The 288,358-nt window shown below is 42.1% G+C and overlaps 1 protein-coding gene and 1 long non-coding RNA gene across 2 annotated transcripts; one reads left to right on the top strand and one right to left on the bottom strand.

Annotated features, from left to right (window-relative positions):
• The first annotated feature begins 51,059 nt into the window (after positions 1–51,059).
• Positions 51,060–156,726, top strand: LOC129703203 (uncharacterized). Its single transcript, XR_008724523.1, has 3 exons — positions 51,060–51,658; positions 59,075–59,106; positions 156,517–156,726. It is a non-coding gene; the product is annotated as an uncharacterized LOC129703203 (long non-coding RNA).
• A 90,654-nt stretch (positions 156,727–247,380) lies between these two features.
• LOC129703780 (uncharacterized) lies at positions 247,381–249,360 on the bottom strand. The gene has a single exon (XM_055646490.1). The coding sequence runs from the start codon at positions 249,358–249,360 to the stop codon at positions 247,381–247,383; it is 1,980 nt and encodes a 659-aa protein (XP_055502465.1).
• Positions 249,361–288,358: the final 38,998 nt, after the last annotated feature.

The raw sequence follows: 288,358 nt of genomic DNA, 5'->3' as shown, positions 1-288,358 counted from the left end.
CACTACAAATGAGAAGTATCAAAAACTTTGACAATTTCTTAGCCAAAACAGGACAATTTTTCAACTTTCTTTAGTAAATGATCCTATTGCCTGAAAAACGAAACAGTGCACCAAAGTAGTTTAGTTTATCAAACCGCTGTCGTACAGTTTTGTTTAAAATATTCCATCTTTTTTCGATAAGCTGGAAGTTTTTATAAAGCATTGCTAATGTGTAGAGTGTATGTCAATTGTAATAATGGCCTATATTGATTTTCCTAGCACTCTCGCAACAGTATTCCGTGTCATCTGATTTCAGGTTGAAAATTTAAAAAGTAACTTAAATAATTCAAAAAGCATTTCTGTATTTGTAAGAATTATACTTTCAAATTCTATATATTGTCAACAATTCGGCTGCAACTTAACATTGATTGAATATTAAAATTCTGCTGTGTGAATGTGCAGTATCAGCCTGTGGCTCTTTTTGCAAGCGTGAAGGCAGTGATTTCTTATAATGGGTTGGAAACAGTTAAAACAGAGACAGCCTTTACATGGTCATGAATAATTGGACGTTTCTTCTCGCCTTGATACAGGATGGAGAACACTGTCGCTGACTAACTGCTTAAAGGTAATGGTTGAACCATACTGGGAGATGGAAGCAGGAAAATGCTCTAGGAACATTTGCTATCTGATAAACAGCAGCAGAAGTCAATTTATTGCACCAATCGTTAAATAATGGCACTGATTATAAGGCTGCTAACTGCAGCAGCTGTAATTGTCTGTCATAAATCTTAGTCGTCTGTGACAGCAGAACAATTAAATGAGCCATCTGCTTCAGGGCAAATGACTTTCGATAAATATCAGCTCTGCTGAAATGTACTTGGATGTGTCTCAATATTTTGGAGAGCCATTCAAGTTGCTTCCATAAATGTGAAGTTATTATTGGTTCGTATTGATTTTGCCACCCTTATTTAACACCAGTGTGAGCGACTCAAGGCTGAGATGAATAGTGTCTTCTTATCTGATCAACTCTCTCCTCCTAAGTGCATGTTCTAGTGAAAAAATAATTACAGTTCTTTTCAGAGAATTCTGCAGAGAAATGCAACCAACAGAACTCAATAACCCACAGATATTTTCTAACAAAGGAAGTGTACAAATGAAAATGTATTTCAGAAAGTGAAGTGCTTCTTTTAAATTCAGAACTGCTAAAGTAAGTTCAGTGCGCTGTCAACTTTGCAATTTGTCAGTTTTTAACAGCTGTAGTTGTTCCGAATATTGGTTGTTACAGAATTTGATTTGCATTGTGAGAAAAGCATTGAATTTAGGAGGGTGAATTAAAGGTCATTACATTTTGGATCCATCATTGTAATTATATTACAAAGGCCACGAAAGGTCTATTGGTCTCATTTAAGTCTAGTGGTGAAAAATTTGAATCCTGCATGTTGTTTTCTTGTTAACATATGATGAGCACATTTTGGCCCAGGGCAGATGTCAGTGATTTTCTTTTAGTGTTAGTTGATAGAAATGACAATATAACATATGAAAAAATATAGATTGGGGCAAAGGTGAGAATGCATTCATGTAATTGCTTATGTGCTTCAAAATAAGTTCTCACAGGTATGCTAAAAGTGACTCCTCTGTCTGGAAAATACATGGCATCAACTTTATTGTGATTTTTGAACAAATCTTAACTTAATATATGGGGATCTATAGAGAACTTTGGATAAACACAAAAAGCTGCAGTAACTCAGCGGGTCTCACAGCATCTCTGGAGAAAAGGAATTTCTCACACAGTGGATGGTGGATGTATGGATCAAGCTGCCAGAGGAGGTAGTTGAGGCAGGGACTATCCCAACAGTTAGACAGGTACTTGGATAGAAGAGGTTTTGAGGGATATGGACCAAATGTTGGCAGATGGGACTAGTGTAGCTGGGACATGTTGGCCAGTGTGGGCAAGTTGGTCCAAAGGGCCTGTTTCCACACTGTATCACTCTATGACTCTCATAGGTGACATTTTGGGTCCTTTGGATAGGTATCATGTAATGAGCGTGGTTCCTGGTTAATCAGAGCAGCTGATGTTTCTTCTTCTGGTTCCATCATCTGAAGAGAAATGTAATTTTACAAAATGTGATCTATTCCCATCAAGACTGGCAAGTGTTTTCATCAGTTAGATGATCGACCCGTATCTCCTGTGTTTGTTGCGAATATTGATACTGCCACTGCCAATCAGCGCTACACATGGCTGCTACGTGGTTGAATATTTCACTCTGGAACATAGAAAATAACTTGAAATTATTCATTCTAATTGATTTGTTTTTGTATCATGTATCGGTAATGGGGTTTATTCCTTTCTGGAGTTTATTGTCGGTCTGCCCTTAAAAAAAAAATCTACATCTTTACCGTTTGAATTTGATGGCTGAATATTTTGTGCTCTTGTGAATTAGTGTCATGTAAAGATTCAGATGACTGATATGAGTATTATACTATGCTTGCATAGGGTAAGGAAGTTTATTCCAAGCTGGAAAATACTCCATTAGAGGGACATTTGTGATTAAAAAAAGATAATGTGTTGGAAACACTCAGCAAGTTAGACAGCACCAATGGAGAGAGAAACATTGTTGACTTAAAATTAAGTACTTTTCATCAGAAAATACTCTTGACTCTATTAACTGAATTTAATAGTGTCTCTAAAAAGGTGATTCACTTACTGAATTTTTCCAGCATTTTCTTTTTTTTTCTCCCAATGATTTAGTTTTATAAAGGGATCTCCCTCCTGACGTTGTTCATTGCCTTAATATATTATTGATTATCACAAGAGGAGTAGACAACCATAAGAAGTTGCAGGTTGAAAATTTATCATTTCCATCTGCTGCAACATTTTATTATTTTCTTGCTAGGAATAGATCAGCTTGGACAAATTAGAAAGGTGCAGAAATTTTAAGGCAATTCGATCTTTGGCGTAGGATTTTCCACAATGTTGTTGGGTTCCACGATTTAGACCAAGTGACCACAAAATATCACCGGAATATTTCCAGGTCGAGGTGGAGTGTCCCTGTGAGGCACCTGCACACGGTTGTGTTCCCATATGCCTGTTGCCATAATCATACTCATCAACTCCTGTTCACAGTTCTGTCACAGGGTCAAAGGAACCCAGGGCACCGAAAAAAAACCAATTCAAAGACTGCATCAAGGACCACCTCCAGCACGCAAGCCTAGCCCCAAAAGAACTGGAAACCCGTGCCAGTGACAGGACTGGCTGGAGTACGACCACTAGGAAGGCGGTTAGCAGTTTTGAAGACAATTGCCGAGGCTGACTCGTTAGTGCCAGAAACAGGAGGAAGACTGCAGTCCTAAATCCTCCCACAGCGGCCTTCACGTGTGTAGCTTGCGCATCTGACTCGATCCCACAAGACATGAGACTGCATAAACATGCTATCGTCGTCTACGACGGGCCTACACCACACTAGGTGGGAGAGTTTGCCTGGGAGGTGCTGTCAGAAAAGCTTGAGCAAGTAACTAGTGCTTTTTCGAGATATTACACAATGTGTACTGGCACTTAAATGTTTAGGGTGATTCATGGGTTGTCATTCAAGCTGGGTGCTTTCCTCTGGTTGGTGTCTGGGCATTTCGTTGGTGTCTGGGCACTCAGAAATGATAAAGGATTTCTCTCTTGCTGCATTCATTACTTGGTACTTTGTATACTCAAGCACAAACATCTATTTGACAATCCCTTTCATGTTTTGATTATTACAAGCATTGAAAAGATAATCAAGGAAATGTGGGGCACACAAAATTGGCTGTTGGCTGTGGGATAGGTGACAACGAGTATACAGACAGTGGAACTCAACAGGGTGACAGTGAAACTAGTACGATGACTAGGGTGGGGGAGGGAAGGAGAGAGAGGGGTTGCAAGGGTTACTTGAAGTTCGATCGTATCGCAGGGTTGTAAGCAACTCAAGCAAAATATAAGATGCTGTTCCTCCAATTTATATTTGGCCTCACACTGACAATGGAGGAGGCCCAGTACAGAAAGGTCAGTCTGGGAATGGGAAGGGGAGTTAAGGTGTTCAGCGAAACGATAGCCAAGTCTGCGCTTGGTCTCGCCGATATATAGGAGTTATATGGAAGATAAATAGGAGATATTTAGGCAAATTCAATTTATATCAAGAGGACTGGAATGCAAAACAGATGTATTGCTGAGGCTCAATAAGGCGCTGATCAGGCCGCATTTGGAGTACTGTGAGCAAATTTGGGCCCCATGTCTGGGGAAGGATGTGCTGGCTCTGGTGAGGGTCCAGAGGGGGTTTACAAAAATGATCCCAGGAATGAGTGGGTTAGCATATGATGAGCATTTGACAACACTGGGCCTTTACTCGCTGGAGTTTAGAAGGTTGATGGGGGAGCTCATTGAAACTTACAGAATAATGAAAGGCATAGATAGGTAAAAAGGATGTTTCCACTGGTGGGAGAGTCTAGGACCAGAGGTCATGGGCTCAGAATTAAAGGGCGCTCTTTTAGAAAGGGGGTGAGGAGGAACTTCTTTAGTCAGAGGGAAGTTAATCTGTGGAACTCATTGCCACGAGGGGCTGTGGAGGCTAAGTCATTGGATATTTTTTAAGGCAGAGATAGATACATTCTTGATTAGAACGGGTGTATAGGGTTATGGGGAGAAGGCAGGAAAATGGGATTGTGAGGCAGTGATTTTTTTTAATTAAAAAAAATAAATTAAAAAAAAATTATTTGTGTCATTTGAACCTCATTGAGGTTCAAACAAAATTTGGTTTCTGCAGCCATACACACAAGAAAAAAAACCAAGACACAACACAATTTACACAAACATCCATCACAGTGACTCCTCCTCACTGTGATGGAAGGCAAAGTCTTATCTCTCCCCTGCACTCCTCATGGCGGAGTAGACTCGATGGGCCGAATGGTTTAATTCTACTATAACTTGTGAACGTGTGAGTTCACATCTGGAACAGCGGATTCAGTCGAAGAGGTTGGAGGAGGTGCAAGTTGAATAATGTCTGGGTTGACTTCTGAGGAAAGTTTGCACAAGTTATGGTTGCATCTGCTGGGAATGAGAAGTGTGAAATGAGACTTGATGAAAAGAGATAAGATCCTGAGGGGTTTTTGATAGGGTAGCTGTGGAGGGTTTATTTCCTTTTATGAGAGATTAGTCTAGTTACAATACGATACAATAAAACTTTATTCATCCCCAGAGGGAAATTGGTCTGCCGACAGTCACAATGCTCAAAATCTTGAAATTCGTAGTGAAAACAAAAAGAAAAAGACAAGCGACTGTTGGTTGGCTGCGGTGTGCACAGCGCCATCACGGGAAGAAATTAACAAACACACAAACATACAAACACAGAGTTATCCCATGGGCACTAAACTAGAGCCCCTCCCCCACACTGGGTCCCCCTTTGTTCTCCCACTGTCCCTCATGGCCGTCCCCCTACGCAGGGTCCCCATTGCCTTCCACTCCCCCCTCATTGACCGCGAGGCCCCACCGCCACTGAGGCTCCCATTGCCGCCGAGGCCCATGTTGCTGCCAAGGCTCCCACTGCCGCTGAGGCCCCACTGCCGCCGCTGGTCTCCCGCTGCTGCCGCCGTGGCTCCCCTCGCCGCCACCCCTGTGGCTCCGTCGGCCGAGCAAGGCCTTGCCTGCAGCTTCACTGTGGTCCCCAGGGAGGCCTGTGAGGCGAGTCGGGCCCACTGGGGAGCGTTCCTGTTTTTGGGTGTCGTTGTGGTCGGTGGCGGCGCGGTCCAAGAATAAGTGGCTAGCTATTTAGGACAGAAATTATGTGATTTTCTTTACTCTTTGAGGGTTGTAAGTCTTTGGAACTCCGCTAGGTGGCTGTGGAAATTATTTTTTGAATATGTTTAAGGCAAATGGAGATTTGTTCTTGATAAGGAAGGGAAGGAAAGGTTCTCAGGGTAAAGAGAATGAGGAGATCAAGTTACAATCAGATCTGCTATGATCTTCGCAAATGATGGATCAGACTTGAGCAGCCAAGTAGTTTACACCTGCCCCTATTAAGATATGAGGTATATAGTTTGTTTGTATGTTCTCTAAGAGAGTGAAGGATAGTTTAAAGTCATACATTCTGAAACAGAACAATGAAATTCTTACTCACAGTGATCCTACAGAGTATTCTATAAATACTACAATAGACAACAAAAAAGTTCAGTATACAAAAAACAAACAAACAAGAATAGTACAAAGACAATAAAAACAATGTCCCCCCAATCTATGTAGTTTGGAACCTATTTGGAGGTTGGAGTGTTTAATAGCCTGATTGTTGTTGGGGTGAAGCTGCTCCAGAACCTGGACGTTATAATTTTCAAGCTGCTATACTTTGTTCCCAATGGCAGGAATGAAATGAGAGGTGGGCAGGGCGGTAATGATGCTGACTGCCTTTCTGAGGCATTAACTCCTGTAGATCCCCTTCGATGGTTGGGAGGTCAGTACACTGTGCGGTGTTCACCACTTTTTTCAATCTCCATTACTGGCGTTTGAGTTGTCAAACCACTCCGTGATGTAACCGGTCAATATGCTCTCTACTGTAGACCTGTAGTTGTTCAAGAGAGTACTTGTAGACATCATAAAAATCTCCTCAATCATGTAATGTAGTAGAGTAGATAGACACAAAATGCTGGAGTAACTCCGGGGGACAGGCAGCATCTGGAGAGGAATGGGTGATGTTTCAGATCGAGACCCTTCTTCTTAAGGAAATAGAGCCATTGATGGTCTTTCTTTATGACTGCATAAACGTGCTTGGTCCAGGACCAATCTTTAGAGATATCCATGCCTAGGAATTTGAAGTTTTTGACTCTCTCTGCCACTGTCCCATCGATGTGTTGGAATTGTGGAAAGAACTGAGCTGTTCTTTCATTTTGTTATGAACATGGGCATCATTTCATTCTGTGGGAATTGAACTTTACTCCAGTGATGTTGGCCATCTGTGCGAGGCTAAACATGTCTGGTTAACTTGTTTTTTTTGGTGATAGGGACATGTGCTTGAAGGGAAAATTACAGAATGCTGGATCACAATAGTTAACCTTGTAAGCAAGTGTACGTGACTGATCTTACATTTATGCTATCAAAAATAATATAGAAATGCTGCATGCTTTGATTTTGTAGAGCAGCCTCGTGATTTGCCTGTTCTCCCCGTGTGTTGAGCTATTGCTTGCTTGTTATTTGGAATATAATAGAAGTGAAGTGCAGAGCTGGATTTACCTCTAGGCTTCGCAGGCTGAAGCCTAAGGCATCAAAATCTAGGGGGCCTCCGGCCAAGGTGTATAATATTTTTGACACTGTCATAGTAGCGTTGTTACAGAACCTACCATCAGTGGTGCTGCAGATCTGCCTGCTGCCTGTGCGTGCGATTCGGAGGCTTTGGGGGGCAGGGGATTAAAATGCAGGTTTGTATTGGTTGTCAGAGAGGAATTTGCTCGGGACTGTTAGCTGATGAAGAAAATCCGTTCTAAGTTAAACGTGACTAAAAACGCCTTCAATGCCTTCAACATCACGGATCGCAAGTGCAGGACAAAACAAAAGGTATGTCGGTTATTTAACATATTTTCTTGCTTTTTGGTGTGGCTTCATTTCAATCTGCTGATGCGAAAAAAGTTATTTAGGCCCTTATACGAATCAGCCGTGTCTTGCCTGCCACATTCCAATCGATCACAATCCAGAAACATCCACTCTCAAGATAATCAAATTCATTATTTTTTTTCAAAATCATGTCTTAAGAACATCTAAATCATTTATATTTTGTGCTATTGTCTATCCACAATTAATATTTTCATACTAAATATCCACAGTACAGTTTTAGTCAGATGTATTGTGCAAAAAATAATGATTTTGATTATCTTAAGAGTGGATGTTTCTGGATTAGTTTATGGAAATGAAACATTAAATTCCTTCCATTTGGCATATAAATTCATGACATCCGGTGGCGCTGTCATGGCTGCCTCCGCCTTCAGTCCGGTATCTTTTTTGTTTTTTGTTATGTCTGAAGTATGTTTTTTTTGTTTTGTCTTTTATGTGGGAGGAAGAGGGTACGGTAAGGGGGATACCGTCCTTCAGTCGCTTCCTGGAGAGGATGCTACTATTCGCGTCCTCGCCCCCCGCCCCCCCCTCCCCCCGCGGCCTAACTACTAGATTGGCACGGCCTTTCCTGCCGGGACCGACCAGAGCTCCAGCAGCAGCGGCGCAGAGTTGGATACATCGCGGGGCGGACAATACCTTACCGGGGATCGTTGCTTGGAGCTCCGGAGTGTTGGGCCTGCTGCACCGACATTGCGGAGCTGTGGTTCGTGGAGCTTCCAATGCGGGCGGCGCTGATCAACATCGCGGAGTCCTGCGACCCTTTGTCGGGGGTTGTTAGCGTGGGTCTCTGCCCGGCTCGGCCTGTGGACTTCGGGAGCCGCGGACTCCGGTGGGAGGTGACTGATTTGGAGGTCCGGGCCGCTGAGGATGTTCCCCGTCGGGGTTTGGCGTCGGGATTCCATCATCCCGGCGTGTGGGCCTGAGCATCGGGCCGCCCATGGCGGCGACTGCGGGGTGCTCGTGAGGCCCCAACCCCGGGTGAACATCTGGGAAGATTGTCAGGGAGGCTGGCTGGACTTTGGCTCCTTCCCTAACTTAGGTGCCGTTGTGGAGTTGTGTTGTGTCGTGGACTTCTGTGTTTGTGCTTTTTTAACAAAATTTTATGACTGTAAGGAAATCCATTTTGTTGTCTCTTATGAGACAATGACAATAAATTGAATCCAATCCAATCCAATGACAAGATATTTAAAAATCATGTTATATTGCGAATTCTTGTCTGAATAGGATCAGTTTGTTATTTGTTATTTGGATACTTTAACTATTTAAAAATGTTAGCCTTGGGATGAGCCTCACAAGCGGAATAGCCTAGGGCCTCTCTTCATCTAAATCCGGCAGTGGTTAAGTGCTACTCACGTCTTGCGTTATTATTCCATCAGATGAAGACAGGTTTGTGGATCCTTGACCTTCCTCTTCCAAAATCAACTCTCACCAAACAGGCAGTTGAGCGATCTCCCCCCTTTACTCTGACTCGTTATCATTCATAATTCGCCCAATAATGCTGGTGTCGACGGCAGATTTGAAGATGGAGTTGGAACTGTGTCTGGCTAGACAGTTATGAGTCAGTAGAGCAGGGGGCTGAGCACACAGCCTTGAGGTGCTCCTGTGCTGATGGTTATCGAGCAGGAAGTGCTGCTGCCAATTCGTACTGATTGTGTACTGTTCATTAGGAAGTTGAGGATCTAATTGCAGTGGGATGCAGTGAGATCAAGTTCCTTGAGCTTGGTAATCAACCTGGAGAGGATGATGGTGCTGATTGCTGAACTGTGGTCTATGAACAACAGCCTGACATATGTGTTTGTATTGTCCAAGTGTTTCAATGCAGAGAGGAGATCCAGGGAGATCGCATCTTCCATTCATCTGTTGTGGCGGTAGGTAAATTCTAGTGAGTGCAAGATCTTGTTGAGGTAGGAGTTGATATTCGCCATAACCAACCTCTCAAAGCACTTCATCACCATGGATGTTGGTGCATCCGGTCACTAGTCATTGAGGCACGTCACTCCTCTTGGGAATTGGTAATATTGATGCCCTTTTAAAGCAGGTGGGAACCTCCGACCTCAGTAATGAAAGGTTAAAGATGTCCGGAAAAACTCCGGCCAGTTGGTCTGCACAGGTTTTTGAAAACATGACCAAGTTTACCATCAGGTCCAGATGCTTTCTGAGGGTTCTCCCTCCTGAAGGATCTTCTGACACCAGCCTCTGTGTATTAGATTGTAATACTTATGAAGTCTATGGGTATCTCAGATTCAGATTCAGATTCAATCTTTATTGTCATTGTGCAGTGTACAGTACAGAGACAACAAAATGCAGTTATCATCTCACTCAGAAGAGCGAACATAGAATAATGAGCAATAAATATATATACATACATACAGTAGTAATAGTGCAATTTTTCTGGGGGTGGTGGTGGTGACTGGCAATCACCAAGGTGTAGAGTTAAGTAGTGTAACAGCCGCTGTTCGGTGTTCTCTGTGTCAAACAATGCGTAGATCTCATTGAGCTTGTCTTGGAGTGCTTTGCTGTTGCTTGAGCTGTCCCCTGATTTCACCACGCAGGAAGTGATGGAATTCAAGCCCTTCCACAGTTGCCAAATGTCCACCTTATCCACCAGTTTAGAGCAAAGTACCATTTAGCCTTTTTGATGGTCTTATCAAGGTCGTATCTGGACTTCTTGCATCAATCTGTATCGCCAGACTTGGTTCTCAAAATTCATCCAAGGCTTCTGATTGGGGAATATTTGGATGGTTTTCCTGGGAATACACTCCTCCAAACATTTCCTTGCAGTCAGGAACAATTGTTGCGTATTCATTCAGGTCTGTTGCTGAGTCCTTGATGATCACCCAGTCCACCGACACCAAGCAGTCCCGGAATCACTCCTCTGCCTCCCCTGAATAGCTCTGTGCAATCCTCACCACTGGTATTGTATTAATATCAATTTGGTACCATATTGGTACTAGTTCCATCTAGTATTCTGTCTTTCTGTCAGGCCAGAAGACATGTCCTGGACCTGCATTGATCTTTCCAGATACAGAAACTGCTATTTTAGATTTACAGAACAACATTGTTTGAATGATGGAATGCTGTCTCAACATTATTTTGTTTTTCTTCTGTTTTATCTCTGAATAGTTTGACCATTAAGAATGTATAGGGGCCTGAAAACTCAAAATCCAGGTTCAGGAACAGCTTCTTCCCTGTAACCATCAGGCTATCAAACATCACAACCTCCAAATTAGCTCTGAACCACATAGACCTATGTTCAATGTTTTTGTCTTTGCACTAATATTGTTTTTTTAATATATATGTTGAACCCTTTTTGTTTATTATGGCGTTTACATATCTGTTCTGATATACTTGAATTTTTGGAAAATTTGGAAAAAGCTAATATGGAAAGCAGATAGATAGTCAGGGGGGACAAGTATGATGGATCTTGGTTTCTCTTAAAAATGGGAAGAGAGCATTTATTAACGTCATAAATTCACTCAATTTTTTGATTTGCAAAAAAATAATTTGTTGGTTGTGAGTGGCACAAGTAATGCCATATTTATGGCCCATCCCCACTTGTCATTGAGAACTTGGTGCCTAGCATCTTCATTATAGTGAGGGCACTATCATGTAAGGAGTTCACAGATTTTGCCTGGTACTGATCAGCATCACGTGTGGCTTGAAGGGAAATTTGAAAATTGAGATATTTACATGCTTGCAACCCTTTTCCTTCCAAGTGATAAAGGTCATCATGGTGCTTTTAAAAAAGCCTGATGAATAGCACGTCCAGACTCCAATGCCACATAAAGTTTGTAAATATAAATATAAATTTTCATAGCAGGAGGTTTCTAGGCCATTTTCAGTTCAGAAACGTATCTAGTACACTATCATATGGTTCATAAATGCCCTTCTATAGGCTGGCACCTGAACTTCCATAGATTTCTTTTGTGCTGAGAAATCTCCCAGCATTTAGGGCAGCACAGTGGCATAGCGATAGAATTACTGCCTTGCAGCACCAGAGACCCAGGTTTGTTCCTGACTGCAGGTCTCTATGGAGTTTGCGTGTTCTCCCCGTGGCCAGCGCGGGTTTCCTCCGAGATCTTCAGTTTCCTCCCACACACCAAAGACGTGCAGGTTTGTAGGCTGATTAGCTTGGTATAGGTGTAAATTGTCCCTAGTGTGTGTAGGGTAGTGTTAATGTGCGGGGATCGCTGGTCGGTGCAGACTTGGTGGGCTGAAAGGCCTGTTTCCGCGCTGTATCTCTAAACTAAACTAATTTGAAATCCTATCTCTTTAGCATTACTTAGATGGATAGTGGTACTTTCACTGCAAGACCACCCTGCCAAATCAAGAAGTTCTTGTGTATGTGCCCTAGAATGTGCCAGGGCAGCATCTTGCATCTAATTTAAGATGTTGTCTCCATCATTAAGGTCCTGTAGCTTTGTGTTCTACGTAGTGCAAAATGATTTCTAGGTTAACGAAGCATCTGGTGCTTTAGTGAATGATTAAATAACTATCTGTCACTTTATTCAGTAAAAAGACATTGGAAAATGGAATGAATAATGATGAAATAAATGGTGAATATAGAATCAAATTGCATTCAGAAAGAGAAATGAAAAGAACGCCTGGATTGATCAAGAGAAAGGAGAAAAATCCCAATGGTAATATGTAATATAAAATTAAACAGAAACTTTCGGACAATTCTGTGTGGGAGACTTCACAGTTTCAATTGTTCCCCTCCTGGGCCTCCAATCTCATGACCATTAATCACTCACTTAATGTGCTGAAATAGCAGCACTAACTTTCTGTGGTGAAGTTAATTCATATTTATGGCATAGATCCAGCAATTTTATGGCACTTATGAGAACAGTCAATTGTTCGGAGATTAATGGCAGAACAGTGCAAATCTATAAGCAATATCATTATTAACTCCCATTTCCTTGGAGCCATTCAGCACAGAAACAGGGACTATGGCCCACCATGTCCATGCTGACCATCACAAATAGATGGCATTAGTACGTATCTATTACCAATCCCATGATCCAGCACATGACTTTAACTTTCTATAACGTGTCACTACTTGATCTTCATGTCTTTCGCTGTAAAAATAGTGAAGAAATATTAATTGAGGGCATTGCCCATCACATGTCGTGCTACCCGACGATGATCACTTTGGCTTCTGAGGGGCCTTATTCTCTTTCTCGTTACCATTTTTTTAATATAAAACCTCTTTGAACTCTCCTTAACCTTACTTGCCAGAGCTATCTCAAACCTCATTTTTTGCCCTCCTATTTTCCTTCCTCCTCAATCCCATATACTCCTCCTGGAATATACTTGATCCCAGCTGTCCATACCTGACCTATGTCTATTCTTTCCCTGGCCAGAGCCTCAATATTTCTGGTCATCCAGGCATCCTAATGTGTCTGTCCCACTTGGGCGATTTTCCAGGCGACTGCTGGTGACTGTCACGTTGCCGGCAGTCGCAGAAAAACCCGCAACTGGAACAGCGACTGGCTGAGTGGAACACACACACATCGCTTCCTTCACCAGCCCGTTATGCAGACAGGGGACAAGGCAAGCGGGGGGAGCGCTGACTGAGTGAAACTCACACGGTTCAAAGCCAATGTGATACAGACACACACCGTGAGGAACAGGAAGGTTGGCGCTGTAATTAAGATGCTAAAAAGCAGAGTGTACGGTAAGTCCTTTAAAAGAGGGGTTGGAGAAGGGGGAGCGATGGGCAGGGAGAGAGGGGGGAGAAGGAGTGGAGACAACTTTTATGAAGCCCGAGATACACGGCTGCTAAGCGCGGCGGACATCAACATTACCGGTCGGTTACCCTTGGTTCTGAAAACTCCTGCTTACGTTTTTTTTCCCAATGAGCCAATAAAATTCACCAGTCAGCACCGGCTACAACCTACAAGAACCTAAGAGAACCTTTGACCTCCTGGCGACACACCTACGGCACGAGAATTCTCGCTACTCTCCATGGCGGCTTCATTCTGGTCACCACTAATTTTTCAACATGATGAAAAATTTGTGGCAACCATAATGAGGCCATGACTGGTTCCCAGAATGCGGGAACTCCTCACGACCATGAAGGTGACTCCCCGACAACCACCCGCGAACATGTGGCAACTGCATAGTCTCCTGCAGTCGCCCAAAAAGTCGCCTAAGTGAGACAGGCCCATTACTCCCAGCTGCCTTGCCCTTCACTCTAACAGGACCATGCATTTTTTGAACTCTCAGTATTACAGTTTTAAAATACATCCTTCCCACAAACAAATTAATCAACTTTTACAAGTTCCTATCTAATACCATCAAAGTTGTCCATGCCCCAATTTAGAACTTTATCAGAAATCCTGAGGTATTATGCACCATCAGCAGTCATCCTTCATGATGCAGCAGATGCTTGCTAAGAAAGCTCAGAACCAGGCAATTAGACAAAATAATCAAGTAGAAAGATTAGGGTCAAGGAAAGAGTTTTCACGTCACAGCCCTGTTTCCATCAATCTTTCCACCACCACGCACAAGAAGCACAAGAAGCGCAAGACCAACATCATTGTATGCAGATGCGGGAAGTGTGTTCAGGTCTGGATGAACAACTTCTAATCTTGTGTGTGGACTCGGTAAGAAGATTGATAGTTTTGATGTTATGTTTTATTACAGATTCTGTCCATCAGCCAGGTTTTGCAAATTAACAGCAGAAAAAAACTAATTGCAAATCTGCTTATTTTCATATTGCAATCAATATCGCTAAAACATTATCTCTCAATTCTGTTGGTAGTTGCTTGCTGTTCACAAATTGATTGCCTTGTTTACTTTGGTAATGACACTTCAAAATGATTCAGTGGCTGTGAAAGCTGTTCTGGAACCTTCAGAGATTCTGAAATCATGCATTAAATTGAATCCTCTGACTTAAGCTTCCATAAGAGAGCACCTGTCCCACCACTGCCAGACTATCTTATGTTAGTATCCCATGCATCTCTATCACTAACGTTAACTGTTCAATGCCTTGTATCCTTGCAGCAATCCATTTTACATTTTGCCTTGCACTTATCTACAGACTATTTTGGGCAATGCATTGCTTTCTTTACAATTTCATTAATGGATTTTGTAGTGGTCCTTGGATATACCCTTGTTTAGCAATTCAACTCGGCCAAAATGGTACACAAGCACATAATTTGGCAGGACTGCAGCTTGTCAGCTGTAGTTGTGTAAGCTTCTAGTACTGGATGTGACATCTTGCTAAGGACATTGCTGCTGAAGATCCTTAGCTTTGTCTTTGTTCCTACTTAGTTTCTTGTTCAAATATTCTCCAGCAAAGCTATGAACAAATTGCCAATTCCTGTCTCCTCTCCACATCCCCATCTATTGCCATCTTAAGAACCAGACCAGGGATCTCATTCATTTTTACATGACAATGTCAGTGAAGGGGTTTGTGTTGATATTTATCTTTTGGCTCATTTTCATCAGCCTTTGTTTGTCTGCACCTCATTTCAGCCAAAACCTTGAAAAAGTGTCGACAATCCATTATTTTGATTGTGATCATAAAAGGTGTAAAATATACATAACCATCTGTCCAGAGCAAAAGTTTCTCTGTACATCACCAACACAACAGGTTTATGATATTTGGTACTTTGGCCCGAGAATTATGAGGTTAATTTGTGACAGTATGGTTATTATAAATGCCCCTTTTAAATGGAAGATGTTTTTGAACATACCAGAAAGACAGGAATAAATGATAGGGGTTGATAACACAAAATAGGAGAAAGCTGAAATAATATTTGTTAGTTATAAGGTGTTTTGGGACATGCTTAAAGATGTGAAAGGCTCTTTATAAATGCAAAACATTTTCATTCAATAATTAAGTACCATGTAAAGAAAGTATTCAAGCATGTAAAGCAATTTCTAAAATGAGAAAATAATAATGTAGACTTGCATTTACATGACACATTTTCCACATCACAACATTCCCAAATGTTTTTCCTATTAGCTAATTAAGTACCCCTGTACTTCTGAAGTATTTAAAGGCTCACCAGACTTGGTCTGAAGTTTAAGACAGAATGATATTCTGCATCTCATCTGAACAATGCTCAATTGCATTCATTTTAATTTTCAGAATGAATTTGTTTTAATGATGTTAGATAAACATAAAAAATAATGCTGAAAATTGAATCTTACTAGTTGCAGTTAATTTCAGAACTTGGCTGATATTGCTAGGATGAATCGGAAGAAATTTGACATCATATTACTGGTTCCCTGAACAGCTCTCCAGGAAAGCTGATTAAAATATTAAGATTAAAGAGTCATAGAGTCATACAGTGTTGAAACTGGCCCTTCGGCCCAACTTGCCCATGCTGATCAACATGCCAATTCTACACTAGTCCCACCTGCTAGCTTTTGGCCCATGTCCCTCTAAACCTATCCAATCCATGTACCTGTCTAAATGTATTTTAAACATTGTGATATAGCTGCCCCACTACCTCTTCCGGCAGCTTGTTCCATACACCCACCACCCTTTGAGTGAAAAAGTTACCCCTCAGGTTCCCATTAAATCCTTCTGCCTTCACCATAAACCTATGTCCTCTGGTTCTCGATTCCCCTACTCTGGGCAAAAGACTCTGTGCATTTACCTGATCTATTCCTCGCATAATTTTGTACACCTCTATAAGATTACCCCTAATCCTCCTGCACTCTAAGGAATAAAGCCTTTGCCTGCTCAACCTTTCCCTATTGTTAAGGATCATACCATTAATTATATATTTTGCCCTCACATTCGAACTCCCAAAGTGCAACCCCTCACACTTGCTCAGATTAAACTCCATCTGACATTTCCCTGCCCATTTCTGTAGCTGATTTATATGCCATTGTATACTTTGACAGTGTTCCTCACAATCCACAATCCCAGTAATCTTGGTGTCATCTGCAGATTTATTAAGCAGCTCAATGTCCTCATCATTTATATATTTCACAAACAACAGAAGGCTCAGCACAGATCCCTGCAGAACGTCACGAGTGACAGAGCTCCAGCCTGAACGTTGTCCTTCCGCCACAACTCTGTCTTCTATCAGTAAGCCAGTTCTGAATCTATATGTCCAAAACACTGTTAATCCGATCTTCTGGATCAGCCTACCATGGGGACTTTAACCAATAGCTTGTAGACATAATCCACTGCCCCAATGTCATTGATTATCTTCATCATCTCCTTAAAAAACTCGATCAAGTTAGTAAGACACAGCCTGCAGTGTGCAAAGTCATGCTGACTGTCCCTAATTAACCCAAAATGGGAGTAGATCATATCCTGAAGAATCTTCTCCAATAGCCTCCCTGCCGCTGATGTGAGGCTCACTAGCCTATAATTCTGGTGATTCCCTCTGCATCTGCCCAGTTGGGTGGCACGGTGGCGCAGCGGTAGAGTTGCTGCCTTACAGCGCTAGAGACCCGGGTTCTATCCTGACTACGGGGGTGTTGTCTGTATGGTGTTTGTATGTTTTCCCCGTAATCTGCGTGGGTTTTCTCTGGGAGCTCCGATTTCCTCCCACACACGAAGGATGTACAGGTTTGTAGACTAATTGGCCTGGTAAAATTGTAAATTGTCCCTGCTGTGTGTAGGATAACGTTAGTGTGCGTGGATTGTTGGTCGGTGCGGACTCGATGGGCCGAAGGGCCTGTTTCCGCTCTGTATCTCCAAATAAACTAAACTAAACTAAACGTCCTTTGTAAACAAAGGAACAACATTAAATATTCTCGTGACTTCCAGGACCTTTCCTTTGGCTTGAGAAGATATAAAGATCTTTGTCAAAATTCTTGCTATCTCCTCTCTTGCCTCGCTCAATAACCTAGCGTAGATACCATCAGGCCCTGGGGCTTTATCCACCTTAATGCTTTTCAAGAGGCTCAACACCTTCTTCTTAATCTCAAGCTGTCCTTGTTTATTAGTATTTTCCACACTGAACTCACTGTCCCCCATATCCTTCTTGGGAAAACAGGTGCAAAGTACTCGCCTACATCCCTGCCTCTATCTAGATAGTCATTTTTAGTTGAGAGCTGGAATATTGGGTAATAATAATTGTTTAGTTATCCTCAACTCAATTCAATGTTCTAAATAGTTGAATGCTGAAAGTTTAGGATTTCTTTTGGAATCACATGCTCAATTATTTGATGTAGTAAGAATATTAAGAGATAGTATTAACCATTCTGATTTGGAATGTTGGAAGAGGCCTCAACCCCGACTGTGGAGGGAAAAAATAGACTGGGGTTTAGTTTAGTTTAGACATACAGCGTGGAAACAGGCCCTTTGGTCCACCGAGTCCATGCCGACCAGTGATCACCTCACACCAACACTACCACACACACACACACACACACACACACACACACACACACACACACACACACACACACAACACACACACACACACACACACACACACACACACACACACACACACACACACACACACACACACACACACACACACACACACACACACACACAGGACAATTTTACATCTATACCAAGCCAAAAGACCTACACATTTGTACGTCTTTGGATTGTGGGAGGAAACCGGAGCAAACCCACACAGGTCAAGGGGAGAACGTACAAACTCCGTACAGACAGCACCCATAGTCAGAATGGAACCCGGGTCCCTGGCACTGTAAGGCAGCAACTCTACCGCTGCACCGCTGCGGGATTTTTGTTGCAAATTATCAGATGGCCCTTGCCCCTGCCCTTGCTGAATGCCCTAATTCTGCTCTTATTACTGAATTATGAACTGAAGTCACATACCACCATGTTCAGGAACAGTTATTTTCTCGCACAACCTTAATCCTCTCTCATGAACAGAACCCTGCTGACCACCTCTTGTACTTTTATTGCTGATTGTGTCTTTTTTCTTAATACTGTGTTGCAGAAATGTACATATAATTTATGTATAATTTATGTGGTGTGTTTGAGTCAATGTACCTGTAATGCCGCTGCAAGCAAGATTTTCAGTGTACCTGCATCTCTTCATACTTGTGCATATGAAAACAAATGTAATTTGACTTGACTTGACTACCCTAATGACCTATCCACATTTTCATCCAAGGCATTATATATATCACGAAGGTCCCAGCATTGATCCCTGAAGAACACCAGTCCTCCTCCTTCCCTTCACTTCCTTCACCGATTGCCATGAGCTGCCCCTTCCCCACACATGTTGTTAGTTAATTGTTTTCCTTCTTAAAATCTGTACTGGCAGAATTTAGGAAGAAAGTACCACCATGCAAGGCTTTTCTGTTGAATGTCCCAGGTTCTAATCATTTTTACAACAGGCTCAAAACCTATGTGATTGCCCTGATGGGAATCATTCAATTTCTAAGCTTTTCCATCACATTAAGCACATTATATTTGGAAGAGCGAAGGCTAATTAGGGACAGATAGCATGGCTTTATCCATGGCTGGTCATGTCATACTAACTTCCTTAAGTTTCTTGAGGAAGTGACCAATGTGATCAATGAGGATAGGGCATTAGATGTTGTCTACATGGATTTTCATCAGCCATTTGATTAAAGTCAATCATGGTAGACTGTTCCTGAAGATTAAGATGCATAGGATCCAGGGTGATTTGCTAGTTTGCATTCAGAACTGGTTTGCCCATAGAAGACAGGGTAGGGGTGGAAAAGTGTTATTCTGGCTGGAGGTCTGTGACCACTGGTGTTCTGAAAGGATCAGTGCTGGGATCCCTGGTATTTGTGATATCATATCTATATACTTTTAAAGTGGGTGTGTGTGTGTGTATACAGTTTTCCACGTGGTACGTTAGCCCACCCCTGTCCCTGTTCTTCAAAAGGCGCAGAAAGAACGAGAACATTTTGCAGCAAAGATCCTACAGCTCCGCTCCGCTATAGGATCTTTTTCAATTCAATTCAATTCAATTCAATTCAACTTTAATGTCATTGCACAAATACAAGTATGGATACAACGAAATGCAGTTTAGCGTCAGTCTGTAGTATAGTGCAATATAGAAATAAAAATACAGGATAATCAAACAATGTGGACGGAGAGACTGGAGAAGTCTATCGGCGGGACTCCGAGTTCAGCAATGTGATAGTATTATTGTAGAAGCTGTTTCTCATCCTACTAGTACGAGACCTGAGGCTCCTGTACCGCCTCCCTGATGGGAGGAGGGCAAACAGTCCATGGTTGGGGTGGGAGGGGTCTTCAATGATCTTCCCGGCCCGTCTTAGACACCGTTTTCGGTGGAGGGCATCCATGGCAGGGAGCGGGGCACCGATGATGTACTGAGCGGTTTTCACCACCCGTTGTAGTGCCTTCCTGTCTGCTACGGTGCAACTGCTGTACCATACCGTGAAGCAGGTGGTCAGGATGCTTTCGATGGTACAGCGGTAAAAGTTGGTCAGGATCTGGGGGGACAGATGATCCCAGAATCTTTGTTCTGCAGATCGTGTGCTCAGCGGCGCTCGTGTGCTGAAGTAGTTTTCTCCTCAATGCCGGCGCAGCTTGTGAAGCCACGCCCCCCATCCCCCGACCGTCCGCTCACTCACCAGGCTTCCAGAGTGTCAAGCTTGTTCTGTCTCTCTCCGCATTTCGCAGCCCACTCACTCGCCCAGCTCCCCTTCACGCCCCCCTCCTCTTCTCACCTGCTCACCTCTCCTCCCTCCCTCTCTCCCCTCTCCTCTCTACCCGTCACAGGGGACAACCTCCTGTCCGGGGAGGCCTGATCGCCTGTTCCGCCTCCCGGCCCGGCTCTGTCACGCGGGTAGGTGCGCTTCCCCTTCCAGAAGCCACGATCGGCTGGTCCCCCCGCTGCTTTTCACCATCCTCAGATCGCTCTGGGCCTCACTCTGGTCCAAGCCAGCCGCAGCCTAGCTCGGGCCCGGCGCCTGGTGGGAAGGCCGGCTATGACCTGGGTAGGTGCTGCCTCTACCCCCCCCCCCCCCCCCCCCCCCCCCCCAAACCCCTCTACCCCCTCGGAGGGGAGAGGGAGGAGGGGAGGGGAGAGGGAGGAGGGGAGAGGGGGAGGGGAGGGGGGGAGGAGAGGGGGGAGGGGGGGCTCACTCTCTGCCCCCCTCCCTCTCTGCCCCCCCCCCCCCCTTTCCTCTCTCCCCCCCTTCCTCTCCAGGGAGTGGCGGATATTGTAACCTATGGGTGAGTGGTGGAGTATTGTGTTCGGGAACTAGCCCTCCCGTGTGATGCTGTGCTCCCAATCTCTACCCTGTCCCCTTCCCTCTCCCCCCCCCCCCCCCCCCCCCTCTAGCCATGCCTGTGCAGTTGGGGGTTATGCATGAGTGGATAGGGCAGGGGATGGGGTAAAAGGAGCAAATAAATATTAATATAATATCAAGGGGGGATTAATGTGTGTGGGGGTGGTTAGCGTGTATGTGACGCCTAAGGCCGCTCACCCCCTCGCAACCGTGCATTGGGGAAACAAACCCAATGGGTCTGCACTTGGTCTAGTATACTTTTAAAACGTGTGTGTGTGTGTGTGTGTGTGTGTGTGTGTGTGTGTGTGTGTGTGTGTGTGTGTGTGTGTGTGTGTGTGTGTGTGTGTGTGTGTGTGTGTGTGTGTGTGTGTGTGTGTGTGTGTGTGTGTGTGTGTGTGTGTGTGTGTGTGTGTGTGTGTGTGTGTGTGTGTGTGTGTGTGTGATTTTGCCTTTCAAATGCATCTCTTCGAAAACCAGATGCCGATAAGGGGAAATTTTTACATATTTCAGTGGTGATCTTCCTTGTGATTTTCAAAATCCACTCCTCTGTAATATCGTCAATTATTTACCCGACTTTTTAATTAAAATTGTTGACCAATCTGCCCTTTTTTTTAAATCTGACCGCTGTCCAGCTGCTGGCATTACAATAATGGTGACATTTTTACATAATCTGGTAGAAATTTACCATATGATTTCAAAAATCAATTCCTCTGCAAAATTGGTTAATTATTTCACAAATTATTTACAAAATTTTAAACCAAACTGACATTTAAAAAAAATATAACGGCTGCCCAGCTGCTGACCTCACAATGCCTTTGCTTGTAGCCCCACACCCCACCCCCCGCCACTCTGGATTAACGCAGCTGCTATCAGTGTGCATGCGCAGTTTTCCACAAGTTACATTAGCACTCTCAACCCCCCCCCCCCCCCCCCCCTCAAGAGGGTGCAGAGAATTTTCACCAGAATGCAGCCTGAATTACCTACAAAGAGCGATTAGACAAACTTGGATTATTTTATGTGGAGTGTTACAGGTTGAGGGGAGACTTAGAAGTGTTTAAAGCATTGATAGGGTACACAATTAGAATCTTTCTCACAGAGCAGAAATGTGAAAGACTGGAGGGCATGGCTTTAATGGCAGAGGAGGAATGTGTAAAGAAGATGTGTGGGGCAATTTTTTAACTGAGAGTGGTGGGTGCTTGGAAAGTGCCAGGGGTGGTGGTGGAAGCAGATAAGATAGTGGTGTTTAAGATGCTCGTAAACACGCAGTGAATATGCAGGGATGGAAGGATATGGATCACATGCAGGCAGAGGAGATTAGTTTAACTTGGCATCATACACATTGGTAACAGGTACTTTGGAGCTGTAGGGGCAGATGACGCCTTCAGTCCGAGGGGCGGGCAGGTCTGTGATTCAAATCCTGGCACTGAGGCTCGACCTGCGAGGACCGACGTCAGGCAGAGTCACAGTGGTGGGTGACTCCATTATCAGAGGTGCGGACAGGAGATTTTGTGGTGACAGGCGAGACTCGAGGAAGGCGTGTTGCCTCCCTGATGCCATGCTCCAAGATGTCTCAGACCGACTTAGACCATCCTCGAGAGGGAAGGTGAACAGCCGGAAGTAGTTGTGCACGTAGGCACAAATGATGTGGCTAAGAAGAGGTAGGAGGTTCTGCAACGTGAGTATAGAGAATTAGGTGGGAGGCTGAAAAGCAGGACCTCTAGGGTGGTTATCACTGGGTTGCTTCCAGTACCTTCTGCTAGTGAGGGTAGGAACAGGGAGATAGGGGATCCGAATGTGTGGCTGAGGAGTTGTGTAGGGGGGAGGGATTTAGATTTCTCGATCGATCACTGACGAAAAAATAAAATGGGGAAGGTGGCTTAACCGTGGGGGGGAGGGGGCACTGCACTGCAGCAGCCTCTACCTACAGCCTGTCTGTCCCTTCAATCTTTTTTTTATTTTTAGTTAGTCTAAAGTTTGTTTTATGGGGAAACTTTAACTTTTCTATGTGGGGGAGGGGGGGAAACAACTTTTCTATGGGGGGGAGGGGGGCAGGGTAAGGGGGTAAGCGTTTCCTAGTCTCTTCCTGGCGGGGATGCGACTATTTCTCCGAGTCGCGTCCTCGCCCCCCACCTCGTGGCCTACCAGCTGGATCGGAGCGGCCTTTCCTGCCGGAGACCGGGAACCGGACCAGGGCTGCTACAGTGGCGATGCAGCGCTGGAGTCACCGCGGAGCGGGCGATGCCCACCTGGGTCGCCGTTTGGAGCTCCGGAGTGTTGGGCCGCTGCTCCAACATCGTGGAGCTCTGGTGCGGAGAGCTTCCAACGCGGGCGGCGCTGACCGTCATCGTGGAGACCCGGGGCGCCTTGCAGAGGGCCTACAGCAGCAGTCTCCACCCGGCGCGGCCTACAGACTTTGGAAGCCGCCGACTCCGGTAGGAGGGGGCCGACTCTGGTGTCCACGCCGCTGAGGACGCCCCGCAGCCCCGACGTCTGACTTACAACACCCCGGCAAGCGGTCCTGGACATCGGGCCGCCCGTAGCTGCAACTGCGGAGGGCTTGGGGAGACCCTGACCATGAGGAACAGTGGAGGAAGATACTGACTTTGGTGCCTTCCCACACAAACGTTGACTCTGCTGTGAGGGGATGTTTAATGTTAAATTCTACAGTGTGTGTTCTTTATACCCTTTCTGGCTTAATCCCTCCCTTCACCACCTCCAGTTTAAATTCCAGTTGGAATATTTTGGAGGACCCAAGAACCAAGAACCAAGAACGAGGGAAATTAAGGATGGTGTTAAATCCAAGGAAGAGGCATATAAATTGGCCAGAGGAAGCACCAAACCAGAGGACTGGGAGAAATTTAGAACAGAGGAGAACAAAGGGGTTAATTAAGGGGGGGGGGGGGGGGGGGGGGGGGGGGGGGGGGGGGGGGGGAAAGAAAGCTTGCGGGGAATATAAAAATTGACTGTAAAAGCTGAGTTAGATATGTAAAAAGGAAAAGATTAGTGTAGACAAATGTAGGTCCCTTACAATCAGAGACAGGTGAATTTATAATGGGAAACAAAGAAATGGCTGAACAGTACTTTACAATATATACTAGACTAAGTGGGACCCATTGGGTCCCAGCATCACATGGGAGGGCTGGTCACCAATGCAATATTCCACCTCGCCACCAATTCCAATATTCCAATTTGACTGCAGCCACCCGACAATCAAAATTCATTTTGTGAACACAAACTTTTTAAAAAGGCGAGGCAAACAATTGGGCTGCAGACCCTTCCTGGGTCTGGCAGATAATGAGTGAGGGAATACACTTCCGGGTTTTAAAGTCCCTCCCCCCTGCCGCCAGTGGGGACAGCAGAGAGAATGGTGAATTTGTTTAAAACATTAATATCTCTCTCATTTTTCATCGATGGAAAAAATCCTCTGGTCACGGAAGGCGGAGGGGAGCTCTGAGCGAGGTGGCCAAAAATGATGGCCGTAGATGGCTGTGTTCTCTCGGAAATCGCAGCACAGTGAGCCAAATGCGGTCAAGATCAGACTTTTAGTAATATAGATTAACGATTTAGATAGGGGAATTAAATGTGACATCCCCAAGTTTGCGGATGGCACAAAGCTCGGTGGCAGTGTGAGCTATGATGAGGATGCTATGAGACTGCAGGGTGACTTGGATAGGTTGGGTGTGCGGGCAGGTGCATGGCACGGGCAGTATAATGCGGATAAATGTGAGGTTATCCACTTTGGTGGCAAGAACAGGAAGGCAGATTATTATCTGAATGGTGTCAGATTAGGAAAAGGGGAGGTGCAACGAGACCTGTATGAGCTTGTACATCAGCCACTGAAAGTAAGCATGCAGGTACAGCAGGTAGTGAAGAAAGCTAATTGCATGTTGGCCTTCATTACGAGAGGATTTGAGTTTAGGAGCAAGGAGGTCCTACTGCAGTGGTGAGACCGCACCTGGAGTATTGTGTGCAGTGTTGGTCTCCTAATTTGAGGAAGGACATTATTGCTGTTGAGGGAGTGCAGCGTAGGTTCACCAGGTTAATTCCCGGGATGGCGGGACTGACATATGATGAAAAATGGGTCGACTGGCCAGAACCAGGAGTCACAGTTTAAGAATATGGGGTAGGCCATTTGGGACTGAGATGAGGAAAAACTTCTTCACCCAGAGAGTTGTGAATCTGTGGAATTCTCTGCCACAAAGGCAGTGGAGGTCAATTCACTGGAGAATTTCAAGAGAGATAGATATATTTCTTAGGGCTAAAGGAATCAAGGGATATGTGGAAAAAAGCAAGAACGGGATACTGATCAGCCATGATCCTATTGAATGGCGGTGCTGGCTCGAAGTACCGAATAGCCTACTCCTGCAACTATTTTTCTATGTTTCTATTGCAGCCTGGAGTGCCTGTTCCTGTGTTGTACTGTTCTATGTCCGAGAACTTGAAATATACCTTTTGCACATATATAAGAATAACTTTTTTATTTTGGATAATAATTTTGGATAATCAGATACAATTATGAGGTTTCAGAGACATATGCATAGTCACTTCAAAGGACAAGCCATATAAGTACAGTCTTAATATGGGCAATGGGATAAGGGTAGAAAAAGTTTGGGCTAAGGTGGCCTGTGAATCTAATATTTGTAGTTTTAACTTGTTGCTTCACAATACATTTCCCTTGGCGGTTTACATCACTGAAACAATGGCATAAAGATATAAGTATTTCTTCCATGATTTGATTTTTTGCCATTTGTGTTGCTAAATCTGTTTGAAGCCAATCATAGAGATTTCACATTCTAGCATTCTAACATGTTGACAAATAGCCAGACTGTGTGATTTACATCATCATTTACAGGCTCCCTCTGGCTGAATAATTTTTGCTCTTGATTTTGCACTAGCAACACTATTGCTCTACTCACTTTATACACCTGACTGTGTAGCCGGGCACAGTTACAACCAAAGATCCTATAGCGGAGCAAGATAGGCTACTCCTGCTAAATGCAATGGACTGACGTGTAGTACGCTATGGAGGGGATCATGGGCATTTTTCCACGACCATTTTAGCAACCTGAGCCTACCTAACCCGACCCGACTCGCACTGTAATCAATGTTGCGGGGCAACAGTTTGTGTGGGTCAGATTCATAAATCTGTCAGTTCAAACTTCTTGTCAAGAATAAAATTTGATTCTGGTAATTGTCTTTTTTAATGTTTTTTAAATCATTTCTTTTTAAATGGCTCACAAGCAGTGTCTGAGTTGATTTTGTAGTAACCGGAACCGACCCGACTCGCAGGGTGATTGACAGGGGGGGACTTTTTGTGCGTGATTATAGGGTTAGATTCATAATTCTGTTGATTCTTGTTAAAGAATAAAATGTTTATAAACACACATACATGAAAATTATATAAATGTATATAACACACACAATTATATTTCTTCTAATCCAATAATGAACTTTATTTCAGACTAGACAAGGGACATTAAATAAGAAACATTGTAAATAAGAAACATTGTAAACCTCCCTGCAACGTCACACACACTAGGCCTATACCCACCCCGGCACTCTCTCGCCTACCCCCTTACTACAATGTCCCCCCTCCTATGCCCCTCTCCTCGCCGCCCCGGGCCCCGCACTCTCTCTCCTCGCTGCCCCGGACCCCGCACTCCTTCTCCCCGCTGCCCCGGGCCCCACACTCCCTCTCCCCGCTGCCCCACACTCTCTCTCCCCCCCACTGCCCCGGGCCCCACACTCCCTCTCCCCGCTGCCCCGGGCCCCGCACTCTCTCTCCCCGCTGCCCCGGGCCCCGCACTCCTTCTCCCCGCTGCCCCGGACCCCGCACTCTCTCTCCCCGCTGCCCCGGGCCCCGCACTCCTTCTCCCCGCTGCGGATCCAATCTTTGCCCGGAAGCAAGAAGGCGGGAGCAAGAAAGCAGAGCAAGATGGCGGACCAAGATGGCGGAGTCAAGTTGCTAAAATGTGTCCTATAATCACCCATGAATCCGCCCATGAGCGTACCTCACGTTTGCGTGAGAGTAACCCATCTTACTCCGCTATAGGATCTTTGGTTACAACTCCATCTTCAAATTCGCTGACAACACCGCTGTTGTTGGACAAATTGCAAATGACGATGAGTCAGAGTATAGGAGGGAGATCGATCGACTGACAGATCAACTTGCTCTCAACATCAGTAAAGCCAAGGAGCTGATTGTTGACTTTAGAAGAGGAAGATAAAGGATCCTCAAACCTGTCTTCATCGAATGAATAGTGGTGGAGAGAGTACAAAAATTAAAATTCCCTGGCCGTGCAAATTTCTGAAGATCTGTCCTGGACCTGGCACATTGATGCAATCATGAAGAAAGCTCATCAACACCTCTACTTCTTAGAAGATTGAGGAGATTTGGCATGTGCATGAATAATCACTAGAACCCACAGGCCTAACGTGGAGAACATGTTGACTTGTTGCATTATGGCTTGGTTCGGCAACTCAAATGCCCAGGAATAAAGAAGATTGCAAAAAGTGGTGAACACTGCCCAATCCATTATGGTACTGATCTTCCCACCTTCAAAGGGACCTACAGTAAACGCTGCCTCATTAAGGCAGCCAGCATCACCAGAAACCCACACTCTCATTTCACCCCTGCCATCAGGAAGAAGATATCGGAGCATGAAAACTGTCACATCCAGCTTCACAAGCAGCTCCTTCCCTACAACCTTCAGGCTATTAAACACTACAAACTCCAAGTAAGCTCCGAACCACCATCTTGCATCTGTTGGCCAACGACTTTGGGAAATGCTTGGTCCCAAGTCCAACCGTGTTCACTTCAGCCCCCATTGCCCATCCACTGCTTTGTCACCCTCCCATGAATTACACTGACTAATTCAACCTCTCCTCCCAGCACTCTGACATAAACTTTCCTGTCACTTTAGGCCATATAGCATTTGACCAAATTTTGTTTGAACTCCATTTGAAGTTCAAATGACAATAAATAATTGTATAATTGTATAAATATAGCCAAGGAGATATAGCTGTTCAAAAATGATAGTGTCTATTTATATAGGATTTTATGTAACATACAGTATGCACCAAGGAACTGCACTTCATAAAAAGCCCATTTTTCTCTTGCTCCAATTTTATTTTAATTTCTCAAAAACTGCAATTAAATAGTTTTATTTGAAGTACTACTTTGATCTTTGTGGCTAAGAAGCCATTCCTCATTTAAACTCAGTTATGATGGTGGAATAATGATGTATTATATTTGGAAAATTATATCACAATTGTATATAGCCTCTAATTATAAAAGTATGCAATGTGTTACATTGCGTTTTATATAAAAACCTGCAGAGAAACTACAGAATGAACCTGGCAGCATTGCTCTAAATAGGGCATTGATGGTGCCCAGATCTGTGTACTTGGCCTGCAAATCAATGAGTTTCATGAGCCGAACTCAAGTAAATATACAGTGTGCATTTCACTTTGCTTGCATCGATACTAATTAGCACAGCGAAAGGTGGAAGTATAAATGACGCGAGCAGATGGCTGCTTAATTTCGAGCTCCCGATAGCAAGTTTAAAACTAGCCTCCCTTAATTCACTAATTGCTACATAATTCACAGTTTTCTGTGTTGGGATGAGTGGGGGAGCGACAACTAGAAGTCAAAAGAAACGTGACGGACGAGAAAGAAAGAATTCACCGAAGATGGACAAAGCTCAAAGCTCAAAAGATGACTCCGCAGAAACCATGTGCTCAATGCTACACAATATCAGTAAGGAAATACATGACTTCAGGACTGAATATAAAGTGGACTTACATAAATTTAAAGAAGAAATCAAAGAAGACATGAAAACCAAACTCAGAGTACTGAAGCAAGAAATTTATCATAAACTTTCTGCAAACTTCAAATCCACGCCCATCAAACTAGACTAAACCAAGCTGAAGCACGAATTGAAGAGGCTGAGACAATTAACATGGCTGTGAAAAATGTGCTGTTTAAATCTATGAAAAAACAGAAAGCCATGCAAGAAATACGGACTGATTTGGAAGGACGGTCTAGCCAAAATCACATTCGCATCTATGGCGTACCTGAAGAGAAAGAAGGCAAATCTATGTCTGAATTTGTGGAGCAACTTTTAAAAACTGAACTCGTAATAACAACGGACACCAACGTATGGATCCAGCACGCGCACAGAGCTTTGGCTCGCAAACCGGAAGGTAATTCACCACCTAGGTCTATAGTGGTAAATTTCCTGGAGTTTAATACCAAAGAAATGGTATTGAAAAAGGCCTGGGGAAAAGATAATGATTGATGGGCGACGTCTATCATTTGACCACGACTATGCAACGGAGGTTGTCCAGAAGCGCAAGGCATATAAGGGAATAAATAGGGCCCTGAAGGAGAGAGGTGTCCGCTTCCAGACCCCGCTGGACAAGATGCGTATTCACTGGGACTCAGGAACATGCACATACCATAGTGCACAAGATGCAGCGCAAGAGTTGAGGAGGAGAGGTTACTCCGTAGAGACACCTGATTACAGCGCTGAGGAGCCGGCGGACCCAGAAATGGAGCGTCTTCTCCAGGCTTTGACATGGCAGAGAGTTGGAAAGAGGAGCGAAGACGGGAGTGGGACAGCAAGAGAGCGACTACAGGAGTCTGAGCAGACTCCATCCAACTAGCTTTTATTGTGTCATCACTTCTTTAGGACTAGAAAATAAGTGCTATCGGATGACGTTGGACGATACTAGGATGCTTGAAATGGAGTGTTTCACCTCTAGTGAGGGGCCCTCTGGGAGGAGGTTTTCCCCAATACCTGCCAACGGGGACTCAGGGTGGAAAGGAATCACCCTTACTTGGAAGTCAACTGTTTTCTCTTTTCTTTTCTTTTTTTTATTTGGCACATGTTGTCCAGATGTTCAGACCTGCACAGTTTCAAGTTATCTGGAGATTTATGAATGCAAGGCAGGATTAGGTAAATTAAATGTCACGTAATACTATCAAATTGGTGTCACTCAATGTAAATAATCCAGTTAAAAGGAGCAAGGTTCTGGCTAAACTGAAAAAAGAAAAGGCTCAGGCACTATTTTTTACAAGAAACCCACCTGCCTCAACAAGAACATGAGAAACTAAAACGCTTTGGCTTTAGAAATGCATTTTATAGTTCCTATAAAACTAGCCAAAAGAGGGGAGTGGCTATCCTTATTACAAATGCAGTCCAATTTGAATGCCATAAAGAAGTCAGGGACAAAGAGGGAAGGTATGTATTAGTTAAAGGAAAGCTGGAAAACAAAGTAGTGACACTGATCAATGTATATGCCTCCCCAGAGAGTACCAAATGTTTTTTTCAAAACTCTGTTTGACATTATTGCTTTAGAGACTGAAGGTATTTTGATATGTGGAGGGGACTTCAATGTGATCATGAATCATAATTTGGATACAACAAGCCTAAAAACCCCCCAAGATGCATTGACCAAGTTTATTAACACTTCAGTGCAGGAAATGGGCCCAATTGATGTTTGGCGAGAACTTCACCCTTTAGAAAGGGACTACACACACTATTCAGTGCCTCACTCAGTCTACTCCAGGATTGACTACTTTTTAATGAATACGGGTGAAAGTCACAGGATGTAAAATCCGGGGTGGCAGATGTATCTGACCACAGTGCGATCAGCTTGACAGTACACCTGAATAGTAGAAAAAGAAATACTGTTTGGAGGCTCAATGTGGGTATTTTGAATAATAAGGCAAATGTGGAACAAATAAGGGAAGAGATAAAAAGGTACATAGAAGAGAATGATAACGGGGATGTGGATCCTGTAATACTGTGGGATGCTATGAAGGCAGTTATACGTGGAAAGCTGATCGCCCTGACATCATCACAAAAAAAGGCCCGGCTAGCTACGTATGAACATAAAGTAGAAAAACTGAAAGAATTGGAGAAAAAACATAAAAACATACAGGATCAGTTGGTACTAAAACAGATTAAGGAAAAAAGGGGGGAGATAGATGAGATCCTCAGGGGAGATATGGAAAAAAGGGCAAGATTTGTAAAGCAGACCTATTATGAAGCAGGTCCAAAAGCAACTAGACTCCTGGCCAGACGCCTGCGTAAACAGCAGGCCTCTAATACAATTCATAAAATAAGAGATCCTAAAACCAATCAATTATCACATGAGCCAGATGAGATAGAAAGAATATTTGAAGAATACTATAAGAAACTCTATTCTAAACCACCATCAGCTGACGAATGGACAATGAGAAGTTTTCTTAACTCACTTGACATGCCATCCATTGGTGAGACACAAAATAATACCATTACGTCACAATTTACGGTTAAGGAGCTGGAAGCTGCAATCAGTAGACTTAAGGCTAGTAAATCACCAGGCAGCGATGGGTTTCCACCAGAATGGTACAAGGCCTTTAAGAAAGAGCTAACACCTCTGTTCCTGTCTTGCTTTAACTGGACCCTTAAAGAGGGCAGGGCTCCCCCATCATGGAAGGAAGCAATTATTACCATTTTACCCAAGGAAGGCAAAGACAAAGAGCAATGTAAAAATTTCAGGCCAATCTCAATTTTAAATGTAGACTACAAATTATTTACCTCAATCATTTGCAAAAGACTCGAGACTTTTGTACCAGATCTGATTAATGAAGACCAAACTGGATTTATTCGGGGGCGTCAAACACAGGATAATATTAGAAGAACCCTCCACATTGTGGATAATGCTCAAAATAAGGATACAAATATGGTCCTGGTCAGTTTAGATGCAGAAAAAGCCTTTGATAGTGTTAGTTGGGAATTTTTATACAAAGCACTAAGGAGATTTGGTTTCAATGAAGATGCAATTCGGTGTATTAAAACCGTTAGAGAGGGGCACAAGGCAAGGATGCTTTCTTTCTCCTACTCTCTTCGTTTTGTATATTGAACCCTTAGCCCAAGCAATAAGGCAGAGAGAAGACCTGCAGTGGGTCAAAATAGGGAGGAAAGAACATATAATTGATCTTTTCGCTGGTGATATCATTATTTTTTCTTGAACGACTAGATATATGTCTCCCAAATCTAATGAACCTATTTGAAACATATGGATACTACTCAGGGTATAAATTGAATTTAACAAAAACACAAATTCTTTCATTCAATTATTCTCCATCCCAACAAATCAGAGATGCATATAATCTGAAATGGAATTCTAAAACGATGCAGTATCTTGGTGTAACTATAACCAAACCACTTTCCAACTTGTTTGAAACTAATTATAACAAAATTGAAGAAAACATCAAAACGGATGTTGCAAGGTGGTCGACCCTTCCTCTAGACTTCAGTGCCAGAATACAAATGGTAAAAATGGATATCCTACCTAAACTCCTATATTTATTCCAATCTCTCCCAATTAATGTTCCCCGAGATAAATTCATGGCCTGGGATAAAATGATCTCTAGATTAATTTGGAATAGCAAAAAACCAAGAATAAAACTAACAACACTTCAACTGCCGAAAAGCAAGGGTGGAATGGCTTTACCAAATCTGAAGAAATACTTTTATGCAGCTCAACTCAGACCTCTGGCTTGTTGGTGTAGACCTGATCATGAATCTCGATGGAAAGAAATGGAAAGGGAGATACAGGGTTACCAGACCCAGATTTTGTTGGGAGACAAATATCTGAGAGGGGCTTTGAGACATGCTATGGGTCCAATAGTAGCATTTACGTTAGAAATATGGAATGTTATAGTGGAAAAATACAAATTAAAAAGAGAGGTTCACGCATTGAAGTGGTTCGCATATGACTCAAAGTTTAAGCCACGAGTGTATGATTCAAAATTCAAAGAATGGGCATAAAAAGGCATAACGGCAATGTATACAGTTTCATAAAATGGCGAGTTTATGAGCTTTCAAGATTTAAAGTCAAAGTATGGTCTCGAAAACAAAGATTTTTTTAGATACTTGCAATGAAGAGACTACTTTATAAAAGAGATAAGGCCAGAACTAGATGAAAATTCAAATAATGTGATCAAGGTGATTGTGGATGCATACAAACAGAAGGGGTCGGGTCATCTCTGTTCTCTACCAAGCTCTGGTGGAAAGCGGGGGAGAATCACCGCTCTACATAAAAACAAAATGGGAAGCAGAATTAAAAATTCAAATAAGACAAGAAGAATGGTATCAAATGTGTGAAACACAATGTTCATCCATAAGCTCACTAGTGTGGAGAGAATTTTCCTGGAAGAATCTATCTCGCTTTTTTATAACACCCAAAATAAAAAGCAGACAACTTGCTGTCCAACAACACTGTTGGAGGCTGTGTGGGAGTACAGAGGCAGACCACTCGCAAATTTTCTGGAACTGTGTAATGATAAGGCCATACTGGGAAAATGTTAATGCAGCTGTAAATAATATCTTGGGTTATAAAATCCCAAATACCTGCCCTGTGATGTATCTGGGGCGTATTAAAGATAGTGTAAAACTAGAAGATGCATATTTGATTAAAGTTTTGCTTGCAGCAAGTAAGAAGGCCATTACCAGGCAGTGGCTTAATGAAAAAAAGTCCAGAACAGGAACAGTGATTAGAAATTGTGCAAGACATCTTTAATATGGAGAAATTGACATATTCCTTGAGAGTCAAGGAGAATTCATTTGAGAAGATCTGGGAAAAATGGACTGGTTATTTGAGCCGTGACACCAATTAGATAAATGCCGAGCTAGATATGGGAAGATTGTGTTATATAGAACTAGATAGTATGTTTGTATGAATATTGATTTATCTCCAGATAACTAATCAATGTAATGGTTTTTCTTTTTTTAATTTGGTAAGTGAACCACACGGTCTTATTCCAATTTTTTTTTAAATTTACTTCTTTTTTTGTTTTTTCCCCTCGTCTACTTATTTTTTTATTTTGATTGCTGTTTTTCTTACTTTGTTTTATTTATGGTGTTGCACTATTTTGAAAATATCTCTTAAAAATCAATCAAAATTTAAGTGAAAAAAAAAGATAAATTGGACAGGAAAAAGTCAGACATCAGCACAGTGAGTGTTTTTTTTTAAATTTTCCTCTCCTCAAGTCACAAATCTTTATCTCTATCTTTTTACTAATCCTCATTTCCAATGTTTTCCCTGCTCACTATTTCCTTATCTTTTTCTGGAAGGATTGCGAGATCAGGGAACTTAATTTGATTGGAAAATATAGCATGGAAAAAAAGCCCTTTGACCTGTTCTATCAGGGAAGGCCTTGAGGATGCCACCCAGTTGGACGAATAAATCCTATGTCCCAATGAATAGAGGGACCCGGCCCTCAGTTAACACCGAGCTAGTATCTATCTGACTATGAAAAGAATTAATTACATTTTCCATGGAGTAGACATAATGAACTGGATGTTATTTTATAGTAATAAGCTGTAACAGGATGGGTTCTCAATGACTAGGGGCTAAATATCGCATCTAAAGTTACCACGTCTCCAAATGGCATCCACTGCAAGTTGGCTGTCTCTGACATATCTCTGCTAGAATGCGTACAATTTGACAGTTTGGCTTCGTGCCACATGTTAGGCTCTCCACAACAATATGGGAGACAATGAACTGAACATTACAAAGGCAAATTACTCTTGGTGGGGGCAACCAAATTCTAAACTTTTCTGTGGCCCAGCCTTTTAATCTGCTGCTGATCTCTCCCTGCTCGTGCAGCAGTACTTGATTTTGTCCATTTTACAGACATACTGCCAAATGAGAGTGCCACCGGTAGCCTGTCAGAAATAAATAAGAGTTATCAATGAAAATCTCTGAGTCCATGCCTGTCTCAGCCAAGTATGAACCTTGTCATGACACAGATCATTTCGGACAAGAGATTCCTTCTAGCATCTGATGACAAATGATTCTTTCAACTTGTAATTGCTTCTCACAGTTCCTATTGAGAGTCGTTATGTTATTCTTGTTTTTCCGTTTTTTGTACCTTGGTGAAGTTTTCACTTTTATCATTGTCACTGTACATAAGTAATTCTATGTATGTTTAAATGAAAGCATTTTACTTTGTCACTATGTAGAGCTGATTCTGGGATTACCTAAAGTAGCCACTTAAATCCTCTATGATAATTGTTCTTTTCAGCTTCCAGTGCTACTGAAGGCATCGTGAGCTCACTTGTCAGTTGATTGTTAAATTATTTTCTTAAATAATCTTTCTTCACTCTTTTTACTTTCTATCCTTTTTTTAATTTTCAGGATTTGTATAGCAATGAAGAAATGAGACACACACGTTACAGGTTGTATTTGGTTGATAATGGCTGAGAAAATCAGCCACATCTTTAATTATTCTCTCCTACAATTAGTCCTCACTGTCACTTCATCTCCAATTCTTCAATGCATCACCCATTTCCTGTCCATTATCTTCATAATCATTCCTGCTTCCTCCTTGTATAACCTACTCAACCTTTCTATCCACTTTGTCTACTCCGAAGTTCACGCAAATATTTAAGAGAATGGCCATTTGACAATGTCTACCACTTTTATTTATCCATTTTTTGAGTTGTTATTTGTTTAGTTACTTCAGAAATATGCAAAAAATCTTAATTAAACTTTCTTTGAATTGAATCCAAATTAGATTGAATAAAGAAACCATTAGAAAAGAATAAATAATCTCTTGATTTGCTTTTTTCTGCCTCTCTTTCTGTGATCATGAATTCATCGGTCATATGAGCAGAATTAGGCCATTCACCCCATCAAGTACTGATTTATCTTTCCCTCTCAAACCCATTCTCCTGCCTTCTCCCTGTAATCTTTTCTAATCCAGAACCTTTCTTTCACTTTAAAAATACTCAGAGACTTGGCCTCCACAGCCGTCTGTGGCAATGAATCCCACAGATTCACCACACTTGGGCTAAAGAAATTCTTCCTCATCTCTTTTCTAAAGGTGCGTCCTTTTATTCTGAGGCAGTAGCTTCTGGTATTAGACTTTCCCACTAGTGGAAATGTCTTCACATCCACTAAATCCAGGCCTTTCATTAATCGGTACGTGTTTTAGTTTAGATTAGTTTATTGTCACGTGTACCGAGGGACAGTGAAAAGCTTTTAATGATTAAAATTTCAATTAGGTCCCGCTCATTCTTCTAAACTCCAGTGAGTACAGGCCCAGAGTCGTCAAACGCTCGTGAGACCAAAGGCCTACCTATAATATTTATTAAGAACAGTATATAAATAAATTTACACATGGCAAGATCTTGGCCAACCATCTGGAACAGGGACAATGGCACAAGGCTGTAGATAGGGTGAAGGTATATAGCGGGGCAAATCACACTTGCTGTAGCTGGCACGAATCTGACAGAAAACAAGAAGCTAAATGTTCAAGTAGCACAAAAAAAGAATCTTTAATTTATTGAAGTCAAAAATAATATTGAAGTTAAATATAGCTAGGACATGGTATAGTGAATTGCTGAACACAGTCAGCAGTTGTGCAAATAAGCACTTGTAAGATGACAGTCGCAGCACGTTTATATGGTACATTTCTACATTATAATGTTTACATTACTGGGATTTGAAGGGGATTCTTTAAAGGGAAGGGACACAGTCTGCTTTCACTTGAAGTACCTTCTAGCAAGTGACAGGCTGCAGAAATGAGGAGCAAGAACTTGTAACCACAAATAGATTCACAGTAGCGGTCTTGTGTGCATTTTGTGCAGAATGATGCCTTGTACTTGGCACACATAATACAAATTTGAGTCATAAAATCATGCAGTCCAGAAAAAAGGCCACATTGCCCCATGCTGACCGTCATGCCCCATTTAAACTAATCATCATGAATCACATTTTATTCTCCCCACATTCCCATCAACTCTGCACATAAAATGTCTGTAGAAGAGTCTTGACCCGAAATAATTCCCATTCCTTCTATCCAGAGATACTGCCTGTCCCACTGAGTTACTCCAGCACTTTGTGTCTAATTCTGCACATAGTTTAGCGCTCACGTGTGCACTAGGAGTAATTAACCTACTAACTCGCACGTCTTTAGGATGTGGGTGGGAACTGGACAACACGGAGGAAACCCACGTGGTCACACTGAGAACTTGCAGATTCCATATAGACGCCACCAGAGTTCAGGATTGAACTGGCCGCTGGAACTGTGAGGCTGTAGTACCGTGTCGTACTGTGAGGAGCCACTGTGTCGCCAAATGGTTTATCCTTTGTTTCGAATTATCACAAACCCTCTAATTAGGACACACAAGATTTATCAGAGATGACCTAGACTATTAAGCTTTAGGTTGTTGGAGAAGCTAAGTAGTGCAGAAAATGTAAAGAGATAATTGGACTGATATTGTTTCTAAAAATATCAGCGAATTGTGCTGCAGCGTTTTACGGCTTGACGTTTTACTGCTTGGTGTTGTCCGGTTCACTAGTTGATAATGGTAAATAAAAAAGAGGAGAGGATGGAAATTTGTACAGGTCAGGCAGCATCTGTGGAGAGCGAAACAAAGATAACATTTCAGTTTAATGACCTTTCAGTGATGATGTGCTGTCGTCCCCTGTATGGAATAGTGAATTAATTGCTAAAATTACTATAAGAAGCAAGCAATCATTCTTTTTAAAGTAATTGCAGATCGAACCCGATTAATAGTGAATTACTGCACATTCAGACTCTCATTTAGAATACTGCAGAGGTTCTTAAGCATATGCTGCCACCTACTGAGGATCTCAATTATGTGAAAAGGAACATTTTCAGTCTTTGTTTAATTCAGCTTTATGTTTAATAAATGTTGCTAATAGTTAATAAACTATTGTTAATAATTGTTAATAAACTACGAATCGAGATGAGCTTATGTTAGCATTATTTTCTCATTACTTTGTATTTGCTCTGTCTGTCATTTGTTTTTAAGGGAAATGAAATTTGTTTTGAGTCATGCACAAAAGAGAAAACTGACTAGGATAAGGACTTTAACCCTATTACACCGGACCAATACTGTACACTGCATATTTCAAATATATCTGTGTGATTGGTTATGTTATGAGATCTATAAGTAGCATTCTTTACTGTTGTTGAAGTACCTCTGTACTCTGGGACACACAAGCTACCATAATCCTGTCTCTCGAGCCAGATCTGGGAATCCTTATAGGTAAGATAGGTGAACAATTTTCTGTTTCAGTGAATCAATCAGCTCAGTTTTCTGCTAGGCTTGGGCTGCTTTGAAATTCCCTTTGAAAGAATTGTTATCTGAAAGGCACTTTAAAACATGGTTGTGTCTATCCTTTTTTTTGCAGCTTACAACAACAAATTCATTTGAGATTGCTGATAAACACAACCGACAATGACTGTGCCTAAATCAATATTGGCAAGGTGTGAGATCAGACACTCTCACATTACAGATGAAGAGGATTAAATTACAAACACCCTTTCTCAGATATTTGACATTTAATTATCTTTATCCTGTGGGTTCGGAAATCTAGTTTTTCGCTTACAGCCATAGAGCAAGGAGATATAGCTGTTCAAAAATGATAGTGTCTATTTATATAGGATTTGATATATAACATATGCACCGAGGAACTGTACTTCAAAAAAGCCCATTTTCCTCTTGCTCTAATTTTATTTTAATTTCTCAAAAACTCTGTAATTAAATAGCTTCTTAAAGTACTTTGATCTTTGCTGCTAAGAAGCCATTCATTATTTGAATTTAGTTACGATGGTGTAATAATGATGTATTATATGTGGAAAATAATGTCACAATTGTATATAGCCTCTAATTATAAAACTATGCAATGTGTTACATTGCGTTTTATATATAAACCTACAGAGAAACTCCAGAACGGACCTGGTTGCATTGCTCTAAATAGGGCATTGATGGTGCCTAGATCTGTGTACTTGGACTGTAAATCAATGAGTATCATGAGCCTGACTCAAGTAAATATACAGTGTGCATTTCACTTTGCTTGCAGTGATACTAATTAGCACAGCAAAAGGTGGAAGTATACATGATAAATTGAACAGGAAAAAGTCAGACATCAGCACAGTTTTTTTTAATTTTTCATTTTCAATAGCTGTATGTTGGATTGCATTTTGTTCCATTAGATGGCAACACAAGTCTATTATTATAAAATGACATGAACTACGCTTCTTTGCTGCTTGCTTTATTTATTGCTTGTTTTGTGTTTTGCTTATTACACACTTTCATTGAACACCATTCAACACCTTTTTGGAATTAAACCAGAATCTTGCTCTTTTATTACAAGCCTTATTGCATTGCAGGTTTATTTGTAATGTCATTACAATCTGTTTATTAATGGAGTGTACTAGTCAAGTTCAGGACTCAGGACATCCTGGAGCTTAGACTTGTTCTGAGGCCATGTATTACTATTGGGGAGGGACAATTGAATATCTAAAAGCTGAAATGGGTTGGGAAAATAAGATGTATTAAATTGAAGAGAGATTCCTTTTTTATCATTACCTGTCAGGTTGGTATTACATTGCTTATCCTTAGCATACCTGAGAGTGCAGAAGGATCTTCTACCTGAATATTTGCAGTTCCAATTATGCTAATTTTGTCATAATGATGTTGAAAAGAGAAATCTGGAATTATGAACCAGTAATGAGGAAGAAACATTCAGGAACTTTAGTCGTTTCCATCTCATTGCTTTTTTTCCCCCAATATGGCATATTATATGAGAGGCATTCATATCATGCAGCAATGCATACATGAGGAGTGATTGTGGCATCTGTAGATACAAAATGTCCTTATTAATTTAGTGAAATAAGGAATTACCATATTTAATTTTGTTGCAGTTGAAACAGTTCAGAAAAGTGTGTATAAATGGAATGAAAAAACTTTTTGGATAATTTTGTGCTTTATTTTATATTTATGTTCTAATATTTGGATCAGTTCCTTCTTTTCAAACTTATTTTCCTCTTAATCTGAGAATGGTGATATTTTCTGGGGTACAATTCAACTGTGTATAGCCAACTGTTTTTTGATCGTAAATCTAAACAGTGAATGTTAGGTTGTTATTCAGGAGAATGAGACAACATGAGCTGATCATGATTTGGTATCATCTGAGATCCAAATACAATGTATTTTACAGAGATCAGGAAAAGAAAACCTAATCTAAGGATTTAGGGAGAATTTTTAGCAGTTCTACCATCATGCCAAGCGAATCAACCACTTCTAGACCAGGCATCCAACATGTAACCCTTCAAGTCTGCAAAGGTTTAGGATTACACCAGTAGAAACATTTGCACAGTGGATCGCTGTGCATTTTTTAGTTGAGAGACAGAAATAAATTTTTCTTAATAATAGAAAATAGTAGTGGGCAGCCTTATGAATTGCAAAAAAATAGAGTGGTACAGTATGTATTTTGGAATATAATTCATAAAATATTTGTAACTATCTTGTACTGTTGGTTATGTGTGTTTTAATGTTTGAATTAAAATGTTCTGGCCTCCAAACTTCCTCTTAGCAGGATGAAAATGATTTAAAACTGCGTATTTGAATACCTCATCCATGTAATCTTATCTCTGATTCCTTCCTTTAATGAAACCATCGTCCGGGATAGGTTTATTGTTGGAATAGCTCTTTTAAATTCAATGCTGCATTTTTATTTACCTATCGCAATAAAAGTGTCAGAAACATAGAAACATAGAAAGTAGATGCAGGAGGAGGCCATTTGGCCCTTCGAGCGACATCTTTATATTATAAAGGAGTTTGAAATAAAAATAATTAAGATAGAGAAGCACTAGCTGCATTAAGATGTAGGATAAGGCAGAGATGGCAGTTTGGAAACATCTAAATTCTGAATAAAAGCGATTAACAATATTTCCAAAAATGAGAACATTGACAATAAAATTTTAGAACAGTTAAAAAGGTTTTAATATCTATATATCTATATATCAACAAGGTTTTTCTTTGATGGTCGAGGTCCTTCCATTCATCTGTCTTTGTTTTCCATGATATGCTAAAAAGACATAATTGATGACTAGTTTAAACAAGAGTTGTATAGTGCTAGATTTTGTTTTGTCTAAAGACAAATTGGATTTTTTTTACTCTTCAGAGAAAAGCAGCATGAAGCTGCAGTGAGTACCCTATTTTAACTTGGGCTGGAAATTTAAATATTGTGTGAAGCACAAAGAAACCTAAATGGAGGCAGGCATCATCTTGATTTTGTAAGCGTGAGAAGGTACCCAGCTTTTCAATGCAGTTCTCCACGCAGAAAAACATGCCGGCTAATGCCTATCTGAACCTATTTGACAATTACCACTTGCAAACGTAATTAAAAGATAATTTATGAATACTGAGAGAGCATTATGGGAAAGAGTAAATAGGTGCTTATCGGTACATTGAATAAAGTTAATCTGCTTCAGTGACAATTCTCATCTCTTATCGAGCTGTTAACTGTTTCTGTTTGTTTAGGTTTATGTTTAGTTTGCTAGTTATTTCTCGAGCAGCAATTTTATGTTCACTCCTCTCTGCTCTGCCATAATTCATATGTTTATCACTGAAGTAATCATTCCCATTTCAGTATTAATAATATTTTAATTGCTTTATGTTCCAATCCATCTGGATTACTAGTTATCAAGTCATGCAAAGGCACTGTTTAATTTTGCTAATAAGTTCAAATGTCTATCTTTAAAACAGTAACAAAAATTAGATTTATTTCTCTATAACATAAAAATTTATTTTTCAAACGGAGGAAAATAGGATTTAAAAAAAATATCTTCATAAATATAGAGAATTTGCCAGTAGAGGAGCTTGACTGTCTTTTAAAATTACTCACTGCAATAATCTGAGGTGCTGTAGTAAAAAAAGAAGATATTTTATATTTTTGTTACTATATTCTTCAGCTTATTCTAAAGAACAGGTTGGATTAATGTTGAATTTTGTGCTTCCAGCTCTGATACACAGAGTCATTTATGACACAGCTTATTCACCATAAGCAGTTTTTTACCTGTGCGTGATTTACTAAAATTACTTTCAGGACATTCTGCTTTTCTCAGGATAAGATGTAATGATCATTATTGTGGAATCATTCATATTTTTAAATTAATAGTTTCTTATTCCACGGAATAATTGTTGTCTTGTAAACCTGCCTTATAGTTTTAGTGAAAATGAAGAAAATATGTTATGTGTAGTTGCTTCTCATCATTGTGTGCTTAGCAGATGAGGTTTCATGAAGATAATAGTATTTTACAGTTCTTTCTGCATTAAAATAAGTTTATGATTAGTTTACATTTCAATTTTATAAAAAGTATTTAATGAACCTAACCCGGTAACATGGACAAAAAACGTATTTTACTTCTTATTCCTATTATTTTGATGAAATGCTCTTGTAGAAATTGAGACTTAAGCACTTACGTAAGAGTCTTAAGTATTAAGACTAAATAAAAACCATACAAACATGCCAAAAGTGACAGTTGTAGAATTTTGCAAAACGACCAGTAACGGTGTCAGGGTATATTCTCTCATTCATGTTTACTTACATTTTATTTTAGTTGTGCTTAGGTAGAATTAAATATATGGATAGTGGTACATAAATGTGAGGAATGATTATGGATGGAGAAACTGATCATACTGCTGTATTCGATTTTGCATAATTAAATGTTGATTAATTACATTATAATTGCATCAGATAAATATGCATAAAATAACAGCATCACAGAAAAAAGTTTCATAATAAGCATTCTTATGGAAGCTATTCAGATCATTGTGCTTAAGAAAACTATTGAATCACTAATTTAATCTACATTTTGCCAACTAAAGATGCATGCAATGTCCTGTAGTTGTGTTTTTATTCTGTATTTGGTAATTAATACAGACTTATATTAAGTCCTTTAATTTTGTGCATGATATATTATGACCAGGGGTTCATGAAAATATAATAGAGAAATTAGATATTTTTTCTTAACAGAATAGCATTGACTTTTACATCACAGTTCAGTATTTTTAGATTGTGATAGTGCTGTAATTCTAAGCTTTACTCACAAAAGCACACATAATATGTTGAATAAACCCACTTTGAAAGAAAGCAATAATTACCCAACCCTGCAACAAAGGGCTGAATGAATGCATGGATAATATTTCTTAAGGCTAAGTTAAAATCAGTACATGTATTCATTATACAAGACTGGTGAATATTCAGTGTTTGAAATAGTCACTTTTTAAAAACAATTTTCTAATTACTATTTCAAATTAATTGTTAAATTAAGGCAGACTAAATTTGTTTTCAGCTTCATATCAGCCGCAGTACATATTTCATAACTTCACTCTAACAACATGGAACACTTAGCAATATTGAGAACTGGGCAGCAAGATGGATAGAAGAAGATATTTTAAAGGTGTAGCAAGGCTCGCATGAACAAAAGTGTTGTGAACCAAAATCTAGTAAGATGGACAATGGATGTGGAGAGAGTTGATGGGTATGCAAGTGTTTTACATCCATTTTCAAGGACATGGTGACAGCAGCAAATATAATCATCCTTTAAATCTGGTTCTTCTTCACTTTTTACCTAGTTAGTCTTCATCAATTTTGGCATTTAAGTGAAAATTAAAAAAAATGGAGCATGCATTTTAGACCATTATCTCTTGAAATACAAATTCTGTAATTAACAGTATATTGCCGATAATTGGCACAGTGTTATACACAGCTTATTTTCAGGAAATGGGTTATCTTTGATACTGCAGACAAAATTAAAACTACGTTGGCCTCTTTAGTTTAGAGATACAGCATGGAAACAGGCTCTTCAGCCCACCTTGTCCATGCTGACCATCAATCACATGTTCACACTAGTCTATGTTATCCCATTTTCCTATCCAGTCCCTACACACTAGGGGCAATTTTAACAGAGGCCAATTAATCTACAAACCCGTCTTTGGGATGTGGGAGGAAACCGGGGCACCTGGAGGAAACCCACGTGGTCGCAGGGGGAAGGTGCAAACTTCACACAGGCAACATTTGAGGTCAGGATCGAACCTGGGTCTCTGGTGCTATGAGGCAGCAGCTCCACCAACTGTACCACTGTGCCACACCAAATGATTTGCTTCTATTCTGAACTAATAAGCAGAAAATGCTGGGAGTACTCAGCAGGGCAGGTAGTATCTAAGGGAAATGAAATAGCTTCTGTTTCAGGACAAAGATCCTTCCTTAGAATTAGAAAATAGGGAAAACAAGTTTGTTTTGAATTTGCAGAGAGGATTGAGTACGGATGGTTAGGACAAAGGAAATGTATTTCTGTAAGAGAAATAATAGTAGCTGCCATCTTGAGGAACAGGATATCATCTTCTAAACATCTGTTTATTTTAGTTTATTGTCACATGTACTGAGGCACAGTGAAAAGCTTTTTGTTTCATGCTAACCAGTCAGCAGAAAGGCAATACATGATTAGAATTGATCCATTTACAGTGTATAGATGCATGATAATGGAATAACGTTTAGTGCAAGGAAAAGCCAGCAAGTTCAATCAAGGATAGTTTGAGGGTCACAAATTAGGTATATAGTAGTTCAGCACTGCTCTCTGGTTGTGGTAGGATGATTCAGTTGCCTGATAACAGCTGGGAAGAAACTGTCCCTGAATCTGGTGGTGTGTGTTTTCACGCTTTTTTACCTTTTTCCCGATGGGAGAGGGGAGAAGAGGGAATGGCCAGGGTGCGACTCATCCTTGATTATGCTGCTGGCCTTGCCGAGGCAGCGTGAGGTATAAATGGAGTCAATAGAAGAGAGGTTGGTTTGTGTGACAGTCTTCTGTGTCCACAATTTGCTGCAATTTTGTGTGGTCTTCGATGGAGCTGTTCCCAAACCAAGCTGTGATGCATCCTGATAAAGTGCTTTCTATGGTGAATCTGTAGAAGTTGGTGAGAGTTGGTGGGGACATGCCAAACTTCCTAAGCCTTCTAAGGAAGTAGAGGAGTTGATGTGCTTTCGTGGTCGTTGCTTCAATATGGGTGGTCCAGGAGAAGTTGTTGGTGATGTTGACTTCTAGGAATTTGAAGTTTTCAGCCACCTCTACTTCAGCGCCATCAATGCAAACGAGGGTATGTGTACCGCTTCACTTCCTGAAGTCGATCACTATCTCTTTTTTCTTGTTGACATTGGAAAAAAGGTAGTTGTCTCCACACCAGGACGCGAGGTTTCTCAATCTCCTTCCTCTACTCCGTCTCATCATTATTTGATATTCGGCCCACAATGGTGGTTTCATCTGCAATTTTGAAAATTGAATTAGATTTGTACATGTCTGCACAGTCGTGGGCGTACATGGAGTAAAGAAGGGGCTGAAAACGCATACTTGCAGAGTCCCCGTGTTGAGGATTATCGTGAAGGATGATTTGTCCCCTATCCCCACTGATTGGGGTCTGTTGGTCATGGAGTCTATTTGCATTCTTTTGGATGCGATTGTATTAGAACTGTTCCAATTGGCTGTATTGTCCATCTGCAGTATTGAATCAATTTTTCTCCCTTCATTAGCATGGCCATTTCCTATAACTGGGCACTTCCTATAACTCTTTAATTGCTCTTTTTTTTATGAGCTTTTGTGTCCTTTTGTTCTTGTTTTCTCTCTCTTTCTCTAATTTCCCAAAATAATCTATTAACTGGATGACTTTAGCTACAACTGATATCAATTTCAACCCTGTAGTCACCTCATTAGAGATATTCCTTTTATTCTATTCCTCCTCTACCCACCCTGCAACTTAAAACTAACTTGATTTGTCTCCTTCCCACTTCTCATGAAGGGTATTCAACTTAAAGTGTTAACTGTTTCTTTTTCCATAGAAGCTGCTTAATGTGCTAAGCGTTTCAAACATTTTGGTTTTATTGCAGTATTTCAGCAACTGCAGGCTTTTTAAATTTTCAATCAGTTTAATTGAGTTTAGTTTATTGTCACGTGTGCCAAGGTACAGTGAAAAGTTTTTGTTGCGTGCTAACAAGTCAGTGGAAAGACATGATTGTAATCGAGCCGTCCACGGTGTATAGATACATGATAAAGGAAATAACGTTTAGTGCAAAGTAGAGTCCAGTAAAGTGCAAGTGAATATTGGCCGAGGGTCTCCATTGGGTTAGATAGTAGCTCAGGACTGCTCTGTAGTGTGCCTCTTGCCTGATGGGAGTGGGGAGATGAGGGAGTGACCAGGGTGATACCTATCCCTGGTTTTGCTGGTGGCCTTGCCGAGGCAGCGTGAAGTGTAAATGGAGTCAATGGAAGGAAGTTGGTTTGTGCTGAACTACGTCCCCAATTCTCTGCAATTTCATGGTGTCATAGAAACATAGAAAATAGGTGCAGGAGTAGGCCATTCGGCCCTTCGAGCCTGCACCGCCATTCGATATGATCATGGCTGATCATCCAACTCAGTATCCCATCCCTGCCTTCTCTCCATACCCCCCTGATCCCTTTAGCCACAAGGGCCACATCTAACTCCCTCTTAAATATAGCCAATGAACTGGCCTCAACTACCTTCTGTGGCAGAGAATTCCACAGATTCACCACTCTGTGTAAAAAATGATTTTCTCATCTCGGTCCTAAAAGACTTCCCTCTTATCCTTAAACTGTGATCCCTAGTTCTGGACTTCCCCAACATTGGGAATAATCTTCCTGCATCTAGCCTGTCCAACCCCTTAAGAATTTTGTAAGTTTCTATAAGATCCCCCCTCAATCTTCTGAATTCTAGCGTGTACAAGCCGAGTCTATCCAGTCTTTCTTCATATGAAAGTCTTGCCATCCCAGGAATCAGTCTGGTGAACCTTCTCTGTCCTCCCTCTATGGCAAGAATGTCTTTCCTCAGATTGGGAGACCAAAACTGTACGCAATACTCCAGGTGTGGTCTTGGATGGAGCTGTTCCCAAACCATGCTGTAATGCATTCCGATAAAATGCTTTCCACGGCGCATCTGTATGTTGGTGAGGGTTGTTGGGGACATGTCGAACTGCCCAAGCCCTCTAAGGAAGTAGAGGCATTGGTGTGCTTTCTTGGCTATTGCTTCAATATGGGTGGTGCAGGACAAGGTGTTGGTGATATTTGCTCATAAGAACTTGAACCTTTCAATCATCTCTGCTTTGATGCTGTCAATGGAAACTGGGATATGTATATGGCTTTGCTTCCTGAAGTCGATCACCATCTCCTTTGTCTTGCTGACCTTGAGAGAAAGGTTGTTGTCCAGTTACCAGGTCACAATCTCCTTCCTGTACTCCGTCTCATCATTATTTGATATCCGGCCCAAAATAGTGGTGTCATCGCAAATTTGTAAATTGAATTAGATTTGTGCTTGGCTGCACAGTCGTGGGTGCACAAGGAGTGGAGAGGGGGCTGAGAATGAGATTTGAGAATTATAGTAGAGAATGATTTGTCCCCTATCCTCACTGATTGTGGGGCTGTTGGTCAGGAAGTCAAGGATCCAGTTGCAGAAATGAATGCTAACTAAAAGTTCCACCTGTTTGGTGATGAGCTTAGATGGGATAATGGTGTTAAAAGCACAGTTATACTCTATGAATAGAAGCCTGACGTAGGTGTCTCTCTTATCCTGGTGTTCCAGGGATGAGTGTAGGGCCAGAGAGATGACATCATCCATGGACCTGTTGTGGTGCTAGGTGAACTGCAGTGGGTCAAGGCTGCTTGGTAGACTGGATTTAATGCATTCCATAACTAGCCTCTCAAAGCACGTCATGATGGTGGATGTCAAGGTCACTGGATAGTAATCGTTAAGGCATGAGATGTTGCTTTTCTTCTGCACCAGGATGACAGTGGTCTTCTTGAAGCTGGTGGGTAACTCAGAATGGAGTAGGGAGGGATTAAAGAAGTCCGTGAATACTCCCGCTAGTTGGTCTGCGTAGTTTCTAAAGATGTGGCCAGGGACTCGTTCCAGGTCATTAGTTTTCCGTGGGTTCACTCTCAGGAAGGCCGATCTAACTTCTGCACCAGTGACCCAGGGAAGAGGCTCATTCGAGCCTGAGGGGACGGATGGGATGGCTTTCTGTCCAAAGAAAACATAGAAAGCATTAAGTTGATCAGGTAGAGCCGCACTATCACCAGTGATGTTGCCTGACTTCACTTTGCAGCCAGCGGAGAATCCTGAATATTGCTATATATATACAGGTCATTTTTTAATTATTCAGAATGGGGAATCTGAAACCAATACGTTTGTTTCCTTGTGTAGGAACAAACTGCAGATGCTGGTTTTCACCGAAGATAGACACAAAAAACTGGAGTAACTCAGCGGGTCAGGGAGCATCTGTGGAGAAAGGGAATAGGTGACACTTTGGGTCGAGACCTTTCAAACCATCTTTGTTTCCATCTTTTGTAAGATTAGTACTCCCCAGAAATCTTCAAAGTTTATTTAACAGCATCTATTAGTATGTTCAGAAATATTAATACTTGCAGTAAATTTGGCTTCTACTTGTATTTTGTTTTATAATAAAAATGCATGAATTTTATTTAATATCTACAATTGTAGAGTCTATTTGATTGAACAAAAGAAAACAGCCACTGTTTTTAAGTTTTGAAGTGTATTGGTGTAAGGTACTATTTTGATCCAATTAATACATTCCTCAGACAGGAGATGATCTTGTACAAATAGCTGTGGTATTGAACTTTAAACAATAATTGTATCCTTGCATATTTAGTGGATATATCTTTTATATTGCTACTTTTAAAATGTAATCTTGTACTTGGCAGAATTATCACTGAAATTACAAAATGGAGTTAACTTGTAGAAAAGTAATCGAATGTCAGTTCTATGATATATCAAAAAGTAGCTGTGGACATGCAGAATTTTAAATTTACTGAAGAAACTGACATAGACTGAGTAGACAGGAGTCAAGAGTCAAGAGTGTTTGTCATATACACTGACAACAGAACAATGAAATTCTTACTTGCAGCAGCATAACAGGCCTGTAAACACAATACACATGGATAACATATATTAAACAATAAGTTAATAACTGTAATACCAATGCAAAAATGTCAAAGTCCTTATTACAACTAAAGACACTGTATAAAAGTTCAAAGTTGAGGTTGGTGTTGTGTAGTGTTCAAGAGCCCGATGGTTTTTTGGAAAGAAGCTATTCTTGAACCGGGTACTATGGGTTTCAATGGTAGGAGTGAAATGAGATCGTGGCCAGAGTGATGTGGGTCTTTGATGATGTTGTCTGCCTCTTTCATGCAGTGACTTCAGTCAATCCCTTTGGTGGGGAGGTCAATACCTGTGATGGACAGGTGCTTGAACTGGAGAGTAGAAGGTTATCGAGCTAAAGCAGGCAAATGGGATTAAAGTAGATAGGCCTCACAGACGGCATGGATAAGTAGGGCAGAAGGGCTGTTTCTGTGCTCTGCAATTAAAAAAAAAAAATTTAAGACATTTTATTGAGCCATCAAAAAACGGGTACAGATTATGTTGCCATATCCAAATGCACATATAAAAACAGAGCATTTGAGTATTATACAAACAATATGGACGTCAATGTTTATAAAATCAACATAAATAAACAAATCAATAAATAAGTAATGAGGGGTGGGGAATAAAAATCAATAAATACATACATAAGTAAAGTGCAGAAGGTGACTACAGTACATAGGGAGCAGTTCAATACAACAATGCTTTGTGAAGACTCTTGTTTCTAAAGCTTCTAACTCTCTGGTCTTCTATCCCTTACTCATAATTTCATTAAAATGGATAATTTAGAGTGTAGATAGGTTTGTGTTATGTGTCAATATTCTTCTGTGTAAGAAATGGTTGCCAGATTCTATTAAATTGGTTGAATCTACCCTTTAGAACCTATCTTATTATTTCTAAATGTTATGTACTGGTCAAGTCATGAAGCCACATTCTGGAATTGGGAGCTGTTGTTTTTTTCCATGACATGAGCAGTAGTTTCTTTGCCGTAATGAGACAGTAGGAGAGGAATTGTCGTTGAGCAGTTATGAGTTGTCTTGATGTTTCAGATAACCCAAAGATGATTAATAAGGGCTCTGGGTTTAATGGGATGTTAAGAATATCTGAGATATTCTTCAATATATCAGACCAAAAAAGGTGAGTTTAAGGCACGATACAAAGTTATGAAAAAGAGTAGCATCTGAGGAGTGACATTTATCACGTAGGAGAAACATTTGGATATATACTGTGTATTTTTGCCTTGGAATAGTGAAGTCTACATATAATTTTGAACTGTATGAGGCAGTGTCTAGCATTGTTTGAGCACCTATGTATAAGTTTGAGGCTTTCCTCCCATATTTCATCTGGTATTTTCACATTTATGTCTTTTTCCTAATTGATCTTATACTTGCTAGAGGATGGAGAGGTTATTGATAGAAGGACATCATACATATAGGAGATGAATTTGTCTTTATCTGGTGATGTTATGAGGCAGTCATCTATTTGAGACTGCCTCAACTTCAAATCCCGACATATGCTTTCGTATATAATCCCTGATTTGTATCTGAAGAAGTTACTATTTGGGAGTTCAAATTTCTTTCGTAGCTGTGTAAAGTTGGCAAACGTACCATCGATATATAGGTCTCTGACACTGTGGATTCCTAATTCACTCCATGTAGAGAAAGTCTTATCTAAAATGGATGGTTTGAATGTGGGGTTGGTTGCTATGGGCAAAGCGAGAGATTTGGGTTGAGGTTCAAAATGAGTTTTGATTTGCTTCCATATACGTATCAAATTGTGTATAACAGGATTAAATCCATAATATGATTGATCAATTGAAGTAGGAGCTAGTCGGATGGTACTTATTGAGTATGGGTGACAATCTTCTTGTTCTATTTTTAGCCAATTCAGAGGGATGTTTAAGGTGTCAAGCCAGAAAGCAAAGGACTTGATGGCGGAGGCCCAGTAATATAATCTGAAATTTGGAAGAGCAAGCCCGCCCTTAGTTTTTGATTTGTAGAGCTGATTTTTGTTTATCCTATGAGTTTTGAAATTCCACAAGAAAGGTATTATTATCGAATCTAATCTCTTAAAAAATATTTTTGTAAGAGAAATAGGAATGTTCTGAATTAGATATAGTAGCTGGGGTAAGAAGATCATTCTAATGGTATTCACTCTTCTGAGTAAGGAAATTGGAAGAGTTTTCCAGAATTGGATGTTGCTTTTTAGGTTTTCTAATGAGGGAAGGAAATTGGCCTGTAGAAGGGAAGAGTAATGCTTTGTAACCTCAATCCCTAGATAGGTAAATTTACCTGTTGTTGCTCTGAAAGGAAAAATCTCCACTGTATCTGAGGGGATGGTATTCCTAATTCACTCCATGTAGGGAAAGTCTTACCTAACTGATGTCAACAGTCTACTTTTATTCCAGTTAATACTGTAGCCTGAAAATGTACCAAACAGGTTAATTTTTTCCAGTATCGCTAGAATAGTGGTTTGAGGTTCCGTTATATACAGGAGGATATCATTTGCGTACAAAGATATTTTATTTGTAGTCTCTTTGGTGTCATATCCATGAATACGGGGATCTAATCTAATACTCTGAGCAAGAGGTTCTATAGCAAGGGCAAATATTACTGCTGATAGGGGGCAGTCATCTAGGGAACAAGCAGTCATCTTGTTCCCCTGAACAAATTAAAAGGAGATGAGAATGTTTGGTTTGTGAGAGTTCGTGCTGTCGGATTTTTATACAGAAGCGTAATCCATTCCAAAATTTTCTGATCTTGTGACTCCATGTTTCGGGATACTTCATTGGACCATTCTCCATCCAAATTTTACACCTTCTGAAATGTCAGATTAATTCAATGTTATGGTGTTCTAGATTAGCACAACTCTAGCATTGTTTATTCTACTATAGTCTTGACAACTTTGTCATGATAGTTCACTAAATGGAACCTTTAATACCTCATTTATTTATTTTTCAGAATCTGGGTATCACTGGCAAGACCAGCGTTTATTGTCTGTCCCTATTTGAAATGAAAAGGTAGAGGTCAGACATCACCTTGAACCAATCTTGGTGAGTGTACTACCAGTGCTGTTTTATATGTAGTTCTATGATTTAGATCCAATGCTAGATATCACTGAAATTGACAAACTGTGGGCATATCCTGTGTGAGCTGTAGCCCATCCTGCATACGTAACAGCAGTGTATTTTGTACATAGTTCACTCTTCAGTCATTGTGCAGTGGTGATGTAGGCTGGTAGATGGAATATCAACTAGATAGGCCCAGATGGCACCGGAACTTCATCTCACATTTTATTTTTTTGCAAAATGTTAAAGTCAAATTGAAGTATACTTTTAATTAGCTGCATTTTTTTTGTATCTGTCTGTATTTCCCCTTGTTACATTATGAAGATGTAGTTCCACAGGAAGAAACTGACTAGTATTCAAGTCTGAAGTTTTAGTGATTAGTAGCAGACTGTTAGGTCTGTAATGTTTACATGTGGATTTTTGCTTTACAATGGGACCTCCACTTATTGCATGTCTCTGAGAAATTATTGTTGAGCTTCCATTTTGACCAGCTGCACAATGTTAGGTGTTATTGGTCATCATTATGACCTAACTGTCACGAAGAAACAATGATCTACTTTCACTATGGAACTTGGGAAGGAAACCTGTCAATGATTCTCATCCACGTGTGTTCCTTGGCCTTTCAGATGGCAATGTTTATGGGTTTGAGGAGTGCTGCATAAGAAGCTTTGATGGATTGTACATTGCAATTGTATATGGATTGCACTGTAGCCATGTCTTAATTGTGCTGGTGAGAATGGACATTTGAGTTATTAACGAGGTTGCAATCAAATGGGCTTTCACTTGAATGTTGTTGAACACTTTGAGTGTTTTTGGGGTGGCAATACTCCAGATGGAAAATATTCCATCGTACTCTTGTGGAGTTGTGCTTCCTACATCAAAGCATTTTCTTTTAGTTTAGTTTTAGTTCCAGCGAAGTGGTTTTGAGGTATGAAGAAGTGAGTCACTTGCTGGAGGACACCCAGTCATGGGGTATATATGTCTGCTCCAGTTTATGTTTATGGTGGGAGAATCTTGGAATGAGCTGCAGAGCTGAGAATATAATTGTGGATTCCTCAGGTGGAACACAAAATGAGCGTAACTGCTTGATAGGACACTTGACAACAGCACATATAATTTTCTTGACAATTGATGGTAAATTAATTATATTGCGTTGCTGATTTACTGCATCACTTTGTTCTTGTTTTATAGCCTTTGAGAAACAGTTTGGTAAATGTGCAGGTGATTCCACAGCATGGGTCCTCAGCATCATAACTGGGGTGTTATCTGGTCCAGAACAAGAGGGTCACAGTTTAAGGATAAAGGGGAAATCTTTTAGGACCGAGATGAGGAAAACATTTTTCACACAGAGAGTGGTGAATCTCTGGAATTCTCTGCCACGGAAGGTAGCTGTGGCCAGTTCATTGGCTATATTTAAGTGGGAGTTAGATGTGGCCCTTGTGGCTAAGGGGATCAGGGGGTATGGAGAAAAGGCAGGTACGGGATACCGAGTTGGATGATCAGCCATGATCATATTGAATGGTGGTGCAGGCTCGAAGGGCTGAATAGCCTACTCCTGCACCTATTTTCTATGTCTGTGTTTCTATGAATGGGATTGAGTGGGAAAGATAGGTGAGCCATGATTGAATGGTGAAGTAGATGGGCCGAATGACCTAATTCTGCTCCTATCACTTATGAACCCCTAATAATGTGCACCTCATTCATGGAAAATAACAGTTCCTCATCTATCCTGTCATGTCTATTAAGAATTGGATGATCAGCCATGATCATATTGAATGGCGGTGCAAGCTCGAAGGGCCAAATGGCCTACTCCTGCACCTATTTTCTATGTTTCTATAATTGTTGCCATATCCAATGCTGTCAGCCATTTATTAAAAGTATGGTGAACATAAAAACATAAAAAAATAGAAGTAAGATTAGACCATTCATCAATCTCCGTTTATTTCTCCATTCAATAAAAGTTTGGCTGACCTTTTATCTCACAGTCACTTTTCCGCAGTAACCATAACCCTTGATTCCATTAATATCCAAAAATATACTGATCTGTGTCTAGCAAGTACTTGGTGATTCAGCCTGTACAGATGTCTTGCGTGGAATGATGCAATTATTCATAACCCACTGGTGAAGAAATTTCTGCTCATTGCTGCCCTGAATGACTAATTCCTTACCTTGAGACCCTGCCCATCAATTCTGAACATTCCACAATGGAAAATATCTTCCTTCCATCTGCCTTGGGATCATTCCTGTGACCTCTAAACCTTGGAGAACATGGGTCCAGTCTGCTTATTCTGACTTCATTGGGAAATGTCCAATTCCAGAAATCAGTTTGGTAAATACTTCTTGTACTTCCTTCATCCCAGGTACATAGTTTCTTACTTAGGATATTTAACCTCTATCCTCAGTATGATTTCAGCAGGACCCAAAATAACAGCAGTAAAACAAATCTTTATACGTACTCAAATCTTGCAATAAAGGCAATTGATATTAGTGATTCGAAAACAAGGATACCTAGAATTCCCTGAACAGCATCGCCCTTTATATTCTAGACACAAGGAACTGCAGCTGTTTTACAAAAAAACACACAAAGTGCTGGAGTAACTCAGCAGGTCAGGCAGCATCTTTGGAGGCTAGATGCAGGAAGATTGTTCCCGATGTTGGGGAGTCCAGAACAAGGGGTCACAGTTTAAGGATAAGGGGGAAATCTTTTAGGACCGAGATGAGGAAAACATTTTTCACACAGAGAGTGGTGAATCTCTGGAATTCTCTGCCACAGAAGGTAGTTGAGGCCAGTTCATTGGCTATATTTAAGAGGGAGTTAGATGTGGCCCTTGTGGCTAAAGGGATCAGGAGATATGGAGAGAAGACAGGTACAGGATACTGAGTTGGATGATCAGCCATGATCATATTGAATGGTGGTGCAGGCTTGAAGGGCCGAATGGCCTACTCCTGCACCTATTTTCTATGTTTCTATGTTAAAATGGTAGCTTGCAACCCAATGGTATGAACATTGAATTTTCCACTTTTAGGTCACCAGCCTGCAAATGCCCAACTTTTTTCCTCTCCCCTGCCTTTCCCCTTCTCTTTCCTGTGATCTCTCAGAATGCACATCCATTTTTCCCTTTCCCCTTCCCCCTTCCCCCTTGTCCACTTCCACCCATATTCATTCTTCTTGCTTCCATTTTTATCTCCTTATTGCATCCTTTTTTCAACCATCTGCCAATCGAATCCCCCTCTGAATTGCATCCACTGAGATCACCTGCCAGAATTTGTCCTGCCCTGTCCAGCTTGGCTCTTCCATCTTTCTCCTCTCTATACAATCAGACTGAGGAAGGGACCTGACCCTAAATGTCACCTATCCTAAAAGTCTTCCAGCGATGCTGCCTGATCCGCTGAGTTACCTCAGCATTTTGTGAATCTCTATTTTCTCACTGTTTAAAACGTAACCTTTCTATTTCTTCTACCAATGTGGATGACCATGAGAATGTGTTCCATCTATCATGCCCTTGCCTATTCATGTACCCTACCTATAATCCACTGAAGTCTCTCTGCATCCTCTCTTCACTGCTGCCTGTACTCCACCCACTCCTAAGCTTTGTATCAACATCTAAATATATAACCATTGATGTAGATTGTGAATAGCTGGGATCCTAACTTGAAAATGACCCATTTAATCCTACTATATTTTTTCAACCATAAACAAACCATTAGTTCATGATAGTTTATCATTCCCAACCCATGTACTAAAATAACCATGAGTGTTACACATTATCAAGGGCCTTTGAGAGAGTGCATGCACCGCACCATCTTGTCAGTCCTACCAGTTGCATTCTGTAATAACCCTTTATAGCTTTGTCCAATATAATTTCCTTTTCATAAATTTATGTTGACGTCACCTGATCTAATTATTATGCTCTAAATGCCCTGTTATCACTACATTAACAATAAATGCTAGCAATTTTCCTACAACTAATGCAAATAGAATTGACGCTATTTTCTCTCTCCTTCCATTCTTAAACAATGAGATTATATTTGTTCCCCCCATGTCTGTGGGAACCATTATTAAATCTGTAGCTCTTTGGAAGATGATTACTAACACATCCACTGATGATGTAATTGGCTAATGACTGAATTGTGTGACAATGGAGCCCTCAAAAGGACAACAACACAGAATATTCACTCAGAGACTGAACGTGTGGAAAGGCTTCCTCCGTGTCCTTTGAAATGAAATGTTAAGATTTGCCATTGTTGAGTTTGGGGGTATACAGGAAATGTCCTTTCTTTAGTTGGCTATTTGCCCTCCATTCATCACTGGATGCAGAATCTCATCTGTTCCATTGAAAATGGTCTCAGCTAAGGCAGTGCTTCTTATTAGGGAGGTGAAAGGAAGTGATTCTGGAAGATCTCAGTCTTTACTCCAAGTCTTAGTTCTTCTTCTTCTTGCGTTTGAGGCAGCAGAAGTCTGCAGCAGGGTGATGCCATCCGATTCGACATCCGTAGGTGCCCGCCCTAAATAGGGCGCATGCTCCGGGTTGGCGCCAAGCTGCGGCGCTGCTGCTGTCTCTGTTTGTTGTCGTTCGCCTGACTGAGGTCAGTTGACAGGGCTCACCACAGGGAGGTCGACAACATGAGCTCCAAGCATTAGTTGAAGCTTGGGGTACGAAAATACCAGATGATCAACTTTCCCTCAGCACAGACTCAGTTGACTGAGTGCTGAAGAACGTGCTGCTGAATGGGGGTACAACTGATGTTCTTGCCATAGAGGGAGTACAGAGAAGGTTCACCAGACTGATTCCTGGGATGGCAGGACTTTCATATGAAGAAAGACTGGGGGGATCTTATAGAAACTTACAAAATTCTTAAGGGGTTGGACAGGTTAGATGGAGGAAGATTGTTCCCGATGTTGGGGAAGTCCAGAACAAGGGGTCACAGTTTAAGGATAAGGGGGAAATCTTTTAGGACCGAGATGAGAAAAACATTTTTCACACAGAGAGTGGTGAATCGGTGGAATTCTCTGCCACAGAAGGTAGTTGAGGCCAGTTCATTGGCTATATTTAAGAGGGAATTAGATGTGGCCCTTGGGGCTAAAGTTATCAGGGGGTATGGAGATAAGGCAGGTACAGGATACTGAGTTGGATGATCAGCCATGATCATATTGAATGGCGGTGCAGGCTCGAAGGGCCTAATGGCCTAATCCTGCACCTATTTTCTATGTTTCTATCTTGAGCAAAGCAATGCATGGCCAAAAGGCCTCATTGCCGATACATCTGGCCATGACAAGCCTCTTAGGAGTGACCATTGTTCATTTTCACTCTGAACAACCCCCCATCATGTTGTGGGTATCGCAATCTGAATAAAAGGAATTGATTCAGAAATTCAAAACTGGACCATATTGAGGCAGTGTGGAACATCAGCAACCAAACTGTATTCTATCACATCAAGCATCACATAACACAGCAAATCTTTCACTCTACCTGTTCCATTAAAGCCAAGAAGCAACACTGATGCATTGGAAGATCAGCTGCAGACACGGCTAAAATGAGGTGCCAAACAGATTATCACCTCAAACCTGTGGCTGTATAAAGCTGAATAATTGGACTACATGGATACTAAAGTGCAGCAAAAGCATCTTGCAGCTCACGTGATCCACCCAGTGAGCAGATCAGTTCAGATCACTCCTTCGAACTATAATCCACTTGGTTTTATTCTCATTATTATTTTCATACATCTGAACCTCCAATCAAGGTTTCAGATCAGCGATCGTGAACTAGAACAGGTTAAATTTTCACTTCCCTAACAAGCAGCACTGCCTTGGGGGAGATCTTGTGCCACGGCACAGATGAAGTATATGATTCTGGTCTTATTAAACTTGCTGATCCATTGGGAGAATTATGAGTGTATTATCGACATAGTAAATAAATCTAAGTAAAGCAGTAAGTTATTGGTCAGTGTAGTTCAAGTAATATTAATGTTTAATGAGACATGTTTCATCAGGGCAATTAAATCTCTCTTGGTCTCAATTGATCTGTAATTAATTCACTTAACACATGAAGGTAAATGTATTATTCAAGTGTTGCACAGCTCCAGCAACCCAAGTACAGTCCTGAACTTGTGTCTGTGTGGAGTGTGCATATTCTACCTGTGACCATGTGGATTTTGCCCAGGTGCTCTGGTTTCCTCCCACATCCCAAAGATGCACCTGTTGATAGGTTTATCAGTGACTGTAAATTACTCCTAATTTAGTTGACTGTCAGATAAATTAGGGGGGAGTTGTTGATGTATGAGAAACAGCATGGTGGCGCAGCAGTAGGGTTGCTGCCTTACAGCGCCAGAGACCCGGGTTCGATCCCGACTACGGGTGCTGTCTGTAAGGAGATTTTACTTTCTCTCCGTGACCTCGTGGGTTTTCTCTAAGACCTTCGGTTTCCTCCCACACTCCAAAGACGTACAGATTTGTAGGTTAATTGGCTTGGTATGTGCAAATTGCCTAATATGCATAGGATAGTGTTAATGTGTGTGGATCGCTGGGCGGTGCAGACTCGATGGGCCAAAGGGCCTGTGTTTACGCTTTACCTCTAAACTAAAAAAACTAAATTAAGCTACAGGGAAATGTGTAGGGGAAGATGACTGATATGAATGTTCCCAGAGCTGCCATAGACTTGATGGGATGAATGGTCTCCCTCTATAGCATAAGGAAGAATGAGGATATGGTAATCCCTTTTTAAACACCCTTCTTAAAAAAAATAACTTCAAAGCGTTTCAAAGGTCTGTTTATTGTCACGTGTATCAATTAAGATACAGTGAAACTGCAATTAGAAAATGTATTGTCCACTGGTTATTTAATTTGTTCTCATCTACTCTAAAAAAGTTGCATATCATGTAATATTTTAATATGAAGAGTTTAAAAGGTGACCTCTAAAATAAAGCAAGGAGGATAATGTTGACAGCATTCATTTGAAATTTCTGGTTGCTATGTTGTTTCACAGGGAAGTCATTATAGAACATTTCCTCAAATTGTCACATAACAAAGCCCTGGAACACAGCTCGCATTACATGGCGTGGAGAGAAGATGACATTCAAATAGAAAAAATATTTTTGTTAACTTACAAAAAGCTAATTTGTCTTTTCTTTTGTGGCTACAATTTAGTGGTGTGACTTAAAGCTGTGAGAAGACCTTTCCTCCTTGGTAGAGGAAGAACATAGCAGTTAGCTGCTTAAACATTTCAGGTGGCAATGCATCGATTAGTTCAGATCAGGCTAGTGAAATGAAGTAGAATGGTTTTGCATTTCTAATGCATTATAATTTTATTTTTAAGCTATTGTAAGTGCCTAATTATAAGTTAATGGCAACAGTGAAGAACAGTAACACACACAGAGTTGTCAGCATGTATTTAACACCTGCAGGAATGAAGATGAAGCGTGTGACAAGCACAAAGGTAGGAACCACCCTTTTGCCGTTGTTCTGAACACTGTCGACAAATGCAGCATTTAGTTATGCAGGGTACAAAAAATCATCTTTAAAGGGATTTGAACATACAAGTGTCAAAAATACTCCTTTAATGATAACTGTTTGCTTTAGGGCAATATCTCTACCCATAATGCTGCTGGGTTGCAAGTAATTGATGCAAAACAGTGGGCATTGTATGTTAAACATTTTACATCTGCATCCATCATACATGCATTTACTAGCCCTTTTAAAATAACTATTAACACAAGGCTTTATTAAGTTTAACCAAATTGCTGTCTTATTGCAAGTTATACAAAGCAACTTCAAATAATTACTTTACTGCTTGGAAGGTTTATTTTCCAAAAACGGTTAGAAATACAACATTTACTGTGCCAAAGTGTAAGAAATATCCCAACAATCATTCATATTTTTAATACATTAGATTTGGGGCCCAAGTTGGATTTCTCAAGACAAACTGTGATTTTTCGGAAAGCAGGAAGTAATTTTACTTTTTATTCCCGAAATTGTGTCTTAAGCAGGTTCAGGTTCAGTTAGAAAAGCATTTTGTAGGTCAAAATGAATAGCCACCCAGCTTGTCTATTCTGCTGCTAATAATGTATGATTACATTCTAAAATGGCTAAATGAGAACAGACAGCTCACTAATGCTGCTTCCGTGCATCAGCAGGTGGCAGTTTATTGCCTGCAGCTCACATTAACACTTTATAGGTTTCTTATTTAACCTTTAGCCTGCCATACAAATAACATATAGAGCAAATGCTTGTTCCCCTGTTTTTCATCAAATTAGTCATTTTTCATTACTTGAATAATTGTGACATAATGCATTGTAAACTGCATGACAACATGATTTGTGGTGCCAATGCCACGTATGGGCATGTATTGTTCTTTCCAGGTTAAAGGTTAATTCTGTGGAATTGATGAGTTTGTAAAGGTTTGCGGATTGTTACGTTATGCACTGGGAGCTGGAAGCTGTGTATTTTACACCCCAGCGTGAGTTCCAAAGGTTAGGAAGCACTTCAGCTCAGTCCCAGTGGAGCTGTCAATTTAACAGGGTTCTCTGTTTCAAGTAATCAATGCCACTGTTAACAGAACATTCAAAACCATCTGCTGGAAGCACAGCTTCTACTCTATCAAATCCTAATATTTGCGGAAGGCTGATCCTGGGGCCCATGAGACCTGAAAACAGGGGTTTCCCTTAGACCCTTAGGCAGTTTGCAGTACACACTGCAAAAATAGAGATAATGAACTGCTTTCATTGAAGTGAAGGAGGCATGATATAACATTCTACTGTGTATAGAAATTGAATCTTAAACCCTCGCTGTAAATGGTATAATGAAAACTGAGTCTTTGATAAAGTTAACCAAATTAAACTAACAAAGCAGTCCACCGTGTCCTTCAGAACCCAACAGGTTTTTGATTTGATGATTTGGAAGACATTTATCAGTCTTTTTAAGATAACCATCATCACAGATTACAAAAAAGGTTGATCATAAATTTGAACTGAAGCTTATTGACACAGTCACCACCTGAATATTTTGTTGTGCATGGATTTAGACTGTAATTAAAACTAGTATATGGTCAGTGTTGAAAGCACATCAGCAAATCGTTATGAAGATTACAGGTAGGCAAGACATTTTGAGGTACATCAATCAATAATGGAATGATTATACTACAAAGGGAACTACAAAGAGAGCAGAGCTGGGTTTTTTTAGATATTGCTGTGATAAGAAAACATGAGCATAATAAGAAAATAATTTAATACCTCTGTATTACCAGAATCAATAATATATTGCTAGTCAACATCACATTAACTTGTGGAGGAAGGAACTGTAGATGGATACAAAATGCTGGAGTAACTCAGCGGGACAGGCAGCATCTCTGGAGAGAAGGAATGTGTGACATTCTTCTGACTGGGCTTATTAGTCAACATTAGCTTTTCTGAATAGTTCAGTTTTCAAATGTTATTTTAGCTTTATAGTGTGTTTCCACACTATGAGTGTTCTCTCAGTCATGATTTAAATAATAAATAATCTTTGTTCTTCAAGATTCAACTAAGAGAATGTGGACAATCAGTTTTCTCTATCACTAATGAATAAACAGTTTGATCTGGAAGAGGTTACATTCAACCAGTTGAGGAGGATTTCAAGGGACAAACAGGATCGAGCTCACATTTGTGTCCTTCAGTCTGCTTTGTGTTTCTTCCAAAATCACAGCCAAGATCAGGAAATAATGGTGAAAATATAAAAACCGACGTGTTGAGAACATAGCTCAAGGCTGCACTTTAATGAATGTTCAGTCAAATACTAAACGTGTGGAAAGTAAAGAAAAATGGCCAGTTACCAAACAGTGATATAAATCTACAAACATGGTCTTCAACATTAGAAACTGCACAATTCTTTAAATTAAAATTGTTACCAATTAAAATATCTAATATGTTTGATCTAATCTGTGTGATTCCGTTCTTAGAATTTTAATTTAAAAAATGACATTGGTGGCAAGGCCATGGTTTATTGCTCACCAGGTGCTTCTGAAAAGTGGTGGTGAAGCACTGCAGTCAGATGTTTAGACATGCTCCCACTATAGTCTAGTAAGAGTGTTCTAATAGGTATTGCTTTTCCCATGTGCCTGCTGCAACTGTTTCCTTGGTGGTAGTGATTGTTGGTTTGGGATGTACTGTTGAATAAGCTCTTCATATTGAAACATACGTTCAACAGACTAGACTTTGAATACTTTACTCACAACCCTAATGAGGCCTTTGGGATCTTTCCATTTGTCCTGTAAGTAATAACAATTAGGGATTTTGTGTGCCGTGGAGACGATATGAAAGTGTTATGTAGACCCAAGGCTCAGTGATATTTGTTGTGTCAGTGATGTTGAACATGGAGCTTTTACATTTCTCATTCGTGGTTTCCTAAAATTTCAGTGTTACATCAATCTGCTTACACACTTAGTGTGCAATGATTATTTCCCTTGGTTGATTAACCAATGTACTGATCGGATAATGAGCAATTATTAATACAATTTTGAAAATATGGGACCATAAAGGGCTGTAGTGACTGATGGTGAACTAATTAACCCGAAAGACAAATTTTTGAAATTTTCCAGCTCTGGTGAAGACCTTCTATGTAACTACAGGCGTTTCAATGATTTTGTTTTTCATAATCCATCAGATTTCATTAGATTATACACTTGACCCTGATTTATATCTCGTTCTAAATTAAAGAGCAATTTTGAACTAGACTACTGTCAAAAGCTAATCAATTCTGGAAGGTGTACATTATTCATGTTTTATTTGTAGTGCTAAATGCCACTATCAAATTTATTAGCTGTCCCAAACATGTTGGCGCTCTAAAGGTTTTAAATCAGAGGTAATAAGGTTAATTATTATCTAAAAATTGCTCTGTGGTTTGCAGCCTGGCAGCTTTGATAGTTTCTCTGGGGGAACCCAGCCCAGATGGCATTTGCCTGTAGAGTTTGACCTGAGGGGAGACAGCCTGTGGGAAGAAGGACAAGGTGCATCTCATAAGACTAATTAATTTACTATTATAGCACCTGTTCCAGAAAAGATATGGCTGTGGAGAAAAATTATCCCCAAGCTCAGCAGTTGGCTCACTAGTAAATGGGTTTGAGCTGATTACATTAAGCTGATGCTTTGATCATCTAAAGGCGTTAAAATGGAAAAATATGTATGTAGCAGCTGTCAACCTCTGTGAGAGTGCATTGAGGACGCACAGGGCATCTTCCATTGTACCTGCTCAAGAAATAAAAAATAAAAATGGTCACATTTATGTACAGAAGAAATTGTTTGTGGTGTTTTTAATGTCTGATAAATCAGAACTAATCCTTCAGGGCATTTAAGTGGAAATGAATGGAGTGAAAGTGAGAACAGATTAGCATATTTTGAATCCATTTGCAGGCAGTATATGTGTACAAAAGGATTTGCTTTCAGTGGCTATTATTCCATAGTGGAAGCTTAATTTCACAATTTTGCCGTAATTTCACTTGAAGTGGCTTCTGATATTTTATGTAAACATTGTTGGACTAATTTTTTATAAAAACATCCCCTTGGCTGAATTGAGAGTGTGCCTGCCCGTATTGTTTCTTGTAAATATTTAACTAGATTTGTACATAAGGTTTAGTTAGTCTTTACTACCAGAAGCAAGATCTTCAATTTTTCATATAGAATTCAAAAAAGAGACATGGTGTTCGCTTTTTAATGATATTATACAGTAACATTTAACTTACTTGGGATTTTAACTCAATAAATGTTTTTAATCGGAGGGTTAACCTCAAAAGTGATATGTTGTTCATTTTGTTGATGATTATTTTCCTAAACTGTAAAGGTGATTTATGTTAGTGGCAATTCTGAAAATTGCTTTGAAGTTTGTGGAGTGAGTCTAATTCTGTAAACTCAGCCTGTTATCGCCATGCTTCTGTGCTTGTAATGTTAGCAACATGCACTGTCTGTGTGGAAATGATTCCGGACAGTATTTGCACCATGGAAAGCTATTACCTGGAACATTACAGATATACAGTGTAACAATAAAACCACAGGGCAAAAAGGTTACAAGAAAAAAATAAAAATCTTTGATAGTCTACAATTACCTTTTTAAAAAGTGTAATTGCTTGCCATAACAAATATTCTGTGGTGAGCATCACATTTACTGTGAATCACTGACAGTGATTGCAACTTGGCGTGAATGATGAAAAGTTTTATGGTACATTGAAATTTTGAACAGGGTCTCTTGAGTTTCAGCGATTAGCTATTACCTGCTATTGCAGGGCAGAAGATTCACAGCTGTAACATATGCCTATCAACTGCTGATTTTTGCTGGTCTTAGATCGTAAAGATCTCAACACGTGATTTACTAACTGAAGTGAGAAAGGAGATGCAGTTGTAGGCTTTAGTTTCTCCACTTTGAGGAAGGCAGAGGGAAATAAAGGCCGAAGAAACCGACTGCTAGGAACTTTGGCGAGGACAGGATTGAGTTAAGTTGTGATACCCCCATGATCATTTGCTCAGGCATAACAAAAGTGGGCATTTGGCAGAAAGTGCGAGAGGTCTTGACATTGCAACTGGCTCCTACTCTTATTGAAAGGCACTATCCATAACAAAATGGAAGGATGTGGTGGTGTAGGGTAAAGAAATACTATGGTTGGCTAAGATAAATTGTGATGGTGCAAAGAAAGTTTCCTAGGGAACTGCAGATTTTGGTTTTCAATAAGAAACTGCTGGAGTAAGTCAGCGGAATAGGCAACATATTTGGAGGATGTGGAAAGGTGACGTTTGAATCAGGACCCTTCCTCAGAAAGTTTTCTAACTTGCCCATTCATTTGGTTTATTGGTTTATCTTAAACACAGGCCAATTTAAAGGCAAGATACTGAAGTATGTAATGGGTTGTGAATTATGAATACTTTTTTCCCTCCAAAATAAAACCTTTGTTTAAGTAGATTCACTTATTGAAAATATTTGAACAAAAATGTTCCAGGAAAATTAAGGTCTTGAGAATACAGAGTAGATTATTCAGTGCATGGCCATCTAAAACTGATGACATTACTCAAAGCTTTATGAAAATTAGAGGATGCCTGAGAAGATTGGATCACAGGACAAAAATGGAGCATATCTGAGGCTGCCTATGGTGAATTATATTCTTAAGTAGAACACCAGAATTAGTACCTATGCAATTAACCTTATGGAACCATATATTTCAATATGGGGCACATTATTTCACTTTCTTCACAATATGAAAACTAAGATTATTAGACAAATTGTCTTCATTTCCCTACACTATAAAGACAGCAAGCTTTCTTCACATGTGGATTTTAATTTGTTTGTAAGAATGAACCTGATTGAGGACATGTATAAATATCAGCAAGAAAAGAGGAAATGTCAGCATATTTTTCTGTTTTGCCACATGTCATGTTTTATAGAATATCGCTTGTGATAGAATAATAGAGAATATCTACTGTGAATGCTCGACATGGAACGGAGTGAACTGGTACAGTTAATGTGAAATGCTTATATCAGGCAGAGTATCCTTTCCCCAGGCTGCACGACTGTTTCTACAGGAAACTAACCGGAACAAAAGTTAGTCATAGAATCACAGAGTCACATTGCGACACAGTGTGGAAACACCGTGTCCCAGCTACCCTAGTCCCACCTGCCCGCATTTAGTCCATACCTGTCTAACTGTTTGTTAAATGTTGGGATAGTCCCAGCCACAATTACCTCCTCTGACAGTTTGTTCCATACACCCACCACCCTATGTGTGAAAAGGTTACCCCTCAGATTCCTATTAAATATTTTCTCCTTCACCTTAAACCTATGTCCTCTGGTCCTCGATTCACCTACTCTGGGAAGGAGACTGTGCATCTACCCGATCTATTCCTCTCATAATTTTATACACCTCAATAAGATCAACCCCATCCTCCTGCGCTCCAAGGAATAGAGTCCCAGCCTGCTAAGCATCTCCCTATAGCTCAGACCCTCCAGCACTGGCAACATCCCAGTAAATCTTTTCTGTACCTTTTGCAGCTTGACAACACCTTTCCTATAACATGGTACCCAGAATGGAACACAATACTATATGGTCATTTGTGTTAATGGTAGAAACACAATTGGTCCTGTCAGATGAATTTCAAGGAGCTTTATCTGTCCAAAGGTATTACAGAAAACTGATGAGGAAATGTACAATATCTTGGTTTTACATGCTAAGAACATGGAACTTTTTCCACATGCTAAGAACATGAATAGAACAGCAGCATCTATGGAGCTTTTCGGGCCGAAACCCTTCTTCAGACTGATCGGGGGCGGGGGTGGGTGGGGACAAGAAAGGGAAAAGGATGGGAAACGCATTTCTGGCTACTCCTCCTTTTCCCTTTCTTGTCCCCACCCACCCCCGCCCCCGATCATAAATGGAATATGTAAAGTTACGCAATAACCTGTTGTTGTCAGGCCACATTACTAATGATTTTGGTCTCATTTCTAATATAAACTTTTGTGAAATTATTCCCTGTGACAGAAATTCATCAAGATTTCTATTAAGGTTGGTGACACTGAGATCGGATGGAAGCATCATGGGCATGGGCAGCTTCCCCTGTTCTTTTGTACTCCGAATGTTCCCAAACTTGTTGAGTCATTGATGAGCAATAGCAAAAGATGTCTCGTGCAAATCTCTCAAAGCCAACTAACCTCGTGATCTACTGGTCCCTTCGAGTTAGCCTAAGCATTCTTCGAAAACATCTACTGGTTTTCCTAAGCAGGGTTTGAAATGTGGTGCTGCTAATTTAGCTGACAACTCCATTTTAGCTGACATAGTCTGTTTAACTCTTACATTACATTCCACCCCTTGAAGCTGTTAGCCAACATTAGCACCCATCTAGTTACATCTTACTGAGTATACAAGTACAAACAATAATGGTCTAAAACTCAATGTAAACCAGACAGCACCTAGGTCCCATAGTGAGGGGGTGTTCGGTGGCTGCTCGAACAAACCCACTCCCTCAAAAAAGTTGGGGGGAAAGTCTGATATCTGGCTGTATCTTACATCTATAAACATAGTATTCATGTTTTTAAAATTGTAAAGTTGTTCAATAATTGTTAAATAAATTAGAACAACCTTTAATTATGCCCTAAGACACTGAAAAACAATTCAAACATTTGAAGTATATTAAATTAAAATATAACTGTAAATTAACCAAACCTTGCCTCAATTCCCTGCAGCCATTCTACCAGGAAGTAGGGACTTCCAGGTTATTACATGAGTATGCAACAATGACATTCTTGCTGGCAGTTAATGCGAAGAAATGCTGATAGTTTTGGCCATTATTTGAAAATCCTGAAATATAGATGATAATAATAATAATAATACATTTTATTTGCGGGCGCCTTTCAAAGTCTCAAGGACACCTTACAGAAATTAACAAAAGAGAAAAAACATATAGTCGGAGTAAAATAAATAATAAGGACATCACCAATACACAAATTAAAAACAGAAATCGCTCCAAAGACAAAAAAATCAAAAAACACAATGTGAAGAGAGAGCAGCGGCAGCTAAAGCGTGCCAGCGTCCACTCTCCCTTCCGACAGCCATCTTGGACACAGAGTAACATAGGCCAGGATGGTTATTTTTTTTAATGATTCTTCAAATATCAGCATCCCTGGCTAGGCCAGCATTAAGGATACATAATGTTGCTGTTGCTACATTTCACTATTTAGTTATTTATACATGCATTTATCATCACAAAAGAGTTTAATTTGCTGTCACCCTGGTTCCTTTCCTTTGCTCCATGATGTTGCCTTATTTGTTCTCCTTTCCAGCCTCTGATATTATTGCTCTGGTATGGAATGCAATTCTTCTCCAGGCTGTGGGTTGAAATACCTGCTGACACAAAATGATTCTTGTATAGTCAGTGGCAGTCTCATTCATGGAGAAATACTGGTAGCAAGTATGAGATGAGTGAGTTGGGATTGACTGTTTTTCAATTGCAGATGCAGGCAAGTGGGCAGTGACTCCAGAATAATTAATTGTCTGTCTGTATATATTTGTTTAAAACCTCGCAACTTATTTGACAGAGGCCACTCTCTTCCTGCAGGTAAAGTAATATACCCTAACAACAAAAACATTATCTGGCCCAAAAATAATATGTTAACAGATTTATTGATGTGTAGATAAACTAGAAACTACTGTAAGTTAAAAACCAAATTATTTTTTGGCCATTAAGCCAATAACTATCCCCAAACTTGTATTCACAAAAGGTGTCTGTTGATCAATAAATCTAGATATGCTACCCAATTTCAGATATAATATGTAATAAATATCAGAAGGGGATATCAACCGTTTGAAGCAAGTGACTGTTTGTTCCAATAAGTTTATTCTTTTAAAATGATTAAGTAAGTAAACACTAAAAGTAATGTCTTTACTCAGTTTTGAGAACTGTCAACATGGATTTATTCATCAGGATATTCCATCCTGCGCTCAAATCCACTTGGACCATCTACACCATTTCCCTACCGTTTCTAGATCTCACCGGTTCCATGTCAGGAGACAGACTATTGACTGGCATCTATTACAAACCCACTGACTCCCACAGCTATCTAGACTACACTTCTTCCCACCCTGCTTCCTGTAAAGACTCCATCCCTACTCCCAATTCCTCCATCTACGCCACCTCGGCGCCCAGGATGAGGTGTTCCTTACCAGGTCATCGGAGATGTCCTCATTCTTTGGGGAACGGGGGTTCACCACTTCCATTATAGATGAGGCACTCACTAGGGTCTCTTTGATATCCAGCAGCTCTGCTCTTGCTCGCCCTGTCCCCATTCATAACAAAGACAGAGTCCCCCTTGTCGTCACCTTACACTCCATCAGCCATCGCATACAGTACATAATCCTCTGACATTTTCACCACCTCCAACGGGATCCCACTACTAACCGCATCTTCCCATCTACACCCCTTTCCGCTTTCCGAAGAGACCATTCCCTCCGCAACTCCCTGGTCAACTCGTCCCTTCCCATCCAAACCACCAGGTACTTTCCCTTGCAAACGCAGGCGATGCAACACCTGTCCCTATACCCCCCCCCCCCCCCCCCCCCCCCCCCCCCTTGACTCCGTCCTAGGACCCCACAGTCTTTTCAGGTGAGGCAGAGGTTCACTTGCACCTCCTACAACCTCATCTACCGTATCCGCTGTTCCAGGTGTGGACTCCTGTATATTGGTGAGACCAAGCGCAGGCTCGGCGATCATTTCGTTGAACACCTCCGCTCGGTCTGCCTAAACCTACCTGATCTCCCAGTTGCTCAACACTTTAACTCCCCCTCCCATTCAAACACTGACCTTTCTGCCCTGGGCCTCCTCCATTGTCAGAGAGAGGCCCAGCACAAATTGGATGAACATCACCTCATATTTCACTTGGGTAGCTTGCTCTCCAGCGGTATGAACATTGACTTCCCTAAGTTCAAGCAGCCCTTAGATAGGCACAAAAAGCTGGTATAACTCAGCGGGACAGGCAGCATCTCTGGAAAGAAGGAATGGGTGATGTTTCGGGTCGAGACCCTTCTTCAAGTAGCCCTTGCTTTCCCTCTCTCTCCATCCCCTCCCCCTTCCCAATTCTCCCACCAGTCTTACTGTCTCCGACTACATTTTATCTCTGTACCGCCAACTCCCCTGACATCAGTCTGAAGAAGGGTCTCGTCCCGAAACGTCATCCATTCCTTCTCTCCAGAGATGCTGCCTGTCCTTGCTGAGTTACTCCAGCATTTTGTGTCTGCCTTGGATTTATTCATCTTGACATTTCTATCCAACCCGGGCTTCTGGATCCTTTAATTCCCCTTAAACATAAATGACATTATTTACTGCTTTTAATTTGTTTTTAAAGAATGTGATCCTAATAAACATTCATCCCAACATCCCTGATGTTAGTTGTCAGGGAATGGCAAGAATGGGGAGCTAAGTCTTATGAAGTCTTATGAAGAAAGACTGGGTAGACTTGGTTTATACTTTCTAGAATTTAGGAGATTGAGGGGAGATCTTATAGAAACTTACAAAATTCTTAAGGGGTTGGACAGGCTAGATGCAGGAAGATTGCAACCCGATGTTGGGGAAGTCCAGGACAAGGGGTCACAGCTTAAGGATAAGGGGGAAATCCTTTAAAACCGAGATGAGAAGAACTTTTTTCACACAGAGAGTGGGGAATCTCTGGAACTCTCTGCCGCAGAGGGTAGTCGAGGCCAGTTCATTGGCTATATTTAAGAGGGAGTTAGATGTGGCCCTTGTGGCTAAGGGGATCAGAGGGTATGGAGAGAAGGCAGGTACGGGATACTGAGTTGGATGATCAGCCATGATCATATGGAATGGTGGTGCAGGCTCGAAGGGCCGAATGGCCTACTCCTGCACCTAATTTCTATGTTTCTATGTTAAGGTGAGTATGCACATATTCAGTATGTCCCTCCCTATATGAAATTAGTATTTTTGTAATGTATTTTCCTTTCATCTAAAAGCTTACTTGTTTCATCAACTTTTTATGGAATCAGGCCAATGGCTGTTGGAGCATCCAAAACAACTTGGAGTGTCTTGGGAATTTGGTGAAAGGAGTGAAATGCATTTAAGCTTTCCAAAGCTATTACCCAGTTTTGGTTCAAGCATCCCAATGAATCGTGTGACACCGGTAGGTGGGTGGGGAAGGCTGCATGAGGCATGCTGACATTAATCAGCTGTGGAATTAAGTAGATGAGTTGGGATGTCATGTTATAGTTAAACAAAACGATGGTTAGAATGCAGTTGGAGTATTATGTGCAGTTCTGATCAGCCTGTTTATAGGATGGATGTGATTAACATAGGGAGGGTATAGAAAAGATTCACAAGGATGTTGCCTGAACTGGTGCGCTTGCGTTTTAAAGAGAGATTGGATAGGCTGCGACTGTTTTACCATGGAGTGAGAGATACTGGAGGGGGTAATTTAAGGAGGTTTCTAAAATGTTGAGATTATTAATAATAACCACAGATAATCACAGATTTTTTCTAGGGGGGGTCTAAAACTAGAGGGCACATGTTTCAGGTGAGAGGAGAAATAATTAAAGTGGAACTGAGGGACAGTTTTTTCGTACAGGGTAGTGGGTATATGGAACAAGCTGCCAGTAGAGATGGTAGGGCCAGGTGTAATTATAACATTTGAAAGACATTTGGACAGGTATGTGGATAAGAAACGTTTTGTGCCATACAAGCCAAATACAGACAACTGAGATTGGTGTAGATAGACATCTTGGTTAGCATGAATGAGTTGGGCCTATGAGGCTGTTATACCTATTTACAAATCTATGAATCTTTTAACTCTCAGCTAAATTGTGATTTTCTTCATTTCGCGAGTATCCAACAATGAAGCTGTGCAACAAGTAGTGAATAAGATAAGCTGAGCCCAGAAAATTAGGAATCTGTCATCTCAGTTTTACAAGTGGTTAATATGGCACAAGTGGCCATCGTTACCTCCATTAAACAGACATCATTGGTTCTATAGAGTACAATTTTGATGTGCTAAAAAAAACCTACTTAATATCCTGGATAGTCTCCAAAGGTTTCAAGTTATTTCTGTCTTTGGAAATCTGTGTTTTGCATTCTGTACCTCCCTCAGAAAAAAATAAAAATACAAAATGAAACAAACATGTGAGTAATGAAAAATAGATTGCATTAGGATAAAACATTTTAAATTTGGCCTTATGATCTTTATGCACGTTACCACGTCAGTGATTTAGAAATATAGAAACATAGAAAATAAGCGCATGAGTAGGCCATTCAGCCCTCCGACCCAGCACTGCCATTCAATATGTTCTTGGCTGCTCATCCGAAATCAGTACCCTGTTCCTGATTTTTCTCCATGTCTCTGGATTCCGTTAGCCCTAACAGCTATATCTAACTTTCTCTTGAAAACATCCAGTGAATTGGCCTCCACTGTCTTCTGTGGCAGAGAATTCCACCGATTCACAATTCTCTGGGTGGATTTTATTTTGGCTGCATCAACATAAATATAAGACTGTAGTAAAGATAATCTCATTCAATTCAACTTTTGCAGGAAGGAGTGGATTAAAGGCTGTTGGGTGAAAGCTTAAAACATTTAACGGCATTTCAGAATCTGAAATAATTGAGAGCAAATGAAGTATCTTTTTTTTGGAAGATTTATCATTTATTATTGCAGTTGCAGATTTGCAGTATGATGCAAAATATAGAAATATTAAGCTATATTTCCTTTACAGTGCATATCTTTATCTGTATCCATAGACATGTCTAATGAGCAAAGACAATAACACTAATTTTGAATGGCATCATTCATGACAAATATGGATGTGCACAGGATTAACAAAGGCTTTGTATATTTGCTCATTATTTTAAATGGGTAACTCACTTTGCCTGGATCAGATGTTACCATTGTTCCTTAGCTGCACATAACTTAATACTAACATGGATTGCTTTTGTGCTTGCTCATTTTGTAAGGCGAGTGAGTGTTTGCTGAGCACTATTTGGCTGGGATTAGTGTTTCCTGCACCTTATCATAATATTGACAGCAGAACAGGTTTTGCATGTGCATTCTTTCCCGTTTGTTTGTGGTTTTCTCTCTTATTACCTACCTTGTTTCTGAAACTAATAGCTTCTTGGTCTTTGCTGGAAACAAGGTACATTCATAATATCACCGATCCAGAAAGCCAGATAAGCTGTTTTCAGCTGAGAACCTTTCTTGCAATTTGTTTTGACAGATTGGGAAGATAACTAATTTCTGCACCTTTGAATTTAATTTATTGACTGTAGAGACCAATGCATAGCCAATGGTAAAACCAACTTCCTTTTGTTAATTTCTGTTGCTCTGAGCATACACATTTGTGTTGTATATTTCCTGCTGTACAGATGCCAAGAGTTAAGGGGACTGCTCAGTGTATTCACCCTTTCTAGCATGAAGCTCATGCCAGAGGCTGGCAATCCTACAGTGAGGGGCTCTCCCACTGACCCCCCCAAAGCCTTTTTATCATGCACTAGCCACAAGTCAGAGGCTTATATATTTGATTATTAGAGGCTTGATTGAATACTCTCTACTTGTCTTTATGAATATATAAACAACCTCAAAGAGCTCTCCACCAACCAGGAGAAAACAGCTCATTTCATTGAAATCCATCAGTAATGCACACAAATGTGTCATTCTTCACTGAGACCACTATTTTAGCAGCTATCACATCCAAAAACATCCACCATCAAGCAGAACTAAGCAATACGTGCTTGGGAACACTACCTCCTACAGGTTCCCTGCTAAGTCGCACAAGATCCTGACTTTGAAATATATTGCTGTTTGTCCATTAATGCTTAAGTCTAATCCTGGAAATCCTTACATGATGACACAGTTAAAGTGCCTTCATCAAAAGACTGCGTGACTCAAAAAGCCTCCTTACTACCACCTTCGCAAGGATAGTTTAGGATGGGATCCAAATGCTGACCATACCAAATTACCCTAAATTAACAAAATCAAAATTGAATTTTGTTTCATTTACTTGCCATCTGGATTAAAGTAACTTCCTGCTTGGGAAGAGGAAGAATAATCCAACTCTTGTGGTGAGCGAGTGGCTGATTGGGTCAGACCAGGTCAGTTCTGTGAGTGGATTTTCAAACATTTGAGCTGGAGATTTTTTTTGTGCATTTAGGCAGAGGAACTCTGAGATTTTGGCTGAAACTGTTTATCAGGCTACTACAATGCAACTGAGCTAGCTGTAATCTGCCTTTTGTATGCACGGTTGGAGAATTGTGTTCTCCACTTAAACCCCAATGTTCCTGGCATTTTCTTGGCTCTACTTTATGGGCTTAATTAGCTTTGTAATAAATAGATGGTGTCAGAAATGTTACTTTGTCCTCCAGTCAGGAATTAGTGGGGAATGGGATTGATTATATGGCTCTGAGATCCAGTTTAGGCTCAATGGCCCAAATGGCCTCCTGTATTGGACGAAAAGATAAGAAAAATTAAACATAATGGAATAATAATGGAAACTGGTCCAAAGCAATGATTGCTGAGTAAAGAGTTAGTCCTGACATCCACACATTTACAACATTTTGAGAACTGGGGATCAATTTCTATCCCTGACCTATTTGGTATTTTTGCTTAATATTAGTTACATAAATCTTACCTGTTATTAACAGGTTGATAATTCAAGGACCTTTCTAATGATGCAGAGAGGAATAATACATGTTGACTTTGTTTTAAATAGACGGAAGTTCATTGTTAAGTTAAAGTGAAAGTTTAACAATTGATTAATGTTGTTTTCACAGCGGAGACAGTGAAACTAAAGTCCGAATGCCTCGCCTTTCAAATTTGTGGCGAGATGTACAATCTGGGAACATTAGTTACCTTCGACCATTGGAATCAACTTTTACTTATTTTTCTAAATTAAAAACCTTGAAAACACAACCTGACATAAATGGCCTGAGTTGCATGGGGATTTTGCTCAGAATGTGACAAAGATTTCATGGGCCAGGAGAGGATCCTTTGTATTATATCCCATGCTGGGGGAAAAAAAAACCTGTTTAGATGGCTTGCAGCTTTGCCCCAGAGAAAAAAACACCAAATGTGACCGGTGAACCACTCGATTAAGTAATAAAAACAATTTAGTTTTGTTTTCTTTAGTTTAGAGATACAGCACGGAAACAGGCCCTTCGTCCCACCCAGTCTGCACCGACCAGCGATCCCCACACATTACCGAGCGGCACGGTGGCGCAGCGGTAGAGATGCTGCCTTGCACTGCTTGCAGTGCCAGAGACCCGGTTTCGATCCCGACTATGGGTGCTGTCTGTACGGGGTTTGTATGTTCACCCCGTGACTGCCTGGATTTTCTCTGAGATGTTCGGTTTCCTCCCACACTCCAAAGACATACAGGTATGTAGGTTAATTGGCTTGGTGAATGTCAAAATTGTCCTTAGTATGTTGTGTGTAGGATAGTGTTAATATGTGGGGATCGCTGTTCGGCGTGGACCCAGTGGCTGAAGGACCTGTTTCCATGCTGTATCTCTAAACTAAACTAATTAACACCACCCTACACACACTAGGACAATTTTACATTTATACATTTACCTATGTGTGGAGACACAGATAGGCAGGGTCCTCAAAGGATATTTCTCCTGTTATACCGTAGAGAAAGATACGAGGACAGTTAAATGGAGATATCTTGTGGACAATCTATATTATAGTCAAGGATATGCTGGATGTTCCAAGACGTATGGAGGTAGGTGAATCTCCCAGGCCTGATCAGACATATGCAAGCAAACTGGACAAGCAGAGCAGGAGTCCTAGCTGAGATATATGAATCACCGTTAAACACAGATGAGGTGGCGGCAGACTGACGGGTAGCTAATATTTTGCCTCTATTTAAGAAGGGCATCATTACACACACACACTAACCACCACCCCCACACACACACACTAACCCCCCACCTTGATATTATATTAATATTATTAATTCGCTCCTTTTACCCCATCCCCGCCCTATCCACTCACGCATAGCCCCCAACTTTGCAGGCGCGGCTAGAGATGGAGAGGGAGGGGTAGAGAGGGAGAGCATGAAGTGAGTAGAGAGGAGGATAGGGGGTAGAGAGGGAGAGGGAGGGGGGTAGAGTTTGAGGGGTAGGGGGGCATGCGGCGGCGTCACAGGTGAGGACTGGTCTCCGACTGCGTCTTTCGAATAATAATGGGTGAGGAGGGAAGGATGGGGGGGGGGGGGGGGGGGGGGGGGAGTGACGTCACTCGCAGAGGAAGAAGGCATGCAGATCAATTGTAATATCATCAGCAAAAGACAGTCGTTTTTAAATTCAAAGTTTTGTCAGATTTTTGAACATTTTCATTAACTTCTCGAGAAATGAAGCATTAAAATTTCAGATAAGGTGATTTTGAACTCCAGGGGGAGGGGGAAATGTCTACCGGAATATGTAAATTTTTTTACCGTTGAATTCTTTTTTTTTTATCATCAATCTACACATAATATCCCATAATATAAAAGCAAAAACAGGTGTTTAGAAATTTTTACAAATTAATTAAAAAGAAATAACTGAAATATCACATTTACATAAGTATTCAGACCTTTTGCTATGAAGATGAAAGAATTGGCCGTAGATCCCCGAGACAGGTTTGTGTCGAGACACAGATCTGGGGAAGGGTATAAAACAATTTCTGCAACATTACAGGTCCCGAAGAGCGCGGTGTCCTCTGTCATTCTTAAATGGAAGAACTTTGAAACCACCATGATTTCTTCATAGAGCTGGCCGCCCGGCCAAACTGAGCAATCGGGAGAAGGGTTTTGGTCAGGGAGGTGAACAAAACCCCGATGGTCACTCTGACAGAGCTCCAGAGTTCCTCTGCGGAGATGGGAGAAACTTGCAGAAGGACAACTGTAGCTGCAGCACTCCACCAATCAGGCATTTTTGGTAGAGTGGCCAGATGGAAGCCACACCTCAGTAAAAGACACATGACAGATCGCTTGGAGTTTGCCAAAAAGCACCTAAACAAGATTCTCTGTCTAATGAAACCAAGATTGAATTCTTTGGCCTGAATGTCAAGTGTAACGACTGTAGGAAACCAGGCACCGCTCATCACCCGGCTAATACCATACCTATGGTGAAGCATGGTGGTGGCAACATCTTGTTGTGGAGATGTTTTACAGCAGCAGGAACTGGGAGACTAGTCAGGATCGAGGGAAAGATGAACAGAGCAAAGTACAGAGAGATCCTTGATGAAAACATGCTCCAGAGCGTTCAGGACCTCAGACAGGGGCAGAGGTTCACCTTCCCACAGGACAATGACCCTAATCACCCAGCTAAGACGAAGCAGGACTGGCTTTGTGACAAGTCTTTGAATGGCCTGAAGTGGCCCAGAGCCCCGACTTGAACCTCATCGAATGTCTCTGGATGGACCTGGAAATAGCTGTGCATCGACGCTTCCCATCCAACCTGACAGAGCTTGAGGATCTGCAGAGAAGAATGGAGAGATTACCCAAATACAGGTCTGCCAAGCTTGTAGTGTCATACCCAAGAAGACTGTAATCGCTGCCAAAGGTGCCTCAACAAAATACTGAGTGAAGCGTCTGAATACTTATGTAAATGTGATATTTCAGTTATTTATTTTTAATTACTTTGCAAAAATGTTTTAACACCTGTTCTCGCTTTTTTATTATGGGGTATTGTGTGTAGATTGATGATTAAAAAAAATGAATTTTATCCACTTTAGAATAAGGAGTAACATAACAAAATGTGGAAAAAGTGAAGGGATCTGAATACTTTCTGAATGCACTGTAGTCTATGTGCAATTCTGCAGGACCTTTGATAAGGTTCGCATGGTAGGCTGCTCCAGAAGCTTAGATCGCATGGGATCTGGGGAGAACTAGCTTATTGGAAACAGAATTAGTTTTATGGTAGGAAGTCAATGGTGGGGGTGGTGGAGGGTGGGGGTGGTGGAAGGATTTGGGAGTGGAGACATGTCCCTCAGAAATCAGTGCTGGGGCCATTGCTGTTTGTCATCTATATTAATACTTTGGATGTCAGCATGATCTTGAAAATCTGGGCAAGTGGGCTGAGGAAAAGCAAATGCAGTTTAATTCAAATAAATATGACGTGTTGTATTTTGGGAAGCTACACCAGGGCAGGACCTTCATAGTGAATCGTCGGGCCCTTGGGAGTGTGTGGATCAAAAGGATCAAGAAATACAAGGACATACAGGGAACAAATAGTGGTGTCCCTGAAAGTGGCGTCACAGGTAGACACAGTGCCGTCTATAATGTTTGGGACAAAGACCGATCATTTATTTATTTGCCTCTGTACTCCACAATTTGAGATTTGTAATAGAAAAAAAATCACATGCGGTTAAAGTGCACATTGTCAGATTTTATTAAAAGGTATTTTTATGCATTTTTGGTTTCACCATGTAGAAATTGCAGCTGTGTTTATACACAGTCCCCCCATTTCAGGGCACCATAATGTTTGGGACATGTGGCTTCACAGGTGTTTATAATAGCTCAGGTGTGTTTAATTGCCTCCTTAATGCAGGTATAAGGGAGCTCTCAGCACCTAATCTTTCCTCCAGTCTTTCCATCACCTTCGGAAACTTTTATTGCTGTTTATCAACATGACTACCAAAGTTGTGCCAATGAAAGTCAAAGAAGCCATTATGAGACTGAGAAACAAGAATAAAGCTGTTAGAGACATCAGCCAAACCTTAGGCTTACCAAAATCAACTGTTTGGAACATAAGAAGAAAGAGAGCACTGGTGAGGTGATTGCAAAGGGACTGGCAGGCCAAGGAAGACCTCCACAGTTGATGACAGAAAAATTCTCTCTTTAATAAAGAAAAACCCCCAAACACCTGTCCGACAGATCCGAAACACTCTCCAGGAGTCGGGTGTGGATTTATCAATGACCACTGTCTGCAGAAGACTTCATGAACAGAAATACAGAGGCTACACTGCATGATGCAAACCACTGGTTAGCCTCAAAAATAGAATGGCCAGGTTATAGTTTGCCAAGAAGTACTTAAAAGAGCAACCACAATTCTGGATAAAGCTATTGTGGTCAAATGAGATGAAGATTAACATATCAGAGTGATGGCAAGAGCAAAGTATGGTGGAGAGAAGGAACTGCCCAAGATCCAAAGCAAACCACCTCATCTGTGGTATGGAGGAGGAGCCATCTTGGGGAATGGCTGCTAACCAGCAGCCGTCCGTTTAATTCGCTTTTTTTTAAAGGTTTTTAGTAAGTCGTGTGTTTCATCCGTTGGAGAAAATTGACTTTTTAATGTGGGGGGTAGGGGACACTTTTACTTCTAGGTCCCTACCTGGTCGGTGAGGCAGCTTTTTCTCCGGGCTGCCCGTCGACCCGTCCTCGCGGCCTACCAGCGGGCTTGGAGTGCCGTTTCCTGGCGGGGACCGCCCAGCACCTCGGCTTTGGAGGCGGTACAGCGCTGGAGCGCTATCGTGGAGCGGAGCGGGCGATGCCTTGCCTGGGTCGCCGCGCTGGATCGACGCGCTGGAGCTCCGGTGAGCTGTGACCGCCGAGTTCAACACCTCCGGGCTGCGGGTCTGTGGAGCGGAGTGGGCGGCGCTGACTTCAACATCGGGAGCCTGGGAGCTCCAAACCGGCACATTGTGTTTTTGATTTTTTGTTTTTGAACTGAATTCTATTTTTAATTTGTGGTTCTGTGATGTCTTTTTTATTTATTTTATTCTGATTATATGTTTTTTATTCCTGTTAATCTCTGTAAGGTGGCCTTGAGATGTCTGAAAGGCGCCCAAAAATAAAATGTATTATTATCTGTGAAACACGGTGGTGGGGGTGTTATGGCCTGGGCATGTATGGCTGCTGAAGGTGCTGGCTAACTTATCATCATTGATGAGACAACTGCTGATGGTAGTAGCATACTGAATTCTGAAGTGTATAAACACATCCTATTTGCTCAAGTTCAAACAAAAGCCTCAATACCCATTGGCCGGCAGTTCATTCTACAGCAAGACAATGATCCCAAACATACTGCAAAAGCAACAAAGGAGTTTTTCAAAGCTAAAAAATGGTCAATTCTTGAGTGGCCAATCCCCCAGCCTGAACCCAATGAGCATGCTGAAGAGAAAACTGAATAGTCCCCAAAACAAGCATAAGCTAAAGATGATTGCAATACAGGCCTGGCAGAGCATCACCAGAGAAAGCACCCAGCAACTGGTGATGTCCATAAATCGCAGACTTGAAGCAGTCATTGCATGCAAAAGATATGCAACAAAATACTAAACATGACTACTTTCATTTACATGACATTGCTGTGTCCCAAACATGATGGTGCCATGCAATGGGGGGACTATGTAAACACTGCTGTAATTTCTACATGTTGAAACCAAAATGTATAAAAATGGCCTTTATTAAAATCTGACAATGTGCACTTTAACCGCATGATTTTTTCTATTTCAAATCTCAAATTGTGGAGTACAGAGGCAAATAAATAAATGATGGGTCTTTGTTCAAACATTATGGAGGGCACTGTAGGTTAGTGAAGAAGGCCTGTGGGCTGTTCACCACTCAATGAATTGTGTATTGAAGTTGATTCATTATGTTACAGGCTACAGGTACAGCTATACAGGTCATTGTTGATGCCGCGCTTGGAGTATTAAACTCAGTTTTTATCTCTTTTGTATAGGAAAGATGCATGAAGCGAGAAAGGGTGCTGAGAAGATTTTATGGGGATTTTCCAGGACTCGAGGGCCTGATGTATAGGAAGAGATTGGGACTTAATTTCATTGCAGGCAGGAGGCTGAGGGGTGATGTTGTGGCGGTGTATAAAATCATGAAGGGGATGGATAGGATAAATGCACAGCCTTTTTTTCCCAGGGTAGGGGAATCAAGAACTACAGTGGCTTGCAAAAGTATTCATACCGCTTGAACTTTTCCACATTTTGTCACGATACAACCACAAACGTAAATATATTTTATTGGGATTTTATGTGATAAACCAACACAAAGTGGCGCATAATTGTGAAGTAGAAGGAAAATGATACATGGTTTTCAAATTGTTTTACAAATAAAAAACTGTCCTGCTGGAAGGTGAACCTCTGCCCCAGTCTCAAGTCTTTTGCAGACTCTAACAGGTTTTCTTCCAAGATTGCTCTGTATTTGGCTCCATCCATCTTCCCATCAACTCTGACCAGCTTCCCTGTCCCTGCTGAAGAAAAGCATCCCCACAGCATGATGCTGCCACTACCATGTTTCACAGTGGGGATGGTGTGTTCAGGGTGATGTGCAGTGTTAGTTTTCCGCCACACATAGCGTTTTGCATTTAGGCCAAAAACTTAAATTTTGGTCTCATCTGACCAGAGCACCTTCCTCAACATGTTTGCTGTGTCCACCACATGGCTTGTGGCAAACTGCAAACGGGACTTCTTATGGCATTTTTTCAACAATGGCTTTCTTCTTGCCATTCTTCTTGTGGAGTGCACGACTAATAGTTGTCCTGTGGACAGATTCTTCCACCTGAGCTGTGGATCTCTGCAGCTCCTCCAGAGTTACCATGGGCCTCTTGGCTGCTTCTCTGATCAATGCTCTCCTTGCCCGGCCTGTCAGTTTAGGTGGACAGCCATGTCTTGGTAGGTTTGCAGTTGTGCCATACTCTTTCCATTTTCGGATGATGGATTGAACAGTGCTCCGTGAGATGTTCAAAGCTTGGGATATTTTTTTATAACCTAACCCTGCTTTAAACTTCTCCACTTTATCCCTGACCTGTCTGGTGTGTTCCTTGGGCTTCATGATGCTGTTTGTTCACTAATGTTCTCTAACAAACCTCTGAGGCCTTCACAGAACAGCTGTATTTATACTGAGATTAGATTACACACAAGTGGACTCTATTTACTAATTACGTGACTTCTGAAGGCAATTGGTTGCATTGGATTTTATTTAGGGGTATCAGATTAAAGGGGGCTGAATACTTTTGCACGCCACACTTTTCAGTTTTTTATTTGTAAAACAATTTGAAAGCCATGTATCATTTTCCTTCCACTTCACAATTATGCGCCACTTTGTGTTGGTCTATCACATAAAATCCCAATAAAATACATTTACGTTTGTGGTTGTAATGTGACAAAATGTAGAGAAGTTCAAGGGGTATGAATACTTTTGCAAGCCACTGTAGGTATAAGCTTAAAGTGAGAGGGAAAATATTTAATTGGAGCACGAGGTGCAACCTTTTCACTCATAGGGTGGTGGGTGACTGTGGTGTATGACTCTATCCATGGGCCTACCCAAGTATCTGTAATGTCATAATTGTATCCACTCTATTACTTTCTCCAGCAGCTTGTTCCATATACACATCGAATTCTGTTTGGAAAAAGTTGCACCCCGGGTACCTTTTAAATCTTTCCCCTCTCACCTTAAATGTATGCTCTCTAGTTTCTGATCATTTACCACATCCATGCCTCTCATTATTTTATAGACCTTTAAAAGGTCACTGCTCAATCTGCTGTGCTTCATGGAAAAATGTTCCAACCTATATAGTCTCTCTTTATAACTCACGCCCTCCAGACCCAGTAACAATTTTTTTGCACCCAATCCAATTTAATGACATCCTTCCTCTAGCATGGTGACCAGAACTGTATCCAGTGTTCCAATTGTGGCCTTTTCACAGGTTGCACGCTATAATGTAATGTCCTAATGCTTGTTTTAAATAGCCTAACTGATGAAAGCAAACATGCCAAATGTCTTTTTCACCACCCTATCTACCTATATCACCACTTTCATGGAACTATGTACCTGCACCCCAAGATTTCTCTATTCTCCAAAACTCCCAAGAGCCCTACCATTTACTTAGTATGTCCTGCCCTGATTTGTCTTACCAAAATGCAACGTCTTGCAGTCATCTGAATTAAGCTCCATTTGAGTCACAAAATGCTGGAGTAACTCAGCGGGGCATAGAGTTCACTGAAGAGAAGGAATGGATGATGTTTCGGGTTGAGACCCTTCTTCAGACCCGAAACATCACCCATTCCTTCTCTCCAGAGATGCTGCCTGTCTCGTTGAGTTACTCCAGCATTTTGTGTCTATCTTTGGTGTAAACCTTTGGGTCCTTTGTTGTTTGTTATGTACATCAATGATCTGGATGAAGGTGTGGTAAATTGGATTAGTAAGTATGCAGATGATACCAAGATAGGGGGTGTTGTGGATAATGAAGAGGATTTCCAAAGTCTACAGAGTGATTTAGGCCATTTGGAAGAATGGGCTGAAAGATGGCAGATGGAGTTTAATGCTGATAAATGTGAGGTGCTACACCTTGGCAGGACAAATCAAAATAGGACGTACATGGTAAATGGTAAATTGAAGAATACAGTTGAACAGAGGGATCTGGGAATAACCGTGCATAGTTCTTTGAAGGTGGAATCTCATATAGATAGGGTGGTAAAGAAAGCTTTTGGTATGCTAGCCTTTATAAATCAGAGCATTGAGTATAGAAGCTGGGATGTAATGTTAAAATTGTACAAGGCATTGGTGAGACCAAATTTGGAGTATGGTGTACAATTTTGGTCGCCCTATTATAGGAAGGATGTCAACAAAATAGAGAGAGTACAGAGGAGATTTACTAGAATGCTGTCTGGGTTTCAACAACTAAGTTACAGAGAAAGGTTGAACAAGTTAGGTCTTTATTCTCTGGAGCGCAGAAGGTTAAGAGGGGACTTGATAGAGGTCTTTAAAATGATGAGAGGGATAGACAGAGTTGATGTGGACAAGCTTTTCCCTTTGAGAATAGGGAAGATTCAAACAATATGACATGACTTCAGAATTAAGGGACAGAAGTTTAGGGGTAACATGAGGGGGAACTTCTTTATTCAGAGAGTGGTAGCGGTGTGGAATGAGCTTACAGTGGAAGTGGTGGAGGCAGGTACGTTGGTATCATTTAAAAATAAATTGGATAGGCATATGGATGAGAAGGGAATGGAGGGTTATGGTATGAGTGCAGGCAGGTGGGACTAAGGGAAAAAAGTTGTTCGGCACGGACTTGTAGGGCCGAGATGGCCTGTTTCCGTGCTGTCATTGTTATATGGTTAAACCAGCAACTGCAGTTCCTTCCAACATATTACTTTCAGTGTGCTAAAAAGGAAAAAAAAATGTCATGCATACACATCCTGAAAACAACAAATTGAATTTTTAGGCAGCTGAGATTTAATATAAATTAAAACTCAATATTCTTATTCTTTAAACATGAGCTCTGCAGTCTTGGCTCTGATCTAGATGTTATTTCATTTAGTCTTTTGCTCAGCCAGGTTAAGGTATTTGGCAGTAACTTTTATTTTTGGTATTTTACTTGTCAAATAACTTGGCCTTAAGAAACATTTTGTAATGCTTAGCTGACGCCTCAAATATTTACATTCTTTTTCTTCATGGTTAGGGAAAGCCTGTGATCATTGCAATTCAAGTACTCTTTGAGTTTAAAAGATAGCAATATGGTCAGTGGATAAGAAAGTTCAAAGCAAATATACTTCAAGCTTTTGATCAGTTGGATTGTGCAATTTTCAATGTATACGCCTTCTTTACTTAAAAGTAGGTCTAGGTAGATACACAACATCAGTAATGTCGTTGCCAGTGAAACCAAACTGCAGGTGTTTACTGATCAATCCACAAGATTGTCATCGAGACATTGATATTTCAACTGGTAACTGCTCATTTTTCAATGAGATAGCTGAATTATGTAGTAGATATGCTGCCCAGATCTATTGAGATTTGCGTCATTTTTTGCAGAGATTTTTAGAAAATAATGTTTACCTCGACTCCATTAATAAATGTGTATCGTTGTTAATATGCATTGTATAATTTTATTTGACCTGACATGATTAAAAGTGGTCAATTTTCGTGGTACAGCTGGTGTTCTTGTGCTTATCAAGATTACTGCCATGATATTCAACACTGAGGGGAGTACTGATTATGTTTTATATTAGTGACATTGCCACCAAAATATCAATGAAGGCAATGTGCACCTACATTTCACATTTTTACCACCAATCAGAGGTAAATTTTAAGGCATGTACATAAATGGGTAATGAACACATATTTTTATATATTCCAATAAAATATTTTTACTCATGTCAATTTGACTGTTTAAATAAAAACAGAATGAATAATTGTTTGTTTAATTTATTGATCTAACATTATCAATGTTTTGCATTTTGAAATGGTTTGCTGTACAGTTCCAACAAGTTCAAGTTGACCTTTGAACTCCAAATCTTTGATGTAAATGTTTCACATCTGGATCCTTGTTATTCAAAGCTGAAAGTCGTTTTAATGGCGAATCACTAAAACTGTACAGGTTAAACAGTCCTTACCAGTTCCATTCCCACCTGTGATCATTTGTCTTAGTTCTCCTATACCATCATTATTATCAGTGGTCTCAACGATCTCAACCCGAAAGGTCACCTACTCCTTTTTTCCAGGGATGCTATCTGATCCACTGAGTTACTCCAGCTTTTTGTGTCCATCATCAGCTTTCTGTTGCCTTCCACTTTAATTCTCTATCCCACTTCAATTGATCTACCTACCTCTCTATGTCATTTTAAGCTATTACAATGAGGCCCAATGCCGGCTTGATGTAAAATACCTCCTCCTTCTATCTTTGCATGCTGCAGTCTTCTGGACTCACTATTGAAATATTCAACCTTGGGTAACTTGTGTTCTTTGTCTATCAGAACTGGCCTTTTCTTCTGTACGTCATCCATCTGTGACAGTGGCTCCAGTTTTTATTTCTCCATTGCACTGCCTGACCTGCTGGATATGTTCTACCGTCCTTATTTTTATAACATTTTATCATCTTTGTTTGGATTCTCACTCTCTGGCTCTTCGAATGGATTGCCTCCACCTTTTACCCCAACATACACTTGCTTTACATAGAATACCAGGTGGCACAGTGGCACAGCAGCTAAGCACCAGAGACCCAGGTTTGGTTCTGAATATGTCTGTATGGAATTTGCGCATCTCCCTGTGACCATGTGGGTTTCCTCTGGGTGCTTTGGCTTCCTCCCACATTCCAAGGACGTGCAGGTCTGTAGATTAATTGGCATCTGCAAATTGTCCCTGGTGTGCACGATAAACCTAGTGTATGGGTGATCGTTGGTCGGTGTGGAGTCAGTGGGTCGAAGGGCTTGTTTCCACACTGTATAACTAAACTAAACATTGAACAATGCAGTACATAGAGTACATACAGTACATAGTGCGACTCAGTTGTTTGCCACATCTGTTGATCATCTATATCAATGATTTGGATGAGAACGTACAAGACATCTCCCCGTTGGATTGCAACCTTGTCGTGGTCGGGGAGCATGTGTGTCTCAGTGACCCCTAGAGCTATGCCAGCAGGAGATTCGTCTCCTGTTAGGGTCTCCCATGTTGGACAGGTCGAAGGGTAGAGGCGAGATAAAGAGCGATCCACTGGTCCTGCAGACTGAGGGTTGAGCACAGGGCTAACAACCCTGTCTCGTAAAACAAATATGTTATGGAAACAACAACGGAAGGAATCAACCCCACTGAGTGGAGGACCCAGGAGGCATAATAGGCTCTAAGTAAGTAAGTAAGTAGAAGACATGATTAATAAGTTTGCAGATGACACTACAGTAGGTGGTATTGTAAATAATAAAAATGGGTGTCAAAACTTGCAGCAGGATCTTGGTCAGTTGGGCAGCAGGGCTGAGGCTGATTTGTAGGTTAATTGGCTTCTGTAAATTTTCCCTTGTGTACAGGATAAGAGTATGGGTGATTATTGATAGTCACGGACTTGGCGGGCCAAAGGGACTGTTTCCATGCTGTATCTAAACTAAACTAAACTAAACAAAGAACAGTACAGCCCTGTTTGTCATCTATATCAATAATGTGGATGAGAACGTACAAGGCATAATTCGCAAGTTTGCAGATGACACTACAGTGAGTGATATTGTAGAGAATGAAGATGGTTGTCAAAAATTGCTGCAGGATATTGATCGGTTGGGCAGGTGGGCTGAGGAATAGTTGATGAAATTTAATCCAGGGAATTGTGAAATGTTGGGGTGATTAGGTGACAGATAAGTATGAGCTGTTGAATTTTGGGAAGCCAAACCAGTGCAGGACCTTCTCAGTGAATGGCAGAGGCATGGGGAGTGTTGTACAGGTACATAATTCCCTAAAAATGGCATTAGAGATAGATAGGGCAGTCAAGAAGGTCTTCGGTACATTGGTCTTCATTAGTCAGTGTTTTGAGCATAGATGTTGGGATGTTATATTACAGATGTCCAAAATGTTGATGAGGCCACCTTTGGAGTATTATATTCGGTTTTGGGTCACCCTGCTACTGGAAGGATGTCATTAAACTGGAAAGAGTGCGGAAAAGATTTAAGAGAATGTAGCCAGGATTCGAGGGCTTGAGCAGGCAAGGACTTTATTCCTTTGAGTGCAGGGGGTGTAATCTTATAGAAATGTTTAAGATTATAAGGGAACAAATAAGGTGAATTTTATGTAGAGTAGGGGAATCAAGAACCAGAGGTCTTATGTATAAGGTGAGAGGGGAAAGATTTAATAGGAACATGAGGGGCAACTTCTTCACACGTACGATGGTGGGTATATGGAACTAGCTTCCAGAGGAGGTAGTTGAGGCAAGCACTATACCATCATTTTAAAGACAATTGGACAGGTACAGGGATACATTATTTTTAGAGGATTTGGTGCCAAACACCATGGGGCATCTTGGGACTAGCTTAAATGGGGCATCTTGGTGAGCATGGACAAGTTGGGACGAAAGGCCTGTAACGTCCTGCATGGCTCTGGGACTTTATGACTGTAAATAGGAGGAGCATAGAATGCCAACTTGGTGGCATGGACAAAGTGGGTAGAAAGGCCTGTTTCCCTGCTGTTGAACTCCACCATTCTATGCTTCTAAGAATCATCACATTCTTACTTTTAATAAGAGGCTCACCAGTCTATAATATCCTGGCTTATCCCTATTTCCCTTCTTAAACAGAAGAACAATATTGGCTACACTCCAGTCCTTTGGTTCCTTGCCAGATATTCTTTTGTTTTACCCACCCTTCTTGCCAACTGCTCTGTAATTTAAAACTATTTTTTAAAATCTCTAAAGAGAGTCAAGAGTGTTTCATTGTCTTATGTTCCGAAAAAGGAACAATGAAATTCACACTTGCAGCAACATTACAGGTCATAAACACAGCACTCTTAGATAACAATAAACAAATGTTCAATGAATTTTAATTTTTTTGTGTGAAACAAAAGCCTGAAATCCCTGCAAGCAAGACGTCGTATTTTTGTTGGTGCTTGTACTTTTCACGTATAATGGTTGTTAGGAAGAAGCTCTTCCTGAACCTGGAGGCAATGTTTTTCAGACTCCTATACTTTCTTCCCGATTAAAGGAGTGAAATGAGAGCGTGGCCAGGCTGGTATGGGCCTTTGATGATGCTGGCTACCTTTATGGATCCTTTCAATAGTACTCGTGATGGACCTGACAAGGGATCTTTGATCTGCAACAATAACTGTTACTCTTTCCTCATATGCTGCCTGACCAACTGAGTGTTTCCAACTATTTCTGTTGCAGTTTTAGATTTCCATTGTCTGGAGTTCTTTTCTAATTTTAATTTACAAGTTTACTTATTGGCTAGAAATTAATCGTCCTCCACAAAGCCATGTTTAATTTTATTGTTGCCTTTGTCTATTTTTGTGGGCCTAGTGCTTCAAAAGTCAGTACTGTTCATGATCCAAGGTCAAATTCCATTGACTTAGTCTTGAATAAAATAAAGTGTAGGAAGTAACTGCAGATGCTGGTTTAAACTGAAGATAGACACAAAAAGCTGGAGTAGCTCAGTGGGACGTTTCGGGTCGAGACACGAGACGTTACCCATTCCTTCACTCCAGAGATGCTGCCTGTCCCGGTGAGTTGCTCCAGCTTTCTGTGTCTAAATAACATAAAGACTTGCATACATAGTACAACACATGCAAAAGTGACTAGATAGATCTGGGGCTGAGTTGAATGGTCAAAATGTAGAGGGGGGGAGGGAGATTGTTTTGGGGGTTGGGGATCAAAGGAGAGGAGGATGCCAGGTAAGAAATGTATTTGTCAATCATCTATATTAAAGATGTCCATGAGGATGTAGTCTGCATTATCTGTAAGTTTGCAGATGACACCAAAAATGATGATGCACTGGACAGTGAAGAAGTATCTAAGCTTACAACAGGATCTAGATCAACTGGGAAAGTGAGCCAAGGATTGGCAGATGGAATTTAACTCAGACAGTGTGACGTGCTGCATTTTAGTAAGTTAAACCAGGACAGGACTTGCACATAGGCCCCTAGAGGGTGTTGTAGAACAGAGAGACATGGGGTAGAAATACATAGGTCCCTGAAAGTGGTGACACAGGTAGACAAGTTGGTGAAGTAGGCGTTTGCCATGCTTGCCGTCACTGGCTGTGATATTGAATACAAGAGCTGAGACATCACGTTACAACTGTACAAATGCAATGACTGCAATGGAATGGGTTTGGAGATGAGTACCACACCCTTAGCTTAAGAGATGACCAATTGGTAGGTCTGATAATAGCAGGGAAGTAGCTGTCCCTGAATCTGGTCGTATGTGCTTTCAAGCTATTATTTCTTCTGCCCCACGGGAGAGGGGAGAAGAAGAATGGCCAGGCTGTCAATGGTCCTTAATTATGTTGCCAGCTTTCCCTTGATTATGTTGGCTGCTTGGCAGCGTGGTGGCGAATGGAGTTGGTGGGGAGGGGAGGAGGGGGGGGGGGGGGGGGGGGGGGGGGGGGGGGGGGGGGGGGGGGGGGGGGAGGGGAAGGTTTATATGGCGGGCTCACCCACAACACTACTTTCTTGTGGTCTTGGGCAGAGTTGTTGCCAAAGCAAACTCTGATGCATTTGGATAAGATGCTCTACGCGGTGCATTTATAGAAGTTGGTAAGAGTTGTTGGGGGGATGTTGAACTTTCTTCGTCTTCTGAGAAAATAGATGGGTTAGTGTGTCTTCTTGGTTTTTGCTTCAGTTTGGTTCATCCAGGACAAATCGTTCATGATATTTACACCTCGGAACATGATGCTTTTAACCATCTCCACTTCGATATACGGTACGCTACAACTTTATTTATCCCAGGAGGGAAATTGATCTGCCAAGTCATAAAAGACAAGATACATGAAACATGAAAATAAAGTGATGAATGGAAAGGATTGGGGGGCGTACAAAGATTTGGGGGCAGGGGGGGAGGGGAGTAAGTCCACCCCACAACAGAAGGGGGAGGAGTTGTACAGTTTGAAAGCCACAGGGAAAAAGTGTCTCCTGTGGCGTTCTGTGCTGTATCTTGGTGGAACCACTCTGTTGCTGAAGGTGCTCCTAAGGTTGACTAGTATGTCATGGAGGGGGTGAGCTGTGTTGTCCAAGATCCTCTGCAGTTTGAGGAGCATCCTCCCCTCCAAGATCACCTCCCATGAACCCAACTCCGCCCCCAGGACGGAGCCAGCCTTCTTGATGAGTTTGTTAATCCTATTAGCATCCGCGGCCTTCACTCTGTTGCCCCAGCACACGACAGCGAAGAAGATGACACTGGCTACCACCGATCAGTAGAACATCTGCATCATCTTGATTGGGATGTACTTCATCCCATTTCTGGGTCAATAACTTGCACCTTCATATTGCTGACATTGTGGGAGAGTTTGTTGTCTTGACACTATGTTACTGAACTCTATGTCTCCTTCCAGCATTCTATCTGCAAATCTGTAAATAGAGTTAGTGCAATATTTGGCCACTAATTGTGCGTGTTTAGGGAACACAGTATATGCCCGAGAACACCGAGGATGTGGGATGAAAGCTGAGAGCTCAGGTACGGATTTCTCAAAAATGGAGCATATAACTAATAAAGTTAAAGGGACCCTACCTGGATCACTTTTCCAACATGATGCTGGCATTTGTTCAGGGAGAACTTTTAAATCTTACTGCTCAATACAAAGAAGTGGTATTGAAATCAGCTGAGGCCAAAAATGCAAAAATGCATAGACAAATGTTTAAAAGGGCAATGAGGCAGAATGCAGAACTGGGTTGTGTTCCATACATGTAATTGTGATTCACAACCAGATTAATATTTGGTTGAATTTTAAATGTGACCTAATAAGCATTGTTAATTACATTGGTTTCTGTGGTGGAGAATTATTTTCATGAGTGTGGCACTGCAAAAAAGAACAGTACCATGAGACAAATTTTTTCAGCGGCATAGTTATTAATCTTGTAATGAATCGCTTTAAACGTTCGCTATATAGGGAACGTTATGTATTGAATGCATTGGTGAAGGTATTAGAAGAAACAAAAAGGGAAAACATTAATGATAGTAATTTTGTAAGCGGAGCTTTTATTTTAAACCAGATTGTCTCTACCAAAGTATACTTGGCTTGGAAATGGTTACAGCTGAGATCAATTGGCAAGAGTCAACGATCGAATTTCTAGGTATTACAGTTTCTCCCTATTGGTTAATACAGCACAAGGCGGTAGATAATCAGAGTGAGAAAGTAAAAGATGTATCTTTCCTGCTGATCCAGAAGTCTTCCTGAGTAGATCATTTATATTTTCCTGTTCACACGCACAGCTGGAGCACTTTTACTTGAGCTTGAAAACACTTCCCTTTCACTCAGGCACATGGCTTGACAATGGGGAAATTGAGCAACATTTTTTTTCTGTTTTTTATATAAGGTGTGATCACCTCCTGTGGAACAAAAACATTTTAGTTAGATTTTTCCAATTTGTCCATCATCGCTCTGCAGCAGGCAAGGATCTATGGTCTCACAGAGGAGCTGCATATTGTATCTTTTTGTTTAAATCTTGTTTTGCTGATCACCTCTTACCAACTCTCAGATATTTACCTGCTGTGATGCAGTATTGCAATAATTTAACTTCCAGAGAAAAATAGGAATATATACCGATCTTCTTAAACCTGTCAACAAATCAGAGTGTGGCCTCGCATTTATTTCAACCAACGTTCCCAATTTCAGATCTTTTAAACATTTCCTTGCTACAACGATAAAGATTAACTTTCACTGCACCACACAAAACTTTGCAAAATAAAATCTTCAAAAAGTTAAGTAAACTTAATGTTTTGGCCACACTGCTTCAGTTTGGAAACACCAATTGATATTTGTTTCATTAAGTGCTCATTAAAGAATTAGAGTGTCATTTGGTATATTCTGCAGAATGGTTGTTAATCCTTGAATATGTGTGGAAAGAATCACTTGGTGTTAACTGTGTATGGATACTGGTGCCAATGTTTTTCCCGCAGATAAACATGACAGGTCATGATGGTGAGTGTTTTTCCTGTGTAGCCGCACCCTTTGACCACCCACAGTTGAGTTTACCACAATTATTATTCCATTCAAAGATGCCCTTTCAGGCTAGCATTGAAACTAATGGTTTCACTAACTATGCTGAGGATATAAACTTAGATTTTCATGTCAGCAGCAAAAGCTTGTTCTGCATCTCTGAGGAAAGTATTGGTCTATGTAATTTTACTTTGGTTATTATCACCTTCATATTTAGTTTAATTTGGAGATACAGCGCGGAAACAGGCCCTTCGGCCCACTGAATCCACGCCGACCAGTGATCCCCGCACATTGACACTATCCTACACACACTAGGGACAATTTTACACATATACCATGCTCCATACCTGTACATCTTTGTAGTGTGGGAGGAAACCGAAGATCTCGAAGAAAACCCACGGGGATAAAGTACAAACTCCATACAGACAGCACCCATAGTTGAAATTGAACCCAGGTCTCCGGCGCTGCAAGTGTTGTAAGGCAGCAAGTCAACTGCTGCACCACTGTGCCGCGATAATTACCATTGTTCACCACTATCGTTACTTCATACATAGAGCTACCTTTTTTTTCTGCTCTCATTATTTTGGTGCTAAAACGTGCTGGAGTGTCTATTTGTTAGCAGGATGTTAGGGAAAACAGATTAATAATACATCAACCAGATATGCATGGATGGCAATAGAAGATTCAGTAGCCAGTGGTTAGTGGAAAATTGAATACAGATGGAAAGTTGTTCCAATGCATGTCAAAAACAAAATGATATTTTGTATGGTGGGTGGGGTGGGAGCATGGTATGGATCACCAGAGCAATGTTGAATTGCTGGAAGGGATTATGGTACCAGGGTGAGTGCCAGCAAGATAGAATGTATGCAAGAGGGCTCAGAATGGTTCTTGTGAAGCGCTGCTCTTTGAAGACTTTGTCATCCAGGCAGACAATCTAATTTCCATCTTAGGGGCCTGTCCCGCTTGGCGATTTTTTACGCAACTGCCGGCGGCTGTCATAGTCGTAGCAGGTCACCGAAAACCGGCGACAACCTACGTCACCCTGGCGACAACCTACGACAGCACCTACGTCAGGAGAAGTCAAGCTATGCTCATTGCCGTCAAACCCACTGTCGCTGAAAATGTTTCAATATGTTAAAAAAATTGCGTGGTGACCAGAAAGACGCCAGGACTTTTTGCGCAACTGAGGAGACTACACCCGGCGATCACCAGCGAACATGTGGCGACAAACTGGTCGCCTGTAATTGCTTCAAATAATCGTCTAATTGGGACAGGCTCATAAATACTGAAAAAGAAGATTTGCACATGTATGATTCAATACAAATGATGCTGAAATCACATTAGATGCACAAGCATAACTTATACCAGAAAATGCCTGGTTGCATTTGCAAAATAACACACAATGAAATGGCAAGTGCATTTTCAATCAATGCAGATTTTTTGCACTACCAGATTACACTACAATCTTTGTAGCATTCTGCTGTTTTACATTCCTTGTTGTAATTATTGTTGTATGTATCATTACCAGATACTGTATATTCTATGAGCATTATGCGAACAAGGATTTTCATTGCACCCTTGTGTATATGACAAATAACTAATTTGAAATAATATCCAGGCAGTAATCTTTTGAAGTTTGGAATGAGAGTCAAGATTGTTCAATTGTCATATGTACTGAGACAGAACAATGCAATTCTTAAGGGGCTGTCCCACTTGGGCGACCTAATTAGGAAGTTTAAAAGAGTTTGAAAAAATGACATGTTGAAGACCTCCTTTGACTATGTAGAAGACCTCCTTCGACCTCCTTTAATAATGTTGAAGACCAGCTTCGACTAGCTATGACTAGCTACGACTAACTTCGGGAAAATTCAACACCGAATAGTGGAGAGTGAAGACGACCTCCTTCCATTTCCTTCGACCTCCCTTCGACTATGATGAAGACCATCTGCCACACTCGATTACCTACGACTAACATGCCGATCCACTACGACCTACTACAACTAATCCTACGAGTAAAAAAAGTATTGATTTTTTCCATGGCGACCTTTTTTTACTCGCGGGCATTTTTTAACACATTGAAAAAAACGCCGCAACCTAGCTGAGGCCTCGAGGACCACTCTCGAGCATGAAGAAGAGTTACGAAGCTCCTACGACCTTGTGTCGACCATGCTGCGAATATGAGTCAAGGGCAAACTCACCAGAACTCGCGGATTAGGTCGCCCAAGTGGGACAGGCCCTTTACTTGCAGCAGCATAACAGGTCTGTAAATATAGCACTCAATAGACGACATAATAAACAAACATAACAAAGTTCAATAAATGTTTAAAAATCAATATTAGTGCAAAACAAAACAAAAACCCAAATGAAATTAGTAATATAATGTAAAGGATTCCAATATTACTGAAAACCAGTGAAATGTGAAAATAATTGATGGAGTAAAGGTGGAGTGTATAATATGTTCCATATTTTAGATCTCTTCATTAACATTAATTCTTGCATTAGTGCTTGAATATGTTTAGTTTCCAACAAAGTTTACTTGTTGCACCAATGTTCTTTATCTTAAATGGAGAACATTGTGTTCAGAGATTTTCCACTCCTGCTTGTGAAAGTACAAATGCTGCCCATGCTACACCCAGATTGCTGCGGTTGCATTCTATGGGGGCTGTGAAGAGGTTGGACAGACTTGGATTGTTTTCTCTGGAACGCTGGAGGCTGCAGGGAGATCTGATGGAAGCATATAAAATTATGAGAGACATAGATAGTGTAGAGAGTCAAAACCTATTTCCGAGAATGAAAAAATCAAATACTAGAGGGCATAGCATTAAGCTGAGAGGGACAACATTTAATGGAGATGTGCGGGGCAATTTTTTTTCCGTAGGGGGTGGTGTGTGCCTGGAAAGTGCTGCCAGGATTTGTTGTTGTGGCAGATACGATAGTGGCATCTAAAAGGCTTTTGGATAGGCATATGGATATACAGGGAATGTAGAGACATGGATTATGTGCAGGTAGATAAGAGATGGTCGGTTTCATGTTTGGCACAGACATTGTGGGCTGAAGGGCATGTTCTTCTGCTGTGCCGTTCTATGTTCTATGTTCTGGCCCAGTGGGTTTGACCTATTAATTAAAATGAATAATATCAATTTACTATAGCATGCTTCATTGTCTTGATAATATAATGGAAAATAGTCATTAAAGCTGAGAAAGATGATAAGGTTATCTGTCAAGTAGCTGTATTTTTGAAATTTAGTTTATAAAATGAGCAATTTAACCAGTAGCACACAAGGTTTGTCCACTTTATTTTAGTGCTCTGTGGACCTTATTTCAGGAAGAGATAGCTTTATTTTTGAAATATTTTTAGTGGATACAAGACTAAGTGGGACCCGTTGGGTCCCATGTTCACATGGGAGGGCTGGTCCCCCGACGCAATATTCCACCTCTCCACCAATTCCAATATTGGTGGCCAGTGGGGGGCTTTCTGGAGTGCTGGTATGGGTTCTTGGGGTGGCAGTTCAGTCCCTCAAGCCTGATCTGCTGGCAGCTCACTCACGGCTGGTGGGCTGGCAGTTAGAATAGAATAGAATATAGAATAGAATAGAATAGAATAGAATAGAATAGAATAGAATAGAATAGCCTTTTATTTGTCATTCAGACCGAAGTCTGAACGAAATTTAAGCAGTCATACATACAATAAAAAACAACAATAAACACATATTAACATCCACCACAGTGAGACCACCCAACATCTCCTCACTGTGATGGAGGCAAAAGTCTTAGGTCTGCAGTCTCTTCCCTCCTCTTCTCCCTCTGCGCTGAGGCGATACCCTGACATGATTATTCCCTGAAACTCCATTTCAAGCAGGGTGCAAGGCCACCAAATTCAAGTGCAGTTTCTTACCACTTTGAGCATGGTGCAAGGCGCCCGAATTCAAGTGCAGTTTCCAACCACTTCAAGCAGGATGCAAGGCCGCAAAATTCAAGTGCAGTTTCATTCCACTTCAAGCAGGGTGCAAGGGCACCAAATTCGAATGCAGCTTCATACCATTTCATGCAGGGTGAAACCACCATAAAACCACACAAAACACCAAACCCACAGTTCAGTAGACATTCAGTGTGTTCAGTTGATTCACAGCTCAAACAGAGTCATGACCTCTCCCTCCCCCATCATGCAGAGACTGAGCCACACCCACACTTCCGGGTTTTATAACCCCTCCTCCTTCCACCGGAAAAGGTGTGGCCTTCATGGCGTGATTGACAGGAGAGAGATTCTCAACATTTTTTAAACACTAATAACACTTTTATTTTGCATTGATGGGAAGAATTCACTGCACCTGCTCAGCGGAGGGGGGACTGAGTAAGATGGCCAATAATCACGGCCGTAAGTGGTAGCGTTTTATCTAAAATCAATATACAGTGCAAACAGGAAGTAAGTGCATTTGCAGTAGTGCCTTTTAGCTTCAATCCAAAGCACCCAGGCCACCATTTGCAGTAAGTAGTGCCCTTCAACTTCAAGCTCCCCTAGCACCATCAAGCCACCATTCACACAGTAACCCTAGGGCTTTTCAACTACATGCCACCTTTTGCAGTAAGTAGCTTTTAACATCAAGCCGAAGCACCCAAACTACCATTTGCAGTAGTGCCTTTTAACTTCAAGCCAAAGCACCCAAACCACCATTTGCAGCAAGTAGTGCCTTTCAACTTCAAGCCAAATCACCCAAGCCACCATTTGCAGTAAGAAGTGCCTTTCAACTTCAAGCCAAAGCACCCAAGCCACCATTTGCAGTAAGTAGTGCATTTCAACTTCAAGCCAAGCACCCGCCACCATTTGCAGTAAATAGTGCAACTTCAAGCAAAGCACCCAAGCCACCATTTGCAGTAAGTAGTGACTTTCAACTTCAAGCCAAAGCACCCAAACAACCAAGTGCCTTTTTACTTCAAACAAACCATATTTTCATTTTCAAACCACATTAAGGGTACTCACAGTTGTGTAGACATTTGTTCAGTGTTATTCAGAGCTCAGAGAAACGTGACCCTTGGCTTCAACCATCTTGCAGAGACTGAGTGAGGCACACAACTTCCTGGTTTTATAGTCCCTCCCCCTCCAGCAGGGGCAGCAGAGAGAATGGTGAATTTTTTAAAAACATTAATATCTCTCTGATTTGTCATCGATGGGAAAAATCCTCCACACCCGTAAGGCAGAGCGGGGCTCTGAGTGTGGTGGCCAAAAATGACGGCCATAGGTGGCGGCGTTCTGTTGGAAATCGCAGCACAGTGGGCCAAAAGTGGTCAAGATCACAGATTCGGTAATATAGATTTGCAAACTGTTATTCAGAAAGGTGAATTTATTTTCATTATCTGGTAATTGTTAATAATTGTACCACCCCTTTGAGTCTGTTTCCTCTACATATAATATATCTTTGCACACAAAGTATACGCATTCATTTACATCAGGATTTCTTTAGTTTAGCCTCTTTGAATGCTACATTGGTAAAATGCACACTTTTTTGCATATTATGATAGTTTGCAAATAGGTTAGTTGCATTAGTTACATCAGAATAAGTAACTACTCCACTGTTGACGAAAAGAGAATAGATAACGTTGATGTCCTATGTTTCTGCTATTCATGGATTTCCTTTACATAGTTGCTGTGGAAACTACCATTAAAAGATTGTAGAAATGTTATTGTTAGTAGTAATTGCCTGTCCTATTTTCATTTATAAGTAGAGTATACTCAAACAGTTGCGGTTGGCATTATTTCTCTTTGCAAATCTCATCATATTAATATGTATTTCTAAACAAATAACAATACCCATATTTTAATGCAAATAAAATACCTATTTAATTACATAAATAATATTGTAACACAACATGTAGTCAATTTGTATTCATACAGAAATATTAAGGGCTATTATAAGTTTAAACGAGCTGAAATTTTGAAAGGGACATAAAAGTTCAAGACTCGCTGTTTGGAAAGATGATTGCAAAAGTATATGAAATTAAAATGATCAGAAAAATCCGGAATATCATTATTCCTTAAGACTCAAAAGTAAATTCAGAATTGGGTGGCACGGTGGCACAGCGGTAGAGTTGCTGCCTTACAGCGCTTGCAGCGCTGGAGTCCCGGGTTCAATCCCGACTACGGGTGCTGTCTGTACGGAGTTTGTACGTTTTCCACGTGACCGAGTGGGTTTTCTCCAAGATCTACGGTTTCCTCCCACACTCCAAAGAAATACAGGTTTGCAGGTTAATTGGCTCGGTATATGTGTAAATTGTTCCTAGTAGAAGGATAGTGTTAATGTGTGGGGATCGCTGGTCGTTGTAGACTCGATGGGCCGAAGGGCCTGTTTCCACGCTGTATCTCTAAACTAAACTATAAAGAAGATTTGACATTTTTGAAAGTAAATTTCAAACTAAATGGAAGAATTGATATAAATAAATGATGAACGTATGAGTTAGTAGAAGCGAAAATATTGAAACCAACCTGAATGTAGCCAAACACCAAAGTGAGAGAAGATTGACATTTTACGGCCAGATGTATTTTTCTCTTTTTTTTAGTTAATTCATTTGCCAATGAAGTTCAGTTTAGTTTAGTTGAGAGATACAGCGTGGAAACAGGCCCTTCGGCCCACCGAGTCCACACCGACCAGCGATCCCCACACATTAACACTATCCTACACACACTAAGGACAATTTACACATTTTTTTAATACCAAGCCAATTAACCTGCAAATCTGTACACCTTTACAGGATGTACAAACGTACAAACTCCATACAGACAGCACCATTGGTCGGGATTGAACCTGGGTCTCTCGTGCTGCAAACACTGTAAGTCGGCAACCGTGCTGCCCTGGTTGCACCAATTGGTAGGAATTATTTTCAGCCTTTTAAGATTTACTCCAGCTTTTTGGGCCTATCTTAAGTTTATTATTATTATGCTCTGTTAGAAATACCCATTTAAGAATAAGAAATGGTTATGCCATAAATATTTGGAACTTTACTGTTTGGATGGGCTCAAGCCATATCATCAAAAAATATGTAATTCCATGATGACTTACATGAGGTGGTAGCTAGTTGCACACACACACACACACACACACACACACACACACACACACACACACACACACACACACACACACACACACACACACACACACACACACACACACACACACACACACACACACACACACACGCTTCCTTCCTCACCAGCCCGTTATGCAGGCGGGGGACAGGGCAAGCATGGGGGTGGGGCGCTGTCTGAGTGTAATTCACACGGTGCAAAGCCATGGTGATACAGACACACACCATGATGAACAGGAAGATAGCTAAAGATGGCTAAAGCACAGTGTACTGTAAGTACTTTAAAGGAGAGGGGGAGGGAGAGGGGAGGGGAAGAAGGAGTGGAGAAGGAGTGGAGATAACTTTTAAGAAGCCAGAGATACATGGCTGTGAAGCTCGGCGGAATTTAACATTACCCGTCAGTTAACCTTGGTTCTGAAAACTACTGCTTACGATTTTTTTCCCAATGAGACAATGAAATTCAACGGTCAGCACCGGCTACAACCTATGAGAACCTACGAGAACCTTCAACCTCCTGGCGACCCACTAGGACCTCCTGACGACCCACCTACGGCACGAGAATTCTCGCTACTCTCCATGGGGGCTTCATTCTGGTCTCTGCTAATTTTTCAACATGTTGAAAAATTCACGGCAGCCATAATGAGGCCGTAACTAGTTCCCGGAATGTGGGAACTCCTCACGACCATGAAGGCGACTCCCCGGAAACCACCCGCGAACATGTGGTGACCATGTGGTGACCGCACAGTCTCCTGCAGTCCCCTAAGTGGGACAGGCCCATAACAGATTATCTTCACTTTGCTGATGCAAGAAGAGTTCAGCATCAGTGTAAATCATGTTTTATATCTTATTCATGTTGGCTTTGCAGGCAATGGATTGACGTTGGTTGTAATGATAGATAAAACAAGTAACATAGCACCTTCAAATATTTATCTGGTGACTACTTTTGTGCAAACTGAACACTATGTACACTGTCGTTGCTCACTGCACGTTTGTCATGAATTTTGTAAATTAAGGCTTATGATATATATTCAAGCAATTGACAAAATTCCTTGTTCCAAGTTTAACTTTGAGTCTTGAGGTTGTTCAGTTCAAATACTCACCAGTCTTCAGCTTGCTAAGTTTGCATTGTGGTCTAGATAAAAACAATTAATTAAACATGCATAAAGTTAGATTTTACTCTTCCCCATGAAGTAAAAGAGATGACGACATGAATAAAACCATGAACATTGATTTTCACCTGCGCTGCATTTTGTGTATCATTGAATTGAAAGAAATCTGCTACATTGCCAGTAAATCTCTGACAGGTAACTAGCTACCACTTCATATATTGTGAATGACATACGCTTCTTAGTAAGAGATTCAGTCAACAGTGCTTGTTTTTATGAATGCGATTTTATGGGTATCATTTGAAGTTTAACTAATTATCTAGTATGGAGAAAAATACATTGAAATGCTTTCAACAGCTTGGCTAGGCACTAAATTAATTTTACGATTCCTGCTTGGCAGTATTGCTCCTTTGACACTACGACATGTCTCTTTATCAAAAAGAGATGCTTGATTTTCAAAGCAAAATTAAAACGTCATTGAAGAAATGCTAAGTTGTAGAATATTGAAAGTTTGGAAATAGGTGTCTTTATTTTATACTGATCACTCTTAGTAAAAGGGATCAGCCAAAGAGAATAAGCATTGAGCTGCCAACATTGAACCACATGAAGATGACATTTTCACACCCTGCACCACTGGATATGCAGCTATAAAACTACATGTGCTCTGTATAGATTGAAGAGAGGGCCTGAAACATCGGGCCTCCGCTGTGGTGACTGTGGAGGCCTGAAATAGGCCCTGACCACGGGTGAACACAGAGGAAGAGGACTGGAGTTTTTATTGCCTCCCCTCACAATAGGTCACGTTGATTCTGCTGTGGGGGGACGTTCATGTTAAATTCTATAGTGTGTTGTGTTTTTCTTTTTATTTGTATGGATGTATGGCAACCCAAATTCTTCTATGTACAGCACTTTGGTTCAATGTGAGTTGATTTTAAATGTGCTATATAAATAAAAAAATGATTGTTTGATTGATTGAAGAGTGCACTGCTAGTTGTAAAGTTGGAGATGTAATGTCAGGATATAATTTCTTGGTTCATCACTCGTTCCTGAGTAAGACCATGGCATCTGGTCTCTAGTGTGCAATGTGTACGGAGATGTCTAATTAGACCAATCTGGGCACGGATCATCCTCCCACACAGGTGACATTCTTCTGACATGTCCTGCCACCTGCTCAGTGAATCTTTCAACAATGTGTAGATGCTGAGCAGTTTATCTGGGACAGAATCTCTGTGTCCGTGACCTTGTCTTACCGCTTGTGGTGAAGTATTCTGTGCAGACAGATCATGTGGCAGTGGTTAAGTTGTCTGGCCTGTCTGCTGATACTGTCCAAAGTATAGAATACGCTGGGCATGACAGCAGCACAGTACATCTTCAGCATGGTCTTTAGTCTGATTCTTCTTTACTCCTACACTCTATTTTTCAGTCTTTCAAAAGCAGATCTGACATTTACTATCCTACCATTGACCTCTTCATCAATGTTGACTGATCTTGAGAAAAGTGCTGCCAGGATATGTAAACTTATCCATTACCGAAAGCCAGTGACCATTCACAAGGATATTTGGTTCTCTGGATGGGGTGTTTGGTGCAGGTTGGTGCATAATTTCTGTTTTCTTTGTGCAAATGGTGATGCCAAAGTTACCATCAGCACTGACAAATTTGCCCAAGCTTACCTGAATATCATCTTGTGTTGAGTGCACAGTGATTAACAAAGAAAAACAATTATTTAAGGTAGTGTCTCATAATATTGCTCTGGCTTAGACAGTGGCGTAGGGTGGGTTTTGCGCGCCCGGGGCAGTTTAAAATATTGCGCCTCCTCATTAGCGGTTTTTGGTTTCTTCCTTCGGGGGATGCGACTTCTTTTATCGTATCCCCCGTCTCCGCCTGCGCCGAGGCCTAATGGTGGCTTCGGAGCTGGGACAGCGGTAGCGGCGGCTGGGACAGCGGCAGCGGCGACCAATACTCGGAGCTGGGCAGCGGCAGCGGCCGCCCGGCATCGGAGCTAGGGCGGTGGCAGCGGCGACCTGGCCTCGGAGCGGGGACAGCGACAGCGGCGGCCTGGCCTCGAAGCGGGGGCAGCGGCAGCAGCCAAACGGTATCGGATCTGGAGCAGCGGCAGCGGCAACCTGGCCTCGGAGCTGGGACAGCGGCGACCAGAACTCGGAGCTGGGGCACGTTCCGGCGGCAGCGGCCACATGACCCGACCACGGGCCCAGTGGATGACAGCGGCGGCTGGGACAGTGGCAGTGGCCTCGGCGCAGAGATCGCTGGTTGGTTAAAATTGTTGGATACATTTTTAGGGGCGCAAAAAAATTGTTAGATTAAAAAAATTATAAAATGGCAAAACAAATTACATTTTATTACAATAATTCAGGGGAAGGCTGCTAAAGAGATGCAGCGTGCCTTTAGAACAAAATTTTTTGCCATTTAATAATTTTATCCAACTATTTTTTTTGCGCCCCTAAAAATATAGCGCCCGGGGCAACCGCCCCTCTGCCCCCCCCCCCCCCCCCGCTACGCCACTGGGCTTAGAGCCTCTTTAGGTTAACAATAGGACTGTCTGTCTAGATCTAAAGTTGATTCTGTCTTCTTTAACAGGGTAAGGCATCAGACAGCCCTGCAAATAACTTTATATTAAACAGTGTAGAAAGGAAATGCAGATGCTGGCTTAAAGGAGAGAAGGAATGGGCGACGTGCGGGTCGAGACCCTTCTTCATAATTCAGACCGAAGAAGGGTCTCGACCCGAAAACGTCACCCATTCCTTCTTTCCAGAGAAGCTGCCTGTCCCGCTGAGTTACTCCAGCATTTTGTGTCTATCTTCGGTTTATGCTAAACAGCTCAAATAATTTAATATTGATATCACTGACAAATAACGTTTGACACTTTCAAAAATAAAGGAGTAACTCCCCTGGGATCTAGAGGGTAAAAAGATGATTTCCTCATTAATAGGATAATGTTAATGTCTTATCAAACCATATTAGGGGATGTGTAAGAAGGAACTGCAGATGTTCAAGTTCAAGTTCAAGTTCAAGTGAGTTTATTGTCATGTGTCCCTGATAGGACAATTAATTTCTTGCTTTGCTTCAGCACACATAACATAGTAGGCATTTACTACAAAACAGATCAGTGTGTCCATATACCATAATATAAATATATTCACACATGTGAATAAATAAACTGATCAAGTGCAAATAACAGATAATGGGTTATTAATGGGTTAATCAGAGTTTTGTCCGAGCCAGGTTTATTAGCCTGATGGCTGTGGGGAAGTAGCTATTCCTGAACATGGTTGTTGCAGTCTTCAGGCATGTTGGATTATACCGAAGATAGACACACAAAGCTGGAGTAACTCAGCGGGACAGTGAGACCAAACGCAAACTGGGTGATCATTTCGTGGAACACCTTTGCTCAGCCTGCCTGAACCAACCTGATCTCCCGGTTGCTGGACACTTTAATTCTCCTTCCCATTCCTATACAGACCTTTCTGTCCTCGGTCTCCTCCATTGTCAGTGAGGCTAAACACAAATTAGAGGAACAGCATCTCATATTTCGCTTGGGCAGTTTACAGCTCAGTGGTATGACTTATTGATTTCTCGAACTTCAGGTAGCCCTGGCATTCCCTCTCTCTCTATCCTGTCCCCACCTAAGTCACACTAGCATCTCATTTTCACCCGACAAACAGCTAACAATGGCCTGTTTCCTTTATCATCGTTACTTTTTTGCATATCTTTCATTCATTGTTCTTTATCTCTCCATATCACAATCTACATCTCTCATTTCCCTTATTCCTAACCAGTCTGAAGAAGGGTCTCGACCTGAAACATCACCCATTCCTTCGCTCCAGAGATGCTGCTTGTCTCGCTGAGTTACTCCAGCGTTTTGTGTCCACCTTCATATTAGGGGATGTTGGTGATGCTAGTTGTAGGATACAGGATGATGCTGGTTGCTGCTCTTACTAATTCTTTAATAGCGCCTGCTGCCATCAATATTATATTGGTGGATTTTGACCATGATCACAAAACTGAAGGTTATGAGCTTAGTACATTCTGGTTATGTTCCTCTAAAAAGTCTTTGGATGTTTTACTCTAAAAGGTGATCTCTATAAATGCTCTGTTAATGGAAATGTCCAAGGACTGCTTTCCATTACCATGTTGAATTGTGACATCTAAAATTATATTCACTATATCTATACACAGGTTTGCAAAAGGTGAAATGTCCGGGAAATAAATTGGGATCTGGATTATCAATTAAGCAAGCATTCTATTGCTTAAAACTTCCCTCAATCATTCTTCCTATCAATCTTCCTATCCAGGGCCTGAACAGTTGGTAGAGCATCAGACTTTTAATCTGTGGGTCCAGGGTTCAAGTCCCTGTTAATCCTCGTATGACTAAAGCCTAGGATTTTCCATTGTGGTTTATATTATCAGGCATGCAGCATGGTGGCGCAATGATAGAGTTGCTACCTTACAGCGCTTGCAGCGCCGGAGACCCGGGTTAGATCCCGACTACGGGTGCTGTCTGTATGGAGTTTGTACGTTTTCCCCGTGACCGCGTGGGTTTTTTCCGAGATCTTCAGTTTTCTTCCACACTCCAAAGATGTACAAGTATGTAGGTTAATTGGCTTGGTATAAATGAAGTTGTCCCTAGTGCGTGTAGGATCATGTTAATGTGCAGGGATTGCTTGTCTCTGCGGATTCGGTGGGCCAAAGGGACTGTTTCCGCGCTGTTTCTCTGAAGTAAAGCAAAGTAAATTACTCCTGTAGTTTTTAAAATCACTATTCCTGTGGGCCTAGTTTGTGAAGGCACTATACCCCATCCAGCTTCCCATTCTCCACAGCGATGCTTCCTTCTCTGAACTTCCCACTTTGCAGATATATATATATATATATATATATATTTAATTAATCTCCTTGTAAATTGAGTTGGTCACTCACTCTTCTCCAAACCAACCCAATTGCATTCTTTGTAGCACCATCCGTTCAAACTGGGATTTTTCTTTCCTTTCTGCCCTGGAATTGTTCCTGGCATTATTTGTATCCGGCTTCATTTGATGCAGATAATTTTTCAGCTTCATCTATTTCTCTTTTATTCTTATTCTTGGCTAGGTTAATTGATGACTGTAAATTATCCTTCATGTTAAGGCTGACAGGGGAATCAGAGTAAAATTGATGAGCATGCGAGAAAGAATGGGTTACAGGGTGAATGAGATTGATGGGATTGCTCAGTGAGAACTGGCATAGGCTCAATGGGCCAAATGCCTCCATTTCTGTCCTAAAGCAGTGTGAGAATGCTCCTTTCTACTCTGCTCTCTGCATCACTCCACCCCAATGCTGTTCTGCTTTCCCCCCTGCATTTTTCTCCCACTGTATAGCTCCTTCAATTTTCTCTTTTCTACTATCCAACTTCTTGGTTCTCAGTTGGAAGTGATATTGAGAGATGATCAGAATCTGCATTTGTCAATACTTCAGAGTAACAAGGGATTGATGGTAGGACTCGGATGGTATGATCACTGGCTTTAATTAGAGGGTTAAGCTTCAGTCAGTTCAGTGGCTTTATCGTGTCCTTGGATTTACTGTGTTCTTCAGAGACTTAATGTAATGCAAGTTGCGTGCTTCATTTCGGCTGGAGCATCAAATCGTCACATTTGAATCTCACAAATACAAGATGCAAATTACATCAAATATCCCAATTCACTGCTTTTATTTTTTTCGTCCTTTTTCCCATTCATCGCTTCTGTTGTGCTCCCCTTTTTCCTTTTGTTTAACATTTTCTGTCCCAGTGCCTTCTCTGTTTTACTTTAAGTGCAATGAAAACAACACTACTCGCTGTGCAAGAAGAAAGGCTGTCATTAAAATTAATCTGTGGAAAGAGGTCCTGATGGCAAAACTCATGTTTTAAATGCCCTCCATCAGCACCTGCCTCCCCACACACTGCTTTTTTTTTTCAAATTGCCGTGTCTAAACATGCTGTGATTTGCAGCAAAATCGGCTCCACACTGACTCAGAAATGTGATGCAATAAGAATAACACAAGAAGACATGTTCTGATGGTACCACAAACTGAGAAAGAACCTGCAATGTTCCCAGCAGTAGCCTTTGCCATTTTTGTTTGTATTTTCTCTTGGGTATTCTATTTATATTTTCTCTCAATCTCTTTTCCCTTTCACTCTGGGTGACATGTTATTCTTTGGCTAACAGGTAAGACAGTTAAGCTTCACAGGGCCCACATACTGTAGCATCTTTTCTTTTTGCCAGTGCTTGAATTGGAATAAGTGGGAATTTGATGCGGGGAGTGGAGTTTTGACCAGTACACGGGCACCTCGTAAACCCAACACTTTAATAGGAAGGTTACACAAAAAAGCTGGAGAAACTCAGCGGTTGCAGCAGCATCTATGGAGCGAAGGAAATAGGCAACGTTTCGGCCCGAAACGTTGCCTATTTCCTTCGCTCCATAGATGCTGCTGCACCCGCTGAGTTTCTCCAGCTTTTTGGTGTAACCTTCGATTCTCCAGCATCTGCAGTTCCTTCCTAAACACTTTAATAGGAATCTTTGATTGCATATTGTCATATTGAATATGGTGAGATTGTCAGGAATGGATATGAATGGGCATTGAGGCAGGATCTAATGCTAAATAGAAACATAGAAACATAGACAATATGTGCAGGAGGAGGCCATTCAGCCCTTCAAGCCAGCATCGCCATTCATTGTGATCATGGCTGATCGTCCCCTATCAATAGCCCGTGCCTGCTTTCTCCCCTGCTATGCACTGCAGAGATAAAAATCAAAAGATAGGTTTGGATGAAGATGGTCCTTCAGTCCAATTGTTTAGATCCCTCCAGAATGCTGTCTATTATTCTTCACGGGCAGCACATGACAATGAAATATGTTTTGTTCTATACAGTCAGAAACTTCTTATCACTAGTTTCTATTTTGCATTAGGTTTTCATATGTAGTTTCTGCCGACCTGTAGTTCCAAATTAATTAAATATAATATGTAAATATTGTGCCCCGACCACGGGAGAGCAAAGAGGAGGAAGATTGAACTTTATTGCCTTCCATCACAGTGAGGAATGTGGAATCCACTGTGGTGGATGTCTATGTTAACTTTTATGTGGTTGAGTGTTTTATTGCTTTTCACTTAGTGCGATTGTATGGTAACTCAAATTTCACTGTAGCTTAATTGATACATGTGACAATAAACTGACCTTGACCTTGAAATGAAATGAAATAAGATTTGAATTCAATATTTTAAAAATAACTTTCATAATAATTCCATTTTGTTGAAGTTGAAACAGATAATGACAGCAGTTAATAACTAAGCAAACTCCAGTCTCTTCAGAAAGCAATGTGGGGAAAATAATAAAAGCTATTTCAAAAATTTTAGCTACATGGAGGGATAAGTTAATTAAATACTTATTACATTTATACAATGTTATACTTTTTCATATTATAAAATACAAATTATTATGAATATAAATATGAAAATTCACTTCATTTCCGAAGGTCTTTGTGGTTAATAATAAAATATTGTTCAGACTTATCCTTTTAAGTTATCACAACACAATCACGTAAACCTCATTTATTCCTTATGACATGAGAAGTGTTTTTTTATTTCTTTCATACAGGCATTAGGTTGTCGTCAGAAGTCGATTATGTCCTCTAAGCTAGTGGACAGAGAAATATAAAAATTACAAATACCTGTACCTGTTTTATATATTTATACTTCAACTATGGCAAATATATTGGAGACCAAATCTGTGACCTTGAAACTGAAAACTTAACATGACAAATTTTTATTTGATTATTAGAATTCTGACATTTGATTTCTAAATTGGAATAGCTTTTTCCGTAGTCAGTAAGCCTTATAAATGAATTGTTAGATTTGCTAATTAAACATCTTTTAATAGTTATGATAAAATACTTTTCTTGAGCTTCCTGAAGGGTCGGTGGAACTTATGCTTCTAACATGAACATTGTTAAAAAAAGCAGGATACAATTTCAAAAAATGTCAAAATATGTCAAATGCAGATACCACTCAAGGATTTCATTTACTGAAGCTTTGGTGATAACTGTCATCTTGTCAGAGGCCCACCCATCTATTCCAGTACATTACCAAATGCACTAATTTCCTTGCTGAGTTTGATGTTTATTGTATAGCTGAAATTGAAAATGGTCGGTAATGGAGTGAGCTTCAATCCTAGACCAATTCTGAATCTAAATTACTTGCTTCTTTCAATGGCATCGACCGAAGAGAGCTTTGTACACCTCGTACCTAATCAACCCTTACTATGACCCTAAATTCAGCAGCCTTCACAGATTAAAAATAAAATCCAGGGTTCAGACAATTATTTGCCCTGAAATTGCTGGCTATTTTATTCTGAAAATTAAAGAATGTGAAATTAATTTTTTCTGGGCCCTGTGTGTTGTAGAGCACCACTCATTTTTGATCTCTGACCTAGAAAACCAGATTTTAAATTTATTTTTTAATTGCAAAGCCTTTTTTTTCGCATCGTACCATCCGGGCCAGTGTGTGTGCAGTATTCAGCAGTTTCATTCCAACTTTCACAAAATCCTCCAGTTCAGGTTATACTGAATAACAATCTGTTTTCTCAGTCTGTTGTAAAAGTGGATTCTTAATTATGAAATATATAAATAAAGCAAATAAGAAACACTGTATCAAAGGCGAAGATAGTTTTATTGGAGCTACATACCCCAAACATAACAGAGGGGATTCTGAAGGTTTTTTTAATCAGATGGTACAGTTAATGAATAAATTATTTGAATCTATGGTCTGATTTAAAGCTGGTACAAGATTACTTTACAAAATGGGCTGTTTTGTAGACTTGAGAGAAAATTCAAAACTGGAATGGTTCATTTTTTCTTGCTTTATTGTAGTTGTTTTGCAATGCAACATTAATTAAGATTTTTTAATTAAATAAGTATAATTCTATTGCAGCACCAATAAGAATAGTTAATATGATTAATTTAGAGAAGTATTCAGATGATTTATCTACATTGAAATGAATGGATTATATGCCATTCATAAATCCGATCACTCGTTCAGCAGGAGAAATAATGATAAGAAAATATGAAACCTACTGCTGCTGGTGATTTTATTTGTTGTATGATGGCTGCAGCACAATGACCAGAATTAGAAAATGAGCAGCAATGTTAAATGGAACATTGCTGTTCTGCAGTGGGTTGCAGTGATTTCAATACATCACCTAAAGTTTGCCAGTGTTAATGTACCATACAGTACAATGTGATGGAAGGAATATTGAAATGCATTGCTCTGAAGAGGCTAAAATTAAAAGTATATATAGAATTATGCAATTAAATATATCAAATAGCTGTAGTGTGCTATATGTGATTTAAGCCATTTTCACCAATTAAAAATGCAATTGACCTGCCAAGATGTTTGTATTTATTACCATTTGTATGAATATGCCTTTAACAACGGCCGAGATTTTGGTCCCAGTGGTGAAGGATCAGCTTTTGCATCTACCTTAATTAAACACTTCACAGGCTTGGATTTCACTAATCCAGCAGTGTTTCAATGTATTGCTCCCTGTAGGACATCTGTGGGACTTGTGAGCAGCTCAGGCAATGGTGAGGCCCTTCACATGGGCTTCACAGGGTGGTGGAATTCTTTGCCACGGAAGGCTGTGGAGAACAAACCAATGGACAGTTTTAAGGCAAAGATAGATAGATTCTTGATTAGTAGATGTTTCAGGGGTTATGGGGAGAAAGCAGGAGAATGGGGTTATGAGGGAGAGATAGATCGCCCATGATTGAATGTTGGAGTAGACTTGATGGGCCAAATGGCCTAATTCTGCTTCTATCATTTATGACATAAGGAATGGACTGAACTATCCTCACCGAGGCATCCAAAGTCAAAACAAAGAAATTAAACAAAAGATTGAGAACTACAGCTAGGATTAAGGAAAATAAATCAAAAAGACTGACGTTTCCCTTTTAGTATATTTTTTTATGAATCTCCAGCTGTTTTTTCAGTGAGTAAGGTTACACAGTTGTAAAATTATTTTTGCAAGACCAGAGAGGCTCTTGAGCAGTAATCATCATTTATCACACTGTTTAAAAACGCACACATTTCTGAATGCAGCATATATTTGCAGCACGATGTGGCCTCCTCTACCTGTGTGAGACCAGGTGACTTTCAGAAAGCATTTGAAAAGGTTCCACATGGGAGATTAGTGGGCAAAATTAGGGCACATGGTATTGGGGGTAGAGTGCTGACATGGATAGAGAAGTGGTTGGCAGACAGGAAACAAAGAGTAGGGATTAACGGGTCCCTTTCAGAATGGCAGGCAGTGACTAGTGGGGTACCGCAAGGCTCGGTGCTGGGACCGCAGCTATTTACAATATACATCAATGATTTGGATGAAGGAATTCAAAGTAATGTTAGCAAATTTGCAGATGAAACAAAGCATTGTGAACTGTGAGGAGGATGCTATGAGAGTGCAGGGTGACTTGAACAGGTTGGGGGAGTGGGCATATGCGTGGCAGATGAAGTTTAATGCGGATAAATGTGAGGTTATGCACTTTGGTAGCAAAAACAGGAAGGCAGATTACTATCTAAATGGCGTCAAGTTGGGAAAAGGGGAAGTACAACGGGATCTGGGGGTCCGTGTACATCAGTCTATGAAAGTAAGCATGTAGGTACAGCAGGCAGCGAAGAAAGCGAATGGCATGTTGGCCTTTATAACACGAGGAGTCGAGTATAGGAGCAAAGAGGTCCTTCTGCAGTTGTACAGAGCCCTAATGACACCTGGAGTATTGTGTGCAGTTTTGGTCCCCTAATTTGAGGAAGGACATTCTTGCTATTGAGGGAGTGCAGCGTAGGTTTACAAGGTTAATTCTCGGGATGGTGGGACTGTCATTTGCTGAGAGAATGGACAAGCTGGGCTTGTACACTCTGGAGTTTAGAAGGATGAGAGGATATCCCATTGAAACATATAGGATTGTTAAGGGTTTGGACTTGCTAGAGGCAGAAAACATGTTCCCGATGTTGGGGGAGTCCAGAACCAGGGGCCACATTTTAAGAATAAGGAGACGAGGAAACACTTTTTCTCACAGAGAATGGTGAGTCTGTGGAATTTTCTGCCTCAGAGGGCAAGCAGTTTCTCTGGATGCTTTCAAGAGAGAGCTCTTAAAAATAGCGGAGTCAGGGGATATGGGGAGAAGGCAGGAACAGGGTACTGATTGGGGATGATCAGCCATGATCACATTGAATGGCGGTGCTGGCTCGAAGGGCCGAATGGCCTACTCCTGCACCTATTGTCTATTGTCTATTGTTTATTGTATATTGTATACTAGGCCACCATTTTGCCAAACATTTGCGCTCGGTACATGGCGTTCCAAGGCGTGCTGGATGCCCCGGTTTGTAACCATTTTATCAGATTCAAAATCAGAATCACACTTTATTCGCCAAGTATGTTTTGCAACATACGAGGAATTTCATTGGCCAGGTCAGTCACACAATTAAAAGTAACAGATTACTTCAAAAACACATTTTAACATGAACATCCACCACAGTGACTCCTACACATTCCTCATTGTGATGGAAGGCGAAATAAAGTTCAAGTCCTTCCCTTTAGTTCTTTCTCAGTCGTGGTCCTCGAGCCCCCGTTGACGGGGTGATCTTAACCTCCGTAGCCGGTGGTGTTCGGGCCCTCCGCGTCGAGGCGACCTGCTCCTGCATCGGGGGGGATGTCAGCTCCCCCCGACGGGCAATCGAATCTCGAGTCAGGGCTGGTCGAACCTTCCGTGATGTTGGAGATCCTGACTCGGCCTCACCCGAGACTGCAAGCCCTTGATGTTGATTCCGCGGTGTTTGCAGTGGGAGCGAACCCAGGCAAGGGATCAGCTCCGATGTTAAGTCAGCGCCCTGCGATAGGGCTCAAAGTCAGTCTGAGGAGGCCTCCAGCTCCATCGATGTAAGGCCACAGAGCCCGGAGAATGTGATCCGAACATTAATCACATCTCCGGAAAGGTAAGAACCTGAAAATAAATGTTTTCGATCCCTCCCCCCCCCCCCCCCCCCCCCCCCCCCCCCCCCCCCACATAAAACAAACCGAAGAACATTAAAACAAAACTTTTAACAAATTAAAAAATAACAAAAAAAAGTGAAAAGCCGAACGGACTGGCGGCAAGGGCTGCCATCTCCCCGGCGCCCATTCCCGTCCGATCTTTCTGTCGTGGGCCTCCTCCATTGGGCAGTGTGAGGCCACACGCAACATGGAGGAACATCACCTCTACGGCTTACAACCCAAGGAGTAAATGAAATTCTCCAATTTTAAGCATTACCTATCCCTACCCCATCTCTCTTTTCAGCCATTATATTTCACTCCTCTCTCTCCTTATCTGACACCCTCTTGTCTCCTTTTCATCTTGAGCTTTTGTCATTTATTCCACCCATCTGTGATAAATCTATATATGAAATTATGCAATGAAATGTATCAAGTAGCTGCAGTGTGCTATATGTGATTTAAGCCATTTTCACCAATTGAAAATGCAATCGACCTACCAAGATGTTTGTGTTTATTACCGTTAGTATGAATATGCCTTTAACAACGGCCGAGATTTTTGTCCCAGTGGTGAAGGATTAGCTTTTGCATAAACACTTCACAGGCTTGGATTTACACTAATCCAGCAGTGTTTCAATCTATTACTCCCATTAGGACATCTGTGGGACTTGGGAGCAGCTCAGGCAATGGCGAGGCCCTTCAACCAGATGCTGCCTGACCCCCTGAGTTATTCTTTGTGTTTTGAGCTCAAGATTCCAGCATCTGCAATTACTTGTGTCTACAATTTTTATTGCTGTTTTCAGCACAAATTTTGGTCAGCACCTGCTCCAACTTTACAAGTTGCAGTGATTTTGGTTCTATTGGGAACAATTGTAACAGTATACCCTGCGAGGAACCACTCATTTTTCTGACATTAATCCTTGATGTCCATGTTTTACTGTAAATATGGAGATGGCAGAAGTTGCTACCAGATTGATTCTGTAATATAGAGAAACAGAAAATGCAAATACCAAAAGCAGATGTAAAGGAGAAGGATTGGCCCAGAAATTCGATTGAGTGGTGTTTTTTCCAAATCAGGAACCTATTTGTAAGCACACAGTTCACAGGTTTTTATTCCAGGTCTATGTATGTGAGACACACCCCACAAAGGCTGAGGAGCAGACTGACTTCAAGTGGTTTTCAATGCACATTTAGGTAGCATGCACAAAATGCTCCACATTGATGGTCTTATGCAGAGGTTTAATGCTCAATTCCTTTGAGGAGATCCAGTATTAACTGGGCTGTTCCTAAAGTCACATACAGTTCAGTTGCACTGTAGCCAGTATCATGACTTGTTGCATCATGGCCTGGTATGGTAATTCCAGCACCGGGAATGAAAGAGACTGCAGCGAGTCCATCACGGGCACAGTCCTCACCATCAAAAGCATTTACATTAGGCATTGCCTCAAAAAGGTCACGTCCATCATCAAGGATCTTACCATTCAGGCCTTGCCCTCGGCTACTAAGCAGGGGCTATAGAAGCCTGAAGTCCCACACCAACAGATTCAGGAACAGCTACTTCCTTACACCCATCAGGCTCTTGAATTGACCTGCATAACCCTAATGCTATCTCAACAATAGAACACTGGGAGTGACATCTTGTACTACCACAGACTTGTTTTCTAATTGTGATTTGCACAAACGTCTTGTTTTTTTGCACTTTTTTTCACACTATCTTGTAGTATGTACGTGCAACTTATGTATACGTTGTGGTTTTATGTTCTGTGTTCTTTTAATATTGCCGTGAGCAAGATTTTTATTGCACTGCACCTGACTGTACTTGTGCTTCTGACAATAAACTCAATCTGGAGTTACTCCACCATTTTGTGTCAACCTGAATTGACTTGAGTCAGAGGCATCCATCACCTTTCAGCTAGGCTATTTTATTGTTTTCCCTGTGATTCCTTATTTCCAAAGTTCTCAGGCTTCCCTGCTTTCCACCCTCACCCAACCTGCTTTCCACCCTCACCCAATCCTAATTGAAATGCCCTGTCTCTGATGCCTCAGATTTTCTGGTTAAAGATGACTTTCCAAGCTGATTACTCATCTCAAACCCCTCTCACTCCACCATCTCTCAAACACCTCTTTCCCTTTGCCCTCGTGCCATTTTCCAATTTGATAATCACTGTTCAGCCCCCATCATTGTGCATGTATCCCTGGTATCCTCCGATCCTTTAGATCCTCTTCACCCACATAATTCCCCCCTTGAATACTTCCCATCTCAACCCTCTCCTGCTAGGCCCCACCCTTCCACACAACTCACCAAGTGCGCCAGAACAACTGATTTTCTTCCTGGGCTGAATTTCTTGCAGAGAGCGAGCTGACAACTTTCATGTGATGGCGTTTGCATAGAGCCTCTTTAATGTTCTTCTTCATCAATTTAACAGTTTAAAGTTATTTGGCTCAATGTTTCAGTGTTTTGAAGTAGAACATTTTCAGCTGCATCTACTTGTATGTCTGCAAATGCCATTTCTTTTTCTGCTTTTTAATTAGAATTTGGTAACACTTTAGATTACGTTCAGATTTTATTTTCTGAGCTACAGACTGTTTTGGAAGTGCTTTTTGCTGCTGACTTTGATTCTATGCCGTGCGCTTTCCAGATACTGAACGCTGCATATGCTGTATCTGAAACATGAAGTGTCTGCTAGTTTGCTGTTGCTGCTATTTGCTGTCACACCAAATTTCTTCTGTTCCCAATACGCAGTCATATTGAATCTGCCTTATTACACTGTGTAGCCACATTGAACCGGCTGCATCAACATTTTGTGATGGGACTGACCCTACTGTCTGGAGTGTGCATTGTCATTGAATCTGTTTCACCACTGTGTGTAGTCACTGAGCTGTCACTTCACATTGAATGTGTTCTGTGCTCACTCATGTAATCACACTGAACATATTGTATAGACAGGGTGCAGTCACAACAAATGTATTGCATCCCATTTTTGTACAATGTGCCGTGGCACCGAATGCTGCGTATCTTAAAATGTATGAGATGTATAATCATATTGAATTCACCACATTCTTGATGTATGTTCATGAGGCATGATCTTTAATTGTTTCCTGACACATTACAGGTGGTGTACCCAAATTGTCATTAACACACTAAAGATTTAGATCATTCAAGCACTTTGTGCATAGTGTGATATGTCGAACCTATCTGATGTACAGTTCAAATAACTTTGAGTCTGATCTTTGCAGAAAAAAAGATGATCGGGAAATGTCTCCAATATTTAATTTTGCCTCTCAACTGTCATCCTGCATTGAAAAGTATTATGAAGAGGCCACAAAACTGTTCCAGTTTGATTCTGAGACCATTCACTACATGTGGTCAATCAGATTTTAAATTCTACATTCTCATTTGCGTGTGTTTTTCCTATTGGAGTTGCTTGTATTTTTTGGCTATTTTTCATGACGAAGCGCTTGTCTCAGCTATTGGCAACTGGAACAAAACCACTCAGCACCTGGAATGGGAGATAATTGGCAAACAACTAATCACACATTACTCGAGCTGAAAAAATGAATTCAATCCAGCAGCGCACATACTGAGAATGTTACAGCCTGGGCTCTGTGGTGGTGAAGTTATTCAGTGGTGATCTGTGTGGTCTTATCAACAAAACCAGACTGATGTTTAGAAAAGAGCATCTCCAGGCAGCCCAGTCCAGATCTTTACTTCATCTTTGTGCCCTGGAATTGTAAAGTCTCTCATTTCTTTCAATCTAGATGCTTTTCCTTGATTAATAGAGGGCAGAACATGAATTTTCAGCAGGAGACATTTCTGCGATATTTGAAATGTATAAAGGGCAAGTGATAATGCTAATCACCGTAACATGACTTTGCAATGCTCAGGTTACACAGGATGACATTGTTGATTCACTACATCGAAATTCATTAACATCATTGCATTGTGAATCTGTAAATGTATTTAGAAAACAGAGGAGCTGAGGAGAACAGGAAAGGTATCAGATGCCTTAACGCAAGGTAGAGGTAAAACCAAAAGGAAGGTCTCCTTCTTTAATCACATGACCCTCCTATAATCTGGCTTAATTGGCTTTTACCTGTTTCCCAATTTTGCACCGTAGGACAATTATGTTTTCTTTTATTCACTCCTGCAGTGGAAGCAGAAGTATGATTTTTAGAGCCACATTGATTTTCTACTCACGGGCCAAACACGCATAGTGCACCTGCAAACACCTTGAAATCAACTGGCATGATAGGCAAACCAGTGCCGGTGCTTTCCTTCTCATCAATGAGGCTCTGATCAAGCGAGCAAATCCTCTCAGCAGACCACTTCCAAAATAAGCACAGCAGTCTGAGCTTCACCATGTAGAAGTAAATGGAATACTGAGAAAATGCTTCAAGACCATCCTCAAAACTAACTTGAAATATGTTGCAATCTTTCTAACTATACTTTCTTTACACCCATGACTAAGTAGCTAAGTATAGCTCCAATGCCATTTACAAACCTGCTGATGCCATCATTGTGGTTGCCCAAATACCAGGTGGAGTTAGCATGCAGGAGGCATATAGAATATGTGGATGAGCATCAATACCTCTTGTTCAACATCAACGAGACCAAGGAACTAGTTGTTTAATTTAGAAAGTGCAAGTCAGGACACCACGTGTCAGTTTTCATTTGTGAGATGGCGATGGAGAGAATTAGTAGCTCCAAATACCAGATCATCTGGATGACCTCTCCTTGGTCCATCACATAGTTGTAATCACACAACAGGGGCGCTAGTCCCTCTCCTTTCTTGGAAGTTTAAAGAGATTCGGCCTGTCACTGAATAATCTAATACACTTCAGCAGATGCACTGTAGGAAGTATCCTGACTGGCTGCGTCGTAGCCTGCTATGACAATTCCAATGCACAGGAACGCAAATAGTGGTGGACTCACCTGGTCCATCAGGGGCACAGCTTTTCCCACCATCAAAAGTACACACATGTATCATCTATCATCAATGATCCTTATCATCTGGACTATGAATTTTTTTCACTGCTACCATTGGCTGGAAATACAGAAACCTGAAGATCTGCATCACCAGGTTCAGGAACAGGTACTTTCCTACAACTATCATGTCTTTGAACCAAACCGTACAACCCTAATCTTAAATCAAACAATATAATACTGTGGACCACCTCATGCACTTGTTTTACTCTCTATTCTGGTTTTGCACTAATATCTTATTTTTGTGGTACAGTCTTTCGTTTACAATTATTCATGCATAAATTATGTTTTTATGTGTTTGTCCTGTACCTCACTGTACTTATGCATATGACATAACACTCGACTTGACTTGAATCCCTGACTCAATCTAGCTCAAAGGTCACAAGTAGCTTGAGTCCTTTCAATGTACACACACGAGGGCCAAATGAAAGCAGAGGAAGGAGCAATAACTCAGACAATCCACTCATATTCCCTGCATTTCCACTTGTGGTAGAGTGTGCAGACTCATTAGATAACCCCAGAAACTACAGCACTGTGGCGGTCTCAACCAGAGGGATTACCTTTGAAATTTTCTGTCAATATAAGCAAAAGGGTTGAAAGGTGTGTGATGTCATGAAAGTTATCGAGGGACAATGAAGAGCAAATCTCGTATAAAATGGATGAGAAACTATGTATAACAATTAGTTGGAGACACAAGAAACTGCACATGCTGCAGAAACTCAGCAGATCAGGCAACATCGTGGAGGGAATGGACAGGTGACATTTTGGTTTAGGACCCTTCGTTGGATTGAACGAGTCCACAGAGGCTGCCTGATCCACTGAGTTCATCCAGCACTTTGTGGTTTTATAATAATTACTCTCTGATATGCATCATGAATGAATTTTAATGTGGATAAATGTGAGGTTATCCACTTTGGTATCAAAAACAGGAAGGCAGATTGCAATCTAACTAGCATCAAGTTTGGAAAAGGGAAGTACAACGGGATCTGGGGGTCCTTGTTCATCAGTCTATGGAAGTAAGCACTGCAGGCAGTGAAGAAAGTGAATGGCATGTTGGCCTTTATAACAAGAGGAGTCGAGTATAGGAGCAAAGAGGTCCTTCTGCAGTTGTACAGGGCCCTAGTGAGACCACACCTCGAGTATTGTGTGCAGTTTCGGTCCCCTAATTTGAGGAAGGACATTCTTGCTATTGAGGGAGTGCAGAGTAGGTTTACAAGGTTAATTCCCAGGAGGGCAGGACTGTCATATGCTGAGAGAATGGAGCGGCTGGGCTTGTACACTCTGGAGTTTAGAAGGATGTAAGGGGATCTTATTGAAACATATAAGATTGTTAAGGGTTTGGACATGCTAGAGGCAGGAAACATGTTCCCGATGTTGGGGGAGTCCAGAACCAGGGGCCACAGTTTAAGAAGAAGGGGTAAGCCATTTAGAACGGAGATGAGGAAGCACTTTTTCTCATAGAGAGTTGTGAGTCTGTGGAATTCTCTGCCTTAGCGGTGGAGGACGGTTCTCTGGATACTTTCAAGAGAGAGCTAGATAGGGCTCTTAAAGATAGCGGAGTCAGGGGATACGGGGAGAAGGCAGGAACGGGGTACTGATTGGGAATGATCAGCCATGATCACATTGAATGGCGGTGCTGGCTCGAAGGGTCGAATGGCCTACTCCTGCACCTATTGTCTATCAAGTCAAGTCAAGGCAAGTCAAGTTTATTCGTCACATACACATATGAGATGTGCAGTGAAATGAAAAGTGGCAATGCTCGCGGACTTTGTGCAAAAAACAAACAAACAAACAAACAACCAAACAAACTATAAACACAATCATAAACACACATATTCTTTTACATAATAAATATTGGAAGGAAAAACGTTCAGTAGAGTTAGTCCCTGGTGAGAAAGGCATTTACAGTCCGAATGGCCTCTGGGAAAAAACTCCTTCTCAACCTCACCGTTCTCACAGCATGGCAGCGGAGGCGTTTGCCTGACCGTAGCAGCTGGAACAATCCGTTGCATGGGTGGAAGGGGTCTCTCATGATTTTGTTGGTTCTGGAGTTGCACCTCCTGTTGTATAGTTCCTGCAGGGGGGTGAGTGAAGTTCCCATAGTGCGTTCGGTCGAACACACTACTCTCTGCAGAGCCTTCTTGTCCTTGGCAGAGCAATTCCCAAACCAGATGATAATGTTCCCGGACAAGATGCTTTCCACAGCCACTGCGTAGAAGCACTGGAGGATCCTCGGAGACACTCTGAATTTCCTCAATTGCCTGTGGTGGTAAAGGCGCTGCCTTGCCTTACTCGCGAGTGCTGAGGCGTGTGATGCCCATGTCATATCCTCGGAGATGTGGACTCCCAAATATTTAAAACAGCTCACCCTATCCACAGGATCCCCATTTATCCTCAATGGAGTGTACGTCCTCGGATGATGTGCCCTCCTAAAGTCCATGATCAGCTCCTTCGTTTTTTTGATGTTCAAGAGGAGGCTGTTATCCTGGCACCAGAGTGCTAGACCAGCCATCTCCTCCCAGTAGCCTTCTATTGTCTATTGTTTAATGTTGCTTGAGCTGGAAAAATGTTCAAAGCAAGCATGAGGCATGGCACAGATGTAAAATCAAGTGAAATTAGAAATAAGGTAAAATCAGAGCAAATGTCAAGAGTGTGGTGGTCCCGGGGGGGGGAGGTTAGGCCGCTCCTTGGGTCATCCCCCTCGGTTATTGAGTGACAGGGACATTGGTCTGCCACAGGGTTTCCCGAGGTCCCTCTTGGGGGTGTGTGTGTTCTCGCTGTGACATTAAACTACTGTTGAACCTGCCTGACGTCTGGCCTTTTCCTGACCTCGTCCAGGCTGCTACAACTGGTGACCCCGACGTGATTTGAACACGCAACCTTCGGAATTGTGGTCGACCATGGCAAATATTTGTGTTACTTTGTTATACAGACATTGTAGTCGACATTACACTGATCTAAAAGAAAACTAAATCATTGCAGTAGAATAGCACTGCTGCTTCACAGCTCCAGTATCTGGGCCAGTCTTCAACTCAGGTTCTGACTTTTTGGATTAGTTGGCTAATTTATTATTAATTGCTCCTAGTGTGCAGGTGAGTGGTAGATTCTGGTTTGAGATGGGGAGGGGCAGTAGGTGTTGGTTGGCACAATGTTGAGAGAATAAAATGTAATTGATGTAAATAGGTCCTTTGTAATGAGTGTGGACTTGGTGGATGGAGGGCCTATTTCTGTATAATTTGATGACTTGACATCGACTACGACTAGACTGGCCATGAAGCACCATATGGAACATAAAATAGTACAGCACAAGAACAGGCTCTTCAGCCCACAATATCTATGATGCCGAACATGATGTCAAGATCATCTCATTCTTAGCCCCCCTTCGGTCGTGGCTGACCATGGGTGTCTCCAGGGTGCTATTCCCTATATGGAGGACGCCTGTGTGTGACTTTATTTAACGTGGGGAGACTGGTGCACCGACAGCCACCCCATGGTCCTTGACAGATCTGGGTCAGGATCCAGTGGCATGGAGTTCAAGTCGACCGGAGACCATTTTCTGCTGCAGCCTTCATCCGCCTTCCCAGCCGTTGTGACGCTCCACTAAGGTCAGCCATCATCCTCCGCCTGTTCCACTGTTGGATTGCTCTTTGTCAGAGACCTACCACTCGGCCTTGGGTGGCCCTACCAGGATCATAGCTCCAAACGGCATTACTCCCAGTATCTCAGAACCACACAAGTGGCTGGTGTTGTGGTAGAAATAAGGCCGCCATTAGTACGGGTGTCAGGGCTTATGGAGAGAAGGCAGGAAATGGGGCTAAGAGTAGTTTTGATGGGCCAAATGGCCTAATTCTGTTTCTATAACTTATGAACTTTTGAACATACCATGTTTGTATTTTTACAGCAACAATCTCGTGGCATGGATCAGAAATGCCTTATTTGAATATGGTTACATATTGCCTACTGCAAATTGCATTTATTCCAAGATGGATGGAAAACAAAAACAGGGATGTAATGCTAAGGCTTTATAAGGCACTGGTCAGGCCGCATTTGGGGCAATTTTGGGCACCGTATCTGAGGAAGGATGTGTTGGCTCTGGAGAGTGTCAGGAGGAGGTTCACAAGAATAATCCCAAGAGTGAGTGGGTTAACATATGATGAGCGTTTGATGGCATTGGGCCTGTACTCGCTGGAGTTTAGAAAAATGAGGGGGGACCGCATTGAAACGTACAGAATAGTGAAAGGCTTGGATAGAGTGGACGTGAAGAGGACGTTTCCACTAGTGGGAGAGTCTCGGACTAGAGGTCACAGCCTCAGAGTTAAAGGACGTTCCTTTAGGAAGATGAGGAGGAATTTCTTTAGTCAGAGGGTGGTGAATCTGTGGAATTCTTTGCCACTGAAGGCTGTGGAGGCCAAATCAATGGATATTTTTAAGGCAGAGATAGATAGATTCTTGATAAGTACGCATTTCTGGGGTTATGGGGAGAAGGCAGAAGAATGGGGTTAGGAGGGAGAGATAGATCAGCCATGATTGAATGGCGGAGTAGACATGATGGGCCAAATGTCCTAATTCTGCTCCTATCACTCGTGACCTTGTGACCTTCGTGGTTGTCAGGACTGGATGGGATGATGCCTGAAAGCCTTAAGTTATTGTGTGAAATGATGCCTGCTTGGCATTATGACATTTTATGATTGAATGTAGACACAGTTATAAAAGCAACTCTGATGATTTTGCAATGTTATACGTAGTAGTGGAAACAGGTTAGCGTATCTAATATTAGTTATTAATTGCCTTCCTACTGTGTTAAACATCTTCAAGTTGAAATTTAATTTGTGAATCAGAGCAAAACTCAAAAAAAAAAATTACCAAAGTACCACAATCAAATTAGTACATAAATGATATGCTTCAGATATTGGAACTTTTTGTGTTGGTTGCTGTGCAGTCATTGTGCCACTAAACTGAAAAAATAGAATCTATTTCTTTTCAACCAAAGCCTACATCTAAGTTAACGAATAAAAAAGATTTTTACCTTATTTACATATGGCACAGTCCTTCCAATTTTCCAGGGTTTTGTTTGAAAGCAGGAACACTGGGGATTACCATGGCAACAGATAGCATGCTGGCAGTATCCAACTCTGTGCAGCTTTGTCTGGGCAGACCTGCAATTAATCAACCATCTACATGCAGAGGCTTCTATCTGAGCAAATGCACTGGCACTTCCTGTCTCACCCTGCTTTTGAAAGACGTGGTTTCTTGCAGGGTGAAATCAGGAAAGGCGCAGAATAAGCACAATGAAACATCTGAAAAAAATAAGAATGTTGTATTTCTTAATTATTCTTCAGAATATCTGGTGGGGAATATGGGTTTAAAATGTACAACCTTACAATAAGATAAAGTGTAATCTCCCTGAATATTCCACTGAGAAAAAAAATGTCTGCAGTCTTGTATGTTTGCAAGTGCAGTCCTTGTGTAAATGTTCGCTGTGTGCAGCAAGGTACATGGTTTGTCACTTTAATCTCCACAACCCTGCAGCTGTTGTGTATGTGGGCTACAAATGCTGCACTAATAAAGTGGGCAAAAACATTTCCACAATTTTGTCCTCTTTGCTTTGACAATTCATTCTCGCCCACACCTCCAAGCACAGTCGATGGTCCTGCAGAACTCTTGGCTGCATCTCATCTCTGTCCTGTGCTTCCACACTCATTCCCTGTTCTACCAGAACAGAACAAAAATAGAATTTCCTGGTCCTCATATCCCACCCTTCCTCTTTCAATTCACTTGCATCTTCCACAAAATTCCAACATCAGACACTTGTTTCCCTCCCTTCCCCGTCCAGCATTTTGAAGGGTCCAGTTTCTTCACTATTTCCTGGTCTGCTCTTCCTTCAACACTAATCACTCTCCCTCTCCGGGGATCTTCCCATGTGACCACAGGAAATGCAGCACCTGTGCTGTTATCTCTTCCCTTCCCACCATCCAGAGATGCAAACAGACATTGCAGAAACAAGTAGCGATTCACTTGTACTTGTTCCAGTCTAGTCAACTGCGTTCAGGGCTTGCAATGACTGTCCACTACATGAGGGGAACTAAACACAGCTTGGGTGGCAGCTTTCCGAACCAACTGCATTCAGTCCACTGGGGAAACACTAAGCTTGTGTAATTGTCTGCTGCTATAATTCTCCATTCCACTCCAATTCTGTTCTAACTATCTTCTGTAGTATTATATAACAAGGCTCAACAATGAGGAATTACATCTCATCTTCCTTGTGGCTGCATGGCAACATTTTTGACTCAATATTAAGTAAGGTAGTTTCAGGTAACACACTTCCTCTGTTTCTATCAGAACTGCCCATCCATAACATTGGTTAAGTTACCACACTACATTGAGCATATCCTGACCTATCTGCCATTGTGCCAACAAGCCATAACCCTGTACACTAGCACTATACTACACACTAGGGACAATTTAAAATTAACAGAAGCCAATTAACCTACAAACCCCGACTTTGGTGTGTGGGAGCAAACCGGAGCACCCGGAGAGAATCCACGTGGTCACGGGGAGAACATACAAACTCCGTGCCGACAGCACCCATAGTCAGGACGTGGGTCGCTGGCGCTGTAATGGGCCTGTCCCTTAGGAGGACTTAGGCGGACTATTGTGGTTGCGGTCACATGGTCACCACATGTTCGCGGGTGGTTGCCGGGGAGTTGCCACATGGTCACCACATGTTCACGGGTGGTTGCCGGGGAGTCGCCACATGGTTGCCACATGTTCGCGGGTGGTTGCCGGGGAGTCGCCACATGGTTGCTACATGTTCGCGGGTGGTTGCCGGGGAGTCGCCATATGGTCGCCACATGTTCGCGGGTGGTTGCCGGGGAGTCGCCTTCATGGTCTGGGAACTAGTCGCAGCCTCATCATGGTCGCCGCAAATTTTTCCAACATGTTGAAAAATTAGCGGCGACCTGAATGAAGCCGCCATGGAGAGTAGCGAGAATTCTCGTGCCGTAGGTGGATCGCCAGGAGGTCTTAGTGGGTTGCCAGTAGGTCGAAGGTTCTCGAAGGTTCTTATAGGTTGTAGCCGGTGCTGACCGGTGAATTTCATTGGCTCATTGGGGAAAAAAAACATAAGCAGTAGTTTTCAGAACCAAGGATAACCGACCGGTAATGTTAAATGTCCGCCGACCTTCACAGCCGTGTAACTCTGGCTTCTTAAAAGTTGTCTCCACTCATTATCCCCCTATCCCCCTTCCCCCCCCCCCCCCCCCCCCCCCCCCTCCCCCCCCCCCCCCCCCCTTTCATTCAGACAGCGCTCTTCCCGCTTGCCCTGTCTCCCGCCTGCATAATGGGCTGGTGAATGAAGTGATGTGTGTGTGTGTGTGTGTGTGTGTGTGTGTGTGCGCGTGCGCGTGCACGTGTGTGTGTGTGCGCGTGCGCGTGCACGTGTGTGTATGTGCACGTGTGCGTGTGCGTGCATGCGTGCGTGTTCCACTCTGACAGATGCCATTCCAGTCGCCGGTGTTTCAGGCGATTGAAAAATCGCCTAAGTGGGACAGGCCCATTAGGCAGCAACACTACTGCTATGCCACTGAGCTGCCTGTGCTATCATATACATTTGTCCTGACACAAGGTACATTATCACATCTTGTCTGTCAGACATGTTAAAATGTGGAACATTCTTTGAGCAAGAGCAAACTTTGTTGCGGGCAAATATTGGTGCATAGTCTGAGGAAGAAGAACTGCAAATTTTCAGACAATGAGCATTTATGTGACATAGTATTTGGTTTGTTATATCCAATGTAAATGCACAATTATTATCATTAGATTGTGAATTTGTATACTTTGTACAATTTAATTATATTTTTATAGTTACAATTTTATAATTATAATTTAATCTTTTCCTGAAAGCAGCCATTGAATTTTATTTTAAATGATTTTCTTTCTTGTCAGAAACCAAGTTGGAGCAGTGAGAAATGTATTGGTGACTCTGTGACTTTGTTCTTCTTGGGGCTAGAATTGCAGCAAAGGAAGATGGTGTCAGAATGACTTGTTGAGTTGTTGGTGGTGAAAGGATCAGGTACATGCTAAAGTACTGCATAAGCAGCAGAGAGAGTACATCATATTACTAATGACCCAGCAACCTGCACCGCCAGGCATCTCCTACTCCATGTGGAACAATCCACTATTGCCACAATGGCCACAAGCTACCTCTGAACCCACAAACCAGATTTAGAAATGTCATCCCTTGATCTTGAGGAGAAGAAGAAGAGAAAGTTGGAGAAAGATTGTGTCCAACTACGCAAATCAAATACTAGTACCAAACCCATGGAGTGTGACTGCAGTAAATCTCCTTCTGGTGACAGGTGAATAATCCATTGCTCCCCGGACTTGAGCATTGTACTTTGGAAGTGGGGTTTTGTAGGGAGGGGTGTGAGACAGATTTTGTTAGATCACAGATGGACCATTCACACCAGAATCTTTTTTACAGCTGGAAGTTGTATGATTTGTTCCGTGGGTGAAAGAATGTTAGTTTTCAGCAGTTGCCTAACAGTGGATGTAATTTTTATAGCTTGCTTACCTTTCACCCCACCAGCCTCCACTTCCAAAGAATCATTCTCCGACATTTCCTCCACCTGCAGCGTGATTCCACCAAAAGTCACATCCCCCCATCCCAACCCTTTCCTTAGAAAAATGTTGGAACCAGTCTGTTGCTGAAGGTGCTTCTCAAGTTGACCGGTGTGTCATGGAGGGGATGAGCTGTATTGTCCAGGATGCTCCGCAGTTTTAGGAGGGTTTATCACCAGAGGACCAATAACCTAAATGACATCCTACTGTTATAAAGTCCCAGTTATAAAAGGTTATTTGAATTCCAAACAGCGGTGTTGTCTTTGTCAAAGTGCACCTGTGTAACCAGCCACTTGCAGCTTTGAGAGTGGAAAATGTGGGTAACCTTTATATGATCTCTTCCTTTCGAAAAATTATTGTCATTTCTTGGTGGTTTTTCCCCAAGACGTAGTTGAGGCAAGAAACACACTTATGTGTATTCACATCCTGCACCTTTTAGATGAGGTCGAAATCAGCAATAGTTTTTCACCCAAATTCAGCACAGTCAATGGATACAATTTAGTGTTAATGCTAATTGGGGGAACTGCAAATAAAAAGCAACATTTAGAAGAATTATCTGTGGAATTGTTTGCCACAGAAGGCTGTGGAGGCTTGGTCAATGGATATTTTTAAGGCAGAAATAAATAGATTATTTTTGATTAGTACAGATGTCTGGGGTTATGGGGAGAATGCAGAAGAATGGGGTTAGGAGGGTGAGATAGATCAGCAATGATTGAATGGCGTAGTAGACTTAATGGGCCAAATGGTCTAATACGGCTCTTACGGCACTCACTTATGAATTAGGACATGCTAATGAATTAGGACGTGGTAAGGACGAGCTCCACCAATCAGTCTGAAGAAGGGTCTCGTCCCGAAACATCGCCTATTCCTTCTCTCCATAGATGTTGCCTCACCTGCTGAGTTTCTCCAGCATTTTTGTCTACACTCACCTATGAATTACCTTTAAAGGTAATTTGAGTTGCTGTTCACTCTTGCTACATTCATAAACCGTGGCCTGCATGGTCATTATAGCAGTTATTATACCTCTTCTCAGACACATGAGGAGCAGATCATGTCTTTAAATAAAACGCCCCATGGCAATCACAGTACAATGGCGAAAAAGGTGTGTTGTTGTGGGACGGGGGTAGGGGGATATATCTTTACTGTGTGTGTGAGCTTGTCTGTACCATCCCCCTCTGTGATTGTCCTTGAAAATTGGGTCCTGTTTTGTACGTGGTCCCATAGCTCTGTGTGGCACTGGCTTATTCTGGCAGAGATCACAAGGCATTTTGAAAGTCTGCAATTGGCACTGAGCCCCAGCAACATTGTATCAAATTAATATTCCGGTTGACATAAGCAGACAGTGGTACATCCATATCTCAGTTAGGACCATATAATTCACATATCCTAACGTACATGCTGCAAAATGTACTCTTTGCGTTTCTGTGAACTATAAACCAAGATCGTTGGTAAGGAGGGGATGAATGTTGTGCATGTTTCTAGGTAAAAGTGCCATGATTTTCATGATGAAGTAACTTTATTTTCTTTTTATTGATAAATTATTTTTTTGCTTTGTTTGATGTGAGGATGTTGATTTCAATCCGCGTCTATCACCATTTTAATGTAATTACACATTTCGTGATCTAACCAAATATCGAGTAACATATTTTTTCTTGATGTTGCCATGGTTGCTGTCAGGAAGCTGCTGAACTAACACAATACCCCAGTTGATGTACATCACCAGATGATGTTTACTTATATAATTGTGCAAAATGTATCCTATTCACTATTAGATTTTTGTTTTGCAATGCAGAATTTAACTGTTGAATATACTGTATGCAATAGTACTTAAAAGAGAAATCTCCTTTGATCACAGAGATGAAACAGTTTGATTTATTATAGATACCATCACCTTTTCATACTTTTCCAAAGCTCTCGTAGGCAGCTAAAGAGACTTTGTTGACTATTCCATCGGAAGAAGCACCAAATAAAACCATTTAAGTGTATTGTTAAAGTAGTTAAGCCCATCACCATAGTAACGGGAATGTTCTTCAAGTGACAGACGCGATCATTTGACTGAGATTAACAGTCTCATATATTTGTTAATCAGGGTCAAAGGATGCCCCTACCCATTGTGGTGCCCATGGAGTTAACCCAACAGAACCAACAAACACCTCAAGATTTTTTCTACAGTGGGTAAAATAGATTATCTTGCCCTTGCCACCTTTGAATTTGTAGGAAAGAACAGCAGATGCTGGTTTAAATTGAAGGTAGACACAAAATGCTGGAGTAACTCAGGGGCACAGGCAGCATCTCTGGAGAGAGGGAATGGGTGACTTTTCGGGTTGAGACCCTTCCGAAGTCTGAAGAAGGGCATTGACTCGAAACGTCACCCATTCCTCTCTCCAGAGATGCCGTCTGTCCCGCTGAGTTACTCTAGCATTTTGTGTCTACCTCTGAATTAGTCTTGAAGTTACACATTTATGAACAGTTGTCATAGATATAAAAGCATTTTGTGTTGTCCAATATTCAGATCATAAGATTTGTGAACTGGTTGCATTCATCTATCAAGATTTTTTAATTTTGTTCGAACCATGTCTGCTTGAATGACAATAAATGGCATTCTATTCTATTCTCTATTATAACTAAGAGTGCCATAGCTTTGCTCAAATGGCCATATGTCATATAATCTAGCATCACATGCCCAAACCTCTGGGAATGCATTTGTCTGGCATTTAGTTGAGTTTAGTTTATTGTCACGTGTACTGAGGTACAGTGAAAAGCTTTTGTTGTGTGCTAACCAATCTGCGGAAAGACAATACATGATTACAATCGAGCCATTCACAGTGTTCAGCTACATGATAAAGCGAATAATGTGAATAACGTTTAGTGAAAGATAAAGTTAGTAAAACCCAATCAAAGATAATCCAAGGGTCCCCAATGAAGTAGATAGTAGCTCAGGACTGCTCGCTGGTTGTGGTAGGATGGTTCAGTAGCCTGATAACAGCTGGGATGAAATTGTCCCTGAATCTGGAGGTGTGCGTTTTCGCACTTCCATACTTTTTCCCTGATGGGAAAGGGGAGATGTGGGAATGGCCAGGGTGCAACTCGTCCTTGATTATGCTGCTGTCTTTGCCGAGGCAGCGGGAGGTATAAATGGAGTAAATGGAAGGGAGGTTGGTTTGTGTGACAGTCTGCTTGCGTCCACAATTCTCTGCAATTTCTTGGGGTCTTGGATGAGGCTGTTCCCAAACCATGCTGTGATGCATCCAGATAAAATAATTTCTACGGAGCATCTGTAGAAGTTAGTGAGAGTTGTCGGGGGCATGCCAAACTTCCTAAGCCTACTAAAGAAGTAGCGATGTCGGTGCGTTTTCTTGGCCGTTGCTTCAACATGGGTGGTCCAGGAGAAGTTGTTGGTGATATTTACTGTTAGGAATTTGAAGTTTTCAATCATCTCTAATTCAGTGCCGTCGATGCATTGCTGGACTTAACAGTCAAAATACGTGCAAGTATTTTAAAAGTTATAACCTAAAAATGGATATTTATGACATTAAGATGACCTCTGGCATTATAAAATCTACTCAGCTTATTTCTGCAATCTGTCAATCACTTACACTAGAGCAACATACCACAGAGTTTCCTTATTCATTCAGATGGATCTTTGACTTTGCTGTAGATTGTTGTGTACAACACCATAGCACAAGTGGCATTATTAAATGGAAAGAGTGGCTGGACCCAATGTGGTTATGAACATTTATGACTGTGACAAGCAGAACATCTGTCTTTATAAAGTGTTTCAATTCGAGGCACATGCTATGTTAATACGTAAATAAATCTAAACATTGTGCGGCACGGTGGCGCAGTGGTAGAGTTGCTGCCTTACAGCGCTTGCAGCACCGGAGACCCAGGTTCGATCCCGACTATGGGTGCTGTCTGTACGGAGTTTGTACATTCTCCCCGTGACTGAATGGATTTTCTCCGAGGTCTTCGGTTTCCTCCCACACTCCAAAGACGTAGGTTAATTGGCTTGGCGTATGTGTTAAAATTGTCCCTAGTGTGTGTAGGATAGTGTTAATGCGCAAGATCGCTGGTTGGTGTGGACTCGGTGAGCCGAAGGGCCTGTTTCCACACTGTATCTGTAAACTAAACTGAATGAAACTAAAATTCAGGAACAAAAATGGTTTATAAAAGATGCTAAGAGAGGTGATTCCAGAACTCTTCAGCAACTCCACCTCAGTCACTGCTGCCAATTTGGAACCATCTGCTACTGTTAGATAAAACCTGGATTTAAAAATAAAAGCTGGTGCTTCCCCAGTGGTTCAGAAAATACCTTCTCCACTTGGTGTGCAGTGCTGAGCCATGTACTCAATATAAGCTTGTCTTTGCTGCGTTATCTAATGTCAACAAGACAGCAGGAACGAGAACACATTTGCCACAATGCCACAGTATTAAGGGAAAAAATCTGAAATTACTATCATGATCCTCTTCTTGAAAGACGCTGAGTGTAGGGTGAGGACAGAGTCTTGCATCTGTGAAGCCCCTTCTCATTCACCATTTGATTCTTTGCATTAAAATGGCTGATTGGGTGAGATGTCAACAAAAACTCGGATTAAAGAAACATTATACAGAGTTGGAAGACAAAAATGAAGCACCGATGGATGTGCAATCCTTAAAAAAAAAAGCTGTCGTAAAACATTATATGATTTTGGAGTCAAACTTCATTTCTTCAACATCAGTCCTTTCAAGTGTCAGTGCTATTGGGAGTCTCTGAGACTCCATAGTAGTGTTGTGATTGTGGACTGACCAGCCAGCTACATTGGAAAATATGTTACACACAAGAAGAACGAAAAAAAAGATTTTTAACCAAGTTTTTTTATCATCTTGCAGAGTGTGAAATAAAGATTAGGACTTACATTGATGATTAAATTGGAAGATGAATTATCATAAACGTTATGATAAATTATCATTATTATTTTTTTTAAAACCCCATAGAATTCTGAATTAATCTAATTCTGAATGCCAATCAACATGCATAAAAATAGCTAGTTGTGGGCAGGAAGGTATTTTTTAGGCTTAGGGTAATATGTCCAACAAGGGCTAATCATTGCAAATAAAAACATGAAATGCTGGAAACACTTAGCTAGTCAGACAACATCTGAGGAGAGAGAAAAAGAATAGTAAGATTAAACGAGAACTTACCAGTTCGAAGTTTGATCATTATTTTATGAGGAGTAACGTTGAGGGATTACGTGAAGAGCCCGCCAGGACGCATGCGTGTCATTCTGCAAAGCAGCGGTGTGAAATCACAGATAACAGTAATGACTGAACATAGTAAGATTAGAGAAGAGGATACCAGTTGAACTTTATGATCAAGGGTGGGAGCGGAGGGCACGTAATCCCTCAACGTTACTCCTCATAAAATAATGATCAAACTTCGAACTGGTAAGTACTCGTTTAATCTTACAATTTTACTTTGGAGTCACGTGAGTCACTACGTGAAGATTTCAAAGCTCTGTGATTTCATGCCGTGGAAACGATTCCATGCATCACATCTGCCTTAATTGACTAAGGGAGGAATTGTGTTAACATGTTTAAACATGAATCCGACATTGAAATCCATGATAAAGTTATTAACAACAAATTATAGCCCCTATTTCATGGGGTGAAATCATATTACAGAACTTAAAATTGATTCTGCAAAAGTTCCAGGTTTAACCACTGGTTTATGGTAAAATTGTTGGAACGTTTTTTCCCTTGACCATCCTGCTGTACTCCAGGATTTGGTCCATCGGTACGTCCAACTCCATAGCTGCCGATGTAGCTGCAACCCTGGTGGAATGAGATTTGAATATGTTAATATCCACTCCAGCTGTTGTTAAAACCTGTTTCAGCCATCTGGAAAAGTTTGAACCAACACGTTTTTTGTGGGGTTGCTTGTGGCTGATTAGTAGTGCCATCTCATAGCCTCTGATGTTTTTGGTGTTCTCCATATCTTCTATATTACTATAAGTCTGTTCTTGACCGGTTTTGGCGAACTGTGCTGCGATTTCCGAGAGAACGCCGCCACCTATGGCCGTCATTTTTGGCCAGCTCGCTCAGAGCCCCCCTCCGCCGCATGTGTGCCGAGGATTTTTCCAGTCGATGAAAAATGACAGAGATATTAATGATTTTACAAAATTCACCATTCTCTCTGCTGCCCCCGCTGGCGGCAGGGGAGGATGGACTATAAAACCAGGAAGTGGTGTGCCTCAATTAGTCTGCAAGCTGGAGGAAGGCAGAGGGTCATGTTTCTCTGAGCTGTGAATAACACTGAACACATGTTCACCCAACTGTGAGTAAGTACCCTTAATGTGGTTAGAAAATGAAAATATGGTTAAAGTAAAAAAGCACTGCCTGCAAATGGTTGTTTGGGGGGTTTGGGTTTAAATAAAAAGGCACCCTCTCTCCCCCCCCCCTCTCCTCTCCCCCCCCTCTCCCCCCCCCCCCCCCCCTCCCCCCCCTCCCCCCCCCCCCTCTCCTCCCCCCCCCCCCCCCCCCCCCCCCCCTCCCCCTCCCCCTCTCCTCTCCCCCCCCCCCTCTCCTCTCTGTCCTCCCGCCCTGAATCTCCCCCCCCAAGATCCCCCCCCCTCTTCCCTCCCTCTCCTCTCCCCCCTCTCCCTCTCCCTCTCCCCCTCCCCCCTCCTCCCCCTCCTCTCTCCTCTCCCCCTCTCCTCTCTCCCTCCCCCTCTCTCCTTTTCTCCCTCCCTCTCCCCCCCCCTCTCTCTCTCCCCCCCTCTCCTCTCCCCTCTCCTCTCTCCCCTCACCCCTCTCCCCTCCTCTCCTCCCTAGATGTGACTGCAAGTTGGGGGCTATGCGTCAGTAGATAGGGTGGTTATGGAGTAAAAGGAGCAAATTAATAATATTAATATAATATCAAGGGGGGTAATTAGCGTGAGTGCGGGGGGGGGGGGGGGGGAGATAGTTAGTGTGTGTGATGCTGCATGCCGCCTCCCCCCCCCCCCCCCCCACAACCGCACGTTGGGGGAACAGACCCAACGGGTCTGCACTTGGTTTAGTATAACAATAAATGTCTTATTATACAGAGACGATCAACTATAGGGTAAGCCCTAAATTCTATTTTGAGGCCTGATGTTACCGGTCTGTTCTGTTTGACTAATTCGTGAATATGAAAAGGTATATTTCTTGTTGAAGAAGTCATATTGTCCAGCCTTAACTTATGTAAAGACTGTACCCTTTGTACTGTGACCAAAGCCATCAGCATGATGAACCAACAAATCTGGTAGTTTCAGGATGGTGATACATGGTTCTAAGACCATGTCGAGTATCACAGGGAACCATGGTTGATTAGGCCAATCGAGCACTACCAAAATACCAGACGCCGAGTCTTGCTGTATTTTTTCGTAATACCCGACTGATGAGGCAGAAAGGAGGGAATGCATAGAAAAAACAATTTCCCCCAATGCAGCGAAAAAGCATCCATCGCTGATGCCCCAGGGTCTGGTTCCCAAGTAACATAGTTTTGGTAACTGGTGATTGAGTCTAGATGCAAATAGATCGATATCTGGTGTTCCATACCATGCTACAATATCAGCAAATACTTTTATATCCAACATCCATTCGATGTTTTCCTTGAATTTACGTGACCTGGTGTCTGCCACTGAATTTAGGTTACCTGGTAGGCAAGTAGCTGATATCCATATATTTCTCTGGATACACCATTGCCAAATTGTATTAGCCGGATTGTCACATGATGTTGATTTGATTCCACCCATATGGTTAATATATGCCACCAGGGTGGTATTGTCAATCTGTAGTCTAACATGCTGGTGATATATTCCAGAACAGTATGACTTTAGGCCATAGAACGCACCCAACATTTCAAGGTAGTTTATGCCAAGTGTCTGTAGTAATGATGCCTCCTGTGCATTCCATCTACCTCCACAGCTGGAGATGGAATTGGTAGCACCCCAACCAAGTGCACTGGCATCAGTTTGTAGCACCACTGAGGGGTTGCTGATAATGATAGGGCTGGAACAATGTCGAATGTTATCCCTCACCATTTTAATTCCATAATTGCTTTGATTGGTGGCTTCATTGGTCTGTCGAAATGACCAGCATTAATTTTGAGTGCTTGTATTTTTGCCCTTTGTAAATTTTGATAATACAAAGGTCCAAATTGTGTGGCTGGAAAAGCAGCCACTTCTTTGCCAATCACCCTTGCTACCAATCTGATAGATGGTTCACTGATGTCAATGAGGTTGTTGCAGGCCTTAGTTAAGACTGTAGCCTTGTCCTTTGGTAAAGTCACCGACATGTGAACTGAGTCAATAGTGAACCCCAAATAATTCATTATGGTGGAAGGCGTTAGTTTAGATTTAACTGGATGGATGATAAACCCCTGTTTCTCAAACAATTGTTTGGTGGCTGATACAGCTAGTTTGGCTAATTCCAAAGTTTAGCCCACAATCAATATGTCATCTAGATAGGCCATGATCATATGTTTTTGTTTCCGAAGAAACGCTAGGGCTGGCTTCAAAAGTTTTGTAAACAGCCTGGGGCTGATATTAATCCATTTGGTAGAGCTCTATACTGCCAGAGCTGCCCCATCCAGTTGAATTTTAAATAACGTCTGTGATCAGTCCGTATAGGCACTGAATAGTAAGCATCTTTTAGGTCGATGCTGGCCATGAAGTAGACTGTGGAAATCAATTGTTTGGCAGTAAGAAAGGTTTCCATTTTGAAATGAATATACTGCACAAATGTATTCAATTTGGTCAAATCTATGATGATGCGACAACCATCATCTTTTTTCAATAACCCCCTTAGCGTGGAGTCTCACCAGTTCAGCATGTGCTTCCAATTTTTATTTTCGTGAAAGTACGAACGTTCGGTTCGGTACATGCTGAACTGAGGCTATTTTTGTGCACAAATTCAATGGTATATCCCTGGATACTGTTTAGGATATAAGTGTCTGTTTTAATGCACTCCATGCCTCCCAAAAGAGGTGTAATCTCCACCGATATGTGTATTATCCACACTTCCTATAATTAGTAAGCGATCAGACCCACCTACCTCCATGGTTACCAGTGGATAGTTTACTCCCTCCTGTGTAGTCTTCGAGGAGGTTGAGGCGTGGGTGTCTGGGATTGGGTTTGGGGTTTGCGCATTTTCCACGAAGACCGGTCTGGGCCATGGCCTAAAAAAGACCGCTGTCCTGTATGTCCGGCCTTTGAGCTTTCACCAGCTTCTGATTGTCTTGCTCTGCTGGTGGGTGCATGAGGGTGCTGTTTTTTAGTGTGGGAGGTCCTCTCATCGAGCTCCTTCTTTCTCCTTCCTGCACCCCCTGCACACTTGTTGTTTGTTCAGCAAACCCCTCTTCAGGGTCAGCCCAGAATTGACCCCCAGTACTCCCCTCTGACGAGGGAGATGCACTGTGCAGCCCTACGTAAGGTGCTGCTGTGGGTGTTTTGTATAACCCATGGTGACTAGACCCCATCTCCCGGAGTCTGTCACATTGGAGCATCTACTCCATGAGCCGTTCCATTTGGCCCCAGCAATGCTGGTCCCCGCGGCATTTCTTGCAGTCCGACTTGTCAGAGTCAACGGCTCTGTTCCGTATAGCCTTCCCGCCCGGCCGTGGTGTTGATCTGGCCGGCGCGGGTGTCAAGTCGGGCACAGCTGATCCCACTCACGGTGATCTGGTGCCGTCAGTCGCTGCTAGCTGCCCGCAACTCCGCGGTTCTTTCCAGCCAGTGCAGCCCTTGTGGACTCTTGTCCATAGTTTCCCCCTGTGAAAAACAGCACGGGAAACAAAAAACGACCGCAGAGTAATTCCCTTACCTGGCGGTCTTGGTTTAAACTTGCCGCTGCGGGGGAACGCTCCCTCCGCATAGCCTTCCCGCCCGCAACTCCACGGTTTTTCCCAGCCAGTGCAGCCCTTGTGGACTCTTGTCCATAGTTTCCCCCTGTAAGAAACAGACACGGGACAGCGCGGGACACAAAAAACGACCGCAGAGTAATTCACTTACCTACGGCCTGGGTTTCAAAATTACCGCTGCGGGGGAACGCTCCACCCCGCCTGTCGTTTCGCAATGCGTGAAGCGATATGACACGTATGCGTCCTGGCGGGTTCTTCACGTAGTCACTCACGTTACTCCGAAGTAAAATTAACATTTCAGGTGAAAGACCCTTTGCCAGAACTGTAAATGTCTCATGTCATCACACATTTACGGCTTTTTCTGCTTTCAGATTTTCAACATCTACAGTTTTTGTTTTTCTAATAATTTCAATGTTTTTTTGCAGTAAGGAGAGTGTGCAAATATTTAATGTTCAAATCATAAACTGCAGTGAGAAAGCTGAAAAAAAATATATATAAGAGGTCCAAGGAAACATTGACACAGCCGCTGCATCACCAATGATAATCAGAAAATATTTACATTCATTGGGCTACCCATTCTTAGACCAAGGCAGTAATGCATCTCGAGCTGAATGATACTGCCAAAACCCCAAATGGGCCTCATTAAGTGGGAGATAGACACGAAAGGCTGGACTAACTCAACGGTTCAGACAGCATCTCTGGGGAGAAAAATAGATGATGTTTCGGGTCGAGAACTTTTTTCAGACGTTCTACCTCATTAAGTGGGTTATTATAGAGTATGTACCATCTGATAGCAGTATCTAGTGTGACTATATGGGCAGAACTAGGCAATAAGAATGAAGTGATCACTTTGCTGGGGCTGTACAATACAATCCTCCAGTAGTCAGTGTGAATTAGAGGATCAAATATGTAGATAGCATATTGCAGATTGCAGATAGCAGTTGGAATAATAGGGTTGTAATGACAAGTAATGTTTTTTTATTGGACCTTGTTGGACCATTGTGGGGGGCAAAAAACAGTGGTTGGATTATGAAAGGGATGGAGAATTGAAGAGGCATGCAATTGGAAGGTGATGGTCATCTAATGCGGATAAAATGGTGGTGTGCAAAATGGTGACTTAATCTCTCTTTTTGGCTGTGTGAAGGACCCTTTGGCCCACAGAGCCCACATCGGTCAGTGTGACTGGGCGCAGTCTACTAAATTGGAAGAATTGCACATAAATCAGTGTCAAAACAGGAAGGAATGTTTGGGTACCTGGACCAGGGGAAGGAAGGAAGGAAGGAATGACATAAAGAATCCTCAATTCTCGTGATGGTTTATGCTGAATGTTCCTATCTTCATGGTCAGAGCATTTGCCGCTGTGTTTTGCATTGAAATGAGCACATACCTGTTGTGGTGTAAACTTTGCAACAAACAGAGTATGCATTTATATTATTTTTAGTTTAGTTTAGAGATACAGCGCGGAAACAGGCCCTTCGGCCCACCGAGCCCGCACCGGCTAGCGGTCCCTGCACATCAACACTACCCTACACACACTAGGGTCAATTTTTACATTTTATACCAAGCCAATTAACCTACAAACCTGTACGTCTTTAGAGTGTGGGGGGAAAACGAAGATCTCAGAGAAAACCTACGCAGGTGACGGCGAGAATGCACAAACTCCGTACAGACAAGCACCCGTAGTCAACGTTGATCCCGGTTCGCTGGTGCTGTGAGACAGCAACTCTACCACTACACCACCATGCCGCCCTGGACGAAAATTGATAGCACCAGGCAATTTTTAAACAGATTATACTGTAGATTGTGTGTTCAGGCCATTTCATTGTAAATAGGTAGAGTCCTGTGAACTATTTTAGCATGGCATGGTAAAAGCACAGCCATTTAACTTCGTATTTTTGTGATGTTTTTAACCAGATATGCTGAAAATAGCAATGTTACAAAATTTTGAGATTTAAAAAATCAAGTCTGCATTTACCCATGTAAAGCATAACAATAAGTTTAATTCAGGCCATTCACTTTCATATCTCAAGTAAAAAAGTACCATTTTCATAGAGTCCTGTGAACTATTTTTTCAGCATGGCATGGTAAAAGCACAGCCATTCGTATTTTTGTGATGTTTTTAACCAGATACGCTGAAAAGAAATATCTCAAACCACATTCAGATAAGTAAAGCGCACTAGAATTGTTGAAAATCCCATATCATCTTCAATATTTTAAAAGGAGTTGACCATTTCTATTAAAACCTGTAAAGATGTGATCTTGGATAGTCAAACGCCCAGTTCTTAAAAGATTAACATTTAAATAGCCTAAGTGTCCAAAGATTATTCAATCTTTTCAAGTGCCCATCCCTATTTTGAAAAAATATCGTAGTTAAAAAGACCACTCGTATCTGCTATATTATCTTCTAAAACACAAAATTGTTTGCTTTATAAAACCCTGGGGCTTAGGTTTCTTAAATTTAAAAAACTATTAGCCCAATAATAAGTATAAAACTAGAATACCCTTTTGCGACCGGGTCTTGCAGCGATTTCGTTAATGATTTACTAGGCTGACATGTGCGATTAGTACAGCCTAGTAAAAATCGCGTTTAAAACCCGCCCCCTCCAAACAGCCAAAATCGCCGACATGGCTGAGGGGAGATTCCCAATGGCGATTCAGGTAGGTTTTGTAACATACCTACTGAAAAGAAATATCTCAAACCACATTCAGATAAGTAAAGCACACTAGAATTGTTGAAAATCAGGCTTTAATCTTTTCAAGTGCCTCCCTATTTTGAAAAGTATATCGTAGTTAAGACTGTATCTGCTATATTTCTTCTCACACAAAGATGATTACTTTAGTTTCTTAAGAAGCCCAATAATAAGTCTAGAATCCTAGATTTCTTTGGACTGCTAAGCACTGTTTAGGTGCAGAATACGTCTGGGGGAGAGGGGTGAGATCCACACAGTTCCACCATCGTTCAGATAATCCTAGCCTCTTATAATGAAATGCAAGTCGTAACTTTAGATAATGCTAAGTTGGCATAGATTTTCAAGATGGTTAAGATGACATGACTTGAGAATTTCTGTCGCAGTAAATAGGCATTCTGCACTGCCAAAAATTCATCATCTAACCATGAAATGCAGGACCGGGATATTCTAAAAGAAACAGGTTAAGAAAAATGTTATCCATGGAGTTCTAGTTTGGAAAACTTATAATGTGAAGCTAAATCTTTAGATATCTTTGAGTGGAATGATACAGGAATGTTTGGGTACAGAGAGTGGTGAATCTCTGGAACTTTCTGCCACAGAGGGTAGTTGAGGCCAGTTCATTGGCTATATTTAAGAGGGAGTTAGATGTGGCCCTTGTGGCTAAGGGGATCAGGGGGTATGGAGAGAAGGCAGGTACGGGATACTGAGTTGGATGTTCAGCCATGATCATATTGAATGGCGGTGCAGGCTCGAAGGGCCTAATGGCCTACTCCTGCACCTAGTTTCTATGTTTCTATGTTTCTATGAATGCAAGTAAGAATGTCATTGTTCTATCTGGAAGATGTGACAATGAAACACTGGAATGAGATGCTTGAATTGCTTTACCTTGAAGAAACTGACTTTGTATCAAGGTGGCCTTGGCAAAGAGATTCTGCAGTTTTTTCTTGTATTCCGACCTTTTCTGATTCTGCTGCATATGTTTATGTATTTTTATCGCTTGGCACCATGTCCAATAGAAATAGAATGGCAACCATTGAAGATTGTTACAGAGAATTCAATAATTAAAGATCAAACTCTGCCACGAACAATCCGGGAGAAAAGGCGGAGGTATTCAATTTTCTATAACCACGTTGTTTATTATTTAAAAAAAATATTAGAAATGGGGATGAGGAATAAAAGGCAGTTAGAACAGAGAAACCTAAGTTCTATGATAGATGACGGCATATAATGCAACTTGTTCATGCAAAAATCTCCTTTTGGCTAGTCTGTCATCTTTCAAATATTTTTCAAATGCACACACTTTGAGCAAAACTTGTGTTATGTTTTCTCTTTACTAGTTAGCACCAACATCCAAATAATGGATGCAAAACATAATCTGGTTCATCTGTATTGCAGTTTTTGCACTTCCCACATGGCACCGCATTCCTTCCATTGCTACGCAGATGATCCACAACTCTATCTCCCCCTGAAGCCCAAAAACCAATCAAATCTGCTTAACCTTACCCGCTGCCACGAGGATATAAAATGTTGGATGGCCCAGAACTTCCTCCAACTAAACGAGAGTAAGTCTGAGGTCAGTCATCCTTCTCGGCCCCTTGGACTCAATCAAAATGATAGCAGGCAGCCTAGGAAGCCTTACCCCACTACTCAAACCTCACGTCAAAAGCCTTGGCTTGATATTTCACTCAGCACTGAAATTTGACAAACAAGTCAATGCCGTAGTAAAAGCTAGCTTCTTTCAGCTTCGGACAATCGCTAAAATAAAACAATTCCTCCACTTTGATGACCTCGAAAAGATCATCCACACATTTATCTCCTCCCGCCTAGATTACTGCAACTCTCTTTACACTGGCATCAGCAAAACTTCCCTGTCCCACCTGCAACTGGTCCAAAATGCCGCAGCGAGACTCCTGACGGGCACCCGAAAAAGGGACCACATCACCCCCATCCTGGCCTCACTCCACTGGCTCCCTGTGCGGTTCCGAATAAATTTCAAGATCCTTCTTTATGTTTATAAAGCCCTCAACAGGCTTTCCCCCACCTACATTAAAAGCCTGCTCACCCACCACACCACCTCTAGGTCCCTCAGATCAGCCAACTTGGGGTTGCTGAATATCCTGCGGTCTAGTCATAAGCTCAGGGGCGACCGCGCCTTTGCGGTTGCAGCTCCTAGACTGTGGAACAGCATCCCCCTTCCCGTCAGAACTGCCCCCTCCATCGACTCCTTTAAGTCGAGACTAAAAACTTATCTCTACTCTCAAGCCTTTCTTAACGTCCTCTGAGTGAGGGCTGTATGTATGTAGTTTGTTTGTTATACTATTCTTATACCAATGTAAAGCACTTTGGCCAACAAGTTGTTTTTTAAATGTGCTATATAAATAAATGTGACTTGACTTGACAAAATAGTGTATTTGTAGAAGGAGTGAGATGTCTGAAGAAGGGTCTCGACCCAAAACAACCCCCATTCCTTCTCTCCAGAGATGCTGCCTGACTGAGTAACTCCACCATTTTGTGTCTATCTTCGAAATAAAAATACAGACTTGTTTGGGGAAAGAGTCTGTGTCTTTCTCCAAATGTCTTAAATATCAGTTCTAGCTTAAGAAATATCTCTTTCTAGGTGTATGTATCTTTCATAAGAATTGATGCCTGAATCCAGCCCCTCTCTTAAATTAAGTAATTTAGCACGTGACATTTTACACACCAGACAGCAGGCTGTTCCAATGGTCTATGTTTGGTCCCTGTTCCTCCCTACTCTGGGTCGATTGCCATGACAGGTTGCTCTGAACTGGTGCTCATTTATAGAAGTAACAATAGCACAGTGTAAAATTTAATTCATTTGTTGCTGTCCTGCCACTGTGATTAGGCATGTGACTGAAGCAGCAGGCAATAGATTTACTCCATACGTAAGGTATGATTTGTAATTTAATGCTGATTCCTTTCACTAGAAGAACAGATGCAGGAGAAGGAAGGTGCACAAAAATGCTGGAGAAACTCAGAGGGTGCAGCAGCATCTATGGAGCGAAGGAAATAGGCAACGTTTCGGGCTGAAACCCTTCTTCAGACCTTCTCCCTATCTCTGCAGGAGAAGGAAACTGGGTCCCGTATACCTGTTCACTATTCAATAAGATCCTGGATGATCTACTTTTATTCTCTGCACCCACCCATATTTTCTCCGTATCCCTTGAATCCCTTGTAGTTTCAATGTCTGCAATTGCTTCCATATGAAACGACATATAACCACAATTCTCTTCACAGTCTTAATTGTGTTAGTGCAACGTTTGAAAATGTTCAAGTTTGATGGTTCCGTATGGTATTAACATTTTGTGAAAGTAATTTGTTAATTGATTGAAATTCCATCAGTGTTTTAAATGATTGCTACATTTATGGTCTTTCAATGTGAATTTAAGCATATTCAATTGGGTTAAAGTAAATTACTTACTCAGCTGGTTGAACGGGTTTTTTTTCATGAACAAGAATGGTAAATTACACAAAATTAAGAAAGGAGTAAACATAAATAAGAATTAAGGGGTAGAAGATGCTGCATTCTGGAGCAAACACAAATTATTAGAGGAACTCAGTGGATTGACAGCATCGTTGGAGGCAAAAGGATAATTAATGTTTTAGTGTTCATAGTCAGAATTAGGGCTGGGAGTGCAGAAGGGATTTAAGTTGTGCAAGGATGTGAGAGTGAGGGGCAAGGCAGGGAGTAATAGTTGGAACCAGATGAAGTAGGAGATGATTGATCCAAGTGGGTGAGAGGCAGGGGTGGGGCTGGGAGTTGGCCACTGGTAGATAATAGGCAGAGACAGAAAGAGAGAATGAAAAGGGGACAGATGGAGCCAGATTGGTGGGAGGGGGAAAAGGAAAATTAAAATTAAAGTGGTGAGAGGAAGAGGAATAGGAATTGGGAGAGGAAGTGGAAGTTGAAAAAGAAGAGGAAATGGGGAAAAGTGGAGGGTGAGGTGGTAAGAATTATTAAATTCTTTGATATCCTCCAATGCCATTCTGCTAAAAAGCCAATCATATCTTGCCTCTCTTTTTAAGAAATATCTTTCGCACTGTGTTCAAACATGACCTGCCTTTTCTTGAATTTGATATGTTGAAATATTTAGCAAACAGCAGCTAATGAGGTATGAAATACTTACAAAGGTGATATACATAGACAATAGTTGCAGGACTGGGCCAATCGGCCCTTCGAGCTAAATTCCAAAGCTAAAGATGTTGAGAAGGTGAACTGACATATATATTTTATTTACAGTGGTAAGGAAGTCCAGGACCACATGGGGCACTGTCCCTTGCCATCAGGGCACAAATGTGGTGGCACTGGCGATCTCGGGCTTGTCCCAGCAGGTCAGTCTTGGTATTCAAAGGAGGAGGTATAGTTATCTCAGGTTTCTTCATCAGTTCATTCACCCTTGCCTCGAGAGGAGGCGCTGGCAGTCTAAGGTTTATCCTGGAGGCTCAGCCTTTACCTCTGCGACTGTGCACAGTCCATCAGGAAGAGGCACCAGCGTTCCAGGCTTGCCCAAGGCCCCACTTAGTCTTAGCCTCAGTAGAGGCGATGGGTGTCTAGGGTTTCTTCCCGGCAGCTCAGTCTTGATCACACAGTAGCACTCATGGCATTGGGTTTGTCTCAGTCTTCCTCGAACCCACCACAGCCAGCAGGGAGGCTCCCTACTTTCTCTAACACTCTCTTTCTTCATTCTTCTTCCACTTTCTCTTCAGCTTCTTCTTTCCCCCTCTCTCCACTGGCTACAATGCCTGGGTTTTCCAGGGATTGGCTGACAAGATGCAGGTGGCCAAATTGGACCCAGCCATTCCCAATGCTGCTGTGGATTGGTCTCTCCTGTCAGCCCATGGTGGGGATCAGAGCAGCATCAGAGGGAGAGGATGCTGCCACACTATCCATCTCAATTGCATGTTCCTACGTTTGACCCAGTAGCCTCTATTCCTTTCTAACCATGTATTTGCCCAAATATATTTTAAACACTGATTATACCTGCTTCTGCCGCCTCCTCGGGTAGCTTGCTCTGCAAAGTTCTGTGTGAAAATATTGCCCCTCAGACCTCACCAATAAAACTAATTTATTTGCTCATTTCATTTGTATTTAGGCCTTTTTCATTTCCTGTAGTTTCCTCATTGAAGTCCATAAATCCCCACCCAACAACCTTTCCGGTTTAAAACCTTTCCCTACTTTCTGTTTTTATTATTTTAAGTACGTCTTAAATGTATGTTTCAAATTGTTTTATTGGTATGTTTTCTGTGGGGGGGGGGGGACAATAAACGCGGAACTTGATCGGGGGAACGCTTTTTTCAGGTCACTTACCAGTCGCTGCGGAGATGCCATTTTTTCTCCATGTCGCATCTATTTATTGTCATGTGTCCCAGATAGGACAATGAAATTCTTGCTTTGCTTCAGCACAACAGAATATAGTAGGCATATATACAGAACAGATCAGTGTGTCCATATACCATTGAATATATATATATACACACATAAATAAGCAGATAAAGTGCAATGGGCTATTATTGTTCAGAGTTTTGTTTGAGTTGAGTTTAATAGCCTGTGGCTGTGGGGAAGTAGCTATTCCTGAACCTGGATGTTGCAGATTTCAGGCTCCTGTACCTTCTACCTGAAGGCAGCGGGGAGATGAGTGAGCGGCCAGGGTGGTGTGGATCCTTGATGTCGCTGGCAGCCTTTTTGAGGCTGCCAGCATCATCTTTCTAAATCATCCCACTCCTAAATTGCTCTTCCTAAATCATCCTATTCACCACGAGTTGCTCATCGTAATTTGCACGTTGCTCAAGAAATTATACACTGATTTTTAACTTCAAGATGCTGACTTTAAATTTACTCTGTTCTTACCATAGTTAGGACTACAACCACTCTAGCTGTTTGGAAGTATCCCTTCTTTGACACCAGGTAGGCAGTAAACTCTTCTGGACTGTCCTGTGTACTTGCAAAGGCTGTCATCCATTCTAGAAATCCCTGACATTTCTATTTTATTTTACCCATCCACATCCACCATCCTAGCTTGGTTTTCTCTCTCATTATCCACGCTTCAATCTTTCTCTTCATCTTAATGAATAGCCAATATGTTTACCTGTGATCATAGAACCAATGTCTCTGTCTCAGCCTCTGCTAATTCATCATTGCTCTGCTCCATGAAAGACATTTTCTTTTCATTATTTAGACTGTTCATAGATTGTATGAAGCATCCTAAACGATTCTTAAATGTACATCACATGACGTCTGCAGTGTCAGGATAGAAATTGAGAGATCGACATTAACCCAAAGTTGTAAAGAATAGAATTTGTCCTTTGTGAGCTGAACAAATGCAAAGTTTAGTTTAGTTTAGTTTAGAGAGAGATACAGCGCGGTGCAACTTTCCCGCACGTACACACTCTCGGGACAATTTTTACATTTACCAAGCCAATTAACCTGCAAACCTGTACGTCTTTGGAGTGTGGGAGGAAACCGAAGATCTCGGAGAAAACCCACGCAGATCACAGAGAGAACGTATCAACTCCATACAGCCAGCACCCGTAGTCGGGATCGAACCTGGGTCTCTGGCTTGCAAGTGCTGTAAGGCAACAACTCTACCACTGCGCCACCATGCACAAATAAAATTAGTGGAAGACTAGAGCCCAAAGGGTACCCAGAAGCAGGAAGATTATTTACCATCAGCTGTCTTATTAATGTCCACAATTTATATCAGTATAATTTATTTTCTCATATTTTACTTCCATCGTATGTTCTTACATTAGTGAAAATGTAAATATGGTATGACTATGTGTCCATACTGTACTGCAGCTAATGGCCTGAATGCCTAAAGCTAGTCAATAATAAATATGGATGTTTCCTGCAGATTTGTATGAACAAAGTTTAATTAATAGGAATGTATTAAGATTTCTGTGTGGCCCTTTTTCCCAGTGTGGTTGTTCTCCATCAGCAGAAAGCATGCTGCATGAGGACTATATGGATAAGTGGTGATCAGTATATAAGGTAATATTCAAGAAATTTTGTTCTCTCGACAAATTCTGTTCTTTTACTTTAATCTGTGTTTATGATGACATTTCAGTAAATTACATTTTTAATTAGGAAGTGGCAGTAGGCACAAATTTCAAAAGAAATTCAGTAATCCTTTGGTACAATTAATCTAATTTCCATAGTTACCGTACTGATGGAAAAGCATTATAATTGAGATTTTTTCAAAAATCAGAAAGAAAATACTATTCCTAATTAATTCTGGAGCATGCTTCTGAAACACACTTTTTGTGTGATCTGTTTTACTCTGTAAATAAAAGAAACTGCAATTATTACTAACCACATTATTTTTAGATAAGTATTTTTATCACTGCGGCTTAAATTTGCTGCTATCAATTTTGCAGTAGGTCACACCATTACAATACTCAAAAGATGATTAAAATTTTAAAACGATGCCAACCGCATGCCCTTACACACCTGTGAGAATATATATTAAATATAACCTACATTCATTTTGATTGGAAAATAATGTGTTAATACATAATTCATTAGCTGACAATGTCAATACTGCAAAGATATGTGCTTAATGTAAATGGACGTGTAATGGTTGCATGAAATCCTTTTCCAGGATGTCATGTCACTATTCTGTGATGTGATGAGGAAATCCCACCAAAAAGACTTAAAAGAAAATAATAATTATTTCTACTGACCTACATTGTTATGACTTTCAGCCAAAGGTATTGTCTGATAAGTGATATACGCATGTAATGTGTGCATGGTTTCAGAAAATTCACTTTGTGAATGTACAAACAGCTTAAGGCTGTAGAATATGTCAAAATTAAGACTTAAATTCAAATGGAAAGGAAACATTTAACAAACTTCAGTAATACTGTGTGATTATGAATATGTTAACGATCACTGTATAACTGATGGTGGGAAGGTTATGATTTCAAGCTCTAAGGGCTAGTGTGTGTAGTCTCTTCAGGAAGATGGGAAAGTTCTAAAACAGCCGTAATGTGAGATTGTAGTGGCCATTCATCTAAGATTGGGTGCTGCATTTATCAGACAAAACAACTGAGATTAAAATTCAAAAATAATGAATTGGCTAGGAAGTAGGTTCTTTCCTATGCAGTGCCCCACAAGAGAGTCTTCAGTTATAGTGTCAACGTGAAAGCAACACCTTAACTTTGGAGGTAACTTCTGTGCTAAGTTTGGAAGACTAAGTGGAAAAACTTTGCTCACTGGATTCCACAGGCTTTTACCTGCATTTGGCATACCCGCACAGATATTTGTAATGGTCTAAGATAGTAGATGTTCTCACAACTCTTGCCTGACCATAGATAAGTAGGGCTCTATGCCATTATGTACATTTGGAAGCTCTATGATTGTTTTGATATATCTTTAATTACACTGTACCTTGGAGGTGTGGATGACGTACCCACACCAGTCTCTGAAGTGATGAATAAGGCCAATATGGGACCCACTGACTGCCACAAGTGGGGCAAGAGGTGCTTGAGGGGGCAGGCTGGTGGGTACTTTGGGTAGTGGTGTGTGTCTAAGCTTTTTATTAATGAACTTTCAGGCAGTTTTTGTGGATTATGTTTTCAAAGTAATTTGGCTTGGATTCTGTTCTTTTGATAGTGGCCCATTATAAGTTTAACGTAGTAGTAACCCTATTTTAATATATTTAAATATTTTTTTTAATTGTAAATAATGGCACAAAAACTATTATTGCATGTTCTCATTACATATGTAATTGTCGCTGTCTCTGCAACTGGAGCGCATAAAGGTCATTTTACTTCCTGTAATGTGAAAACTGTATACAATATATGTTTTGTCTATTGACTGTGTGGAACCTTCAAATCAGTCTGTAGTATATACATGAAGATATTAAGTGTGCACTGCGTTAAAGGATTCATTGTTTGAATGCAAAAAGAAAAGATGAATAGGCTAGTCACAAATTAAGGTCACCAAAGCTGATTACAGTGGAACTCTCTTAATTCTCAATTGTCTGCAAATAAGTTGGTCTTAAATTGGAGCTGATCTCTGCAGATCTGCATGGATTTTTCTTGTAACAAAAAAAGGTAGACGTGGATCCAGGGCCGGATTTACCTATAGGCTTCATAGGCGGAAGCCTAGGGCCTCAAAATCTAGGGGGGCCTTATGTCTACTCGAGGTAAGTAGTGGAATATTGCATTGTGTCTGCGGTGTCTGTGGTGTCTGCGGCGCGGAGTCGGAGCCTCACTGCGTGGGGGGAGGGAGATAGGGGGAGGGGGGGAGAGAGGGGGGGATGTGAGAGGGGGAGAGACAGAAGGGGGTGAGACAGAAGGGGGAGAGAGACAGAGGGGGAGAGAGAGAGAGGGTGGGGGGGGGGGGGGAGAGAGAGAGGGGGGGGGGGGGAGAAAGAAAGGGGGAGGGGGAGGGGGGAAAGAGAGAGATGGGGACAGAGAGGTGGAAGGAGAGGGAGAGGGAAGAAGGAGGGGGAGAGGGAAAGGGGGCTTACCTTTAGTGAGATTGCAAAATTAAGGTAGGTTTTTGAGCAATTATATTTTCTCCTCCATATGAATAATATCAAACAATTGTAACTGCTTTATTTTCCTTGATAACAATACTGAAAAATATGAATTCCATAGTTTGCGTGTTTCTTTTTGCATCATATCTTTAATGTGCACACACTAACACAGTCGAACAGTAACAGGCAATCGAAACAACACACAGAACATTTTCTAAAAAAAGGTTTAAGTTACTGCAAAAACTTACAGTATTTTATTTGCAGTGTTTGTATGCTCCTTTATAACATTTTACAGTACAACTTGATTATTAAATCAAGGACAACTTCAATTCTTGATTTTAAAAATGTATACAACCATTACCCCAATCATCCCATTCCAACCACTCATTAATCTTGACAACCACAATTATTTCTGAAATATTGGTCATAAATTTGGTGCAAAAAAGCTCCAAAATAAGGCTCAGAATGCACCAAAGAGCATCTGAAACCCCAGAGCTTCCAGGGCCCTTAAGCGGGCCCTGGACCCTGACCGCAAGGGACTTTGAGCTTTGCACTTGTGATATGCACTGCGTGCACTTATTTCACATAACATTTTTGTAATCCTGCCATGCCGCCCCCCTGTTTGAAAAGCTTTGTACGGACCTGGTGTATAATATTTTTGACACTCTCATAGGCCTTTCTTACATATGCTGTCACAACGCACTGTAGTCTTTAAACAACACTTCAGTAATTTTCCTTGCCCTCCATTTCAGAATAATAGTGTTTTAAGTTGATAACTCGACACTAGCAGTGGCAATAAATAAAAAGCGCAGCTTTCCAGCCCTTATCCCATTAACCACGCTCGGATGCACATCGGTGTCAATCTGGTGGACTCCATCTTCCTCTCGTCGTGGGGGTGGGGGATTGGGAGGGGCCTCACGTGGTATAGCCTAGGGCTTCTCTTCATCTAAATCCAGCCCTGCATGGATCTGCTTTGCAGCAAAAGGGGTTAAGGCTGGAATATATGTTAAAATAACACTATGCTGCAGGTATATAATTTACATGACTTTTCACCTGGATTCATCAGTCATGATGAAGATACATGAAGCAATGTGAGTTAATAAACAGGTTGTGTATAGGAAGGAACTGCGGATGCTGGTTTAAACCAAAGATAGACACAAAAAGTTGGAGTGACGGAGCAGGTCAGACAGCATCTCGAGAGGAAAGGAATAGTTGAGGTTTCTGGTCGAGACCCTTCTTCAGACTTCTTCAGTCCAAATCCTGATTTTGTAGTTTCAAATCAAGGAAGGTGAGGTGAGGTGATGATGGGGTAGTTGAAATTTAGATTTAGATACAAATTTTAAAATGGGTCCAAGTGTATTGGCTGATAGTTGCACATAACATTGTATTCCTATACATTTTGTTCTCTGATCGGCAACAAAGTTTAGAAAATGAGTAAAACTGCTGTCGGTACTTGTACACCAATTGCCCAAGTGGCCAAAGATTTCCACTGACGATAAAGCGATGAAGTACAGTTTTTTAGATATTTCTATTTAACACAATTGTTTTGCATTCAATTAAATGACAAAAAATCGGATATGACTGAATGTGTAGGAAGGAACTACAGATGCACAGATAGACACAAAATGCTGGAGTAACTCAGCGGGACAGGCAACATCTCTGGAGAGAAGGAATGGATGACATTTTGGCTCAAGACCCTTCTTCATTCCTTCTCTCCAGAGATGCTGCCTGGCCCGCTGAGTTACTCCAGCTTTTTATGTCAATCTGGACGTGATTTCTGGAACAAAATGTTGGAAAATAGGCAAGAATAATAAGTACTAAAAGCACACAACTTTTGACCAAGAGAGTGAGTATAATCTTTGGTGGGGATTCAAATGAGTGAACCCAGGCAAAGAACATCATTAGGAAGACCTTCACCAGAAGGACATATCAATTCAAGAAGACAGCTCATCAGCATTCTATCAAAGGCTATTACATTTGGGCAATAAATGCTGTACTGCCAATGACATCCACATCCTCCGATCAGATCATTTATTGAGGCTAAAGTCTTCTTCCTTATACTTTGTTATTTGAATCATTTATCTCTTCATTCAGTTTCTTCCCTCATTCACTCTCAATGGAGAGCAATATCAGGGTACATGTGAGGCAGATAAACCACTGTCAATTATTTTTCACTCCCGTTGAAGTTGAATTTGACCTATTTATCTTTTAATTGTTTCTACTGTATTTGGATAACATATGCATCGACACAGTAACACACTCCTGAAATGGAACTGTGTGCTTCCTGCGTAATTTTAATTGTGTCAGATGCTGTAACTTGCATTTCTCATTTCAATTAAGTACCGAATTAAAACCATGGAGCCCAATATTTTTCAGATTTTGTTGGTCTTAAGAGCAACGACACAACCACAAATGATAGAGTTACTTTGCCCAGTCAATTTGTTTTTATTCTGGAGGATGTATCCTTTGGTGAGTAAGCAGCCTTGACTCAGGAATCCTTTGTTTGTCATAGAAAAGCTGGAAAAGTCACATGGCCAACAAACGGTTACTCCATTATACAAGCAAAACAATGGCATGTTCATGTTTGCTCTAATTATTATTCTGAGAATGCACTAATTTGTTACATCCAAGATGACAGTTAGTTTGGTCCATGAAAAAGGCAGTGTGCCAGTGGCTGGACTTTTATAAAAGGACTTCTTTCATTCGGGGCAGTGAGACAAAAATTAGCCTGCAGAGTGTGTGGGTGGGGAAGGAGAGCTTGCCAGCATAATCAGACTGGTACGGAGGTTTACCACACAGGCTGCTGATCTGGGCCAAACCATGACTTCACTAAATGTCAGCTCCAGCGGCTACATTTTTAAATGACTGGTGTTCTTTTGGAGAAACAAAAAGACAATACATCGGGTGCAGATTCAGAAACAGTGCCCTGTGGGACATAGGACACTACTATAAAACTATGCTGGAGTGTAGTGGGTAGTCATTTCCTTGCATTAGATGGGAATAATTAATTTTAGCGATGAGGAACAAAAAAATGTTACAGTTGAACTTTTTCTACTCACTGGGAAATTCAGGATTAATGTTACACCCTATTTCTGAAGATGCATCAGTTAGTAACGTCTCCTGCTGTTCACTACCATACAGACTGCTAAATTGATAGCAAATACTCACCATGATGTTTCCAATGTTACTTCGCAAGCTAGCATTCATGAAGGATAAGGGCAGGGCAAGGATATGAGCAGCAAGCACATGGGGATGTCACCACCTAGGGGCACCCCTCCAGGAGACTTGGAAATATATTGTCTGGTCCTTCATTGCTGCTCGGCCTACATCATGGAAATCCTGCTCATCAGCACTGTGGAAGGATCTTTATCAGCATGACTGCTGATGTTCAAGAAGACACCTCATCATTAGTACTTTGGTCTTTTACACTAACACAATCCCACGCACACTAGGGACAATTTACAATTTATACCAAGCCAATTCACATAAACCTGTACGTCTTCAGAGTGTGGGAGGAAACCGAAGATCTCGGAGAAAACCGCGCAGGTCATGAGGAGAAAGTATAAATTCCATACAGACAAGCGACAAGCACCCGTAGTCAGGATTAAACCCATATCTCTCTTGCTGTAAGGCAGCAACTCTACCTCTGCCTCGCCCAATCTTGACAAAATGTTTACATCCCATGAATTAACTTTTACAGAAACGAATACAGGCAACCTCTCGGTAATGGGGGGAGTGCCTTCCGAGAAAACAGTGCACATTGTAATTTTACATCAATTTAGAAACAATAAGTTTTATTCGATAGAACATAGAGGTTGGGAGGTCATGTTGCAGTTGCATAAGACGTTGGTGAGGCCAGATTTAGAGTATTGTGTTCAGTTCTGGGCACCATGTTATAGGAAAGATGTTGCCAAGCTGGAAAGGGTTTAGAGAAGATTTACTAGGATATTGCCAGGAATAGAGGGTCTGAGCTATAGGGAGAGGTTGAGTATTCTGGGACTCTATTCCTTGGAGCGATGAGGGGTGATCTTATAGAGGTGTATAAGATCATGAGAGGAATAGATCGGGTGATGCCCAGAGTCTCTTGCCCAGAGGTGAATCGAGGACCATAGGACATAGGTTTAACGTGAAGGGGAAAAGATTTAATAGGAATTTGAGGGGTAATGTTTTCACACAAAGGGTGGTGGGTGTATGGAACAAGCTGCCAGAGGAGGTAGTTGAGGCTGGGACTATCCCAACATTTAAGAAGCAGTTAGACAGGTACATGGATAGGACATGTTTGGAGGGATATGGACCAAATGCTGGTAGGTGGGATGAGTGTAGCTGGGCCAGTTTCCACACTGTTTTACTCTTTGACTATGTCTAGCTCAAGGTTTTAGTAGTGATTTGAGAATTCTATAAGGGAGAATTTCCAAAGCCAAATGGTCCAACCCAGCGATCTGTATATTTGTACATTTATAAATATATACAGTATACTGTATATTTATACTTTTACTTTATTCTATTGTTGTGCCTCCTCTTCTCAGTATTTGTTACATACACTCTTTAGGTTAATGGAGCATTGTTAATAATTTAAACTACCAAAGAAAGATACTTTATGTATAAAACTCAGGGGTACAGGCAGCATGTGTGTATAGAAGGAATGGGTGATGTTTAATGTCAACACCCTTGTAGTACTATTCTTAAAGTGACAGCTACCAATGTTATGCTAAATTGCATCTAAAAGATGGTGAGAACATATGATGGATAATGCTACATGGTATATTGTGACAATGCTTCTACTTCTATATACTGGACATTTGTCCTCGCGCTCCCCCCCCCCCCCCCCCCCCCCCCCCATCCTGAGGAAGACTTTTGACCTCAAACACCGACACATCATTTTTGCCGCCACTTGACCTGTTGAATTTTCCAGCAATTTCATTTTTCTCCAGATTCCAATATCTGATTTTGTCTCCATGGTTATTGGCCATAGTTACAGGTAATTTGTAAGCAAAGCTAAATGTCTTCCTTGGTGATGTATACAGACTTTCCTATCATTCCTCTGATTGTAATTATCAATTGATGGTCGAACCCCTATGTGTATCATGTAAGGCATTGCAGTGATTTCTATACAGCTTCCACCTTATGTAGAATACACTGCAATATAAGGATGGATTTCATCTCAGTATAGTGACAAGCTCCATTGTTAGAAATGGAAATAATGGTACTAACGTTTTATTAATTGTTATGTGGCAGAGCACAAAGACTGTTCAGGAGTGTACATATTATAAAATCAGTTGATCAGTGTCATAGTCCTATGAAATGCCACTTCTGTTTACTGACTTCAATTTGGCCAAAAACGTGCAAATGCTGGTTGTTTTGTACATTGCTTTTTCAACAAAAAAGAGTGCACTTTAGAAAACTGTATAAATTCCCAGCTCACCTTGACCTCATCAGTGTCTTTATTCAATACAAATAGAAGTGCATTTGAATTGTGGCCTTGAGAATCACAATATTGCAGTTTTTAGTTGATTTTTCAGAGCTCTTTCATTTCATTCTCAGTTACTGTAGGTGTCTCTTTCCTTTTCCCGTTGAAGCTCGGTGTACAAGCAATTGAAAGCGTTGGTTGCTGGGAACCATTTGCTGGTTCAAACAGATTGCCTTTCATTTTGCAAAAGGTATTTGATTTTGCAATTCCAACATTGTGGAATCCAAATACAATGTTATCAAATTAATTTCATCCAAGAATACTAAAGAAAATGTATTGTGTGGTCACTTGTCGTCAAGGAGTAAATATAAAAGTCATCAAACAAATAACAAAAGAGTACCAAAGCAATTTGTAAGAAATTGGTCATTCTCTTTTGCTTACATGCTCATTGTATTTTCTGTTGGCTCTTCGATCACAGACGTAAAAAGCACAATAATACAATGGCCCTCATCCAATGCAGAGATGGATAATTCCAATAATTTGTGGCTTTTATTCCTATTGGAACTGAGCTGGGAAAAGGGAGTGAACATGTGCTGTTTGATTGCTTGGTTTCGTTTAACAAGATAGATGGGGAAACATTTTACAATACAAATGCAAGCCATTCAACTTGAATTAAATTACTGAATTGCAATTATCTTTGAAAGTTAACGTGCTCCAATTTCTGAATTAAATAGCAGCAGTAAAATTCTGTACATTGTTTTTGCAAAGACAATTTTGGTCAAGACCAAATCATTTAAAAAGTGTCCTATTAACATGTAACAAAACTATAAACAAGGCATACAGTATATTATTAAATGCTGCCAAATCTACTTTGATGTATGTGATGTGTGAGTTTTGCTTGTGGATACTAATCTTTTATTTGATCAATCTCGTGGTGCTTTATTCTGATGATAAGTCTTGCATAAAAATCTACAAAGTGAATATAAACTTGCTAGAACGACAGACTGAAATGATCAGAACTTTCTAGGCCACTAGCTGTCATGGAATCTTAGATTTAATATTTAGATTGCTAATGGCTAGATAACATCTGCATATTGGAGGCTGATCACACTGCTTAATATATAAACAGCTTATTTCTCACCGGGAGCTAAAAGGTTCTGCTCCTGTTATTTACCCATGAAAAATTGGCAGACAATTGGAATGATAGCAGGTCATAATTCTTATTGCGGAAGCCAATTTTCTTCAGTATCAAACACAAGAAAATCATGATTGGTACTAATGTAATCGTGTAATACTTCTATGAACAATTAATGGGTGAGAATCCAAAGATTTTCCATCGATTGATGAATGGAAAAGCACAAATAGTATAATACACTCCAATGGCAACTGATTAAAGATTTGTAGGAAAGAACTGCGGATGCAGTTTACACTGATGATAGACACAAAATGCTGGAGTAACTCAGCGGACCAGGCAGCATCTCTGGAGAGAAGGAACTGGTGACATTTTGGGTCGAGACCCTTCTTCAGACAGAATTAAAAAAAACATTCCTATATGTTCTATGCAGACAAACCTTGGGTATGCAAAATGAAGAATTTCACTGTGACTGGTCACATGTGACAATAAAGTATTCATTCATACATTGAGTTTTTGGATAGTTGACCATTTGTCACTTGTACAATAAAAGTGAAGTTACAAATTGGTTTCAACTGAATTTCAGCTTATAAACCTATCCTATTTTGTGAACATATCCACTATCCACTGTGTTGTTGGAAGGAATGTTGTGATAGAGGTTTTGGATCTGGATAGGTAGGTCCATTTAGATTTTTGTAATCTCATGTTTGGGTCTCACTGTGATATCTTGTTGATGACACTGCAGAAATGAAATATTATGATGGTACTCAGCTAGAATTATATTGGAAAAATTATACATTGAGAGAAATTTACATCTCTTTGTTGTTTATTTTTTGAATTTGCTTTGGATGATTTGGTTTTTATTCAAAAAAATATTGTAGTGGACGTTTTAACATGGTGTTTGGTGCGGTTTACTTTTTAGTGTAGTTTTGTACTCCAATGGAGTACTAGTGAAAACAGCATGAGCTATTCAAAAATCCAGTATCGTGAAAGAGAGGAGTGTTTAATTCGAACAGAGGTGGGATGTGGGACACTGCTTGTTTGCTGGTACTAGTTGCAGATAGCTTAAATTCCCAGAGAGATTATTTTTTTCTTTGTTGAGTAGATTTGTTCGCAAAGCAAAAGAGATTTATCTGACATTTAATTAAAAGTCAGTGCTGATCTCATGCACATTGAGGTTGCTTACTTGTTTCACTGATGCCGGAACAAACATTTCTTTAATGAGACTATGCCACATTCTCATCTGGCTGGAGATGGATAGATAATGATCAGTCCTATTCAGAATCACTGCCTTGACCTATGACACAGTGAGTGCTGCAACTTGTTGTCGAGAGGGGACTTCGGCACTCATTAATATGCATACAACTTTCTACTTCCAAAAGGACTGTGTGGTTCTTTCTGTGCTGGATATTGTTGTGCACAGTATTTTGGCAGCTGAGAACAAGAATTGAAGCCTTCAGCTTGCAGACTCATGATGACATAATCCTATAGTAATTCCACATTCTGTGGTAATTTATCACGACAAAAGTTCTTAATCAGCTAATGGCAGAGAAAAAGTTGATTGCTATCATTCAGGATAAATTAATAAGTGACACCAAGAATATACTTTGTTCATCCGCTTTCTGACCTTTCTAGGTTTAAGCATATTGTTGGCCCGAGTTCCTGTCTCTTCCACTGGTGTAATATTTGATACACTTTGGGGGAGTACAATAGCATTAGAAATTCAGATAATGTTGTTCTCTAACCAGCCAAACTGGTTGGAAAACAACTAACACAACATAGAAACATAGAAACATAGAAAATAGGTGCAGGAGTAGGCCATTCGGCCCTTCGAGCCTGCACCGCCATTCGATATGATCGTGGCTGGTCATCCAACTCAGTATCCCATCCCTGCCTTCTCTCCATACCCCCTGATCCCTTTAGCCACAAGGGCCACATCTAACTCCCTCTTAAATATAGCCAATGAACTGGCCTCAACTACCTTCTGTGGCAAATACTACAAGCAATATCAACTGTAATATTTGCCAAATCAATCCTTAAAATAATGTTGCTATTTATTCTCTTTAAAAATCTAAACTTTTGAGGACTGATGAACTGCAATTAATTAATGTCATGACAAGGAACTGCAGATGCTGGTTTGTCTATCTTTGCAATTAATTAATTTTAAATCCGAGTGTGTTACTTTTTAAGAACATTCATCCTTCATAAACTTCACAAAGAGTATGTGGAGCTTAAAACAAGCCACTAACCCTCTGAGGTCTGTGCTCTGAGCATTTGCCAAGTCTCTGCTCTCTAGCACAGTTAGAATTCACAAGAACCTCACAGCAGAACAGAGCCTGTGACCTGAAGGATAGCACCAAACAGTGTTCACGACTTCACAAGGGCCAGATTTCAAGAGTTGGCTCTCAAATATCACCTCACACTCCATGACCTATAATACCTTCTTTGGAATGATCCACAAACTCCAATGCAAGCCCCCTAATGTACCTTCTCAGACAAACGCATATCCTGAGTTTCATTACAGTACCTCAAATCATTGCCAGCCTGAAAAAAAACTCTAAAAATGACCAATAAATATTAAAAAATTGAACTTGGTCTTTGACAGATTTACCATCAAAGACCCAGACTCTTCCAAAGTAATAGAACATTGTGCCCACTTTGCAATAAAGCTCATTATAAATCATTTGCCTCTTACCAAAGGACTACTCTTGAAGGGAAGGTGAGTGAAATAAGGACATGCTGATTACATCCTTTAGCCTTGAAGTGTGGCTCTCCAGTGTGAAATCAATGCATTGCTCTAATTTTGAATATTTTTATAGCTCCTCTGATCAACATTAAAAAAAAAAAGATTATGAAATACTTCATAAAGTACCATTAGATATTGTACTAAATTTAATGACAGGTGGATTTGAAAAGAGTGTAAAATGTGAAGCAAGTGTAAACTCTAAATTGTCGCCAGGTGGATTAAGTTATCCCAGTGAGCTCACAAGAACAACTTTCATAAGGTAAATGTGTATTTCATGTATTTCCTAACAGTCTCTGCAGAATCAATACTTTATGTTATGGTTAATGCACCCACTTCATCCAGCACCTCCTGATCCACTTCATCCTGATTGCATATTGGTGCTAGGCCCTCTCAATATACAATATACAAGCATAAATGTTATTCAACTAGCTTGTGCCTTGGAGTAGTAGACACAGTGAATGGTTATATATACAGTGAATGGTCACAGTCTTTGGCCCCATGGTATGAAAGTCCAAAACTAGATTTAAGGTGAGAGGGGACAGATTTCAAGGGTACGTGAGGGGCATGTTTTTCACCTAGAAGGTGGTTGGTTATGTGGAGCAGGTTGCTAGAGATAGTGATGGAAGCAGGTACATTTACACTGTTTAAAGGACATTTGGACAATTACATGGATGAGAATGGTTTAGAACGAAATGGGCTAGGCACAGGCAAATCGGACTAGCTAATAGGGAAATTGGTCGGCATGGATGAGTTGCACCGAAGGGCTTGTTTCTGTGCTGGATTATTCTATGACTCTATAATGGTAAAGTGAGTGAGTGTCTCCAACCTCCGAGAGGAACATATGGCCTCCCTAGTCCATTTCCAATCCACCCCCTCCCAATATCACTTATTTTACCATCCATAACAACAGGGCACTTGACTACTTCGCCTCTTCATGCCAGTCACGTACACATTCTTATTCTTTGCTCTTTTCACAGCAGATTTCCTGTATTTATTAACAGACTTTGCAGAATCAGTAGTTTCTTTCATGGTCACTTCCTCAATCCACCCACTCTGCATCTGAACCTTCCTATCCTGATTGCATATTGCGTCTTGGCCCTCTCAGTATATACACAAGCAGAAATCTTATTCAGCTTGCTTCTGCTTTAGGGTAGACACTTCGGGTTTTTCCTCTTTGTCGGACAGTACTAAACAATGGACTGTGTTGAGAAAAGTGGAGCAAAAAGCTTTTGAAATAAGTTGTTCTGTATAACTTTGTGCATCCGGAAGGTTTAGGCTTTGAGCTCACCTGAATAGGATATCTGGCTTTTACTGGGATCTTTCATGATGGGAAAACACCCAGGAGTCTTAATTTGGTGGACAGTGGCCTTCCCAAGATTCTGGGCAAGTACCTTGCCTCGACGGCTTCGACCACCCTGGGCTGCGGAGTTGAACCGGCCCGTTCGCGGAGCTTGGATTCAGCCACAGGACTGACATTACTTACCATCACCCGGTGGGGTCACAACATCCGAAGCCTGGATCGCCTCGGCGCAGAGGGAGAATGAGAAGGGAAGAGACAAAGACTTAAGACTTTTGCCTTCCATCACAGTGAGGAGGTGCCTGGTGAACTCACTGTGGTGGATGTTAGTTTGTGTTTATTGTGTGTTTTTGTCATTTTTTACTATATGTAGGACTGCAAGGCAACAAAATTTCAATCAAACCGCAAGGTCTGATTGACAATAAAGGCTACTTTGACTTTGACTTTGAGAAGTAGAGAGATAGAAAGTGTAAGAAAGAACTGCAGATGCTGGTTTAAACTGAATTTAGGCACAAAAAGCTGGAGCAACTCAGCGGGTCAGACAGCATCTCTGGAGAAAATGAATAGGTAGAATAGATAGGAGACCTTATAACACTTTCCACTAGTCTTGCTAAAATAGTACTACTTCAAATTCAAAAATTGTAAAGGTGTACCAGTATTGAAAATCTAAAAAAGTGCTGGAAATGCACTGTAGGGCAGGCAGGGTCCTCTGGGAATCTTCATCACAACCTCAGTCATTGAAATGTCAACTCTGTTTCTCTCGATGTTGTCTGACCTGCTGAATCTTTCCCGCATTTTCTGTTAGCTTCACTTTCAATGTTTCCCCAAGTTATTCCTCCTCAAAGATTGCTGGAATAAACCCCACTATCGTCCAACAGTACTATTTACTCAACCTTGCATTATGTGGTGACAGCTGCACAGTATATTTGTCTCCAGATGTTTTTGTGGGGTTTTTTCATCCTAATTCTACTCCCTCTCAGTGGAAGGCAGTGAATTTAAATTAACTTCAGTCTGAAGAAGGGTTTCGGCCCGAAACGTCACCTATTTCCTTCGCTCCATAGATGCTGCTGCACCCGCTGAGCTTCTCCAGTATTTTTGTGTACCAGTGAATTTAAATAGTCTTGAATTTCCTTTCCTACCTTTAGGGATGGAGTGGCACAGTACTGTTCGGCTGCGTGGCCTACAACTGGCACAACTGATGCTGTTTGGAATTATTTAGTTTACTTTAGAGTGTCCCACTGAGTTCACACCAGCCCTATGTTATCCCATTTAGGCAACCACTCCCTACACGCTAAGGGCGATTTACAGAGGCTAGTTAACTTACAAACCAGCATGTCTTTGAGATGTGGGAGAAAACCGGAACACTTGGAGGCAACACACATGGCCACAGGGAGAACGTGCAAACTCCACAGAGACATCTGCCGAGATCCGGGTCTGTGGGGCTGTGAGGCAACACTATGCCACTGTGTCACCGCTAATGGGCAACTGAATTTTACAGGTGCACTAAAGCCAAAGCCATACACTTGGCAGTGCCTCTCAGTCCCTTGTAACTAGGTGTTCTTTGGCATGATCAGAAATGTGGGTGAGGTTCAAACCATATCTGTTGGCTGACTGGCTCTTCTTTCATAATGTGGTGAATCCATGCAAACCAGATTGCTGCTGAGGGGATCTTAAGGTGTGTGGAGATCTGAGAAAGATATTTTTGGTGCTATCTTTCCTTGAGCTTGGAATCAACGAGGACTCCGTTACTGAGGGCTCTGAAATGGCCACATTCTTTATGGTGGCCTACAGCTCGGCCAGGTAGTCAGGAAGCTCTAACGATAGAGACAAAAAGCTGGAGTAACTCAGCGGGACAGGCAGCATCTCTGGAGGGATGGAATGGGTGACATTTCGGGTTGAGACCCTTATTCAGACCCTTCTTCAGTCAGGAAGCTTGGCCTAGGATTGTAAACTGGAATATAGATCCTCTCAGAACTGTGTCAGGAAATACTGATGCTGAGATGCCAAAAAGGTCGGTTGGACCTTCAGCCTAGAGATTGTGTCCTATTAAAGTTAATTTAATGATTTTCAGAGGCAGACTGCAATGCTTTGATGTGAGAACATAGCATGTTTATGGTACAGACCCAGGATTAATCACTACTCAATGATTTCAGGCAAAACATGAGGAAGGTTTGAAACTTCATGCAGTTAAACTTTCTTACTTGTTATTAAACTGGAATCTTCTCAGCTGCTTGTCATAAATGTTTGAAGGTTTTTATGTTCACAAGTCATAGGAGCAGAATTAGTCCATTGAGTCAATCGTGGCTGATCTACAGTGCATTCAGAAAGTATTCAGACCCCTTTATTTTTTCCACATTTTGCTACGTTACAGCCTTATTCTAAAATGGATTAAATACATTTTTTTTATCATCAATGTACACACAATACCCCATAATAAAAAAGTGAAAACAGGTGTTTATAAATTTTTGCAAAGTAATTAAAAATAAATAACTGAAATATCACATTTACATAAGTATTCAGACCCTTTACTCAGTACTTTGTTGAGGCACCTTTGGCAGCGATTACAGCTTCAAGTCTTCTTGGGTATGATGCTACAAGCTTGGTACACCTGTATTTGGGTAATTTCTTCCATTCTTCTCTGCAGATCCTCTCAAGCACTGTCAGATTGGATGGGGAGCGTCGATGCACAGCTATTTTGAGGTCCCTCCAGAGATGTTTGATCTGGTTCAATTCCGGGCTCTGGCTGTGCCACTCAAGGACATTCACAGACTTGTCACAAAGCCTCTGCTACGTTGTCTTGGCTGCGTGCTTAGGGTCATTGTCCTGTTGGAAGGTGAACCTCTGCCCCAGTCTGAGGTCCAGAACGCTCTGGAGCAGGTTTTCATCAAGGATCTCTCTGTACTTTGCTCCGTTCATCTTTCCCTCAATACTGACTAGTCTCCCAGTTCCTGCCGCTGAAAAACATCCCCACAGCATGATGCTGCCACCATCATGCTTCACTGTAGGTATGGTATTAGCCGGGTGTTGAGCTGTGCCTGGTTTCCTCCATACGTGATGCTTGGCACTCAGGCCAAAAACCTCAATCTTGGTTTCATCCAAACCAAAAAATCTTGTTTCTCATGCCTTTAGGCAAACTCCAAGCGAGCTGTCATGTGCCTTTTACTGAGGAGAGGCTTCTGTCTGGCCACTCTACCATAAAGGCCTGATTGGTGGAATGCTGCAGATATAGTTGTCCCTCTGGATGGTTCTCCCATCTCCACAGAGGAACTCTGGAGCTCTGTCAGAGTGACCATCGGGTTCTTGGTCACCTCCCTGACCAAGGCCCTTCTACTCCGATTGCTCAGTTTGGCCGGGCGGCCAGCTCTATGAAGAGTCCTGGTGGTTCCAAAGTTGTTCCATTTAAGAATGATGGAGGCCACTGTGCTCTTCAGGTCCTGCAATGCTGCAGAAATTGTTTTATACCTTTCCCCAGATCAGTGTCTCAACACAATCCTGCCTTGGAGGTCTACGGACAATTCCTTCGTCTTCGTGGCTTGGTTTTTGCTCTGACATGCACAGTCAACTGTGGGACCTTATATAGACAGGTGTGTGCCTTTCCAAATCATGTACAATTTACCACTGGTGGACTCCAATCAAGTTGTAGAAACATCTCAAGGATAATCAATGGAAACAGGATGAAACAAAGCTCAATTTTGAGTGTCATAACAAAGGGTCTGAATACTTATGTAAATGTGATATTTCAGTTATCTATTTATAATTACTTTGCAAACATTTCTAAACACCTGTTTTTGCTTCAATCTGGGGTATTGTGTGTAGATTGATGATAAAAAAAATGAATTTAATCCATGTTAAAATAAGGCTGTAATGTAACAAAATGTGGAAAAAGTGAAGGGGTCTGAATACTTTCTGAATTAACTGTATCTTTCCCTCTTAACCCCATTCCCCCACCTTCTGCCCATAACCATTGACACCTTTACTAATCAAGAATCTGTCAATCTCTACTTTAAAAATACCCAATGACTTGCTCTCCACTGTGGCAATGAATTCCACAGATTCACCACCCTCTGACTAAAGAAATTCCACCTCGTCTCCTTTCTAAGGAATTGTCCTTTTAGTCAGAAGCTGTGCCATCTGGTCCTAGGCTCTCCCACTGGTGGAAACATCCTCTCCACATCCACTCTGTCCATGCCTTTCACTATTTGTTCATTTCTAATGAGGTCCCCCTCATTTTTCTACACTCCAGAGAGTATGTTGATTCACGTTTCTCTCTCACATCGGTTGTTTCGACAATAATCGACCAGGCACCGGGGTTGCTTTAAACGTACGTTTATTGAGCAGGAGTCTTCACACAGGTTACATAGAAACATAGAAACAGAGTCATTAGCTGAAGAAGTAGGCCATTCGGCCCTTCGAGCCTGCACCGCCATTTAATATGATCATGGCTGATCATCCAACTCAGTATCCCGTACCTGCCTTTTCTCCATACCCTCTGATCCCCTTGGCCACAAGGGCCACATCTAACTCCAGCTTAAATATAGCCAATGAACTGGCCTCAACTACCCTCTGTGGCAGCCTGGCAAAGAGTCAAGCTGCCTGCCCTTAATTGCAAGGCTCTTTATATGTTAATGCCACCGTTTAGCACCTCCCACATTCCCCCGATCAAAGAACCAACACGTTGGAAGAATACAGGAAACCAAGTATGTACATATAAGGGGATGATAGAGGAACCACACATAATCTCAGACCAGTACATCCCTTAGTCTTTCTGGCTAGGGGGGGAGGTTGTGTATTCCTCAATCTTGTCAGACTGGGCCTGTGATCCTTTATTCATGACTACACAGTAATTGCAAGACATTGTGTATTCCCTCCTAACAGCATGTTCCAGCAAGCCTGGTCAGCAGCCATCTTATGTCCTTTGTTTCAGTCTACCTGGCCAACCATTTTGTCTTACAGAACAATCTTATAGCATTGATTCAGAATTTCTATTCATCAAGTACATGTCCTGATCCTTCAAACACTCATTTTACATTTACTCAATCCTCCCTGGATCATTCTCATAAACCTCGTCTCGGACTGTCCCCAATGCCAGCATAAGGGGGCCTTAAACTGCTCACAATACTCCAAACGCAGCCTGACAAGTGCCTTATAAAGCTGTGGCATTATATCCCTGCTGTTATGGTCTAATCCTCTCGAAATGAACACTAATATTGCATTTGTCTTCCTTGCAACTTGTAAATTAAACTCTTGGGAATCCTGCACTAGCAAGTCCCTTTGCTCCTTGGAAATCAGAATCTTCTCCCCATTTAGATAATAGTTTTTATTCTTTAGTCTTTATTCCTACTTTGCTGCACTGTATTCCATCTACTTTGCCCACTCTTCCCAACCTGTCCAAGTCCGCCTGCTACCTGCCCCTCCACCTATCTTCATATCATCCGCAAACTTGGCCACAAAGCAATCTCTTCCATCGATAAAATTATTAACATACAACGTGAAATGTAGCGGGTCAAACAGCACTGGTCTCTGGCAGCCGACCAGAAAAAGCTCCCTTTATTCCTGTTCTTTTTCTTTTGCTATTCAGCCAACCTTCTATCCATGCTAGAATCTTTCCTCTAATACCATGGGCTCTCATCTTGTTTAGCAACATCATACGTGGCACCTTATCAAAGGCCTTCTGAAAATCCAAGTACACAACATCCACTGACTCTCCTTTGTCTATCTAGCTATTTACTTCCTCAAAGCAAATGTAATCCATATATTGAATACATGATTAACATTCATGCACTCTGTAAGACTGAGTGTATCTGGTATCCAGTATTTGACCTACAGTTCCTGTGTTCATTTTGATGTGGAAGGAGTATACAAGGTGGACTTTTTGGACCAATTTGCAGGAATTCTCGTGATCCTACAACGTATTAAGTTGCATAATGTATAGGCCCTACAATGTAATCATGCTAGGATAGTCGTGCAAGCATTTATCTATTGATTTCAGTACTTGGGACATTGCGTACAACTTGGAATGGTGGGAGTGGAGGAGATATTGGTCAGCAAGGGCCTTGGACATAGTCTCCCAAATTCTCTGCTCCCTCTGCCAAGTGTGCCAGAGCCTGTTATGTATATACTGACATTATAGATTCCTATCTTTATGTTCATAATGGAGACTGCCGATGTAAATGTAACATGGTAATTACACCTTCTCCTTTGTGGTGACATGTAAGGAACCAAGTTGAAATGTAAGCAGACAGGGCAGAGCAGGTGTCCAACCTCATCTACTGTATCCGTTTTTCAAGGTGTGGACTGTTATCCATCGGCGGGTTAGGTGAGCAGGAGAGTGGGGTTGTTTGCAGTTGCAGAGGGAGGGGGCAAGGGCGGTACAGTACCGACCCCCAGGCCTACCAGCTCGGGCTGTGGGCGAACAGCCACTTGTCGCCGTAGCGACCCATCGGGGAGCGGGTTCTCTGGAGTTGGAGCGGGGCTGGGCTGGAGTTGCTGCTGGCTGTGGGTCTCTGGGTTCTCCGTGCTTGCAGTGGGCCTGGTGGGCCTGGGGGTCGGTGTCCCGTTGGTCCTGACGTCTCCGGCCACCCCCCTGGACAGGAGCTGAGACTGGGAACTGTACCGCCCTTGCCCCCTCCCCCTGCAACTGCAAACAACCCCACTCTCCTGCACACCTAACCCCCCCCCCCCCCCCCCCCCACCTTTCCCTCCCAACTCCAGTCCCGTCCCGACCCCCTGGGAAACTGTAGGGAGCGACTGCCCCTGGGTGACTGGCACTGACCTGTGCTGGCATCGCCGACGTGAAGACAGTGCAAAGCCCCTGCGCCGGTGCAATGGGCGGGGAGCTGGAGAGGGGAGGGAAGGGAAGGGGTCACACACATGGCCGGGAAGCAGAGGGGTGTAGGTGGGGGTGGTGACAGATAGGGCCAACAATGAGTGGAGAAAGACAGAAACACCGACGTGCAAAGGAGACCTACAACAGTGCATGATCTCTCTCGCGTTATGGCAGGTGATTGTCGCTGGGAAACTGAAGGGATCCACAATCTGCTGCTGCCTGCCCGCTGAGTTAAAGAGTTCCCACGGTAGACTCACGATACACTAAGGTAAACGCATGGGCCACTACGTTATTACAACGAGTTAAAATGTTTCAATTCTTAACCACAAGAGTAAAATTGACTCGTGGAAAATTTTAAACATGTTTTTGCAAGAGTTGACAAGTTACACGAGTACCTGTCGTTAGCGCCACGTGTCTCTAAGTTGCGTCCACGAGTTCCGTACATTAATCGTGCGTTATTACCACGAGTTTTAACTCGGGTTACCTCTTGTGTCACCTCGCAACGTGAGACTCAGCTATTATTTCTCTTTGAATGGTGTTTTGAAATCTTTTGCACACAATGAGAGGGAAAAGCTGGAAGCCTATTAAACTCATCCTTAATAATCGAGAACTCTATTAGCTCTATTAGCACAAGCCTTAGCCTTCGCTCTTCCAAAGAAAAGAGCCTGAGCCATTAACCTAATGCTTGTAACCGCTCATTTCTGGTATCATCTTTGTGAATCATTTTTTGCTCCTCCTCCAATATTATGGGTAATTGTGGGAAATAGAGATGAGTCACGGGTCAGCCGTGATTATATTGAACAGTGGAACAGGCTCAAGGGGATAAATAACCCGCTCCTGTTCCTACGAAAACAGTCCGATCATCTTTTTCTCCTGAATATAATATTACTGGAGATGAGAGGTGAATAGTGCACAAGTACTCTCAACTAACAGAAGCAGTAGTTTTAATTGACAAAACACTCCTTTTTTATGTGTGATGGATGCAGACACCTGATTGAACCTTCCTGTGGTATTGTACATGTTAGGCAGCGAACTATATGCAACACTCTACCTGATTTTGGGTTATAATTCTGTGTAAACGTGAGGTGATTACTAGAGCGGACACCATCTGATCCGATGAGACCTATACTCGGTCTTTCATAAGTCTGTGGCATAATCACAGCGTGAGGTTTGATATTTGCTTGCACAATTATTCCGAGCAAATAGCCAGCTTGTACATTTCTGGTGCAGGCTGTGCAGTTTGAGGAAGAGTCAGTTACTACGTGGATGGGGCTTTGGGCAGTCAGGTGAGCCTTGTGGACCAATGCTGCTTGGATGTTTGTGGCTGGGCTGGAACTCTGAAGTAAGCAGTGTGCTAATGTGTGAAAAAAAAACCAGTATGAGAAACAAGCAGGTCAGTCAGGTTTGATAGCCTTGTGACTCCCTGTCAAAGCTGTGACAAACACATGGAGGCAGTGGCTGTCAGGCTGAGAGTCTTTCCCTGCATCGAATAAATGAGTGATGGAATTAGAAATGGGGCACAACAAGCTTTCTGTTGTCATCTGACACATGACAAGTCTCTGACTCAGATCCATATTTCAAATGAATTACATGGGCTCTTATTGGTAAGACACGCTGTACTCTTGTGAACATGTCGAACATAAGTGCACATTACTTAAGATAAATTACATGAGCGAGCAGCTATTAAACAGAAGCAATTTGACAGTGTGCCACAATTCTTATGATTGTTTATCTTTGGGCATGGAACTTGGAAATAGCTTGAGATATGATTCTGGATTTGTCAATCAATATCACTAAATGTTTTTTTAAGAAAATCCCAATTTTTTGCTAAGGATATTTTATTGAAGTGACAAAATATGAAAGCTACGCTGGTGTGCAAGCTTCCTTTGTTGCTGTCTGGACATTGCTTCCAGTAATAGAAGTAAACTTTACACAGTCAATGCTCGTTCGTCCTTAGCTGCTTTTATGCATTCTCTGTGTTATTTCTAACGGTTCATAGATCCTGAGCTCCTCGGATCTTCCCCATCTGTCAGAACCGCAGTCTGTTTAATTTACAGCTGTCATTAAGTGATTTGATGTCAAGTGTTTTGCTTGCATAAGCTACTTGAGAAAACACACTGTGTGTCCTTGATTACCCTGGGAGTTTATGGTGAGATAAAGTTTTAGCTGTTGAATGGGACAAATGCAATTGTGGTTCTTTAGAACAACACAATAAACTGAGGGGGTAACAGCGGGTCAGACAGCAACTCTGGAGAAAAGGAATAGTTAACGTTTTGGTTATAGACCCTGGGTCTCGACACGAAACATCACCTATTCCTTTTCTCCAGAGTTGTTGCCTGACGGCTGAGCTGCCCCAGCATTGTGTGTCTATCTCTGGTTTAAACCAGTTCCTCTTACACATTCTATAGTTCTTTAGAAACTGTATACAAGTTTCAAATAACACACTTCACTTGTAAATGTTGAACATGTGTAAGGAACTATTGGGCTATAAATTCTCACATATATATTATGTCTATTGCATGTTTGAATTGAGTGTAGAGTCAATGATGAAAATCCATCCAGACTTCATAGCAGAATGTGAGTGTAGCGCGAGATGCATCTCTGCATTGTGTGTTGTACATTTGATGTTCCTTTGCACAAGAGATTCTGGAAATGCAGCAACATTAGTGCTGTAATATTGGGCCACAATATTGACTAATAAATTGCAAGGATCAATGGAAATCTGTCATTCACAGATGGAACTTGATCTGCTCAAATACACCTTAGTGATCAATTATTCTGGTTTAAGGTGCTTTAGTCATAGAGTCACAGAATGATACAGTTTGGAAACAGGCCCTTCAGCCCAACTTGCCCATGCTGGCCAACATGTCCCAGCTACACTAGTCACACCTGCCTGATTTTAGCCCATATCCCTCCAAACCTGTCCTATCCATGTACTTGTCAAACTGTTTCTTAAACATTGGGATATTCCCAGCCTCAAATACCTCCTCTGGCGACTTGTTCCATACACCCACCACCCTGTGTGACAAAGCCCTGTGACAAAGTTACCCTAAGACTCCCATTAAATCTTTTCCACTTCACCTTAAGCCTATGTCCTCTGGTCCTCAATTCGCCTACTCTGAGCAACAGACTCTGTGCATGTACCGTCCACAGTGTTCAGATACATGATAAAGGGAATAACTTGATAACGTCCAAGATCTCAAAGATGATTGCTCATAGACAGTCTTTGAGATGGATAGTTAGGATGCTCTCTAGTTTTGGATACGATGAATCTACGATTGTTGTCCCTCTTAGATTTCACACTTCTATATACCACTTCAGAGTATTGGCACAAATTCAGTATTGCATGAATATTTCAGGTGGACTCATGATCATTGAAGAGATTTTAGCTTATTGTCAGGTATCCAGGGTGGAGTGAGGTACAGTGAAAAACTTTCAATGAGGCTGAAGTGGAGATGGTTGAGTGCTTCGTGGTGTAAATATCCACAATAATTGATCCCAGTCCAACCACATTGTTGATATGGTTTAGAAAGTACACCAATGCCTGCGTTTCCCAAGATGTTTAAGGAAATTCAGCATGTCCCAATGACTCCTATCAATTTATACAGATGCAACATGGAAAACCTCCAATCGGGATGCTTCACCGCTTGCATGACAACTGCTCAGCCAAAGACCCAGAACCTGCAGTATCGTGGACACAGCCCAGTTCATCACACAAGCCAGTCTTTGGTGTTTGGGTGTGGGTCCTGCACCAGTTCTATCTTGGAACCATTATTGAGGAGTTTGCCGTGGGAAACAATAATGCATTCTGCTGCGATGCAAAGAAGGACCAGCTCACCGAGAACTTTCTAGGTGTGGCTTTCTACGATATGTAGATTGTGGTGGGGTCAGGGAGGAGGTCGCGATGCTCCTCTTGCTGAATGTTCCACTTTGCCCTTCCTGTTCCATGAAGCAGGGTGCTTGTTGCACTATCCATTACAACACCCTTTGCATTAGGTTATGATCTGCTGCCTTCTTTTTAGAAATGCCATTTTATGAGCTTTACTCAAGATTCTGACATAATTTACATCATAATCTCCGTATTCTACAGACTAATGTGACAAAACTCTTACCAATATAGTAACCCTTACCAATATGATATCTGGTTTGATTTGTGACACAGGATGTTACGAGACTAGAGGGTCTGAGCTATCGGGAGAGGTCGGGTATCCTGGGATGCTAATCCTTGGAGCGCAGGAGGATGAGGAGTGATCTTACAGAGGTGTATAAAATCATGAGAGGATAGGTACTCTTGCCCAGAGTAGGTGAATCGAGGACCAGGGGACATAGGTTTAAGGTGAAGAGGAAAAGATTTAATAGGAATCTGAGGAGTAATTTTTTCACATAAAGGGTGGTGGGTGTATGGAACGAGCTGACAGAGGAGGTAGTTGAGGCAGGGACTATCACAATGTTTAAGAAACAATTAGACAGGTACATGGATATGACAGGTTTGGAGGGATATACGCCAAACGCAGGCAGGTGGGATTAGTGTAGGTGGGATATGTTGGCTGGTGTTGGCAAATTGGACCAAAGGGCTTGTTTCCACGCTGTATCACTCTATGACTACATATATGTGTGCTGAATGCAGCTGCCATTTTAGAGGTTTAAGAATAAGACAATCCAGAAACATGCACTAATCCACTAAAGTTTGAACTGGAATAATTGATCGAGAATAATTGATCATTATGTAGATAGCTGATTCAAATATAATAGGGCCTTGGAATAAATTTGTTTTCTTCCCATCCATATTGAAAAAAATATTCCTAGGGTAGTGCTACTGACAGGAATTTGAGCAAACAGTGATTTTTGTAGGAAACTACTAAATCGTGCATTAGTGCAAGAAATTATAGAATAATGTGACGAAATGCAAATCACTTAATTAGTTCAAAAGGCTTGGTATTGCTGTAAAAAATTGTAAATCGTGAAAAATCGTTTCATCCAGTCACCATCTTGTTTAAAATGGACTATGTGCACATTCACCACTGAGGTTGAATCAAGCAGTCTGGATGTCAGCATGTATACTGTGAGATCTCATACAGCTCTTTTACCATACTGGCTTTGTCAGCATGATCTCATTTTTCTTGCATGTCCATTGAATGAGCAATGCTGAGTTAAATTGTTTACGTGTGCTAGGATGGTTGCGAAAGGCCTAGTGTGACAGAGCTCCACATGAGCCCGATAAAGCAGCTCACTGTCAATGTTGCTGGTCCTTTGTGTTCAGTTCAAAGAAAAAAGCTGGCAGCCAGGTTTGATGATTAGTCAGCTTTTTTAAATGGCAATATTAAAGAGTCACGTAACTCAAGAAGCAAATATTGTACGTGCACCAACATCAATGGAAAGTCTATTTGCCCTTTAATACGTGAGCCTGCCCAATAGTACGTGTTGTGGTAGATTGGGATCCAGGACAATGAGGATGCTGATCCCAGCAGTCTTGCTGCCCTGAAGCCTGATCTGTCACAATGTCACAAACTCAATGGGCTGACAACCTGTTTCCTTGTTGTGTTCCTCTATGTGTTGCTATGATGGTAATGAGAGGACTTACACCTCCTGAATATGCCACTGCTGGGTCTTTTTCAACTGGGTGAGCTGAATTATCGGCTCTCTCTGAGTTGTGTTGATTGTGCGTTTAAGTAAATATACTTGTGGCAATAACATTTTGAATTTTAGCTACGGAACTTAATTATCTAGTCCAGCTTTTTAATGACCATGGCATTGGATCATGGCATTCAGTCTATAACTTGTGACACATTTTGGATGTGTCGGAAGGAACTGCAGATGCCGGTTTAAACCAAAGATAGACACAAAAAGCTGGAGTAATTCAGCAGGTCAGACAGCACCTCTGGAGTAAAGAAATAGGTGACACTTCGGGTGACCCTTCTTCAGTCTGAATGACTCCAGCTTTTTTAGGCTATCTTGAAATTTTGGATCATTGGTGCAGTGGGTGTGACATATATGCACTCAAATTATCTGGTCTGTCAGTAGCAATATCAATACACAGCTACAGCCACGGGATATGTACTGGGGTTGTCTTGCTGTGCTGTATGCAAAAAAAAAAAAAATCACGGTACCTGCTACACGTGACAATAAAGAAATCATTGAACCATTGGCTTTGTGCACATTCAACAAGGACACTGGTGGTTTTGCAGAGTAGAACTGGCTAAAGAAACAGCTCTGCACATATGAAATGTTAAGAGGTGCATGCATCATTATTATTTTATTCTTTTGGGAGAGGTAAAATATAAAAAGCTTCATTTGTTCAAGGTGTGCAGTCATGTGATTGGCAGAGCTACAATGATTGAGTATCTGCTAATCAGATGAAGCCTCCTGTATTTTTAACCCTTTCCCAACTCTTTAAAGTATTCATTTCATTCACAATGTTCTGGAAGTCTCAATTGTTTACGAAAGAACTGCAGATGCTGGAAAAATCGAAGGTTGACAAAAATGCTGGAGAACTCAGCGGATGAGGCAGCATCTATGGAGCGAAGGAATTGGTGACGTGAAGGTAGATAAAAATGCTGGGGAAATGCTGGAGAAATGCTAGAAGGGTCTCAACCCGAAACGTCACCTCTTCCTTCGCTCCATAGATGCTGCCTCACCCGCTGAGTTTCTCCAGCGTTTTTGTCTAACCTTGCAAGTCTCAATTGGCGAATCGTGTATTTTTCACCCTGACCCAATCAGTTTAGTTTAGTTTAGAGTTACAGTGCCCAACGAGTCTGCACCCACCAGCAATCTGGATTAACACTATCCGATACTCACTAGGGACCATTTACACTTATACCAAGCCAATCAACCTACACAAGCCTGTACGTCTTTGGAGCGTGGGAGGAAACTGAAGATCTCAGGGAAACCCATGTGGTCATGGGGAGAATGTACAAACTCCTTACAGACAGCACCCGTAGTCGGGATCAAACCTGGGTCTCCGGCGCTGCATGTGCTTTAAGGCAGCAGCTCTACCGCTGCACCACCCTGCCGTCCAACTACCTCATTATTCACAGCAATGGTTGCGTTTAGATACTACAGCTGTAACAGAAATGATTTGGGGAAAAATGTGTGTGCCTTTGCTCCAAAACATATGGGAGGGAGGTCATTATGGTCAGACTCACACAAAGCCCTGCCCGACAAGTACTGACCAAAATCTTTCTCCACATCCCAAATTAAATGGGATTGGTCTTTCTTTGTGCAGTGTCATGTTGGGGTATGTTTTCAAGCAATAAATAATTGTTACCTCTTAATTTTTCTAGTTCTTCATCACGAGCAACTCTTCAAAGTGAGCGCAGTGCTGTCCCTTCCTAAAGCAGTGCTGACAGAAGGCAGCACAAATGAAAATATGAACATAAAAAAACACTTAACCAGGAATACTTTATGCAGTTGAAATTTTATGAAGTTCTAATGAACAGCTTTTGATGTTTACAAGCAAATGAAATGCACAATTATGTTATTGGCATTAAATTTGTGCTGGTTGTGTTTTAAAAGAAAATAAATAACCTGAACATTATGAACAAATTGAGCATAGGGGTAAAAACATATGCCACCCACAAAATTAGTGTTTTAATGTTAATTGTATCTGTGAGATTTTTGTATTTTTAATGTGATGTTGCTTCATGGTCTGTTTCTTTGTAGATGTTTTTATGGCAATATATTCCTGCCTCGTGCTGTTCAAGCCAAAGTAAAAACATTGCCATATTACTGTTAAGGAACATTGTTTTTATTTTATCCTGACCCAGCATGAGCAAATGAAATGTTGGCCAAAATATTAGCATACAGTGTGAAATGAGTGGTCACCCATGGTAATCTTTTTGCCAGATAGGCCTTTCAGTAATAAGAGACGAAGCATCTGCTTAAAATCTGCAATATTAGAATTTAATTTCACCACCGTGATGCTTTTATGCGGTTAGCGTTGCACAGAGTACATGAGCATAGTGGTACGTGTCGGCAGGTGCATGCCTCCAAATTACTGCTTTTAATTTGCATATTCATCTGCTAAGAAGCATGTCATTATCATATCAAAGGGATAGTGAGCAACATCTAGCTTCAAGAGATGTGGCATAGTTTCAATTTGAGCAATTAATGCAAGATGAGGACACTCTCTGTGTCATGTCTCCCAGGGCTTGCTGCAGTCAAGCTTATTGTTGGATGCCAGTAGGATAGAGGCACCAGTTGGCAGGGAAGGGGCGGTCTGTATGATGAGCTGCAGCAAATCTCAAAAGCCACACTGGATAAACGTACATTACTGAGTCTGGGAAAATCTGATTATCAAACCTGATCAGTGCGGCATAATTCTCCGATGTTAGTGTTTCACTGTCAGCAAAATAATATAGCTTAAAGATGATATTCTTTTTTTTTTAAATAAATTGAAATTATTTTCTTGCTCACTGAGTGAAGAAGCTTCAGGAGGAGATTGTAATGGGAATTTCACAATGATCACTGGTTAATAAAAGCATAAAAAGGCAAAGCTATGCACTGGGGAAGGAACAAGATTGAAAGGCAAAGAGGAAATGCTGAACTTGCATAGAACTGAGATTGAACCACATTTGGTCACTGCTATGATAGAAGAACGATATAAATGTGTTGGAAAAGATTCAAAACTGATTCCAAAAACTTATAATGGAAGTGAGACGATATATTTATTAGGAAAGATTAACTATGCTGGAATCCTTTCCCCCAGGAACTAGAAAGCAGAGGGATGATCAAATATACCCATCACTCTGACTGTGAAAGTTTTGACGGAGGAGAATTACAGAATATGTTTCCACTGCTGGGGAAGTAAGATGTTAGAGATCTTTAGTACAAGAAGCCCTTAAATTCAATGAGCTAATCTGAAGAAGCTGCTTCACCAGAGAAATAGGACTCATCCCCAAGAGCAGTTGAACCAAAGAGCACAGGTAGATTCTGCGGGAAACTAGGCAAGCACAGAGAAGGAAGAAGCCGGAGCGATGGGGGTGAAATGAAGACATGGGAGGAGGCTGCTGCAAAATACAATCACTAGCACAGACTGTTTTCTATACTGTAAATATGATGGACCAGGTTATGATGACTCCTGCTGGGTTTTCCAATTGGATTCACTCGCATTTAACCATTCAAATAAGTCCCAAACTTGCACACATGCACTGTGCGAAGCTGAAATCCAGAATTACTTGACACATTTGGAGGGTTAAATGTGTGGGTTCACTCTGCTGCTGGACTTCATGAGGAATGTCATTGGGCTGTCTTGTACCACCTAGGCCACTCTGTTTGAAATCACTGTGTCGGATTCCAGTGAAGTACTTGGTCATGCTGGGATCCCTCGACTGCCTATAACTACATAGCGACCTCACTCCACTGCGCTACGAGTTCAAAAGATCCATGCCGACCAATTTTTACTTGCAGAAAATTTTTCAACATGCTGAATTATTTTCCTCGGCCAAACTGCGGCCGCGAGTATGCGGGAACTTCCCTCGAGCATGAAGGAGAGTTCTAGTGACCTCATAGGACCTCCTAGGACCACGTGTCGACCATGCTGCGAGTTGAGTCGAGGGCAAACTCTTCTAAACTCGCAGATTAGGTCGCCGCAGTGGGACAGCCCCTTTACTCTTTAAAAATGACTTGGTTGTACTTAAAGTATAACATATGTATAATATATATCCAGCTTTAGGGTGCTTTCATGTAATCTTAAACATGTACATTTAGAAATTATCCTGAATGCTAGAAATATGTAAAAACTCATAATCTGTTACAATTTTGTCAACAGCCAAAGGATACCAAGACTTTTCAGGAGATAGGCTCAATACATCACCTAACGCCCATTCAATTGCATGCAGAGATCGAATGATAGAGGCCAGGGACCCATTTCAATCCTGACTACGGTGCTGTCTGTACGGCGTTTGTGCGTTCTCCCGGTGACCTGCGTGGGTTTTCTCCAAGATCTTCGGTTTCCTCCCAAACTCTAGTTTTGTAGGTTAATTGGCTTGGTATAAATGTAAAATTTCCTCAGTGTGTTAGATAATGTTAATGTGTGTGGTTCGCTGGTCAGTGCGGACTCGGTGGGCCAAAGGGCTTGTTTCTGTGCCGTATCTCTGAGCAAAACTAAAAAAACGAAGCTATTCCATCACAAGGTAACCCAAACATTTGTCAAAAGATTGACACAAAAGATCTCAGAAGACTTTACAGACAACAATTGATACTGAGCTACCCGGGTAACTAATGGGGCAGGTAAACAAAAGCTTGATCAAAGAGGTAGATTTTAAGGAGTGCCTTTAATCTGAGAGGTGAGAGCCTAATGGGCCTGTCCCACTTAGACGATTTTTTCGGTGACTGCCGGCGACTGTCATAGTCTCTACGTCAGACTGAAGAACATACCATCCTACGAAATGTACAACAACTATCCATGTTCTACCAGAGACCCGACCCATGGACGTCCACTTACGACCACACTACGACAGTCCACTTTACGGGTGGTAAGACAATTTCGCCGGTACCTGTCGCCGGTTGACGTAGGTTGACGTAGGTAGTCGCCAATGGAATTCACTGTAGTCAGCACTGGTGACACCTACGTCACCCTGGCGACAACCTATGTCATCCTGGCAACAACCTACAACAGCAGCTACATCGGGAGAAGTCAAGGCGTCAAGCCGACTGTCGGCGAAACGTTTTGAAAATTTCAAAATCCAGTTGCGACCAGAAAAATGCTTTGATTCTTTGGGCGACTGAGAAGGCGACTCACATCCATACAGGTAACACCCCGGAGACCATGTGGTGACAGCCTAGTCGCCTGTAGTCGCCTAATAAATCGCCTAAGTGGGACACGGGCATAAAGATGAGAAATTTAGGGTTCAGTGATATAATTCCAGAGCTCAGGAATTTTAGTCAGAGAGTGAAATAGTACAGAAACAAGCCCTTGAGCACAATGCCGCCTTGAGCTAGTTACATTTGTATTTGGGCCGTACCCCATAAACATTGTAATTTTAACTGCCTCTACCACTTCCTCCTGCAGCTCATTTAATACACCCTCTACTTTCTGAGTGGAAACCTACACCTCGGGTCCCATCGAAATGTTTCCCCTTTCACCTTCAACCTTTGCCCTCTGTTTTCATTCCTCTACCCACGAGACAGGCTGACCATCCACCTTATCTCCATATTTGTGTCCTTTGTGAATTTATGAATGTCAATAAGTCATCCCCAGCCTCCTTCACACATGGGAAAACAGTGCCAGACTATCCAGTCTCTCATTGCAATCCAAGCCCCCCAGTCCAGCAATATCTTTGTGAATATTTTCTGCACTCTCTGTAGCTTAATCACCTTCTTTCTATAGTATGTAACCTGAACTGCATGCTGTATTCCAGGTGTGGTCCCAGCAAGGTCTTGTGGCGTGATGTTCCAACTCTAGTAATCAATGTAGAAACAAGGAACTGTAGATGGTGGTTTACAAAAAAAGACAAAGTGCTGGAGTAACTCAGCAGGTCAGGCAGCATCTCTGGAGAACTTGGATGGGTGACATTTCAGGTTGAAGAAGGATACCATCCTGAAATGTCGCCCATCCATGTTCTCCAGAGACCCTGCCTGATCCGCTGAGTTACTCCAGTACTTTGTGTCTTTTTTCCAAGTAATCATTGCCTGTCCAATCAGATCAAGTGTTCTATATGTCCTCTTCACCACCTTGCTTCCCTGCATTGCCACTTTCAGAAAACTACATACATACACCCCTCGGGGTCCCTGTTATACCGTAACTCCGCAGGATCATGTGATTCACCATGTATGCCCAGCCTGGTTTAACTTCCAAAAATGTGACACTTTGCACTTATTTTAGTTAAATTCCATCTGCCATTCTTTTGTGAACTTTCCTCAGTTGATTTAGATCTGATGGTAACCCAACCTTCTCATCACACCACCAACATCGATGTCATTTGCAAATTGACTAATAATGCCACCCTTATTCTCATCCAAATCATTTACATATATATATATATGATAAACAACAAAGGGTCCAGAGCATTTGTCCCTGTGTGCATACCGCTAGGCACAGGCCTCCAATCTGAACAGCAACCCTCCCCTACCATCGCTTGACCCCTTTCCACCAAGCCAATTTTGTATCCAATTGGGTAGAACTCCTTCAAACCCATATGATTTTGCCTTCTGGATCAGCCTACCATATGGGCCTTTGTCAAAAGCCTGCCTAAAGTCCATGTAGACATTCCCACCACCCTGCCCGGTCTATCCTTTTGGTCACCTCTTTAACATACTCAATGAATTCCGTGACACATGATTTGTCTCACACAAACTTTCATGCCGAGTATCCTTAATTAATCATGGTTTTTTAGTTATTTTCTAATGGAGACAGGTCATGTTTGAAATACAGTGGTCTGTAATTGATTATGAAAGTCTGTGAATTTCAAGAGAATGTAGTGAGGCAGAACTCCTCTGAATTATCATCGTGAAGTGGTCGTGTGATTGGATTCGTAGCTACAAAACCAGATATATTTTGTTATAGGTTTACTGAAGACACTCTCAGAGGGAGAGCCTTAAAATGCTGCAAGAATAACATTATCTTTCCGATGGTTTTGTTCTCCCATGTGTTTTAATTGGAGTCGTTACTCTTAAGAACAGTACGACTTCACAGTGGTGCCCATTATTTATCACCCGGTTTCCAAAGACACAGTGGTACAGCTAGTTGAGCTTCACTCGCAGAACTCCAGCGACACTGGTTTAATTTTTACCTCTTACACTTTTTCTGTGAAGTTTGCATGTTCTCCCAAAGGATTTCTGAAAGTCCAGGTACACTACATCCACTGACTCGCCCATGTTCATTTTCCTAGTTACATCCTCAAAAAATTCCAGAAGATTAGTCAAGCATGATTTCCCCTTCATAAATCCATGCTGACTCGGACCGATCTTGTTACTGCTGTCCAAATGTGCCACTATTTCATCTTCTATAATTGACTTCCCCACCACCGAAGTCAGGTTAACTGGTCTATATTTCCCTGTTTTCTCTCTCCCTCCATTCTTAAAAAGTGGGATAACATTAGCTACCCTCCAATCCACAGGAACTGATCCAGAATCTATAGAACATTGGAAAATGATCACCAATGCGTCCACGATTTCTAGAGCCACTTCCTTTAAATACCCTGGGATGCAGACCATCAGGCCCTGGGGATTTATTAGCCTTCAGTCCCATCAGTCTATCCAACACCATTTCCTGCCTAATGTGGATTTCCTTCAGTTCCTCCGTCACCCCAGATCCTCTGGCCACTAGTACATCTGGGTGATTGTTTGTGTCTTCCATAGTGAAGCCAGATCCAAAGTATCTGTTCAACTCATCTGCCATTTCCTTGTTCCCCGTAATAAATTCACCTGTTTCTGTCTTCAAGGGTCCAACTTTGTTTCCATTCTTCCTCTTTTGCTTCCACTCTCCCCCTTCTCTCCCTTCTCTCCACTGGCTACAGCCTGGGTTGTACAGGGACTAGGCTGACAAGGTGCAGGTGGCCAAACCAATATCAACTAACGGGACCTTTCAGTTATCAACAATACTGGGGATTGGCCACTCGTGGTCAGTCAGCCAGTGATGGAGATCTGAGGGAAGAGTTGTTGTCACAGTAAGTAGAGAGCAGAATCTTGGGCAGTTGGTGGAATATGAGAAGAGGAGCATAAAACTAGGTTATTATAGAATAAATGTACATAATGGCAATGGCGGGGCAGTCATTTTGTTAAAAAATAAACTTGTTTACATGCGTTATGACTATATCTTGTGAAATAGATTTGAAAAGGAACCAAAGTCCTTACCATATTACTAAATTACCAAAACAGGCGGCAGACTAGACTTGATGGGCCAAATGGCCTAAATCTTCTCCTATCACTTATGAAATTACCATTCAGACGGAAACCATTCTCAGGGAATAATCCCAGACGATGATATAATATGTTTTGTGGTGATGTAACAAAATTAAATGCTTCCATCATTGTGGCTCCTGAGGAAAGCCACCACAATCGATTAGGTCAGTAATTGAAGTGGAATATAAAAGCATGCAAGAGAACAGCATTGGAAATATCTTGGTGTAAAGGCATCACAGGAACATACCATGCAGACCAAATTTTTTCACTGCTATTTTGATGAATGCCTTGTAATATACCTTGTGATTTTTGTTTTCAATATTGGTGCCTTTTTGATAATATTTGCCATACAGATTTGTGTTTGATCTCTCAACCTCCTGCTTCTGTTGTTTGGGGCCTAAGAGCTGCTTTGCCATTGATTCATTGATTCAGACATAGAGTAACTCTATCTAGTTAGTTACACAGGCCCATTGTCGAGACTGACAGATGGGCATTTCCAGCCCTCACTACATGCATGCTTTCCATTCTATTGTACTGAAATGAGGGCTGCGGGTAGGAGCAACTAAATGATCAAGATATGGGTTCTTGTTCTTTTCTGTTTAAATAGCGTGAGGCCAATTACAAGAGGAAATCTCTCACACTACTCACTTGAACGTTTAATCATCCAACATCTTCCCTATCTTCAAAAACACAGCTAACCCTGTTCCTGAACCAACATGTACTAAGAGTCAGAAAATGTAACATATTTGAAGATGGAATTGATGTCTGAGTGTGGCCCACACACACGCAATGCGTTGTTGTTTTAGGTCACCATGGACTTGTTTACAGAGGAATTTGGATCTAGAGCTATGTAATATTTCTTACAGCATTTATTTGGGGTAATCTCATACTGAGGAGCAATTATATCCACTGTAGGTAGCAGTTTATTTGTACAGACTTATTCGTAAAGTGCGTTACTTGATCTATCAAATACAATAATGAAGGATATTACAAGCAGAAGTTAATTTATTTAGGCACTGACCTTTCATATCAGGAAAGAGAATACATTTGTTAATGTTTACACGTTATTACAGCCAAATCATGTACTGGGGGCCTGTAACTTTGTAATTGCTTCAACTTTGTCAAGAAAGAGCAATACTGTACAATGTTACCAACTATTAGGAAAAGATCAATAAAGCACTTTATAAAAATATTATTGATACACAAGAGACTGCAGATGCTGGAATCTGACATGGAATCTGACATATAATGAAATAATAGATCGACTGGGCTTATATTCACTGGAATTTAGAAGGATGAGAGGGGATCTCAAAGGTTTCAAAGGCCAGTGTATTTTAATGTGTACCTATTAAGGTACAGTGATATTCGATTTACCATACTAAAAATAAGCAACAAACCACACAACTACATAAATGTTAACATAAACATCCACCACAGCGGGTTCCCCACATTGCTCACTGTGATGGAAGGCAATAAAGTCTAATCGTCTTCCCTCTTTATTCTCCCGCAGTCGGGGGCAGTCGAACCATCTGCAGTCAGGTCGATCGAAGCTCCCGCAACCGGCAATCTTAGAGAAATATATACAATTCTTGAGGGATTGGACAGGGTGGATGCAGGAAAAATGTTTCCGACGTTGGGGGAGTCCAGAACCAGGGGTCACAGTTTAAAAACAAAGGGTAGGTCATTTAGTTCTGAGATGAAGAAAAACTTTTTCAGCCAGAGAGTTGTAAATCTGTGGAATTCTCTGCTACATAAGGCAGTGGATGCCAATTCACTAGATGTATTCATGAGAAAATTAGATATAGCTCTTTGGGCTAACGGAATCAAGGGATATGGGGGAGAAAACCAGGACACGGTACTGATTCTGGATGATCAGGCAGAATGGTGGTGCTGGCTCGAAGGGCCGAATGACCGACTCCTGCACCTATTTTTTCTATGTTTCTATGTTACAATGAATCAGACTGAAGGAGGGTCCTGACTCGAAAGGTCATCTGCCCATTTCTCTCCACAGATGCTAACTGACCTGATGAGTTCCTCCAGCACTTTGTGCTTTGATAAAAATATTATTTACGTGAATGAAGATATTGTCAGTTTTAATTTCTAATTTCCATTGAAAAAGATGAACTGTTTGGAACCAAATGTAGTCTTTCATTGTCCCACAGTAACGTTATTCTGTTTTCTGGGCTGTTATTTGCATCTAAGTAGCTTGGAATTGATGGCTTTGTGGCCAATTTTCTGGATGATACGGAGATAGGTGGAGGGGCAGGCAGTATAGAAGGTCTGCAGAAGGACTTGGACAAGTTGGGAGAGTGAGCAAAGAAGTGGCAAATGGAATACAGTGTAGGAAAGTGTATGGTCATGCACTTTGGTAGTAGGAATAAAGGCAGAAACTACTTTCTAAAATGGGAAAGGATTTAGAAATCAGAGGTGCAAGAAGACTTGGGTGAGCTGGTGCAGGAGTGTCACAACACAAAACGTCACCCATTCTTTCTCTCCAGAGATGCTGCCTGTTCCGCTGAGTGACCTCAGCATTTTGTGTCTATCTTCAGGTTACTCAAAAGGTTAATTTGCAAATTGAGTCAGCGGTAAAGAATGAATGAATGAATAAGTTTATTGGCCAATTATGTACACATACAAATAATTTACCTTGGTGCTCTGCTCGCAAGTAACAACACGACATGCAGTAACAGTTAAGAATGACACATGAAACATAAAACATTACAGTTTAAATATGTGAATGAAATAAAATACCAGAGCAAAATGAGGACACAGGCTTTTAGTTATTGAGTAGAGCGACTACTCGTGGAAAAAAGCTGTTTTTAGGTCTGGCTTTGGCAGCTTTGCCAGTCCGGAGTTGCCTTGCAGAGGGAAGTGATTCAAAGAGTTTGTGGCCAGGGTGAGAGGGGCCAGAGATGAGCTTACCCCGCTCGCTTCCTGGCCGTGGCAGTCTACAGATCGTCAATTTGGGGGGGGGGGGGAGGGGGGGGGGGGGGGGGGGGGGGGGTGTGTAGCCAACAACCTTCTCAGCTGATCGGATGATTCGCTGCAGACTTCCGATGTTGTGCTTGGTGGCTGAGCCAAACCAGACGATGATGGAGAAGGTGAGGACAGACTTTACGATGGCCATGTAGAATTGGACCATCACTGCCTGTGGCAGATTGTGTTTCCTCAGCTGCTACAGGAAGTACATCCTCTGTTGTGCCTTTTTGACTGTGGAGTTGATGGTGGCTCCTCCATTTCAGGTCCTTGGCACCAGGACGCCAGCTGTGATTGGTCCAATTAGGGTTGTGTCATCCGCAAACTTGAGAAGCTTGACAGAGGAGTCTGTGGAGGTGCAGTTGTTGGTGTAGAGGCAGTAGAGGAGAGGAGCGAGTACGCAGCCTTGCGGTGCTCCTATGCTGAGGGTTTGCGAGTCCGAGATGTGCTTTACCAGCCTCACATGCTGCTTCCTGTCTGTCAAGAAGTTGGTGATCCACCGACAGAGGAGTTCAGGCACAGTCAACTTGGAGAGTTTGGAGTGTAGTAGCTCTGGCACAATGGTGTTGAATGCAGAACTAAAATCAACAAACAAAATCCATGCATAGGTCCCCTGGCAGTCTAGGTGCTGGAGGACAAAGTGGAGGCCTAGCTTGACTGCGTCATCCACCGATCTCAAGGCCCGGTTTGCAAACTGCATGGGATCCAGCAGGGGGTTTGTGATATTTTTTAGCTTGTCCAGCACACGTCTTTCAAGGGTCTTCATCACCAAAGAAGGCAAATGCAATGCTAGCATTCAATTCGATGAGACTAGAATATACAGTGCATTCAGAAAGTATTCAGACTACTTCACTTTTTCCACATTTTGTTACATTACAGCCTTGTTCTAAAATGGATTAAACATTTTTTTTTATCATCAATCTACACACAATACCCCATAATAAAAAAGTGAAAACCCAGGTGTTTAGAAATTTTTGCGAAGTAATTAAAAAAAAACTGACATATCACATTTACATAAGTATTCAGACCCTGTTGAGGCATTTTTTGCAGCGATTACAGTCTCAAGTCTTCTCGGCTATGACGCTACACACCTGTATTTGGGTAATTTCTCACATTCTTCTCTGCAGATCCTCAAGGACATTCACAGACTTGTCATGAAGCCACTCCTGCATTGTCTTGGCTCTGTGCTTTGGGTCGTTGTCCTGTTGGAAGGTGAACCTCCGCCCCCCCAGTCTGAGGTCCAGAACGCTGTGGAGCAGGTTTTCATCAAGGATCTCTCTGTACTTTGCTCTGTTCATCTTTCCCTCAATCCTGACTAGTCTCCCAGTTCCTGCTGCTGAAAAATATCCCCACAGCATGATGCTGCCACCACCATGCTTCACCGTAGGTATGGTATTGGCCAGGTGATGAGCGGTGCCTGGTTTCCTCCAGACGTGACGCTTGGCATTCAGGCCAAAGAGTTCAATCTTGGTTTCATCAGACCAGAGAATCATGTTTCTCATGGTCTGAGAGTCCTTTAGGTGCCTTTTGGCAAACTCCAAGCGGGCTGTCATGTGCCTTTTACTGAGGAGTGGCTTCTGTCTGGCCACTCTACCATAAAGTCCTGATTGGTGGAGTGCTGCAGATATAGTTGTCCTTCTGGAAGGTTCTCACATCTCCACAGAGGAACTCTGGAGCTCTGTCAGAGTGACTATTGGGTTCTTGGTCACCTCCCTGACCAAGGCCCTTCTCCCCCGATTGCTCAGTTTGGCCGGGCGGCCAGCTCTATGATGAGTCCTGGTGGTTCCAAAGTTCTTCCATTTAAGAATGACGGAGGCCACTGTGCTCTTCGGGACCTGCAATGCTGCCAAAATTGTTTTATACCTTTCCCCCAGATCAATCCTGGCTCGGAGGTCTATGGCATATTCCTTCGTCTCCTTGGCTGGGTTTTTGCTCTGACACGCACTATCAACTGTGGGACCTTATATAGACAGGTGTGTGCCTTTCCAAATCATGTACAGGTGCACATCCTTTTATCCGGTGTTCCAGAAACCGAAAAGCTCCGAAAACCGGCCATTTTTTCCAGATGTCTCTGCGCACCAAAGCTCGCGTTTGGCGCCAAACCTGACCCAAAACGACCCACGGTCAACCCAGGTCTGTACTACTGTAGCGGCTGCCTCCTCCCTGGAGACCGGGAGATGCTTAAACATCTGTAAATCATTGCTTAAATGTTAGTCAGTTAGTTTGGAGGGCTTTTATGTGAAGGGGGGTGAAGGGGTAAACTTTAATTCTTAGTCCCCTACCTGGTCGGAGAGGCGGGGAGCGGTCAATGCCTTACCGGGTCGCTGTGCAGTAAGCTCCGCAGCGCTTTGGCCGGTGGGGCCGCGGGCGGCGCCGGTTGTAGCTCCGACCCCGGCAACTTTGGGCTGCGAGGCGCTCCAAATCCAGCGCGGCCCGCTCCGGACGCCCCAGCTCCGAATGTTGGGAGTCGGCGGCGTCGGCGCTGGGATACCAGCGGGGTGCGGGCAATGCTTTACCGGGGTCGCCGTGCGGCAAGCTCCGGAGCGCTGTGGCCGCCGACACACAACATCGCGGAGCGTCGCTGGATTTGGAGCCGCGCAGCCAGGGGTAGAGTTGCCGGGGTCGGAGCTCCAACCGGTGCCGCCCGCGGCCGGACGGAGCCCCCAGCTCCGCGGCTCCAAATCCAGCGACGCTCCGCGAATGTTGCAAGAATTGTTTTGACCCGGTAAGGCATTGCCCGCACCCCCGCTGGTATCCCAGCGCTGCGACGCCGCCACTCCCGACGTTCTCGGAGCTGGGATGTCATTTGGAGCGCCTCGCAGCCAGGGGTAGAGTTGCCAGGGTCGGAGCTACAACTCGGAGGTTGGGAGTTGCCGACCAGGTAGGTAGGGGACTAAGAATGGTTTCCCCCTTCACCCCTACACCACCACCACCACATAAAATCCCTCCAAACTAACTTGGTTTATGCAATGATTCTCCCGGTCTCCGGGGAGGAGGCAGCTGCTCCAGACTTTTCAAGCCGCCCGCGCTACCTACCTAATCTACGCTAAAAATCTTCCATTCTGAAATCCGAAAATGTCCGAAATCCGACAAGTGTCTGGTCCCAAGGCTTTCGGATAAAAGGTTGTGCACCTGTACCATCAATTTAATTTACCACTGGTGGATTCCAATCAAGTTGTAGAAACATCTCAAGAATAATCAATGGTAACAGGATTAACTCAATTTTGAGTGTCATAGCAAAGGGTCTGAATACTTACAGTATGTAAATGTGATATTTCAGATATTTATTTTTAATTACTTTACAAAAATTTCTAAACACCTGTTTTCGCTTCTTCATTCTGGGGCATTGTGTGTAGATTGATGATAAAAAAATGAATTTAATCCATTTTAAAATCAGGCTGTAATGTAACAAAATTTGGAAAAAGTGGTCTGAATACCTTCTGAATGGACTGTAAAAGCAAGGAGGTAATGCTAAGGGTTTATAAAATACAAGTGAGGCCACATTTGGAATATCGTGAGCAGTTTTGGGTCCCATGTCAGAGAGAAGATGTGCTGACATTGGGGAGGGTCAAGAGATGATTGAGTTAGCGTATGAGCATTTGGAGGCTCTGGACTGGTACTCACTGGAGTTTAGAAGGATGGAGGTGGGGGGGGCGGGTCTCATTGGAATCTACTGGATAATGAAAGGCCTAGATAGAGTGGACATGGAAAGGATGTTTCCAGTTATGGGACAGTCTAGAACCAAAAGGCATCACCTCAGAATAAAAGGACGTATCTTTAGAAAGGGGATGAAGAGGAATTTGTTTAGTCAGAGGGTAGTGAATCAATGGAATTCATTGCCACAGATGGCGGTAGAGGCCAAGTCATTGGGGGGTTTGAAAGGGGAGATTGATAGGTTATTGATTAGTCAACCAAAAACAGTGTGTCTGTAATAATGGCCACTATAGGTAGGAGGTTTTGCTTTCTTAAAAGACATTTGGCTTACGATATTTTCAATTATTTTGCTGCTGCACACAGATTATCTAGATTAGTTAACTGATTTTTTAACTCATTATGCTGGGATTTAAACATATGATCATTTCTACTCAACCAACATGGAACAAAGAATGCCACAGCACAGGGTGGAGCCCATCAGCACACAATGTGCAGAACATAATGCCACGTTCATCTCCTTGCCTGTATGTGATCCATATCCTTCCATTCTCTGCATAGCCATGTGCCTATCTAAAACCTATTACTATGTCTGCTCCCACCACCACCACCACCACACACCCATGCGCGTGTAATGCGCACCATGCGCGCATCACGTGCGCGGCACGTCGCGCGCGCATGCGTTGTGATGCGTAAATTATGTCGCGTACATTACGCGCAAATGACGCCCAAGTGGGACAGGCCCTTTAGTCTATGGGGTGATCGCTGGATGGCGCGGACTCAGTGGGCTGAAGGTCCTGTTTCTGCGCTGTATCCCTAAAGGGATGTAGTACTACTGGGACAAGGTTCACAGGTAGATAGGGTGGTCATGATGGATTTCAGCACTTTGACTTCATCAGTCAGGGTATTGAGTAAAGAAGTTGGGATATTAAGTTACAGTTGTACAACACATTGGTGAGACTGCATTTGTAGTATCATGTTCCCTGCCATAGGAAGGATGTCATTAAGCTGCAAAGAAAGCAGAGGATGGTCCCCACACTCGAATGCCTGATCTATCGAGAGAGGTTGGGCAGTCTAGAACTTTATTCCTTGGGGTGGAGGAAGCTGACAGGGGTCCTGCCTTCTAAGGCTTAACATTTCATGTTTTATTGCTGTTTCTATGATGTACGCATAATAGAGAATGGAGCGGCTGGGCTTGTGCACTCTGGAGTTTAGAAGGATGAGAGGGCATCTTATTGAAACATATAAGATTATTAAGGGTTTGGACACGCTAGAGGCAGGAAATATGTTCCCGATGTTGGGGGAGTCCAGAACCAGGGGCCACAGTTTAAGAATAAGGGGTAAGCCATTTAGAATGGAGATGAAACACTTCTTCACGCAGAGAGTTGTGGGTCTGTGGAATTCTCTGCCTCAGAGGGCGGTGGAGGCCGGTTCTCTGGATACTTTCAAGAGAGAGCTAGATAGGGCTCTTAAAGATAGTGGAGTCAGGGGATATGGGGAGAAGACAGGAACAGGGTACTGATTGAGGATGATCAGCCATGGTCACATTGAATGGCGTTGCTTGCTGGAAGGGCCGAATGGCCTACTGCTGCACCTATTGTCTATTGTCTAATGATTGTTAACTGAATTGTAAGTTTATTCTGTTGATAGCACTAGCAACAGAGATTCTGTGCATGGAATCTTTCTTGGATGTCATGACCTTTGTAAGAGAAATCTCAATTAGAAAATGGAACCCATAAACTGTTGCACGTCGTATGAAATATGGCAAAATCAGTCTGAGAACAAAAAAAGAAGCAGAGAACACAGATAATGTCTGTCTTAACAGAGAACATAGCGAACTTTTGATTTGTAGGCAGATAGGATTCAAAACAAACCAACAACTTCACAAGTCTGAAGAAGGACCTTGACCCGAAACGTCACCTATTCCTTCTCTCCAGAGATGCTGTCTGACCCGCTGAGTTACTCCAGCATTTTATTGTCCATCTTAGGTTCACAGCTCCTCTGAGTTCTATCCTGGAGGAAGAGGGAGTGATTGGGCATGTGGTTCTTTCAGTTGGACTGATGAGGAAAGCTTTTTACAAAACAAGTGTGCCAGTTCCTGAAAAATTATCCAACATCACATCTAAATCCACAAAGTAATCCTTATTTTAAAATCTATCTTGCCATTTATCTCAATGCCAAATAGTACACGATGCTACCACGCCTTTGCCTGCTCTTTACAGTTGGGTTACCTGTTCAATTTAGAACAGATTAATTTAGATTGTATTCTTTGGGCTCTACACTAAAGCCTCTGTCCCACTTAGGAGACCTAAACAGCAACCTCTGGTGACCTTGCCCGCCACCCAAGGTTTCCATGAGGTCACCGGAGGTTTTGGTCACTCTCCCTAATGGTTGAAAATGGTTTCCGTGTGGTCGAGGCTTCATCTAGGTTGCTGCTATTTTTTCATCATGTTTAAAACTGGCCTCGACTAAAAATGGGTTGCCGTTTTAAAAAGCGATCATTTTTTTGTCGCAGTTCGAGTCGAAGCCGGTTTTCTTCATAGTCGAGGAAGGTTTTCAACATATGCATGGGAGGTGCTAGGAGGTTGCAGGTCACCTCGACCTTGATTTTTTTTGGGTGGCGGGCAAGGTCACCAGAGGTTGCTGTTTCGATCTCCTAAGTGGGACAGGTGCTTTACCCCAGTCATATCCAAATAATATAATTTACTTTAAATGCCCAGTGCAGTACTGAGGAAATGCAGGGCAGTTGAAAATGATGTTCTTTGATGAGATGTTAAACCAAGCTAACAAAGATCCAGTGACATCATTTGAAGGACCAATTCCTGTGATGTCCTGGCAAGTATTCCTTCCTCAAACATCAAAAATGGATTATGAAACTATCAGTCTCTTTAATATTTGTGTGGTCTTGCAAAATGGCTGTGCTACCTTCAGAACAAAGGTGGCAAAATGTTGAAAGAATTCTTCTCAAACTAGTTTGGAATTTTTCTGCTCAGGCCTTAAGTAAGTTATTCTGTATTAAAAATAATAACCAACTTGCTCCATGTCATTTTTTTAGGGATTTAAAACAGCACTGTAGGTTATCCAAATCATTTGGTGAAAATTGTATCATGAGAAAGAACCTCAGTTGTAAGGACCACAGAACAGAATTGTTGGGCTTCCTTGGTAACGTCTCGTGGAATCCGACATGTGGTTTTAGCATGTCATTCCATAATGATATGTTGTTAGTTCTCATACCTGTCAGCAATCATAGCTGCTAGCTCTAAAAGAGACATATCAGAATATACTCAACCGTTTTCCAGCAACAGGAATGTGTTGTTAATGAATGAATGAATGATTTAATATCGGGTTAGAGAAGAATATGGGGTTAAAGTAGAAAGTTGCCAGAGGTCTCTGTAAGGGCACAAGTGAAGTCGATGAATGCCTGTACTTTGGGTAGCCTGCATTTCAGGCAAACAATCCTGCCCACTTTGCTGGTCCTGTGAGCTAAAGAAAAAGTAAATTACGTCTTATCTCCTTGAGCCTGGAATTTGGAAAATTCCCTCATGAAATAGTGAGCAGAAAACTTTGAGATGTCACACAAAGGATGGTGGGTGTATGGAACAAGCTGCCAAAGGATGTAGCTGGGACTGGGACTTTCCCAAACATTTATAAAACAGTTAGACAAGTACATGGATAGGACAGGTTTGGAGGAATATAGACCAAATGCAGGCAGGTGTGACTGGTGTAGCTGGGACGTTGGCCGGTGTGGGCAAGTTGGGCCAAAGGGCCCGTTCCCATGCTGGGATATCACTCTGACTCTATGTGATGGCAGTTATGAGCAGCAGCCAAGAATAATCTTGAGGCGAGGAAACAGAGAGTGAGCCTCTTCCTGACCTTATGAGCAAAATAGTCAAGATGCAATAGTCAATAGTCAAGGTGTGTCAAATTGATGTTGAGGTTGCTTTTCTTTGCGCTGGGATGATAGCGGTCTTCTTGAAGCAGGCGGGTACCTCAGAACAAAATAGGAAGAGATTAAAGGTATCCGTGAACACTCCTGTTAGTTAGTCCACATTGGGTATTTAGATATTATACCTTTGGCAGACCAAATAGCAGGCCAATGGAAATCTTGCTTGCAACAGCATCACAGGCACAAAGTCTCATACCAGGCAAATCATAATTCATACATATATTTCACATGACCTTGGAAATAAAAAAGACTGGGCAAAAACCAGACTTCAGTGCAAAGGCATTGGACAAGGTTTTGGGTAAAGAATGAATCAATTTGAGTATCAAAATTCCTGATCACTATCAAGGGACCAGGTTTTGACAGAAAATATAAACATACAACAACTCTAATTCAGACACTGATGGGGGAGATGATGGGATGAGTACATACAAAATTGGGATAATCACGTTTAGCCTTTTCTTGGCCTGAGTGTATGATTTAACATTTATTCATGCTTCGTTGATTACTACTGTTCACATTCATTGAATTCGATATCTATGGATACTCAAATACATTGCAGTGGATGACCAAATCACCAAATAACAAAATACAGTAGATTGTTAAAATATCCCAGTTCACTATGTATGCATTTGTCTTTGAAGTAAGTACATTTATTAAAATATTATTTTATAATTTAAATTCAAATTTGTGTGAAATAGACCATTAAGCAATGCTGGCTGCAGAGTAAGAATAAAAAAATGTTTAGGAGGAGTCATAATTTATTTTGTATTTAGAGGAACGACTTTGAATATGCGTTTGGTAAATGAACAAGAGAAAGATAATGAAGAATAATTAATCAGGCTGTAGCCATGGAACAGTTGAGACAGACCATTTAAATGCTGGGTTCTTCTGAAGTGATGCTGCAGACTACAATTCAGGATAGAGATATTAAATATTCTACATTTGTTTAATACCTAATAAAAGTGACAATTTACTATGTTTATCTTGCATGTCAAAAATATTTGTCTGTGCAGAACTTGCATTTTGTTAATATTTGATTAATCTTTCATTTTTAGCTTTATTTATTATTATTATTATTATTATTATTATTATTATTATTATATTATTATTATTATTATTATTATTATTATTATATCTTTCCAAAGAATATCATTTGATATCAACATAATTACTGTGGCATGATGTTTATTCTCTGATCTTTTGTGTTGTAACATCCTTAAACTACATTTCATCCATAGGCTAACAATCTCACATTTCAATTATATTACAAAGGCAAATTTCATGGTCTCATTTGTTTGAATGTTCTCCTTAAATCCCTTCACTTCTCTACCCCACTTCCTTGAAATTATCTTTAAAACCCTTCCCTGTTCGTATAATTTCTCTTTTCCTCAGCATCTACTCCTAGGGTCCTTTTCTGCATCTTCAGGGTCACACCTTGCACATTGCATGGACTAAACTGCAATTAATTTAACCATTCTGCTGCTTTTTATGCCACACTGGAAGTACACAACCATAACTGAAAATATTACAAACCATAGTTTTTGAAAGCAACCATCAAAACTAAAACATACAAAATAACATTTGGAAGAGGAGAAAATTAGGTCGGCAATTAATTAAAATAATTTATCTGAAAAATTCTTAAGAGGGTTCCAAATGATATGTGCAAAGCCACGTGATATAGCACAAACTTGCTTTTACAGACTGAATAAATGTCTGTCATGGAAATTTGAAGTCATCTGCTGGAACTGTGGTGAGAGTTGACCATTTATTCTGACAATTCCATTTTAGCATTTGATGAGATCATGGCTGATATGTGACTACTGGTTTCAATTTTTGCTTCATTAAGTTTTAGCAGTGCTGGTTAATTAAATGTTATGCCAATATGTAATGTGACATTGAAGAAAAACGTTGCAGTCAAGATAACAACGAGGCTGGCCAAAGGGCAGAAACGGCCAGTGTTGATACAAACAGAGAGAAAGAATCCAAGTTATCTGAAGTTGGAAATTCCAACATTGAGCCTGAAAGGTTACAACATGCCCAGATGCAAGATGAGATTTTGTCCCCATGCTTGCATAGGTCTCGGTCTAAGAGTTAGACAATTGGACTCTCAGTTTTGAAAGCACACCAATTTCAGATGAGCGGCTGATGTAGTTATACTCAAACAATGGAAATTGCTGTCTGGGTCGTGCTGTTCTGCTGTTTGCTCAAAGCTAATGACATTTTGCTATTTGGTTTGCCATTGAAACACATTGAATGACGTGAACTTGCTGTATTTATACAACAGACATGAACTGAGCATTGCAACCAAAATTCTAATACTTTAATTATATGTAATAATAGCTTAAAATCGTTCTCTCTTACATTGAAAATTAACTAATATAAACCTGGGGTTTCATTGTTATGAGATTTAAAACTATAAAACTCGTATTTTTCATGCCTTCATGCCAAACATTTTTTTTCCCCTTTTTGATCCAATCAGTCTTTGTTCAATGCTTCTTGCAGCTTGCATTTGACCTGGATTTTAATGGCTCTGTCCCACAGTACGAGTTCATTCCAAGAGCTCTCCCGAGTTTGCCCTGATTCAAACTCGGAGATTTACGGTAATGGCCACTCGTTGGTACTCGGGGCTCTCGTGGACATTTTTCAACGTTGAAAAATCTTCACGCGTCTTCCCGAGCTTACCTGCCATTAGCGAGTCTTCCCGAGTACCTGCCGTTAGCGTTATGAGCCGCTAAGAGACATCCCTGAGCTCCGACGTACCCGCTACGTTCATTCTCCATGCTTACCACGAGTTTGATTTTTTTTTAAAACTCGGGAGAGCTCTTGGAATGAAATCTTTCCTTAAATTCTACAGCCAATTTGTGCAAGTTTCCACAAACTGTAATGAAATCATCATCAAAAATATACTTTAGTGACGTTGGTTGACTAATAATGATTGGCTGGAATAACTCATAGAATCATAGTCATAGGGCACAGAAAAAGGCCATTTGGCCCAACACATCCATGCCGACCAAAATGCTTCATGTAAGCTAGTCCCCTTTGCCCACGCAAGGCCTCTATCCTAAATCTTTCCTATCCTTACACTCCAGTGATCTTCAATTAGATCCATGGCAATTTTGCATCTGAGGTATCAGATGGCTCCTGAGATTAACAATCGATGTGAAAGATTGCAACCCCTCTGACGATGCAGTACCCGCAGTGCCACACCAAAGTGTCTGCTTAGATTGAGTAAAATTTGAAACTGCACATTCTGAGGCACGTGAAAATATGACTGCTTTTCAAAACTGACAACTTGGATATTAAAAAAAATATTTCATTACAAAAAGATGGGCAATTTACATAAGTTTGACTAACTCCCCATCAGATTTCTGCTCACCTCGGTACAAATTCTGTGGAACAACAAAGGCTCTTTCTTTAATACCAGTCATCAGTAATTGTTCCCAGCTATGTCTTGCGGCTTACATTCTTATTATACTGAGATGACAGTTTGAAGAAGTTCAAATGCCAAGAAGGCAGTTAGTGTTGTCAGTTACTTTTGTTCAGGGAAACTTACGGCAACCTTTGCAGTTTGACAGATTTAAAAAGCTGTAATGGTTTTGTTAATTAATGCATAAAATATCAGAAACAAATAAGGTGCTGAGTGCTTCTCTACCACATAACTTATTTATTAACCAGGGAAACAATTATATAGGAACCAAGCCAAAAAGAGCCCTGGTTTTATATGTTGCACTGTTTGACCTTCATTGTTTACTGGTTTCTGATAGTTACTGTTACAGGCTCAAGTAAGACTGTGTAAACATTCACTTACCATTGAAGAAATCAATCTTCTCTCAGTCTCTTCCCTCAGCTTGAAATAACAGGGTTCAGATTTACAGGTACGCAATATTACTTTCCTTAACAGGGATGTTATATATTAAGGAACATTTAGGAATGTTTCCAAAATGGTATTTTAGCTTCAGAGAATGAGCCGATGCAACTGATTGGTGAAAATTGTGATATTTCATCGTCATCTAAACTAAAGTTTAGATTGCAACCTCGAAGTTCTGACTCTCTCGGTTATCATTTGTTTTCAATGTGTTTTGATTTGTTCAACAGTTATTATTTCTTTAGTTGAAGTCACTGCGATGGCACTTTGCAAGTGGTTCTGGTACCTTGCTCCAGGGAACTCTGCAGTATTAATTCAAATTCCAATTCCCTTTCAGCTACTTGGAAATTAGAAATCACCTTTGAGATGGCATTTATCAAAGTGTGGAACTAATTGCAACATTTTTTACTTGTCTCTTTCTATTATGTTTTTGCTTAGTTCCCAAGATATTTTTAAGATATTAGGGTTAAATGAAATTTGTGTAGTCTTCTGAATAAAACTTGAATACATTGCAGTGAAAGAAAATAGTGTTATGGAGCAGTGCTGTGTTTTTGTATTTTGTATTGTTGATATTAATTAAAATCTGACTGAAATTTGGGGATGGTGTTGGCAGTGTTGAATCTGATTATGCATGGGGCTATTCAATAGCACGATTGTCATGTTGCAGTGTATCTTGCAGCCAAATATATTTTAAGGCCATTTCTGCAGTAAGTTCTATCTGAATGCAAAATTATCATTAATTACATTTAATACTGCAACATTGCCCTTCTGTAATGAATTTATAATAGCATCTCAGCAGTAGAATTTTCTTAGGATTGTGAGCCCTCAACTTTCCATGAATTTATAGTGCTGCAATCTGTGAGGAAGATTATGTCCTTAAATTTCATCTCAAAATCTGATACTTTTACAATGCTCGCCACAAGTGAATTACGATCATTTGTCCCTGGAAGTCCAGTTTGATGGTTCACAACAAACTTTTTTCCACACGAAAATCATGACCTCCTTGTAATCACTACTTCAATAAGTTTACATTCATGAAAGGTGTTCCGTTATTCTACATAGATTTAACTATTTGGTTAATTTGTATGAATTATGCCCCGTATGAATGCTCTGTGTAGGCTTCTTAGACTGCTGATCAACTAAATGGCTGACATTCTCATAGCATAACAACAGCAATTTAAGATCGATAAATCCATTTTAAAATGTTTGAATTTCTGTTTAAAATCATGCATGCAATATTTCTGGGGAATCGATAAGTAATATATTAGTTTTTGAAAGTTGAACAAAATTGTATTGAAACATAAGTCCTAACTTGCCGTTCCCACGTTTTAGCTGTGAAACTATTTTGAAAGGAAGTGAAGGTCATGGTGGGCTACAAAGTTATGGCCCACTTCTCAGATCCACAGTGCCAACAAGCAGGGCATGCTTTATAGTCCAGTGAAGTTCATTTAAAGTTTCTGGAACAATCCACCAGAAGGGAATTGAAAGTAATGAGCTGATTAAATCCTATTTGCTAGAATTGTTTATCATGCCTATCCAAGAAATTTGCGAGATTCATAAGGTTGAAAGTGAGGCCAATATGTCCCTCATTGTAATGGGCATGATTTGCATTGAGAATCGGTGAAACAAATGAGTAGTATATATGGTAATGACATTAAAGAATTACTGCCATGCATTGAGAGAACTGTTATGGCTAATGAAGGGTATTGACAAGAAACATCACCCATTCCTTCTATCCAGAGATGCTGCCTGTCCCGCTGAATTACTCCTGCATTTTGTGTCTATCTTCGGCTTAAACCAGCATCTGCAGTTTCTTCCTACACACAGGGCTAACCTAGTATCTGTTCTTCGAGAGCAAGGCAATATGACTCCAAGGGCTTGGGGTTTAAGGACAAAATGGCAAGGTTGTACCCAGGGTTCAGGTGCTATGCTCCTGACTCTTGTTTGGAGAAAAGGCAGTCCTTGGGTTATGAAAGGATTCCCTACCTGAGAGCCTTTACGAAGCCAATTTTTTAAAAGGTTGGAAATGAACAGAAACATATAGAATGTAGCACAAGAACAGGCCATTTGGCCCATAAAGTAGGTGCTGAACATGATGCCAAATTAAATGAATCTCTTCTGCCTGCATGTTTCCTGCCGGGCCTTGTGCCAGTCCAAAAGCCTCTCAATAACTGGGATAGAACACATCAGGCCTAGGGAACACATTCACTTTAATGCTCTTCTAGGCTCTCCTCACCATCTTCCTTTTTATTCCAAACTGCTTTATCGGGTGCTAGCGCCATTCACCAGGTGGGGCCATCAGTGATGGCAGCCTCGCCAACAGTCTGGCTTTCCGTCTTTTTTGTTATTTTTAGTATGTTTCAAAAGTTTGTGTTAATGTTCTCTGGTTTGTTTTATGTGGGGAAGGGGTTTGGGGGAAACCTTTTTTCAATCTCTTACCTTTCCGGATAGCATCTCCGGTCACTCTGCGGCCTAACATCATAGAGCTGGAGGCCTTGCTCAAGACTGACTATGAGCCCCATCGTGGGGCCGAGGACTTACCGTCGGAGCCGATCCCTTGCCTGGGATCGATGTTCCAACTGCAGCCTGCGGATTTCACCATCGAGGAGCTAGAGACCGATGTCGGGAGCTCCAAAGTGGCAGAAGATTTGACCAGCCCCGACCCGGGGTCGATCGCCTGGCGTGGGGAGCTGACATCCCCCAATGCAGGAGTTTGATCGCCCTGATGCGGAGGGCCTGACCACCGGCTATGGGAGCCAAGATCAGCCCGTCAATGGAAGGCTCGAGGCCCCTGACTGTGGGAGAACAAAGAAGGGAAGAGATGGAACTTTTTTTTCGCCTTCCATCACAGTGAGGAATGTGGAGGAGTCACTGTGGTGGATGTTTATGTTAAAATGTATTTTGTGTGTCTTGTTGCTTTTTATTGGTATGACTGTATGGCAAATCAAATTCCTCGTATGTTGCAAAACATACTTGGCTAATAAAGTATGATTATGAGTATGATTTAGAATATTAGTATACCCAACACTGATTTTACTATCTCCATGTCTAATACATGCAAAGTACTCATTCAACACCTAACCTCTGACTCCAAGCATAAATCCCTTTCTTTATTCGTAAGCTGGGCCTTCATAACCAGGGGAGGGACTGTAGTGGTTTTAAGTCCAACGATAAAATCTAGAACCACAAGCAGTTCATTGGCAGTAGTATCATTTAGTTTAATCTGAGGCCCATGTGTCCTCTCGTCGAACTTTCTATTACTAATTCATAGACTGTCTCAATTAATGTTTTTTCCCCCACACCAAAGTTTCCTTATTAGTACAGGAAGGAACTGCAGATGCTAGTTTAAACCAAAGATAAGACACAAAATGCTGGAGTAACTCAGTGGGACAGGCAGCATCTCTGGAGAGAAGGAATGGGTGATGTTTCGCGTCGAGACCCTTCTTCAGTCACCCATTTCTTCTCTCCAGAGATGCTGCCTGTCCTGCTGAGTTACTCCAGCTTTTGTGTCTATCTTCAGTTTAAATCAGCATCTGCAGTTGCTTCCTCCACATTCCCAGAGTCCCTTCCATCCTTTCGGCATCTGACCATTACTGTGTTGGATGGTAAATGGAAAAAGGCCTTCAACCCACCTCCGATGATCCGTGGAAAGCTGAGTGCTTTGGACGGATGGAATTCACTTCTCTGTTTATAATGTGTCAAACTTTATTTTTCCAAACCCTCCAGCCTCATTTCCCCTGAATTCCCTGTATTCATACCCAATTGTAATTGCAGTCATACTTTCAGCTGCTTTGCTCATAAACTCTGTATTTCACTGTCCCAAACCTCACTGTCTGATGTATCTTTTATGCCACCCCTTGCAACCTACTCTCTGACACAACCTTTGACCATCTATTATAATTGGTGTTGATAGCACTTCTGTGAAACACCATGCGATGTTATCCTATTATATTAAAGGTGCTAATGTAAATGGTTTGTCATTGATTTTCACTTTCCTGTGGCTAATTTCATTATCCACTGTTAATGACCATCAGTAAAATATCATTTTCCCATGTTTCCTTACATTTTTCACAAGGATCAATTTCTTGTTAACATGCCGAGTATTGTCTATTATTTGCAGCTGCAACTCGGATGGTGAAAAAATAAGCTGCTTGGCTTGCATATTTAATTGCTGGAGGTTTAATCCATTCTAAATGGAGATCCTTCCCCAATTACTGGAAGTCTAATCAGCGAACAGTTGTTCTGAATCATTGTGAGAATATTTGGCTAGTTTTAAAAAGCCTCTCACAGTTGAATAGCTCCCCAGAAATTACTCCTCATTCTCAAATCAAATGACCATTATTCACACCCAGGTATCATTATGTGATTTTTTTTGCTTTAAAGTCCTTCTGTTACATGGAATCAGCTGTTTCAGTGAGGGAGGAGATAATTGATGGTAGCATGAGGGCTACATTTCTAGATCTAGCCTATAATCCAATGACTTGGGTTCAAGTTCCACTGTGACAACCAGCTAATTAAATTCAATGCATCAGGTTTAGTTATTAGGGCTCTCTTGATCAAGCATAGGGTATCTCACTGTTTTGTTGCCTGTTGAAGAACTGTAGCTCTGATGCTGGAATGATCTGATGCTTGTAGGTACCATTGTGTAGTATGAATGATCTCCTTCAACCAAAGGAAAAGGCTGAGGGGGGAAAATTCTGAAGCCGAGTTGTGTGTGTAAATGTGCGAGTAAATGTTTTTGTATGATGATCTTTCTTCTTTCTTCTTTAATTGCAACAATGCATGTATTTTATGGAAATCTGAAGAACGTTGATTATTTCATTCCATGGATAGACAAAAAACGCTAGAGAAACTCAGCGGGTCAGACGGCATCTCTGGAGAAAAGGAATCGGTGACGTTTTGGGTCGCGACCCTTTTTCAGACTGAGAGTCAGGAGAAAGGGAAATGAGAGATATAGACGGTGGTATAGAGAGAAAACAGCTACTTTATTAAAAGCTGATTTCAATGATCTGGCTGATTCAGGTGAAATTGTCTGAAACTAGAAATTGGGAGATGTTGCAAACACCAAGAGATGTTTCTAATACTTGGATTTTGACTTCAGATCTGAGAGCAAGACATATTATTTTGTAACACAAATAGTCAGTGGCAACGTAGTTAAGTGACTACAAGTGGTTGCTATATGCTAGTCTCATTTTGCACTGGTGCAGTCGAGGGATAAGGAGCGTTTGTCATCTTGCTAACATAATGTAAATGTACCCCAAGCATTAGCACGATCAATTTTGTGAAACCAAGCCTGCATTTCACAATGTAATAAATAGGCTTTAAAATGGTTCTTTCTATATTGAATCAGCACATTGTTCAAAGAACGTAGCACAATCAGTGACAAGCATACAATGGGGAAGATTTAATTAAGCAGCTAACTGAAACAAATTTACTATGAAAGCAAAAGAGCACATTCTGTACTCTGCAAAATTACATGAGCCAGCCTTCTAATTATTATTTATTTCTGCAGGCAAATTAGATCTGGAAACTTACTCAGTGCTTCCATTTACAGATTAACTTGCACCTATACCACACCAACCAACTTCAGGCGACAGGACAGAATGTTGCCCTGCACCAGCAGATAATATTTTTAGTACACTAATCACAAGTGATTCTTTTAATTTCCCTGATAGCCATTTTATTTTAACTCTCCAAATGATGAAACAAATATTGCAACAAAAGGTTGGGCCATCCTTACCCCTGAGCAAGCTTGGGTAAATCTATCACTATAGTAACACAGGACAGACCCCTCTCTGGAATTCTCTGCCACAGAAGGTAGTTGAGGCCAGTTCATTGGCTATATTTAAGAGGGAGTTAGATGTGGCCCTTGTGGCTAAAGGGATCAGGGGGTATGGAGAGAAGGCAGGTACAGGATACTGAGTTGGATGATCAGCCATGATCGTATTGAATGGCGGTGCAGGCTCGAGGGGCCGAATGGCCTACTCCTGTACCTATTTTCTATGTGTCTATGTTTCTATGTTACCCACCCGAAGAAAGGTTTTTTTAAAATTGAGCACGGAGCTGTTTTAATACATCCCACCGACGAAAAGGAGATTAAAAAATATATCTTGAAGTAAGATTTGTTCTTCCATTCAAATGCTGTTTGATTATGTTTCACAGACACTTCTCATCACAAATGGCATTTAAGAGCTCAACCACACATGCTGCTCCACACCTCTTACATCACACTATTTCTCCTTTTCTTCTTATCTTAAATTCTGACGATCGCCAGCTTTCTTTTTTTTCCTGTGGGTTTATGCGGATTCTTGATGTTTGTGACAGGCTACGATAGGGGAGGCTCTTATCACTGTGGGGTTCAGAAGCCTCAGTAAATTGAAAATTGCAAATGAAATCCACTGAGCTTAAATTCATCAGCTATTATGTCAGATGACCTTTGGCAGTTGCTGATAAAATTGAGAGAATGTTAGCGCTGATCCAATTTTCATCAGTAACCATTCCTTTCACTTCATTCACAGTCAGGTTGCAGACACACGGGAAGTGAAAATGATAGAGTTTCTAGAGAGCTGCATTGTGCTGAAGATTAAGATTTTTTACCCCTATTTCCAGAGGTTGGCCCTCAGTCCCCTGTCTGGTATCTACAATTGTCCAATCAGTTTTAATATCTGCTTCTCAGGACATGTAAGCCATCCTGACAGATAAATGCTTACAGCAGAAAATGTTGAACTTAATAGTTTTGCTTTAGAAGTATTGAGGGTCACGGTGTAAGAATATTGACTGGCACATGTTGGTTTAATCTGACATTCTGAAGGAATGTGACTCTAGTCTCTTTAGAAGCAGCAGAGTTCCAAGAGGTTTTGTCAGCAGTTTGCAAAATTGAAAGTCTATATGTCAGTAACCCTTCCAGCTGTTCAATACCTCTGTAAATGGATGCCTGCAATGCTTTACTTCTTCACTACATACATAACTCAATTCAATAAATTTAGCAATGAAAAAAAAATGAAATATTTGATATTCTTAAATTAAAAGTCATGTTAAACAATCTATTTATGGGGAGAAGGCAGGAACTGGGTACTGATTTGGGATGATCAGCCATGATCACATTGAATGGCAGTGCTGGCTCAAAGGGCCAAATGGCCTACTCCTGCGCCTATTGTCTATTGTCTATTTATTTTTCATTACTATTTATTTTTCATTGTTTGTAATTTTCTACAAAAAAATCATAATATAATTTTTCGATATAAATGTAATTTTAACTCTTGACTCATAGGACTTGCCAAAAAAAATCTAGGATGATTCTCTGGTGCTGCAGTTTTGGAAGAGCTAAATTTTGAGTTTATTTTTAAACCTCATTCGTTTATTTAAAGTCTTATAGCATTATTTTTCAAGAAGAGGAGGCAATTTCTTGCCAATATCCTGGCAACATCACCGTGAAACAGACTAGTCATCATCACAGTTATCTGAAGGAGCTTAATGCATGTGAAGTGTTTGTCATATCTTCCATATTATAACACCGACTACACTTCACGATATACATTGGCTGCAAAGCATTTTTGGACATCCAGCGGTCATGAAATACCTTATAAATACAAATCTCTTTTTACAATGATGTCCTGTACAATACAATATCAGTTGGAATGTGTAGGAAGGAACTACTGATGCTGGTTTACACTGAAGATAGACTCAAAATTCTGGAGTAACTCAGCAGGACAGTCAGCTTCTCTGGAGAGAAGGAATGGGTGATGTTTCGTGTCGAGACCCTTCGTCAGACTATCTAAACCTATCACACTTGTTTTCTAAAGTGCAGAGAAGTGTCTGCTTGTTTGTCCGCTGTTAGTTACATATATTGGAGGGCAAGCAAACACTGACTGAACCGCTTGTGATAACTTTCATGTATTTTCATGACGTGTATTTTCATATTTAGGAACATGATTAGAGAAAATTCCACAAGATAAATCTAAACTAAGTTAGTTACTTTTACCCTTTCCTTCAAACTGTTTTTTTTTCAATCATAACGATCATTTGCAAGATCTGAGCTGTAGTTTCTTACCTTCCTGGACCTACCCGATTCCCCGTTGCCAAAGACTTTAATTCCCTTCCCATTCCCACACTGACCTTTCTGTCCCAGGCCTCCTCCATTGCCAGACTTAGGCTAAACTCAAATTGGAGGACGAGCATCTCATATTTCGTTTGGGCAGCTTACAACTCAGTGGTATTAATATTGATTTCTCTAACTTCAAGCAACCCCGGCATTCATTTTCACTCCATCCCTCCCCCACCCAAGTCGTACCAACCTCACGTTCTCTTCTAGCAAAAGGCAAACAATGGCCCTTCGTTTATCGCCGTTACTTTTTTGCATATCTTTCATTCATTTGATCTATATCTCTCTACATCACCGTCTATGTCTCTTGTATTCCTTTCCCCTGACTCTCCGTCTGAAGAAGGATCTCAACCTGAAACGTCACCCATTCCTTCTCTCCAGAGATGCTGCCTGTCCTGCTGTGTTCCCCCAGCATTTTGTGTCTACATCAGTTGATATTGTTTCTCTCAGAAGATTGTGTAGTTGATTGAGTCTAAGTGCTTTACACCTCCTAGCTTTATGTTACACCTCCATATAATGCTGATAATCAATGATCTGCCCAATGGCTCGGAGTTTTAGGAATAACTAGACCAGGTGCGGACCTGTTGGGCCTGTCCCCAAGGCAATATTCCACCACTCACCCATAGCCCCCTGCTGTGCAGGCATGGCTGATGGGTTCCCGTTGTGACGTGAGTGACGGCAACCCTCACTCAACTGCACAGGCGCGACCAGCAAGTGGGAATGCAACTGCGACGTTTTTATAGTTCAAAATGGCAATAACCCATAAAATATAAATGAATGTGAACACATCTCACTCTCCCTCTTCTGTCCCCTAGTCCCCTCCTCCATTGTCCTCCCTCTCCCCACCCTCAACCAACCCTCCTCTGCTTCCTCCCCTCACCACCCTCTTCCCACACCCTTCCTCCATTACCTTACCATCCCTCTTCCTCCCCTATCCTCCTCCATTCCCCCAGAAATTACGCAATCAGCTGTGGGCCGAAGGGACTGGTTTCAGAGGTCTAGTATGGACATTGTGGGCACACACGCACGCACGCACACATGCACGCACACACACAACACACACAACACTCACACTCATATACACACACACACACACACACACACACACACACGCACACACACTCAGAAACACACACACTCACACTCATGCACACACACTCACGCACACACACATACGCTCACAAACACATACATACAACACTCACTGACTCACACACCATATATATGGCAGTAAACTTTCTTGAATACTCACACGGCTGATTGCGGCCTCTCCACTTTTGGCACTTCCGCAATCAGCGTGACCTCTGCACTTACCGGAAATTATGCAATCAGCTCGACCTCTGCACTCACCGGCAATTACGCAATAAGCGCGACCTGTCCACTAAGCGGAAGTCATGAAACGAGCGGGACTTTTGAACCAAACTCAGTCGGACCTAATAAAGCATTTATTCCTTCCAAACAGCATCGCTGTTTTAAGCACAGGCAGGGCAGCAGGCCAAACAACTCATGGCATTGTCATTAAGAGCTAACAAATCATTTATTGCAAGTACATTGCAGACTCACAGTTCAGTTGATTTACAGCTTAGAATGAGAGTCGTGGCCTCTCCCTCGCGATCTTGCAGAGTGACTGAGTCACGTCCAACCATCCGGGGTTTTATAGTCCTGCCCCCCCCCCCCCCCCCCCCCCCCCCCCCCCTTCCCCCTCCCCGGAAGGGGCATTACCTTCATTGTGGTGATTGCCAGGCGAGAGGATCTCAAGGTTTTTTAAACACTCATAACTTTTCTTTTTTCATTGATGGGAAAAATCCTCAGCGGAGGAGGACTGTGAGTAAGATGGCTAAAAATCATAGCGATATATGATAGCATTTTTCTAAAATCAATATACAGCGCATACAGGAAGTGGTCAAGATGAGACTTTTAATTATATAAATATAATCATATATAATAATCATGTGCCAGGAGGTGGAAGTTCTGGGTTTTGTAATCTTGGAAATAAGGTGGGTCCTGAGAATTCTTCCCCAGAAAACGCATGTGATGCCATATGACAATTGACTATTGCAAAAAGTAGAAACCTAATTGACACACTGAATGTTTTAATATATTAAATTGTCTATGCTCACAGAAACACAGAGAAACACAGAAATTAGGTGCAGGGGTAGGCCATTCGGCCCTTCGAGCCTGCACCGCCATTCAATATGATCATGGCTGATCATCCAACTCAGTATCCCGTACTTGCCTTCTCTCCATACCCTCTGATTCCCTTAGCCACAAGGGCCACATCTAACTCCCTCTTAAATATAGCCAATGAACTGGCCTTGACTACCCTCTGTGGCAGAGAGTTCCAGAGATTCACCACTCTCTGTGTGAAAAAAGTTCTTCTCATCTCATTTTTAAGGATTTCCCCCTTATCCTTAAGCTGTGACCCCTTGTCCTGGACTTCCCCAACATCGGGAGCAATCTTCCTGCATCTAGCCTGTCCAACCCCTTAAGAATTTTGTAAGTTTCTATAAGATCCCCTCTCAATCTCCTAAATTCTAGAGAGTATAAACCAAGTCTATCCAGTCTTTCTTCATAAGACAGTCCTGACATCCCAGGAATCAGTCTGGTGAACATTCTCTGCACTCCCTCTATGGCAATAATGTCCTTCCTCAGATTTGGAGACCAAAACTGTACGCAATACTCCAGGTGTGGTCTCACCAAGACCCTGCACAACTGCAGTAGAACCTCCCTGCTCCTATACTCAAATCCTTTTGCTATTGCATTCATTGCACTCACTGCATTGAAGTGCAAAGCAAAGAAATTTAGAAGTTTATGATGCACTACAACAGCACAATTTTACAGTAGAGCTGACACAAGCATTTTTTTCTCAAAACCCTGTGCAATATTTCAGGTCATTTGTTCATTTTTAACGATCATAGATCAGAGGGGAACATTTTAATCTCTCAACAGAAAGACAACAAAACCTGGGCAGGTTGATAGCAAAGGCAAGAAAGCAGTCTCTTTTTGAAGTTGCCTCTTATTTGCTTGTATTTGGTGAGCTTCCAACACATCTCCCGTTGGCCACTTGCCAGTCAGGCAAGGGAAACATGAGCACAAAGTCGAAGGTTACATAAAATAGTAAGAGAGCCGATTTAAGGGCCTGTCCCACTTGGGCGACCTAATCTGCGAGTTTAGACGAGTTTGCCCTGGACTCAAACTCGCAGCATGGTCGACACAAGGTCCTAGGAGGTCGTATGAGATGGCTGGAAGTCTCGTTCATGCTCGAGGGAGATTCCCACCTACTCGCGGGCCTCAACTAGGTCGTGGAAACATTTCAGGTATTGAAATATTTTCCGCAAATAAAATCTGGTCTGCATGGGTCTATTTTACTCGTAGTGCAGTGGAATGGGGTTGCTATTTACTTACAGGCAGTCGAAGGCAGCCGTAGGCAATCTCTTTCACTGACCGGTTATTTTGATTGGCTCATTGGAGTTTCACGACCTAGGAAGACCTACCGGTAGTTAAAATGCCCGCTAACTTTATTTAACTTCTTAAAAGTGTCTCCACTCCTTCTCCACTCCTTCTCCCCCCTTCCCCCCCCCTCCCTCCCTCCCCTTCTCCCCTCCCCCTCCCCTCTTCCTTCTCCCTCTTCTCTCCCTCTTCCTCTCCCTTCCCTCTCCCCTCCTCCCTCCCCTTCTCTCCTCCCCCCCTCCTCCCCTCCCCTCCCTCCCTCTCCCCTCTCTCCCTCCCCTTCTCCCCCCCTCCTCCCTCCTCCCTTTCTCCCTTCCCCTCCCCCTTCTCCCTCCCCTTTCTCCCTCTCCCCTCTCCCCTTCTCCCATTCTCCCCTTCTCCCCTTCTCCCCTTCTCCCCTCTCCCTTCTCCCCTCTCTCCCCCCTCCTCTCCCTCCCTCCCCTTCCTCTCCCCCTCCTCTCTCCCCCTCCCCTCTCCCCCCCCTCTCTCCCTCTCCCCCTTCTCCCTCCTCTCTCCCCCTCCTCTCTCGCTCTCTCTCTCCCCCCCTCTCCCCCTCTCCCTCTCTCCCCTCCTCTCTCCCCTCCTCTCTCCCCTCCTCTCTCCCCTCCTCTCTCCCCTCCTCTCTCCCCTCTCTCTCTCCCCTTCTCTCTCCCCTTCTCTCTCCCTCTCCCTCCCCTCTCCCTCCCTCCCTTCCCCCCCCCCCCCCCCCCCCCCCCCCGCGCTCTCTATAGGACTTACCGTGCTCTGTGGCAACTGTTTTACCTTCCACTTCATCGCGCTGACAGCGTTCCTCCACTTTCCCTGGTCCTCATCTTCGCGATTTGTTTGTGTGTGTGTGTGTGTGTGTGTGTGTGTGTGTGTGTGTGTGTGTGTGTGTGTGTGTGTGTGTGTGTGTGTGTGTGTGTGTGTGTGTGTGTGTGTGTGTGTGTGTGTGTGTGTGTGTGTGTGTGTGTGTGTGCGCGGTAGATGCAGCTCGTGGTTCGATCGATCCAGCTCGCGGTTTCAACGCGGTCGGTCGATCCAGCTCGAGGCTTTCCAGGAGCGTGCCCTCGAGCTTGAAGGTCGAAGGCACTCTTCTGGACTTGCGGATTAGTTCGCCCAAGTGGGACGGCCCTTTAGTGAGTGGCATGATATGGTAGCGGTAGAGCTACTGCCTCACTGCGCCAGATACTCGGGTTCGATCCTGACTACGGGTGCGATCTGTACGGAGTTTGTACATTCTCCCCGTGACCTGCGCGGTTTTTCTCCAAATTCTTTGGGTATCTCCCACACTCTTAAGACGTATAGGTTTGTAGGTTAATTGCCTTGGTATAATTGTAAAATTGTCCCTAGTGTGTGTGGGATCGTGTTATTGTGCGGGGATTGCTGGTCGATGCGGACTTGAAGGGCCAAGGGGCCTGTTACCGCGCTGTATCTCTAAACTAAACTAAACCAAGACATCGTCTCTTTATACATATACATGGCTGTGGAAGAACTTGCCTCATGGAAAGGGAAATCACAGTCAGTGCTAAGATGGAGATGCTGGAGGTCGGCACAGCCTGTCGTTATTATCCTTGCCTCTCTTTATTTAATTATTTCAGTCAGGCACTCAATAACTTCCTGAACACAACATCATGTGGTGGCATTGTGCAGGCTGTAATTTAACAGGTGCTCCCCATCAAAACAACCTAGTAACTGCTTGAGTCCACAATGAAGACGCCAAAATCAGCTTCTCAATCTATCTTATTATTTATGAATGATGTGATTTTTGGTTCACTGTTGTTCAATTTACTCCCAATTTGAGATATTTCAGTGCATCACTCCAAGAGCAGTACACAACTAATGGAGGTGATGATTGTGAAAATGACACACATTGTGCAGGAAGAATAAACGCCAAAGAAATGAATACAATTGCACCACAATTGATAAATTGTACTTTTAACATGAACAGAAACAATGGAGCAGCCTTACTAATGAATCATTATTTTCATACTTATTTAATATGTATAAAAATGTTACTCTTTCTATTTTAAACTTTCTATTTTATTACTGGGCAGTTAATATTAAAAATATAACCTTCTGGCTGGATGACATTGATCAATAGCCAGGCTGGCTAAAGATGGAGAAGGAGGACTGCTTACCTTTTGAAATAGGCTAGATTCTTTTAGCACCGATTAATTTGAGTAAAAAAACATACGGAGGAAACCCGATTATACATAGTGTTATACGTATGTGGAAACAATTAAAACACACTCTAAAATTGGGTAATTTATCACTTTTTCTCCCGATTGCAAATAACCCTTCTTTCATACCCGTCTGTTTTAGATAGAGGATTTGTCCAAAGGAAAACCTGTGGAATTAAAATGGTGGGAGACATTTATTAAAAAGGTATTTTTCTCTCATTTCAGGAATTACAGCAGAAATACGAGTTACATGCTAATAATTTGTTTAGATATTTGGAACTTAGAGACTTTGTAAAACTACACACGCAAGAGTATAGATTTAGGGGTCCAGAAACCCTTGATGAATGTTTGAATAGACATCCCAATACAAATAGATTAATATCTTATATCAATAATATCCTCTTAGATACTGAGGTTCCGGCTTCAGAATCATATAGACGAGCATGGGAGGACGAGTTGGCTCAACCCATAATAAAAGACACATGGGATGAAAGCTTACAATATATAAACCACTGTTCGTTAAATGCTAGACACTCCTTGATACAATTTAAAATACTATATAGATTACATTATTCGAAGACAAAATTAAATAGGATTTTTCCAAATATTTCCTCTCTTTGTGATAAATGTCAATTTTAAGAAGCCAATTTCAACAAGCCATGAAGATAAAGGCTGAATCAGCAAATCTAATATCATACTTATATAATATTATATTGAATATAGAAATACCTACAACAGATAGAAGAGACTGGGAACAAGAACTAGCTATAAAAATTTCAAAAGAGAGCTGTGATAAACACTTATTATATGTGCATAAATGCTCGATCAACGTACGACATACTCTAATCCAATATAAAACATTACATAGACTATATTATTCAAAAACTTAAATTCCCCAATGTCTCACCCATTTGTGATAAATGTCAGTCACAAGAAGCTAACATAGCGCACTCTTTTGTTTTCTGCATAAAAATCCAAAAATTCTGGAACAAAATATTTGAAATCTTCACAAAATTATTTAAAACAAAACTACTACCCAAAGCAGAATGGATCATTTTTGGAATATCGGAAGGTAACCCAGAATTAAATATGTTTCAAAAGAACTTACTTAATTATGGGCTAATAATGGGAAAAAAGCTTATACTTAAATTTTGGAAAAATGCTCCAATACCACCAACAAAAATGTGGATTTCAAACATGTTCGAAACTCTACACTTGGAAGAGATGAGACTCCTCCTAGCAGACAAAGCAGATCACTTCCAAAAGACGTGGTCTGCATTTATGGAACTATTACAAGCATAAGGTGCAATAATAAGTTATAACATAAAGGCTACCAGGACCTGGTAATGGGGGGTATAAAATAAATTTTTAATAAAAACACGGTTGGTATATCCTTTTTTGCAGAGTTTTGTGTTACAATAGAGCTATTGATTTTCCTTTCTTCTATTTTTTCTTTTCTTTCTAGGGTCTTATTTATTTTCTTTGCTTCCTTCTCTAATTCCTTCCCTAAGGGGTTCTCTTCTCCCAACACTTTCCTGCACCTTCACGATTCTTGCTTACTTTCCTTACTTCTTTTATTTCTATCTTTTTTAAAGCTCAAAAAATGAAGTGGTACAACATAATGTAATAAGATATATGCGATGTATTAATGTGATTTACTGTACTGCTAATAAAAATAAAATAAAAAAATAAAAAAAATAAGCCAACTTAACATACATTTGTAACTTGTATAAAAATCCAAAATTTTTGGGCGGACATTTTAAAAATTATTTCTGAACTTATCAATAACCAACTGGACCCAGATCCAAAATTAATAATATTAGGATTATCAGACCATAGCACAAACTTTACGATACGTCAGAGACACTTTCCTGATTACAGTCTAATAACTGCAAAAAAATTAATACTAACATTTTGGAAAAAACCTGCAGCCCCCACAATTAAAATGTGGATTACGGAAATGACTGATACCTTGCATTTGGAAAAAATAAGATTTGTCTTAATGGACAAACCAGAATTATTTGTTAGAATATGGTCTCCATTTATTGAATTCTTAAAAAAGTGAATTGGTTTAACACAAAATTAGGATTGAAACCTGAGTTTGGGATTGGATGAATAGTTATTCTCGACATCTCCTGGATCTTTCTCCACAATCTTGTTACTGGTAATTATCTTATTTTCCTCCCTATTAGATTATAGTTTCTCTTATCTTTTTCTCTCTTTATCTTTATTCTTTAAAAAAATTAAAAAAAAAAAACTGAAGCTATGTAAGAAATCTGTAATTAAATTGTCGCTTACTATTATTTGTATACATGCTTCTAATAAAAATGTATATTTAAAAAAAATGTTACTCTTATTTGCATCGGATTGGTTTACAGGCTATATAATGCCACCCTCTACCAGAACATATCTCTTCTGTTCATATTTCATCAATATTATTGATCTGTTCCACTGTTCAATCAAATGAATTAGCAAATGCTTCTGAGGACAATGTTCTGAGGTTTACTGTCAAATATTACCTGATGATATGATAATAATATTGTGTAATAATTTTTGGATAGGCACTTGGATATACAGGGAATGGAGGGATATGAATTATGTAGACACAAAATGCTGGAGTAACTCAGCAAGACAGGCAACATCTCTGGAGAGAAGGAATGGGTGACGTTTCTTCAATCTGAAGAAGGGTGTCGATCCGAAACGTCACCCAAGATCAAAAAAATGTGATCCCAAATGTGATTTCAGGTAATATTGTACTGGTTTGGTCTTTTTACTCTTCCCATCTTTCTCATTCTGTTTCCTCATATTATAATTTACCTTTTCTGAAATGTTCCACTAAAGTCATGACGTATTAAATCTAGCATGCTTTAAAAGGCATGGTAAAAACAGATGCATGCTAATTGGGTACATGCACGTGGATTTCTAACACTAGATATGCATATGCCATCATGTACATAATGCATTAAGGACACTTGGGCCTCTTGTGCAATTGTACAGTGTTTTGATCCTAAATCATTTTAGCGAGCAAATTGGGGCAGTTAGTTGCTATTTTTCACATGCAAAGATTGCAGAAGTCAATTTAACCTAGAGTTGTTCAAAGAGCCAATCATTTCTAAATGTCAGCTACTTGGAAATTGGAATGGGAACTTCATTGCAATATTCCCAAAAGAAAAGCGTGCATTTTTTTGGTTTCAGAATCCCACCTAACGATGTCACTGCCTGTTTCTGCCTTAACAGCATAAATTGGAGCTTAAAGGTGCAACCTCTGACCATAGAAACATAGAAAACATAGGAAAATAGGTGCAGGAGTAGGCCATTCAGCCCTTCGAATCCCATTCCGGCTTTCTCCCCATAACCCATGATTACGTTAGCCTAAAGAGCTAAGTCTAACTCTCTCTTGAAAACATTCAGTGAATTGGCCTCCAGTGTCTTCCCACCGATTTCCCACAGACCTTTCTATCCTGGGCCTCCTCCATTGTCAGAGTGAGGCCCAGCGCAAATTGGAGGAACAGCACCTCATATTTTGCTTGGGCAGCTTACACCCCAGCGGTATGAACATTGACTTCTATAACTTCAAATAGCCCTTGCTTTCCCTCTTTCTCCATCCCCTTCCCAGTTCTCCGACCAGTCTTACGGTCTCTGACTACATTTTTTATCTCTGTACCGCCCATTCCCCTGACAACAGTCTGAACCTACAAACCTGTATGTCTTTGGAGTGTGGGAGGAAACCGAAGATCTCGGAGAAAACCCACGCAGATCACGGGGAGAACGCACAAACTCCGTACAGACAGCTCCCGTAGTCAGGATTGAGCCTGGGTCTCCAGCGCTGCATTCGCTGTAAGGCAGCAACTCTACCGCTGAGCCACCGTGACCACCCGTAATCTGAGGAATTTCTAATCGGGTTTAATTCAGAAAAGTGTGAGGTCTTGTATTTTGAGTCGAACCAGGGCAGGATCTTGACTGTGAACAGAAAGGGCCTAGAGAGTGTTATCAAGCAGAGGGATCGGGGAGTACGTACATAGTTCCCTGAAAGTGGTGGGAGGAGAATCCACACTAGGGCATCGCAAATGTCCTCATTCATCAGTCTGAAGAACGGTTTCAGCCCGAAACGTTGCCTATTTCCTTCGCTCCATAGATGCTGCCTGAGTTTCTCCAGCATTTTTGTCTACCTTCCCTGAAAGTGGTGTTGGAGATAGATAGGTTGATGAAGACCTATGGCATGTGGTCTTTAACAGCCAATGGAATTGGTTGTAAAGATAGACACAAAATGCTGGAGTAACTCAATGAGACAGGCAGCATCTTTGGAGAGAAGGAATTGGTGATATGTTTGGTCGAGACCCTTCTTCATAATGATTGTAAAGGTTGGGACATTTTGTTACAATTATACAAGAAGTTAGTGAGATCTTACTTGAAGTATTGTGTTTAGTTTTGGTCACCCTGCTGTAGGAAATATGCCATTAAGCTGAAAGGGCAGAAAATTTACAAAGTTTGTTGCCAGGTTTCCAGGGGTGATCTACAGGGAGAGGTGGGGCAGACTAGGATTTTATTCCTTGGAGCACAGGAACTGGAATGGTTATTTTATAGATGTGTATAAAATCATGAGTGGTATAGATTGGGTGAAATCTATAGTCTTTTTCCCAGAGTAGGGGAATACAGAATGGGGCATAGGTTTAAATTGAGAGGAAAAAGATTTAATGGGAACTTGAGGGACAATTTATTCGTACAGAGGATGGTGTATATATGGATGAGATGCCACAGGAAATAACTGATGCAGGTACAATCCAATATTTAAAAGCCATTGACCAGGCGCATGGTTAGGAAAGGTTTCAAAGGATCTAGGATAAACACGGAGAAATGGAACCTTTTTAGATGGGGCATCCTGGTCGGCATTGACGAGTTGTACTGAACCCGTGCTGTATGACTTCATGACTCTCTAATTCAACAGTGGCAATGCATACTTTATAATATCAAACCAAAATACAAAAATGGTAACTTTGCCTGGGAAACATAATATACCAGCAACATAACCATTTCACAACTTATATGGAATTTGATTTTCCAGTGTCACATCGCAGTCTCCACTCCAGTAGCTGCGACAAGGCTGCTTCCCTTCCCTTGTCCACTTCAATGATTTTGATGATCTCAGGGAAGCTTGGTCCTTGCTAGGTCAGTCTCAGCCTGCTGCTCCATGCCAATTGAAGGAGTGATCTGGAATTTGGATGAGCATGCTGACCATGAAGGAACTGTGGAAGGAGACTCGGTTTCCTCATGAACCATTAGACCACGTAACCTCTTGGACTCCACGTACTCCCCATGCTCCAGGTGAAAAAACCCCAGCAGATTCTGCCTCTCCTTACAACTGAATCACTCCAGACTCAGTAACGTTCTCATATCAAAGCATACTATCAGATTGTGGATGTCATTTTTATTGAAGAGGCTTATGGCTCAAATTGCCCACAGGTTGGATATTGGCCTTGTCAATTAGAAACACGACACCACACTCAACAATAGACCTCACTTGCAATATCTCTCTTTCTTTGTTAAATAGAGTTGACAAAGGACATTGTGCAACCTTTTCATCATTGCCCCTGTAGGATGTTTGATTTGTATGCGGGTAGTGGAGACACGAGGAATGCCAGTGGTGATGCTCAATAGCTCAATAGTTTAAGAAGGAACTGCAGATGCTGGAAAATCGAAGGGAGACAAAAATGCTGGAGAAACTCAACGGATGAGGCAGCCTCACCCACTGAGTTTCTCCTGCATTTTTGTCTATCCTCAATAGTTCAATAGTGCTTTATTGTCACATGTGCAAAACACAGTGATTTGGCGGCATTTCCAAAGTCTGGCAGCTCACTGGGTCTTATGGAGCAGTGCCCGATGTGAGTGAGCCCCTGGATGGTTCAGCATACTGATGTCCCTCGTTTCGGCCAGCCCCCTTTGCGCCCTGTGGACACCTCCCACAGCTGACCTTGCAGGAGGGGGAGGTAAGACCCCGGTTCACTTTGCTACCAGCCTTGCTCCTCGCCACGGTCGAGGCCGACTGCTTCTTCTCCGGTACTCTGGTCTCCGGGGAGATGAGCAGGTGGTGGGATCGGCGGCATTCCACCTACAGGCCGCGCGGCCCGTCGGGTTTTCCAGCACCCGGCAGGATGCCCGCCAGCTCTTTCCTGGCAGATTCCCGGTGTGCGGCGAGCGAGCCAGACCTGCAGTCGGGTATGGCCACGGCTCACCAGAATCCCAGTGCCGCATGGTTCATGAGATGCTCCCGTGTGAACGGGTGCAGGCGATGGTGTCAGTAGGTGGATGAGGTCCATGTGCATCAGCGGTATTTCTATTGGTGCAGACCACTCTTTCATATAACTCATCAAGTCTTGACATTTCTAGTGGAATGGTTCCTTGATCCAGGGTTTCCCACTTCTGGAGGCCTCGAGCCATCTACTGACAGGCTGCTCTTATGGAGATCTGGTAGATTTTTCTGGCCCACCAGTGCAATAGACAACCACCTGGCTTGTTTCTCATTGAATCTGCACTTTGCTCCGTTACCCTCCACCACTCTTTCCTCCTCGGAAGCCACAGACCGTGTCTCAGCTGTCTTGTTGCCATGGGGAGCATGCTCTAAAACCTTTGGCCAATTTCACCTGTGGACAACATTGTGAGCACTATAATGATCTCCAGTATCTGGAAAGTGCAACTGTTTCACATTTGTCTAGGGTTCCTGCGATGTGTGTCCACCTGTGTGTGTGTGTGTGTGTGTGTGTGTGTTGTGTGTGTGTGTGTGTGTGTGTGTGTGTGTGTGTGTGTGTGTGTGTGTGTGTGTGTGTGTGTGTGTGTGTGTGTGTGTGTGTGTGTGTGTGTGTGTGTGTGTGTATCTTAAAGAAATGAGTGTTAGCATTTGGTATGTTTCTGCTCCAGGTCCTCCCCAGGTTCTATTCTTGAGAATTGCACTTAATCCCAACAGTTGACAAGTCTGAAATTCAGCCGGCCGGCAATAACTATAATATAAATGTTGTCCAACAGCGGGGCGCTGTATGATTAAACCGGGGCGGTTAACTCGACCATTCCAATATTGTCGCGACAAAGTTCTAACAAGGCAGTAGATGCCTTTGGGCCCACGGCAGCCAATTAATGATCCTGCCAGCCACTGGTTTATATGTACACGCTCTACATAATTCTAGCGTTTTTAACATACATTGTTGTACTTTCTACGGGTGTTATCTGGGAATAGATTGCTGATCATAGAGGTGGCACAATGGTGCAGCGGTAGAATTGTTTGCAGTAGAATCAGATACAGAGTATACTGATGGTATACCCGGTCATGTTCTAAAAACCTGTGCGGACCAACTGGCTGGAGTTTTTACGTACATTTTCAACCTCTCATTTCTGAGGTCTGAGGTTCCCAACTGCTTTAAAAGGGCATCAATAATACCGGTGCCCAAGAAGAGCAAGGTGACGTGCCTCAACGACTATCGATCAGTGGCACTAACGTCGGTGGTGATGAAGTGCTTTGGGAGGTTGATTATGGCGCATATCAGCTTCTACCTCGACAAGAACCTCGACCCACTGCAGTTCGCTTACCGCCACAACAGATCAACGGTGGATGCAATCTAACTGGCTCTCCACTCCGCTCTGGACCACTTGGACAACAGAAACTCATATGTCAAGCTGTTATTCATTGACTACAGCTCGGCTTTTAACACCATCATCCCCTCCAAACTGGTTACCAAGCTCTCAGATCTGGGTCTCTGCGCATCTCTCTGCAATTGGATCTTCGACTTCCTCATCCACAGACCACAGTCTGTCCGTATTGGTGGAAATGTGTCATCCTCGATAACAATCAGCATGGGAGCACCTCAAGGCTGCATGCTCAGCCCCCTGCTGTACTCACTCTATACTCATGACTGCGTAGCCGGTCATAGTGCAAACTCCATCATCAAGTTCGCCGACGACACCACTGTTGTGGGATGAATCACTGATGGTGACGAGTCAGAGTATAGAAGTGAGATCGACCGATTGACCAAATGGTGCCAGCACAATAACCTGGCTCTCAACACCAGCAAAACCAAGGAACTGATTGTGGACTTTGGAAGGGATAGGATAGGGACCCACAATCCCATTTATATCAACAGGACAATGTTGGAAAGGGTCAAGAAAATTCCTGAGCCTGCATATTTCCGAAGATCTTTTCTGGTCCCAACACACTGATGCAATTATAAAGAAAGCACATCAGCACCTCTACTTCCTGAGAAGATTACGGATAGTCGGTATGTGAAAGAGGACTCGCTCGAACTTCTACAGGTGCACAGTAGAGAGCATGCTGACCGGTTGCATCGTGGCTTGGTGTGGCAACGTGAGCGTCCAGGAGCGGAAAAGAATGCAGAAAGTTGTGACCACTGCCCAGTCCATCATCGGCTCTGATCTCCTCACCATCGAAGGGATCTATCACAGTCGCTGCCTTATAAAGGCTTCCAACATCATCAAAGACCCACACCATCATGGTACATCCAGGTTCAGGAACAGCTTCTTCCCCACAGCTTCTTCCCCACAGCCATCAGGCTATTAAACTCACCATCAAAGAAACTCTGAACTATAACAGCCTATTGCACTTTATCTGTTTATTTATGTGTATATATATGGTCTATACTATATATGCTTACATTTATGCTTACATATCTGTATTTATGCTTACAGTATTCTGTTGTGCTGCAGCAAGCAAGAATTTCATTGTCATATCTGGGACACATGACAATAAACTCTCTTGACTTGACTTGACTTGAGTTGTGGAAATGGGATGTTAAGTCGCAGTTACAATGCACCCAAGGACAATTACAAGGACAATACATCCTACTGATGGAAGACACAATATTAAGCATGTGGATTGATACTCTTGCATGTTGATCTGCTCTGGGCAAAGTTTTAGTTTAATTTAGTTTAAAGATACAGCATGGAAACAGTCCCTGATTCCACACTGACCATCGATTCCTGCACATTAACACTAACCTTCACACATTAGGGACAATTTATTTTCCATTTACACCAAGCCAATTAACCTACGAAGCTGCACATCTTTGGAGCGTGGGAGAAAACGGAAGATCTTGGAGAAAACCCACGTAGGTCACGGGAAGAACGTAAAACTCCGTACAGGCAAACAGCCGGTCAGGATCGAACCCAGGTCTCTGACGCTGTAAGGCAGTAGCTCCCCCGCTACGCCACCGTGCCACATGGATTGTAAAGGAAATATCTCAAGCACTTTCCATTGAGGTAGTAAAATGTTCTTGAGCTCCATGCAGGAGGCAATATCTGAGTAATGGGGGAGGAGAATGGTTCTTTGGGCAGTGCAGATCAATAGGTTCAGTTGCTTATCATCGTTATAGGCCTGACCTGTGTGCCAATGATCATTGGCATCAATTGGATTGAATAACTCAGACAGAAGTCACGAAGATTGAAAAAATCATGGTGTTGGGAAGAGGTGATCCAGATGGCACTACTGCTTTGAGTTTGATTACTGGCTCCCACCAAATCATCCACTGATCAGATGGGTTTAAAAAAAGCTCCGAGCTACCTATACCTCGGAGAATCTTGTCCCGGGTTGCACCGTCAACTAAATGGGCATGGAAGACTAGAGACTGATAGCTACTATAATTCTGTAAGGAATGGCAAGGGAAAGAAAGCTTAGTCATAAAAGTGGGTGTCACAGTGGTGCAGTGGTAGAGTTGCTGCCTTACAGTGCTTGCAGCGTCAGAGACACAGATTCCATCCCAACTATGGCTGTATGGAGTTTGTACGTTCTCCCCGAAACCGCATAGGGTTTCTCCGAGATCTTTGGTTTCCTCCCACATTGCAAAGACGTACAGGTTTGTAGGTTAATTGGCTTGGGTAGGATAGTGTTAATATACGGGGATTGCTGGTCGTTGCGGACTCGGTGGGCCCTGTTTCCACGCTGTACCTCTAAACTAAAAACTAAAAGAGAGTAATGGGCGTATCCCACTTAAGCGATTTTTTGGCGACTACAGGCGACAATTTTTGCTGTTGTAGGTTGTCGTAGGTGTTGTCGTAGTTTGTGGCCAGGTGTCATAGGTGAATTCCACTAAAATTAGTCTCTGGTAGTCACCTAAAGTCCCCTAAATGGGACAGGTCCATAAAAAGACAGCAAGAGGCAGTCTCCACACTACAAGAGCAAATGTGGCAAACATTATTTGTTTAGCAGCACACTGACACATAACAGGTGGAATCTAATGCCAGTCCGTCTGAAGAGATATGTAAAAAATGCAGAGTATTCCTGGGCAAAGGTAAGTCAGATGTTGGGCTACTGCTCACAACAGCTATGTGCTTGAAGAGATTGAGAAAAGATGGCACGGTGTATAATCAAAGGCTGTGGTGAGGCCACGTGATGGTGAAATGTGATATCCCCTGAAGTGGATTTGTATTGCAAGTTGGCAACATCAGTAAAGATTTTCTCCCTGTGATGTTAAAGGAATATTAACAGCATTCTTTGAATATAATGGCCTTGCAGTGCTGACTGTGTGACAGTCTGCCAGCAAGGATGTTTCACTGCGGTTGAGCAAGTGAACCAAATATTGCATTATAATGGCACTGTGATGCAAGGGCAGAAGGTATCTATTATGGCAATGTCGGCAAAGGCCACCACAAATTGGGAATTGAATCTGCAAAGCAAAGTAATGAGCTGGCCAGAGGATTAAACAGGGTGAGATGTGCCAGAATGAAGGAAAATCCATTACAAGCAGTTTGCCGCTAGAGCATCATTTGCACAGTGATTTGGGGTTTTCAGACCAATGGAATGATTCATAATCCTCATGAGTACTTGAGTTTTAGAGTTATTATTAAAACAGATAATGCAAGCAAAAATAAAATTACAGAAAATACCCAGCAGGTTCAGTGGTCTTTTGGAAGTGAAAATCAGATTTGATATTTCAAATCAATGATATCTCATCAGAATGTTACAGGAGTTTACACATGACCTTAAGTATAGAGTATACAATGTTGTGTGATTGTTAGCACATTCTTAGATCAGCCATAACCATGTTGAGTGTTCATTGCCTTCAAGAAAGGATGCGTTGTTGGAAGTTCTACCTCTGTCCATAGTAAGCAGTATTGCCATATAGTCTGTAAACATCACAATTTCTCTCTTAGATACAAAAAGTCGGATTAACTCAGCGGGTCAGACAGCGTCTCTGGAGAAAAGGAATAGGTGACTATTCGAGACCCGAATCGTCATCGATTCCTTTTCTCCAAAGATGCTCCAGAGATGAGTTGCTCCAGCTTTTTGTGTCTATCTTCGGTTTAAACCAGCATCTGCAGTTCCTTCCTACACAATTCCTCTTGTGAGGAGGTTCAGTAACCGTGCGTGGAAATATGAGCTTGTGAGTGTTCCGTCGTGTTGGGGAAGGGAGTGAAGCATGATAAAAGGATTTGGCTCAAACGTGATGTCTTTACGGCTAAATAACCTGCCAATTCTTAACATTCCAACTCATGCATACAGGATAGCCGTGGAGAGCCAGCACCATCAGTAAAAACATCACTGCACATTATAGAACATCGTAAGAAGTGCTTTCAGACAATAACAATGGAGGGATGTTGATCCACTGTATTTGTTGACATACTGCATGAACAAAAAATTTAAACATATAGTATATGACTAGATGCATATGAACAGAAGCAATTAACACCTGCACCAATTTTCTTTCCTTGGGTTTACGACATGAACCATTTACTTGTCAAGAAATAAAAACAAATTGTTTTTAACCTCCTGTCAGGAATATATATTAGTGCAAGGAGTGATAAAACAAACTTTACAGTGGTAGATACCACCTGTCACAGGTGATGAGCATTAATCAGTTATTACTGTAGTTTATTCCACCAGTGACAAGTTACAATTTTCCACTGATTCAGCGAGTTTGTCAGGTGGGAATTATAGCATAGTGTGTGTGACAAAACACATCACCCTTTTGCATTTCCCAGCTTCTCCTCTCCTTTCTGAAAACAATATAAGGGAACTCAGAAGTAATAAGGCGGAATGTATAATTAATTACCCAGCTTGCTCTAATTAGGGTTGAATAAGTTGTGTCCCTCTCATCATCACAAATGTGCTGATGGGTAATACCAGTTTATGCTATATTAACTGCAAATATGCAATCCCTCTGAGAGCACTTTCCTTGATGAATTTGATGAATGTGACAATAATTAGCAGAGACAGATGAGAGCTAAATTACTACTGACAATGTAATGCTATCTGGCTCGAGGGCCTGTGAATGTGGCAAGCTAACATAGCAGGGACCAGGCCCATTTCTAATTAATAGTCTTTTAGCCAGAGAAAAGGAATGGTAATTGTTTTCATCAAAGGCTGCAGGGAGCTATCAGGGTAATAAAGTTAATTAACAGAACAAACAATCTTTCACTGCTGTACTAGAAGAGGGAAAGAGTGTAATTCAAACCAAAGAAAGATGTGACTAGATGATGTGATACTGGGAGCACTTTTCATGCAAGAGACTTGGGGAATCATTTAGGATAATCATTTACTCCTCTTAGTTTCTTTAGTCTCCCTCATAGCATGTACAAAAAAAGGACATTCTTTTTGCCAGGACAATTTCAAGCCTGAGTTTCATTTAAAATAAATTTCTTACTAACTATATTTTAATTTGTTGAGTCACTTGTGCCATTATCATTGTCTTCCAGTATGATATTTAAAGCATTTTAATGCCCATTTTGATACTCATTTATTATTGTCTCAATCCAACTTCATATTCGAATAATGAAATCCAAGATTTTGCTTGAAATCTCATTTTATGTTGACCTATGGTAAAGAATTAGTTTCACAATGTGGTGTATTCCAGGATGATAATGGAGCAGGGACATGAATTGTACAAGAAGGAATTGCAGATGCTGGTTATACACCGATGATAGACACAAAATGCTGAAGTAACTCAGTGGGACAGGCAGCATCACCAGAGAGAAGGAATAGGTGACATTTCAGGTCAAGACTCTTCTCTCCAGAGATGCTGCCTGTCCTGCTGAGTTACTCCAGCATTTTGTGTCTATCTTCGATTAGTCATTTCCGCACCAACCTGAAGCTGTGTTAACACATCTAGTGTTAATCCAGTGAGAAAGAACAGGATGAATGCTATTTAAAGTAGACCATGCGATTCATTTTCTGTGAAGCTTTGGCTCTTACACACAGCATTGTTCATGGACACCAAGGCATAGATTTCAATAGCTTTCAACATGAATGGGATGGTAGCAAAATTAAAATGGCAGCACTGATTTATGAAGGCATTCCCACCTATGCACTGACCGATGATATTTTGGGTAGCTCAGACAATGTTGAAAACAGGGGCTTCAATATCAATGCAAATAGACATCACCAGTACCCATTGGGATTTCCAAATCCAATTTCTACCACTTTAGATGGTTATAAATAAAACATTCAGTTGTTAAAATTGGTCAAGAAGTGTTTCTCATTTTCCATGTCCATGTCCATTCAGTCCAAGACCATTCAGTCCAAAGAAGGGTCTTGACCCGAAACTTTACCCATTCCTTCTCTCCAGAGATGCTGCCTGTCCTGCTGAGTTACTCCAGCTTTGTGTGCCTATCTTCATCAACGAGAGTTGATTCCTGACTTTGAAACACATAGCGCATTTGAGAAGACAACCTACGATTGAAGCAGGAGAGGTCTAAAAAGGGCCATCAGCCTAAAATACAGACTGATCCCAGTCAGGTTTGATTTTGGATAGATGTGGTGTTTATTTAATGGTTCCTGGTCCAGGAGTTAACCAGTCAGTTAATGCTTTAAAGACTAGATGTTGAATGTGATTAATTAATAATTGCATTCGTGGGTGAATTTATCCAGTTATTGTTTGATATTCAGTTTCTCACCTCTCAGACCTCTACATCTTCACCCGGCTCTTAATCTATTGATCTCCTAGGACAGTCGTAGCTCCTTCCCTCTGACTATACTTTTCTTGCAGTGCACTTGTATGTGCTTCCCATGCAAGTTATGTAGTCTGAAGAAGGGTCTCCACCTGAAACATCACCCATTCCTTCTATCTGGAGATGCTGCCTGTCCCGTTGAGTTACTCCAGTATTTTGTGTCGATCTGTGCTCCAACTGCTTATGCCTGAATTGAATTGAAATGAATGAATTTTATACGCCAAGTATGCATTCCTACAAGGAATTTGCCTTGGTGCTTTGCTCGCAAGGATAACAACACGATATGCAGTAGACAAAACGAAACATTATAATTAAAAATGTGAAGAATTAAATAAAATACCAGAGCAAAAGGAGGCCACAGACTTTTGGTTGTTGAGTAGAGCTACTGCTCGTGGGAAAAAGCAGTTTTTATTTCTGGCTGTGGCGACTTTGACAGCCTGGAGTCGCCCTCCCAGAGAGAAGTACTCCAAAGAGTTTGTGGCCAGGGTGAGGGGGGTAAGAGATGATCGTACCCGCTCGCTTCCTGGCCCTTGCAGTGTACAGTTCATCAATGGGGAACAGGTTGCTGCCAACAACCTTCTTGGTTGATAGAACGATGCGCTGCAGCCTCCAGGTGTCATGCTCGGTGGCTGAGCCAAACCAGACCATGATGGAGAAGGTGAGGTCAGACGCTATGATGGCAGTATAAAACTGGACCATCATTGCCTGTGGCAGATTGTGTTTTCTCAGCTGCTGCAGGAAGTACATCCTCTGTTGGGCCTTTTTGACTGTGGGGCCTCCCATTTTAGGTCCCAGGAGATGATGGTTCCAAGGAACTTAAATGACTCCACAGATGTGACTGTGGTGTTGTTGATGGTGAGTGGGGGGGAGGGGGTGCTCTCCTAAAGTCTACAAAATGGATCAGGGGGTATGGAGAGAAGGCAGGTACAGGATACTGAGTTGAATGATCAGCCGTGATCATATTGAATGGCGGTGCAGGCTCGATGGGCCAAATGGTCTACTCCTGCACCTATTCTCTATGTTTCTATGTTTCTAATCAATTCCACTGTCTTTAGCATTGAGCTCCAGGTTGTTGCGATGGCACCAGGACGCCAACTGTGTCACTTCCTGTCTGTAGGCAGATTCCTCCCCATCCAGGATCTCTCCAATCAGGGTTGTCGTCTGCAAACTTGAGAAGCTTGTCGTCTCAGCTACCACATATCAGCATTCCATTGATAAGCTAATGCACGGTTCTCACTGCAAAATACGGATGTGTGGACCTCTGAGAAGATTGCCAGAAGATCTCCACTTTCCAATGGTCACAGGTTACACCTCAACCATCAGTGAAATTGGGCAAATAAATGGCAGATGGAACTTAACTCAGATAAGTGTGAATTGATTTATTTTGGAAAGTTAAACCATAGCAGGAACTACTCAGTTAATGGTATGGTCCTGGGCAATATTATTGAACAGAGAAACCTAAGGTAGGTAGATCTCTAAAAATAGAAATACAGGTAGCCTGGGTGGTGAAGAAGGTGGATGACATGCTTACCTTCGTCGGCTGAGGCACTGAGTCCAAGAGTTGGGATGTTATGTTAGGGTTGTACAAAACGATAGACCATAATTGGTGTATTGTGTGCAGTTCTAGTTTCCTAATTACAATAAAGATGTGATTAAGCTAGAAAAGGTGCAGAAAAGATTCATAAGTATGTTGGGTAGATTGGAGGGCATAAATTATAGGAAGATATTACATAGGCTGGGTCTGTTTTCCCTGAAGCAATAGGAGTCTGAGACAGAGATTCTGAGAGGCTTAGAAAGTGTAGATAGCCAGAGCCTGTATTCCATGTTAGGGGCCTCTCAAACTAGAGGACGTGGAAGGGATCTGAGGGGTAACGTTTTCTCACAAAGAGTAGTTGGTAACTGGGCTGAGCTGCCAGAGGAGATAGTGGATGGAGGCAGGAGCAGTAACAACATTTAAGTGGCATTTGAACAGCCACTTCAATGAGGAAGACAAGGATGGATATGGAATTAATGCAGCAAATGGGATTAGTATAGATAGGCATAATGGCCATCGTGAATGTGGTGGGTTAAAGGGCTTGTTTCTATGTTATACAACACCATGACTCTATGACAGGGGATAAAGAGGCGGCTGTGACTCACAACGGAAGTCAAAGACAGTATAATACTAAAAGAGAAGGCGTATAAAGGGCCTGTCCCACTTTCATGACCTAATTCACGACCTTTTTTACTCGTGGACATTTTTCATCATAACATAGCAAAGAGTAATGGGAAGCCAGAGGATTGGGAGAATTTTATAAAACAACAGAGGGTAACTAAAAAGACAACAAAAAGAAAGAGGCAAGAATAGACGTTGGACCGCTGGAGAATGATGCAGGAGAAATGATAATGGGGAATAAAGAAATGGCAGAAGAGTTGAATAACTTCTTTGTATCAGTGTTCACAGTGGAAGACACCAGCAACGTGCCTGAAATTCAAGAGTGGCAGGGGTGGAAGTTAGTAGAGTGGCTAGTACTAAGGAGAAGGTGCTTGAGAAGCTGAAAGGGCTGAAGGTGGATAAGTCACCTGGGTCAGATGGACTGCACCCTAGGGTTCTGAAAGAGGTGGCTTTAGAGGTTGTGGAGGCATTAATAGTGGATATTTTAGAATCACTAATCAGGAGTGGTCCCAGATGAATGGAAAATTGCCAATATTACATCACTGCACAAAAAAGGGAGCAAGGCAGAATAGTGGGAACCATAGGCCGGTTATTCTGACTTCTGTGGTTGGTAATATTTTAGAGTCCATTATACAGGATGAGATTTCGAAGTACTTAGATAGGCCAGTCAGCAGGTCTTGCTTGACAAATTTGCTGGAATTCTATGAAGAAGGAAATAGCAGGATTGAGAAAGGAGAGTCAGTAGATTTTCAGAAAGCCTTTGATAAGGTGCCACCCGTTAGGCTGCTAAGGAAGATGAGAGCCCACAGTATTAAAGGGCAGATATTAGCATGGACAGCAGGTTGGCTGGATAGCAGAAATTAAAGAGTGGCAATAAAGGCGGCTTTTTCATGTCGGCTGCCAATGACTAGTGGAGTTCTGCAGGAGCCGCTACTCTTCACGTTGTATATTAATGATTTGGACGTGGGAATTGAAGGCTTTGTGGCAAAGTTTGCGAATGATACAAAAATAGGTAGAGGGGCAGGTAGTGTGGAGAAAGCAGGGACTCTGCAGAAGGACTTGGACAGGTTTGGAGAGTGGGCAGAAAAGTGGCAGATGGAATATAGTGTAGCAAAGTGTGGAGTCATTTATTTTGGTAGCAGGAATAAAGGCGTAGACTATTTTTTAAATGGGGCGAGAAACCAGAAATCAGAGGTGCAAAAGGACTTGGGAGTGCTGGTGCAGGATTCCCAAAAAGTTAATCAGAAAGTCATATCGGTAGTGAAGAAAGCAAACGCAATGCTAGCATTTATTTTAAGAGGGCTTGTATACAGAAACAGGAATGTAATGTTGAGGCTCTATAATGTGCTGGTCAGGCCGCATTTGGAATATTGTGAGCAATTTTGGGCACCAGATATGAGGAAGGATATGCTGGCTCTGGAGAGGGTACGGAGGAGGTTTACAAGAATGATCCCAGAATGAATAGGTTAACCTATGATGAGCGTTTGTCGGCACTGGGCCTGTACTCGCTGGAGTTTAGAAGAACGAGGGGAACCTCATTGAAACATACACATAGTGAAAGGCTTGGATAGAGTGGATATGGAGAGGATGTTTCCACTAGTGGGAGAGTCAAGGACTAGAGGTCATAGCCTCAGAATTAAAGGACATTGTTTTATGAGGAGAAATTTCTTTCGTCAGTGGTTTGTGAATCTGTGGAATTCTTTACCATAGAAGGCTGAGGAGGCCAAGTTAGTGGATACTTTTAAGGCAGAGATAGATAGTTTCTTAATTAGTACAGGTGTCAGAGGTTCTGGGGAAAAGGCATGAGAATGGGGTTAGGAGGGAGCGATAGATCAGCCATGATTGAATGGTGGAGTAGACTTGATAGGCCGAATGGCCTAATTCTGCTCCTAATCCTTATGACCTTATGACCCTCTCTAGTGCCTCAAGCACCATCAATCAATCAATCAATCAGTCAATCAATGTATTCATCACATACACAATAAAGTGCAGTGAAATGAATTTGCCAGCAGCGGTACAATCAAAAAAGAACACACAATACACAATAAAAATTTAACACAAACATCCACCACAACATTCGTCAGTGTGGTGGAAGGCACAAAGTACAGTCAGTCCTCCTCCATTATTCCCCCGTGGTCGGGGCCATAAACCTCTGCAGTCGCCGTTGCGGGCGGCCTGATGTACAGGCCCTCTTGTCGGGATGGTAAGTCCCGAATTGGCCCTTCCCTACCCGAGACCACGGCTTCAAGATGTTGTAGGCCGCAGGCTGGCGGTCGGAGCTTCTCCGGGGATCCCCGGCGAGGGATCCCGCATCTGGATGGTAAGTCCACGCCGCACCTGAGGCTTCAGAACATTATCAGCCGCGGGGCAGCGGTCGGAGCTCTTCTCCAGCTAGGGGTCCCTAGCGAGGGGTCCCAGGCTCCGGACGCCGCGCCCGCGGCTAGAAGCTCTGCAGATCGCGGCTTCAGGCTGTAACAGTCCGCAGGCCAGCGATCCCTTCTAGCGATCCCAGCTCACCCGCTCCACGATGAAATGTCCACGCTGCACCCGCTACTGAAGCTCCGGGCCCAACTCCGGGAAGGGCCGCACCAATCCATGGTGTTAGGCCGCGAGGGAGGCGACATGGAAAATGTTGCCTCTCCGTTGAGGAAGCAACCGAAAGCGGTTCCCCCCTTACTTCCCCTCACCACCCCCCGCACAAGACACACCAAGAGACATTAAAACACACATTTGAACACACTAATAAAACAAAAAAAGTAGAAATGATGAACACGCTGCTGGCAGGGCAGCAGTCTCGCTGTGCCCCCACCGATTGTTTTGCTGGAAACCCATTTCATTTTATTTTGAACTATCCACATGTAGATTATGCGCCAATCTTGCTTTGACTAATGGCAGTTGGCTTTGAGCCAGCAACACAGCAGTCTTTAAAAGGATTTATGTAGGTTGTTAAGTGAAAAGAAAAGCTTTTTGTGAGGTTAGGAAAACCATTTCCTTTGATTCTGAGACCAGATGATAATTGATCCCCTTTACAGTTTCTTCCTCAACATTGCTGATTTCTTTCTCACCCCCACCCCCACAACCCCTAACCTGAATCTCCCGAACCTAATGCCACCAAGCTGTCATGAATGGATTTTTTTCATTTTCTTTTGCAGAGAGTATACATTGCAGTTAATACCTCTGAACGTAATTGAACAGGTAGACTTAGTTCTCTGTAACTCAGGCAAAATTATTTGGTAAAAAGATTTGAATGAAAGTTGACTTATTCTGGAAAACACAATTAATATCTGTTCGTAATGAAATTGCATACGACTTATTAAACCATGGTATTTCAATAGAAATTAAGTACAGAGGCTCCCCGATTTACGATGCTTCGACGTACAATATTTCAACTTTTCCGCAGCTCCCTTCCGATCTCGTGATCACATTGTATTCAATGCGTTTTCGACTTACGATATTTTCGATTTACGATGGGTTTATCGGAATGTAACCCCATTGTAGGTCGAGGAGCAGCTGTACTGAATTTCTAGATAAACCCTGTAACTTACTGAGTAAAAAGGTTGTATAATGTTATTATCCCCTTTATAGAGTCATAAAGTCATCGAGTGATACAGTGTGGAAACAGGCCCTTTGGCCCAACTTGCCCACACCTGCCAACATGTCCCAGCTACATTTGTCCCACCTGCCTGCATTTGGCCCATATCCCTCCAAACCTGTCCTATCCATGTACCCGTCCAACTTTCTTAAAATCTGCCTCAACTACCTCCTCTGGCAGCTTGTTCCACACACCCACCACCCTTCATGTGAAAAAGTTACCCCTCAGAGTCCTATTAAATCATTTCCCCTTCACCTATGTCCTCTGGTCCTCGATTCACCTACTCTGGGCAAGAGACTCTGTGCATCTACCCGATCAATTCTTCTCCTGATTTTATACACTTCGATAAGATTACTCTTCATCCTCCTCTGCTCCAGGGAATAGAGTCCCAGCCTCTCCCTATAGCTCAGACCTTCTTGTCCTGACAACATCCTTGTAAATGATCAGTCTATGATCAGACTTGGAGTAAAAATGCCTTTTAAAGTAGGAAAGTAGTATTGATAAAATAAACACACTTAACAGAATAATGCCAAAATAATATTACCCAATAATATATAGTCCAAAGCATCATCAGTGGTGCATCTTAAAGATGTTCGCATCTGTTCATTTTGTATTTTAACTGTAATTGGTAGAGCAGGAAAGAAGTTTGTGTCTTTTTGAGATACCATTTTATGATTTGAGTTTTTTGAGATTATTTTTGAGAATTGGGAGTCTGCTCACTTACACTTCAACAGTCTTTCAATTTCTGCTACTTCCTCATCTACACTAAAATATTTTCCTTGTGTTGGAAGGAACGGCATATGCTGGTTTAAACTGAAGATAGACACAAAAATCTGGAGTAACTCAGCGGGTCAGGCAGCATCTCTGGAGAAAAAGAATGGGTGACGTTTCGGGTTGAGACTCATTTTTTCTTTCTTAACTTGATAACTTCAAGGGAGTGTATTACCCAAAGGTTTTTTGTAGGAGCAGGGGAGAATGAAAAAAAAGTTTTTAAATAGAAACAATGTAATTGAAATGAATAAAAAATGAGTTGAACGTTACAGTATCTTTGTTCTTGTCTCCTCCATTTTGATGTACAAAGACGGATCTGCATGCAAATAATTATTTGTACACAAGGTGGTGATGTGAGCACTAAATGTACTTCTGTCAGTATTTGGAGAAAATCTTCATGCATTAATGACAGCAAAGCTATTATTTGCAAAGCTATTATTTTATTCATATGACAATGAGACCAAGGAATAAGATGAAATGAAAGCAGGTTTTTGGAGGTTTGGCACAACTCGTGTTTCCAATCTCTAGTGAACCGTATCTTAAATTAAATATCTGTGAATATAACAATATTATACGGGTAATTTCACAATCTTGTTCTCCTCAGTGGCAGTCTGCACTAATGTTGGGCTATCTTATTTCTGACCTGTGCTCTCCGTAGTCTTGACTTTCCTTCTGAGCACACCATTTCATGGTTTTGAACTACATGTACCATATTGAATTTTAAAGAGCACAATTAAACGAGGTTTGCAATGTCCTTGATGCATTGTCTTGAAAATAGGATTTTGCATTTTGGAAAAATGTATTTTCTTTCAGAGGTTACTGATGAAGAAACTAAAATAAATCCAATTTTACTGCAATTCCAATCATTTGATGACTGAACTGTAACAAATAATAATAAGGCATTTGTATTTCTAATGGGAGCCAATATAGTTGACACTAGTAATGGGTTAATTAATGGGTTTGTGTTGATATCTGTTGTATCTGTGTGTCCACCATCTTGCATTTTGATTAAAAGGTAATTGCAATCACTTATGGACAATGAGAAATCTATTTATGTACAAGTACGTCAATGGTAAAAGATAGTTATGAAAAAAGTTTGCGATAAATAAATTAAAAGCAGTTTAACTAACAACCAACATAAGCATAATTCAGCTGATCTGAATGTATTTGCTGTTGCAGTTCTTCACTATTATATAGCAGAGTATAAATTCCAGATAATCGCAAGCCCAGTTATTTTTCTACGTGACTCACAGGAAACTGTGGATAAAGGACTCAGGGTAGAACAAATTAGAGAATAGGAGATTAAATTTCCTTGTGAAATTTAATTGTTCAGTTCAGGTGTATCTTTTACGATCATAATTTTCCATCATGGCACTTGGAATCACCTCCCTGCAAGTATCTTGTATCCAATTGAGCGTTACAAAATCCCAGTAAAATGCCAAGCAAGATACATTTTCCCACCCCACCATCAAGGCCGCAAAGTACGAAACTGCTTGTGATGATGGGCTATGATGGCAGCAGAGAGAGGAAACTAGACCCAGGAGTGATTATGGCAGTTGTTTGCAAACCCTGCCTAGTGTACAGTGTTTCAAGTGTTGTCTTGTCTTGATGTGCTGTCAGTCCTTTTCACCTGGGAATAGCGATAGCTTATCAAAGCCTAAACAGTCCTTCTTTACCGGGACCTGATAATGGTGGCCCTCAATTTATCATCATATAGAAACACTGGGAACCATGGGAACGGCTGGTCAGGTGACAGCCGGATAGACAGTTTGACAGTTGTTGAAGCATCACGGGAAATAGCTGTCACCTGATATTCGCCGTGACCACTAAGATAACCTTCAACATGACAGGGAAAACAAAGATGTGAGTATTCGGAAAATCAGTGATTTGATAATTAAAGTGCCAAATCTGCTCCTTAAAGTTGTCATTTTTGACTGAATTTTGTTGGATTGGCGGAAAGATGTTACTTATTCATTGCTTCTTTTATCCCATGATAACAAAATAACTTTATCTTTCAATTTGTCTGTTCCATCAATCTAAACATCTACGAAAAGATTTATGCATTTGCATCTTGTTTTGACAGTCTTTCAACCCGAGCTTGGTATCCATTTTCAGCAGCTTCAGTGAGGGATATCACAGTTTTCTGATGGCTCATGCTCTGAGTTTTTTGGCATGTTGTTTATTTTATCTATTACTATCTTGTGCAATTCATAGTTCTCCCTTAAAGCACTTTTTGCAGTTTGCTTAAACTTTTCCCCAATGAAGACATCGTCATGGTACATTAGACTTAACAAAGCTAGAGAGATGGTATTATCAACTCTGGATTTTAAAAAATAAATTAAAGACCATTACTAAATTACTATGATATTAACACACTTGTAAAATATATCCCACTTTGTAGATTTTCATAACATAAAGTTCTACTCTCTGGAACATTCTTCTTGCACTGAAGTCCTCCTGAAAATCTATATTTTTTCCCATGCTTTTCATTGTCTCCCCAGGTACATGATATCATTGATATTGTGTGCAAAGATCCACAGTGTACATAAAAATCAGAGCAGTAGGCAGCCAGATATCCCCATGAGACTGTTCATCTCTTCAGTGAGGAACACAGCTGACCTGATCTTTGTCAGGAGTTCATTTTCTGATCCAGCCCCTTTGAACTATCTTTCCCCTATATTCTTGGAGAGCAGCTTGATGGTAAACACCTCCCTAGAACATTTGCCACTACCGCAACAAACCAATTAATTTAATTAATTGAATAAATCAGAAATAAAAACCCATTAAAATTTGTAACCGTTGAACTGCTAGATTTCCACTGACAGGTGACAATAACAATAAACCTCAGTTGTTTCATCAATGACTTTTCCTTAACTTTTAGAACATTTGCTAACATGTGGTACAATGTCTGGTTCTATTCATAGCTCTTCAATCAATGTAGTCCTTGCCACGTATAAAGCATTGACCCCAGAGTAAAATACTACATAGTTTGATCTAGGCCCAGGCACCGATTGGAAAACACATGTAAAGCTTGCACTCAACAAAGGCTATCTCTTGCAAGTAAATCACTTTTGAATTTCCCATAGTCTTTCCATGTCTTTGGCAGTGTAATCTCTATTTTCCTGAATTAAATGCAAACACAGTGGTGCAGCAGTAGAGCTGCTGCCTCACAGCGCTAGAGACCCGGGTTCAATATTCACGAAGGGCACTGTCTATGCATTAGAACTCATTAGAATAATGAAAGGCATAGTTAGAGTGGATGTGGAAAGGATATTTCCATTGTTGGGAGAGTCTAGGACCAGAGGTTATAGCCTCAGAATTAAAAGGTGCTATTTCAGAAAGGAGGTGAGGAGGAACTTCTTTAGTCAGAGGATGTTCCACTGTTAATCTGTGGAACCTGTTGCCACAGAAGGCTGTGGAGGTCAAGTCAGTGGATATTTTTAAGGCAGAGGTAGACAAATTCTTGATTAGAATGGATGTTAAGGGTTATGGGGAGAAGGCAGGAAAATAGGATTAGGAGGCAGAGATCAGCCATGATTGAATGGTGGAGTAGACTTGATGGGCCAAATGGCCTAATTCTACACCTATAACTTGTGAACTTGTGAACATATGATGAGCGTTTCATGGCACTGGTCCTGTACTCGCTGGAGTTTAGAAGTAAGTAAGTAAGTAAGTTTTATTTATATAGCACGTTTTAAGTCAACTCATGTTGACACCAAAGTGCTTTACATAAAATAGATAATAGGTTTCCATACAAACCAGAGAAAAAGGTTAAAATAAGAAAGAAAATGGACACAACACATTATAGAATTCAACACAAACGTCCCCCCACAGCAGAATCAAAAATTTCCACTGTGGGGAAAGGCACCAGAATGTTAAGTCCTCTTCCTCTGTGAAACACCCGAGGTCGGGGCCCATTTGTGGCCTTGCAGCCAGTCCGATGGTTTCCAGGGCCCTCTTGCCGAGAAGATGGAACTCCGGCGTCGGGTGAAACATTCCTCAGCGGCTTGGAAAGTCTGGAGCAGCTGCCTCCTCCCCAGAGACCGGGGCACTCATAGTCCTCAGGCCGCGCCGGTTGGAGCTCCGACCCCGGCGAACTCGATTCCAGGCTCCACGGTGCTCCAAATCCAGCGCCGCCCGCAGCCGGATGCCCACAGCCCCAGCTCCGCGATGTTGGGAGTCGGCGGCCACAGCGCTCCGGAACTTACCGCATGGCGACCCAGTAAGGCATCGCCCGCTCCGTGTTGGTGTCCCAGCGCTGCGCCACCGCCGCCGAAGCTGTAGTCCCAGCCGGTCCCGACAGGAAACGCCGCTCCATTCTCGATGGTAGGCCGCGAGGACGGGGCGAAGAAGCAGCTCGGAGGGATCCTGCCTCTCCGACCAGGTAGGGGACTAAGAAATAAAGTTCCCCCCCCCCCACCTCCCATCCACCCATCATATATAAAAGACCTCCAGCTAACATTTTTTAATAGGACTTAAAATAAAAAAAAGGTGAAGAGACGGACTGTGGGCAGGCTGCCATACACAGACGGAGCCCACTCCTGCACATCCGCCATCTTGGAACAGAATAGAAGAATGAGGGGGGACCTCATTGAAATGTACAGAATAGTGAAAGGCTTGGATAGAGTGGATGTGGAGTGGATGTTTCCACTAGTGGGAAAGTCTAGGACTGGAGGTCATATCCTCAGTATTAAAGGACGTTCCTTCAGGAAGGAGATGAGGAGGAATTGCCATAGCAGGCAGTGGAGGCCCAGTCAATGGATATTTTTAAGGCTGAGATAGATAGATTCTTAATTAGTATGGGTGCCAGGAGTTATGGGGAGAAAGTAGGAGAATGGAGGGCGAGATAGATCAGTCATGATTGAATTGGCAGAATAGACTTGGTTGGGCCGAATGGCATAATTCTGCTGCTATCACGTATGACCTTATGAAGTTCTCTCTGTGGCCACGTGGGATTTCTCTGGGTGCTATGGATTCCTCCCACACTCCCAAAGACTTACATATTTGTTTTTGTAAGTTGTAATTTATACCCAGTGTGTAGGATTGTCCTCGTATACGGGATGATCGATGGTCGGCGTAAACTCAAAGGGCTTCAGGGCCTGTTTCCACGCTATATCTTTAAAGTCTAAAGTAAAGACATCCCCAAGCAACATACAGAAGCCTCCAAAAGTATAGGCGCATTTTAGCAGATGATTCACCCTGTTTATTGTTCATGTGGTAACAACAGCAATAAAAGGATACTTTTTTTCATTCTTCAAATGCAGATAAGACACCAAGATATGGCAAAAATAAATATTAGTTGCTATATCTCCCATGACATTGCACATAACTAACCAGATTATTGGAATGTTGTTTATCTTTGCGATCATTGTTTAGTGGAGTCGAGACGGTAAGTTGATTTTCAACAAACGTTATTGTGAAAGTTAAATAAAAACAATGAGTCTATAGACGGCTAAATAACTATGTCGCTACCATAAGGGTGGTGATCAGAATGAATGGGCTTGCCCTAAAGCGCGCGAAAAACCCCTCCCCGCGGCCACTTGACTGAGGTAGCCAATCTGAGGGTTTGACTACCCCAAGACACCAGCAGGTGGCGCTACAGGACCCCGCCCCAGAACCCGAGGTACTGAACCGAGGTACGGGAGCTGGATGCAACGAGCAGAACACGTGGTCAGCGTAGGTGGGGCAGGCTTAACACAGGGGACCGGCGATACAGGGCCGGGATCATGTAACGGGGTGAAAGACAGGAACCACAGGGCCGGGGGAACTAGCAACACTTGGTGCAGGCGTAACAGCTGGCGGACGACCTCTACGTTGGGGCAAAGAGAGCACCACTGGGCTGTCTACGTCCACATGGGCGAGCTTGAGACGGCCGACGGAGACGAACTCCTCCCGGCCATCCACGTCCACGGTGAAAGTGGCAACGCCGGATCGCAGCACCTGGAATGTCCCCTCGTAGACCCACTGTAAGGGAGAGCGGAGGGCGTCCGTGCGAATAAAAACATAGGCACATTTATGCAGAACCGCCGGCACATGCACCGCAGGCGAACCTTGCCGGGAAGTGGGAATGGGGGCCAACCTGCTCACCGGCTCCCAGAGGCTCGCCAGCAATGCCGGGGCGGAATCCACCTACCCGTGGGCGGCGGGGAGAAATTCTCCGGGCACCCACAGGGCCGAACCGTACACCAGCTCGGCAGAGGAAGCAGCCAAATCCTCTTTTGGTGCGGTGTGGATGCCGAGGAGGACTTACGGCAACTGGTCCAACCCAGTCCAGACCCGTGAGCCGAGCCTTCAGTGCCGATTTGAGGTGCCGGTGAAACCGTTCGACCAGCCCGTTGCCCTGCGGCAGGCGGTGGTATTGTGTAACCGTGTCCCGTAGAGCTGGGCCAGGGAAGACCATAAGGCAGAGGTGAACTGGGCCCCCCGGTCGGTGGAAATGTCAGACGGAACTCCGAACCGGGCAATCCAGTGGGCCGGCAGGGCCCGGGCGCAAGCCATGGCAGAGGTGTCCGAGAGCGGGATCCCCTCTGGCCACTGCGTAAAATGGTCCACGATAGTGAGCAGGTGCGTAGCGCCGCGAGACGGCGGCAACGGGCCCACCAGGTCGACATGAACGTGGAGAAACCGACCCGCGGGGACGTCGAACTCCTGCACCGGAGGATGCACGTGCCGCTGGACTTTGGAGGTCTGGCAAGGAATACAGGCACAAGCCCAGGGTCCCCCCTGTTTGTGGAGCCCGTGCCAAATGAACGTGGCCACCACCATTGCAGAGGTCGCCCGTATGAACGGATGGGCCTGGCCGTGGATAGCATGAAAAACTCGGCGACGCCAACTGACAGGGATGATGGGGCGGGGCGGGGCTGACCAGAAACCGCGGATGGTGCTCCCATTAATGACCGTGAGCACAGGGCCCCGCTTACCAGCACGGGTGTCGCACCCGGTTGGAGGGAGGATGCTGACAATGGCACAGGAGTCCATGAGGAAGCGTCTGCCAGAGCGGTGGTCGCCGATGTAGAGGCGGTTGTTTGTGCCGATCGTGGTCGCCTCTACAGACGATTGGCCGAGGCATTTCCCTGAAACGAGCAGGGTTGACGGCAGCGTCGATCCCCAGCGCCCCAGCGGAGGTGATAGAAGCACCATTTGTGCTTACGCCGGGTCCCGGCTCGCTGCTGTGGCTCCGCGATGGAAGCCGTGGATGGGGCGTCGTCGCGGTCAAAGCCGAGGCGAAGGGAGCACTGGCACGGACACACGGTTGATGGCGCCGCCATCTTGTTGCTTCGCTAGCCAAAGTTCGTCGGCCCGTTCGGCGAGCTGCAGAGGGTCGGCCATATCAGCGCCAGCGAGCATGAGGCGGATGTCGTCCGGCATCTGCTCCAAAAAGACTTGCTGGAAAAGCAGGCACGGATGGTGGCCATCCATGAGAGCAAGCATCTTGGCTAGGAGCACGGACGGTTTGCGATCGCCCAACCCGTCCATGTGCAGGAGGCGGGCGGCGCGATCCCGGCGGCTGAGCCCGAAGTGTGCAAGAGGAGGGCCTTAAGGCCACCGTACTTGACGGTCACGGGCAGGTTCTGGAGGAAAGGCAGCAATCGGGAAGCCGTCTCCTGCGTAAGCGCCCCCACGACGTGGAAATACTTAGTCTCATCCACTGTTATATGTCGCAGGTGGAACTGTGCCCCCACGTGCGCGAACCACACTTGAGGCTGTTCAGGCAGCTTGAGGCCGACGGCGCTCTGAAGAGCATCGGGAACGGCATCGGGAACTGCGGTGGCTTGCATGTCGGTGTCCAATATCGATTGGGCACGTCGGGGCCATCAGTTTAGCAGAGTCAAGATGGTAGGTTGATTTCCAAAGAACTTTATTACGAAAGTTAAACAAAAACGACAGTCAATAGAGGCCTAAATAACGATGTCGCTACCACAAGGGTGGTGATTAAAATGAATGGGCTTGCCCAAAAGCACGTGAAAAACCCCTCCCCGCGCCCACATGACCGAGGGAGCCAATCTGAGGATTCGACTACCCCAAGACACCACCACCGCTACAATTGTTTCATTCTGAGCTCTTCCACTCTGATTGTTGCTGGCTACCTTTCTGTTGATAACATTGGAGGTTCAAGCACTTCCCTTTACCTTTGTTGCATTTGTTTTAGTTATCCTTGCAGTTTAATTTCCCGGGGTGGGAATTGTTTGTAACTTTGACGTAAGTTTTTCGAGGTTCCCTTTTGGTTCGTTCGCTCGCTGCTTTGTCTCCCAAAAGCTGCCACAAAATGAACTTGCCTCTATTGCTCCAACGCTGGCATTCAATTAAAAAAATGATAATAATTGCCTGGCAGCAGGTATGGACCTCAACTCTCTTTCTAAGTGCAATTCTGATTTTTCTTTGAGAAGTTGCCATTATAGTTTATTTTGCCACTTTGCCAAAACCTAATGAGCCTGTTTTTCTTTCTTGGTTAAAGGTGGAATATGTCATTTTAAGCATATGATTTGGACCAAAATTGTTGGCGTGGACAGTGTTGTCTAAGGCTATAATAATATGTAGCTCAACAGGGAAAGTTGCAAAGAATGGGCAAATGGACCTTGATTCAAATAACTGTGAAATACCACTGTGGAGGAGACAGCAAAGGGCTACCGAAAATTGGAGGTCAATGTTCAGGCCACTGGGATGCAGACTGCCCAAGCGGAATAGTTATATTCCGTTATATTCCGCTTGGGCAGTCTGCATCCCAGTGGTCTGAACATTGACTTCTCCAATTTCCAGTAGCCCTTGATGACTCCTCCCCTTCTCAGCTCTCCCTCAGCATTCTGGCATCAGTCTGAAGAAGGCCCTAAACGTCGCCTATTTCCTTCGCTCCATAGATGCTGCTGCACCCACTGAATTTCTCCAGCATTTTTGTCTACGTCACTCTTGCCTTCTCTCCAGAGATGCTGTCTGTCCCGCTGAGTAACGCCAGCTTTTTGTGTCTATCTTGCTCGATCCTGTCTCTTAGTTTCCACAGAATCAACTATAAAATATTTTCAGCAGTATACAATCCTTCACTAAGAGCACTTGGCGCATATACGTTGAATTGTTGATTATGTGATTGGTATATGACTGTGGTTGAGTCACTCATCGGGGGAGAATAATTGTAGGTGTTATAAACCTATAGTACATATTAAACTTCAGGTCATCTCTCACCTACAGCTTCTTTTGAATTATTTTTTGTGTAAAGTAAACTATTTCAACAGTTATATGAGGAACTTCAAAAATATTTGCTGGCAGTTTCTCTGAATGATTGCAGACAAAAGACTTATTGTATGCATCCTGAAACAAAATGGCATTCTCATCCTTTCTGGAATTGGGGAGTATGGAGGTTGGAAGATCATGTTGCAGTTGTATACGATGTCGGAGAGGCCGCATTTAGAGTATTGTGTTCAGTTCTGGGCGCCATGTTATAGAAGTTTCATGTGATTTATAATTCCAGGAATGCAGGAGACCATGTGTATAAGAGGGATGTGCATCATTGTCCCTTGAACTACAATGTGTAGAGTCCTTCTCTACTCCTCTATGAATCTACAAGGTCTTATCATTTTCAGTGTCTTACAACATACTCATTCCACTGCGTATTTTACATTTTTGAGTGAGGATAGGTATTGAAACTATTTTTTAATTTTTTAGTTAACGTTCATCTCAGGAAATGGTTCATTAATAACCTTCATTATATTTTGCAACTATTGACACTTGAAAATATTCTTGTGTTGAAGAGATGAGCATTCATTATTAAATAACTTCGGCTTGATTTCTTCCACTTCTGTCCTCTATAACTGAACAAAATTAAAGCTTGAGGGGAAGGAAGAGATGTAGGTATGTTACAAAACCTACCTGAATCGTCATTGGGAATCTGCCCTCAGCCATGTCCGCGATTTTGGCGCTGTTTGGAGGGGGCGGGTTTAAAACGCGATTTTTACTAGGCTGTACTAATCGCAGATGTTCAGCCTAGTAAATCATTAACGAAAAATCGCTGCAAGACCCGGTCGCAAAAGGTATTATTAGTTTTATAGGCCTCGATAATATAGTTATAATAGTTTTAAAATTACTGTCTCATTCCGCAACCTCTCGCAGCCCCAGGGTTTTATAAAGCAAACAATTAAAGGTATGTACCTTATTTTTACATTAAATGGGGCATATATATAACCCTGTAATTAAAGTTATCTATAGCGAGTAGTTCATTTTGGGCTTTTTATATCCCGCAGTATTTTTCTCGGCATTTGAGGGCACTAATCCAGCGCGATGTCAACGTTCTAAACCAGCGCGTTCACATGAACCCACTAGAAAACCGATTTAAATGGGCATTTATTTACAGCAATTGAACACTAAATTCCTTCCATTTGGCCTATAAATTAATGTAAATTAGATATAAAAATCATGTTATATTGTGAATTATTTGTGAATAATCTTTGGACACTTAGGCTATTTAAAAATGTTAATCTTTCCTTAAGAAATGGGCTTTTGACTATCCAAGATCACAGCTTTTTTGTAATGTCCATTGAAAATCAATAGGGAACAAGATGCTAATTTCCGAGTATGAAAATGGCCATAACTTTTTTAATACTTGAGATATGAAAGTGAATTTGGTGTCAAATTAAACTTATTGTTATGCTTTATCTGATGGGATAAATTGCAGACTTGATTTTTAAAATCTCAAAATTTTGTAACATTGCTAAGGGATGTTCAAGATTTATCCGTTAATAATGTTAGTTTAGTTTTGAGATACTGCACAGAAGCAGGCCCTTCGGCCCACCGAGTCCACACAACCAGTGATCCCCACACGCTAATACTACCTTACACATATCTTCATCATCATCATCATTGACGCGGTGGTGACTGGTTTCCAACGGGTAAGGTGATGGAAGCACCACACATCCCTGTCCTCCATGCAACTGGCAAGCTCCTCTTTTGTCTCGACACACGCGTCTGCCATCAACGTCTTCAGCATCATCTTGATCGGCCGTCCCGGATCACGTCTTCCATGGGTGGGTTCCCACAGCACAACCTTGTTTGCCGGCATTTCTGGGTGACAGCGGCAGTGACCAGCGAGCCTCATCCTCCCCGACCTGATCTTCTCGGCCAGAGGTGGAATCTCCCCATACAGCTGGGCTTTGGTGATGTGGTCCCTCCAACTGACATTTAGAACTTTTCTGAGCATTCGGGTGTAGGTACCATCGGGAGACTTGGACAGTGAGAGTCCATGCCTCACACCCGTACAATAATATGGTCTCTGCAGTTGCATGGAAGAATCTCAGTTTGAGACCCTTAGACATCCGAGACGTTCAGATTTTCCCCATGATATAGAGGGCTTTCCATGCGAGTGCTTTCCAGGCCTTGATGTCACACCAGGGACAATTTTACATTTTTAATATATCAAGCCAATTAACCTACAAACCTGTATGTCTCTGGAGGGTGGGGTGAAACCGAAGAGCTCAGAGAAAACCCACGCCGTCACATGGAGAACGTTAAAAACTCCGTACAGATAGCACCCGGAGTCAGAATTGAACCCGGGTCTCTGGAACTGTGAGGCAGTAACTCTACCGCTACCCCATCGTGCTACTACCGTGCCTCACCTGGGCAAGTGTGGTGCCAAGTATGTGCAGGCAAGCCAGAAGGCAATGAATTTGCAATACCTACTCTTTCATTCCAATTTGGCACTGGTCAGATCAATGTGATCTCCGAAGGTTTTTCTGAAAATGTTTTACAAAAAATAATTGATGTCATCTAATTCTCTGCTGCAAAGTAGAATGTGTATCCTGTAAATGTGTTGATCTGCAAATGGACTAAATGTAAGAAGACTATAATCGCCGTTATGTCCTCTTAGATTGGGGTTATGGTGTGCTGAACCATGACTTTTAATGGCTGTGAGAAGCCTGGTTTTCTGGTTGAATGCAAACAACTCACTGGTAACCCATGAAAAGTAAGTGTACGTAAGGAGCAATTAAAGGGACATTCTCTATGGGTTGCATCCAGGGAGTTCTTTGTATTCTGGTCATATTAATTTGTTCCGAAACACTAGGCCAGAATTTATTGTATTTAAATGAGGCTTGAAATGCACACCATTATCTTTTTACAAAATTGATAAATGTCGAGAATTTAATGGCCAAGGTGGACAATTCCTTTAAATAATCACCCAGTAGCTTGTTCTTTGGATTCCATATAAATTAGATTGAAGTTCCTTCTGAGATTGTAGATATGAACTAAAACTTAGGCCTTGTCCATTTTAGTTCAAGTGCTTTTTTCAGTGGCATGAAAGTTGCTGGCACTGAATATTTATTTTTGCAAATGTGAAGTCTTACTCCTTTAGTTTAGTTTAGAGAAACAGCGTGGAAACAGGCACTTATATTAAATCAACTCTGATCGACATTAAGATTTCTTGTCGTTGAGTTAAAGAAGTATTTTATTTAGTTTAGTTTAGAGGTACAACGCTGAAACAGGCCCTTTGGCCCACCGAGTCCCAGCCGACCAGCGATCCCCGCACATTAACACTATCCTACACACTCTAGGGCCAATTTTTTACACATACACCAAGCCAATTAACCTACAAACCTGTACGTTTTTAGAGTGTGGGAGGAAACCAAAGATCTCGGAGAAAACCCACGGGGTCACAGGGAGAACGTAAATCTCCGCCCAGACAGCACCCACAGTCGGGATCGAACCCGGGTCTCCGGTGCTGCAAACGCTGTAAGGCAGCTGTTCTACCGCTGCGCCATTGTGCCGCCCTTGAGAATTTTGAGAATTTGGGCAGTATAAAGTGGGATTGGTCGGATTAGGGTAAATAAGTACTTAATAGCAGCACGGTTTTGGGTTGGCTGAAGGGTGTGTTCCCATGATACATGATTCTATGATATCAGCGCACCATGCATGTCACAACTTCATATCAACTGCACATGACTTACGACATATCTGCCACCGTCATGTTGAATTCACAATAACTCACTAGAAAATTTAAATAGGAACTGAAGAAGGAACAATTTATTATAAATGTTACCCAAACAGTCAAATGGAATTAAATACCAGCTGTGAAGGTTCATATAAAACACAGACGTTTTTTCATTGAATTAGTGTATCCTGGTATAGAAACATAGAAAATAGGTACAGGAGTATGTCATTTGGCCCTTCAAGCCAGCACCACAATTCAATATAATCATGGCTGTCATCCAAAATCAGTACCCCGTTGCTGCTTTTTCCCCATATCCTTTGATTCCTTTAGCCCTAAGAGCTAAATCCAACTCTCTCTGGAAAGCATCCAGTGAATTGGCCTTCACTGCCTTCTGTTGCAGAGAATTCCACAGATTCACAACTCTGGGTGAAAATGTTTTTCCTGATCTCAGTCCTAAATGGCCTACCCCTCATTCTTAAACCGTGACGCCTGGTTCTGGACTCCCCCAACATCGGGAACATTTTTCCTGCATCTAGCCTGTACAATCCCTTAAGGTGCAAGGGACACACACCAGCAAGAATAACTTGTCAAAGCTTTTCCAGAAAGAGGTAAGACAGAGATAAGAATAAGACTTCAAGCTCTTCAATTTGTTCAGGGTTAAGTCATACTTGTAGATATAGCTGATCACACTGCTTTAGTCTTCACCCAATGAAGCATAGTTGCATTGACTCTTTTAGGCTCTAGACAAATGCAACAATCTACAAAACGAGTCGAAGCAGATCCTGGAGCTGACTTAAAGGCGCCATGCCTAAATGGACTACTCTATTCAATGCAAAGCCATTCAAATCAGAAGGCCCTGGTTGATTCCTGATTTGCATTGACCCCAGTAGATATACTCAGTACAAAGGTTTGTTTCATCTGTTGAGATTGGGCATTGAGGTTTGGTGATACAGGAGCATATAGGAAGTCAAGGTGCAGCCTGGATTATGCTATCCGAAAAATCGAAGAGCCACATTTGTTCCAAACTAGAGGATGTGATGGTCGTTTGGCAGATGTGGCAGGGCTCGTACACCATCACTTCCATGGAGCAAAATCAAGTTGTGGCTCAAGTGACAATGAGGCATCAATCCCAGATGAGCTCAATACTCTCTATGCTCACTTCAAAAGGGAGAACATTGTTGTATTTTTAGAGGCAGCGCTGTAATCTCAGTCACAAAGGGCAATGTCACAAAATCCTGCACTGGGTGAACCTTTAGAAAGATGGTGTACGTGACTGTATTCCGAATACCTGCGTGGACTAACATAGAAACATAGAAAATAGATGCAGGAGGAGGCCATTCGGCCCTTCGAGCCAGCACCGCCATGCATTGTGATCATGGCTGATCGTCCCCTATCAATAACCCGTGCCTGCCTTCTCCCCATCCCTTGACTCCACAAGCCCCCAGAGCTCTATCTAACTCTCTCTTAAATCCATCCAGTGACTTAGCCTCCACTGCCTTCTGTGGCAGGGAATTCCATAAATTCACAATTCTCTGGGTGAAAACGTTTTTTCTCACCTCGGTCTTAAATGACCTCCCCTTTATTCTAAGACTGTGGCCCCTGGTTCTGGACTCGCCCAACATTGGGAACATTTTTCCTGCATCTAGCTTGTCCAGTTCTTTTATAATTTTATATGTTTCTATAAGATTCCCCCTCATCCTTCTAAACTCCAATGAATACAAGCCTAGTCTTTTCAATCTTTCCTCATATGACAGTCCCGCCATCCCAGGGATCAATCTCGTGAACCTACGCTGCACTGCCTCAATCACAAGGATGTCCTTCCTCAAATTAGGAGACCAAAACTGTACACAATACTCTAGATGTGGTCTCACCAGAGCCCTATACAACCGCAGAAGAACCTCTCTACTCCTATACTGAAATCCTCTTGTTATGAAGGCCAACATCCCATTAGTCCCTGTCCCACTTAGGAAACCTGAACGGAAACCTCTGGAGACTTTGTGCCCCACCCAAGGTTTCCGTGCGGTTCCCGGAGATTTTTTCCTTGCCTGCTGTACCTGTAAGCCAACTTTCAGTGACCGGTGTACAAGGACGCCCAGGTCTCGCTGCACCTCCCCCTTACCTAACCTAACCCCATTGAGATAATAATCTGCCCCCTTGTTTTTGCCGCCAAAGTGGATAACCTCTCATTTATCTATATTATACTGCATCTGCCACGCATCTGCCCACTCACTCAACCTGTCCAGGTCACCCTGCAACCTCCTAACATTCTCTTCACAGTTCACACTGCCACCCAGCTTTGTGTCATCCGCAAACTTGCTAGTGCTTACTAACGTGCTGGAGTTTTGTGGATGTGTTCAACCTCTTATTAAGAAAGCTCCAAGATTCACATGTGCTTTAAATAGACATCAATAATATTGCTGCCTAAGAAGAGGAAGGTAATGTGGCCTAGTTTAGTGACTTGAATGCCCGGTGAATGGTGGGGCCCTGTGGAGTGTTGTAGAACAAAGGGACTTAAAAGTACAAGTTCATAGTTCCCTGAAAGTGGCATTACAGGGTGCTGAAGGAAGCTTTTGTCCTTTGTCAGTCATGGAATTGAGCATAGAAGTTGGGATGTTACATTGCTGTATAGATGTTATGTGTTTTAAACTTTTATCTGATAGAGTGGCAGATATAGATTCAGTAATTGCCAAAGGAAATGCACCAGTACTTGATGACAATGATGTAGGCCATGGAGGAAAGAGTGGTTGAGGAAATTGAATAAGGATATTGGTATAGCTGTACTTGGAGTATTGTGTTCAATTTTGATTATCCTGCCATTAGAAATATGCCACTAAGCTGGAAGGAATGCAGAAACGATTTACAAGGATGATACCAGGATTTGTGGGACAGAGCTACAGGGAAAAGGACACAGGACATTGAGCGGTGAACTTATAAAAGTGTATAAAGCATAGAAATATGGAAAAACCGGTGTGGGAGTAAGCCATTTGGCCCTTCGAGCCAGCATCGCCATTCAATATAATCATGGCTAATCATCAAAAATCAGCATCCCATTCCTGCTTTTTCCCCGTATCCCTTGATTCCTTTAGGCCTAAGAGCTAAATCTAAATCGCGCTTGAAAACATCCAGTGAATTGGCCTCCTCTGCCTTATGTGGCCGAGAATTTCACAACTCTCTGGGTGAAGAAGTTTTTCTTCATCTCAGTTCTAAATAGCCTATCCCTTATTCTTTAACTGTGACCTTTGGTTCTGGACTCCCCCAACATCGGGAATATTTTTCCTGCTTCTAGCCTGTCCAATCCTTTAAGAATTTTATATATTTCAATAAGATCCTCTCTCATTCCAGTGAATGCAAACCCAGTCGATTCATTCTTTCATCATATGTCAGTCCCGCCACCCCGGGAATTAACCTGGTGAACCTACGCTGCACTCCCCCAATAGCAATAATGTCCTTCCTCAAATTATGAGACCAAAATTGCACACAATACGCCAGCTGCGGACTCACCAGGGCCCTGTCCAACTGCAGTAGGACCTCCTTGCTCCTAAACTCAAATCAAATCCTCTTGCAATGAAGGCCAACATGCCATTAGCTTTCTTCACTGCCTGCTATACCTCCATACTTAGTTTCAGTGACTGATGTAGAAGCACACCCAGGACTCGTTGCACCTCCCCCTTTCCTAATCTGACACCATTCTGATAATAATCTGCCTTCCCGTTCTTGCCACCAAAGATGCATCTGTCATGCATCTGCCCACTCACCCAACCTATCCAAGTCACCCTGCAGCCTCATAGTATCCTCCTCACAGCTCGCACTGCCACCTAGCTTTGTGTCGTCCGCAATCTTGGAGATGTTCATCCGCTGACTTGGTGATAGCCCATAAACTCATGAAGGGCATAGATAAGGTTGGGGAAACAAGAACTAAAGGACAATAGGTTTAAGGTGAGGGGGGGGGGCAATGAATTCCACAGATTCGCTACCCTCTGGCAAAATAACTCTCTCCTATCTCCATTCTAAAGGTATAATATTTTATTTTGAGGCTGTGCCCTCTGGTCCTAGATTCCTCTCCACATCCACTTTATTTTGGCCTTTCATTATTTGGTAGTTTTCAAATAAGTCCCTCCTCATCATTGTTAACTCCAGAGGGTACAGGCCCAAAGCCATCAAATGCTCCTCATTTCTGAACCCAATTATCCCAAGGATCATTCTCATAAACCTCCTCTGGACCCTCTCCAACACCAGCATATCCTTCCTTAGGTATGGGGACCAAAACTGCTCACAATATTCCAAATGTGGTCTGACCAGTGCCGTAAAAAAGCCTCAGCATTACAGCCTTGTTTTTATATTCTAGTCCTTTTGAAATGAATGCTAATATGCATTTACCTTTCTTGCATCCGACTGAACTTGCAAATTAATCTTTTGGGATGCCTGCACCAGCACTCCTAAATCCCTTTGCACCTCTGATTTTGTAATCCTCTCTCCATTTTGAAAATAGTCTACTTGAATCTTGCTACCAAAGGGCATGACTGTACAATTTGCTACACTGTATTTCATCTTCCGCTTCTTTGCCCATTCTCCCAACTTGTCCAAGTCCTTCTGCAGAACCCCTGCTTCTTCAACACTACCTGCCCCTGCACCTATCTTCGTATCATCCACAAACTGGACCATAAAGCCATCATTAACATATAATGTGATGAGTAGTGGACTCAACACTGACCCCTGGGGAACACCAATAGTCTCTGGCAGTCAACCAGAAAACCCCCCTTTATTCCCACTCTTTGCTTTCTGCCAGTCAGCCAATCTATCCATGCTAATAACTTCCCTCTAATACCAGAAGCTCCTAGTCTACACTCGTCCCACCTGCATGCATATGGTCCATATCCCTCCAAACCTGTTCTATCCATGTACCTGTCTCACTGTTCCTTACACATTGGGATAGTCCTTGCCTCAACCACCTCCTCTGGCAGCTTGTTCCATACACCCACCACCCTTTGTGTGAAAATGTTACCCCTCAGATTCCTATTACGTTTTTTCCCCTTCACCTTAAACCAGTTACCTCTGGTTCTCGATTCACCTACTCTGGACAAGAGACTCTGTGCATCTATCTGATCAATTTCGCTCATAATATTATACACCTCTATAAAATCACCCCTCATCCTCCTGAGCTCCAAGGAATAGAGTACCAGCCTACACAACCTCTCCCTATAGCACAGACCCTCTAGTCCTGGCAACATCGTCGTAAATCTTCTCCGTACCCTTTCGAAGTGAGGAAGTTCACTAATGATTGCACAATGTTCACTTTCATTCACAGCTCCTCAGCAAACGAGAGGGCCCATGTTTGCATGCAGCAAGACCTGACAAGACTCTGCCATGAAGTGATAGGTGGCAAGTAACATTCACCGCCCCCACCCAACCCCCCAAATGACCAGCCAATTACTATCTCAGACAAGGGCGAGTCTAACCATCCAACCTTGACATGCAATGGCAATGTAGCCATGTCTTCTCATTATAAGCATTCTAGCGTTACCATCCACCAGAAATGTAACTGGATCCCCACCCTCATAAAATACTGTAGCTATGGGAATTTCAGAGCCTGAGATTCTTGCAGCAAGTAACTCAGCTCCTGACACCATAAAGCCTTGTTACCATACACCAAACACAAATTAGAAGTGTGATGGAATATTCTCCATGTCTGTATAAGATCCGGCAATGAAACACCATCAAAGATAAACCAATCTACTGCATTGACAGTCCTTTAATCACCCTAAACTTTCATTTCCTTCACCACTACCACACAGCGGCTACAATATAAACCATTTACTAAATGCACTGCAGTTAGGCGCTGAGGCCATTTGATAGCATCTCTGAAACCCACGATCTCGATCACCAAGAAGGGGTTCCGACACACGGGAACACCACCACTTGCAGATTCCCCTCTGAGCTGCACACTTTCTTGACTTAGAAATATATTGTTGGTTCTTCTTTGCTGAAACGAGATGCTGGAAGTTCCTCCTGTGGGAATATCTTCACCAGAAAGGCAGGGGTTCAAGCAGCTCACCAGCATTCCATAGGGCATCAGGATGGGCGATAAATCCTGGCTATGATATTAATACCAAGATTCTGAAAAGGAACATATTTTTAATAAAGGCCAATGATGTGTGGTGACTGTGGCCGTGGCAGTCTGTCCTACTTTGTGGAATAGTCATGGTGATGACATTGCAACATCTTTGGTAACTCTGCAGATGTACATGGTTGCTGTGCGAGGTTGGCAGAAGACAAAGAGTGTCAATAAAGGGGGCTGCCAGTGATAGCGGAGTTCCACAGATGTCAATGCTGGGGCCGCTGCTCTTCACGTTGTATATTAATGAATTTGATGAGGCGATTGAAAGCTTTGTGGTCAAATTTGTGGATGATACAAAAATAGGTGGAAGGGCAGGTAGTGTAGAGACAGCAGGGACTCTGCAGAAGGACTTAGACAGGTTGGGAGAGTGCGCAGAGAAGTGGCAGATGGAATATAGTGTAGCGAAGTGTGGAGTCATGTCTTTTGGTAGTAGGAGTAAACACGTGGACTATTTTCTAAATGTGGAGAGAATACAGAAATGGAGGTGTAAAGGGACTTTGAATGCTGGTGCAGGATTCCCAAAAAGTTAATCTGCAAATCAAATCAATAGTAAAGAAAGCAAAAGCAATGTTAGCATTTATTTCAAGAGGGCTTATATACAAAAACAGGGATGTAATGCTGAGGCTCTTTCAGGCACTGCTAAAGCCGCATTTGGAATATTGTGAGCAATTTTGGGCACCATATCTGAGGAAGGATGTGCTGCTCTGGAGAGCGTCCAGAGGTTTACAAAAATGATCCCAGGAATGAGTAGGTTAACCTATGATGAGCGTTTGTCGGCACTGGGCCTGTACTCACTGGAGTGTAGAAGAATGAAGGGGGACCTCATTGAAACGTATAGAATAGTGAAAGGCTTGGATAGAGTGGATATGGAGAGGATGTTTCCACTGGTGGGAGGGTCTAGGTCTAGAGATCATAGCCTCAGAATTAAGGGATGTTCTTCTAGGACGGAGATGAGGAAAAATTTATTTTGTCAGAGGATGTTGAATCCATGAAATTCTTTGCCACAGAGGGCTGTGGAGGCAAAGTCAATGGATATTTTTTAAGACAGAGATAGATAGATTTTTGACTATACAGGTGTTAAGGGTTATGGGAAGGAGGCAGGAGAATGGGGTTAGTAGGGAGAGATAGATCAGTGGTTGGCGATGTGCGTGGTTGGCGGTGTGCGTGGTTGGCGATGTGCGTGGTTGGCGATGTGCGCGGTTGGCAGTGTGCATGGTTGGCGGTGTGCGTGGTTGGCGGTGTTGGCGGTGTGCGTTGGCGGTGTGTGCATGGTGGCGGTGTGTGGTGGTTGGCGGTGTGGCGTGTGTTGGTTGGTTGGCGTGTGCGCGGTTGGCGGTGTGCGTGGTTGGCGGTGTGCATGGTTGGCGGTGTGCGCGGTTGGCGGTGTGCATGGTTGGCGGTGGCGGTGATGGCGGTGTGCGTGGTGGGCGGTGTGCATGGTTGGCGATGTTGGCGGTGTGCGCGGTTGGCGGTGTGCGTGGTTGGCGGTGTGCGTGGTTGGCGGTGTGTGCGTGGTTGGCGGTGTGCGTGGTTGGCGATGTGCGTGGTTGGCAGTGTGCGTGGTTGGCGGTGTGCGCGGTTGGCGATGTGCGTGGTTGGCAGTGTGCGTGGTTGGCGGTGTGTGCGCGGTTGGCGGTGTTGGCGGTGGTGAGTGGTTGGCGGTGTGCGTGGTGGTTGGCGGTGTGCGTGGTTGGCGGTGTGCGTGGTTGGCGATGTGCGTGGTTGGCAGTGTGCGTGGTTGGCGGTGTGCGCGGTTGGCGGTGTGCGCGGTTGGCGGTGTGCGCGGTTGGCGGTGTGGGCGGTATGGTGGTTGGCGGTGTGCGTGGTTGGCGGTGTGGGTGGTTGGCGGTGTGCGTGGTTGGCGGTGTGGGTGGTTGGCGGTGTGGGCGGTTGGCGGTGTTGGCGGTGTGCGTGGTTGGCGGTGTGCGTGGTTGGCGGTGTGCGTGGTTGGCAGTGTGCGTGGTTGGCAGTGTGCGCGGTTGGCGGTGTTGGCGGTGTGCGGTGTGCGTGGTTGGCGGTGTGCGTGGTGGGCGGTGTGCATGGTTGGCGGTGTGCGTGGTTGGCAGTGTTCATGGTTGGCAGTGTGCGCGGTTGGCGGTGTTGGCGGTGTGAGTGGTGGGCGGTGTGCGTGGTTGGCGGTGTGGGTGGTTGGCGGTGTGTGTGGTTGGTGGTTTGCGTGGTTGGCGGTGTGAGTGGTTGGTGATGTGCGTGGTTGGCGGTGTTGGCTTTGTGCATGGTTGGCTTTGTGCATGGTTGGCGGTGTGCGTGGTTGGCGGTGTGCGTGGTTGGCAGTGTGCGCGGTTAGGCGGTGTGCGTGGTTCGTGGTGTGCGCGGTTGGCGGTGTTGGCGGTGTGAGTGGTTGGCAGTGTGCGTGGTTGCAGTGTGGCAGTGGCAGTGCGTGGTTGGCGGTGTGCGCGGTTGGCGGTGTGCGTGGGTCGCGGTGTGTGCGCGGTTGGCGGTGTTGGCGGTGTGAGTGGTGGTGGCAGTGTGCGCAGTTGGCAGTGTGCGTGGTTGGCGGTGCGTGGTTGGGCGGTGTTTGGCGGTGTTGGCGTATGAGTGGTTGGCGGTGTGCGTGGTTGGCGGTGTTGGCGGTATATGAGTGGTTGGCGGTGTGCGGTTGGCGGTGTTGGCGGTGTGTGAGTGGTTGGCGGTGTGCGTGGTTGGCGGTGTGGCGGTATGAGTGGTTGGCGGTGTGCGTGGTTGGCGGTGTTGGCAGTATGCGTGGTTGGCGGTGTGCGCGGTTGGCGGTGTTGGCGGTTTGCGGGGTTGGCGGTGTGCGTGATTGGCGGTGTGCGCGGTTGGCGTTGTTGGCGGTGGGCGTGGTGGGCGGTGTGCGTGGTTGGCAGTGTGCGCGGTTGGCGGTGTGCGTGGTTGGCAGTGTGCGCGGTTGGCGGTGCGCGCGGTTGGCGGTGTTGGTGGTGTTCGTGGTTGGCGGTGTTGGTGGTGTGCGTGGTTGGCGGTGTGCGCGGTTGGCGGTGCGCGCGGTTGGCGGTGTTGGTGGTGTGCGTGGTTGGCGATGTGCGCGGTTGGCGATGTGCGTTGTTGGCCGTGTGCGTGGTTGGCGATGTGCGTGATTAGTGCCGGGAACGGTCGCTGCCAGGAAAGCCATAGATTTGGCCCATTACACGCCTTTGGAAGTTCACAATGTTTGGAACCAATCAGCTGTGTTGCCCACCCAGTTAAAGAGACATAACCAGGGAGAACAATTGTGGGTTAAATGAACAAAAAAATGGAGAACTTATAGCTTTTGTTAGAATAACAACAAGAGTTGAATATTTTGTTTGGCTCAACTAATTGTTCACCTGAGTAAGCAGTGATGTGATGTTTTGTTCCGCTATAATTACGTATTCTTCTGCTTGATGAAAGGACACCTGTGTTCGGCCTACATTAAAACAGCTGCCATTATTAAGCTTGGCTTTCTTTCTTCTCCTCTTAGTCAGAAGCTGATCAGTTCAAAACAACTTTCATTTGTGAAGGAGAGACTAAGCAATAATATACTTCATGACAAGGTCTATCAAATGGAGGAATGTATTAATATTTTTGTTCCAGTTATTGCGTGTGATAAAGTGCTGGTGGAATCTTTCACTTTGGACTGCTCAGCGCGGCATTATTCTGCTGATCTTGTAACGTCATTTTATTTCATGTCTGTAACACTCTCTGCCGGGCTAGATATTTCCGATAACGTTGAATAATAAAAGGAATTCCGTAGACAGCTTCTTTCAGTTCCCATTTAAGTGCAGTAGTAGAACAGACTTGTTTTTACTTGTCTTTTACAGTTGCGTGACTTTGATCTTCAGTAATGCATGCATGGATACAAAGGGGCAAGAAATATTTTGCAATTTTTTTTTTCATCATCTGTCAGTCAGCATCTGCTATCATTGAAAATGGTCAACTGATATCAAAATATCACTCTCGGAGCTGGAAAGGTAATCTTTTATCTGTGATAACAACACCGATTTGTCATCAGATTTTACAATATAAACTGACTGATGTTGATCCGGTGTTTTGAGACAACTTTTGTGATAGGAGAGATAAGTGGAAGATCAATGGGAGCTTAGTTCCATTATTTATCTGTGGTCGCACTGCTTCAAATGCTAAAGATACTCATTTATAAAATGTTTGGAGTTATGTGTCAGTTTAATCAGAAAATTAATTCTTCCATGATGTGTGGCCACGCATAGGATTCAGCCACGTTCAAACAAATATGCTCTGCTGTCTGCGAACCAGTTCTAAAAAAATCACGCGTTCTCTGGTATCTTTGTGTTTTGGCAATGGTGAATGCACGATGTCAGATCCTGGAACTCACGCTAGTTTCCTGATCAGTATATTGTTCATGCCATTCTTAAACAGCAGCTGGCTTGAAATCACTTTCTTATTTTGATGCTACCAATGTTTATGGCTCTTAAACTATACATTGTTAAATCTAACACTTATTTAAAAATGTGAAAAAGCAGAATTGCTCTCCACGTAACACCACATCTATTGCAGATACAGAGTGCAGATGCAGAAGGACATATCAATTGCAAAACCAGGCATATTTAAGACTGAGGTGACAGTTGCAATACAGTTCTACATACATGCCATTTAGCCAATAGACAGAGAATCCAATAGACAGAACTAAGATTTTACAACCAACAGATCAAATCGAACCTGAGCAGTCCCATCGTGTTTTGTCACAGTTAAACAGGCTATAAGAAGGTGGCTGCTCCCAGGATCTCTTCACTTCATTGATGGGAAGGTCCAGCATGCGAGTGCTAATGTAAAGGCTGAAGCTTTTGCGACAATGTTTAGTCAAATGCTGAGTGCATGATCCATCTGAGCTTCCTCCTGTACTATCCACCGTCACATAAGCCAGTCTTCTGCGATATTAGGAAATGGTTTAGGACCACTAGTTAATGACGCGCTGAGTTCCTTCAGCACTTTGTGGTTTGCACCCACGTGTGTGTCTTTGGATGAGCTTCAACTAGAATTACTACCTTGTAAGCTGTACTTACTCCAAATATTGGGCGTGATGCAGGTTGACTGCTATTGTGCTGTTCCTGACAGCAGGAAATACCATTCCTCCACTCATATACTCTCTTGTGTGCAATTCCACTGAGGCTTAAAATGTGCTTAGCTGCTTCCAACAACAGCAGATGTACACAATGTACCCAATGAAACAGCACAGCATAGGAACAGTCATTTCAGCCCACCATGCCCGTGCTGATCATGCTGTTAACCTGACTAATCCCACCTGCTTGGACATGGGCTGTATCCCTCTATTCCCTGGTAGACACAAAATGCTGCAGTAACTCAGCGGCACAGGCAGCATCTCTGGAGAGAAGTAATCGGGTCGAGACCCTTCTTCAGACTGATCTTCGAAGGGAAAACATTCGCCAGAATTTCCTGTCCTTGGCATTGGTTTCCCAATTGTCGATGTCAATTTCACATTTCTTCATGCTGGCTTTTAAGGCGTCTTTGAATCGCTTCTTTTGTCCGCCTCTTTTACGTTTGCCTTCTTTAAGCTGGGAGTAGAAGGTTTGCTTCGGTAGACGCTCGTCTTCCATCCGAACAACATGACCGACCCATCTTAGTTGGCTCTTGATGACGAAGGCTTCGATGATAGATATTTTTGCTTCATTCAGCACGGTGACGTTGGTTCTTCTGTCTTCCCAACTGATATTTAAACTGCTTCGAAGACATCATTGATGGAACTTTTCAAATGTTTTCAGATGGCGTTGGTAAGTTGTCCAGATTTCTGAAGCATACAGGGGTGTTGGAATCACCACTGCCTTGTACACTAACATTTTGGAGCTCATAGATGTCTTAGTTTTGGACTTGAGACGGGCAAGATTGAAAAGTCTGCCATCTGTTCTGTAGACGAGTTCGATTCCTGGGGGTTAGATCGTCCTTGATGATGTGGATGGTTGTCGCAATGAAGATGGTGACCAGTGTTAGGCCAATCACGCATCCCTGTTTCACTCCTGATCTGACTTGAATGGCTCGTAGTTGCTGTTGCTGGCCATGGCTGTGGCAAGCATGTCATTGTGGAGGAGTCTCAGGATTCAAATGTACTTTTCAGAGTTCCCTTGATACCGAGTCGAAGACGTTAGTGAGGTCGATGAATGCCATGAATAAAGGTTGAAGTTGTTCACGACATTTTTCTTGTAGAGAAGTAGAATAGTTGGAGAAGTCGTCGAATGTCATTGTTGCTATGACATTTCAGTAACTCATCAAAATATTATTCACAAGGGGTTGATATGTGTTTAATTTAAAGAAATTATTGTTCTTTTTGACATCCCACAATTATAACTCATTGGGCAAGTCTTGGTTCTTCCAATTGGGCACCCATGAATCTAGGATGTTTTCCGATTTAAAATCCCGTTGTGGCAATGTCAACGTGGAAACTGTGGATTTTGTTCACTGGTATTTATTTTCTTCACTCTTGACATGACCTTAGTGGCTCACATTGTTAACGCTTGCTCGGGCTCCATAATACCTTTGGGGCACCATCCAATGGTCATTGCTCAAGTGTAAGGATAGCTAGAACTAGTCAATTGGTTGGACACTGTGCAATACTTCCAGTGTCCTCATCACTGATCAGCTGCCAGGACTTTTTGAAATTGTGGAGGTGGCAGAGATTGTTTGCGGGAGCTTCATTAGGAGCCCTGATTGTTTTTTTTATTTTCTTTCTCAAGTGCATCTAGCTTATTTGAGCACTTCTCGCCATTGATCAGAATGAGTTGAACCTTTGGGACTTGAACAGAGTTATTCAATGCAAGCATTTATCTCGACTCCATACTATCTGAGATATTTACTTTCAGACTCTTCGGGGAATTTATTCACCTAACCTATTATTATCCACTGAAGTTCATCATCACACAAACATTGAAAGAGAAACTGACATCTTAAATGTGATAAATGGACACTCGGTACATTACTTCAGTCCACTAACTGTTACAGCAGATGTACTGTTGCATGGAGCGCTCTCTTCAGAAAAGAGAGGAGGAATAGCAGGAAATAACACCAATCATACACTGTGAGTTGATTGCAAGGCTCTGCTGGGATTCATGATCATGCATCATTAGATTGTGTGAATCCTTGCAAGCGGGAAGCCTCTCTGCTGCCCCAAGCCAGAGTTAGCAAATCACAGTCCATATTATTCCAGCTCTCTTTCATTGGTTTCCATTGGCTTCATTTATTCAAGTGTCTGTCTAGTTTAGTTTAGTTTAGTTTAGAGATACAACGTGGAAACAGGCCCTTCGGCCCACTGGTTCCACACCGACCAGCGATCCCTGTACATTATCACAATCCTACACCCACTAGGGACAATTTTTACATTTATCAAGCCACTTAACCTACAAACCTGTACGTCTTTGGAGTGTGGGAGGAAACCGAAGATTTTGGAGAAAACCCACGCAGATCATGGGGCGAACGTACAAACTCCCTACAGACAGCACCCGTGGTCGGGATCGAACCCGGGTCTCCGGTGCTGCATTCGCTGTAAGGCAGAAACTCTACCATTGTGCCACTGTGACCACCCAAAGATGCCACTCAAAGATTGTTCTTGTTCCTGCCTGCATCATCTCCTCTGACAGCTCATGCCAGATATCAACTAATATTTTTGTTTTAAAACAATACCCTCTGAGCCTCTTTAAACCTCCTCCCTCTCACCTGGAATCAGGGCAAGACTCCTGATGCTCCAGATTCTGGCATCGACAGTCCCTTGTGTTTCACGGGCTTTTTGGAACGTCATATTTGAACATATTATGTACTGAACCAAGGTCATTGCTTGCTATCAGCTAAATCAAAACTTTAAATGCCAGCTGCAATATCCAGGATTCATGGCAACTGGGTGATAAAATAATAATCTTCTCAGAACACGTTGAAATTCTTAGGGAGACTTTATTATTATCCATTGAAGTTCATGATAACACAAACATTGATAGATAAACTGACATCTTAAATGTGATCAATGGACACTTGGTACATTACTCCAGTTCACTAAAGGGCCTGTCCCACTTACGCAACTTTTTCACCGATTACCGGCACCCGTCATAGGTCGCCGAAAATGTTCAACATGTTGAAAATTCAGCGGTGACCAGAAAGACGCTATGACTCTTTGGGTGACTAGGAGACTACTCACGACCGTACAGGCGACACCCTGGCGACATGTCACGGGGTGAAGCCTGTATGGTCGTGAGTAGTCGACCAAAGAGTCGTACCTTGTTCTGGTCGCCGCTGGATTTTCAACATGTTGAAAACTTTCGGTGACCTTTAACGACCTATGACGGGGTGCCGACAGTCGCCGAAAAAGTTGCGTGTGGGTCAGGCCCTTAACTGTGCTACAGCTGACGTACTGTTACATGAAGACCCGGGTTCGATCCCGATTGCGGGAGCTGTCTGTACGGAGTTTGTATATTCTCCCTGTGAATGCATGGGTTTTCTCCGAGATTTTCGGTTTCCTCCCACACTCCAAAGACGTAGTAGTCCCGTAGTAAATTGCCCCTAGTGTGTGTCGGGTAGTGTTAGTGTGCGGGGATCGCTGGTCAGTATAGACTCGCTGGGCCGAAGGGCCTGTTTCTGCACTGTATCTCTAAACTAAACTAAATTCCATTGGGGTTGAGAATCACTTGCCCCCACTGCATTTATGTGGGTCCTGAGGTGACTAATGATATCTTTGTTGGATAAAAGATCTCTATGATGAGTTAAATATATGGAAGGTTTGGGCCTATCACAATGTCCAGGGAGAGGGACTGTGTCAATAACTGCAGAACCAGTTATTGGAGGTGAGAGAGGAGTTGCTGCCTTACAACTCCAGTGACTCGGGTTCAATCCTCACCACTGTGTTATCTGCTTGAAGTTTGCACGTTCTCCCTATGATTACGTGGGTTTCTTGTGAGTGCTTCTTCCTACATACCAAACGCATATACATTGGTCCGTTGATTGGTGACTATGTTCCACCTAGTGTATAAATATCTGTTGGAATTCGGCCAAAGTTAATGGGAATTAGAGAATAAAATGGGATTGGTGAGGAATAGTTTAAATAGACATATGACCGGAATGGTACCATTTCGCGCCGTTTCGGCACTGCTGTTTCGGCGCCTCCGTTTTGGCTCCTCTGTTTTGGAGGCGCCGATCTTTTGCTAATTCATCTAATTTTAGAACAACCATCATCAATTTATTTTATACTAACTTTTTTAACCAATTTTTAATTCACCTATTCTTTATTTAATAAAGGCTCCCAAAACTATTGAAAGCTATAGGAATTAACATGAACTAGATGATAAGTATATAACAGCTTTCCAAAATTTAGATGAATTAAGATGAACTAGGTGATAAGCATTAACTATGGGCGCCAAAACGGCGCCAAAACGGAGGCGCCAAAATGGAGGCGCCAAAACAGCGGCGCCAAAACGGAGGCGCCGAAACAGCGGCGCCAGAATGGCAGCGCCGAAAAGTACCCGACCCTCATTTGACAGTCTTCTCAAACTCAACAAAGAGACTATATTGTGTGGGAAGGAACTGTAGATGCTGGTTTAAACTGAAGATAGACACAACAATTGGAATAACTCAGCATGCCAGACATTCTCTGGAAGAAAAGAATAGGTGATGTTTCAGGTTGGGACCCTTCGTCTCAACCCAAAACGTCACCTATTCTTTTTCTCCTGAGATGCTGCCTGACCCAGTGAGTAATTCCAACTTTTTGCGTCTATCAAAGGGCCTACATCCATGCACAATGACATCACGACACTGAAGTCCAGTATTTAGCTGGAGGAAATTTCCATATTCCACATGTCTTTATAATATAGTAGGAGGCTGTTTGGCCATCCAGCCGAGGCATTTGACATCATCTCGAAGTATTGAGATAATTTTGGTGGGGCAGGAACAGTCAGAACAATCGGTCTGCCAGTCAGAAGATCGAAACGGGCAGTGCGGGGTTAGTTAACTAACGGTTTGGAGGCTGTGGAGGGGTAATCGCTGGTGATTACAAGACGTGTAATGGTTTGGGAGATGGGTGGGCTGCGTTCATCAGTGCGATCATGGTCAAGGGGCTGGTTATGAGGAGGTGCCCAAGAGCTGATGCTTGGCCTCAGTAGAGTGAAGGTCAATATGCCAGGCAACAATGACACATCCCTTGTTTGTTGACAATATTGCGATTGGTACCGGGACGGCTATGTGTACGGAGGGGTTGTGATTGTCGTGGGTGAGGGGAGTGGAGACGTTGAGACAGAGACCATCACGGTGGGGGAATGGGTGCAGAACTGCAGGACACAGAGAAATAGATGAGGATCTGCATGGCAGGTGCAGTATAATGTGGATAAATGTGAGGTTATCCACTTTGGTGGCAAAAACAGGAAAGTAGACTATTATCTGAATGGTGACCGATTAGGAAAAGGGGAGATGCAACGAGACCTGGGTGTCATGGTACACCAGTCATTGGAAGTAGGAACGCAGGTGCAGCAAGCAGTGAAAAAAGCAAATGGTATGTTAGCATTCATAGCAAAAGGATTTGAGTGTAAGAGCAGGGAGGTTCTACTGCAGTTGTACAGGGTCTTGGTGAGACCACACCTGGAGTATTGCGTTCAGTTTTGGTCTCCTAATCTGAGGAAAGACATTCTTGCCATAGAGGGAGTACAGAGAAGGTTCACCAGACTGATTCCTGGGATGGCAGGACTTTCATATGAAGAAAGACTGGATAGACTCGGCTTGTACACGCTAGAATTTAGAAGATTGAGGGGGGATCTTATAGAAACTTACAACATTCTTAAGGGGTTGGACAGGCTAGATGCAGGAAGCTTATTCCCAATGTTGGGGAAGTCCAGAACTAGGGGTCACAGTTTAAGGATAAGAGGGAAGCCTTTTAGGACCGAGATGAGAAAATCATTTTTTACACAGAGAGTGGTGAATCTGTGGAATTCTCTGCCACAGAAGGTAGTTGAGGCCAGTTCATTGTCTATATTTAAGAGGGAGCTAGATGTGGCCCTTGTGGCTAAACGGATCAGGGGGTATGGAGAGAAGGCAGGGATGGGATCCTGAGTTGGATGATCAGCCATGATCATATTGAATGGAGGTGCAGGCTCGAAGGGCCGAATGGCCTACTCCTGCACCTATTTTATATGTTTCTATGTTTCTATGACTCCATCCATGTTTATTGGAAAAATGCAACGTCTCAGATGTCCTAGTAGGGGAAGCCTCATCTTGGGAACAGGTGCGGTGGAGGCAGAGAAACTAGCAGTAAAGGATGGCACCCTTGCAAGTGGCAGGATGGGAGGAGGTGTGAAGATAACTGTGAGAGTTGATGGGTTTGTAGTTGACATCAGTCGATAGTCTGTCCCCTGGAATGGGGGCAGGTAGCAGGATGGCTGCTTGTAGGGGGAGGTTGTGATTGGCGTGGGTGAGAGGAGTGGAGAAGTTGTGACAGTTTCTGTCACACGGCAGCAGTTGAAGATTAAATGGTAAAAGGATGGCACGGGGAGTCCAGGTGGAAGAGAATGTTCGAGACAGAAGAAAAGAGGCGAGGACTTCCTGCCAGTGAAATAGGCGCTGAAGTGGCAGAAGTTCAACATCATCTCTGGCTTGAAATTTGTTGAGATGTGGGCATTGGAGTCCAAGGATAAGAACTCCGTTGAGGACGGTCCAGTCAGCATTGGAGAGGGGGAGGTCAAGATGGATGATGAAAAAGAACAACAAAAGGCTGTGGAGGCCGAGTCAATGGCATATTTAAGGCAGAGATAGATAGATTCTTGATTGGTACAGGTGTCAGGGGTTATGGGGAGAAGGCAGGAAAATGGGGTTAAGAGGGCAAGATAGATCAGCTATGATTGAACTTGCTGGGCCAAATGGCCTAATTCTGCTCCTATCACATGAACATAAGTTGGGATTGGGGTCAGACACAGGGTCTGAGGAGGGCAGAGAGAGGACAGGAGGCTCAGGGTAGATGCGGTAGAGGGAGGAAGGGGGTTCAGAAGAGAGAGATGTATACGAGGTGGCATAGGAGTGGAGGATAGTGTCAGAGAATAGTCAGCAGGGCCGTGAGATGTGGATGGAGGATGCCGGGGGAACAGTAAGACCCAGCAGAGTACATGGTTCTGGACTGCTGGTGGCTGAGGATGCTTTAAGAACTGGCAGCATCATCAGCCCTGGCATGGAACTGGCTGGGGGGCGAAGGTAGGATCCTGTGAAATCAGTACTCCCAGCCTGCAGGCATCTGGTAATATCCGTTACCCCGGCCAGGGGTGGCTGGGGAAGTGACACCATTTGGTGGCATGGCGTGGGGACCCTGCTTGATCCAGCATCGATGGCATCGGGGGTCTGTTCTGGGGGCGGTTGGGAGTTCGGTGCGATCTGGCCGTGGAGGTAGCAGGGAGTGTGGGAGAAACACTGGTTGAGGGTGTGGATCTGGCAGAGGATGAAATATAGGTGAGTTTCAAGACGTGTCAGGAAGAGTTGAGCTGTGGTAGTGACTGAAAGCCAGAAGGTGCCGGCACATGGCCCCGGACAGGGTAGAGGATTAGGCATGGAGATAGAACTGTTGCGAGAAGAGGTGGATGGATTGTAGGTTCCTTAGAGCCTGTGTGGACCTGATCTGGGAGGCTGAAAGCTATGTGGGACAAGATGGTGGTGAAGGCAAGTACTGAGGAAAGACACGCGGCTGTCGTAGCCAGAGCCAGATTTACCATGAGGCTTCATAGGCTGAAACCTCGAAATCTAAGGGGCCTCCGGCCAAGGTGTATAATATTTTTGACACTGTCATAGGCCTTTCTTACAATATGCTGTCACGACGCACTGTAGTCTCTAAACAACCCTTCAGTAATTTTCCTTGCCCTCCATTTCAGAATAATAGTGTTTTAAGCCGATAACTCGACACTAGCACTGGCAATAAAGAAATAAATAAATAGCGCAGCTTTCCAGCCCCTTATCTCATTGGCCACGCTCAGCTGCAAATCGGTGTCAATCTGGTGGACTCTTCCATCTTCCTCGAGTCGTGGGGGTGGGGGATTGGGAGGGGCCTCACAAGTGGAACAGCCTAGAGCCTCTCTTCATCTAAATCCGGCCCTGGTCGTAGCGAGTGTAGGTCAGAACAATTTTGATTTAGGTTTATTACTGTCACTTGTACTGAGGTGCAATGAAAAGCTTTGTTTTGCATGCTGTCAACAAACAGATCAGATATACCATACAGAAATACAGAAATACAATTAGTCAAACTCGAATGCAAAAGATAGAGCAAAGGGGAAGTTACAGAATGCCGGACATAGTTCTCAGCATTGTGGCACATCAATCCCAGAGACAAAGTCCAATGTCTGCAATGGGGTAGAGGTGAATTTGACAGTACCCTAGTTTATGGAAGGATGGTCAGAAGCCTGCTAATAGAGGGGAAGAAGCTGCTCATGAGTCTGGTGGTGCACACTTTTAGTCTTCTGCACCTTTAGTCAGACTGGAGCAAGGAGAAGAAGGAATGTTCGGGGTGGAATGTCTGATTATGTTAGCTGCTTTTCCGAGGCAGCGTGAAGGTGGAGTCAAGGATGAAATGATGAGGCTGGATGATGGACTGGGTTACATCTGCAACTCTCTGCAATTTCTTGTGGTCTTGGGCAGTTGTTCCCGAACCAAGCCGTGTTGTAACCGGACAGTATGCTTTCTTTGGCGCATCTGGAAACGTTTGTAAGAGTCACTGGAATCGTGCCGAATTTCCTCGGTCTCCTGGAGAACACGATTGAAAGGCAAACGAGCAGCAGGAACCACAGAGGAGCAGCAGTGAGAGAGCTTCACAGGGAGCTCCTGTCAGAGAAACTTTCCACTGAGAAACCTTTTTTCCCCAAATTCATCACTTTAGTGAAAGTGCCGCATGGTGGCACAGAGGCAGAGTTGCTGCCTTACAGCGCCGGAGACCTGGGTTCGATCCTGACAATGGGTCCTGTCTATATGTAGTTTTTACAGTCTCCCCATGACCTGTGTGGGCTTTCTCCCAAGATCTTCAGTTTCCTCCCACATTCCAAAGACGTACAGGTTTGTAGATGTAAAAATTGTCCCTAATGTGTGTAGGATTGTGTAAATGTGCAGGGATCGCTGGGGCCCAATTGGGCTGAAGCGCCTGTTTCCGCGCAGTCCCTCTGAACTAAACTAAACTAAAAAGCTGGTGTTTGCACACCTGGCTTGTTTGTGGTAACGTTGTCCTAAATGTAGGATTGAGGGGAATGGAATAACATTACTCCAGTAGTTATCTTTAGTTATAAGCAATGTGATGTAAGTGTTTCGTGTCCTGTAAGCCACATGATCATATTGCTGGCGTATTTCATCCTTGTATTGTACTGTTAATTTTTGGATGTGATACCTGCCAACAATTTAACAAGGATCTTCAGTAACACAAAAGGGAGAACTTTATCACCACTCTGGACAAAGCAACCACTGAAGTTTCTACTTCTGAAAACTAGGTCAAACCTTCATCCATATCCATGGGAACAGCTTTTGCGAGCAATTACCATTAATTCTTGACTTTGAGTTTGTGTCTGAGAGTGCTTTATCCAATTACATAATGCAAGTACCCAGGTAGTCCTTAATAAATTATATAGTGAATATACTGTCCGCAATGTATTTAAATTCACAAAACACCGAATTATTTTAGGAGCTGATTATAAAATTTGAATGTCTGTGGACAACAATGTAATGAAAAGGGATATTTTAATTCTCGGGTATAAGGAGTATAAGGAGTCGCTGCTCATTTATTCTTGAAAATATGTAAATGTAACATTCATGAACAAACTATTTATTGACCAATCTTAGAACAAATGTATCTCATAACTCTGCTGGTCAGAATCTGCTAGAAAGGGACATTATTAATGAATTTCAGTGAAATTTCTGTAATCCATGCATCCTTGGTGATTTCCCAACTGGGCATCAATGTTGGACTCATCATCGAGTGCAGTGGCAGAGCTCAACCAGTTCCCAACTTCATGCCTTGGGGAATCTGCCTGCTGTACCTATGCAAGATTACATCAGATACAGAAATAATGCGTATGCCTCATTGTCACCTTCCCCTCGGCTAAAAATGAACCATTCTACATGTCTTTGACCACTGTCTGTTTTGATCTGTCACTTTCACACACCCTTCCATATCTCTAATCTCCCCCCTTCCCGACCCTCAGTCTGAAGAAGGGCTTTGACCCGAAACATCACCAATTCCTTCTCTCCAGATATGCTGCCTGGCCCGCTGCGTTACTCCAGCATTTTGTGTCTATCTTTGGTAAACCAGCATCTGCAGTTCCTTCCTACACAGAAATAACTTTGTTCATTTAAATGGAAAGGTATTGCAACAAGGGAGCAAAATATCTAATGTACAATTTAAAGAGTTGTAAGTTAATTTAGATAGATATTTGTCTTGTTTAAAAGTGTTCAGAAATGTTTTGTGTCATTTGTTTACTTTTATATATATATTTTTTTGATGTTTCAAGTTTGTTTTTTATGAAGATTTTGAATGTCAGAGCATTTCAGAGAGAGAGTTATTGGTTTGACATTTGGTTAAGCAGGGTGATAGGACTTAGCCAGTTGTCCAGGTATTTCTTTCCAACTAATTCATGCCCCACTTGTCTGTGTGACGTCCTAACATCTCTCGGGCATGTTGGAGATTGTGCTGACTTGGAAATGCAAACGGGAAGTGAAGAGCTACAAATGCTAAAGGTTTCATTAGTCTCTGAGATAGGTGTGGTGAGCATAGATGACACATGTGTTATAGCAAGTTGTGGCAGCATATTGTGGTCAATTGTGTTCTCTAGTGGAGCACTATTTGGCCTCACCAAGTGAGGGCCAACGCAAATTCGAGGAACCGCACCTCATATTTCACTTGGGCAGCTTACAAACCAGTGGTATTAAAATTGATTTCTCTAACTTCAAGTAACCCCTGCTTTACCTCTCTCCCTGTCCCTCTCCCTCCCTAGATCTCCAACTAGTTTCACTGACCGCCTGATTACATTTTGCTGATTGTCTGCGTCATTGTCACTTTCCCCTCAGCTAACAATGAACCATTCTACATTTCCTTATCATCATGCCCTTTGATCTGTGTGTTTACATTGTACCCTTCCATATCTCCATGCCTCCCTCTCCCCTGACTCTCAGTCTGAAGAAGGGTCTCAAACGTCACCCATTCCTTCTCTCCAGAGATGCTGCCTGTCACACTGAGTTACTCCAGCATTTTGTGTCTATCTTTCATGTAAATCAGCATCTGCAGTTCCTTCTTGCACCATATAACCTATTGTCCTGGAGATTTCAGGGTTGCCATAATGGATGGAGATAAGCTTAACTGATCTTCATGTGTAAAACTAAACATTGAACATGGAATGTTTTTTGATTGTGGAGACTGGTGAGCCCATTCATGTAGAGGACTGGACAATCACAAAGAACCCTGTATTATATATACTGATCTATATATATGTACTGATCTATATATATGTGTGTATTTGTAAGCATGTGTATATATACACACACTGTCGCCGTAGGAACTGGGGGCATCAAGTAAGTCGGGAATACACAAAAATGCTGGAGAAACTCAGCAGGTGCAGCAGCATCTATGGAGCGAAGGAAATAGACAACGTTTCGGGCCGAAACCCTTCTTCAGACTGATGTAAGTCGGGACGTTTTTTCAACGTTGAAAAATGTCCACGAGTAAAAAAAATAGCCCCGAGTACCTACGAATGGTTATTACCGTAATTCTCCGAGTTCGAATCAAGGGGGAAACTCAGGAGAGTTCGTGAGTAACTCGGAAAAGCGGGACATGGGCTTAAGAATTTCATTGATCTATCTGGGACATATGACAATAAGACACTCTTAACTCTTGACCTAAATTCCACTGAAATTTGTTTTCCAGTACCAATCAATGGATAATAATTTGGAAAAGACTGGTTAAATATCTACTATGAAGAGACTGAGATTCATTGCAATGTTACCATTGGTATTTCGGAGATTGGTTTTCCAGTGCAGATTGAACAAATAAAGATGGAAGCCTGCTGCCTACATCGTTCAGTCAAGTGCTCTGTTTATCTCCTGAGGCACTTGATGAATTTCTGTGATGACAAACCTTTGGATAAAAAAAACAGAATTTGCATTCATAAGGAAATAAAAATTTATGCGAAACATAAAAATATAATAATTATTTGGCGAAGATGCTCCTTGGAATATTCTGAGTACGTAAAAGATTAATTATAACTGAAAATAATTAATTTAGGAAATAAACCACATGCAAATATAGTATTTCTGTAAAAAGACTAGAATAACCTTTAGTTAATCCTATCAAATCCTAATAAATCCTATCAAATATTGCTTTACAGACTGCAACCACAATAACTGATTCAATATGGAAACATTTCACATTAAACAAATTGAGATATGATATTCAAACATCTTAATGAACAAACTCAAATTGTGGTGACGTTAGCATTTCCAAACTTGGAATAATGTTACATGACCTTCCATTATGTAGATTACCTGAAGCAGAACTCGCACATCACAGGTAATAAACTGGTCTTTGTAGGTGCTGAAAGTATTCCTCTATATTTTTGGCTTTCTCTGTCATTATGACACAATTATTTTGTTATGGCAACAGAGGTTTAGACACTATATCATGAATCATGCTGAAAGTTATGCAATGTTCTGTGAGTTATAATAATGCCAAATTACTTTTCTTTGATTTGCTGATCAAGTTCAAACTTAATTTGAATGTATTTGAGATGATGTATAAACCTTGAAATCACCTTATTGTGGGATGTATGTTGTGGTTGTTGAATGGTAGCTCATCTATTTTGTTGTTTTATTGACACGTAGGATGGCAGAAATGGAGAAATGAACTATTGTTATCAGAAGGAATCACAGTTTGACGGAGGAATTGGGAGTAGGGGATAGAGTCTTTGCAGGAAGCATGGTGCAGGAGGCAGGGTGGGTTGTTATCAGAGGCCAGGTATGAATCATTGGATTATTTTGCTGCATTTTTCCATGTTTGCTTGGATGCTCAGAAAGGTTTTGTTTCCAACTGATAACATCATTATCGGGAATCTAGAGCAAATAATAGAAGAGTTCTGTACATCTTTAAAAGGCAGGTGAGTTCTGTGAGTTTCATCTTGACAAACATATGGTAATGTCATTCAAATAGAGCTTAATAGCAAAATACCTGTCTGGTGACTGAACACATTGATTCCAATTTCATGTATTAAATGTACATTAAAAGCAACATTTTCCCATTTTTAAGTATTTGCACCCAGATCTGGTGGAAATCCTGCCCATTTGTAAATTGGGCAAGCAGTTTAACCTTGTATCCATGCTCATGCTTCATAATTGCCGCCAGTGATAATATCATTGCACATAGCTTATTCTTAATGACAGAAAATGGATCAAAGCCTTTGTAATTTTCCCACACAAAACGTTGCACATTTTTTTGCACATTTACATTTATTATGAAGGGGAATAACGCAATATGTATTTCAAAAGATGATTGATTTCCTTCAAAAAGAATCAGATTGGCTTCTTGAGGAGTATTTCAGAGGGATTTTTTTGTCATTGTAATTGATTTTATTAGCCAAGTATGAAAACAAAACAAGTATGGTAAATCATACGAGGAATTTGATTTGACATACAGTCATATCAAAAAAGCAACAAAACACGCAACTGTATGGTTTAACTCTCTATACGAAGATTGAGGGGATTTATAGATTTTCTTAAGGGGTTGGACAGGCTATAGTCATATTCAAAAAACAAGGGTCACAGCTTAAGCAAATCAAAACACGATGAACTTTTTTCACATAAGAAATCTAACAAAAGTTGAGGCCACTTCCATCACAGCAGCTCTAAGGGGATCAGGGGGTATGGAGAGAAGGCAGGTACGGGATACAGTTCCTCATGATCTATTGATGGGTGCAGGCTCGAAGGCAATGGCCTACTCCTGCACCTAATTTATTTGTTTCTATGTTTCTATGTACTTCTAACAAAAACATCCATCACAGCGGCTCCTCCACATTCCTCACTGTGATGGAAGGCAATAAAGTCTTATCTTCTTTCCTCCCTTTTCTCCCGCGGTCGTGGAAGTTGAACCATCTGCAGTTGGGGCGGTCGAAGCTCCTGCGGCTTGGAGCTCGATCCCTAACCAGGGACTGCAAGCGCCATGATGTTAAGTCCGCAGGCCCTCGCGGTTGGAGCTCCCAAGGTCGGTCCCCAGCAAGGGGCCGCCAGCTCCTCGTGTTAGGCTGCAGTGCGGATGGAGATACGATAAGGAAAACGTCGCATCTCCGTCGAGGAAAGAGATTAAATAAGTTTCCCCCCACCCCCCCACATAATACAAAACATGATACACTAAAACAACATTTAACTACAGACTAAAAAAATAACAAAGAGAGAAAGGGGCAAGATAGACTGTTGGCGAGGCAGCTATTGTATGGTTCCACCTGGTATAACTAATTGACAGTAATTACATCAAAGTGGGAAGCGTTTGTCAGCACGGGGCCTGTACTCGCTGGAGATTAGAAGAATGAGGGGGCTCCTCATTGAAACATACAGAATAGTGAAAGGCTTGGATAGCGTGGATGGGGAGAGGATGTTTCCACTGATGGAAGAGTCTAGGACTAGAGATCATTGCCTCAGAATTAAAGGACGTCCTTTTAGGAAAGAGATGAGGAGAACTTTCTTTAGTCAGAGGTGGTGAATTTGTGGAATTCTTTTCCACAGAAGGCTGTGGAGGCCAAGTCAGTGGATACTTTTAAGGCAGAGATAGATAGATTCTTGATAAGTACTGGTGTCAGAGGTAATGGGTAGAAGGCAGGAGAATGGGGTTAGGAGGGAGAGATAGATCAGCCATGATTGAATGGCAGTGTAGCCTTGATGAGCCGAATGGCCTCATTCTACTCCTACTACTTATGACCTTATGACCTCCTATCTGCTCTGTTGAAATACAGTTTGATGGCGGACAAATTGCCCTTGAAGAAATTCTGTTGGCTACGCAGCTGCGTTTGGGGGTTGGTTTGGCAGGGATGAAGGGAAAGGATGCACATACTGGTTGCTCCATGAAGTGTTTGATATGTTCAGGCAGCAGTTGGTGGCAACCAAGCAGCCAGGATTCAATGACAACTTGCTTACCTCAAAATGATTCTTTTCCTCAGGCACTCAGTCAATGTTCATTGATACTGAAAGCTGCCGTAGTCATTACTTCCACACTACGCACATAGATTTCTCAGCATTTACAAAGGAATTATTCTTCCCAATTAACAGGGTTAATTAGGGATCCTTACGCTGACATCCTGTGATTACAGTCTACATATCTGAGGAGACATAAACAGCAATATATTTTACAATCGCAGTCCAGACAGACTCCGGGTTACAAAAGCGTTCCATACACCAATTCCTCCCTGAAGCAAATGTCCCCTTTCTACAGTAAACACCTCTGTATGTGCATTTGTGATACTTCTCTACCTCCATTGATTAATCACCCTAATTCTACCCACAGTTAATTTAAGGGAATATATACTGCATCCAGTCGTCAATGAATACCATGAAACCTGTTTTTTATTCTTATTACTAGTATGCCAAATGCTTTAGCTTTGTATGGAAGAATTTGCCTAAAGTCATTTTTCTGTAAGTCGGGTCATTCGTAACCCAGGGAGCCCCTGTACAGGCAAAGCCTGAATGTAAGATGTACAGCTGGATTACATAAGACCTTGCACCCTGGCCGTGTTACTTGGCCATCAATGAAGTTAAAGCACTGAGTAAACGTCTTCTTGTTAAATTCCTCCGTGAATTGACTGTTTTACATGCACGCCAGGCACGGATTCTCTAAATATTATGAAATAATTAGAACGGTAGCTTGACTTTTGAAACAACTGTACTGAAAGCCTGTGAGAACTGGCACATTGGAAAATGATAAGTGAGTGTGGTATTTCACTCTCCCTGAAGAAAATGTTTAACACAAACATATCTTCTGTTGAAAATGATCTCTATTTAAACTCAGTACTAGTAGCGATTTGTCTCTTTAACTGCTATTTCCTGCATGTTTTGAGACATGTTGTTACTTTATGGGAGCATTTACCAAAAGAGTTGGAAATTAGAGATGAAACTGTAAAAGTTTGAGGTGACCTGCAAATACAGTGTAAAGGTCCCAAAATATCCTTATCTTCCCCTAATTCTCGATGTTTCTCCCCACCTTCAAAGTGCTGTCACAGCCAAGAAATATTGTAGCTGTTTGTGCCTATCCCCTATCAATCTACTCTTTGCATTAGTTAATTGAATTTTCCCCTCGAAATGTAGTCTGGATAATGGGAACATGGTGATTGCTCTTTATGTCGAATTTAAGATATGTACTATAGTACCACACAAGGTACATCTGTGTGCAAATAATTCCTGTAGCCAGTGAAAATGTGCTGCATAATACCACTAGATTCAGCAAGTGTGGATTTATTACAAATTGATGCCCAGATTTTGTCGAGGAACGATGGTGAAAATATCAGTGTTTTGTTTCCATTTCTCGATGAAATGCAGCTTCTCGGTTTCTGTGCGTGGAGGTTGCTGTCATTGATTCAGTATTCCTCAACTGTTACCTTCTCCAGCAACTGAAAATCAAAAGGAAACTGCAAAGGCTAGAAATCTAAAAGAAAAGCAGAAGAGGCTTGAAATACTCAGAGGTCAGGCCACATCTGCCGTTAAAGAAACAGGGTTAACATTTCATGTCACACAGACCCTTTGTCAGAACTGTGAAGATGCCCTTTGTTAACTCCAGAGACTGACGGAATTGCAGATGCTGGTTTATAAAAAAAGACACAAAGTGCTGGAGTAACTCAGTGGGTCAGGCAGCATCTCTGGGGAACAAGGATAGGTGACATAGAGAACATGGTTCCTTCCCAGCTGTTATCAGGCAGCTGAAGCATCCTACCGCAACTAGAGAGCAGTCCTGAACTACCTCATTGGTGACCCTCAAACTATTCTTGATCATACTTTACTGTCTTTCACAGAAGTTCTGATCCCCCCCCCCACAACTGTTTTCCTGTAGCCTATGTATTTATTCTCTGAAACATACCCATCAATTTCTCTTTTTAAAATTAATTTATCATTTACCAATTCCAAAGCATAATTTGCAGCAGCCAATTTAACTATCAGCATGTTTTTGGAATGAGGGAAGAAATCAGAGCCTCTGGACTTTGCTTTGTTGTAATGTACGATATTTAAAAACTTAACTTTTTCATTGACCTTTCCTTCCTGGCTTGCAGTTTGGAAGAATTCCCCATGTGATTGAATACTGAGCAGTTCAGAAAGCAATTGATTACTGAGCAGTTCAGATGGCATCAAAGCTATGCAATCAATTTGAATTGACTCCTGCAGATAATTAATGACAGAAAAGGACACGTTCTTGTCACAGGGGTAGCTAAATCTTTGTGGGGGTAGTGTTTAGTTTAGTTTAGAGATACAGCGCGGAAACAGGCCCTTTGGCCCAACGAGTCCGCACCGACCAGCGATCCCCGCACATTATCACTATCCTACACACACACAGGGGCACTTTATACATATACCAAGCCAATAAACCTAGGTCTTTGTAGTGTGAGAGGAATGCAAAGATCTTGGGGAATACCCACGCAGGTCATGGGGAGAATGTACAACCTTCATACAGCCAGCCCCCATATTTGGGATTGAACCCGGATCTCTGGCGCTGCAAGTGCTGTAAGGCAGCATCTCTACCACTGTACCACCATGCCACCCCATTGAATGGAGACTTCTGGTGCATTGCAAATTCTCATGGGATCTCACAAAGTGCCAGTATGATGCTTGAGCTATTTCAAGTTGCTAATTCATTGACTGTGGCTGAAAACATCCTTGAAAGAGAAGTTTTGAAAACACCACTAAATAGATTATAAATCTTGCTCCAATTGCCGCTGTTGATCTGCATACAAATTTCAGCCTCATAATGATTTTTCTTCCTGAGTTTCTGCTGTTAGAAAATCTAATGTCAGTTAGTGCAATCCAGCAGATTTTTAATAACTTTCGTATTTTTTGTAATAAAGGTCCCTTGATATATTGAAATGTGGTAACTTGGTGTCATTTGGTTCATCTACCCAAAAAATAAATGCATTGCCAAAAATAATTTGATTTTACTTCGGAGTCACGTGAGTGACTACGTGAAGAACCCCGCCAGGACGCATGCGTGTCATATCGCTACACGCATTGCGAAACGTCAGACGCGGTGGAAGGACATTCCCCCGCGGCGGCAGTTTAAAAGCCGCTAATTGCAGGTTAGCGTTTACTCTGCGGTCTTTTTTGTTCCCATTTCCAACTACAGGTAGGAAAATGGAGAAAACAAAGAAGACAAGGGCTGCGACAAAGCTGGTGAGGGAGGACCGCGGAGTAGCGGGAAGCCAGCAACAGCAGCTAACGGCACTTGGATCACCCGTAGTGGGATCAGCTGTGCCCGATGTCGCCTCCGCCCCGGCCAAATTCACGCGGCAGGGCGGCAAGGCTAGACACAAAACTAACAAGGTTGTGGACTCAGAGGAGTCTGACTTTGAACAACCGCGGGCGGCCAGCGACCGAGAGCGCTGGACCCGAATGGAGCGGTGTGTGGAGCATTTGCTCCAACGTGACAGACTCCAGGATATGGAGTCGGGTCACTGTGGGCCCTATGGTAAACCCACAGCAGTACCTTTTTAAGGGCTGCACAGTGCTTCTACCTCATCGGAGGGGAGCACTGCGGGTCAGTGCTGGGCTGACCAGGAAGAGGGGTCCGCAGAAGGAAAGACAAGTGTGCATGGGGTGCGGGAAAAAGAGAACTTACTGGACATGGTGGCCAATTTTATACAGCCGGAACAGACTGGACAAAATCAGGAGCCAAAGCTTGCTGCCAGTATAGACTACATGTCTCTAAACCAGTTACAAGAGCAGGCTGTACTGGACACCACAGGAAGACACCTGGCACCGGGCAATTGCATATCTCTGAACGTTCCAATAGTTAACAACTGCATATGGAAACACATTGGAACAGGAGTCAGGAGCATGGATGTAAAATTGCAAAAAGTACTGAAAGTACTGACCGCAGGGATAACAGCATTTGCCCGTACAGTGGACGACAGGGACATGTCCCAGGATCAACAAGATGCACTGGCACTATTCTGCAACACCCAGCATGAAATAAATAACATCAGGATGAGTGTCATTCAACCCACACTGAACCCAAAGTTCGCGGGACTGTGCAAACCTGGGACCACGAAACCACCCATACTCTTGTTCGGAGGCAACCTATCGAAGCAGGTAAAAGAGCTCGATGAGGAAGCCAAAACCTTGGGATTAATAAAAGGAACACCAACAAAAACCCACTACAGCCAAAGACAGCATCCCTATGCACCCACCAGCAGAACTGGTGAAAGCTCGAAGGCACGGTATTTCAAACATGAGTCTTTTTTAGGCCATGGCCCAGGCCGGCCTTCTTGGAAGATGCGGGGAACCCCAACGCCAACCAAACCGAAAAACCAGGCACCAGCGCAACAACAACAGCGGAAAAACTACAAAAATAAGTAAACCTGCCACTGGTAACAATGGAGGTAGGTGGGTCTGGTTCCCTAAAAAATATGGAGAGCATGGAGGTTGGGGGAAGACTACACTGGTTTTTGAATGCATGGAGCATATTAACAACCGATACTTACATCTTAAGCAGTATCCAAGGATATACAATAGAGTTTATACACAAGTACAGCCCTCCAGTTCAACATATACCGAACCGAGTGTTCGTGCTCTCTGATAAAGAAAAATCAGAGGCACAAGCTGAACTGGAGCGGCTCTACATAAAAGGTGTAATTGAGATAACACAACACGAACCATTAGAATTCGTGTCCAATATTTTTTACCAAAATCAAAAAAGATGGTGGTTGTCGCATCATCATCGATCTAACAAAATTGAATACATTTGTACAATATATTCACTTTAAAATGGAAACCTTTGTTACTGCTAAACAATTAATTTCCAAAGGTTACTTCATGGCCAGCATCGATTTAAAAGATGCTTACTATACAGTGCCTATACGAGGTGACCACAGATGTTACTTAAAATTCAACTGGATGGGACAACACTGGCAGTATAAAGCACTGCCAAATGGGCTATCATCAGCCCCCAGGCTGTTCACAAAAATTTTAAAACCAGCCCTAGCATTTCTACGGAAACGTAAACACATGGTTATGGCATATTTAGATGACATACTCATTGTGGGCAAAACTTTGGAATTGGCCATACAGACTGTAACAGCCACAAAACAGCTATTTGAAAAACTGGGATTTATCATCCATCCAGTTAAATCTAAACTAACGCCGTCCACCACTATGGACTATTTGGGGTTCACCATTGACTCAGTTCACATGACGGTGACACTACCTAAGGGAAAGGCTAGAGATTTAATAGAGGCTTGCAATAACCTCATTGACATCAGAAAACCATCTATCAGATTGGTAGCAAAAGTAATTGGTAAAATAGTGGCTGCTTTCCCAGCCACACAATTTGAACCTTTACATTACCAAAACTTACAGAGAGCAAAAATACAAGCACTCAAAATTAATGCAGGTCACTTTGACAGACCTATGAGACTACCAATCCAAGCCAAAATGGAACTAATATGGTGGATAGACAACATTTGGCTTTGTTCAAACCCAATCATTGTCAGTTACCCTTCCATGGTACTACAATCTGATGCCACTGCACTTGGGTGGGGAGCCACCAATACCATCACCAGCTGTGGAGGTAGATGGACTGCACAGGAGACATCTTTCTTACTCACACTGGGCATAAACTACTTGGAAATGTTGGGTGCATTCCATGGCCTAAAGTCATATTGTACTGGGTCATATCACCAGCATGTTTGACTACAAATAGACAATACAACCGTGGTAGCATACATTAACCACATGGGTGGAAACAAATCGATATCATGTGACAATCTGGCTAACTCAATTTGGCAATGGTGCATCCAAAGAGATATTTGGATATCAGCCACTTACCTACCAGGGAGACTAAATTTAGTGGCAGACACCAGGTCACGCAAATTTAATGAAAACACCGCTGTTGAACAAAATAGTATTTGCTGATATTACAGCAAAATATGGAACACCAGATATCGATCTATTCACATCCAGACTAAACAACCAGATACCAAACTATGTTTCATGGGAACCAGACCCTGGGGCAGCAGCGACAGATGCATTTTCGCTGCATTGGGGGAAATTGTTTATTTACGCATTCCCTCCTTTCTGCCTCATCAGTCGGGTATTAAGGAAAATACAACAAGACTCTGCGTCTGGTATTTTGGTAGTACCCGATTGGCCTACACAACCATGGTTCCCAGTGGTACAAAACATGGTGTTAGAACCATGTATTACCATCCCACATAGACCAGACTTATTGCTACATCCCGTAACAGGGGATAGCCACCCATGCCATAAATATTTGAACCTATTAATTTGTAGAGTTTAAAAACACCACTTCTACAACTGGGACTAACGGACCGAACAGCGAACATGATCTCGGCGGCCCAAAGACAATCGACTAAAAAACAGTATCTGGTCTACATCAGGAAGTGGGAAATGTACTGCCATAAAAACAACATCACCAACAGAAACATGAACATCCCGTCTGTTCTGGAATATCTGGCAGGCCTCCACTATGATGAGGGGCTCAGTTACAGTGCCATCAACAGCGCCAGAAGTGCCCTGTCGACTTACCTATGGCAAGGGACAGAGCGTTACTCTGTAGGGACTCACCCACTGGTAACAAAGCTCATGAGGGGAATTTTTAATACTAATCCCCCAAAAACCAGGTACTCCCAAATTTGGGATGTAAGCATTGTCCTGAAGACGCTCAGGAACTGGTCTCCAGCATCAGCTCTGTCTCTACACAGACTGACTTTAAAAACAGTCATGTTAATGGCATTAGTCACGGCACAGAGGGTACAGTCACTGCATAAACTCAGACTGGACAACATGACTTCCTCACCTGACAATATTACGTTCCACATCTACGAGCTAGTAAAGCAGAACAGACAGGGATCAGCAGGCCTCAATATACTATTTAGGTCATACCCTACAGATGACCGTCTCTGTATAGTTAGACACCTGTCATTATACATAGAGAAAACTAAAATCCTAAGAGGCAATGAGAAGGGACTTCTGATCAGCCACAAGCAACCTCACAAAAGAGTGACGGTCCAGACCATCTCCAGATGGCTGAAACAGGTGCTTACACAGGCTGGTGTGGATACTAACATTTTTAAATCTCATTCCACCAGGGCTGCAGCTACATCGGCAGCAATACAATTGGATGTGCCCATGGACCAAGTCCTCGAAGCAGCAGGATGGTCAGGGGAATGAACATTCCAATAATTTTACAATAAACCAGTAATGAAACCTGGAACATTTGCAGAAACATTTTTAAGTTCTGTAAATTAATTCAAACCCATAAAAGGGTCATAATTTGTGTTAATAAATTTTATGATTTCGATATCGAATTTATGTCCGAATTATGTTAACACTATTCCTCCTACAGTCAAGGCAGATGTGATGCATGGACTCATTTCCACAGCATGAAATCACAGAGCTTTAAAATCTTCACGTAGTCACTCACGTGACTCTGAAGTAAAATAGTAAGATTAAACGAGAACTTACCAGTTTGAAGTTTGATCTGTATTTTATGAGGAGTTACGATGAGGGATTACGTGCCCTCCGCTCCCACCCTTGATCATATACTTAACTGGTATCTCTTCTCTAATCTTACTATGTTTAGTCATTACCGTTGTCTGTGATTTCACACCGCTGCTTTGAAGAATGACACGCATGCGTCCTGGCGGGGTTTTACACGTAATCCCTCATCGTAACTCCTCATAAAATACAGATCAAACTTCAAACTGGTAAGTTCTCATTTAATCTTACTATTTACAAGCAATTTAAGAATCAAACTGAAAATTATTTAAAAAATATTTGATAGTTAAATTTGGAAACTGATTAGACTCTTGGTAAATCGAAAACAAAACATTCAAGGTACACAAATAAGATACTTGTTGGATCCTCATTGGTGTTCTGCAGAAATGTGTTCAAGTATCCGAGGGTCTGGCACTGAGGTGCTTTATGGACAATGTCAACTTTTAGTGGGCTGTTTTTATACGTGGAAGAGAATATGGAAACTCAATTTGTGCTGATTATAGCTTGCACTTAAAGATCAATGATCATTTGTGATGTAGTGCAATTGTACTTCAAAATGATTACATATTTGGATAAGGAATTTAAATTATTATGATAGAATAAGACTTAAAAATCATGCAATGACTTCAAGATTATGATTATTGACAAAGATTGAGGCAGGTCATGGATTGGGACAAAATGAGATTTTGATGATTAATTCACTGGAGTTGATAAGTGTGTTGAGAGCAGTGATATGGTGGAGGTATTGGGGTGGGATTGGCAAACCAGCCAATGGTTAAATTGCACCTCCTGTAGAGTTCAATTTTAAACCCAATGTCATATCATGTCAGAGATATTCCAGAAAATAACAAATGCAACTTATGAATCCAGGGTTGCTGAATACTAGACTGAATGTGTATCAAATCCATTGAGAGCAAACACAATGAACTGCAGGTGCTGGTTTGCAAAAAATGACACAAAGTGCTGGAGTAACTAAGCGCACCAGGCAGCATCTCTGGAGAACATGGATTGGTGTTGTTTCCAGTCAAGGCCCTTCTTCAGACTGCCTGCAAGTGCTTGTTTTAAAAAAAAGACACAAAGTGCTGGAGTAAATCAGCAATTCAGGCAGCATCTCAGGGGAACGTGGATATGTGCCGTTTTGGGTCGGGACCCTTCTTCAAACCCATTGACCCAGTTCCACCTACATTTTACGCCAGTGGCCATACTTACTCATAGATATATTCCAGCTCTTTATGGCAGGTAATAAAATGAGACACAACAACTAAAACTGGTTTGGCTTCAGACCTACATGCTGACCATTTTAGCTTGCTTGTTGTGATCTGAAATCAATTTTGTTACATCTGCTACACTGGGAACTGTACAAATATAACTATATGTAGAGTGTACAGATGAATAACACATTGCCCAGATCAGCAATCAATTACTCATGAAAGATGCTCAACTACATTATTCTATCTGAAAGAGAGTTATAGATGATGGGTTAAACCACACTTTACCTGGGCCCCTTTATCTCAGATGCAACTCAGTAATGTGCTAACCCATACAAAGCTGCAGTAGACTATTCTCACTAGAAATGCCGCCAAATATCAGTCATCTAAAGTTCACATGCAGGACATTGATAACAAAGATTAACTAAATGAATGACTTGGGTAGCTGTAATTAAGGAACATTTAAATTACAATAAAGTAAAAAAAATGTTGGATTGCAAAATAGTAATATACAAAAAGAAAGCAAACAGATAGAGGCAGCTTAAAAAGTCATCGAGGGTAACGGATTAAGGGTAACGGATAGGATTTATTTCCAGAGGGCTAGAAGACAAAAACAGCGATGTAATACTGAGGCTTTATAAGCCGCTGGTCAGGCCACATTTGGAGTATTGTGAACAATTTTGGGCACCATATTTGAGGAAGGAGGTGCTGGCTCTGGAGAGTGTCCAGAGGAAGTTTACAAGAATGATCCCAGGAATTAGTGGGTTAAGCTATGATGAACGTTTGACGGCACTGGGCCTGTACTCGCTGGAGTTTAGAAGGATGAGGGGAAAACCTCATTGAACAATTAGGAACAGTGAAAGGCTTGGATAAAGTGGATGTGGAGAGGATGTTTCCAATGGTGAGAGAGTCTAGGACTAGAGGTCAGCCTCAGAATTAAAGAACGTTCCTTTAAGAAGGAGATGAGGAGGAATTTCTTTAGTCAGAGAATGTTGAATCCGAGGAATTCTTTGCCACTGAAGGCTGTGGAGGCAAAGTCAATGGATATTTATAAGGCAGAAATAGATAGATCCTTGATTAATACGGGTGTCAGGGGTTATGGGGAGGGCAGGAGAATGTGGTTAGGAGGGAGAGATAGATCAGACATGATTAAATGGTGGAGTAGACTTGATGGGCCAAATGCCCTAATTCTGCTCCCATTATAATCATAATCATAATTTATCAGCCAAGTATGCTACACTGGTGTTGCAAAAATGCGACAAGACACACAACAACACAAATATCTGACGTAAACATCCACCACAGCAGCTCCTCCCCATTCCCCACAGTGATGGAAGGCAATAAAGTCTTATCTTCTTTCCTCCTTTCCTCCCGCGGTCAGGGGAGTTGAATCATCCGCAGCCGTCGATCGAGCTCCCAAGTTCCCGCATCGGGGCGGTCGAATTCCTGCGGCTTGGAGTTCCTGAAGTCGGTCGCTAACCAGGGACCGTGAGTTCCATGATGTTAAAGTCCATAGGCTCCACGGTTTTGGAGCTCTAGAAGTCCCAGCAAGAGGCCGCCAACTCCACGATGTTAGGCCACAGTGCAGATGGAGATACGACATGGAAAAAGTCACATCTCCATCGAAGAAAGAGATAAGAAAAGTTCTCACCAACCCCACATAATACAAAACTAAAGATAAATTAAAACATACATTTTACAGCAAACTAAAAACACAAAGAAGGAAAATGACAAAGACAGACCGTTGGCGAGGCAGTCATTGTGTGACGCCCCCTGGTGTCCACTTATGACCTTATGACCTTATGAGCTACTCAGGGAGTCGGGAAAATAGAATTGAAAGATATCAAGTTGGGAGAAAGCATATTTGCCCTTGAAATTTTCATATAATCATCGTTTTGTGGTTTCAGCACAATATTCGGATGTGTTCAGAGAGTTTTGTGGAATTTAGCCAATTAATCCTTCTAGAAATCCATATAATTTGTGCTATTGGATCGCACACAGGCATTCTTGGCATATTACGTGAATGTAATGCATAAAATAGGGACCAAAATAATTTATTTCTGAAAAAAGAATTAATTTGGTAAAAAAAAAATTGTTGCTATTAAATTTAATTTTCAGATGTCACATACTTTAAATTTAAATACCAAAGTTTAAAGTGGACCCCTTAAAAATCATTTAAAAAATCAAGAAGCATATTATTTTTTGTTGACATGGTTTCGGAATTTACATGGGAATCTTGAATTTGATTTTTTTTTAAATCAGTTTTGAAATACTTCTCACAACAGGGACATAGATGTAATAACAATATTGTAAGCATATTAGATGGAGATCCATGAACATTGGGGACTAATTATATTTTGAGAAAAAGTAATATTCTTTCAGGGCAGGCTAGGACTTTATTCCTTAGGGAACCAGAGGATGAGGTGTGATGTTGTTGACGTGTATAAGATCATGAAAAAAATAGATAGGGTTGATGCACAGTCTTTTACCAGAGTAGAGGAATAATCAGCCAGAAGACATTGGTTTAAGCTGTGAGAGGACAGATTTACTGGGAACCTGAGGACCACACAGTGGTAGGTATATAGAATTAGTTGCCAGAGAAGGTGGTTGAGGCAGGTACTATAAAAATATTTACAAGACGTTGGAACAGGTACATGCATGAATTCCCAAATGTCTAATTACTTTAACAATGCCACTAAATGTAACCAATATTAAGAAACTATAGAAACTCAGCAGGACAGGCAGCATTTGGACCCTTCTTCAGACAGAGAGTCAGGGGAAAGGGAAAGATATAGACAGTGATGTAGAGAGATGTAGAACAAATGAACGAAAGATATGCAAAAAAAGTAACAATGATAAAGGAAATAGGCCATTGTTAGCTGTTTGCTCGGTGCGACTTGGTGGGGGAGGGATGGAGAGATAGGGAATGCCGGGATTATTTGAAGTAAGAGAAATCAATATTAATACCACTGGGTTGTAAGCTGACCAAGCAAAATCAGAGATGCTGGTCCTCCGTTTTTGGGTTTAGCCTTACTCTGACAATGGAGGAGGCCTGGGACAGAAAGGTCAGTGTGGGAATGGGAAGGGGAATGAAAGTATTTGGCAACGGGGAATCAGGTAAGTCCAGGAAGGTAAGAAACTACAGCTCAGATCTTGCAAATGATCATTATGATTGAAAAATAAACAGTTTGAAGAAAAGGGTAAAAGTAACTAACTTAGTTTAGATTTATCTTGTGGGATTTTCTCTAATCATGTTCCTAAATATGAAAATACGGGTCATGAAAATACATGAAAGGTATCACAAGCGGTTCAGTCAGTGTTTGCTGGACCTCCAATATATGTAACTAACAGCAGACAAACAAGCAGACACTTCTCTGCACTTTAGAAAACAAGTGAGCTCTTCATTAGATGGGAACTTTACCAAGAAACCACAAATGACAGGCTTTTTCTGAAGATGGAGGTGCGGTAAATAAGGAGGTGGATGGTAATAAGTTGCAACAGAATATAGTTAGGTCAGTGAGTGGTAAATGAGTGGTGGAGAGATGAGAATGAGGATATTTAACATTGGTTAAACGGCACAGATATAAGATGCTGGAGCAAAGTAAAATGAGTTCACATGTGCTCAGATCTTTGAAAGTAACAACAGAACATTCGGATGCTGCATCTTGTAAATAGAGATAGATCACAAAACCAGAGAGGCTGTGTTGAACCTTTATAAAACATTGGTTAGGCTAACATTTGTGTTATTATGTCCAGCTCTGTTCACCACAGTTTATGAAGGATGCGAGTATCCAAGACCCAATGTTTAGAATAGGCTCAACAAGGAGAGCATACACACTATGTACAGGCAAGCATCCAAACTCAGGATTGAACCCTGGCCTCTGGCGCTGTAAGGCAGTAGCTGAAGTGCTACGCCACCACTACTTTTTTGAAGCAGTGCCTCCTGTAGATCTGTTCGCTGGTGGGGAGATCATTGACTGTGATGGACCAGGCAATGTCTACCACTCATTGTAGTTTCTTCATTTTTGCCAGAAATATGAACGCAATGTTAGTTTGATTAGTTATTTGATGCACTGTAATGGCAATTTCAAACTATTCCAAGCTTCAGCTTTCCATTGCCGTTACTACACAGGCAGGGAGGAGTGACCGTTCACAGAAGATAAAAGAAACAGATCCTCCAGTCGTTCTTTCCAGTTTAATTGATTCTTTATTGAAGTAGTTGTACAGACAAAGAAGTGAACGTGCCAGATCCTCTTTATCCTTATACAAATCGTAGCTTTCCGTTCTTATGCTCTGATCTGCTCAAAACTGTATTCTTTCTCCTGTGCTTGCTCCAGTCTGATCTGGCCACTCCCTGTGACTACGCTATATGTAACATTGGCTGCTCCAACAGGAGAAGAGCCGGGGGCGCGGGTGGCGAAGGCGGTACACGAAATTGCTGGAGAAACTCAGCGGGTGCAGCAGCATCTATGGAGCGAAGGAAATAGGCGACGTTACGGGCCGAAACCCTTCTTCAGACTGGGCTCTAACATCAGTCGGTGAAGAAGGTTTTAATGGCCCGAAAATCGCCATCGCCTATTTCCTTCGCTCCATAGATGCTGCTGCCACCTGCTGATGGATGTTTCTCCAGCAATTTTTTGTGTACCTTCGATTTTCCTCAGCATCTGCAGTTCCTTCTTGAAAAAATCGTATATGTAACATTCATCTACGTATCAATAGCCCACCCTCAAAATAATTCTGCAAGAAATATCTAGACAAAATAATAAAATATGCTAACAGTCACTAGCCTAAGCATGAATGCACAATGTTAAAAGTTCTTTAAAATAATGAAGTAGATATATTTGAAAAGCTATTTCAATATGCGATCACCAAAGTAGAAATTATTATTATTATTATTATTATTATTATTATTATTATTATTATTATTATTATTATTATTATTATTATTATTATTATTATTATTATTATTATTATTATTGGGTCACCTCTATCCTGGTACCCCAACAGGCCTTCCGGGTGAGAAAGAGGTTCACGTGCACCACCTCTAACTTCATCTACTGCATCTGGAGCTTCCAATGTGGCCTCTTGTTACATCAGTGAGGTCAAGCAAAGGCTCAATGACCGTTTTGGCCTGCTGATTCTCATTGTTCCTAACCATTTTAACTCCCCTTCCCATTCTCATACTGACCTTTCTGTCCTGGGCCTCCTCCATTGCCAGCATGAGGCCAGACAACAAAGTGGAGGAACAGCTTCTCATATTCTGCTTGGGTAGCTTACAACCCAATGAAATGTACATTGAATACTACCTCCAAGCCTCCTCCTATATGTGATGAAATTCTCGTAACGATATTAATAACCTGTCAACGGTGGTTGCAGTGATTAATTAACGTTCATTTAAAAACTAAAATTGAAATTAATTCACATCAGGAAATTTCTCTGAATTGCTTTAGGATGTGTCAACAACAACAACCTAAATCTGTGTGTTCCATTCACAGTAAATTGATTTTAAAATAGGGATCAGGTCTAATTAATAATTTTCTTTATTTTACTGATTTGTTTTGAGAATTCTGTTCAAGATATTGCGATTTGTTTTCTTCGTATTTATGTCATTTTTGATAGAAATACCTTGCCAGAAATACCCACTCAATTTGTTCTCTTTCATCACAGTCATGTGTATCATCCTGAGTGGCCTTATTTCAAGAGGGCTAGAATACAGAAACAGGGATGTAATGCTGACGCTCTATAAGGTGCTGGTCAGGCCACATTTGGAGTATTGTGAGCAATTTTGGGCAAGTTAAATGTAGAAGCACGGGGATGGGGAATGGAATCAGATTTTGATGGTTATTAATATGGTGCATGCTTAAATTATTGGTATCGTTCCAAATCATAGAAAGTAGTGATAAGAGGTACTTACGAACCACCATATAGCTGGTTTCCCCTGATTAGGGAGTCATTTAACATACCCACCTGACTGGAAACCAATAGATCAAATTGGGTAGAAGGAATGGGTGACGTTTTGGGTCGAGACCCTTCTTCAGACTGAGAGTTAGGGGAGAGGGAGACACAGTATGATTGGTTTATTGTATTTTAATATTGTGTTTTACCTGCTTTTAACTATTTATACTGTTCCATCAGGGACTGGATTGTTTTTAGTGTTATTATGTGTGAAATGTTTTAAATTTCATGTGCGATGCTCTGCTATTCACTGGGAAACGTCTTTTCATTTTGCACTGTACAACTGTTGCTTGCAAGATGACAATAAAGGTTGATTGAAATAAGGAAGGATAAGGTGTGAAAACAAGCCAGGAGAAGGTGAGAACAAAGCAAATGGAGACAGTCAGACTGGTTGGAGAACTGGGAAGGGGGACGCCTGCCCAGTTCAGTTACTCCAGCATTTTGTGTCTATCTTTGGTGTAAACCAGCATCTGCAGTTCCTTCCTACACAGATTAAATTGGCTGCTTGTTTTACTACTTGTCCAATGTGGCTTATCATTGTTACTTATGGAAGGTAACACTGGGTTTAATGTGAAAGAGATGTCAACCTCTCTCTCAGTTTGCTGCTACAGGTTAGGTTAGGATTAATGCTGACCATCAAACTAACCCAAAGGAAAAATAGAAAATAATAATATTTTAAACTGTATTTGAATCACACTATAACATAAAATAGGTTGCAAATGAGTTTGCAGATTTTGTCAAACATATTCATATATCGTTCACAAAAGCTTTGTTTTATAATTAGTTTCTGCAGGTTTTCTCATGCGTATCTCTTTGCAGTTTTGAAACAACCATGTTCCTTCATGAATGTACAATTTGAAGCCTCCCTCCAATCCTTTGCTGGCTTTCATGTGAAATATTGAAAAGCTATCATCTTAATTCTAGGTGAAGATTACAGCTCAGGTGGTCATTCTGAAGTAAACTGTTGTTATTTGTAACTGAAACTGCTATTTTGGTTACATTATCTGATATGTTCCCTTACATAAATCATAGTAGTCAACTCTCCAGAGAGTGTTATCAAGACTTCCAATCAAGGTCTCAGCAGACAAGTACAAAATGCTCGTCTCCCAGAGGATCTGAAGGGAAGCAGCAGCCCTGTGCTACTTTTACAGATTGCTGTAGGGTGCTTCTCAGTTCGAATTGGAGATACTTTTACGAGCAGCTGTGAATCTAGAGTTTCAGATCTGTTGCACTCCTTTAAAATCCATGACAGTGGAATATTGTGTGATTGTATCTGAGCACAAATGAACCTAATGTTTCTATTGTGGGTACAAGATAAACTGATACTTCAGCAGATCACTATTCTAAACCACTACTGTGTCTTCTTGTGGGAAAATCCTATGAGAATTTTGTAATGAGCTGGTTTTGTTGCTTTTTCTAATTGGTGCAGAGCAAGTTGCAAGTTGTACAGTAAACTTATTGGCTTAATCCTGTTTGTAAAAGTTATACAATGTATATACAAATAGTAATTTTGGTTCTCAAGTTGGAAGATAATATGGTACTGAGACAAATCCTATGATCTGCTGTTAAGTAAAGTATTGTGTGTTATGTTTGGTGTAAACATGTACATCTGCTAAATCCACTCATGACATTGTATAGAAACTGGAAAATGATGTGATATCGTCTCTTTGCACAATGTACTTGTCAGTGAGTGACTCTTATGCAAGTTAAATGTGGAAATGCCAGGAGAGGCAATGGAAACAAACTTTGAGAATTATTATTATTATTATAGTACACAAAGCATTGAAGTGGTTCTGAATTGTAAATTGTAGATGAAGCCAATACGCTTGTATCTTGTAGTATTGATTTTTGTCAGTAGGTGTCACTAGGAGAACTTGTCACATTTTGACATGTTCATTTAGAAGTCATGTTTTTCCGTCAATAATATTTAATTTCACTTTTGTTATTTTTCCATATGTTGAAGAGACTCTATAATCTTGCTATTTCTTCGCTTTGAATTTATGCCAATTTTTAGTTTTTTGCTACGGTGACAGACGAACCTATTCAAGTTTTCTTTATCATCGCAACGCCAAATGTATCACTTTGATTGGAATGATGGTGAATAAAATCCATTCTAACATTGTAGCTCATTGCCGTGACTGATTATTTTAATATCATTTGGTGCGATGGTGATGAGTTTAGCATTGGTTATTTTGTGAAATAGGGGTTAGATGTCTGATAAGTACCATAGTCTTGTTGACTGTCCAACAGAATAATTAGAATTAGGATTCAGGAGAGGAATCAAGAGTGTTCATTTGTCACATGGGAACCTGAACAATGAAATTCTTCGTTAAACCAAAACAGAATGCATGTGTTGGTTACAGTTTGCCAATGTACTGGTTAAATGATGGTCACAGCCTAGACCATGGCAGCTGGAGAATTTAAATTCAAGCACTAAATAAATCTGGAAATTAAATATCTGCATGTCCAGCAGAAAACATTCTGATAAATATAATTTTGGAAGGATTCTTTACCCAGTCTGACCGATAAGTGACTCCAAACCCACCAATGTGGTTGAATCTTAACTACCTCCTCAATTAGAGATGAACAATAAATCTCAAACATCAGATAAGTGATGAGCAAATTACTGGGACAAATGGTCGACAATAACTCTAACTAATGACAGAGTGTCGGAAGGAACTGCAGATGCTGGTTTAAACCGAAGATAGGCACAAAAAGCTGGCGTAACTCAGCGGGACAGGCAGCATCTCTGGAGAGAAGGAATGGGCGATGTTTCGGGTCGAGACCCTTTTTCAGACTCAACTGAAGAATTTAGTCTGAAGAAGGGTCTCGACCCCCAAACGTCATCAATGACAGAGTAATAGATATAGAAGAAACCTAATACTCTGGGCCAATGCATATAAACATTTAAAAAAACGGTAGAATGTTTTAATTTCAGATGTCCAGCATCTACAACTTTTCTTTTTTTTAATTATATTTTCCATTGTTAGTTATTTTGTTCTCATACTTCAGAATAAATTATTTAGAGACTGCTGTTTCTCAAAATGTTGCAATTTCATTGAAACCACTCAAAGTTTTCAAAAGAGGTGGATGTACTTTTGAACGGGTTGCAACCTAGAAGCGCAATCTAGTGCGAATACTTAATATGGATATGAAGGGTGAGAAGGCAATATGACACTTTATTTCAACAAGTGCAAAATCTTTGTAATAAATTTACTTCTATCCCCTGTAACTGTATGACAGTGATTGTTATTATTTTGATGGAACAATACTTTTCAGACTAACAAATATTGAGCAGAATTTTTGTATTGCCTGGTAGTTTTGATGCAATTCAGTGAGATGTTAGCCCTGCCTTAATAGCTTGTGCCTTGGAGAAAATCAAGAGTGTCAGGTGGACATTTCTCTGTCAGTGTACATACTGTGCACAAGCAATAGTTTCCAAGAGGGTCAACTGAAAATCCTCCATTAATCAGCCCACTTGCATCTACCAAAGGCAGCTGTTTCCCCACTCCTATTGGAGAAGGTTTGAATCTTCAGGAGATTAATAGCCGTCATATGCCTAGGGTTATATTTCCTCCTTGTAGAAGGTGAAATTAATGCACAAATGACATTAGATCTTGATAGCCCATCCCAGTGGTTCCTCCATCTGTGAGTTGAGAGGATGAAGGATGAAAGGTCGGCCAGTCACTGAGGATATCCCCCTTAACATGGTATTATGTGACTACCTAGATAGACACAAAATGCTGGAGTAACTCAGTGGGACTGGCAGCAGCTCTGGAGAGAAGGAATGGGTGACGTTTAGGGTCGCGACGTTTCTTCAGATGTGTCTTACGTGTATATCAGACTTTTATTTTGTGAATACCAGTCAGGAAGGATAGGCAGTCATGAGGAAGAATTCTGGCTGATCTAATTTAAGGCCACTTGCAGAACCGGTACTACTGTTTTAAGTGGGGTTGGCAGTGCAATACAAATCCAGCGATCACACCCAGGGCCTGCCACATTTGTGTGGCTTTGTGCCACATCAGGTGCATTATTCCAACTCCATCCCTCTCGCAGAACGAGTGTATTTCTAAACCACCATGTTTTAATTGAAACCTCCTTTCCTTTTGTAACTGTTCATTTTAGCACCACGATAATGCTGATAAACTGCAGCAATGATTCGGACCATTTGAACAACCACAGTGAAGGTGGTGGAGGCAGGTTCGTTTTTATCATTTAAAAGTAAATTGGATAGTTATATGGATGGGAAGGGAATGGAGGGTTATGGTCTGAGCGCAGGTATATGGGACTAGGGGAGATTATGTGTTCGGCACGGACTAAAAGGGTCGAGATGGCCTGTTTCCGTGCTGTAATTGTTATATGGTTATATGGTTATATGGGTTACAGTTGCTGTTGTGGTACACAGTAGTTTTGGCGCCCACCCCTCCACTGAATATGAAAGGTTGCATTGATAATGCGAGTACAAACGCTGCCTGAACATTTAAATAAGGGTAAACTTAAGGGCCTAACCACTGTACGAGCTAAATCAAGAATTCTCCCGTGTTTCCCCTGATTCAAACTCGGAGAATTACGGCAATAGCCACTCGTGGGTACTCGGGGCTCCCATGGACATTTTTCCACGTTGAAAAATCTTCATGAGTCTTCACGAGCTTACCACGTTTCCCGAGTACCTGCCGTTAGCGTTACGAGCCGCTAAGAACCGTCCTGAGCTCCGACGTACCCTCTACATACATTCTACGTGCTTACCACGAGTTTGATTTTTTTTTAAACTCGGGAGAGCTCTTGAATTACCTCGTACAGTGGGACAGGCCCTTTATTATAGAACATAAAACAGTGCAGCACAAGAACAGGCCCATTTGGCCCACAAATTCCATGTCAAACATCATGGCAAGTTAAACAAATCTCTTTTGCCTTCACATGATACATATCCCTCCATTCCCTGCATATCCATGTGCCTATCTAAAATCCTCTGAAACTCCAGTATCTTATCTGCCTCCAACACAATCTCTGGCAACAAGTTCCAGGCACAATTTGTTGTCTAAAAAAAACTTGCCCTGCACATCCCCTTTAAATTTACCCCTCTCACCTTAAAGCTATGCGCTCTTGTCTTTGGAAAAAAATGCTCTGATCCTATCCATTGCTCCCATAATTGTATATACTTCAATCTGGTCTCCTCTCAACTTCCAACATTCCAGTGAAAACAATCCAAATTTGTCCAACTTCCCCTCGTAATTCAGTCAGCATTCTGATAAACCAGTTCCACACCATCACCAAAGTTGGATCAGGATACTAGATATTAAAAAATAAGCTTTTATATGGTCACTTAACATTGGAGAAGCTTTATACAGTGGGCAGCTGAGCAAAACTTAGCTGTAGAGTCAGTTTCTGACTGTCTTGCAAACATACTCAACATTATCACGATAAACACACAACTACATTATACAAGGTCTGCCCTTTCTTTGAGTAGTTCCGTGGAATTGAGGATGATCGCTTCCAGTCCAATGCTATGGCTGACGGGGCCAAATAAGACCTATAGACTCAAGTGCCATGGGCGGGGCATGGGGTGATTGATGGAGAGGGTGGAATTATACTACAGGAGGCAATGGACTGCTTCCACTAATTACACACAGCTGCTGAGCCTTTCTAATGTATGGACCCAAGATTCTCAATTACATTCCAACTAATGTTCAATAGACAATAGACGATAGGTGCAGGAGTAGGCCATTCGACCCTTCGGGCCAGCACCGCTATTCAATGTGATCATGGCTGATCATCGCCAATCAGTACCCCATTCCTGCCTTCTCCCCATATCCCCTGACTCTGCTATCTTTAAGAGCCCTGTCTAGCTCTCTCTTGAAAGTATCCAGAGAAATGGCCTCCACTGCCCCCTGAGGCAGAGAATTCCACAGACTCACCACCACTCTCTGAGTTCATAAGTTCGAGGAGCAGAATAAGGCCATTCAGTTCATAAACACTACTCCGCCATTCAATCATGGCTGATCTATCTTTCCCTTTCAACCCCATTCTCCTGCCTTCACCCCATAACCCCTAACACCCTTACTAATCAAAAATCTGTCAATCTCTGCCTTAAAGATATCCACTGATTTGGTCTCCATAGCCGTCTGTGGCGATGAATTCCTTCTTTGTTTTTAGCTGCCATAGACCAGGGATTCCTTGGAGTCAACTGTGTAAATATACATGTTCCTGCAGGTTTTGAGAACATCCGTAGACGGTTTTCTCTGTTCACAAGTTAATCTCTAGGCTTGATACAACCCTGTATCAAGCCTAGAGATTGATACAGAGAATATCTGTTTCAATACTTCTGAGGTACCAAGTAAGTGGGACATCAATGCTGGGAATGTTTGTTTGGGAGATTTGTTTGTTTATCCTGCCATTAGAATCGGAGGGTTTTGCAGAGTCAGGGTTGGCATTATGTCCGCAGTGCATTGAGGAAGCTGCTGTGGGTTGTTCACAATACAGTGGCATAAGGAACACAGCATCATTGCTGCACTGTAGACCATGTATTTAGTGCCAGCTTTAAGGTTTTGATTTTCAAACACACTATTCCTCAAATGACAAAGGACTGTTCTTGTTTGCAGAAGGTGATAATGAATTTCACCAACAATGCATGCCTTTATTGTGAAGATAGACACTAAATGCTGGAGTAACTCAGCGGGACAGGCAGCATCTTTGGATAGAAGGAATGGGTGACGTGTGGTGTTGGGACCCTTCTTCCTTATCTCACCCTTTCTTATCTCCGTGTCTCCCTCTCCCCTGACTCGCAGTCTGAAGAAGGGTCTATACCCAATGCTTCTCTCCAGAGATGCTGCCTGTCCCGCTGAGTTACTCCAGCATTTAGTGTTGCTCTGAGAGTGAGTCGGCATTGGAGCTGTTGGTAGGAACGCAGTTTGCAAATCATCACATAGCAAGCGATGTTGCACCAACTTGCCATTTTATTGATTGTATTTACTTTCCTGTTCAACATCTGTGAGCAAATCCTCTTGTTTCCTCTCAAGTCTTTGAGACATTTCTGAATTCTCTTGGTGCCATGCCATGCTGGTGTTCAGTAAATTACTTACTTACTTACTTACTGCCTATTATGCCTCCTGGCATGTAGGGCATCAACGAAGGTCCTACACTCCTTGTTGATTCCTTCAGTTGCTGTTTCCGTAACATATTTGTTTTACGAGACAGGGTTGTTAGCCCTGTGCTCAACCCCCAACCTGGAGGACCAGTGGATCGCTCTTCGTCTCGCCTCTACCCTTCGACCTGTCCAGC

This window comes from Leucoraja erinacea, chromosome 14 (assembly GCF_028641065.1).
Source record: "Leucoraja erinacea ecotype New England chromosome 14, Leri_hhj_1, whole genome shotgun sequence".
NCBI lineage: Eukaryota > Metazoa > Chordata > Chondrichthyes > Rajiformes > Rajidae > Leucoraja > Leucoraja erinaceus.
This window is presented reverse-complemented; position numbering and strand designations above follow the sequence as displayed.

Bases quoted from the DNA above. Each gene is read 5' to 3' on its own strand.
- LOC129703780 (XM_055646490.1), bottom strand. From the start codon at position 249,360: ATGGCTTTCCTGGCAGCGACCGTTCCCGGCACTAATCACGCACATCGC.